The sequence below is a fragment of the Artemia franciscana genome, chromosome 9 (genome assembly GCF_032884065.1).
Source record: "Artemia franciscana chromosome 9, ASM3288406v1, whole genome shotgun sequence".
In the NCBI taxonomy this organism is placed as follows: domain Eukaryota; kingdom Metazoa; phylum Arthropoda; class Branchiopoda; order Anostraca; family Artemiidae; genus Artemia; species Artemia franciscana.
In genome coordinates this window covers 36,221,156-36,509,513 of record NC_088871.1, presented here as the reverse complement: position 1 = coordinate 36,509,513, position 288,358 = coordinate 36,221,156, and the positions used below count along the sequence as shown (strand labels likewise).

At 35.8% G+C, this 288,358-nt stretch overlaps 4 protein-coding genes across 7 annotated transcripts in view; 2 read left to right on the top strand and 2 right to left on the bottom strand.

The window, feature by feature from the left end:
- The window catches only part of LOC136031356 (cyclin-dependent kinase 14-like), a 200,031-nt gene extending 123,409 nt beyond the window's left edge, over nucleotides 1–76,622 (bottom strand). Inside the window, exons 1-5 of one of the 2 annotated variants that reach the window (XM_065710856.1) lie at nucleotides 76,324–76,622; nucleotides 67,764–67,850; nucleotides 61,390–61,509; nucleotides 48,936–49,060; nucleotides 10,329–10,613 (exon numbers count right to left, since the gene is read on the bottom strand). In XM_065710856.1, coding sequence (XP_065566928.1) covers nucleotides 10,329–10,613; nucleotides 48,936–49,060; nucleotides 61,390–61,509; nucleotides 67,764–67,850; nucleotides 76,324–76,363 — 657 coding nt within the window. In that variant the 5' untranslated portion in view covers nucleotides 76,364–76,622. The remainder of the gene's footprint in view (nucleotides 1–10,328; nucleotides 10,614–48,935; nucleotides 49,061–61,389; nucleotides 61,510–67,763; nucleotides 67,851–76,323) is intronic. The other variant, XM_065710857.1, reaches the window with a different exon arrangement.
- Nucleotides 76,623–85,689: 9,067 nt separating this feature from the next.
- On the top strand, nucleotides 85,690–113,235 carry LOC136031355 (membrane progestin receptor gamma-like). Its single transcript, XM_065710855.1, has 3 exons — nucleotides 85,690–85,817; nucleotides 103,840–104,086; nucleotides 110,253–113,235. Exons 1-3 carry the CDS (start codon nucleotides 85,794–85,796, stop codon nucleotides 111,206–111,208), a joined length of 1,227 nt encoding a protein of 408 aa, XP_065566927.1. The 5' UTR covers nucleotides 85,690–85,793; the 3' UTR covers nucleotides 111,209–113,235.
- A 46,171-nt stretch (nucleotides 113,236–159,406) lies between these two features.
- Nucleotides 159,407–278,973, top strand: LOC136031353 (protein O-mannosyl-transferase TMTC4-like). Of its 2 annotated transcripts, XM_065710850.1 has the most exons (12): nucleotides 159,407–159,494; nucleotides 163,332–163,557; nucleotides 166,022–166,208; nucleotides 178,619–178,804; nucleotides 183,783–184,046; nucleotides 185,999–186,201; nucleotides 191,866–192,025; nucleotides 204,468–204,676; nucleotides 209,110–209,474; nucleotides 214,496–214,678; nucleotides 272,091–272,311; nucleotides 277,755–278,973. In XM_065710850.1, exons 1-12 carry the CDS (start codon nucleotides 159,464–159,466, stop codon nucleotides 278,208–278,210), a joined length of 2,691 nt encoding a protein of 896 aa, XP_065566922.1. In that variant the 5' UTR covers nucleotides 159,407–159,463; the 3' UTR covers nucleotides 278,211–278,973. The 2 variants fall into 2 exon arrangements, with proteins under 2 accessions (XP_065566922.1, XP_065566923.1); XM_065710851.1 differs by lacking the exons at nucleotides 272,091–272,311; nucleotides 277,755–278,973 and adding an exon at nucleotides 236,698–238,764.
- On the bottom strand, nucleotides 217,384–228,642 carry LOC136031354 (uncharacterized). Of its 2 annotated transcripts, XM_065710852.1 has the most exons (4): nucleotides 228,252–228,465; nucleotides 227,163–227,294; nucleotides 220,293–220,542; nucleotides 217,384–217,890 (listed from the first exon to the last, which is right to left on the bottom strand). In XM_065710852.1, the coding sequence occupies exons 1-4, from the start codon at nucleotides 228,408–228,410 to the stop codon at nucleotides 217,724–217,726; spliced, it is 708 nt and encodes a 235-aa protein (XP_065566924.1). In that variant the 5' UTR covers nucleotides 228,411–228,465; the 3' UTR covers nucleotides 217,384–217,723. The 2 variants fall into 2 exon arrangements, with proteins under 2 accessions (XP_065566924.1, XP_065566926.1); XM_065710854.1 differs by lacking the exon at nucleotides 227,163–227,294 and having other exon boundaries at nucleotides 228,252–228,642.
- Nucleotides 278,974–288,358: the final 9,385 nt, after the last annotated feature.

Genomic DNA, 288,358 nt, shown 5'->3' with positions numbered 1-288,358 from the left:
TATAACAATTACTTTTATCGACCGCCTATCATTCCTTGGTGCGAGAAAAGGTGAAATTGAGGCCTAACGCGCTAAGTAAAGAAAAAAGGCGAGCTTTAGCTACATGATATGTATAAAGTAAATACATGTATATTTGCTTTAGCTACATGATATGCTTTAGCTACATGATATGTATAAAGTGAATACATGTATATTTGTCACCAGATCTCAATATATAAAAATATACAGAGAATTAATACGATTTTGAATATTTTAACTTGATTTTGAATATTTTTTTTTTAACTTGCGGTTATTTTTAACATAGTCTAGTAGAAATTAAAATAGCAGTGTCTGATATGTTCACAAACTTCAAGGATATTTTGAATATAATTACAGTTTTATTTCAATATTTATTAATTTCTTATTTATTTTTTAGGCAATTACAAGGACAGTCTCTCCATATTCCTGTGAGCACAAATATGGCTACGAAAGGACTGAAATACAGTTTATTTTTTACATAGTTAAAGTTATAAACCTCAAAATCATTGCACATTATAAATTCCAAAACAAAAAATTGCTGCTCATTTTAATCACTTTTCCAAAACTAATAGAGCCATAAAACTTGATAAAAAGCGAAAATTCTCTTCAGACTTCAAACTCTCTAAATTTATGTCTCCTTAGATAATCTTTTTACAGGAGACCAAACACGTACAGGAAAACAACCTGAGAAAGCAAATTTTATTGGACAGCCATTTTATTAATACCAAACAAAGATTGAAAGCTGAAAGGAAAGCTCCACATAAAGCTTGCAAGGGATTTCGGTAATGGAACTCCTTCATTACGGGGATACAAATCAAACACAGCGAGCGGATTAAGGACTCATTTGCTACAGTGGCACGCGTGACCTTGGAAGGTTCCATAGTTTTAAGTTATTTGTTTAATTATTCACCCTCTGATCAGAAAATGTGAAAAGTAAATGTTGGTTTATAAGAATTTGAATGTTTACCATGGTATTTTCACCAATTTGAAGTTTAGAAACTCTTACATGTGTTTGATTCGCCACAGCCACCTAAATTATTTCCTACATAGAGTTGAAAAAATGACATTCCACTCTGCTCATGGAGTGGTGTTCTGAAATTTGCATTTTTCCCATGACTTCACCACCATTTATTGAAAATAGAAAGTAGAAAGTCGACCGAACTTAAGCAATTCTAAATTAAATTTTAACCAAGAAGTAGGTAGGTTGAATTAAATAATTAGAAACAATCGATTGGGACGGTATAATTAATAACTTTGAAGAGGCTAAAGTAAAAAAAAAGTTAGATTTAAAAAAATGGAAAATTTTTATTAACAATAAAAAATTTTAATAATTGAAAATTTGTGTTAAAATTTAGCCAGGAAATTTTTGTGAGATAGGGGGAGGGAACACTAATCAAGATTTCGTCCTAGGAGCATGAGAGGTCAGAACCGCGACTGAAATGAGCTACTAATCTACTTTTCTTTCAATTTGTATTGACTGAGTTTTTGCAAACTTACTCGGTCGTTAGGAGTTCAATTTCTCACAAAAATGATCCGTTTTTGATCAGATTCATAGTTGATTTCTAAAGTGATATGTTTATTATTCAGTTCCTAGTTCTTTCCTTGTCTTTTTTTTTTTTGTTCTTTCCCGTTAACTTTATCTGCATTTTTTTCGTTTTTTGTATTCTGTCGTGTTTATTTCTTATTTCTTTTGGTGTTAATTTACATTTATTGAAGTTGAAGACAAAAAAACAACAACATCTAGCGTTTGGCACTTCTTTTTTTGTAATTTTTTCAGTGTAATAAAATGAAAAATCAACTTTAATTGGTGTAGTTGGTAAAATTAGTGTAGTTATAAGCATATGTGACAGAAACTACAAAGCTTGAAAAAATGCCAAGAAACGGCAAATATTAGACGGGATTGATGTTTTAGTCGACGCTAGCACCTGTTTTCACTCTTATAAGTAATTAAATAAAAAAACAGTTTTTTAAATGAAAGTAAGGAGCGACATTAAAACTTAAAACGAACAGAAATTACTCCGTACATGAAAGGGGCTTTTCCTTCTGAACGCCCCACTCTTTACGCTAAAGTTTGACTCTTTCTCTTAACTCTACATTTTAAAACGGTAAAAAACTTTAGCGTAAAGAGCGGGGCGTTGAGAAGGAAAAGCCCCTTTCATATACGGAGTAATTTCTGTTCGTTTTAAGTTTTAATGTCGCTCCTTACTTTCATTTAAAAAAACTTGTTTTTTATTTAATTTCTGAACGTTTTTGAATCAATGCATGTTTTGATTTTGGCTCTCCGCAGAGGAATAATTAAAACGAAATTTGTATATTTTTTTTTTTGCTAAATGGCTTTCTCATAATTTTGATCGAATGGTTTTGAGAAAAAAAAGAGTGGGGGAGGGAGCCTAGTTGCCCTCCGATTTTCGGTTAATTAAAAAGGCAACTAGAACTTTTAATTTTTTACGAATCTTTTTATAAGTAAAAGATATACGTAACTTATAAATTAGCTTACGTAAAGAACTTGTATTCTTATGTTTTTATTATATATATGAGGGGGTTCGCCCCCTCGTCAGTACCTCGCTCTTTACACTAAAGCTTAAATTTTGTCCCAATTAATTAAGAATGACCCCTGAATCACAAAAGCCGCAGAATAAATAGTTGAAATTACTAAAAATACTTTGGCGTAAAGAGCGAGTTATTGGGAGGAGGTGAGCCCCTCATATGGGTAATAATTTCTGTTCGTTTTAAGTTTTAATGCTGCAGCTTACTTCCAGCTGAAAAAAAAAACTTTTCATTGTTTTTTTTAGTAATGCTAGTAAATTCTGCGCTCCCTTTATGGAAATTTTTTCCCCCATGACAAATTCCTCGATGGAAAGTTCCCCCAGCATATTCCCCTCTTCTCAACCCCTACCTCCAACCAAAAAATCCTCTTGAAAACGCCTGTACAATTCCCAATAACCATTACTATATGTAAGCACTGGTCAAAGTTTTGAACTTGTAACCGCTCCCACAGGGACTGTGGGTGAGTAAGTCGTCCCCAATGACATAGTTATAAGGTTTTTCGACTACGCTGAATAGACTGGCTATCTCAGAATTTTGATCCGTTGACTTTGGGAAAATAATTGGCGTGGAAGGGGGCCTAGGTGCCCTCCTATTTTTTTGGTCACTTAAAAAGGGCACTAGAACTTTTCATTTCCGTTAGAATGAGCCCTCTCACAACATTCTAGGATAACTGGGTCGATACGATCACCCCTGGAAAAAAAAACAACAAAAACAAAAAAAACAACAAACACGCATCCATGATCTGTCTTCTGGCAAAAAATATAAAATTAAACATTTTCAAACAGTTCGTGGTAACGAACTGTAGTAAGGAGCGACCCGGCTCAATAGTAATCAAAACTCTAAAAAATGGAATTTTGATACCAATAGCTACATTAAAAGAATTGCCTTTTAATGCTGATTTTAAATATATAAGTTTCATCAAGTTTAGTCTTAACCATCAAAAGTTACGAGCCTGAGAAAATTTGCGTTATTTTAGAAAATAGGGGGAACAGCCCCTAAAAGTCATAGAATCTTAACGAAAATCACACCATCAGATTCAGGGTATCAGAGAACCCTGATGTAGAAGTTTCAAGCTCCTATCTACAAAAATGTGGAATTTTGTATTTTTTGCCAGAAGGCAGATCACGGATGCGTGTTTATTTGTTTGTTTTTGTTTTTTTTTTTTTTTTCAGGGGTGATCGTATCGACCCAGTTGTCCTAGAATGTTGCGAGAGGGCTCATTCTAACGGAAATGAAAAGTTATAGTGCCCTTTTTAAGTGACCAAAAAAATTGGAGGGCACCTAGGCCCCCTCCCACGCTAATTATTTTCCCAAAGTCAACGGATCAGAATTCTGAGATAGCCATTTTATTCAGCGTAGTCGAAAAACCTTATAACTGTGTCTTTGGGGACGACTTACTCCCCCACAGTCCCCGTGGGAGGGGCTACAAGTTACAAACTTTGACCAGTGCTTACATATAGTAATGGTTATTGGGAAGTGTGCAGGCGTTTTTAGTAGGATTTTTTGGTTGGGGGGAGTGGTTGAGAATAGGGGGATAGGCTGGGGGAGCTTTCCATCGAGGAATTTGTCATGGTAAAAGAAAATTTCCATGAAGGGAGCGCAGGATTTACTAGCATTATTTAAAAAAAAACAATGAAAAAAGAAAAATGAAAAAGTTTTTTTTCAGCTGGAAGTAAAGAGCAGCATTAAAACTTAAAACGAACAGAAATTATTACCCATATGAGGGGCTCACCTCTTCCTAATACCCCGCTCTTTACGCTGAAGTATTTGTAGTAATTTCAACTATTTATTTTCCCGCTTTGGTGATTCAGGGGTCATTCTTAATGAATTGGGACAAAATTTAAGCTTTAGTGTAAAGAGCGAGGTACTGACGAGGGGGCGAACCCCCTCTTCTATGTAATAAAAACTTGAGAATACAAAACTTCTTTACGTAAGCTAATTTATAAGTTACGTATATCTTTTACTAAAAAAAAGATTCGTAAAAAATTAAAAGTTCTAGTTGCCTTTATCTTAATTAACCAAAAAATCGGAGGGCAACTAGGCTTCCTCCCCCGCTCTTTTTTCTCAAAATCATTCGATCAAAATTATGAGAAAGCCATTTAGCAAAAAAAATAATAAATATGCAAATTTCGTTTTAATTATTCTTCTGCGGAGAGCCAAAATCAAAACATGCATTGATTGAAAAACGTTCAGAAATTAAATAAAAAAATGTTTTTAACGGAAAGTAAGGGGTAGCATTAAAACTTAAAACGAACAGAAATTACTTCGTATATCAAAGAGGCTGCTTCCTCATCAACGCGCCGCTCTTTACGCTAAAGTTTTCTACTATTTCGACAGTTACAAACTTTGCAAACATTTACAAGTTACAAACTTTGACCAGTGCTTACATATAGTAATGGTTATTGGGAAGTGTGCAGCCGTTTTTAGTAGGATTTTTTGGCTGGGGGGAGTGGTTGAGAAAAAATAAATAATAAATAAATCAAAACCTGATAAATCAAATATGCAAATTTCGTTTTAATTATTCTTCTGCGGAGAGCCAAAATCAAAACATGCATTGATTGAAAAACGTTCAGAAATTAAATAAAAAAAAATGTTTTTAACGGAAAGTAAGGGGTAGCATTAAAACGAACAGAAATTACTTCGTATATCAAAGGGGCTGCTTCCTCATCAACGCGCCGCTCTTTACGCTAAAGTTTTTTACTATTTAGACAGTTACAAACTTTACAAACATTTACAAGTTACAAACTTTTTTTAATTATTCTTCTGCGGAGAGCCAAAATCAGAACATGCATTGATTGAAAAACGTTCAACTGTTTTTAACTGAAAGTAAGGAGCAAAATTAAAACTTAAAACGAACAGAAATTACTTCGTATATGAAAGGGGCTGCTTCCTCACCAACACCCCGCTCTTTACGCTAAAGTTTTTTACTGTTTTAAAAAGAAGAGTTGAGAGAACGAGTCAAACTTTAGCGTCAAGAGCGGGGCGTTGGTGAGGAAGTAGCCCCTTTCATATACGAAGTAATTTCTGTTCGTTTTAAGTTTTAATTTTGCTCCTTACTTTCAGTTAAAAAAACTTGTTTTTTTTTTATTTAATTGTAGATAGGAGCTTGAAACTTCTACAGTAGGGTTCTCTGATACGCTGAATGATGAGGAAGCAGCCCGCTGAATCTGATGGTGTGATTTTCGTTAAGATTCTACGACTTTTAGGGGGTGTTTCTCCCTATTTTCTAAAATAACGCAAATTTTCTCAGGCTCGTAACTTTTGATGGGTAAGACTAAACTTGATGAAACTTATATATTTGAAATCAACATTAAAATTCAATTCTTTTGATGTAGCTATTGGTACCAAAATTCCATTTTTTTAGACTTTTGGCTACTATTGAGCCGGGTCGCTCCTTACTACAGTTCGTTACCACGAACTGTTTGACCAATTCCGTTTGGTTGTAGATGTGAAACACTGGGTTTCCGGTTCAGTCACTAATAAAGTATCTATCTATCTGTCTATGGGTTTGAGTGATATCGGTAGTTGTACACGTGGTGGCCTATTTGGTGGGGGTATTTTCCAGGGGGGATGTTTTCCGCGGGCGATAATTTCCAGAGGGGATCGATGATACAATCAGTCGTTCAGCCAGTATTTTTAAGGGGAAGTATATAGTATTATCAGTATTATAAAGAAAAGAAGTCACCCTGAAGGGGAGTGTTCCTGTTGAAGGTTACTCTTTTTTTCTAGATCCAAAAGACTGCAAGCTCAAAGCGCAAAAATATGTTTAAAAACCAAGGATTGCTCGTGACAGGATTTACCACCTCTAAATTTCAAATCTTGGTCGCTATCTCCTAATGCTCATATTGCGCAAATGGCTTCAAAGGCAATTCAATAAACCTTATCTATAAAATAAAAACAGAACTAAATTTACCAATCTTTTATTTTTTCATTACTTCAGAATCTGAATAAGAATAATCTACAACAAATGCAGCTATTTAATATTGTATTTTACATATCTCTCTAAATATTTTACTTTTATTTTACTAAATTCTCGAGGATATGAGAAATTTTGATAGCCATGGCATGAAGCTACAAAATATTGCGTTTTTCGCTCAAGCACCTGTATGGGTATGTTAGCGTGTTCCCCATAACTTAATTAGGGTCTAGAGATGTCTCCCAATCCCTCGGCGTAGATATATTTCTTAGTATTCAGTATCTTATATCCGTCGCAACAAGAGATCTTAGTTTTGCTTTTAGATTGTGCAACAACAACAAAATATATTACAAAACGAATCTTACGACACACATATTTCCAAAGAATGTTTCAACAAGATAGTCAAATCAGTTTTGCAATAGCCCACACTCATCTAACATCTCCATGCCATCAACTAATATCTCAGTATATATATATATATATATATATATATATATATATATATATATATATATATATATATATATATATATATATATATATATATATATATTTATATGACATAAATAAATATAGTGTCTCAATAAGTGTCTCAGCTCACAATATTTCAATGCAGCCATGAATTTTAATCCACAAATTTGTTAAACAAAAAGAATTTTAATCCTCTTTTTTCGTTTACATTTTTTAGATTTCCGTCTCAAAGCACATAAGTAATTTCCAGCGTTGCATGTTCATAATGAAATGTCTTGAAAATAAGGATTAAAGTTTAAAAAGCATTAATATTTCTGAAAACAGAGCTATTCTTTTTTTTTTTTACTTTGTAATTCAACTCGAGCACCTTCATCAGACAGATCCCCAGACTAACTAAATTATAAAACATTTATTGCCACTGGAAAGATAAATTAGTTCGATGATAAAAACCAATGACGCACATTCTTTTCATGTTTTTGTTTAAAGGGTTTCAACCACTGAAGGGTTATTCACAATGAGATATTTAATACAGAGATTTAATCTCTGTAGAGATTTGTCTCTATGAAAAAATGATCAACTTAAATAAGCGCTTGCTAAATCTCGGTGTTAGTAAAATCTCATTGCGAATGGGGTATTCGCAAATCGTTTACATACATTATGTTTCACTTCTTTTTATCCTTCCTAATCGTCCCTTTAAACACTTTAGCTAGGGAACAACCTGGAATAGTTTCTTAAAACGGTTTTATAGATTTCTTTTCAGACAGGAAATCATACAAGTTCTTCAGCTGAAATTCGGATCTCTCAGACATGAAAAAACAAATACTCTACTTGAAAATGAAGTAAAGCTTTAGAATTAAAAAAAATATACTAAAGAGAGGCCACCTGACGTTTCAATCCCCCCATCAGGCACGCACGCAGGAATTTGTTTCGGGGGGTGGCCCAAATCCTTCCAATTCCTTATTTTATGAGAAGTATGAGAAAATTATGGTTAAATAAAAAATCGTGAGATTTCAAAGGGGACCCGGGCCCGGAGGCCCCCCTGCGTACGTGCCAGTCCCGCCACCCCCATATTTTAAGCAAAATTTAAATCATTTTACGATATATAATGCTTTGCCTGTCCTACGTTATGCGTCAGATATATGACATCCTGAACAAGAGCAAGAGAAGAGAATCCAGTCTTTGGAAACATGTGACTCCATCATAGACTGCTTGGCATCCAATGAACTCAGATGGCAACTAACAAGTACGTAAGGAACATAATAGGTCAGCCGTTCATCACCAACAGATTACGAAGGGGATGATGGAATTCCATCTGCTACATGTTGCGCACAGAATATGACACAATCTCCAAATCAACATTTTTTCGGTCAGTCCAAGAAGAGAAAGGCCAATAATACACTTCAACGAGTGTGGCCTACAGCAGTGATCTATGATGCTTTCATGCCTCTTTACAACCGGAGTGGGAAGACATCGTCGAAGCTGACGATGGAACCTTTTAATGGGAGTGGAACTTTTCCAACAGATCTCGATTTTGGGGGAATGTTCAACAAACCTGACCTTACTGTGCAAGTAAGCATATGATATAATCTTCAACTTAACGTGCAAAATACTTTCTTATTATCATGGACCGGGTTCCACTCTTATGGTAACAATATTTTACGAATAGCATTAATACATTCTTTCAGACCTTTTTTTTTCTTGAGAGGTGATGGATCCTTGGACAAATATAGATTTTAGGAGTTAGTCCCCCAGCCCTGCGGCTGGAGTGCGAATGTAATCTCCTACTTCATACTTAAAAAACTCAAAACAACCACGAGAAACCTCCTCCCCCACCCTCTGCACCCATTCTTAACGTTAAATCTATCCTTCACGGGAGAAAGGAGATTATTAGCTGAGTTATCCCTCTCTTTGAATTGATTCGAACGACCACTCTTGCAAATTTAGGGTATTTGGGCCTACAAAATAATTTTTTAAAGTTACCCCACCCTTCCCTCCAAACTGATCTCATAGCCCATCAACCCATCCCCTCCCTGAAATTTGGCATTTACAGAATAGCAATTGCAGCAAATACAGTATGTAAATGCAATAATAAATTGAGTATTCTAATAAATGAATGAAGTCTCAAAAGAATCGACTCTTTCAAACGAAGCTTCCAAATTATTCCAAATACCAGTCTTTCAATCCATATGTGGTCTTCACACATGCTTAGAGATGAATTCTCCACCTTAAAGCTGAATGTCCTCAAAAACTACGATGTTCTATACAAGGGTTTTAAATAGTTTGAACTCTACAGCCACTGTTTCAATAAGATCCCCACTGAGAGATCGTATTATTGTATATAGAGAACTGACATCTCCATAAATAATAAATACGGTCTAACCGTCAAGATTGAATCTTTTTTGGAGGGTATTTTTGCTCCTTAGGACTTTTGATAAGTGGCTTCTAACTCAATGTCTTATCATCGCTGTTACGCCAAAAAATCGGATTCCCGAAAATTCCGTATTAATATTACTTTATTTCGGAATTAATTGCCAGAAATCGTTTGCTGAGCTGCAGTCAAAGAGAGGATCACCTGGGCAATGCATATTCAATCACACTTCAATCCTCCTGATCTACATTTTTCGGCTGCTCCCAAGACCAAATTCAGGATTTCTTTTCGGGGAGGGGGGGAAGTAAAAAATCTGAACGGATCACATGCAAATGTTACCTGTTTACGAGTCGACAAAATTCCGTTGGGGGGATTCAAAGGCGGTAACCCCCCCTGGATACGGACTAGGCTAGTGACTTTGAGAACAAATTGTCAAACTGATTTCGGCAATTAAGCCAGACGTGTGAAAATGTCAGATTTGACCAAATCTAGTGAATTGATAGAATCTAGGCAACGGTCGGGTGAAGACTAACTGTCAATCCTTTTGGGCATTATTGAGCTGAAATCTTTTAATCGTGTAAGTGAAATAAGTTGTTGAATGAAATATAGATGGGAATTGTGTTTAAAAAAGATGTCGATAGCATTATCAGCACTGAATTTGAAAGAAACCAAGACAAGAAAAAGAAATTATAGATTTATCAGACGATAAAAGAAACAAATTAAAATCTGGTTGTCACATTTAGTCATTCACCACATTTTTAGTACCCCCCCCCCTACTAATTTGATCAAAGCACCGGTTTTATCAAAACCTTCGAACATGTGCACCGTTTTAAAAGTTACAGTCTCGACAGTTTCGGGTGCTTTTAACAAATGCTGCTCTGTATTTGCTATTTACTACCAAGAAATATTTGAAAATTGCAAGCAGATGAAAATCTAAATCGAGTGTCCATGTTCAGACCTTATGAGAGAAGAGAGTAAGAGAGGAAACAAGAGTTGACAAGACTTTACCCCATAGGCTGAGTAGCGTTTAGACCTCCTTCTCTCCTTCTTTTCCTCTACAGGGACAACAGGAGGAGGTTGACTAGATTGGGCCAATGAAGCTTCAGAATAAGGTCGAGGCACTCTATGTCCTTTTTTTGATCTTCTGACGACACTGCTTAGAAGGTCAGCAAGGGAACCAGTTCCACTTCCAAAACCAGAATCTCCTCCAGATTTCGTGACGCCGTCCCGACTTTTATTACTTGATTTGCCAGGCGTTCCAGGATCAGGAGTTCCAGCCGTAGGACTGGAAACCTACAAAACGCATTTTACGTAAATATACAAAAAAAACTCCCCGTTAAAAAAAAAAAACAAGCAACCATACCTGTACATTTAGGGAGGGTGATAGGAAACTTTCCGAAGCTTCCGCCTTTGACAAAGTAACATTCTTTTTGGGACTATGAAATGGGGGGCTATAACTGCAAGCCCTTAAAAATTCTCAAATCCATAAAAGTTGGCTTTATGAGGACATGTCCGAACATTGAACTGCCAATTATTTATTTATTTTCATTATTCCCCTTTTCGAGAATAAAGGAAATTTTAATTTTTTTGGGGGGGCGGGGAGACATGATTGGGGAACATTTGGAAAAAATTTGAAATGGTAAGAAAGGCCAACGTGAGAATGGCTTCCTGTGGTGAGAGGATGCCTATTATTACGGGAAAGACAATTTCTTTTTTGATGGTTTTATTTTGTAGCATATGGTAGTCTAAAGTGTGTCCGGTTCAGCTGTTAAATCTTTTTCAAACAGAGAATAGGTGACGTCTAAGGTTTAAAGCAATTTTCTTGTTAAAGTTGTCATCACTGAGAGGAGTAGAGGTGCGATTTAATTTTAAAAAATAAAAATATAAAAAAAAAAAAAAAACATTGAACTGCCGATAGTGCCTCCAATTTATAAAGGTTTATAATGCCAAAATTAGCGTATCGAATCTTTGCTAGACCTTTTTCTACTGAAAAAAGTTTCGCTAAACCATGGCGGCATCATGCAAAGACTTGAAAGCTATATAAAAGTAAAAGTGCAAACAGACAAAAAAAAAGTTGAAATAAGTCTACCTTTTTGGGTGTGGACCTGTGATATCTGATTTTGATGCTTATTGTATAAGCTGAAAGCTTTAGCTTTAAATTTTCGGCGGAAGGATTAAAAAAAAAATTATGGTAGTTATTTAGAATATTCTCGCCTTTTGCATCACTTTAGGTTCAAATGTTTGAGATCCGTCTAATAACAGTGAAGTGGTCATGCGAATCTTTTGCCAAAATACTTACAGCAAATTGCGGTGATGAAACTTATTCATCCTTTTTTTTTTCTCTGCCGTCGGTACATGCCCTATTAGTAACGGAGTGTTTGCAAAACGTTTTTGGGTATAAACAAGCTTTTCTGTTACAATCTTTTCTCAATTAACCATCAACATAAGCAATTTTAAGACATAACTAATTTTATTTTAAGACAACATAATTAATTTTAAGAAGATTAAGTCGCTTAGACCAATAATAAATGAAGGATTAGGAGGTGATGATGTGTATGAGAGATCGATCAACTAGATGGCTTTATTTACCTCAGTAGTATTATTAGTAAAAATGGGGTATGTAGTGGAAATGTAAAAAGTAAAATAGTAAGTAAGTAAGTAAGTAATTTATTGATTTCCACTCATACAACATGAAAAAGTTGAGTAAAATAAAGAAAAAAATAATAATGTGACTTCTAATACAACTCAACTTCAAAAATCGCAATCATATAAAATGTGTACAGGTAAGAAACTTGCCAGTTTACGAAGGGACTTAGACCTTATTATAACGGGGCATATTATAACAGTTTAGCAATGAGGAATTCCTTTCGTGGAGCGACATACGCAGTAAAAATTTTAGGTACTTGCAATAAGCTGAACGAAGCTTCAATTTTTCTGTCGCTGTAAGACCCTCCCGTAGAGGTGCGATATACAACAGGTATGGCAGAGCGACAGCTGAATAGAGTCGAGATAATACTTTTTCTATTAAACGTAGCCTATATTTCAGGGAAGCTAATTTGGCATAGCTGAGTCTAATTGCCTTAGATATATTTTCTACTAAAAGAGTTCTAGGGCTTGTTACGCTATATCCGTAAGTGATACCCAGGTATTTCAGCTGTTTTTCTGGATAGTCCACAGTTGAAAACGTTTGGAAGAATATAAAGGTAAGTCTGCGAACCAAGATTAAAAAATATTAGAAGCTATGGTAATGACAGTGGTCAAGTATGATTTTGATACGGGGACACTTCGAAAGGCAGAGGCTGATTCGTTAAATGTTTTCCAGGGGAATCGTCAACGAATAGACTGATAGTATATCAAATAACAAGCTGTACTAAAAATGTAGTTTTATCCTACTTTATAGGGCAATAATGAAAAAAAAAGGTTCAGATGGATAAGACGATGGTTAGGACGTAGAGATGGAGGAATAGCCAATTGCCAAATATTGTTCTTATTGACCATCCACCTAAGGCCCAACGAAAGGCAGGTCGTCCCAAATGGGATGGGGAGAGGCCATGAGGAAGAACCATAAGAAAGTAAATCGGAACTTCATGGGAGGGGTAAACTGAATAAATTCAATCCGTTGAAGAGAATCGGTGGAAGAGGAGCTTATGCAGCTGTGTTGGTCTCAGGTGGCTTGGTGCGGCGGTAAGATTTTAGTAAAAGTGTAGTAGTAACAGTAGAGCTAGTATGAAGAGGAAAATATAAAATTATCTTCAGTAACTATGTATCTAGTTATTATCAATCTAAGAATCTCTAAAAGAAGCTCATCATCATCCTATTAAATAGGCTCTTTCTTAAATGATCAAGATGACTAAACATTCAAAGATAATATCTTCTTTTTTGGCCTTGCTGAAGTGGTCGGAGGTCAGATCTTCTTATATTAAAATTGAATTTACACAGTTTTTTTTAGGTGAAATTAAGGAGCAACATTAAAACTTGAAAAACAGAATTATTCCGTATGCGAGGGAGGTTACCCAAGCATGGATCCAGAGACTTAATTTGGGGGGGGGGTCAAAAGGAGAAAGTGTAACATCCCCCCCCTAAAATTTTGTTTAAAATAGTTGAATTAAGGCCGGGTTTGATATCGACGTAACGTAACGCAACGGGAGATCAACTGGCTCACTTTGCCGCTTGTGCAAAGCACTGGGAAACTTTGTCGAGAACGTGATTGCCACTAAACATTGATGTCCGTTGGCAATCAGAGGCAACCCCAGTCAAAGGAAAGGTAAACGCACTCGCCGCCTGTTGCATTTGGTTAGCTCTAATATTTTCGATTGCTCTTTGATGCCATTAAACGAACAAAAAAACAAGTTTTTTTTTTAACTGAAAAAAGGAGCGACATTTAAACTTAAAACGAACAGAAATTACTCCGTATATGAAAGGGGCTTTTCCTCCTCAACGCCCCGCTCTTTACGCTAAAGTTTGACTCTTTCTCTTAACTCTACTTTTTAAAACAGTAAAAAACCAGCGTAAAGAGCGGGGCGTGGAGGATGAAAAGCCCCTTTCATATAAGGAGTAATTTCTGTTCGTTTTAAGTTTTAATGTCGCTCCTTACCTTCAGTAAAAAAAAACTTGTTTTTTCTTATTTAATTTCTGAACGTTTTTGAATTAATGCGAGTTTTGATTTTGGCTCTCCGGACATAAATAATTAAAACGAAATTTGCATATTAATTTTTTTTTTGGCTAAATGAGATTTTGAGAAGAAAAGGAGTGGGGGAGGAAGCCTAGTTGCCCTCGAATTCTTTGATGACTTGAAAAGGCAACTAGAATTTTAATTTTTAAAGCTTAAATTTTGTCCCAATTTTTTGAATGACCCCTGAATCACAAAGGTCGTAGAATAGATAGTTGAAATTACTAAGAATACTTTAGCGTAAAGAGAGAAGTATTACGAGAAGGTGAACCCCTCATATGCGTAATAATTTCTGTTCGTTTTAAGTTTTAATGCTGCTCCTTACTTTCAGTTGAAAAAACTTTTCCTACTTATTTTTTCATTGTCTTTTTTTAATAATGCTAGAAAATCCTGCAGCCCCCTTCATTGAAATTCTCTTCCCCCTATGACAAATTTCTCCATGGAAATATCCTCCAATGTAACCCTCCCTAAACTTCCTCCCCCCTCCAAAAAAACAAAAAAAAATCCCCTGAAAACGTCTGCACACTTCCCAATAACCATTATTATATGTAAACACTGGTCAAAGTTTGCAACTTGTAGCCCCTCCTACGGGGACTGTGGGGGAGTAAGTCGTTCCCAAGACATAGATGTTTTCGACTATAATGAGTAAAATGGCTATCTCAGAATTTTGATCCGGTGACTTTGGGAAAAAATGAGCGTGGGAGGGGTGCCCTCCAATTTTTTTGGTTACTTAAAAAGGGCACTAGAACTTTTAATTCCCGTTAGAATGAGCCCTCATAGAGCATAAAATTTTCCCATGGTAAAAAGGGCACTAGAACTTTTAATTTCCGTTAGAATGAGCCCTCGTACAGCATTCTAGGACCACCGGGTCGATACGATCACCCCTGGGGAAAAGAAAAAAACTAAACAAATAAACACGCACCTGTTTTCGTTAAGATTCTGTGACTTTTAGGGGGTGTTTCCCCCTATTTTCTAAAATAAGGCAAATATTCTCAGGCTCATAACGTTTGATGGGTAAGACTAAACTTGATGAAACTTATATATTTAAAATCAGTATTAAAATGCAATTCTTTTTTTATTTAATTTCTAATCGCTTTTCAGTCATACCGGAAATCCCACCGCCTCCGTAGGAAAAATTCCCCCTAAATTCCTTCCAACAACGGAAAGTTTATCCCTCAGAAAATTCCCCCACAGAATATTTCCCGACAATCCACTAAAAATTCTCCTTACTTTCATTTCAAAGAAAAACTTGTTCTTATTTAATTTCTAGTCGTTTTTCAAATTGTGTCAGAAATCTTTCCAACTTAGAAAAATTCCCCCGGAAATTCCCTACCCCAATGGAAAGTTTCTCCCGTGCAAAATTCCCTCCCCACATAAAAATTTTCCCATGATAAAAAGAGCACTAGAACTTTTAATTCCCGTTAGAATGAGCCCTCGTACAGCATTCTAGGACCACCGGGTCGATACGATCACTCCTGGGAAAAAGAAAAAAAACTAAACAAACAAACAAATAAACACGCACCCGTTTTCTTTAAGATTCTGTGACTTTTAGGGGGTGTTTCCCCCAATTTTCTAAAATAAGGCAAATATTCTCAGGCTTATAACCTTTGATGGGTAAGACTAAACTTGATGAAACTTATATATTTAAAATCAGAATTAAAATGCAATTCTTTTGATGTAACTATTGGTATCCAAATTCCATTTTTTTTTATAGTTTCGGTTACTATTGAGCCTGGTCACTCCTTACTACAGATCGCTACCACGAACTGTTTGATTACGGTGTTGTAAGTTCGCAATATAAGATGAACGGATAAGCTAAGCGTCTGGACACCAACGTGAAAGGCTCCTATAGAAATAGAACAAAAAAATATATAGAAAAATCCTCCCTCAAAATACAATGGTCGAGATCACGACCATTGTTTGAATGACAATGTTTGAAGATTAAGGGGTTACTTCTAATGCTGTTACCGGTACTTTTGGCAAAGGTACTCAAACGCAAAGAAAAAGGGCAAGGAATAAGAAAAGGCATAGTCAGATCGCTGGGGAAAAAGACATGCTTTGCTCATACTGCAAAACATATCCCAGTCAAGGTAAAAAGACGCGGCAAAAGATTGGCGGAAGATGAACAGTGTGTTTTGTTGCAGTGGACAATAAACTCTTGAGCCAGTTTGACTTTTTGTCCGATTTTTTTCTCTATTAGACAAGAAGATAACTTAATCAAGTTCAGAATATGCTGTCAAGAAAAAAAAAGACAAAGGGTAAAGGGGGCGATTAATGGTGCTAGTATACCTAGCCCTAGCAGCAGGCACTTCCAAAGAATATTACTGCTCAAAGGACCTCGTTTAGGCATGACAGAAAGAATAGTTGGTCTTATTGTGCCCTGCAAAGGGTTCCACGTATGAAAAAAAAGTATAAGCAGGTGTCATGTCAAGGGAGATGTGAAATGTATTCATTTAACTATTGACATAAACTTGGCAGAAGAAATTGAGGAGCGAAATTCCCGACTCCCGATTGGTATTAGGCGACACATTATTTTTAAACCTCTTTACAATAGGATGTAAAGCCATTCGACATAAAGAAAGATATAACCTTGACCTTTATAATCAGAGCTTAGATACCAATAATAAGATGTGCTTATAATAGATGTCAAGTCGGTATCTTCATCAAAACTCTATGCTATTTCAGTGCCACCAAATGAGGCAGACTTAGATTGCTGGCAGATGAATTGGCATCATTGTCAGGGTGCTTCATCTAATGTTGTGTATCTGCAAGCAATGAGGCAAACATTTATAGCGTTGGTAAAGGAGTCTTGATTCTAGTCAATTTCAGTGATGGAAATAAAATTATTTTATTTGGACCTATGTATTACGTACACTTCATCTGTGTCACTGTCTCCGGGAAACAATGATAAGTGATGCCAACCTTTGCATGCCTATACAGACCACATCACTCTCACTCTTCAACCTTCTTGTCTTGGGTCTGCATTCTCTTGGGCTCTCAATAACAGCACAGATACGTTTCAGTCTTACGTTTATAACACATACCGTCTTAGAACAATTTCATTGCGCTGATAAGTTCCATTGTTTTTATTTCAGAAAACGATCGATTTTTCAGTCCTTATTTCTTGTATATAGTACTCAATAGTATAATTTCGGAAGGATTCTTTAAAAATTGGTTTGGGGGGACGTTTGCCTCCATTCCCCTCCCTCTATCCGTGCTTGGTATTGCTCCTTGTCCAATCCATCGCTCTTTAAGCTTAAATTGTTTGGTACTTTATAAAAGCTTCTTATTCCAATTAAACCATCCTTGTGTTTCAGGAGTCGTTCTTAAGCAATTGAGAGAAAAACACAAACTCATTTGTCCCCTCATACACAAAAAAAAAGATTTGTTCATTTGAAATTTTAATGCTAATCCTTACTTTGAGCAGAAAAACTTGTCTTTTTTATTTGGTTTCTGATTGTTTTTCAAAAATTCCAGAAAATCCGCCTTCCCCTCCATAAAACATACATTTATTTGGTTTCTGATTGTTTTTCAAAAAAATTCCAGAAAATCCACCTTCCCCCTCCGTAAAACATACCCCTGAGGAATTCCCCCGGAATGATTTTATCCTTGCTGAAAATTCTCCTCGGAAAAGTTCCTGTGGGTAATTCCCCTAGAAAATTCGCCTTGCTTTCATTTGAAAAAAAAACTTTCTTTTTATTAAATTTTTAATCATTTTTCATTCATGCTGAAAATCTAATCCTCCGTTGAAGAATTTTCACGGAAATCCCCTCCAACAATAGAAAGTTTATCACGCTGGAAGTTCCCGTGGAAAATTCTACTGTCTTTAATCTAAAAAAAAAAATTTTTATTATTTAATTTCTAACCGTTTTTCAGTCATGCCGGAAATCCCACCACCTCCGTAGGAAAAATTCCCCCTAAATTCTTTCCAACAACGGAAAGTTTATCCCTCAGAAAATTCCCCCACAGAATATTCCCCGACAATCCACTGAAAAATTATCCTTACTTTCTTTTCAAAGAAAAACTTGTTCTTATTTAATTTCTAGTCGTTTTTCAAATCGTGTCGGAAATCTCTCCAACTTAGAAAAATTCCCCCCAGACATTCCCTGCCCCAATGGAAAGTTTCTCCCGTGCAAAATCCCCTCCCCACATAAAAATTTTCCCATGGTAAATCCCCCAAAAAATGTGCGCATAATTCCCAATAATAATTACTATATATAAACAATCGCAAAATTCCACATCTTAAAGCCCTTTCCCCAGGGCCTGTAGTGGGGCCATGTCATTCACAGAGATCTACTTATTGGAAGTTTCAACTGTGCTAAACAAAATGACCATCTCTCAATTTCGGTCAGAACTCTTTGGGGGAAAGGGGGCATGGGAGGGGGGTTAGTTGACCTCCGATCTTTTTGGTAACTTAAAAAGGCAATAGAATTTTCAATTCCGCTCAAATGAACCCCTCTTGATCTTCTAGGACCATTCGTTCGATACTATCACCCCTGGAAAAAAGCAAACAAGCCATCCGTGATTTTCCTTCTGAAAAAAACAACAACAACAAATTGCACATTTTGTAGAAAGAAACTTGAAACCATTGAATTAGAGTTCTCTGATACGCTCAATCTTATTGTGCAATTTTAATTAAGATCACTTGACTTTTTGAGGATCTTTCCTTCTTTTTCGAAAGTCAGGCAAATTTTCTCAGGCTCGTTGCTTTTGATGGATAGGATTAAACATTATAAATTTTACATACTTGGAAGCAGCACAAAAGGTCAATTCTTTTGACGTATTAATGTTATCAAAATTCTTCGTTTTAGAGTTCCAGTTACTACTGGGCCGAGTCGCTCCTTACTTTTACACTTTGTTAATCAAACAGTTTGTGGAAACGACCAGTTAGTAAGAAGCAAATCGGCCCAACAGTAGCCTAATCGTAAAAAAAAAACTTGCGATGAAAATTGATATATCAGAAGAATTGGCTTTTTACGCTGATTCATATTTTTTTTTCTATTTTTTATATTGTTTTACCAGGCATGATCGTACCGAACCAACGATCTGGGAATATTAAGATTTCTCATTCGCAGAAACCAAAATTTCTGGTGCCCTTTTAAGTGACCAGAGAGATTGGTGAGCAACTAACGACCCTTCCACACCCTTTTTCCTCTAAAGAAATCATCTCAAAATTTTGAGAGAACCGTTTCCCTTAGCATAGGCTAATTGAAATGCCCAATAACTATGTCTTTGGGGATGACAAGACAACCCATATCCTCTGGGGAAAGGACTGTAAGTAATGCAATTTGCCTGTTGTTCAATGTAGTATTTATTATCAGGAAATATAAAAAAAATTGGGGGGGGGGGGATTTTCCGGGAGGATTTCCACGGGGGGAATTTTCCGTTGGAAGAGTTGCCAGGGTAATTTTCCGGAGAAAAATTTACAGAGGGAGGAGGAAAGGGGATTTCCTGTCATGATCTGAAAGACGGCCAGAAATTAAATAAAAATAAACAAGTTTTTTCGACTGAAAGTAAGGAGCAACATTGAAACTGAAAACGAACAGAAGTTATTACATATAGGAGGGGGCTGTCCCTTCTTAAAACCTCACTCTTTACGCTAAAGTTTGAGATTTTGTCACAATTGTTGAAAATAGACTGTTTAAACACAAAGGTCGTGGAAGTTGAATGAGAAATAATTCCAAAGAGCTTCGAGAATCTGGCATAAAAAGCGAGAGTTGAAGAATGGGTAGCTTCTCCCCGCCACCATAAACGAAGTAATTTGTTTCTGAGTTTTAACTTCACTTCGTGATTCCAGTTGCAGAAACTTGTTGTTTTTTTTTACAGCAGCCAAAGGCCCTAAAATTATTTTCTGATTTTTCATCTCTTATATAAAAATATAACAAGATTAAGACTTCAAACAAACAAAAATCCAATACATGATACCATGGTCTAATTAATTTACTATTCGTAATCAAGGAGTTGAACAGTTGGTTAGATCAAACAGTTCGTGGTAACGAACTGTAGTAAGGAGCGACCCGGCTCAATAGTAACCAAAACTCTAAAAAATTGAATTTTGATATCAATAGCTACATCAAAAGAATCGCATTTTAATGCTGATTTTAAATATATAAGTTTAATCAAGTTTAATCTTACCCATCAAAAGTTACGAGCCTGAGAAAATTTGCCTTATTTAAGAAAATAGGGAGAAACACCCCCTAAAAGTCGTAGGATCTTAACGAAAATGACACCATCAGATTCAGCGTATCAGAGAACCCTACTATAGAAGTTTCAAGCTCCTATCTACAAAAATGTGGAATTTTGTATTTTTTGCCAGAAGACAAATCACGGGTGCGTGTTTATTTGTTTGTTGTTTTTTTTTGTTTTTTGTTTTTTTTTTTTCCCCAGGGGTCATCGTATCGACCAAGTGGTCCTAGAATGTCGCAAGAGGGCTCATTCTAACGGAAATGAAAAGTTCTAGTGCCCTTTTTAAGTGACCAAAAAAATTGGAGGGCATCTAGGCCCCCTCCCACGCTCATTTTTTTCCCAAAGTCAACGGATCAAAATTTTGAGATAGCCATTTTGTTCAGCATAGTCGAAAACCATAATAACTATGTCTTTGGGGATGACTTACTCCCCCACAATCCCTGGGGGAGGGGCTGCAAGTTACAAACTTTGACCAGTGTTTACATATAGTAATGGTTATTGGGAAGTGTACAGACGTTTTCAGGGGGATTTTATTTTGTTTGGGGGTGGGGCTGAGGAGAGGGGGCTATGTTGGAGGATCTTTCCTTGGAGGAATCTGTCATGAGGGAAGAAAAATTCAATGAAAAGGGCGCAGGGTTCTCTAGCACTACTATAAGAAAACAATGAAAAATAAACATGAAAACGTTTTTTCAAATGAAAGGAAGAAGTAGCATTGAAACCTAAAACGAACAGAGATAATTACGCATATGAGGGGTTCTAAAAATACTTTAGTATAAAGAGCGAGGTATTTAGGAGGAGATAAATACCTTGCTCTTTATGCTAAAGTATTTTTAGTAATTTCAACTATTTATTCTACGGCCTTTCTGATTCAGGGGTCATTCTTAAAGAATTGGGACAAAACTTACGATTTAGTGTAAAGAGCGAGGTATTAACGAGGGTAAAAACCCCCTCGTATACATAATAAAAATATAAGGTTATGAAAGTTTGTTATGTAAGTTAATTCTTAAGCTACGTGTATTTCTTACTAATAAAAACGTTCATTAAAAATTAAAAGTTCTAGTTGCCATTTTAAGTGACCGAAAAATTGGAGGGCAACTAGGCCTCCTTCTCCACCCCTTGTTTCTCAAAATCGTCTGATCAAAACTAAGAGAAAGCCATTTAGCCAAAAAAAGAATTAATATACAAGTTTCATTTTAATAATTTATGTGCGGAGAGCCAAAACCAAACATGCATTAATTCAAAAACGTTCAGAAATTAAATAAAAAAAACTAATTTTTTTAGCTGAAAGTAAGGAGCGACATTAAAACTTAAAACGAACAGAAATTACTCCGTATATGAAATGGGTTGTCCCCTCCGCAATCCCTCGCTCTTTACGCTGAAGTTTGACTCTTTGCCACAATTCTACTTTTTAAAACAATTAAAAGCTTTAGCGTAAAGAGCGAGGGATTGCGGAGGGGACAACCCATTTCATATACGGAGTAATTTCTGTTCGTTTTAAGTTTTAATGTCGCTCCTTACTTTCAGCTAAAAAAATTAGTTTTTTTTATTCAATTAATGAAGAGATGCTCCTGACTCTTCCGCTTCTATAATCAGAATATCCATTTCAGCCTATTATCAATTTCCAATATCAAATGCTACAATGGAATTTGGCTTCTGAAAACAAGCAAAGCAGGTGTGGAAAATGAAATTTATCCATTGGGTACACTGGCAAAAACCCAATACATGGGTAATACTTTCATTAAATAGTGTCAACTAAGCACCAGTTTTGTTGTATTTAGGTTAAATATCATAATAATATCAAGAAATTCCATGAACGACCATTTGCAGGTGTTGGGGTGATAAACTCAGTTCAACAACGAGGAGGCACCCATTTTCAGAAATCATGTAGGCTACACCAGGTGGCAAATATCAAGTGTGGCGGAAGTCACGCTATCTATACCCACGGTTGACCAAAAGCCTTAAAGTAAAATTCTCTAATAAGATCATGTATCCTGCACCCTAAATTTAGTATCGTGCACCTATAATACATCTACAGTCGACCTTAATTTTCCAAGCAAAATGGTTCTAGGTGCCCCCCCCCCCACTGAAAATACCCCTCCCTTAGAAAATACCAACCCCCGGAAAACCCCTTGCGGCAGGTTGGTCTCCAATCACCTTCGAGTTATAAAAAAGACAAGAACTCCCTGGGGATTATAAATCAACTTCAACCTGCACCATCCCTTCGTCTCTCCCTTAGAAATAATTCTGTTTTTATCTGAAGACTCAATGAGAGCTTAGATGTTTTGGCATTAAATGCACCCTTCGAGTGATCCCCCTCCCTCCCAAGCTAGAAAATAATCAGAGAACCCCATAGTAGAAGTTTAAGTGTCTTTTTACGTTTAGTAGTCCATCACCTGGATTTTTATTTGGGGGGGGGGTGTACAAAAGAACCTTAACAAATACATCAAAAACGTGAAGTGTATATCGACCCTTTTATGATTTCTGGAAGCATGGGAGTATTTCTGGTCTACGCTGTAACTAAGAAAGTAAAATGTAACATTGAACCCCAAAATGAGCAGTATTTATTCCGTATAAGAGGGGACTGTCCCTCCCTGATCCACACCTCCAACTCATGGTCGCAGAAACTTCGGATGGTGCTCACTTGATCCGAAATTGGGAGTTCTATTACTTTTTTATAAGTCGAAAGTGATTGGAGACTAACCAGCCGCAGAGGGAGGGGGTATTTTCAAGGATATTTTCCGGCTACCATAGAAAATTTATTTCAAAATTTCTGAGGACGGTTCATTTTATAACGTAGTGTAGTGTGAATATTGGCCAATTATCCCACAGTTCCTTATTCTATCATATAATTCGTGAATATTTGGTGTTTTCCTCAAGCCCACCCCTCTACCCCCTGAAACAAATTCCCACCTATATATCAGGGTCGGAAACAAAAGTGTTCAGATTGCGGTTAACCAAGCTGAAAACATTTTGTTTTGAAAAGAGTTTTGACAAAAATGGTATGTGTCTCCTTTCTGCAGTCTGCTAATTCGGCAGCCAAATTTGCAGATTAGACAGGCGCATTTACTACATAAAAGGTAAGGTGGGTAATGGAACATCTCAGTTATTCTGCTTAAGGACTTGGCAAAGGAGTTTTCCAGTCTACTAATCAGACAATACGAATATTTACCCCTCCCTTATAACCGCTTTACGAACCCTTGTAACTATCTTTGTAACATGATCTCCTAACATTTATTCTTGTACATAAAAACAATTCATCTTTTAATAACGCGAAACCCCCGTGAAGACATAACAATGAAGGAGGTTAATGACTGCTTTTACAGCATAGCACAAAGACTACTTGAGCTAAAGGGGTGAAGCAACACAATTCAGCAACAGAATATAATTTTTAGGTTCTTTTTGTTTGTAACCTCAATGAACTACTTCCGAGAAGCAAGGTAATATCCAGAGGGGTGGGTAAGGGGTTTGACTACCACCCTCCCCCCCGAGATGTTTGTCTGACTTATAAAAACGCAATAAAAGTGCACATACATGAATTTTTTATGTGCTTTTTAAGTTTTCTGTAGTCCCCCCCCCCCAAAAGAAATACCTTCTCGAACAAAAATTATGGATACGGTCCTGTCGGGAAGGATTTCATAGCCTTTATTTTTGCCTTCCCCCCCCCAAAAAAAAAAAAAACTAAATGTATGTTACATTGATTGATTTAGAGCAGGCAATGCTATCCTGCCTTCAGTGATTGTCAACTCATGTACCGTGAGAATTTGAACAAACAAATTTGGAAACACTGGAACAAAGTCTGTGTAGACAATAGCAGTCTCCTATATGCCATCTCTGACACATAACATTTTAATTGTACATCATCATTTGAGCCTTATTTATATTATCAGATATGTTCATATGCCTTCTTGCGGTCCTAGGTATGTTGGTGGCAAAAAAAAAAAAAAAAATGAGAGCAACTGCTTCACTTCTTTCAGAGCATTTAGCCTATTTACCAATTTGGAGATGACAGAAAGATGATATATGTTAGCAAAGATTGAATCTTAAACATCAATGCCAAAAGATAGCCGAATTAATATCAAAATGCCTAGACAAAAAAAAATCCTTGATTCAGCATCATTCAATCTTGCATGTCATAATTAAGATCCTCTGTCTTCCCAAGTAAGCATCTTCTACCTTCGCTGAAAAAAAAATCAATGACTCTCTCCAAGCATCCCTTTTCATAATCATACATATGTCACGAACATATCTGATAGGAAGGGAATTTAGAAGAGATTTAGTTACACTTAGTAGGAAATCAAAAGATTTGATGGGGATCTTGATGACGGAAAACCCTTTCATTCCTATCAATATACTTGATGTCGAGAGATGGTAACGGGGAATATTTAAAGGAGTATTTTTAGAATAAAAGACAGTACGAAATGGGAAAACCTCTGACACATACAGGGGGAGGGCCCCTCCCTTAAACTAATCCAAAAGCATTCCCTGAAAACACGGATATTTGTCATTGGTCATAGAAACTATAATTTGTATCTATGTAAAAGATACTACTTAAAGAAAAATTTAAACTAAAAAAACTGCTCAAAGAAAACTAGACTAGTGTAGTCATTAAAAAGATCATGATTTGCCAGATTTTCCTCAGAAAATGGTACTTGAAAATTATTAAGCCAAGAAAGGTAACAAAAAAAATGCAGAAAAATAAGCAAATGGCATCTACTCCAACAAAGATTTCGTAGCCTGTAAAGAAAGGCCAGACAGATTTGAACCTTATAAAAGGTCAAAATGAAATAAACTCAGGTAAGAGTCATGCGGGCCTCCCATGACTTCAATAAAGTTAATAAAGCTGTCCACAAAGCTAATAAAGAGTTTTCCTCGCATTACTTTGTTGATTTTATTGCTGTCGGAAAAAAAAGTCAAACTTTATTTAACTTCTTCAAGAAAGCTCGCCAAGTTCAACCAACACCAGAAGGCGTGCGGAAAATTCAAACAAAGAAAATACAAATTAACGTCTAAAAATATACTAGTTTATACTCGTTTAAATATTCTACTTGGTAAAAGAAACAAAAAATACTTTCATTTTTGTTAAAAAGAAAAAATACTTAAAAAGATGGTTTTCTTAGCTCAATGTCTGACTTTTTCAGTTACTTTCTGTGAAAAATTGTTGTAAAGCCAAAGAGGTGAAATCCTTGTATGAGTGAGAAAAACTTTATGATTCGCACTTTTATGAAACGGTTTATTAACTTTACTGACGCCGTGAGAGCCCCGCATCAACGCGCTTCGGCTACGTTAGCAAACGAAAATATCTATGCTATCAAACAGTTCGTGGTAACTTACTGTTTACCCGTGGTAAACAGTAAGGAGCGACCCGGCTCAATAGTAACCAAAACTAAAAAAAAATGGAATTTTGATACCAATAATTACATCAAAAGAATCGCATTTTAATGTTGATTTTAAATATATAAGTTTCATCCAGATCAGTTATACCTATCAAAAGTTACGAGCCTCAGAAAATTTGCCTCATTTTAGAAAATAGGGGGAAACACCCTCTAAAAGTCATACAATCGGAGAACCTAATTGTAGAAGTTTCAAGCTTCTATCTACAAAAATGTGGAATTTCGCATTTTTTTTTTCCAGAAGACAGATCACGGATGCGTGTTTATTTGTTTTTTTGTTGTTGTTTTTTTTTTTTTTTTCTCAGGGGTGATCGTATCGACTGAGTAGTCCTAGAATGTCGCGAAAGGGCACATTCTAACTGAAATTAAAAGCTCTACCCTTTTTAAGTGACAAAAAATTGGAAGGCACCTAGGCCCCCTCCCACGCTCATTTTTTCCCAAAAGTCACCGGATCAAAATTCTGAGATAGCCACTTTATTCACCATAGTCGAAAAACCTAATAATTATGTCTTTAGGGACGACTTACTCCCCTGCAGTCCCCGTGGGAGGGGTTGCAAGTTACAAACTTTGACCTGTGTTTACATATAGTAATGATTACTGGGAAGTGTGCAGACATTTTCAGGGGGATTTTTTTGGTTTAGGGGGAAGAGTTGAGGGGGGGGGGGTACGTGGGAGGATATTTCCATGGAGAAACTGCTCATGGGGGAAGAGAATTTCAATGAAATTGGCGCAGGATTTTCTAACATTATCTGAAAAAACAAGGAAAAAAATATGAGAAGTTTTTTCTACTGAAAGTAAGGAGCAGCATTAAAACTTAAAACGAACAAAAATTATTACGCATACGAGGGGTTTACCTCCTCATTATACCTCACTCTTTACGCTAAAGTATTTTTAGTAGTTTCAACTATTTATTCTACGGCCTTTGTGATTCAGAGGTCATTCTTAAGGAATTGGGACAAGATTTCAGCTTTAGTGTAAAGAGCGAGGTATCGACGACGGTTGAACCCCATCATAAAAGCAATAAAAATATACGAATATAGAAGTTCGTTACGTAAGTTAATTCGTAAGTTACGTATATTTTTTTACCAATGAAAACGTTTGTAAAAAAATAAAGGTTCTAGTTGCTTTTTTAAGTAATCCGAAAATTGGAGGGCAACTAGTCCTCCTCCCTTGCTCCTTTTTCTGAAAATCTTCCGATTAATTGCAATTAATTGATATGCAAATTTTGTGTTAATTATTTATGTGCGGAGAACCAAGATCAAAACATACATTAATTCAAAAACGTCCAGAAATTAAATAAAAAAACAAGTTTTTTAAATGAAAGTAAGGAGCAACATTAAAACTTAAAACAAACAGAAATTACTCCGTATATGAAAGGCGCTTTTCCTCCTCAACGCCCCGCTCTTTACGCTAAAGTTTCTTACTGTTTTAAAAATAGAGTTAAGAGAAAGAATCAAACTTTAGACTGTACATACACCTTATAACCATTTTGCACGACTTTGTAACTACTTGTTAATTCCAATTTCGCTTCTATTCCTTATTCGCATCCTGTTCCCCCGACCCTGTTTTAGTTTCTCTGTACGAAGGACGTTTGCATAGCTCTATGAAACAAGAGCCAAGAGCTCATTTGGCACTTGTGACGAGGTAGGAAGAGCCAAGAGCTCATACGGCACTTGTGACGAGGTCGGAACCGAATTGAATCCGATTCGGATTTCGGTCGGATTCGATCCGAATTGAAAATGGAGTACCTGAGATATGACATCTTTCTTTATATAAAGTTTCATTAATATCCGATCACCCATTCGTGAGATAAACATACCTCATTTTTTACGATTTCCATTCCCTCCAGCCCCCCACCAGACGGTCGAATCGGGGAAACGATTGTTATCAAGTCAATTTGTGCAGGTCCCTGACACGCCTGCCAATTTTCATTGTCCTAGCACGTCCAAGAGCACCGAACTCGCTAAAGCACTGGAAATCCCCCCCCCCCGACTCCCCCAAAGAGAGCAAATCTGGTAAGGTTATGTCAATCACGTATCTAGGACTTGTGATTATTCTTTCCACCAAGTTTCATCCTGATCTCTCGACTCCAAGCTTCGGTCGGGGAACCAACTGTTTCTAATTTAATCTGATCGGGTCCCTGATATGCCTGCCAACTTTCAGCGATCCCTTTATTGATCACGTATCTGGTTTCAGACCTTCTTCATGTAAAAATTGGGGTGGTTCAGGATTCAAACATGAGACCTCTCGCACCCTAAGCGAGAATCATACCCGTAGACCAGCAAGCAATGCTTAAAAAGAAAAATCATTTGTTTTATCAGCAAATAAAAGTCTTCTCAACTATCTCGTTCGCTCGCCCCCCCCAGGTGGTCAAATCGGGGAAGAGACTATTTCTAATTTAAACTGGTCTGGTCCCTGATACGCCTGCCAACTTTCATCGTCCTAGCTTATATGGAAGTGCCCGAACTAGTAAAACCGGAGAGACATTGCGATCGCTATATGTCACTTGGTCAATACCAAGTGCCATAAAAACAAACAACTTAAAAAGCGGCATTCCACAATACTAATATAAAAACAAACACAAATATAAAAGAATTAAACAAAAAATCAAGAAATCATAATGCGAGATTGGCCCCCTGTCGTTAATGAGACTGACAAACTACAAACTGATGACAGATTTCCCTATCCTGATTCTAAGATATTAAACACATTTTACCTACGACACAGAGAAGGAAGAGATAACACAAATCCAACAATGACAACACACTGACAAAGACAAAGACAAAAAGACAACACAGTCCACCAAACATTCTGCTAAAATTTCTTTTTCTTTTTCATAACAATTACCACCAAGTTATGTAATTTACTTGTCGATGAATATTGTAAGGTTGTCCATAATTAATTTGCCCCCCCCCCCGCCCAAAAAAAAACTAAACTAAATGAACAACTTTTTGTTCACCCCTGTCCAACCCGAAAAAAATTCCACAGGCACCCTTGTCACTGTGCATACTTAAATATCTTGGAAAAGTGACAAGAAAGTTATTAGGATTAGACATGCCATAGGGATGTACAAGGAAGAGATCTCATCAAATAAGAGTCAAAATGAAGAATTCCCATCCAGCTAAGCAAATTCATAAAATGGATATGTTTCTTAGAAATTCTACTAGATACTCATAAAACATATCAAACAATTTGTGGTAACGAACAGCAAGTAAAGAGCGACTCGGCTTAACAGTAACCGAAACTCTGAATAAGGAATATTGATAACAATTAATATGATTACAGAATTTGCTTTTTAACAGTGATTCCAAATATATAAAATGCATTAAGTTTGATGTTACCCATCAAAAGTTACAAGCCTGAGAAAATTTGCCTGATTTTTGAAAAGGGGGGAAACAACTCCCAAACGATACTATTGTATTTTTTGGAAGAAGCAAGATCATACAAGCGTGTTTATTTGTTTGTTTTTTATTATTGATCTTTTTTCCAGAGGTGACCGTATCAAAGCAATGGTCTTAGAAGATCAGGAGAAGACTCATTAGAATGGAAACTAAAAATTTCTAGTTTTTAAGATGTCAAAAAGATTGGAGGGCAACTAGTCCCCCCCCCCACACGCCCCCATTTTTGAAAAGGAGATCTGACCATAATTTTGAGATAGCCATTTGGTTCAGCATAATTGAAAGGCCCAATAACTAAGCCACTTGGGATAACATGAACCCCGACAATCCCTGGGGAAAGGGCCATAAGTTAAGCAATTTCCCATTTGTTTATGTAACGTGTTATTTGGAAATACGCAGATGTTTTTCGAGGGATTTTTAGCTGGGAGATTTCCCACGGAAAGAATTTTCGATGGAGAGGAAAGTTTCTGGAGGGAATGTTTCCGGGGAATTTTATCGCGACGCAATTTTTTGGAATTAATGTACATAATTCTTCATAATTGTCTTACTATATCTTTGGCTGCTCTGTTTCAAATGCGGAGGGAATGCTCCGAGGGGGAGGGGGGATTTCAGCGGGAGGAAATGTTTGGGGAATTTTTCCGTGAGGGGAGGATTTTCCGCGGGAGAAACTTTCCCTGAGGAGGCAATTTTCTGAGAAAATTCCCCTCAGGGAGAGGCGTATTTCTCAGCATGCTTTGAAAACGATCAAAAATTAAATAATAATAAAAAAAGGCTTTTTTCGATGAAAGTAAGGAGCAAAATTAAAACTTAAGATGGATGGACATTAATCTGCATACGAGGAGGGCTGCGCCTTCCTCAACTCAAGTCCTTTGAACTAAAGTTTAATTTTTGACTAGACTGCTAAATTGTATGATTATCAGGATTGAAAATCGAAATAGTCGTGGGCATCAAGCCATGATTAATTCTAGAAAAAGCCAAGACAGATAGTCCGATTGAGTGAGAGGCAAATCTGGTATCAACCTTGCCCTTATTAGGATTGTACAAAAAAGATGTTAGTTCATTTGTTAATAGAGAAGTCTATCTATTATCCTAGGGAAGGTCATTCCTAGTCATTCCTAGGGCAGAAGAACTAAGGTAGATAGTCATAGAATTCGTCAGAGACTGCCAGTCATTGAATTCGAATGAGAAGTATTTTTAAAGAACTTTAAGATTTTCAAACAGTTCGTGGTAACGAACTGTAGTAAGGAGCGACCCGGCTCAATAGTAAACGAAACTCTAAAAAACGGAATTTTGATGCTAAAAGATACATCAAAAGAATCGAATTTTTATGCTGATTCTAGATATATAAGTTTCATCAAATTTAATCTTTGTCATCAAAAGTTACGAGCCTGAGAAAATTTGCCTTATTTTGGAAAATAGGGGGAAACACCCCCTAAAAGTCATAGAATCTTCACGAAAATCACACCATCGTGTTCAGCATATAAGAGAACCCTACAGCAAAAATTTCAAGCTCCTATCTACAAAAATGTGGAATTTCTTATTTTTTGCCAGAAGACAGATCACGGGTGCGTGTTTATTTGTTTTTTTGTTTTTTTTTTTTGTTTTTTTTTTTCCCAGGGGTCATCGTATCAACCAAGTGGTCCTAGAATCTCGCAAGAGGGCTCATTCTAACGGAAATGAAAAGTTCTAGTGCCCTTTTTAAGTGACCAAAAAAATTGGAGGGCACCTAGACCCCCTCCCGCGCTCATTTTTTCCCAAAGTCAACGGATCCAAATTTTGAGATAGCCATTTTGTTCCGCATAGTCGAAAACCATATTAACTATGTCTTTGGAATGACTCACTCCCCCACAGTCCGTGGGGGAGGGGCTGCAAGTTACAAGCTTTGTCCAGTGTTTATATACAGTAATGGTTATTGGGAAGTGTACAGACGTTTTCAGGGGAGGAGGCTATGTGGGAGGATCTTCTCTTGGAGGAAAATGTCATGGAGGAAGAGAAATTCAATGAAAAGGGCGCGGGATTTTCTAGCATTACTATAAAAAAAACAATGAAAATATAAACACGAAAAAGTTTTTCAACTGAAAGTAAAGAATAGCATTAAAACTTAAAACTAACAGAGATTATTACGCATATGAGGGGTTCTAAAAATACTTTAGCATAAAGAGCGAGGTATTTAGGAGGAGATAAATACCTTGCTCTTTATGCTAAGTGTTTTTAGTAATTTCAACTACTTATTCCACGGCCTTTCTGATTCAGGGGTCATTCTTAAAGAATTAGGACAAAACTTGAGATTTAGTGTAAAAGGCGAGGTATTAGCGAGGGGACAAACCCCCTCATATACATAATAAAAAATATAAGAGCATAAAAGTTTGTTAAGCAAGTTAATTCTTAAGTTACGTATATTTTTTACTAATAAAAACTTTCGTTAAAAATTAAAAGTTCTAGTTGCCTTTTTAAGTAACCGAAAAATTTGAGGGCAACTAGGCCTCCTTACCCACCTCTTATTTCTCAAAGTCGTCTGATCAAAACTAAGAAAAAGCCGTTTAGCCAAAAAAAATTAATATGCAAATTTCATTTTACTAATTAATGTGCGGAGAGCCAAAATCAAAAATGCATTAATTCAAAAAAGTTCAGAAATTAAATAAAAAAAACTAGTTTTTTAAACTGAAATTAAGGAGCGATATTAAAACTTAAAACGGACAGAAATTACTCCGTATATGAAATGGGTTGTCCCCTCCGCAATCCCTTGCTCTTTACGCTAAAGTTTGATTCTTTGTCACAATTCTACTTTTTAAAACAATTAAAAACTTTAGTGTAAAGAGCAAGGGATTGCGGAGGGGACAACCCATTTCATATACGGAGTAATTTCTGTCCGTTTTAAGTTTTAATATCTATTTTAAGCTTTAATATTGCTCCTTGCTTTCAGTTGACAAATAAAAATTTTCTTTTTTTTTCATGTATCAGAGGCTGATCGAAACTTGTTCTCATAAAACTAGACAGGCCTATGCTTACAACTATATCCTGAGAATGTATCATTGAGAATTTATCCTGAGAATACATCCTGAGAATATATAATTTTCACCCAAAAAGATACTATATACCCAAACGGAGATATTTGTGTTGATTCGCTTTGAGAACAGAAAAGAAAAGGAATAAGAAATTAAAAAGATTCCCGCCTACTAAAACAACAATTGATGGGGACAATTAATGGGGTAAATCTTTCAAAATGCTCATTTGCAGAAAAATTTGGAGTGAATATCCACCTTAATTAACCTGTTCTTTCTATTAACAGTAGAAGCGAATCAGTGTGGTTCCAAGTTCTTAGCCAAAGCTTGTGGAAAATCTGTCTCACTAGCCTAAATCGGAAAAAATATGTTTGATTCTCCATCAGATAAAAGTCTGCGTCACTATGTATAACAAAATGCTGCACTTACTCAATATACGCAAAAGTTTTTAAAATAACAGACATATGCAATCGCCTAAATAAATCTTAAATGTCTCCCATTTATTTCCAACTAACATTAAATAGCAGCCTTCATTCTAGAAAAAAGACTTAAACTCCTTTACAAGAACGTCTTTCCATGGAAACCTGGGGGAATTATTTTCTATCATTAGAAAATCGTACAAGAAACGTACGCTTAATTTTGGTTTTAAATGAGACTGTTTTTCCAAGAAACGGTTTTTTCTCCTTCCTTGGCTAATTATAACTAGTTTAGTAATATTCAATCAATATATGGAGCAATGTGATTATCATTAACAGACACATGACAAAGTTCCTACAAACCTTCCCCCTAGGAAATCCTTCTTTTGTAAATACCTCTGTCAGCACTTCTCATAATGCGAAAAGCTCCATTCAAAATGTCACATGAATTAATACCTGGTTATTAAAAGAAATACAGGGTTGCGTACTAGAATATTTGGTGTACACTAGAGGATCAAAGATATACACATTGTCCATCACTAGACAGACAGTCGGCAATTCTCTCGAAAGGGTGTGCATCCAATCTATAAAATTTCACGCACAAAAAAGAACTTTCGTAATGATTTTTCTACAACCATATAAGCATTGATTCAACGAACTTAGCCGTGCCTCTGAGATTAGGCGAATGCACAGGATTAGACAGTGAGCTAGTAGAAGGTCAGACACATATGTAGGGGGCTACTGGACCAGCCTCCCCCTAAATGTATCAATATACTTAGGATGTTCTTGATGTGCTCTTATATTTCCGTGAAATTCGCATATTTTTGATGTTTCTTTCGAAGTTCCTAGCCCCTAACCCGGGGCTGAAGCAAATATCTGTTTACGTGCCAGTAGCTTGTATAGAAAAAATACTGATAATAGTCGACACACTGTTTGTCGACACAAACTGGAACTGGCATCGACTAACAGCCAGCCAAGCTCATATCATGACCGTCATGACTGAATTAAATCAAGTAGCCGCGGTTATCAAGCAATGGTGAATTATAGAAAGCGCCAAGACAGATGGTCCGCCGGACGAGAGGTAAATCTGGCTTAAGCTTTTTTAGGATTGTATAAAAAATGATGTCGTTTCACTTGTTGATAGATAGGACTATCATCCATTCGTCCATACATCATTCCTAGGGCAGAACTAAGTTAGATAGTCATAGCACTAAGGGATGAAAGATCGGATTGATTTTGGGTTGGCGCGTGACGGACAATGTCCACTGCACAATGATGCAATTGCTCCGTTCGTTTTTGCTGTTCTATCACAATCCAGTCCTGGGTTTTATAATTGACCCGTTTGTTTGTAAAATCTCGGTTTTAATTTGGGCTTATAAGCCGTTCCTTGAAGTGCCGTTCTTAGTTCGTCGTTCTTTAGAATGAGGAACTGAGCGTCATACCCGTTTCACTACTTTAATTTTACTTTTGAGCGCCAAGATCAAAAACCACGCAAGAACCAACTACCAGACAGTGCATTGATTTGTTTAACTTTAAAGGTTCCGTGGACGGGACTTCATCATCAGACTCACTTTCCTCCCCTAGCAACTCTAATCCGTGTCATGCTACATCCAGAAGTATCCTTTTTATTTTCGTTGTGGTTGAAATTCTATCTGGCTGATTGAAATTATATTTGTGGTTAAAATTCAATCTTGCCAAGGCTTATAAGGGTTATTTAGTTAAAACAACGTTTTTAGAACAACGAAATGAAACGCATTATAAGAGTAAGACCGAGGATATCTTATTAGAACTAAGAACGACGGATGACAAAAACGAACGCAGCTAATGTTTTTCATTCTATACCTCCTCTTTGAACTGTATCTGTTAAATCGTACAGGCATGAAACCATCGATGGAAGCTAAAACCTTCCATCTGACTTTCTCTGCAAAATGCACTTCGAGATACATGTTTTTAAGATTATTGGCCTTATTATTGACGTATCTTGAATGTTTGATATTCCAGAACCTTTTCAGTTGTCCTGCCCATGTTCGTCTAGTAGTGCCACCATCACAATCGCAACAGAATAAAGTATAAACAAGATGAAGTTGTAAATGCGGTTTTCGCACTTAGAATGGAGAACGTGGTCCTCCAATTTCTTGGTTATTTAGAGTGTAACATAACATTCTACCAGCAAAATGGTGCCGGGACCACCAGTTTCAGAAACTAAACCGATGAGTCTCGAATTTCAACCGTGATTCTCATGGAATTTTGGTTTTGGAGTCCATAATCATGGTTTTCCCATTTTCTCTAGCAGTTTTTTATATTTTCGATGGGTTCTTACCTTCAGCTAGGATGGAAGGGTGGTTTTTCATAGATTTACAAATTCTGGCTTTAGGTTTAGCCGTTTGGATCTTGGAGGGGTTTGAATAGACAGGCGTAGGGATATGGAATAACTACAAGAAACTTTTGGTTTAATAGGCTGAATTTCTCTGAAGGTGCTATTTATGTCAGTGTGGTAGGTTAATTCGGAATATTAGTAGACTATTACATAGCAGGGGTAAATAACTGGATAGACCATCAGTTAATGGACAATTTTTTGCTGATAAATTAAAAAGCAGATTTGATGTAGGGGAAAGAGACATTCAGATATTTTCAGTAATCAATATTTAAGCTGATTCCAATAATTTTTATTTATGTAGCTTATCTTTTTTTTTTTAACATATTCTGAGAAACTTTATAACTGTTTCAGATATGTTGTTTCCGTAAATGTGAACGAATTAACGCGATACCCATCATAAAGCTTGAATATGCAAATCAAGCTTAAAACCAACAACAATCTTTTACTATTGAAGTATAAATGAAACCCAAAACGAACAAAAATTAAATAAACAATCATAGCAAACAAACATACAAAAGGTACTAATATAAATGAATAAGTAAATCATAAAACGAGTGAAACTTAAATGGAGTATGCAAATTAAGCTTAAAACGAACAAAAATCACCACGAACAAAATTTAGATATTGCCTCCTTCTCTCACTACAGAGTCTAAATCCTAATGTGTTATTGGCGCTTTACTGAAAACTATATGTGTCATGAGCAGTCCACGAAAGAACAAATAAAATCAAACTGAATATTTTATATACAGTGATAATAATTTTTAAAAGCTCATCAGTTTAAGATTGAATCTCATTGTAATTTTATTTTCATTTTATTTGGTTTATTTTGAACAAAAAATTTTGACTATCTCCTAGAACTAGATCTTTCAATTTCAAATCATTTGAGTCCCCACCGAAGTTTATACAACTTCCTCTTCCATAAAAACCTTATATGCCCCCGTGGTATAAGTTACAACCCTTCCCAGGACTCTGTAGGGTAATGTTGACACCGAAGTGTTTGTTATCTGATCATCGGACTATTTCGAACAAAATGGCTGTCTCAAAATTTTGATCGGATGCATTTTTGGAAAACGGGGTGTGAGGCGGGGGTGGGGATGTAGATGCCTTCTGATCACTTTTGACTCTTAAAAAGTGCGCTAAAATTACGATTCCAATCGAACGAGCCCACTCCGAAGTTTAAACGACCACCTCTTCCATATGAAGTGCCTCTGGGAAAAATAAATAAATAATAATAAAACATTGCAGCCTTATGGCCTTTACTACAGTCAATGCTATATCATTGCCTCTAATATGTTTCCCAGGGAAGGTCTTATCGAACTAGTGATCCTAGAATATCGGGATAGGACTCATTTGATCGAAAATAAAGATATCTAGTACCCTTCTTAAGCGACCAAACATACTTGGAGAGCAGCTAGCTCCCTTCCAATGCCCCTCTTTTCACCAAAATCGCACGATAAAAATTTTGAGATGACTTTACCCCCCACAATCACCAGAAGAAGGGCTGCAAGCTTTGAACTATATCCACTTTTTACATATAGTATTGGTTAGTGTGAGGTATACAGATTCTTTTCGGGGGTTAGGGGTCTGTATGTGTGAGGATCTTTCCATAGAGGAATTTTATAAGGGGGGAGGGACTTTACCATGGAGGGGGAGCCGAATTCCCCGGAACTATTTGAAAAACGGGATAAAAAACAATTTTTTTCAACTGAAAGTAAGGAGCAACATTAAAAATTAAAACGAACATACATTATTAATTATATGAGGGGGTCGCCCCCTCCCCAATATCTTGCTCTTTACGCTAAAGCTTTTTGTTTAATTAAACGGGCCCTGTGTTTCAGGAGTTATTCTTAAATAATTAGAACAAAAGTCAAAATTTACCGTGAAGAGCAAGGTATTCAGGTGGGGGCAAACCCCCTCGTCAATGTTATCGAAGACTGCTAAGCTGAAGCAGCATCTCAGCAGGTTTTGCCAAACTTTACATAACCAGAGTAATTTCCCAGTGCGACTGACGTTAATACTACTTAATAAATATCAAATTTTCCGTTCCAAGTGAGAGCGAATTAGCTTACTGAACGATCGGAAATTAACATCGTATTAATCTTTTTATTATATTTGTGTGAATAAACAACCAATTACAAGTATAAACTAAAGGGATTTCCTCGGCACAACACAAACGAAAATATAAAAGACAGACTTACATTAAAATAGGAACTTTAAAAACTGAAGAAAAAAATAGCTTTTAAAACAGCCTTAGCATCATGATTTCACCAAAGTTAAACCAGAGTCCTGGTAGGGCCGAAATATTCATTTAGAGTTTGGAATTCCACTGTCTTTGGAAAATGTTTCCCTATTGTTTCTACCTGTAATTGGATGTTTATTATAGAAAGGCAGTGTGGTATTTGCCATTCTTTTGTGTGAATACAGTTAACTAGCAACTTGAGCGTATTAACATCTGCAAATTGATCACCAAAATGGGAGAAATGACAGCAAATAGCCAATATAACGAGTATTAAGGCATTAACACTTATGTTTTTTATATCTTACTCATTATTCGTTAAAACTTTCAGTAGTTTAATAATCATTGTAGAACATTTTAAGGGCATTAGTTTGAAAAAAAAACGTTCCAGGTTTGCATTTATAAAACTGATATTTTACCCTTCCTCCCCCCAGCCATGATTAGAATTCCATTTGAGTATTCCTTGCACCAATTACTGCAGTTAACGTATGACTATTTGCATCAGTTATGCGAATTAGTGAGATATTACAAAATCCACCTATATTTATACTTTATAGTCACGAAACCCAGCATCACTCTTTTTTGCTAAAGAAAAAATAAGTCAGTTTTGTAGTCACTTTAGGGAAAACAGCTAAGTCATTTATTAATAAACTTTTCTTGGCATGATTTTGAGATACCCCACATAACAGCTGCTCTCAACTTCTCTAGGGAAAAAATTCTTAGAAAAAGAAGCTTTTCGTTAGAAACTGCTGAACATTTAGTATATATTTACTAAAAACAAAAAGTCTCCGAAGTCTTTTCTAGACATAATTTGGTAATTCTAGTACCTTTAGATTTTGACGGAAGCACAGCAGACATTTGACTGCAACTCGACAGAATTATCTCCAATTCTTTCTATAAATTAAATAAAAAAAACTAAGTTTTTTGAAATGAAAGTAAGGAGCGACATTAAAACTTAAAACGAACAGAAATTACTCCGTATATGAAAGGGGCTTTTCCTCCTCGACACCCCGCTCCTTACGCTAAAGTTTATATTGTTTTAAAAAGTAGAGTTGCGAGAAAGAATCAAACTTTAGCGCAAGGAGCGGGGTGCCGAGGAGGAAAAGCCCCTTTCATATACGGAGTAATATCTGTTCGTTTTAAGTTTTAATGTCGCTCCTTACTTTCATTTCAAAAAACTTGCTTTTTTTATTTAATTTCTGAAAGTTTTTGAATTAATGCATGTCTGATTTTGGCTCTCCGTACATAAATTATTAAAATGAAATTTGCATATTAATTCTTTTTTTTTGGCTAAATGGCTTTCTCTTAGTTTTGATCACTCGATTTTGAGAAATAAGGGGTGGGGAAGGAGGCCTAGTTGCCCTCCAATTTTTCGGTTAATTAAAAAGGCAACTAGATCTTTTAATTTTTAACGAACGTTTTTATTAGTAAAAAAAATGCGTAACTTAAGAATTAACTTACGTAACAAACTTATATTTTTGATTATATATATGAGAGGGTTGGTCCCCTCGTTAATACCTTGCTCTTCACACTAAATCTTGTTTTGTCCCAATTCTTTAAGAATGACCCCTGAATCAGAAAGGCCGTAGAATAAATAGTTGAAATTACTTAAAAAAATTTTAGCATAAAGAGCGAAGTATTTATCTCCTCCTAAATACATCGCTCTTTATGCTAAAGTATTTTTAGAACCCCTCATATGCGTAATAATCTCTGTTCGTTTTAAGTTTTAATGCTTCTCCTTACTTTCAATTGAAAAAACTTTTTCATGTTTAAATTTTCATTGTTTTTTTAATAGTAATGCTAGAAAGTCCTGCGCCCTTTTCATTGAATTTCTCTTCCCCCATGAAATATTCCTCCAAGGAAAGATCCTACCATATAGCCCCCTCCCCTGAACCCCACACCCAAACCAAAAAAATCACCCTGATAACGTCGGTACACTTCCCAGTAACTATTACTGTATGTAAACATTGGTCAAAGTTTGTAACTTGCAGCCCCTCCCCCAGGGACTGTGGGGGTAAGTCATCCCCAAAGACATAGTTATTATGGTTTTCGACTATGCGGAACAAAATGGCTATCTCAAAATTTTGATCCTTGGACTTTTGAAAAAAAGAGCGTGGGAGGGGGCCTAGGTGCCCTCCAATTTTTTTGGTCACTTAAAAAGGGCACTAGAACTTTTTATTTCCGCTAGAATGAGCCCTCTTGCAACACTCCAGGACCACTTGGTCGATACGATGACCCCTGGGAAAAAAAAAAACAAAAAAACAAATAAACACGCACCCGTGATTTGTCTTCTGGCAAAAAATACGAAATTCCACATTTTTGTAGGTTGGACCTTGAAATTTTTTCTATAGGGTTCTCTATGACTTTTAGGGGGTGTTACCCCCTATTTTCCAAAATAAGGCAAATTTTCTCAGGCTCTTAACTTCTGATGACAAAGACTAAATTTGATGAAACTTATATATTTAAAATCAGCATAAAAATCCGATTCTTTTGATATATCTTTTAGCATCAAAATTCCGTTTTTTAGAGTTTCGTTTACTATTGAGCCGGGTCGCTCCTTACTACAGTTCGTTACAACGTCTACTTCTCAAGCAATTGGATAAGTTTTTTTTTTCTTCGAATTGTTACGCATGAAATTAATAAATAGTGCAGCCAAAGTGTATGAGTAACTTATAAGAATGAAAATGGGCGCTAGTGTCAACAAAGAAAATCAACAAACCCATGGAATTTCTCGGTAGTAGGCTAATCCGTGTAAAAATAAGGCAAACTTATTTAAATAATGTAGTTGGCAAGATTAAGGTAATAATAGGTGTCTGATCTGAGTCTCAGAAAAAAAAATTACAAGGGTTGAAAAAGCTTGAACGACTTATCTTAATTGAGGTTTTGCGAGAATTAAAGTTGCATATTAAAATTAAATTTCATGGCCGGAATTTGATTTCAAATTAGACTCAATGGAATTAATATCAGAATTGGAAGAAACAAAATCTACTTCCTTCAATATCTCACGAAAAAGGGACCAATTGCCTTTGGATTTATTAAATGTAGGTATGTGGGGTTCGGGAGAATAGTATAAATCTTGAAATGATGTAAGAATTACAGAATGATCAGATTGCAGAGATGGCACCTTTACCATCTGAACTAGATCACCATCAAACAGTTCGTGGTAACGAACTGTAGTAAGGAGCGACCCGGCTCAATAGTAACCAAAACTCTAAAAAATTGAATTTTGATATCAATAGCTACATCAAAAGAATTGCATTTTAATGCTGATTTTAAATATATAAGTTTCATCAAGTTTAGTCTTACCCATCAAAAGTTACGAGCCTGAGAAAATGTGTCTTATTTAGGAAAATAGGGGGAAACACCCCCTAAAAGTCGTAGGATCTTAACGAAAATGACACCATCAGATTCAGCGTATCAGAGAACCCTACTGTAGAAGTTTCAAGCTCCTATCTACAAAAATGTGGAATTTTGTATTTTTTGCCAGAAGACAAATCACGGGTGCGTGTTTATTTGTTTGTTTTTTTTTTTTCTTTTCCCCAGGGGTCATCGTATCGACCAAGTGGTCCTAGAATGTCGCAAGAGGGCTCATTCTAACGGAAATGAAAAGTTCTAGTCCCCTTTTTAAGTGACAAAAAAATTGGAGGCCATCTAGGCCCCCTCCCACGCTCATTTTTTCCCCATAGTCAACGGATCAAAATTTTGAGATAGCCATTTTGTTCAGCATAGTCGAAAACCATAATAACTATGTCTTTGGGATGACTTACACAATCCCTGGGGGAGGGGCTGCAAGTTACAAACTTTGACCAGTGTTTACATATAGTAATGGTTATTGGGAAGTGTGCAGACGTTTTCAGGGGGATTTTATTTTGTTTGGGGGTGGGGCTGAGGAGAGGGGGCTATGTTGGAGGATCTTTCCTTGGAGGAATCTATCATGGTGGAAGAAAAATTCAATGATAAGGGCGCAGGATTCTCTAGCATTACTATAAGAAAACAATGAAAAATAAACATGAAAACGTTTTTTCAAATGAAAGGAAGAAGTAGCGTTGAAACTTAAAACGAACAGAGATTATTACGCATATTAGGGGTTCTAAAAATACTTTAGCATAAAGAGCGAGGTATTTAGGAGGAGATAAATACCTTGCTCTTTATGCTAAAGTATTTTTAGTAATTTCAACTATTTATTCTACGGCATTTCTAATTCAGGGGTCATTCTTAAGGAATTGGGACAAAACTTAGGATTTAGTGTAAAGAGCGAGGTATTAACGAGGGTACAAACCCCCTCGTATACATAATAAAAATATAAGGTTATGAAAGTTTGTTATGTAAGTTAATTCTTAAGTTACGTATATTTTTTACTAATAAAAACGTTCGTTAAAAATTAAAAGTTCTAGTTGCCTTTTTAAGTAACCGAAAAATTGGAGGGCAACTAGGCCTCCTTCTCCACCCCTTATTTCTCAATATCGTCTGATCAAAACTAAGAGAAAGCCATTTAGCCAAAAAAAGAATTAATATACAAATTTCATTTTAATAATTTATGTGCGGAGAGCCAAAACCAAACATGCATTAATTCAAAAACGTTCAGAAATTAAATAAAAAAAAATATTTTTTTTTAGCTGAAAGTAAGGAGCGACATTAAAACTTAAAACGAACAGAAATAAATCCGTATATGAAATGAGTTGTCCCCTCCGCAATCCCTCGCTCTTTACGCTAAAGTTTGACTCTTTGCCACAATTCTACTTTTTAAAACAATTAAAAGCTTTAGCGGAAAGAGCGAGGGATTGCGGAGGGGACAACTCATACCATATACGGATTAATTTCTGTTCGTTTTAAGTTTTAATGTCGCTCCTTACTTTCAGCTAAAAAAAATATTTTTTTTTTTTTTATTTAATTTTACCAAGAAGGACCTAGAAGCAAATCTATAGTTGAGGAAAAGTTACATGAAATATTATACCTGGTCTGAAAGTTTAATGGAGTGAAAATCAAAGTGTTTTGAAAATTAGACAAAATGTACTCTATTCCTATTCCTGCTTTGCTGCTACCAGCTTATTGTTCCCAGAGAGGGTTATGGGCATTGAAATCACCAGAAATAAAGGTATTATTACCTGATAGTTCTCATCCCAAAATGCTTTGGATGTCCTTGCTCCCACATGGATTACAGTGATTTTATGGCAAGATGGTTACCATTGGATAAGGTAATTATTATACCTACAACATCTATCTCACCCCTGTAGATAGCCGGAAAAAATTACAAGGGTTGAAAAAGCTTGAACGACTTATCTTAATTGAGGTTTTGCGAGAATTAAAATTGCATATTAAAATTTAATTTCATGGCCGGAAAAAGAATATTGAGAGGCTTATAACATTTTATAAAAATTTTATAAAAATTAATGGAGGTTAATAAAATTAATGTTTTATTTTATGCAGGATACTCTGCTCTTAATCGCGTTTTACTGCGTCAATTTTGCATTTTTGAGCAAGCGCTAATTTTTCAGAAGCACTTGAACGTCGAAAGTCACAGTATTTGTATCAGGGGGAGGAAAACCTTGTAAGGACACCCAAAAAGGGAAATATATAACAACTCTAAGATATCCTAGGGGAAATGCGGAATTCGGGTGGAGCTTTGCCCAAAAACGCAAAGGTGAAATAAATGTGGACCTGGTAGCAATATTCCTACATATTATAATCTTTGAATAAAGATTGAAAAACGCTGAAATAAAATTTTTGTGGCAATGAATTGTGTCTCCATGAAACTTTAAACTTAAACCAGGAATTTCTACGAAAAACTTTTCGACTAGAAAGCTTGCTCAGCCCCAGTACGGTTTGGACTGAAGTGGTTTAATTCGTTCTCCTCTACCCTCTCGTCCGGCCCTATTAGCGTCACCAATTCAAATGAAAATACAATTTATTTGGAATGCAGCATTATCAATTAATATTACGGACGGAATCATCAAACTAAGCCGATTTTCGAGCCACTGTACCCCATTGCGTCCATACGCAAAATAAAACCCTAATTATTGGTTGGGGGATTAATATCTAGTTTCCCCATCCCTCCATATATTTTGCCAGATGTCAGATATTGTGACTCCAAACTATGTCCTCCAGTTTATGAAATATCTCCGACCGGTACCTAATTCCGGCGACACATTTCATGATTGCAGAGACAGCTGGAACCTAGTAAAGAGCGAGCCACTTGCAGGTTCTCTACTAGTATTTGTTCGCATTTGCAAGTAATTCAGGAACAGTAGCTATTATTTCGATTAAAAAATAGCAAAATGCTATCTGTAAATCAAATTTGAAAAGAATTTTAAAAAAGAGCCTGAAACCCCCAGAAAATAGTTTGGAATGATAACGAAAAGCATTCCATTGGAATTGTTATTGTCTAAAACCCTATATAGAAAACTTACAGTCCACACATTGAACATAAACGAAAATCACATTTTTGCATGGGTAGAGGACAGATGGGTCCTCTATTTTTATGGCACGTGATATCTACCAAGTCACATATGACGATCGCAAATTCTGTCGGTCTGTCTGTCCCAGTTTTACTAGTTTAGGCACTTCCAGGTAAGCTATGAGAATGAAATTTGGCAGGCGTATCAGGAACCAGACCAGACTAAATTAGAAATTGTCGAAAAAGACATTTTTGCAAAGACAATTGCCAGATTAAATTAGAAATTGTTAAGTTAGAAATTTGATCATCTGGAGGGGGAGGGCGGGGACGGTTAAATCTGAAAAACTTGAAAAAATGAGGTAGTTTTTAACTTACGAACGGGTGATCGGATCGTAATAAAATTTGATGTTTGGAAGGATATTGTGTCTCAGAGCTCTTATTTTTAAATCCCGATACGTGATTGACATAATCGGAACGGACCCACTCTCTTTGGGGGAGTTTGGGGGAGGGGGGTTAATTCTGAAAAATTGGAAAAGATGAGGTATTTTTAACTTACAAAGGAGTAATCGGATCTTAATGAAATTTGATGTTTGGAAGAATATCGTGTCTCAGAAATCTTAAATTAAATCCCGACCGGATTTGGTGACATTAGGAGGAGTTAGAAAGGAACCTAAATTTTGGAAAACGCTTAGAGATTAGGGATTGGGATGAAACTTGGTGGGAAAAATAAGCACAAGTCCTGGATACGTGATTGACATAACCGGAGTGGATCCGCTCTCTTAGGGGAAGTTTGGGGGGGGAGAACGGATGACCGGACCTCAACGAAATTTGATATTTAGGAGGAATCCATGTCTCTGAGCTCTTATTTCAAATCCCGACCAGATCAGTTGACATTGAGGGGAGTTGGAGGGGGAAACCGGAAATCTTGGAAAATGCTTAGAGTGGAGAGTTCGAGATAAAACTTGGTTGGTAGAATAAGCAAATTTCTTAGATACGCGATTGACATAACCGGACTGGATCCGCTCTCTTTGGGAGAGTTAGGGGGTGGGGTTCAGTGCTTTGGCGATTTTGGTGCTTCTGGACGTGTTAGGACGATGAAAATTGGTAGGCATGTCAGGGAGCTGCGCAAGTTGACTTGATAAAGTCGTTCTTCCCGATTCGACAATCTGGGGGGGGGGTGAAAGGAGATAAAAATCAGAAAATTTTGGTATTTTTAACTTACGAGTGGGTGATCGGATCTTAATGAATTTTGATATTTAGAAGGACCTCGTGACTCAAGAGCTCTTATTTTAAATCCCGACCGGCATTATGCCTCTGATTTTCCTTTTAAATCAATCTATTTATTCTTAGAATTTTGCTAGACCTCATACCATATGAGCTCTTGGCTCTTAGCTCTTCCGGCCTCGTCACAAGTGCCATATGAGCTCTTAGCTCTTGTTCTTTATTACTTTTTTTTCTTCGCCGCTAGCCAAACACTGTTACACAGTAGAGAGCTGTTTAAAGACTCATTTGAAAACGAATTTTAGTTTCTAACTACTTTTTAAAAAATTCGACCTGATGACTTCATCATTAAACGCCATACAGCCCAAAAAAAGCGCATTACCGGTGCCATTTCTGAAATCGAAAGGCCGGGAAGAATGACATGCGTAACATCAGAATCTCTATGGCTAAAAATCTCAAACCTGAGGTTTACAAGCCCCCCTCTCGTATATCCCCCTCCTAGCCCTCTTATCTGAAATATTGGTAGACATAAACTGAGGCGTAATATTTCTCTAAATTTATAAATTTATGAAAAACAAGCGCTTTGCTGAGAACTGATTAAAAGTGCATACAAAAATTTTATTAAGAACCTTATAAGTTAGTCTTTTACTTTATGTAGGGTATTTATAAAATTTTCTGCTCCTTAAGTTTCGCTGCATCGATTTTGTGTTTTCAGTAAAGCGCTAGTTTTCGAGATTTCTGCAAATTAGGGAAATATTACGAGTCAGTTTAATTGAACAAATATAGCCGGTATATGTCACATAAACTGCGAAGCAATAATTTTTGCTCTTTTAAGTTTCATATTCAGCCTCTACTTCCATTATAAAAGCTTTTTTGTTATTAATCTCGATGCTTACGTATTATGTCGACCGCACTCAAGAAGTGAAGTTAGGTTAATCATAATGAAAATATACCAAAATATGATGAAAATATAATACTTTAGAAACAAAACTATGAAAACTACAAAAGAGAATTATGGAAAGCAGGCCGCGCAGAACGAACTACATTAAATACCAAACCTAACCTAACCAAGTCTATATCATTGGTAAACCCAACCAGAGTTATTGAGAAGCGTTCTTGTAATTTCACTACCGAATGCCAGAAGTCTTCCCATATTTGGTCATTTCTGTTTCTCCCTTGTTTGTAGCTGTCAAAGTGTGTTTTTATTTCTGTTGTCCCTTTTTTGTCTTGATTTTACTCTGTCTTTTTCTGGGCTTTCTGCCCAGTTTTTCGTGATGGGTTATAAATAAAATAATGATGATGATGATGATATTAAATATATATTTAAAATATACTTGCTTAGTAGTTTATCTCGTTCAAGCTAAGCTAATTATCTCCGAGTGCACACATAAACACCGGTTTTACAACAGATCAAGAACAACAGTGTCGTCGATATTATACTTAAGTACCTAAGTATAAGTATTATAGTACCTAAGTACTTAAGTACTTAAGTACCTAATCTGTAGTAGATCCCTTCTTGTTGCCACTATCCTATCATATTTTTGGCAAACTAATAGATCAACTCTTGTTATTCGGATGAGACGATTCTGAAAATTACTAATATGGGAAATGGCTTCAGTAACCATTCGCGTTTCAGACCTATTAAGCCGTAAAAGATGTTAGTCCACGTGGGGTTAAAGCCTAACATTTTATTCAAAATCAATGACACCATTTAAATACTCACCACCAAAAACTAGTAATATTAGGACATAAAGCATAGGAATACTAAAACTACGAAGAGCTAATAAGCAATTCTTTTTTCTCTTATTGGCTGGCTTTAATCTCAATATTCGTTTCTGACAATTGACAAGACAAACATTTATCGAGCAAAATACATCGATCTTTTGCTGAGAGAAAAGAAGAAATCAAGTTCCATAAAAGCCAGTCCAAAAGACCTTCTATCTTTTCCTAACTCCAAGGAAATAAGCCCTGTCTAAAAAGCAACAAACCCCCTATGAAGAGAGCTCCTATCTCTCTCAGGGGGGTCTAGTTAAAAACACAGAAACCGCTGCACCACTAATAAATTACAATAACATATTGAACATAATAAAAATTGACATCTGGATAAACAGGTAGGCCTAATCAAGAGCAAGGACATTCATAAAAGTGGGATGGAGATAGAAACGAGATGTGCAATTCAAGAACGAACTTTTCTTGCTTTTCTCTTCAAATCTGGCTACCAAATGGCTATTCAATTTTATTAATAAGATAAAAAGCAGGTAGTGGTAATTATCTAAACGAGGGCACTAGACACGTCTACTATACGTTTTGACCCTAAAATACAAAATACAATATTTCTCCTTTTTACAGGCCAAGGAGCCTTTGGGGAAGAGTATAGTGTATGTCGTATTAAATAAAAGAGACAAGTTTTTTCAACTGAAAGTAAGGAGCAACATCAAAACTTAAAACGAATAGAAATTATTGCGAATATAAGGGGGTTTACTTCCTCGTCAATACCTCGCTGTTTACGCTAAAGTTCCAATTTTGCTCCAATTATTTAAGAATGACCCCCCTGAATCACAAAGGGTTTAATTATAATAAATAGCTCTTTTGAAAGTACTAAAAAAAAACTTTAGAAGCGAGGTATTGACGAGGGGACGAACACCTTCATATACGTAATAGTTTCTGTTCGTTTTAAGTTTCAATGCTGCTCCTTACTTTCAATTGAAAAAACTTGTTTTTTAATTTAATTTCTCATTGTTTTTTCTAAATAATGCTGGAGGATCCAGCGCCTCCTTCATGGAAAGATCCTTTCACGTAACCCCCTCTCACGTAAGTTTTTCCGAAGGAAGTAGAGCGAAGTTGAAACTTAAAACGGAGAAAAATTATTACTTCACAGCCTATCTAATATATATAAATAAAACTAGTACAAACAATCCAACTAATTATGTTTCCCTATGTTTCTAGGATTATAGAAAACTAGCGCTTTCCTGAAAACCCAAAATAATAAAGGAGCTTTGGTACAGTAAAAGCAACCCAATTAAGGACACTTTTTACAGAACAAAAACATTATAAATCTATTTTAGGATCAATCCCTTTTAAGATAAAGCAACAATCCATTTTAGGATTGCTGCATTATTTACTTTTTTTCGTTTAATTTAGCATCACTCCTGCACAAGTTCAATGACTGGCTCTCGTTTTGATTATGCAAAGGACAAGTCATGATTAGTTTGTAGACAAGTTCGAATAGGATTATAGACAAGCTTTAGAATTTGTATCATAGCTTGAAATTCAATGTTGTATAGAAACAACCAGATTTCCAGAGTTCATATTATGTCTTATTTGATCTTAATTTCAAGTAATACTAAAGCATATTTCTTAAAATTTAAGATTGTATATTACTCACTATTGATATTATAGCTGGTAAAACCAAAATTTTACCTGATAAATCAATCCAATATTTCTGTATGCTGTTCAATGACTTTGCTGTAATTAAAAAAAATATATATTTTACGCTTATGTTTTTAAGATAATTTTAATTGTATACTGAAAGTTATTGATGTCACAACTAGTATAAGACTATAAAAAGCTTTATAGATTAGGTTTTTTGTGGCCAGGCTACATACTCATTTTTGAATCCCAAATCAATATTTGTGTTTTTATACTTGACTTTTGTGTTTTCAGTAAAACACTAGTTTTCTATAATCCTAGAAATATAGGGAAACATAATTAGTTGGTTTATTTGTACAAGTTATTTGGATATAGGCCTATATTAGATAGGCTGTGAAGTTATAATTTTTGTCCCTTTTAAGTGTCAACTTCGCTCTTTACTTCCCTAAAAAAAACTTGGTTTTTTTTAAAATTAATGCTAGTAGTAATTCTGGTCAGTGAAGTGTTTTGGCATTTCATTTTTCATTTTAACCGTGTTTACCCAAAATTTATGTTCCATATATCTAATTTTACTCAACAACTTTGCAGACGAGCCTGCACAGATTATTCCTTTCGAAAGTACCTCAAAAACGTTTCTGAGAAAAATAGAAATCTGACATAAGGGCCGTATCCAGGTTTTGCTCCGGGGAGGGGAGTAATTTTTGTTCTGGCTGTTATTTCTGTCCATGGAGACTAAAAATAGACTTTGCAAAACGCAACATAAATATGTTTATGTGTATTTTTGTTACTTTTTTACGAGCCAAAAAAACTCGGAAGGGAGGGAGTCCAAACCAGATAACCCTTCGCCCCTGGATACGGCTCTGGCTGACATATTTGACTTTTTTAAGTTGACTTCCCAGTTCTAGACTAGTGGGGGCTGGATTAACATAACTAACAGAACAAAACGTTTATGAATACCTTGTAAGTGCCATTTGCTGACGAGATATCCAGAAGCCTCGAGTCACTCGCCACGGAGACAGCCCTCTTGACGGAACTTTTCTGATCTAGGCCATCGCCTTCTGATAAATGCAATCTTTCCCAACCTAACATAAATATTTGGATTACTCCTTGGACATAAAATAACCAGAGCTTGGCTTTAATATCAACTGACGACAGCAGTTGTCCTGCTCTTTATTATGACTGAATAATAAATAAAGGGTCTTTACACTCATCTGGGTCTTTACATTCATAAATACTTGTTTTATCTAGGTTTTTCCCCCACTGGGGGTTTTTCCCCCAGTTACTTTTGTTTTCAGTAGTGTGTTGATGCCTCTTTAGGGTATTTACAACCACGAATGTTAAGCTCACATTATGCACAGTTTTTATTGGTAAAGCCTGATTATATTGAGAATAAATATGTGACTTTTTTTGTTTTTTATTGCAAAAAACAAAAGTGATTTAGGTATTTTCTTTTCATCCTGGTTAAATTAAAATTAACAACGCTATATCATTTAAGTAGAACACTTTGCCTACGAGAAGGCTAGGAAAAAACCAGAGAAGTGGGAACCCTGGCTAAACCTAGGTAAAGGTAAAGTTGAAGACTTTACAGTCAAAACTGGCAGTGCTGATCGCCGTTTTATGACCCTTATACCATGAAGTGCTATGAGGGACTGAGGGCCAGTCATCCTATGCTTTTTCATAGTCTTCCTGTTTACCTTCCTTAGATTCTCCAGGTACCCATTTAGAGCTGAACCCGGCCACCGAATAAAACTCGACGTTTATTAACCTGGTATCAGCTTGTGAACTTTCTATTTTCTATAAGAAAAAGAACATTATTCAATTGGGCGATCTTTCACGACCTTGAGATTTGTTCTTAGCAGCCCTGCTTAATACTGTCGTGATGAAGAAGAAACAAGCTCATTTTGAACTTACATAAAAAAAAGTCTATATAAAAAAAAAGATTAAAATGTAGATCCAAAAACTTTTTATTACAATGAGCTTAAAAAAACTGTAAGGTTGGAACAGCAATGACACATAATTTCCCTATACCGCAACAAATAAAAAAACATCAAATGCGTCCTTTGGTATTTATCCCGCTACCTCGGAAGTAAACCAAAGACTGAATTCCAGAGTTCTTCAGAAAAAATCGTCACGCACTGTAATTTTTCCCTTTTAATGCAAGCCACGTAAAAAGAACCTTCAGGGTAGTTTTCCAAAATTTAATTTCCCCTCGTAAAACCAACAAGGGTGGGGCTAATATAACTTTCATTGATGGCTAAATCACAAGTTTGATTTAAAGGACTTCAGTTTAATGATATAGACATACTGTTTACAAAAGCAAGACAAACATAAAACATTAGTCAAACATAATAAAGGCGTTTGCTTTAGGAAGAAGAGATTAAATTTAAAGCTTTACCAGAACAATGAGCAAATTAGGCATGCAGATTATAATTATGAATGAAATCCAGTCAACAAAGGTTTGGCAACAAACAGAATAATAGTTAATAGGTGGAAATCCACACATTCAACATAGACAAGGGTGTTAACATCCGAAAAACTTGAGCTTTTAAGGTTGAATAAAGAGAATTTATATGGTTCAATCGATGCCTTTTCAATGTTTCTCTCAATTTTGAAAAAACTGAAACTTCAATTTTTTTTTTTTTTGAGAGAGAGAGAGACACACTTTTTATTATACATATCACCATTATACAAAAAACCACATCAGCCACTTTAGAAAGTCAAAGACTTGTTAGTAGTGACTGATAAACATTAATGAGCACCAATACCAACAACATTAACAAAAAAATGAAACAAAAAAGTGGGGAAAAGAAAACAAAAGGAAAACAAAGAATAAGAAGAGAGAGAAGAAAAAAAAATCATACTTAAAAAAAAATCAATAAGCCATCCCATTTAAATTATTTACTTATTTTTTACCCAGAAGGTGGTTCTTCAGTCTACTCTTGAACTGGCTAACATTTTCAGATAACCTTATACTCATTGGTAAAGAATTCCACACTACTGGTCCAGCAAACTTGGGACCAAAACTTCCCCTCTGAGAGCTGCGACACTCATATACCAAATCATCCATATTTCTTGTCTCATGAAGAATTCCTTATTAACATTTAACGAAAAATTTCAGGGGACAAACCATAAATACTCTGAAATACAAATATAGCAAGTTGATAATCATGAAGTTGGCTAACACTAAAGATCATGAGTTTCCTATAGCAATTAGCTGTATCATTTTCACCATGGACTTAATTTCCTAATAGTCTAATAACTTTATTTTGTAAAACCTGAACACCTTTAAAATTTGTATAAAATCCACCAGCCCATATCACACAACCATAAGAAATATAAGGCATGACAATAGAATGATAAATAGTTAAAAGGGCGGAACGAGGTAACTGATTTCTCAGACGCCGAATCAGTCCAAGCCCTCTAGATACCCTAGCTGCCACCTGATCACTATGTGCTTTCCAATTCAGATTTTGATCAAGCTGGAAACCAAGGTATCTCACCACAGCTACTTGTTTCAATGGCCTATTACAAAGAAATATTTTTCCATTTAAATCAACTGGACTTCCTTTCCTACTAAACAATATAAAATGAGTTTTTAAAACATTCACTGATAAACGGCTAATCTTTGTAAAAATTAAAAGATGACTTAAAGCTTGATTAATTTTCTCCACAAGATCATCAGATAAATAGTTAAGCTGAATAACTTAACCCTCACCCTCCCGAATCAAAAAACTGCTAGATTCAGTTGTGAGCACAATATTAGGCAACCATTAAATAAATAAAAAATGAGTTATTTCTACTGAAAGTAAACTTAAAGGAAATATATCAAAACTTAACCGAATAGAAATTGTTCCATGTACAAGGTAGACTGCACCTTCCTCAACCCTCGGTCTTTATATTAAGTCTTAGTTCTTAAAACAAACTTCTCATTGAAATTTATTGATCCTTGGATTTGAGCAGTCTTTCTGAAAGAATTGGGACAAAATGTCAAACCTTAGCTTAAAGAATGGAAATTGAGGAATTGGCAAGCCACACCCCACATATACGGGATAATTTCTGTTCAGTATATGTTTTAATGTTACTCCTTATTTTCAGTTCAAAAAAAGCTATTTTTGTATTTAATTGCTGACCAGTTTTTAAATCGTCACAGGAGATACCCCTCCGTGGAAAATTACCCCCGAAAAATTCTCCACCCCAGCGAAAAATATCTCCCACAGAAAATTCCTTTATTTAAAACACCTCTTGCCTAAGATCCCCCCCCAACAATTCCCTCCTCGCTAAAAATTACGGTATTTAAGTATTGTACGAGAAACACTCGAGTAGTGAAGTTTGGTTAATGCTAATGAAATATGCCTATGTAAGATAAAAATATAAAAGTTTAGAAACAAATTTGGGCTATGTTGAACATTAGGGGGGAGGGGTAAAAATGGTATATATTAAATACGTAACCCAAACGAACTGAATCTAGCCTGACCTAACCAAACCAAATACCAACTAAATATCTAATTAAAATATAGCCATCCGTGATCAGACACTATATTCTATCACTATATATTGCAAACTAACCGGGATAAAAACCAGGTAATATCTCGAGTGTTTCTGAATAATCCTACCAAAATTTCCAATAAAAATTTTGCACGGGCGATTCCCCTTCGAAAACTCGCATTACTTTCATTTGAAAAAAAACTTTTTATATAGTTTTATGATCGTTTATCATATCTTGCCGGAAATTATCGGAAAAATTCTCCCCATTGAAAGTTCCTTCAGTGGAAAAGTTCCCCCAAAGAAAATTCCTCTCAAGGATGAATCCCCCAAACAATACCCTACACGCTGAAAATTTCCCCCAGACTGAGCAGCCAACTATCAGCCAACTATCGTTCCGTATATAAATTCCAGAAAATTCCTTCCATATAAAATTTTCCCTACAAAGTTCCTAATTTGGAAATTCATCCCACATGCGAAACCGTGCAGCCAGAGACAACAAGGAATACTAGAATAAGTCCGTATATATTTCCCAAAAATTCCCCCCGGTGGTTAACTCACCCAGGAAAAAATTTTGTCGGGACAATTCCCCGTAGAAAGTTGCCCCTCATTCAATTCGTCCTTCTTGTCCTTCCTCTGACTTTTGGAATAGGAATTAATTTTCAGGTGAAACAATAAATGCACATGAAGAGTTATTCATGTCAGTTGTCATCCAAGAGCATCCAGGAGTAGCCTTGTTATCCATGTTGAATTGAACCTCTTTAGCGAGGGTGCCATTAAAACCAATGATAGGGCTAGAAGCTATAACATTTTCACCCCTATTCACAACAAGCGTAGCGATTTTCTTTTTCAACAGATGAGCCAGACGAAGAGTTTCCCACTTGGTCTTTTTCTGTTGTTGGAGGTTCCTCAATGGCTTTTTGGGTTGAAGGTCCAGCTTGTTTGATGTCAGTAGTGTCAGCGGGTAGGAAATATGAAACAGAGAATATGGCTGGGTTATATGGCCAAATTCCTGTAGCTTTAAACTTCTTAATTGCGGTATTCGTAGATGCGCTTTGGATAAACACTGATCCGAAGAGCAACCTGGGTTGCTAAGGAGCCACTTTCAAAGCTTGTCAGCGTAGTGAAGGCTCAAAGGCTTCATGAAAGACACATCATGGGGTTGTAACTTGTTACAACATGCGGGGGTAAACACAGCTACAAAACGCCATTATCTCTTGCGTAACCTTTGACCTCTAGGTTCTTGGTTTGGGTTGAATGTTCGTCTAATATGAGAAGAGCCGGAAAATCCTTTGATGCCTTAGAAAATACTACAATTTTTTTTTAACGATACTAAGAACAGCTCAGCGGTCATTCATACAGAGCTCTGAACCTCAGCCCGACTCCCTGGAGGTAGTCCCAGCTCAAACTCCTGCATTTTCTTAATCGGAAAACTAACATCGGGGGGCATATATGGTCCACTTGGAGACATGCAAATAAGGCAAGTTACGGTTTCCCCCCTTTCTATAAGTTATTGCACCAATTTGTCGTTAACCCTTACAAGCAATGATTTTCGAATGGTTCTTAGGGTTCACCAAAACGCCAGTTCCATCGTGATTTAATATCTGCGACGCTGTAAGTCTGTGCTTATCTACCACATGAGTGAATAGTGAAAAAGAAACCATCCACTGCCAATCTATTAAATCCCATAGCTCTTGCACCAGATGGTGACCCGGGCTTACAAATAGACAGAGTTTGATTTCTCTTAAAAATCCGTAGACCCAGTCTTGACCAGCTATTTCATTTTGAAATCTATGAGCTATGCCATTTCTTTGAGCAAACTAGTAAGCTAAAGTACGTAAGTCCTTCATCGTCAGACCAAATAACCGCGCCTCCATAGTTTTCAAGTACGTCACAAGCTCAAGTTCCTGCTCTTGGGGTAAATACGGCTTGAAATTTCCCAGCAGTTTTATCAGCCAGATACTCGGGATTTCCCGTTCTTTATTAATGTACCTTTCAAGAGTAGTTTGGGGAACGTCAAATTCATTAGAAGCCTTCAGACTGCCACATCGACCCGAAATAACCGCATCAACAACATCGTTCATCGCCTCAGTAGACCAGGATTGTCTGTTTGTCTTTTCCTTATACACACGAACCATCAGAAAACAAACTAAGAAAAGTTACTGAACCAATTCAAATGACTGGTCAGATCTAAATAGTGCGGTACAGAACTTCCCCATTCCGCACTAGGAACACGCATTATTATTTGAGGTTATGGCCACGAGAAAACTTTAAGTAAAGAAACAATAAAAGTGACTACAACAAAGCCCATTGCTACAAGTATAACCAGCTATAGTTGTAATACAAAGAAGTGTGTTGAGCTTACCTTGATTATATAATCAATTAAAGTTGCAATCCAACAGCAAATAACTAGACAACAACAGGTTCACTCATCAAACGAAAGGAAACTAAACAAATATGGATGCCGTACTTCAGCTGTGCCGATCTGGGGTAATTGTAGCTATTGTCCCTTGGCACAGCACCTTTCTTGTCATCCAAAAATCGCCTAATCGGTTCCGACCCTTACCCCGTTCCACCCCATGTTCTCCCTTTAATTGGAACATTCATTTCGCCTATATGTTCAGTCCACCGTAGCTTTGTGCAATAATTTTTAAATCATTTTAACTTTAAAATTGGGAGTAGATGGAAGCGATTATCAATCGTACGGATCGCCAATATAAATGATTGTTGGTCTTCTACAGGAACGAAACAGGCCTGACTTCGATACTGTGGATAACCTTGACGAATATGGACGTTTCTCTATATGGACGTTATATATTTCTCTATATGGACATTATTAAGTTTCAAAACATTAGGAAAAATCTTTTTGGCCTCTCTCAAGCCCTAATTTTGCGGGGCTCGTGTCCCCAAACTAAAGTTGATCATATATTATTGGCACATATCCTTCAGAACTTATTTTAGTATATATTACGGTCCCCTTCCCTTGCCATTAGGACTCATAGTTCTAAGTTTAAAACTGTTCCGAAAAAGGATCGTTGGTTTGTTGGCAAAAAAGGTTATTTCGTTGTAAATTGGAGTTCCTTTACCTCAGAGCTTTCAGATATAAGTTTCAAGGCAATCCAAAACAAAAGTTTATGTCTCTTTTTAGAGGGTCCATGCCTTCAGGTTCAAATAAATTTGTGTGTACTTCATTAAGTCCACCTTGACCCAGGGACTTAAGAATGTAAGTTTCAAACCGACCAGGGACAAAAAAAAATTTTGGCACCCTTAAATCCCTTGAAAAAAAACTGAGTGCTGCTCCTGGCCCAGGGAAGTATATCTGAAACTTTCGAGCCAATTGGAAAGCCATGATCAAATCTGTGTAGTAAGCAGTTGGGAACTTCCATAATTAGGGGTTACTGTCCCAGGAACTGCGTGGGTCATTTAGACCCAGGAGGCATACTAAGCTGACCTCACTATTTTGAACATAAACGGCTATCTCAAAATTTTTAACCAGACACCACGGACCAGTGGAAACACCCAGGGAATAAAAAAGCACGGGAGGGGGTCTGGTTTTCTTCCAATTACTTCAAATTCTTAAAAAAAAAAACACCAGAATTATCGAGCGCCAGTAGAAGGAGACCTCTTCCTGATTCTGATGACCACCCTTCCATTCGAAGTGGCCAGGTAAAAATTGTAGATACTACCATAAATAAGCTTTGCACTTTACTAAGTAAATACTTGTGATGACTCTGAAAATACAACCGTTCAGAATACGGTCTCATCTGACATCGATTCAATGAGATTTAATATTATTTTTATTCATGAAAATTCCTCGTTGGCTTTCGTTTACAAGTACTTTCGTAATCTGATTCGTAAGCGTTTGATAACAATTATTATCAGCCAACCTTCTGATAAACATAATTTGCGTATTAAGTTTCAATTTCGACATTATTTTTACAAGTATATACCTTTGTCACAGTTTCGTTTTTTGATTTGATAATTTCTTAGCTAAAGCTTGGATTTTACGGTCTCGATTTTAAGAATAACCCGTCTCTTCCCGACTCAAACAGAGAAAAAAATATTTTATTGAATACCCAAACATCATTCATTTATCCATAAAAAAGAACTCTTCAAGTATTTCCTTTTTGTCAATTATCATTTTTTTTCTTAATCTAGTAATGTTATTCACTTTCTAGATTTGTCTTTTTTGTAGAATAAACGGGTGGTTAAAAAAGGCTCAAAACTGCTTTATCTTTTGGATTTTTTTTTTTACGGAGGATACCATTCACGATGGTTTTTACTGTAACGAATTAAGTTTTTGTTCCTTAACAGACCTAAATCCTACAGTTATGAGAAATCAAGGAAGATATCTGCAAATAGGAGGACAGTAGGATGTGCATCCCCATTCAGGAGTACCAAAAACAAAATTCAGGGTACCCCCCCCCCCAAAAAAAAAAAATGTTACAGCAGGCAAAAAAAAGTTGTTATTGTAAAAAATGAAATATTGTTAGATTAGAAGTTGCACTGAAATTAAACCAAGGCAAACTCTAAAACCGGAAAACTAGATAAAAAGGAATTAAATAAGAAAATATCCAAGGCGAGGTTTTACACAACTTTCAGGTGAGCAAACCCCTCAGGTGGTGACGTAAAAATTTTAAATGATGCCCCCGTAGAAATGATTAACATGCCTACAAGGAAAAGCTAGTAAAATTTGTCTGAAAAAGTTTTCAGGAAGCAAGTCGACTTTTGTCCTGACGCATAAATGCTTTTATTATGGCCCTTAAGCGTTTGTGATTTTTTTAGATGGAGCGTTTTTCTCAAAAACACATTTAAAACATAAGCTACTTCTTTTTGCTTGTGGGAACATTTAAAAGGGAGTGTGATTCAATACTTCAAAGCAATCTTTCATCATGGATACCACCAGAGAGTGTCAGAAAAACGATGCCCCCCACTTCTCTGAGAAGCAAGCAGGTATTGTAAAAGTGCTTTAGAAAAGGTAAATGAAAAAAGCCAAAGTTCTGCAACCCCATCCCTGTTAGAAATTTTCTGGTGGCACTCTTGTCCTCCCAATTACTCTCAAAGCAGATATGTATCCCCTAAATGCTAAAATAAAGTTTGTTGACCATCTTAAACTTTGACTTATAGAAATGATTGGTCCATAGGTACGATATTGAATTTTGGTTTTTCTTTTGGTTTTTTTCTGAGTATTGTTATAAAGATTTATTTTTATTATTTTATTATTTTTTTTTGTATTATTTTATTATTATTTATTTTTTATTATTTTGATTATTTATTATTTTGTTTTATTATTATTTTACAGGAAAATGTTCATACTTATCCAATTTGCCCAGCAAAGTTTTTCGTTCATTGAATCTGCATATAACCCTGGGTAGCAGCATTTTACAAAAAAAAAAACTTCTCTAGAAAAAGTCAAATTTTTTATTTTGAGGATTTCAAATAATTAAAATTTCCATTTTTGGGGAAAGGGTATTTAAAACTTTCTAATTGGCCCCTGGTTCTCCCTGAATAGGGTGTCCAGCCCTAGAATTAAGTGATTATACTTCATTTACGACATTTAAACTTGTTAATGTTTTTTTAGAAATAAAAACATTAACATTTTTCTTCTCCTGGAAAATACTGGAACTGTGTCTCCTGAAAATGCATTAGCGAAAATATACTTTCGATCCATCAGATCTACTCTCTATTACACCAATAAAAATCAGAGCCTATGCCCCAGAAGTCAGAATTATGTGAACAAATAAATATATAGATGTAGCATTATTTACTAGCAAAAAAAATAACCCGGTTACATTTAGAATGTTCCTGCAACCCTCAGAACAAGCCCGTCTAGTCTCAGATTGTCCTACTTATCATCTTCGCAATTTTGGCAACATCCAAAGTCAATTCACTTCATCAGTCATATCCGGCTTCAATCCCCTGACTGACTCTCAAGTTGTCTAAATCAGCTAAAATGTGTCATTAGTTTGGTATTATCAAATTTGTAACAATTTTTTTATATTAGTTTCTTCTTGGATATTTCCACTGTTTATTGCGCATGAAACTTTCTTGCTCCTTGCATTCCTGGCCACAGAGCCTTTCAGGGGGGGGGGGGGCAGAATGTGACGTATTTGTCTTTTTTTATTTGTTGTTGTCAGTTGTTCCGTAAATCAATTTACCTATATATCTACGGCCTTGCTTCTGTGGTGACAATCGGATCTCTGTTGGTAAATTAAATAAAAAAACAAGTTTTTTTAAATGAAAGTAAGGAGCGACATTAAAACTTAAAACGAACAGAAATTACTCCGTATATGAAAGGGGCTTTTCCTCCTCGACACCCCGCTCCTTACGCTAAAGTTTTTTATTGTTTTAAAAAGTAGAGTTGCGAGAAAGAATCAAACTTTAGCGCAAGGAGCGGAGTAATTTCTGTTCGTTTTAAGTTTTAATGTCGCTCCTTACTTTCATTTAAAAAAACTTGTTTTTTTATTTAATTTCTGAAAGTTTTTGAATTAATGCATGTCTGATTTTGGCTCTCCGTACATAAATTATAAAAATGAAATTTGCATATTAATTCTTTTTTTGGCTAAATGGCTTTCTCTTAGTTTTGATCAGACGATTTTGAGAAATAAGGGGTGGGGAAGGAGGTCTAGTTGCCCTCCAATTTTTCGGTTACTTAAAAAGGCAACTAGATCTTTTATTTTTAACGAACGTTTTTATTAGTAAAAAAAAATACGTAACTTAAGAATTAACTTACGTAACAAACTTTTATATTCTTATATTTTTGATTATATATATGAGGGGGTTGGTCCCCTCGTTAATACCTCGCTCTTCACACTAAATCTTGTTTTATCCCAATTCTTTAAGAATGACCCCTGAATCAGAAAGGCCGTAGAATAAATAGTTGAAATTATTTAAAAAAAATTTTAGCATAAAGAGCGAAGTATTTATCTCCTCCTAAATACCTCGCTCTTTATGCTAGACTATTTTTAGAACCCCTCATATGCGTAATAATCTCTGTTCGTTTTAAGCTTTAATGCTTCTCCTTACTTTCAATTGAAAAAACTTTTTCATGTTTACATTTTCATTGTTTTTTTTTATAGTAATGCTAGAAAGTCCTGCGCCCTTTTCATTGAATTTCTCTTCCCCATGAAATATTCCTCCAAGGAAAGATCCTCCCATATAGCCCCCTCCCCTGAACCCCACACCCAAACCAAAAAAATCCCCCTGATAACGTCGATACATTTCCCAGTAACCATTACTGTATGTAAACATTGGTCAAAGTTTGTAACTTGCCGCCCCTCCCCCAGGGACTGTGGGGGGTAAGTCATCCCCAAAGACATAGTTATTATGGTTTTTGACTATGCGGAACAAAATGGCTATCTCAAAATTTTGATCCGTTGACTTTGGGGAAAAAATGAGCGTGGGAGGGGGCCTAGATGCCCTCCAATTTTTTTGGTCACTTAGAAAGGGCACTAGAACTTTTCATTTCCGTTAGAATGAGCCCTTTTGCAACACTCTAGGACCACTTGGTCGATACGATGACCCCTGGGAAAAAAAAACAAAAAAACAAATAAACACGCACCCGTGATTTGTCTTCTGGCAAAAAATACGAAATTCCACATTTTTGTAGATTGGACCTTGAAATTTTTTCTATAGGGTTCTGAATGCGATGGTGTAATTTTCGTTAAGATCCTTATGACTTTTAGGGGGTGTTACCCCCTATTTTCCAAAATAAGGCAAATTTTCTCAGGCTCGTAACTTTTGATGACAAAGACTAAATTTGATGAAACTTATAAATTTAAAATCAGCATAAAAATCCGATTCTTTTGATATATCTTTTAGCATCGAAATTCCGTTTTTTAGAGTTTCGTTTACTATTGAGCCGGGTCGCTCCTTACTACAGTTCGTTACCACGAACTGTTTGATCTAGACTTCTAGCTCGTCAGAGCATTAGTATATTTGTACTCTGGCATTTTTGCCCGCACCGAAGTGGTTTCTGCTCAAAACTAAAGTGAGGTGTTAGGCAAGAATGTCACTGAATTCCCTCTCTATTGTACGAAAGAAACCATAGGCATGATGGCATTTCAATTAATCTTTTAAGTAATAGTGCAGAAACATTAAACCTAATTTTTGGCTTTTTGAAGCGATACCTAAAAACTAAGGTCTAAGCGCGAAAAAGAATCAAGAGTTGGTGTTTTGCCATAGCAATAAGCCCTTCTTAGCTTGATGGCCGGGAAAATGACGAGAATCGATATTATAGCAAACGTTCTCTTCTACCCCCACGGGGCCTTGTTTAAAGCTTTTGCTTTGACTTCTATAATACAGTGGCACCAGTCCACAAAAATGTAGGGAGGGGAAGGGGTATGTATTTTTCAGATCTGGAGGGAGCTCAATATTTTCAATAAAAATACCAAAACAATATTATTTTCTAAAATCAATGGGATAGCAAAATATTAAGGGGTGGAGGGGGGGGCTAAACGGCACTGCAACAATATTCCCAAAGATGCAACGTATATACCTTTATTACATAATTCCAGACCGATGATGAGGCATCCTTGGCTGCTTCACAACTTACAGGTATTGCTTTGATATTCTATAGGGCAGGGGACTGTTTTGGTAGCAAAGCTATCCTAAAAGCATCTTTTTTTGATCTGTGATAAAAGCATCTCCTAGCATTTTTAATACCAAAATGAAAATCTCCAATGTTCTGACGAAAAATATTAATAGCCAAATTCCCAGCAACTAGACACCAAGAGCGTCCTTCAGCTTTAATTGTCATTTGACGCCGGATACAACTTTGCAGAAAAAGAAAACAAACAAATGAAAAACCAAGTAATATTCTTTGAGTATGACAAATAGATTCCGTTACTTGGATGGAATCTAACTCAATCACTAAGTTAGTGTAAAGGAGGGGTCACGAATTTAGCAGAGAATAAAAATAATTACTTACTATGGAGAAAGTTTGTATCGCTATCCGGTGTTGCGATATCTTCGGGTGTTTGCCATTGAATGTCACCGTTAAGCAAATCCGTACTGGCGGCCCGAGACTTCCTATTATCCTTATTCAGACCTAAAAACATACACGTAGCGTTCAAACAAACTCAAAAAAGAGAAAATAAAACCTAAAATGGACTAAATAATAAAAGAATGGAAAAGGTCTTTGTCCTTAATAAAACTAGAAAAGCTATGTACTAACATTTTCCTGTTTCATTAGTTTAGTTCCAGAGCCAGAACGTCTCTAGAAATTTAATTCTGGATGAACTTTCTACTAAAAGAAAGCGTTCTCAGATATACTCCGCGATATAAATGATTTTTTCAAAAAGTTTAGGTGGGACTGGTTGTCAACTTTTTCCTCGCCACTGAAGCTACTTCCAAAACTTAATAACAAAGCAAGGTTTCTTATATAGGACGCTAACCATTCCCTACTTATACCCTTGCTTGCCTTGAGATCTTTTTATTTTTTGTCTTGTACTTCTTTCATTTTTTAAGTTATATGGCCAGCTTCCTGCTGCCCTCTGTAGTAATATATCTTGTACTTCTGATCAATCTACTTATTATTTCCATATTTCCAATACCTAAGACCTTTTACTCCATATTCTAGTCCAACTTAAACCCTTTGATAGCTAGTAACATGATATGGAGCACTCTCCCAGAGTCTGCACGGAGCTGCCACTCGCTTGATATCTTCAAAAAGTATGTAAGAGAATTTCTTGTCAGCAATTAAGTTTTCCCGGTTTTCCTTGACGTTGAAGTCTCGGGATTTGGTTCGCTGTTTAATTGAGTTGATGGAATCCTGTATTACTCCCCTACCTAGCTTGTGATTGGTTAGGTTGGAGACTAGATTCTGCACTATTCTTTTGTGGTTGTGTGTTTGTACCTCTTGAAGCTTTGAATGAATAATGTTAGTAATGTTCTTGATGTGTTTGTTTCATTTTTGTTTCTTCCCTGTTTTTTCCTGCCCATAGAGGATTAACAAGGGAGGCTAAGTGTTTGTTGTAAATTTATTGACGAATAAATAAACTCTGAACTCCTATTAGGCCACTCCTTTAGAGCAGGAAACAATTTTAATGTTTAAACTTCCCCAATGAACGAAGTAAATTTGTCCGAACAGACCACGTTGCGACCTTAGCTTCAGCCTTTGTATATTTCTTGAATAATCAAATAAGTTGCTGATACTAATCATTTTGGTCTTCGCACACTCTCTGAAACCTCTTGATTCAGTCCACCAGGAAGAGATGTGGAATATGCTTCAACACTATAATAATATAACAATGGACAATGGAATCCCCCCAAAAAATTATGTAGATAATCGAGGACCTGTAGAATGAGCAGCTGTGTGTATTAATAACCATAAGATGACTGACGGGTATTGCATCACCTGTGAGGCAAGGTCAACTCCTGTCCCCAATCCTGTTCACTATAGTCATAGACTTCATCCTGAGATTTAGCAGTCTTCGTGGAGGTGGGCAATTGAACCGTCCTACCACTTAATGACTTCGATTTGGGAAATGACCGCCATGGCGGCTCATTTTAGAGAAGACATGCAACAAACATTAAGGCAGTTGAGACAAAAGCCATCCAGATAACACAGTAGATAAACAGATGAAATGAAGTTGATGCCAAATGGTGTAATACCTATAGTAGCAGCATTTGTTAAAGTTGGGAATATTGAAATTGAATAAGTTGATAGATTCAGGTGCCTGGCTCACAGTTATACATTCACTCAAAATGCCCGTTGTAGTAGAGAGATCATACTTTGTATGGCATATACAGGCATAACAGGGATGTTCTCTTGAAAATGAAACAATAATCCTTCAACGAGTTATAAATTTTGGCCCTACACCTTCCAAAGCGGAGAAGTACAACTGCTGCCTCATATGCGTCCAGATATAGGATGAGCAAATCCTCAATGGATAAGTAAAACAAAACAGGAGCCAATCAGTCATAAAGAAATTTGTCAAAAAAGATAGTTAAATGGAGCTATACCAAAGAAAGCAAGATTTTATCGATTTTAGCCAAATTCTCAATATTTAGTGCTCCTATAGCGTTCTATACTCATAGTTAGTTAGACTAGTTAGTTAGTTGGTAAAGTTAGACTAGACTATTCCTATAACGTTCTATACTCTTTAAGTTTCATCTATTCCTAATTATCACTGTCTCTTTTGTTAATAATAATAATAATAATAATAATAATAATTTATTTTTAACCCACATCATAACAAGTTATGGCACTTGTGGAGTAACAAAAAGAAAAACAAATGAAATACACTACAAGTAAAATACACTACAAATAGAAAAAACATTACGCTACAATGAGATTAACCGAACAGACGGACCAAAGGATGATGAGGCGATAAACGATAAAAAGCTGATTCCGACAACCTTCCATACATGAGGGCCAACTTTGCACCTATATCAGGGACATCAAACTTACGAATTATCTTCCTATTGCTATAGCAAGGGGGGAGATAAAGTAAAAATTTACAATATCTGAAATAAAAAATCCGAATCTGATTAACATCATTTTTCTTTAGAATGGGATAAAGACCAGAAAGATAAAGGACAGAATGATCACAAAATGTATCATATAGTCTACCGAGTGCACGTCTATTATACTTCCCTCGATTAGCAACTATCTTAGAATAGCCCGTTTGAATTTTCTTTTGAACATCACGAACAGTGCACTGCCGTAGGCAAGAAATAGAATTCGTAACAGTAATACCCAACCACCGAAAGGTGGAAACAAAGGGTATTGAAAAACCACGACAAGCTAAGGGAGCATTAGAGGAAGTCGGACCATTAAAAACTAGAAATTCACATTTCTCAACATTAAGAGAAAGACCAATATTAGAAAATAGACGTGAAACTTTTGAGACCATAAACGAGAGACCTTGCTTATTTTTACACAAAAGTAAAAGGTCTGCATAAGCAAGATAAGAAACATCTGAGAGTCCAATAAAATAATTTGATGTAATTTCATCTAAAATACCAGAAATGCACATTTTGAATATACTAGGTGATAAAACCCCTCCCAGCTTGACACCTCGACATAAACGGACAAACGGAGATACAGATTTATTAATTCGGAGGAAAGAATTCTCATACCAAAAACGAAGAAGAAAAATGACTGAAAGATTTACACCATTATTAAAAAGGAAAAAAAAGCTTGACTGTGAACTACATTGTCAAAAGCTTTAGAAAGGTCCAAAGTACACATATAAAGTGGCGACCCCTCAGCCATGCTATTCTTAAGGGCGGAAGAAAGAACACGGTGTGCATGTTGACAACCAATACCAGCTCTAAACCCGAATTGATTCGATCCGAAATTTATATTTTCGTTTAAATGAGGAATTAAAATATATTCAAGGATTTTACTCAAGTTACACGTAGTGGTTATAGGGCGACAAGATGAACATTGAGAAGGGAGTTTTCCCCGCTTTAGAACTGAGGTGACATTTCCACAAAGAAAGCTATCCGGAAGCAGAGAAGATGTTAAACACATTTGGAACAACAACTGCAAATGAAATAAAAGAACAACACACTTTGGATTTATATTATTTACACTAATACCATCAATATCAATGGATGAAGATTTCAGTTGCTTAATTGCATTTTCAACAGCAGTTATTGATACTGGAATAATATGGCCCTGATGAAGCGAAGGCGGTAAAATTTTAGAAAGTAACCGAGAATAATGTGACTGCACAAAAAAATTAATTTTGGAAAAAATTCCCGAATAGTAAACATACCGAATAGTAAGTTGAACTAGAAATCGAATCACTATTATAAAGATCACTTTTATCCAGCTTCTCAGAATTGATCAATTTAGACCAATCCTTTTTAGAGGCTGGAAATTCTATACCCTTATAACGAATAGATTTGAGGTACTTTTTACAATCATTCTTTGTTTTCTGCTTTATATCCGCAACAGACCCCGTTATAGGTCTACCACAATCAACCCAAATTCGAAGCCAAAGTTTTGCCTTATTTTTAAAATTCTTTAATTCAGGATCGGCAGCCCATATAGATTTCCGCGTTTTTATACGAATACGTTCCTCGGGAACCGCAATTTTTTCAGCTTCTTTCATACATCTAATTATATCATCATAATATCTATCAAGATCACGCTTACTACCCTTTACTTGCAATTGGAGTAGATGATAAGGCACACGAATACAATTAAGCAGTGTAGATAAAGACAATATATATAAAGCAATATCGGCTCTTTTCCAATTACTACATTTAAACCATTTAGAATTCCCAATAGGGGCAACATTGCAAACGTTACGTTTCAGTTTAGTAGTAAATGAAAGCAATAGATGGTTAATGTCATCAGACTCAATATCAACATGAATAATCGAGCATTTTAGCTGTGACGAACTGATTATATGATCAATATTAGAAACACTACCAGATTGATGGATATAGGAGTATGATAAATCTTTCTTCAAAATCACGTAAGGGGGCATGCACTCCAATATTTATCGGGATCGATAACTTTGTTCATCCAAATCCGTGTTAAAGTCACCAATAACTATTAAATCAAGTTTATTTTCCTTGACACGATTCATCACGGACTTTAAAGACTTGCATGCAATAGCAAATTTATTTATTGACTCCACTGTATTATTTTTATATGGAAGATAAACATTAGCAAACACAGTACTATTTACTCTAACAGCAAGAATGTGCTTAAAAATACAGGCCATGCCTCCAGAAGGGCGGCCACGCGTGGTAACAGCATCAGAAGTAAAAACCGAATGAACAGAGCTTCGATGAAGGAAATTTCTGCTAGAGGCAGTTAACAAAGTTTCTTGCAGGCAGATAACGTCGAAGTTCTCGTACAGATCGTCAATATAAGCATCTTTATTTTTTGTGCCATTGATTAAGTTTGATGTGATTATTCATTTGTATTTCTCTTCGTTTTAGATTGTAATTCCCTCATATTTTTGTCTATTAATTCTAAGTTTGACTTATTGAATGACTTCTTTTCTGCTCATTTTATGCTTTATCGTCACTCTACTTATCTTTAAAAGCTTTTTTTATCCTTTAAATTGAGAGAAAAAAGGACTTTTTTTTTAGCAGAATTAAAGAGTGAGATTTAAGCTTAAATGTGCAATAATTATTCAAGATGAAGGCTAGGATGTTTCTCTAACATGTTTTAGTGGTTTGTACGCTTTGCTCAAAACACCAAACGCACTTGTAGAATATTCTTCTTAAACATTGTAATTAAACATTAATTAAACATCATGGTTGTAACCAATGTTTAATTAATTAAACCTAATCAAACATAATCTTCACATTACCTTAAACATTATTAAACATGATCTTCTTAAACATTGTAATTAAACATTAATTAAACATTGATTGTTTTGTTAAACATTATTAAACATTTATTAAACATTAATTAAACTCGGTATACTGAAAACCCAGAAAATTTATCATTTCCGAGTTCGGACGTTCAAGTTCGCGTCTCCAACTCAAGTTAGCAGGTCAGCCCTTTAGCTGGTTTTTAGAGTCGAGATTTGAACATCAGTATAAGCGTAGACCATTTTATCAACTTATATAGGAATTTTACCTTTGGAAATATTTTCAACCAGATATATTATCATTAGGATCCTGCAGTTTTATTTTCTACCACTTTTCTTCAAACCATATTCCCTAGTTATTTCTGTTCCCTCGGACCTAACCTTTTTTGTTTTGTTTCAGCAAAATATCATTTTTCCCCAAAAAATTCCATAGAAATAGAAGAAGTAGTAAAATAGACACATTATTGATGTGTGTTGAGCCAAAATCAAAACATGTATTGATTCAAAAACGTTCAGAAATTAGATTTAAAAAAACAAGTTTTTTAACTGCAAGTAAGGAGCAACATTAAAACTTGACAAAGTTTTAACGCTAAAATTTGTGTTGTTGTTTTAAAAAGTGCAGTTGTGACAGAGTCTAACTTTAGCGTAAAGATCGAGGCGTTGTGAAGGGACAACCCCTTTCATATACGGAGTAATTTCTGTTCGTTGCAAGTTTTAATGTCGCTCCTTACTTGCAGTTAAAAAAAACTTGTTTTTTTTTATTTAATCCTTCAAAAATTGTGTCCCATTCCTTACCCGGAAAAAACGAACAATTTAATAAACCATTCCAACGGTTTCTCGCTTCCTTGTTATTTGTTGTGCTTGTAACAGAGCCCTTTTAACTGAGCCCCATTCCAACACCCATACAACTCAATTCACCGCGATGAAGTTCCCAGGTAATGTCTAATCGTGTGTATCCTAGACATTAGAAATTCACTGATAAAGTAGATAATGAAAAACAGGTTTATGTACTTACTGGAAAGCCTTCCAAGTCCATCACTGATTCGTCGTTTTAACTTCTGAACCTTGGACAACCCAGATGATTTCTTCTGTCGTAACACCACTGGAATAGACAAAATATCAAATGAGGCACTTTTATTCCTTCGAAATTTACGTACCTTCACATAAGGAGACGGTGTCCACTAAAAAGCGTCGCAAGTCAATCTAAGCTGAAACCAGTATCCTAGAGTTGTCTGATGAAAGTGAGACAAACTGAAAATTTGTTTCATTAAAAATGTATGATACAAACTTCCTTTGATGAATAGGGTTAGTTCCGACTAAATTGAGAATCAAATCTTGAGAGCAACCGTTCTAGGGCTAGTAAAAAGAAGAACAAACAAACGGATGTTTCTAGGCCTGTCCCAAAAAAAGGCACAACCAGTGTTGAAAAAGGGAACGAATTTAAACCAAAATACTTTTAAAAAGCGGAAATTTCTTAAGTAGAGATAATAAAAAGAAAAAGAAAAAATAAAAAGAATATGCACAATAACAAACCCGAACGAAAAAACTAGAAAATCAATGAGGTACATTCTATCTTAAAATTCGATCCAATGCCGTGGGAGATGACAAGGGTGACTGGGGGCAACCAAGTCCACAATGGAAAGGGGAATCTCTTCAGTAGCTTTTTGAACTAACATGAGAGACATATTGCTCATTACAAACTGAATGCTACTTCATTGACACCTATGAAAGCCTATCTACAAAGAACGTGCCGTTTGTATTATTTGACCCCCTGCCCCTGGGGTTGACTAGGCCATGTAATCCCTGTAGGCATATTCAGTAGAGCTACCGAAAAAGGTATTAGATGCCCTTAAAACTTTGTTCATGTGGCGAAACACCTATAAGAGTTTGCTGAACCTAAAACCTGGATGAGAAAATTCGTAAAAATTCTGGGGTGGGCTACTTTCCACTATCTTGCTAAGTGGTTGAGCCTTTGGATGTATTTTCAACCTCCAAACACCCCTTCCCCTCTTTGGGTACTGACTTTTTGCCAGCTTGATAAAATAGTAAATAAAAAGCAGACCCTAAACCAAACTTAATTTTCATTTGTATAATTGCTTTTTAGCAGCTTTATGTTGTCCCATCTTCTGCTCAGCTCAAGAGTCTGCTTTTCTTGGACTCTTGGCAGTGGCGAGTCTAGGCCTGGGCAGAGGGGGGGGTGCACATTATTGACATTAAATTAATTTTACTTCCTATTTTTAAACTCTTGTTGTATACCTAGTCTCTCACTCCCCTTAGATTATGAGGCCTAAAACTACTACTGACTCTTGGCTCAGATAAAGCAGTTTGCTGGATTTGAATTTAATTTTTAATCAAACCATAATTTCCGATTAAAAGTAGGGCCAATTTTTCAACTATTAGTAAACATACAGTTGAAATACAAGCTCTGAAAGTTACTGGCCTGTGTGAGCAAAACTTACAAGATTGGACCAATAGCCCAAACAAGAGCTTAGGGAGGTATTATCAACCACTTTCCTCCAATTTTTGTGTTACGGTTCATGGTCAAAGTAAGTCATCATAAACGATGATTATTATTCCCTTAATGAGGAATGTATTTTATAACTTAATCTGAATAATTAAGACACGACTTTGTGTGTTACCTATTAATACCTGCCAGTATTCAGCATTTATCCCTGTAGACCTACTTCTTAGATCCTAAGTGAGCACCCTACCATCTGAACTAAGATTTTAAGTCTTTTATTATTCTAAGATACAGTTAAGAAAATACCCAGAAGTAATTCCATGTAGCATAACCCAATGGTAGATCTAGGGGGACATCCCCAAAATTGTTTATGGCACCCTCTTATCCTGGTTTTTTTCTTGTTTTGCTTTTCTTTTAGAATAAATTTGTCAATTTGGCCCAATTATTGGTATCTTTGTCACACACCCCCACAATGTTTGGATCATTGGTGCCCTTGTTGCATTGAGCCTCCAATAAGACTTTGCTCTAGATCCGTCCCTGGCACAACCTGGGGCTTCATCTTTTTATCGAGTCAGTTTATATCTGTTTCAGCAATCCCGTTGATAATACCTTTCTCCAAGATTCACGTATAGTATTTTGGATCTGCATAGGCCTGTAAAGGTAAACCTCAAATAGTTAAAGTTGTTTTGCAAAGGACAGTTGAATCATTTACCCAATAATTCATTAGAGATTGCCTTTAGAGCATTATATGTTGGGTCACTACTGGTTCATTAATGTGTTACAGAATTTGTCTTAGACCTCGAATAAAAACATGGTCAATAATCCTAATCAGATCACTGAATTACGTCTTTAAAACCAGAAGTTCAGGAAAAGTAATCATACCAAGATCAAACTTCCGAGACCATAAGCCCACCTCATGGACATTCTTTATTGATTTTGACTGTTTAAGAGTTAAGATACCATGCTGCATTGAATTTAGCACAACTTGTTGGTTTTGAGTAGATGATAGGTGGAATTAGAGCGTTAGGAAATAAAGGAACGTTAGGAAAAACTAAAAAATCAAGATGAGTTCCTGTTCTGTATGTTGATATAAGGTACAAGTTGGCAACTGCCTTCAACTATCAGGAATGCAACCATCCTTTCCAAGCATCATGTCTAACTGGGTGGACAACTGGCCCCACCAAGTTAGAACTGAGTAAAACCAATATAACAAATGCTAAACACTTTCACATTTGATGACACTGACAGCAATAATGCCAAGGCAAATTGTCAGTTGTGCAGGCCAGGCATGTTGGATAGCCTAGTGTTAGCATAAATCTCTGAGTAAAAGTTGGCTCTTAGTTCGAATAAAGCAATAGTACAAAAAGGTTAGAAGTAGATTATAGCCAAACCCCAGAGCGGACATCTGAACAGCTCTTTTTACAATACCTCCTAAATCAAATTTTGATAAAATTACACTTACAATCAATAGCAACAGGACTCGGAAAACCAACAAAACAACAGGTGTGACACCACAGGAAATCAAAATATTCTTTCGCATAGTTATTACGATGGGCAATTTGAAATTCCAATAGCTCAAAGTAGGCTATACTAACTAGTCAAATATCGTTTTATCAAGACCTTGAAGCTCATATTGATGGAGTGCTTTTTTACTAGCCAACTTCAAACGTATTTTTGATGGCAATATGTCAAAATAGCAGAAACTTGGTGAAAGCCTTTAGTAGGTTGAACAATTTCGGCCTTTTAAAAGCCTTGTTTGCTCCTGCCAAGTGATGAGAACAGCTAAATAGATGTGCAAATGATCACACTTGATGGGCTCTCTTTGCTTTGTGCCTAAGAAGACTAATCTTATAGGTCTTCGTGATCGTCAGTTTGTTTGGGTGGATACTCGATTTGGCATCTACTAGGGGAAAATAACCTAGAGAGCTAAAGCTGAATATGAAAAAGTTTGGCCCAAATCAGACAAAGACTATAGTATAATTGGTTATTGAACTGCGCTGATATAAATATGACGGGAAACAAAATGACAGTCATGAAGAGGTAGGCCTACAATAATAAGCATGTATTGTTTGCATATAATCATGAAGAGGCAGAAATAGAAATAATTCCCACATACCAGGACAAGAACTATAAGCCCTGTTTATAGATGAAGTGTTTCCAAATTATAGCCAATTCATCACTCTATGGGGAAAACTAAAATGTGAGAGTGAATGAAATTATATCACAAATTTACAGCAAGATCAAAGAAAATGGATATTATGCCTTGGTTGTCCTGACATTGATACTGGCCCTTAAAACAGTTTCCTTGAACAGAAGCCCCACATACGACAATTATACCAAAGTGACAAAGCAACTTAATGACTTCTATTTCCATCCAGCCGAATTCTTCCTGAATATCCTGGGGCTTGAGTGAAAATTGCTAATCTGAGAACAAGAACCTAAAAAATGCTGATAGATGAAGAAACCCAGGGCGCAGCAAAGAGATAGAATAGAGATAGCAGCAAAGAGAAATTTCTGTCCTATTGGGGGAAGAAACTACTTCGAGTTGTTTCATTGAATCAATTAGCTTATTTTACGGCTTTGTGCTTATTTTTACAAGCTTAGAATAAACTTCTTTGTTGATGGAGATAGACTTTTCCAATGATTGAGATTTAAAGTCAATTCTTGTTGGTATTCAATAAGGAGGAAGGGATGAAGGAGGCTTTTGTGATCAGAATTGAAATCCAAGAATTTTTTCGGATTAAAACAATATTTGTTAACACTTTTAAGTCAGCTGGCCAAACCTTAGGTCTTAACAGCCTGAGGAAATTTGTTTTTCAAGTCTTCTCTATCCTCTCTATCTATATCCTAGAATCTATATCTAGTTTTTTACTGTTTTAAAAAGTAGAGTTAAGAGAAAGTCAAACTTTAGCGTAAAGAGCACGGCATTGAGGAGGAAAGTCCCTTTCATATACGGAGTAATTTCTGTTCGTTTTAAGTTTTAATGTAGCTCCTTACTTTCAGTTAAAAAAAAACTTTTTTTTTTATTTAATTTCATTAAGATCCAATCACCCGTTCGTAAGTTAAAAACATCTCATTTTTTCTAATTTTTCCAAATTACCCCCACCCCCCCCAAAGAGTGTGGGTATGGTCTGGTTATGTCAATCACGTATCTAGGACTTGCGCTTATTCTTCCCACATAATAAAACATTGGAGTCACATGGCCTCTACTATAGGCAACACTACAGCATTCCCTATAGTATTTTTAAACAATACCAGGATATCTGGCCCCACCTCCACAGAGAAACCCCTATCCCCATGTAAATATCCTCTAGACATTTCAATCTCAGTTAAAATTTACACAGGTCTATTACCCTTAACAACCCCACGCGTAAAATTGAGACAGAAAAGAGAAAGCAAGACATATAAAAAGAATTGTGTATAGAAATTCTGGCAAATTCCCCCAGAGTATAATTTTCCCTGACAATTTCACCCCCTGGAAACTTCCCTCCCCGACGAAAATTCCCTGTGAAGAAACCCATGTCAAAATATTCGTCCCATCCCCCACCCGAAAATAAAGGAATACTTACTCATAACAAATACTATGCATAAACAATGGGCAAATTTTACAACTTAAAGATCTTACTCCCGGGGATGTCGGGCGGGGGAGGGTCATGTTATCTCCAGACATAGTTATTGGGCCTTTCTGTTAAGATGAACAAAACAGCCAACTAGAAATTTTGATCAGACTATTTTGGTAAAAAATTTTAGGTGAAATTCAAGAATAAAAAGAAAATAGGGAGAGATAGTCGGAGGGGTCTGTGCTCATATGCTTCACTTTGGAACCTTTAGCAACAGAGATTGGAATAGCTTGCACGAAAGATTCCAGTAAGGTGGAATGTGATTGTCTTTACATTAAAATCTGTTTATCAAGGGTACAACTAATAAAGGCTCATTGGAGACGGGAAACAGTGTTAATTAGGGAATTAATCTTTTGACATAATACTGTTTCCTTTAGATGAACCCATAGAACAATTTTCTTTACAAATAGTCCAACACAAGGGCTCTTTTCAAGGAAGTCCTAAACAATCAGAAAAATCCTGTATTTCAAAAGATTCATAAATACTTACTTATCTTATTCCTAAAAGCGCACTGCTTCACTTTACCCCAACCCCTCATGCTATGTACACTCAACAATATTTTACCATATCATGATTTTTTGTCTGGGTGATAGATAAGTGTTTGCTGTAAAATAATAGTGAGAAGAGTTACTATTGTAAAATATACTAACATAAGTATTACACCATTGGGAATGCTATTTTCAGAGTAAGACAATGATGGTCTTATGATGGTTTTAATCACTGTTCAGAATTTGTTAGGGCTTCCTTCAAAAGAGACTATGCTACACTTTTAACTTTTTTTTTACACTAAACCTTTTATGGTGCTATAAATTATGACCATTGGTTTCCAGCACATCAAGACTTTCCCACACTTTTGTGCCCTCTTCCTTATCTTAATCTCATTTTGGAAATAAGATTTTAATAATACCAAGACCTAGCTTCCCCAATTCAGGTCATAATTAACTGAGGAGTCTTGCCACAAATTTCATTGAGAAGCACAAGGAATCAATAGCAGCTGCATCAAAATTCATCCTTAAAATGATTGGAGGTATGCATTGTTGAGTAACCCTGAAAGGCATTCTGTTCCTGAACTTACACAAAATGGCTCTAATTTCAAATCCTCCACAGTGTCCCAATACCACCCATTAATATTACTAGAGTAGATATAGAGATGCAACTAATGAACATTTGATCCAAATAAATCAACAAGACCAGAAGGAGTTTTGAGACTCCCTACAGCTTCTAAAAGAGACAAATTCAGTCTTGCCTAATCCCCTCACTCTGCTATTTCAAAAATCACTAAGTAAAACATTTATTCCACAAGATTGGAAGGATACTTACATCACACCAGCTCATAAGGATTAATCAGTTAGTCTCACACCAGGTGTTGAGAAGATCCTGGGAGGCATAGCAAATCCAGTCATTTAAAACATGTAAATACTAACAAACCACTATCAATGGTTGTGATAGTTTAATACCAATAAATACAATGCCTTCCATTTTCGCAGTAATAATCCCCATCTCTAGTATACCATGTATGACAATAAACCACAGGGGGGGGGGGCAAAGTTGGAGCCATCTTTCCCAAATCAAGTGACAATTGCAATATTTGTATTGAAAAAAAAAAAAAAACATTTCTTTGAGGAGCAAGCACTAAAACCAAGCTCAGCTGCCTTACATATTATTATTGACTACCTCCAAAAAGATATAAATAAGAAGGCACAAGGGTTTCCTCTTTTATGCACTACTACTTCTATATATCTTCTAATAAGTTAACTAACTACATAAGGCATAAATACAAAGGTGCTAGGCTTGCTTCTTGTATGCCTAGCAGTGACTAGTTGTACTACTCACTAACTATTTTCACTAATAACTCATATCTTCCTCTTATACCAACTCTGCCTATAGGTTGAGCCTTTTAGATGGCCTGATAGCTCTTCCAATTTGCATTTTGGCTAGTTCAGGGAAACAGCTTAGTGGGAGATTCATTTTGTGGCAAAGCTGACCTGGGAGCACACTGGTAATCATCAGGACTATATTGTGAACAACCAGAAATGTTTTTCTGTTCCTTATAATCACTAGCCCTCTTCTGTTTTCACTGTATATGATCTTGGCTGCTCTGAATCAGCAACAACCATTGCTGCATTCCAAACACTTTGTGGGAAGTTTGAACACAGACACTATCACCTACTACAAGAGGGTCTAAAAATTTGATTGATTTATTGTAATAGCACTTTTGCTGTTGTTACATTCTCTCTCAACTTTAAAGAGATACTTTGACTGGTACTACTTTCTTCAACATTATGTCTTCCAGTTTTGGTATAGGGTAAAATGGCTACTTTATGCATTTGTTAAAGCCTACTGGATTTAGGCATAATCAAACAATTCCATCTTTTTTCTCCACTATTACCATTGAATTGACCCAATCTATGGTTTCAGTAACCTATTTGATTATACCATCTTCCTCCATGCATATCAGCTCTTGCAGCAGTCTACTCTTCAGTGCTTCAGGAATTTTTTGGGCAGGATATGCAATTGGTACAGAACCTTCCTTCTGATATATGGTGCAGTCACCCTCTAGACAACCAATATCATTGGTTGGGTCACCAATATCATTGGCTAGCACATTTACAAAATTGTGATAGGAGATGCTCTATTTTGTGGGTGTCACCATCCTCAAATTCAAAGGTACTGAAAATTTTTCTGCCCTTTTCTCTAGTCCAAATTAGAAGGTAAGTGCACAAAGATTTTTCAGTTTTCCAAGACAGAGGTCCAGTAACCATGAGTTGTGCATGTTGCTCAAATTGATTCCATTTTTCTGCAAGGGAACTAGAGTCCCCATTTATAGAAGGCTGTTCAACATCCATGGCAACTTGAAGAATCCTACTTATGCACCATGTAATATTTTTACTAATAGGATTTAATGACCCATGCTACCTACAAAATAAAGCAAGGCACAAGCAAGGCACAAGCATGGTAGGCTATAAATACAAGCATAAAGTAAGCAAAAGCATTATATAAGCATAAATGTGGTATAGAAGCGCAAGCATAGGAGGATGCATTTTCCTAACTGGAACAGCCTGTAAAACAAAATGGTTCTGTATCCTTCATAGCCTATCAAGACTTGACATAGAGTGGAATGAAAGCTTGACACAAGGAAGTAGCCTAGGTTAGAGTGAAACAGTCTATACTATTGACTGCTGGACATGGAGCTCAGAGACTCTTTAATACTCACCACCATCAACACAGAGCAGAATAGCCTACATAGGCCCTACAGTAGCCTATGGACCTTAATTTGTTCCATAGTGAGAATTCAGGTTAAAAAAAAATTCTAGAAAAAGAAACAACTATGATACCATTTAATTTAGTTTAAAATATTATAATTTTGTAATAACAATAGGCTACTACCCAGAAACCAGTGGTCATACCCTAGGCTAATGAAAATTCTTGAAATAAGATTCTAACCATCACTTTGCTTGTTTTCATATAAATAAACTTAACTTAGACATACTTACCGGCATTTTCAGGCTTTTCATCAGTAGACATAATCCACATAAAGAACTGGTTTCAAAATATCCTTAAATCAGCAGGCTAACTACAATCAAAAGGTAATAAACACTGGATAACCGATTAAGAACTTCAAGATAACATTAATTTATTCACAAGTAACTGGCATGGCCTCCAACAATAAAAGTAACATGATAATAATGGCAAGGGAGACAGAAAATTGTTTTATTCATAAATAAAATTCTAACACCTTCTCACTTGATCGTCATCTTTTCTGCTAAATTTATGCAGAGTTGTCTTAAATGCACTGTTGCCAAAGCATTGTGCTTACTATGAAACAAAGATTTAGCAAACAGTGAGATTTGACTAAAATCGGTCCCGCTCAAAATTTTCTATACAAAATCTAGATTCTTAGTATGGATTTTCCGACTGTCCAAAACAAAAAAGCTTCTATGATATGGATTGTCAATTGCAATTAATATTTAAAACCTTGAAGGTAAATTTATTATTTTTACACAATATTTCTGGAATAGTATTGTGGCAAATTTCTTAATAAACGGGAAACACAGAATTTAGTCAGTGTTCGGTAAAGCACCTAAAAATGTATTAGGTAAGTTTCAGTACAAGTATTCTGCCAAAGTATTTGCTATGCTTTCAGTGCTATATTACTTCAAATAGATCGTACTTACTTAAACATTAAGTACTTAAGGACTGGCTTAAGTAAACAGGTAGATGACTTCTAGGTTAATTATTTAAAAAAAAGTAAATTTTTTTTAGTTATATAAATTTTATAAAAGTTATATAAATAGTTATTTAAGTTTTGCATTGTATGTACGATCTAAAAAGAAATCGACCTCATTTGTTTTTCTACTTCAGTGGTGAAGTGTAGCCTTTGCTTTGATAGTTCCTAGCTTCAAATCAATTTCAGTCACGTAAGGGTTTTCGAAACGAAGAAAAACACAAAAAAAGCTATTTAACATCACTTACACTAATATGTATTTTCATTTGTGCAATCGCAAACTTAATAAAGGCTATAACTAGCTTTTTACCAGGTTTTTAACCAATTAAAACTTTTCACAAGCAGTTACACTAATGAAGAGTCATGATATTTTGGTTATTATTAGAAGCAAAGCTTTTCTCAACCATTTTTAAACTTTCTCAGTTGTTCGTCATATCTTCTAGCTTTTTTTTTCTTTTACGGTCAAAACATTTCCTGTGGTGTAAAAAAAAGGGGTCCTGCGACAACAGACAACGGCAGAAGTGGATTATTTTCCCCAACGTTTTTCTCAACATTCGATTAAGTTAAAAGAGAATTTATAGTCCTCCTGTTATCACTCAAAATTTGAAGATTATGCCTTGATCTGTATCAACATACACTTCTTGACCAGTGTTAACATTTTCATCCTTTTAGTTTAGTCCTCAAACGGTAACGTATTTGTAAGACAGCGTAAATATAGCACTTTATTTCACCTTGCTAATAGCCTAAGGCTTGGCATAATGGATCTATTATAAGTGCAAACTACTAAAGCAGGTGCCTCTGCACCAGCTTTATTTATGGTGTTTTCAGTCCATTAAAGGTACCGGCCATTTTCACTGCATAAAATATGTTTGCAGTACCTTTACTGCATTTAAACTCTGCCTGAAGCATGATAGTTAGGTAGCATAATAGTCGGTTAATAGTCAGGTAGAAGGATGCGATCTTTAAGGTAGGTTTTGGTGTTCAGTCATATTAAAATACCATGTAGAAGTTTGCAATACCTTTGCTGCACCGGGGGAGACTTTCAGCGTATAAGATTTAATGAATCTTGTTGTGGATAAAACCAGTAGAATAGACCACTCGTGGGCAGGTATTATACCGATTGGATTCTTATTCTAGATCAATTGGATTTCTCCTTAGGTAGGAGGAAATCTACTCATGCTACGGTCTTTGCCCTTACTCACGAAGTCCAATCTTCAACAAAAGTTTCGCAGGAAACTCTCAGAAGGTTCGGCAATCTCCTTTGGTTACCACCGAAAGCCCCTGCATGAATTATACGACTTTGACCCCATATTTTATGGTTGGTTGCGCCCGAGTGGTACACTTTGGACCAGATGGAAGGACAGCCTTCAGAATTTCAAATATGTTTCAGCCTTCAGAAGTTAAAAATATGTTTGCAATACCTTTACTGCACCGGGGGAGATTTTCAGCGTATAAGATTTAATGAAACTTGTTGTGGATAAAAAGCTTTCATTATCAGTATCATCTATGTTGCTGTTAAGGATCTGACCAACATATTTCAAGACAACCGTGTCTCCTTCACAGCCTGATCCATCTGTAGCAAATTTCAACAGGCGAAAAACTGGAAGTTAGCTCTCTGCCTCTGAATGAGCAGCATATTCCTGAAAGCTCTAACAATATTGAAGTTATTGTCTTTAACTGGAAGAACTATTTTTGCATGGCATCACCCAAAGTGCTCATTGATTGAGTTCAGATCGGAAGTACAAGTAGAGAAATTATTAATTCTAATAAGTTCTTTTTAGGCAAACATTACAGGTTTCCTTGCAAAATCTGGGTAAATTCCATTCAGAGTCTTTCGAAAGTAATTAAGAGTCCTATGCAACTTAGTTACTCTCGAAAGACGCTGAATGGAATTTACCCAGATTCCATTCCTGTGTTATTCAACTTTATGATACATGTTCTAAATACTTGAAGTTGTTTGCACATAATCAACCTCCCTGTATTTCAGTAATACTGTTTCTCTTTTTTTATATTTTAGTTCAACACATAAAGATAGTGCTTTTCTTGACACTAAGGTTGCTTATGAGGTAAACCCTTGCAAACGTTTTCTCAAGGCAGGTTTTTAAAGGGCTCACATACTGGTCACAACTCCATAGCTCATCTTTCAAATCATCAACTTGGCTTTTATTCGCTTTCATCAGCCTCTTTTCAAAAATTGGTTATTCGGGGATTTGTCCCTTCACAATTTGACAGCTTTTAAGAGAGCAGCTTGTATTTGAAATAGAAAAAAGAAAATTTTATACTACATCTTCCTCCATGCTGTCTTTATCTTACGTTAGGTGTGTTTTTACTTTCAGTAGGCTGTTTTTCTGTTTCCTCCTTACGCTTTAAAAATGCATAGTGCCAGTGAGCGTGAATACAGACGAATTGTCTTTTAGTTAAAAATAACACAGACTTATTTTGGGGTCAAAAGAATTTAGAGGTTGTAGAATTTAAGACACCCATGAGAGTGAAAATGACCCAAGCACGATTAGACAGCTTGCTCTCTTACTGAAGTTAACTGTGGAACGGTTGGAATGGGGGCTAAATTGAACGATTTAGGTACCCGGCATCACAATTTTTCATTCGGTATTTTGAACCTGAGAGAAAGAAGAAAATACCCTACATTCAGATTTCAACATACATTGTCTTTGTAGGCATAAAAGACAGTTAACTGCAGCAGTTAGTCGAATCTCTATTAGATGATAGCAGCTAACTGAAAATACTCGAACAACTACTCATCAGTCAATCATTTTTATGACCCACCATAACCCTCCTGAAATGTCTTTCTATCTACTATATGAATGTTTTAAAAACGTCTTAAAGGGTTTTTAAAACATTGTAAAAAGGTAAAAATATAAAAATATCATTTAGTTTCATAGAATCATTCTTTCTGAAGTTTGAGCAAGTAAAAAGGTTACGGAAAAACAAGGAAAAGTGGAAATGAAGAAAAAGAAATGAAAAATACCATGTCACTGTTAAGTGTATTTTTGCATAAGATATATAAAGACAAGGCTTTTCATCAAATAAGTATGGGGTAATTGTTAGTTAAAATTGAAGGAAGGGAATTTGGATGCTACTGTGGAAGAACAATAATTTTGCTGCCTCTGTTGAAAATATTAGGTTATTTATTTATAGGTTGCCCTGAAATCAAAACTGTTAGGTTTTAAATGCTGAAATTGAAAGAGTTTGGAGGAGATGAGGGATTTAAAAAATCTTGAATCTTTCCTTAGTTACTTAGGTTAAGTTAGCCCCTGCGCTATTTATGCGTATGTAAATATGCAAGAGTTGTCAGGGAAACACCAAAAAGATGAAATGAACATATAGCTTATTACGCTTATTGATAAAAAAAAGAAAGCAAATGCAGAATCACTAGAAAACTAAACAGCCTTGACTGGTGAACGTCCTTTAATTGTGATACTTTAGTAAGAGAAATGGACGTGTACGCTCTGTGAACCTTTTTCCTAATTGATTGATATGGAGCATTACTGCTAACTGTGCACATCTTTTAATCGACACACCTATATATACACAGCTTTGAGAAAATGTGACATGAGTTTCGACTAAGCAACTACTCTACTTTTTCCTTAGTTATATTAAGTGACTATCAGCCTTGCCTTAATATGACTGAACACCAAAACCTGTCTTAAAGATCGCATCCTTCTACCTTACTATTAACCGACTATTATGCCACCTAACTATTATACTTCAGGCAGAGTTTGAATGCAGATGTAAAAACTCATATGACATTTGTGACTGCTGAAACTCATAGTAGTTGGATAGTGATTGGATAGTGATGCAGATGTAAAAACTCATATGACATTTGTTCTTCTTCTTGTTGCCCGGACTCGCCGTGGATTGCTTTCTAATTTTACTATATTAACCAATGAACTATCTAAGATTGAACTGTCAGTTAATGCGTCTAAATGCGAGTTTATTTGTTTTAATAGCCCTTATGCGGTCGCTCCATTCGTTACTGGGACTGCAGTTCTACCATGTTCTTCTTTAGTTAGTTGGCTTGGTCTGTGTTTCGGCCCAACACTTTCCGCTACCTGTTCATCCCTAGTGAATCAAGCCGTGAAAAACCTACGCGTCGCTTATGGAAAAATATCCCCAAACAAAAGCCGTTACAACCGCAACGGTTTGTGCATGATTTATAACGCTTATTGCGCCCCTGTGCTTTTGTTTTTATCAGGCATGGCTCATCTGTTTCGTAAGATAGATCGACATACTCTACGTACGGCTTATTTCAGATATTGTAAATTCCTCCTCCGGCTTCCTAGATGGCACCGAAACAAAAAAAAAATTGCTCGATTTGGTTTAGTAGATGTGCCTTCTCGGATTCGGTCTTCCAGTGATGATTTATGTAAAAAGACTGTCAACTTTATTCACGTTTATGACCCTCTGCAGCCTTTTTTCCATATTGATACTGGTTGATTAGTCCATATTGTCTTTTGTTAGTTTGAATTTTGTTTTTCTTCGCTGTTCATCGTATTTGTTTTTGTTTATTTATTTATATTTATTTATAATACTCCGTACTTTGTGTTTTTTATACTTTACGGGTAATAAAGTTCATTCATTCATTCATTCATTCATTTGTGACTGCTGAAACTCATAGTAGTTGGATAGTGATTGGATAGTGATGCAGATGTAAAAACTCATATGACATTTGTGACTGCTGAAACTCATAGTAGTTGGATAGTGATTGACAAACAAACCTAAACTTTCAGAAGCCTGATATTTCCTACAATTTAGAGGCAAGAGATTTTTTTTTTAATTTAGTATAGAATTTCTTTCAGATGTTTGGGAAATTTTTCGTGGTCTTGTTGGCCAATCTCTTGCATCCAACACAAATCAAGCCATGTTCAGGATTTAAAAACATTAGCAAAGTATGTTCCTGTACCAATGGTATTTGCTGGCAATTATGATTTTCCCTTTTAAAATTTATTCTATGACTGCAAAGCCAGGAACTTTTTTTTCATTTCTCACTTGTAAACATATCTTTATACATTTGCCACAGCTGACTATTTTTTACAATCGTTTTCACTTCAATTTTTATTTAATAAAGTGGGGGGGGGAGCGATGGCCACCTTAACTGTCCTGCGGTAAAGTCCTCATAAAAGCTAATACATCTTAAATCTGAAACTAAAACTCACTATTGAATAAAAAGGAGCATATGATGGATATAGCTTCCCTGCTTTGACCAGATATTTTGTGAGCTGTCTGTCTTTGCCTTTCCTTACTATGTCCTCCCACTTTAAATTAAAGAGTTCCAGGATTAATCATGAAGAAAGATGAACTGGTGAGCAAAATTACAAGAAAATAACACCTGGATGTAATCAGTTAGATTCTTGTGTAATTTAAATTGTTTAAATGGATTTTAGAGATGACCATAGTACTTAGTTGTTTATTCAAGGCTCCTGCCGCATGATATGTGGCACAGAGAGCATAGTAACCTCGCTCCTGTAGGTATACCAATCTGCTGCTATTAGGAGGCCTCGACAGCAGCAATGTTGGCCATATTAAGGAAATTCTGAAGGCTGTCCTTCCATCTGGTCCAAAGTGTACCACTCGGGCGCAACCAGCCATAAAATGTGGGGTCAAAGTCGTAAAATTCATGCAGGGGCTCTCGGTGGTACCCAAAGGAGATTACCGAACCATCTGAGAGTTTCCTGCGAAACTTTTGTTGAAAATTGGACTTGGTGAGTAAGGGCAAAGACCGTAGCATGAGTAGGTTTCCTCCTACCTAAGGAGAAATCCAATTGATCTAGAATAAGAATCCAATCGGTATAATACCTGCCCACGAATTGTCTATTCTACTAAATTTCAAGATGTTTTTCAATTGTTGTCACTGTTAACAAAAATCATCAAACAATCACGCTTTCGGTGGTTTGACACGTACTACGACGCCCTGGTGGCACTATATTATATCATCTCCTTAAAAACCTCCCAATTCCGCCGTAGAGGAAAAACCTGGCTATCTACTATCTAGTTTGACTTGAAGACAGACGATAAGCTTAGGAATTTTGGAAGATCCTGGGATTAAGACTGATTGTCGATCCTCAAGTCACCAACTGTGGACAGACCTCATTGGACCCAAACAGCTTGTTTTTGGGATTTGTAACACAAATTACTTGTGTTAGATAGTCAACGAAATGTTCAGGTAAAAGGACTTGTTTCATCCCTATATCAAGAAAGGGAACAGCAACAGGAGTACAATGTGTTCGTAATAAAACGATTTGTATTGAGGAAGCAACCACTGTCTGACACAATCTCTCGAAATAATGTCGAAGTACTTCAGAAAAGCGAGGACATGCTGCAAATGCACAAATAAAGAGCAGGCTAGATGCCTCGAGGAAGAACACAGACCTCTTTTCTAGTCTCTACTTGCTAGACATTTCATATCTACTGACCTGACAAACTTTTTCTCCCATGAAAATCAGATATTTTCCCACATGCTTTCAAGTGAAGGTGAACTACGAAGCAGTCAAAAATCTGGTTTCATAACATTTCACTGCTGCTTGAAGGTATAGACGTTTATTTAGAGTTACCAATATCTGTTTTAGCTTCGTTTAGTGCATTGTTTATTTTAAAGGACCCAGTCATCATACATATTTTAACCCCTGGCGAAGATGAACTTTTGATGATTGCGCAGTCTACGTATTGATCCTGTATTATCGATCTCTGCTTATGCGACTTAAAAGACTTGATGCCACCTAGGACATGTACATGGAAAATAGCCTGGAATCTCGGACAAGAACAAAGCGCGGAACAGGGATCAGAACTTGGGCTTCGTTCACAACAAGGATGGCCCAGGCGTCAAAATGGAAAGACTTGTTGCGGATTGATGAGAATAAGCAAGAGCTTTTTGACTTCCTTTCTGAAATTTTTTTAGAAAAGATCGGCCAACGATCGAGAGCTATTTGCTACGAAGAAAGAACTTGTGTTGTGTTCTGACAGATTGATCGATACTAAAAATTTAATTCCCTGTACATATGAAGAGGCGTATACACGCATTGCCTTACACACGAAGGTAGAAAGTAGTAATGAGTACAAGCTCCTGATGGTTCACTCGGTAGACACGGATATTTTGTTTTGATGCTTCAATTGTCACGTGATTTGAATTTCGGAGAATTACGGATATCCATTAGAGTTGGTCTGAACTGCAAGTTTATCCCAACGCACTGCATCACTGCAAAGCTTAGGACTTCAAAATGTAAAGCACTGCCAATGTTCCATGCCTTCCTTGGCTGCGACATTACTGCTTCATTTGCGAACTTTGGCCGTGCTTTAGGCTGGAAACTATGGCATATCTACCGTGAGACATCATTATCGATGACTAGTGCAACTGAATATGACAAACTCATTGACAAGAACGTTGTTGTTGAGCCCGAACGATTTTTAAACCTTCTATATGACCGTACAATCTGCAATGCTGATATCAATGAGGCTTGCAAAAGCCTGTTTTGCCAAGGCAAATCGGTGGATCGAATTCCTCCAACAAGAGAAGCAACGTTTCAGCATATCCGACACGCTATTTTCCAAGCCAAGATCTGAAATCAGTCACTTGAATGTGTTCCATTTAAACTGTCCCTTTAAAAGAGGTTTTAGGCAATTTGTGAGATTTATCGCAATTAGCAAAAAGTTTTTACTCCTTCAGCCCACCGTAGCCTCCTCTAATCAGGCCTAACTAAAGAGGGGGAACTGAGCATTTGCTGCTTTTGAAGAAAGTAAAAAAAGAAAGCTAAAAATATATTTTCATATCTTTTTTCCCTCCTGTCATTGGGAAAACTCCGTTGGCTAGTCTTCCAAAAGCACATTTTGTCGTGATATTCTGCTTTTGTTTGAGGTTTATTTTACCTCCAGCTTGAACCATGTTGGCAACACACCTACTCTCTTCAATTAAAAAATCCAAACACTTTCCACGCAACCAAGGGCGCTGTTGCAAATTTTTCCCTTGGGAGGGCTAGCCTGCAAAACCAGGTCCAAAAGAGAGGAGAGGTTCTAAAATATATTTTTCTGCCAAAAAAGTGTCATGTTTTTTCAAAACGTTGCCATTTTTTGTACTTTTTATATATTTTTTGCTTTTCTACCAGAAAGAGACTTAAAACCATCCCCATTCCCCCGTGAACACTGTTGTACATTAATCCTACTGACGATTTTAAACCAACATCTTCTAGGAGATTTTCAGTTAGTTATAAAGTCATAAGTTACAATCACTAATACTTTAATGGTGGTCAGTTATTATGATTTCTATTTAGACCTACTCGTCATAGGATTTATTGTTTCTCCATCTGTGCTCTAATGAAAAAGCTATATAAACTTCAGAAACCGTATCACTTTTATATAATATATTAATTATGAAAAATAATAAGTAAGCTAAAATTTTAAAAGCTAAATATTTTCCACTCTAGCCTCAGAGCCTAAAACTCAATACTCCTCTACTTCCGAAATATGGTTAATCTAGCACTGGTCCCCTCCTCCTCCATATATAATTTTTAGATAGGCAGTTATAGCTACTTACCAACCACTTGGAATGAGAAGTAGCGGTATCTAAGAATATTCGTTGATAACTTGTATTTTTAAATAATAGATAGCGTTATAAAAGCAAGTTTTTGGAAAAATGCCTATAGCTTGAAGTGCTTGGGATTAAATCATTGGTATTACGTGAAACCCAAGTAGTAAACAAAGTTCCATGGTGTAAGGACTTTGAAATAAATAATGCGAATAGGAGGAATGGAGAAGGTAAATACAAACAGACATGAGAATTTTATTCAGCTTGTTATTAACACACTAAATAGATGCACAAGGAAAAATTAGATTTAATGTTTTGACAATAAACACAGTCGCAGTAGAACTATTTTTTTCTGGGATCAGGGCCTGGTCTCGACGGCTTAAATTTTTAATATCTTAAGTGTACCATAAGAAATGTTTGATATCGTAGTTTAAGTTATGGTGAATAACACCACTTTAGCTGAAACGGAACTTCCCATAACAAGCATGTACCGTCCAAACTAGCAGCTTGCAATAAGCCAAATTGCGAGAATTGTAGTATAAGTTTTTAGAAGACGTATCCTTAAATTTGGGCACAATTTGATTTCATAATAAGGAACAAGGCGCACACACTACTCAATGCCATTTCGGTACTTGTATGATATAGCGATCACACTTTATTCTTGATCTGTAATGAAACCGGTTTTCTGTGTCCATTTGGGGATAATCATGTTATCCTGAGTGAGATAAAGTACTATGCAGGTATATATTATTTAAATATTCAGTATTTAGGGATGATTAGGTTAATTTCGCGAAACAGTTTTGTTCAATAGGGCTCCGTTCAGTGTTTTTGGTAGGTTTCTTACCTTTGTTGGCATGAGCAACGATGCTAAAAATGTTTGCATACCATTTTAGTTTTTGTTGCACAGCTTATTAAATATTACAGAAAATACTTCTTGAAAAATATTCTTTAGGCTATCTTCATTAGTGACGGAAATGGGAACTCTGTCCATTTTAAGCTTTATGTGACAGGGACCCAGCTCACCCTGAATTCCTAAATTATTTCCAAAAATCTCGGCGTTTTATATTCACATCATCAAAAATAATTTTATTATTGGCTCCCCCCAAAAATTCATGTATGTGCACCTGACATATGACAAATAGAGAAAAATTCAGGCACTGTTCAATGGGGATATTGCCATCCCTAAAAAAAAACTTTGGGTAAAGGGGTTGCTCTGTCTTAGAAATCATGTACACCAAGTGGCGCATACCAAGCGTGATTGAACTGTACCAAGCATTTTGGGGAGTGTGACAAGGGTTTGGGGACTGTGCCAAGCATGGTTGAGCTGTTCGGCTACACAGTGTTTCAAGATGTACCCCAGGGGGGAGGTTTGGAGAGTCCGCGCTCCTAATTTTGGGTCAAAATTTGGATTTAGCTATTCATTATGCTTGTGGAAAAAATTGCCATTTAAGTTATTTTGGTTTCTATCACTGACATGTTTTGTCACTATTTACATCAACCATTATCATTATTAAATTTTTTTTTCGACAAAAGATTTATTTTTGATCATCTCTTCGCAGTCTTCAGCATAAATAATTGTTTTCTTGTGACATGACCGCATTATTTATGCCTAGTTGGTGTCCAACTGAAGAAGGCGTTCTTTTATGCCAAAACTTGGGTAGCCAAAACATATGCTAGTGCAAAGCATGTCCACTTAACGTGGTTTTTCAAGTTTTTTTTTGTTTATTTTGGCTAAGAAAACAAGGAGAAGTCTTTCTAGGTACTTGTCTGTTAAACGGAACACTCCCAAGAAGTGAAGTTAGGTTAATCCTAACAAAACATACCAAAATATGATGATAATATAATAGTGTAGAAACAAAATTGCGGAAACTACGACAAAGAATCATGGGAAGCAGGCCACGCAGAACGCATTATATTAAATACATAACCTAACATAGCCTACCCTAACCCTTACCACCTCTAAATATTAAACATTCAATTAAAATGGTACTTTTGTTTTTATATGGTACTTTTATAGCCACCACACTTACAAGAAGATAACTTCTTAACAAGAAGTTAAGTGAGGTTAATCCTAATGAAATATACCTAAGTATGATGAATGTAAAATACTTCTGTTACAAAATTATGGAAACTACAACAGAGAATTATGGAAATAAGGTCCCCCAGTACACATTATATAAGTTGATTGTTAGCTAGTACACACTCAAGAATTGGAGTCAGGTTAATCATAATGCAATATACCAAAAAATGATGACAATATAATAGTTTAGTAACAAACTTATGGAAACTACAACGAAGTATTATGGAAGGGGGGCGGCTCAGACTGCATTATATTAAACATGTAATCTAACCTAACATAAACAAAATACCAACTAAATATTTAATTAACACATAGCTAGAGTGTAGTTTCCCACCGAGCCGAAGCTAATATTGTCTGGTATAAAGACCATAAAAACCGGTTAATGTCTCATGCTCCCGATACAAAATCTCTGAGTGTGGTGGCTCCAAGATACAAGTACCATTAAGTACTCTGTTTTTCCGTCTACCCTCAGGAAAATGCGTCTTATCCTCTTAGGGTCCAAACCCCTGTGCACCTATATGTGACTAATCGTCTAGCTAGGTTCATTGTCAAAATGTAATAATATATTACCCACTTAAGTTCCAAATTTTTGATTGATTTAAAAAAAAGATCAGGATTTCTGTAATGAAATATTCAGGTCATAAGATCCGATCACCAACTCGATCACCAACTCGTAAATTATAAATACCTCATTTTTTCTAATTTTTCCTCTCTCTTCAGCCCCCCAGATGATCGAATCGAGTAAAACGACTTTATCAAGTCAATTGGTGCAGCTTCCTGACATGCCTGCCAATTTTCATCGTCCTAGCACGTCCAGAAACACCAAACTCGCCAAAGCACTGAACCCCACCCCCTAACTCCCCCAAAGAGAGCGGATCCAGTACGGTTGCGTCAATCACGTATCTACGACAATTGCTTATTCTACCCACCAAGTTTCGTCTCGACTTCTCCACTCTAAGCGTTTTCCAAGATCTCTGGTTTACCCCCCCCCCCCCCAACCCTATATGTCCCCAGATCTGATTCGAATTGAAAAAGGAGCATCTGAGACATAAGATTCTTCTATATATCAAGTTTCACTAAGATCAGATCACCGATTCGTAAGATACCTCGATTTTCACGTTTTCTAAGGATTCCGGTTTCCCCCTCCATCTCCCCTCAATGTCACCGGATCTTTTCGGATTCGAAAATGAGAGTTGTAAAGCACAAAACCCTTCTAAATACCAAATTTCACTAAGATCTGATCACCCGTTCGTAAGTTACAAATACCTAATTTTTTCTAATTTTGCCGGATCCCCCCCCAACTCCACCAAAGAGAGCGGATCCGTTCCGGTTATGTCAATCACGTATCTAGGACTCGTGCATATTTTCCCCACCGAGTTTCATCCCGATCCCTCCACTCTAAGCGTTTTCTGAGATTTCGGGTCCCCCCAACTCACCCAGCGCCACCAGATCGGGTCGGGATTTCAAATAAGAGCTCTGAAACACGATATCCTTCCAAACATCAAATTTCATTAAGATCCGATCACTCCTTCGTAAGTTAAAAATACCTCATTTTTTCTAATTTTTCAGAAATAATCCTCCCCCAACTCCCCCAAAGAGAGCGGATCCGGGGGGGGGGAAGGTTAATTCTGAAAAATTAGAAAAAATCAGGTATTTTTAACTTAGGAAGGAGTGACCGGATCTTAATGAAATTTGATGTTTGGAAGGATATCGTGTCTCATAGCTCTTATTTAAAATCCCGACCGGATCCGGAGACGTTGGGGGAGTTGGGTGGGAAAACCTAAAATCTTGGAAAACGCTTAGAGTGGAGGGATCGGGATAAAACTTGGTGGTAAAAATAATCGTAAGTCCTATATACGTGATTTACATAACTGGAACGGATCCGCTCTCTTCAGGGGAGTTGGGGAGAGGAGGGTTAATTATGAAAAATTAAAACAAATGAGGTATTTTTAATTTACGAAGGAGTGATCGGATTTTATTGAAATTTGATTTTTGGAAGGATATCATGTCTCAGAGCTCTTATTTTAAATCCCGACCGGATCCATTGAAGAGGAATTTGGGAGGGGGGGGTGGAACCTAAAATCTTGGAAAACGCTTAGAGTATAGGGATTTGGATGAAACTTATGGGAAAAATAAACACAAGTCCTAGATACGGGATTGACATAACCAGAATGGATGCGCTCTCTTTGGGGGAGTTGGGGTGGGGGGAGGGTTAATTCTAAAAAAATTAGAAAAATGAAGTACTTTTAACTTCCGAAAGAGTGATCGTATCTTAGTGAAATTCCATATTTATAAGGACCTCGAAACTCAGATATCTTATTTTAAATCCCGACCGGATCCAGTGTCATTACGGGGGGGGGGCGGAACTCTTGGAAAACGCTTAAAGCGGAGAGATCAGGATGAAACTTGGTGGAAAGAATAAGCACAAGTTTAAGATATGTGATTGACACAACCGGACCGGATCCGCTCTCTTTGGTGGAGTTGGGGGGGGGGGAGTAATTTGGAAAACTTAAAAAAATGAGGTATTTGTAACTCACGAACGGGTGATCAGATCTTAATGAAATTTGATATCTAGAAGAACCTTTTGCTTTAGAACTCTCATTTTAAATCCCAACCAGATCCTGTGATATTGAAGGGAGTTGGAGGGGGAAACTGGATTTCTTGGAAAACGTGAAAATCGACGCATCTTACGAATGGGTGATCGGATCTTAATGAAACTTGAGATATAGAAAAATCTTATGTCTCAGATGCTCCATTTTCAATTCGAATCGGATCCAGGGTCTTAGATAATTGTAAGGGGGAAACAGAAATCTTGGAAACCGGAAATCCTGGAAAACACTTAGAGTGGAGAGATCGGTATGAAACTTGATGGGAAGCACAAGTTATAGATACGAGGTTGACATAATTGGTACGGATCCGTTCTCTTTGGGGGAGCTGGGGGTTGTTAATTTAGAAAAATTGAGGTACTTTTAACTTCAGAATGGGTGACTGGATCTTAATGATGTTTGATAATTAGAAGGAACTCATGTCTCAGAGCTCTTCTTTATCCCGACCTAATCTGTTGACATTTGGGGGAGTTGGGGAAATCGGAAATCTTGGGAAAAGCTTATAAATATCGTAGATACGTAATTGACGTAACCGGACTGGATCCACTCTCTTTGGGGGAGTTAGGTGGTGGGGTTCAGTGCTTTGGCGAGTTTAGTGCTTCTGGACGTGCTGGGACGATGAAAATTCGTAGGCGTGTCAGGGAGCTGCACAAATTGACTTGATAAGGTTGTTTTCCCCGATTCGACCATCTGGGGGGCTGAAGGGAGAGGAAAAATTAGAAACATTGAGGTATTTTTAAATTACGACTGGGCGATCGGATCTTAAAGAATTTTTATATTTAGAAGGACCTCGTGACTCAGAGCTCTTATTTTAAATCCCGACCGGTATCAAGCCTCTGATTTTCCTTTTAAAGCAATCTATTGATTCTTAGAATTTTGCTAGAGCTCATAACATATGAGCTCTTGGCTCTTCCGACCTCGTCACAAGTGCCATATGAGCTCTTAGCTCTTGTTTTTTTTTTCGCGATGGGAAAGATGAATTGGTATGAATGATATCCAACTGCTCGCTTTTTCAAGTATTTTTTCTACTTTAGTGTGACTAATTATCACATTGAGTTTTGTTTAGTAAAATTGTTCGAATTGAAACTAAATTCCTACTGATGTGTCCCCCCATTAAGCGACGGCCTCCTGAACAAAAATCGTGCGCACATATTGTGCCCGAGCATCAAATTATACGTGATAGCATGCTAATGTAGCCGAATAAGAAAAAATAAGGTATTTATATTGTTGGTACTTGTCGTTTATTGGAAACAAACTGAAGAATTACGCTAAGGTTACAGTTCAGAAAACCGGTTTCATAGATACAGAAACAAGTGATGGATGATACAATGCATTGGACTAGACAGAAAGAATTGGGATTGTATCATTTGGGCTATATATTTGCACATTAGGGGGTGGGTGGTGGTTAGGTTACGTTCGGTTTCCATCAGTTTGTTCCTAAAGTATTGTTTTATTATTATACTTACAAGTACCAAATCGTCTATAAATATAATGTAAATCTCAACCTTAACATAGAAAGCTGGTACTTTGCATTGAGGCTCTGACACGAGACACGCAACTATTTCTTAGGTAAAAATATAAATTATTTCGATATTATCTGGAAATTAAACGAAAAAAACAACTTTTTTTCAAATGAAAGTAAGAAGCGACATTAAAACTTAAAACAGACAGAAATTACTAAGTATTTGGAAGGGGCTTTTCCTCCTCAACGCCCCGCTCTTTACGCTAAAGTTTGACTCTTTTTCTTTACTCTACATTTTAAAACAGTAAAAAACTTTAGCGTAAAGAGCAGGGCGTTGAGGAGAAATTGCCCCTTTCAAATACGGAGTAATTTTTGTTCGTTTTAAGTTTTAATGTCGCTCCTTACTTTCAATTAAAAAAAATTTTTTTTTGTTTAATTTCTGGACGTTTTTGAATTAATGCATGGTTTGATCTTGGCTCTCCGCACTCAATAATTGAAACGAAATTTGCATATTAATTTTTTGGGCTAAATGGCTTTTTTTTATAGTTTTAATCGGAAGATTTTGAGAAAAAATGAGCGAGGGAGGAGGCTTAGGTGCTCTCCAATTTTTTGATTACTTAAAAGGCAACTATAACTTATAATTTTTTACGAATGTTTTCATAAGTAAAAAATGTACGTAACTTACGAATTAAATTACGCAGCGAACTTCTATATTCGTATGTTTTTATTGCTTATATGAGGGGGCTCACCCCTCGTCGATACCTCGCTCTTTACATTAAAGCTTAAGTTTTGTCCCAATTCCTCAACAATGACCCCTGAATCACAAAGGCCGTAGAATAAATAGTTGAAATTACTAAAAATACTTTAGCGAAAAGAGCAAGGTATTACGAGGAGGCAAACCCCTCATATGCGTAATAATTTCTGTTCGTTTTAAGTTTTAATGCTGCTTCTCACTTTCAGTAGAAAAAAAACTTTTCATATTTATTTTTCCATTGTTTTTAAATAATGCTAGAAAATTCTGCGCCCCCTCCATTGAAAGTCTCTTCCCCCATGAGAAGTTCCTCCATGGAAAGATCCTCCCCGGTAACCCTCCCCCCTCAAGTATCCCCCCAAACCAAAAAAAAACCTGAAAACGTCTGTACACTTCCCAGTAACCATTACTATATGTAAACACTAGCCAAAGTTTGTAACTTGCAGCCCCTCCCATGGGGACTGCGGGGGAGTAAGTCGTCCCCAAAGACATAGTTATTGGGTTTTTCAACTATGGTGAATAAAATGGCTATCTCAGAATTTTGATCCGGTGACTTTGGGGAAAAACGAGTGTGGGAGGGGGCCTAGGTGCCCTCCAATGTTTTTGGTCACTTAAAAAGGGCACTAGAACTTTTAATTTCCGTTAGAATGAGCCCTTTCGCGACATTCTAGGACCATTAAGTCGATAAAACAAAATTATCGTCGATAAAACGCATAAAAATTCGCAAAAAATGCGAAATTCCACATTTTTGTAGATAGGTGCTTGAAACTTCTACAACCAGGTTCTCTGATACGCTGAATCTGATGGTGTGATTTTAGTTAATATCGTATGATTTTCAGGGGGTGTTTTCCCCTATTTTCTAAAATGAGGCAAATTTTCTCAGGATCGTAACTTTTGATGGGTAAGACTAATCTTGATGAAACTCATATATTTAAAATCAGCATTAAAATGCCATTCTTTTGATGTAACTATTGGTACCAAAATTCCATTTTTTAGAGTTTCGGTTACTATTAGAGCCTGGTCGCTCGTTACCACGAACTGTTTGATGATTGAAGCTATTCGGTCATGTCTTGCTTCTACTATTTCACCAGGCTCTGAAGCCTGACCTTGCTTAATTTCCTTCATTATGTTTGTGCTGCAGTTTCAGCTGCAACTTGCAATACATGAATCCAAAGAGTAGCTATAGAAAACGACACTTGCCAAAATGACATAACGCAATATACCTATTGAAAAACTAAAACCTGTTTACGTCATATGAATCAATAATATCTAATAAGAAAAACCGGTTTTTTGAGATGGACTGTTGCCGAATAACTGCTGACATAACAACAACAAGTTACCGATAATTCCTGTTGTTTCAAAGCACATTTTATTCTTTATGCATCAATGGATCTCCATAGAAATTTCAAATTATCTGTCAAAACCGACAAGGGCTTTCAAGGTGACTTTGACAGTAATTAAATAAAAAACAAAAACAAACAAGTTTTTTCGATTGAAAGCAAGGAGCAACAATAAAACTTAAAACAAATAAAAATTATAGGGTGGTGCCCAAAATCACCACGATCTTTTTGCCCACGCTCACAATGCCCACGCTCGGAATGCCACGACTCAAAATGCCAACAACTCAAAATGCCCACGACTCAAAATGCGCACGAGTCAAATGTCCATGATTGGATAAATTTTAGATTTCAGTCCTTAATTGGGGCTGAGACGAAGGGTTGCTCACTCCCCAAACCCGTGTACACCGGGTGCCGGTGCCAGGAGGGTGCCATTTCATCCTGGACAGGGTGAAAACTGACAAAATTGGAAGGTGCGGGGTGGGTTCCAAGAGGGTGACGGTAAATAGTGTACACCCGGTGCCGGTGCTAGGAGGGTGGCGGGATGGTGCCATTTCATCCTAGACAGGGTAAAAAACTGACAAAAGTGGAAGGTGCCGGGTGGGTGAAAAATAGTTGTTTTCTGGGTTTCTTGATCAGTTTAGAATTGTTTGCGTTCAAGTAAAGAAGCAATACCGTATAAAATTGTGCCGACACAGAAAGCAAAACCAGGAGATACAAATCCACCAGTTAACTTACATCATGAAGGTAAGAATGATTCTTTAATTAAAAATAACAGTTTTAGGATTGGTGTTTGGGATAATACCCTGTCTAGGATGAAATAGCACCCTCCCAGCGCCTCCCGGTACCGGCAGCCGTTGTACTCGGGTTTGGGGAGCGAGTAACCCCTCGTCTCATCCCCAATTAAGGACTGAAACCTAAAATTTGTCCAATCGTGGGCATTTTGAGTCGTGGGCATTTTGAGCCGTGGGCATTTAGAGTCGTGGGCATTTTGAGTTGTCGGCATTTTTTGTGGACATTTTGAGTCATGGGCATTGTGATCGTGGACATTTTGAGTTTTAGCTAAATTATAATATGAGGGGACTACCCTTCCTCATCCCTTGCTCTTTAGGCTAAAGTCTTTAAAAACTGCTTCTCTCTCAAATTCAATGGCTGTTGTTTTAGAGCACTCTTTATCAAAGAACTGTGACAAAAATCCAAACTTTAGCGTAAAGTGAGAGGGTTCAAGAAGGGGTAGTGCCTTCATATACAGAATAGTTTCTGCTCGTTTTAAGTTTTAATGTTGCTCGTTACTTTCAGTCGAAAAAACTTATTTTCTATTAAAATTCTGACCATTTTTCAAATTATGCCAGGGAATCTCCCCCTCGCATGTAAAATTTCTGCCGAAAACTTTCCTCCCCACGGAAAATTTTGAACCACCCTCTAAAGAAAACGTACATTTCCCAATAACAAGTATTATATGTGAATAATGGGCAAGTTGCCTAGCTCACAGCACTTTTCCTAGGGACTATGTTGAGTCTTGGCATCCCAAAATGTATACTTATTGGACATTACAACTATGCTGAATCAAATGACTATCTTCAAATTTTGATCAAATGTCTTTGGGGAAAAGGGGGCCTGGGAGAGGGCTAATTGCCCTCTGATCTTTTTGGCTACTTAAAAAGGGCGCTAGAACTTTTGGTTTCCGTTCGAATGAGCCCTCTCCTGATCTCTTAGGACGATTGGTTCGATACCCTCGCCCCTGGTGAAAAAATAACAAAACAAATAAACACGCATCTGTGTTCTCTCTTCCGGCAAAAAAAAAATAAAATCAAAATTCACATTTTGTACATAGGAGCTTGAAACATCTATAATGAAGTTCTCAGATATGCTGAATCTGATGGTATGATTTTCATTAACATAGCTTGAATTTCTAGGGATGTTGCCAATTCCCCCTTTTTCGGAAATCAGATAATCTTTCTCAGGCTCATAGCTCTTCATGGGTAACATTAAACTCAATGAATTTTATATATTTGGAATCAGCATAAAAAAATTATTCTTCTCGGGTAAAAATCTTAAAAAGAATTTTTAGGATTCCGTTTTTTATAGTTACGTTTACGATTGGATTCGGTTAGCCTACGGTTTGGTTACGGTTCGATTAAAATGTATGCACATTATGATAAATAGAATGTTTGTATTTAATATAACTATTATTAAATTTATGGAGATGGAATAATTTTTTATTTAATAATGTTTTATTTAAAGCCTATTTGCTCTGAAATTCGTTGTCTACTCGAAATCTAAGCCTTTTTTCCTTTTATTTTTATCAGCTGTAGGCTATATCTTTATTCTAATTTTATAGCTAATTTTCTATTTTTATCTGCATTTGTCTTCCCTTGTTATTTATGTCTCTCGCCGTTCTAATTTATCTTTCTAAGGAAATATACAAGGTGAATCTGATAGTAATTCAATTAAAAAACAAGTTTTTTTTTAACTGAAAGTAAGGAGCAACGTTAAAATTCAAAACGAACAGAAATTACTCGGTATATGAAGAGGTTGCCCCCCTCCTCAATACCTTGCTCTTCACGCTAATTTTTTTTAGCACTTTTAAAAAAGCTTTTTATTCTAATTAAACGGTCATTGTGTTTTCAGGAGTCGTTCTTAAAAATTGGGACAAAACAGTCAAATTTCAGCGTAAAGAGCAAGTTATTACGGAATAGTTTCTGTTCGTTTTGAGCATTAATATGGCTCTTTCTAAATCATGAATTCTTTCTAAAAATCGAATTTCATTATGATCCGATCACCTTTTCGTAAAATAAAAATACCCCAATTTTCACGTTTTCCAAGAATCCCGGTTTCCCTCCAACTCCCCCCAATGTCACAGATTCTGGTCGAAATTTAAAATTAGAGCTTTAAAGCACAAGATCCTTCTAAATATCAAGTTTCATTAAGCTCTGGTCACCCTTTCGTAAGTTACAAATACCTCAATTTTCAAAATTACCCCCCCCCCCAACTCCACCAAAGAGAGGTATTTTCACCGCTTTAAGTATTTTCTAAGATTTCCAGTCCCCCCAACTGCCCCCAATTCCGGTGGATTCGGTTAAGATTTAAAATAAGAGATCTGAGTTACGAGGTCCTTCTAATGAATTTTCATGAAGATCCGATCGCTTCTTCGTAAGTTGAAAATGCGTAATTTTTTCTATTTTTTCAGAATTAACCCCTCCTCCCCCACTAATAGGACGGATACATTCCAATTATGTAAATCACGTATCCAAGATTTCTACTTATTTTTCCCACCAAGTTTCATCCCGATCCCTCCAATCTAAGCGTTTTCGATGATTTTAGGCTCCCCCACCCAAACTCCCCCCAATGTCACCAAATCCGGTCGGGATTTAAAATAAGAGCTTTGAGACACGATATCCTTCTAAATATCAAATTTTTCTAAGATCCGATCACCTTTTCATAAAATAAAAATACCCCAATTTTCACGTTTTCCAAGAATCCCGGTTTCCCTCCAACTCCCCCCAATATCACAGGATCTGGTCGGAATTTAAAATTAGAGGTTTAAAGCATAAGATCCTTCAAAATATCAAATTTCATTAAGATCTGGTCACCCTTTCGTAAGTTACAAATACCTCAATTTTCCAAATTACCCCCCCCCCCCAACTCCACCAAAGAGAGCAGATCTGTACTGGTTATGTCAGTCATGTATCTTAGACAGGTTTTTATTCTTCCCATCCAGTTTCATCCTGATCTCACCGCTTTAAGTATTTTCTAAGATTTCCAGTCCCCCCAACTGCTGCCCCCCAATTCCGCTGGATCCGGTTGAGATTTATTAAAATAAGAGATCTCGTTACGAGGTCCTTCTAAATATGAATTTTCATGAAGATCCGATCACTTCTTTGTAAGTTAAAAATACGTCATTTTTTTCTAATTTTTCAAAATTAACCCCCCCTCCAAATGGAGCGGATCCGTTCCAATTATGTAAATCATGTATCTAATACTACTGCTTATTTGTCCCACCAAGTTTCATCCCGATCCCTCCACTTTAAGTGTTTTCCAAGTTTTAGGTTTCCCCCTCCCAACCCTTCCCCCCCTAATGTCACCAGATCCGGTTTGGATTTAACATAAGAGCTCTGAGACACAATATCCTTTTAACTAACAAATTTCATTGAGATCCGATCTCGCGTTTGGAAGTTAAAAATACCTCGTTTTTTCTAATTTTTCAGAATTAACCCCTCCCCCCCCAACTACCCCAAAGAAAGTGGATCCGTTCCGGTTATGTCTATCATGTATCTAGGACTCAACTATAAGTTCTATAAGTTACCTCCACTCTAAGTGTTTCCCAAGTTTTAGGTTTCCACCTCCCAACTCCCGCCCAGTGTTACCAGATCCGGTCGGGATTTCAAATAAGAGCTCCGAGACACGATTTCCTTCTAAATATTAAATTTCATTGAAATCCAATCACCCGTTCGTAAGTTAAAAATACCTCATTTTTCCTAATTTTTCAGAATTAACCCCCCCCCCCCCCAACTACCCCAAAGAGAGCGGATCCGTTCCGGTTATGTCAATCATGTATCTAGGACTTGTGCTTATTTTTCCTACCAGGTTTCATCCCGATCCCTCCACTCTAAGTGTTTCCCAAGATTTTAGGTTTTCCCCTCCCATATCCCCCCCCCAATGTCATCAGATCCGGTCGGGATTTAAAATAACAGCTCTGAGACACGATATCCTTCCAAACAACACATTTCATTAAGATCTGATCAGCCGTTCGTAATTTAAAAATACATCAATTTTTCTATTTTTTCCGAAATAACGGGCCCCCCACTCCCCCCCAGATGGTCAAACCGGAAAAACGACTGTTTCTAATTTAATCTGCTCTGGTCCCTGATATACCTGCCAAATTTCATGGTCCTAGCTTACCTGGAAGTGCCTTAAGTAGTAAAACCGGGACCGACAGACCGACAGAATTTGCGATTGCTATATGCCACTTGGTTAATACCAAGTGCCATAACAAAACTTCTTTTTTTTTTTTTAATTTCTGGCCGTTTTTCAAATAGTACTAGTGAATCTGGCTGAACATCCATGAAAATCCCCCCCCCCTCACGAAGAAATTTGTGGGAAGTTTTCATACCATTGAGAATCAGCCCCTGTAAAAATTCCTCCGGACAGCTCTATTCTCCCCGAAAATCCCCCTCTGTAAATTTCTTGCGGACGGTTCAGCCTGGAAAATTCTCCTTAGCATACTTTCATTTGAAAAAGACTTCAATTTCTAATCGTTTTCCCAATCACTCCTGAAATCCCCCCTTCCGTGGACATTTTTTCCCGGAAGTCCAAACACACTGAAAAAAGCCGTTGGATAATTCACCCAGAACATCTCCACATGCAAAATCAAGCTGGCAAAGAGAAAGTAAGAAAAATAAAAAATAATTTCGTATACGAATTCTGTCAAATCCCACCGGTGTAAAGATATCCCCTGGAAAGTCCCCCTCCCCCCAGAAATTCCTATCTCCACGGGAAATTCTCCCTGTGGAAAGCCACCCAAAGCAAAAAAGTCCCTCCCCCTGAAAAATGACTGCTTACTTCTCAATAATAAATACTATACATATACAATGGACAAATTTCATAACTTAAAGGCCTATCCCCACGGGCTCGGGGGGGGGGTGTTACCCCTAAAGACATAGGTGCTAGATCTTTCAACTATGCGAAAGAAAATGACTATTTCAAAATTTTGATCGGACAACTTTGGGGAAAAAGAGGAGTGGCTGGCTGGTTGCCCTCCAATCTTTTTGGTCACTTAAAAAGGGCACTAAAACTTTCAATTTCAGTTCAAATACACCCTCCTCGTATCTTCTAGGACTATTATTTCGATATGATCATCCCTGGGAACAAAAAAAAGTAAACGCGCATCCATGATCTTTCTTTAAAAACTAGCAAAATTTCACATTTTTGTATATAGGTGCTTCAAACTTCTACAGTAGGGTTCTCTGATATTCTGAATCTGATGCTGTGATTTTTGTTAGATTCCTAAACTTTTAGGGGGTGTTTTCCCCATTTTTTGAAAATCCAGCAAATTTTCTCAGCGTCGTAACTTTTGATGGGTAACACTAAACCTGGTGAATTTTATATATTTGGAATCAGCATAATAAGCTGATTCTTTTAATGTATAAATTGACTTCAATACTTCTAGAGTTTTTTAGAGTTTCGGTTGACTTTGAGCTGCGTCACTCCTTACTTTCAGGTTGTTACCTCGAAGTCTTTGATAAAATCATTTCAAATTAAGATAGAAATATAAGTTACTTTTTCCAATATATTTTTATCAGTTGTATATTTGTCTTTATTTTGACTTTATCGCTAATTTTCTATATTTGTCTGTATTTGTTTGCCCTTGTTTTTTTATTTCTCTCCCTGTTCTCTTTCTTAATCTTTCTTTTGAAATGTACTATTCGAGATTATGCAGTTCCATCTGCATGGGTGTGGGTGACATTCATACTTATTGATTCTGATGCTGTATCTCTTCTTTGACAATGACTTAACCGAGGGTTGCCCTCTCTCAGACACCATGTACACCAAATACAGTGTTGGTTTGGGCTTCTCTTGCACCCGAGCCAAAATCTTGATTAGCCCACCCCATCACCCATGTCTTCCATAAACTTTCAGGCCAAATTTTAACAGAATTCTCATTTATTAACTGCATTTTCACTTATTAGCATAATTTAAACACAAATTATCTCATAAAACTTCAAAATTAATTAAATTATGTCTGTTTACTTTCATTTTCAAGGAATGGTGATGAATATATGGGAAAAATGAAAATTTGGATTCAATTTGCCTAGAATTCCAGCGAACGGTTTTCTCCCCGTTCTATTTTAATAAAAGTGAAATAGCACAAAATGTAAAATTATTATAACTGTTAGATTATTTATTTTGAAATTTTGCGCCCCTAAAGTTTTTGCACCTAGGGTAAGTGCCCCATGTGTCCCTATCCCCCCTAAAACTGCCTCTGACCAGATGACATGCGCCAAGCGTGGCGGAACTGTGACAAGCGTTTTAGAGGGTGCGCTTAGCGTTTTGGGTTCAGTCCAAAGCGTGGCCGAACTGCGCGGTGCACGTAGCGTTCCGATATGTTTTTAACTACGTAAAACTTACGAATATACAACATTCTTTGCTGTCCCATTGTCTGTGCATATAAACAGATTGTCAGGTTTGCCGACTCTTGAACATGCAACATATAATTGTTCATGGGACAAACAATCCTTATTCAGATCTATACCTCATTATTCTAATGATTGCCCTTGAGCTTTGTTGATAGTGATTGCTAATCGAACATTCCCTGTGTCCCCGCCGTCATTTATATATCCCTCCTGTGCCCCCCGGCGTCCCCGTTGTAGTTGTGTCCCTGTGTCCCGGTCGTCATTTAAATTCCCTGTGTCCTGGTAGTCATTTGTGTCCCGGTGTCCCAGTCTGTAATTTCTCTTTGAGTGTCCCGGTTCTCATTTATATTCCCTGTGTCCCGGTCGTCATTTGTGTCCCGGTGTCCCCGTCTGTAATTTCTCTTTGAGTGTCCCGGTCGCCATTTATATTCCCTGCGTCCCGGCTGTCAGTGAGAAAAACAATCCATATTCAGACCTATACCTCATTACTCTAATGATTGCCCTCGAGCTTTGTTGATGGTGATTGCTAATCGAACATTCCCTGTGTCTCGGTCTTTATTTATATATCCCCCTTGTGCCCCCCGGCGTCCCCGTTGTAGTTGTGTCCCTATGTCCCGGTCGTCATTTATATTCCCTGTGTCCCGGTCGTTATTTGTGGCCTGGTGTCTCAGTCTTTAATTTCTCTTTGAGTGTCCCGGTCGTCATTTATATTCCCTGTGTCCCGGTGTCCCGGTCGTCATTTGTGTCCCGGCATCCCGGTCTGTAGTTTCGTCAGTTGACAAACATGACGTGAGTCGAAAATCAACTTCACGACGGCATAATGCTCAATCCTTATAATGACGTCAGTCGACACACAAACATGACGTCAGTCAACACACAAACAAACAACTTATTTTTATATATATTTAGATGATACATAACTAAAAAAAAGGAAACCACAACAAATAATTTCTGTTTTGAAATTTTGAAATCTAATGTCCTACAAAATAAGAAAAGATAATGAGGAAATTTGTGAAGACAATGATTAATACAGTGAACACAATCTAAGCGAATATTTCGGCTGTATAATCAACAGCCATCATCAGCTAATTTACAAAACGTCATCGATGCAAATTTTTTCCAACTGAAATCTCATTAAAAAAATACTTTGATTTTAGTCTGACAATGACAATCCCACTGAAATGTGATTTAAGTTTCAAGTTACTTTTCATTACTGTGTTTATGTGTAAATTAGTTGTTTTTTTTTTTTTTTTTTTTTTTATCTTATATAGCGCTGATGAATACTATTGATTATCTAGGCAAAATATTCACTTAGATTATATTCACTGTGTTAATCATTGTTTTCACAAATTTTCTCGTTACCTTTTCGTACTTTGTATAATGGAAAGGCAATGTGGTGTTCGACATTTGTGATTCAACATTGATATCGTATTAACCTATAAAGAAGGTATTGCCAGCCTTTTCCCATTTCCACAACCCTTTGAGTCTTAGTAAACCCTTTAGGATAAGCTTACATGATTTTTGTAGGAATTTTACTTCATATACTCACTTTATAGGGCCAAACATAAAGTATTTGGTCCTTGGTTGGGGTGGGAGGACGTCGCAAGGAATATTTAAGGAAATGGGAACTTCTTGAGAAGTTGTAAAGATGGAGGCTTTGAATAGATTTGGAGGGAGGTATTTGCGTTGGTAGCTGTGTTGGCTTCAGGCGGCTTAGTGTTGCAGTTCGTTTTTAGTAGTAGCAGCAATTGCTTAGAATGGTTTCCTATAATCACCCCGGAATTTGTTACTTGAACTCTCGAACGACTTATCGGTCATATAATAAACACCGGAGAAGTGAAATTTGATTAATGCTAGTGAAATCCAACAAAATATGACAGAATATGATAGAAATATGACAGGGCTATATATTGGCACATTAGGAGGATTGGGATAAAGCATAGCATATATTAAATACGTAACCTAACCAAAATATCAACTGAATACTTAAATTAAATATAGCTACAATTTATTTTCTAACCAAGCAATAGCTAATTGTGTCGTATTCTCGGCTAAGTACATTCTCAGTTGTTAAACCTACTTTCGGTTACGGTAGTTTCCCTCTCGGAGACTGTATAATTCAATGATTACCGGCTCTTATAGACGCAGGGCATAAATTGGGATCATATGCAGCCCCCTCTCTTTCATCTAAAAGATTTACCATATAGTTTACTACAGTTATCATTCCTTAACTGACGGATTTTGTCCCAGTGGTCACCATGGGGGGAATATGGATGGACCAGACAGCTTCCTCCTCTGTTGTTCACAAAATGCTGGTGAATATTTATATAGTTTCTTAAGAGAAAAAACTTTCTTTGCAAAATCCCTTGAAAGATTCGTAAGTCTTATTTCTTTGAAGAATTCTGAGTTCATGTCACCCGTGTTTCTTCTCCACCTAAAATGAATTCCTTCTAATGTTCCTGTCATTGATTTACAATGAACAAGTGGAGAGTTTCCGCAAAAGATAAAGAAAATCCCGGTAAATCAAAAATATGTTGTGAAATAATTACCGCAAAGCAAAAACTACGCACTATATACATATATGGCTCAGAATTTGCATACTCTTTACTGGGAATAGTACCAAATAAGAAAAAGATGCATTATATTAGGCTAACCTCAGCCAAAGGAACAAAACAGAAAAATATCCGTTTTTGAACGCATCGCCTATGCATTTACACTTTTCAGTTTGCCAAAATGTTCTTCGGCTTTCAGATTCAAAACATTGAACATTTTACATAGTGTATCTTGATTTCAGAGGTAGAAATAGTTTTTTTTTTGCGCTTTGATGTTTTTTTTCTTTTCTTTGCAAGAATATATCCGAGCTATAACAAATATTTCTTTCAGGAGAATTTCAAGAAGAACGAGACAAATATAGTGTACGGGACAGTGGATGCGAATGAATCACGTAATCTACTGTGGAATGCACGCTATAAATCACCAAATTTGCCATTTCCTTTGGGAGTACACAAACAGTTTGAGATTTACCTGCAACAGTCGACGAGTGCCTACAGAAGAGTCTTAAATCGGCGCATTGAAGTATTGTCTTTTGAACAAGTGCACGAATCGAGTCGAGAACCAGCCATTTTATCTGGTATGATTCATTTTTTTATATTTAAATTTCTGTTAGTTTAAACCCACTGGAGGGAGATGGTAGGCCGTTTGTTCTTACTCTCAACCCCCTAGTGACTGAGTTTAGGAAGCACCCGCTTTCAGAATTCATATACACCATTTGATACGTGAGTAGTAGGGGAGGGAGGCAATACTACGGATGGAACATCCTTATTTGGGCACTAACGCTTCCCTATACTACGGAGAGAACATCCTCATTTGGGCTCTAAAGCATGCCTATGCTACATACTCAACGCCTGAGGGTTATTCTAGTTAAATGTCAGATACACAGAACTTGGAGAAAAAAAATTTAAAGTGGTTCAGTGACATAATTGCTTTGTATATAAACTGCTTGTTAATAAAGTAACAGTATCGGTTTTGAAGCAGCTTCAGAAAGCACAAGCAATTCTGAAGTTTAATTAATTAAGAATTATATATGTATTACCTATTTTATTTTTCCTTTAACCGTTTCACAGCGTATTTTATTTACACTTTTACTGCCAATAATTGCTGGGACTTGTAAACGGTTCTCTCTAGAAAAGTGGCTAAACTCTACGAATTGACGCCAGTTGACGCCAAAAACTTACCCTTTCACCCAGGCACGTACGTTTTTTGTTTGGGGGGGGCAAAACCTTCGAAACAGCAGATATAAAGTAGCAATTTTTATGACACTTGGTATTAAGCAAGTGACATATAGCAATCGCAAATTCTGTCAGTCTGTCGGTCTTTCTGTCGGTCCTGGTTTTGCTACTTTAGGCACTTCCAGGTAAGCTAGGACGCTGAAATTTGGCAAGCGTATCAGGGACCAAACCAGATTAAATTAGAAATAGTCTTTTTCCCGATTTGACCATCTGGGGCGGAGTGGGGGGCCGGTTAATTCGGAAAAAATAGAAAAATGAAGTATTTTTAACTTATGAGCAGGTGATGGGATCTTAATGAAATCTGATGTTTGGAATGATATTGTGTCTCAGAGCTTTTATTTAAAATCCTGACCAGATCTGATGACATTGGGGGGAGTTGGAGGGGGAAACCTAAAATCTTGGAAAACACTTAGAGTGGAGGGATCGGGATGAAACTTGGTGGGAAAAATAAACACAAGTCCTAGATACATGATTGATATAACCGGAACGGATCTGCTCTCTTTGGGATAGTTGGGGGGGGGGACTTATTCTGAAAAATTAGAAAAAATGAGGTATTTTTTACTTACGAACGGGTGATCGGATTTCAATGAAATTTGATATTTAGAAGGATATCGTGTCTCAGAGCTCTTATTTTAAATTCTTACCGGATCTTGTGACTTTGGGGGGAGTTTGGGGGGAACCTAAAATCATGGAAAATGCTTAGATTGGAGGGATCAGGATGAAACTTTTTGGGAAAAATAAGCATAAGTCCTAGATACATGATTTACATAATTGGAACGGATCCGCTCTATTGGGGGGGGGGTATAATTCTGAAAAATTGACGTATTTTCAACTTACGAAGGAGTGATCGGATCTTCATGAAACTTCATATTTAGAAGGACCTCGTAACTCAGATCTCTTATTTTACATCTCAACCGGATCCAGCGTCGTTGGGGGGGTAGTTGGGGGGGGATCGGAAATCTTAGAAAATACTTAAAGCGGAGAGATCAGGATGAAACTGGATGGGAAGAATAAAAACCTGTCTAAGATACGTGACTGACATAACCGGACTGGCTATGCTCTCTTTGGTGGAGTTGGGGGGGGGGTGATTTGGAAAAATGAGTTATTTGTAACTTACGAAAGTGTGACCAGATCTTAATGAAATTTGATATTCAGAAGGATCTTGTGCTTTAAAGCTCTAATATTAAATTCCGACTAGATCCTGTGACATTGGGGGGAGTTGGAGGGGGAAACTGGAATTCTTGGAAAACGTGAAAATTGGGGTATTTTATCTTACGAATAGGTAATAGGATCTTGATGAAATTTGATATTTAGAAGAAATCCATGTCCAAGAGCTCTTATTTCAAATCCCGACCAGATCTTTTGACATTTGGGGGGGGGGGGGGGTGGAGGGGGAAATCTTGGAAAACACTTGGAGTGGAGGAATCGGGATGAAGCTTGGTGGATAGAATAAGTAAATGTCCTTGATACTTAATTGACGTAACCTTACTGGATTCGCTCTCTTTGGGGGAGTTGGGGGGGGAGGGTTCAGTGATTTGGCGAGTTTGGTGCTTCTGGACGTGCTAGGACGATGAAAATTGGTAGGCGTGTTAGGGACCTGCACAAATTGACTTACTAAAGTCGTTTTCCCAGATTCGACCATCTGGGGGGCTAAAGGGAGAGGAAAAATTAGAATAAATGAGGTATTTATAACTTACGAGAGGGTGATCGGATCTTAAAGAATTTTGTTATTTAGAAGGACATCGTGACTCAGAGCTCTTATTTTAAATCCTGACCGGCATTAAGCCTCTGATTTTTCTTTAAATCAATCTATTGATTCTTAGAATTTTGTTAGAGCTCATACCATATGAGCTCTTGGCTCTTAGCTCTTCTTGCCTCGTCACAAGTGCCATATGAGCTCGTAGCTCTTGTTTTGTTTAGTAATGCAAAAAGCACGTATATCGGAAAAAACCGATTAACTTTATCTGTAGTATTGTAGCGGAAGGGGGGAAGAAGACTGAAGCCTCAAAAGTACGTTTTAGGATCAGTTAATATATTATATCCAACTGAAAGGGAAATTTTAGGGTTAACAGTGCAATATGGGTGCTGTGGGGGGCAGTTCTTCTATTACAAAAACGTAGATTCTAATGAAAAATGATAGTTTTCAAAATTGATCCATTAAAAGCTGTACTTTATCCTGAAAAGGGGGGATAAACGCCCTAATATTAACGATAATTCTATTTTGCTGTGGAAAGCAAACTGTCTATACAAAGAAATAACAGTACAATTGTTAATTAATTCAAAGATGGTAAAAAGTTACACAGAAAATGGGTTAATAATTGGGCAGTGACTTGACCGGATAATTGCATGCTGTAAAATCACCCAAAAAAGGCTTTACACGTGTATCTAGATTCTTAATAAATGTCCTACTTTTGCCAGAAATCCCAAGAAAAAATGGGGAAGTTAAACATTTCACAAAATTTCGGGGGGGGGGGGGCCTAAGGCCCCCCCTGCGTCTTACGATCACAAAATTAAGGGTAAAACAGCGTGTCTTGGAGTATAACAGTAAAATTTACTGTTCAGCTAAAAAAGAAGTCACATAAACTTTTTCAAACAAACAGCTTAAATAAACTAAAATTGTTGCCCACCTATATGCTATGTATTTAGAGAAAATGTCCGGGATTTTTTCAAATTTATTTTCTTTATCTTCTCTCGTTGAAAATAAGAACAAAAGCTTTTAACAATACCAGTGTTGAGTTAGGAAAGGAAATGGAAAGTTTAGCTAGTTAGTAAAGTTCGAATCTTGCACATATTCTACATTAGCACAAGTATTATATTGACATGGTACAAGCCTAATGGTCTGATTCCATTGAAATAGAGAACAAGAGCTAAGAGCTCATATGGCACTTGTGACGAGGCGAGAAGAGCTAAGAGCCAAGAGATCATATGGTATGACCTTTAACAAAATTCTATGAATCGATAGATTGACTTAAAAAGGAAAATAAGAGGCTTAATGCCGGTCAGGATTTAAAATAAGAGCTCTGAGTCACGATGTCCTTCTAAATATCAAAATTCATTAAGATCCGATCACCCACTCGTAAGTATAAATACCTAATTTTTTCTAATTTTTCCTCTCCCTTTAGCCCCCCAGATGGTCGAATCTGGGAAAACGACTTATCAAGTCAAATTATGCAGCTCCCTGACACGCCTACCAATTTTCATCGTCCTAGCACGTCCAGAAGCACCAAACTCGCCAAATCACTGAACCCCTCCCCCCAACTCCTCCAAAGAGAGCGAATCCAGTACGATTCTGTCAATCACGTATCAAGGACATTTGTTTATTCTATCCACCAAGCTTCATCCCGATTCCTCCACTCAAAGTGTTTTTCCAAGATTTCCCCCTCCAACTCCCCCCAATGTCAAAAGATCTGGTCGGGATTTGAAATAAGAGCTCTGAGACATGAATTCCTTCTAAAATTCAAATTTCATTAAGATCCGATCATCTATTCGTAAGATAAAAATACCCCAATTTTCACGTTTTCCAAGAATTCCGGTTTCCCCCTCCAACTCCCCCCACTGTCACAGGATCTGGCCGGAATTTAAAATTAGAACTTTAAAGCACAAGATCCTTCTAAATATCAAATTTCATTAAGATCTGGTCACCCTTTCGTAAGTAACAAATACCTCAATTTTCAAAATTACCCCCCCCCCCCCCGATTCCACCAAAGAGAGCCGATCCGGTCCGGTTATGTCAGTCACGTATCTTAGACAGGTTTCTACTCTACCTATCCAGTTTCATCCTGATCTCACCGCTTTAAGTATTTTCTAAGATTTCCGGTCCCCCCAACTGCCCCCCCCCCCCCAATTACGCTTGATCCGGTTGAGATTTAAAATAAGAGATCTGATTTACGGGGTCCTTCTAAATATGAAGTTTCATGAAGATCCGATCACTCCTTCGTAAGTTAAAATACGTAATTTTTTCTTATTTTTCAGAATTAACCCCCCCCCCCCCAACAGAGCGGATCCGTTCCAATTATGTAAATCACGTATGTAAGACTTCTGCTTATTTTTCCCACCAAGTTTCATCACGATCCCTCCAATCTAAGCGTTTTCCATGATTTTAAGTTCCCCCGCCCCAAACTTCCCCCAATGCCACCAGATCCGGTCAGGATTTAAAATAAGAGCTTTGAGACACGATATCCTTCTAAATATAAAATTTTAATGAGATCTGATTTCCCGTTCGTAAGTTAAAAATACCTCATTTTTTCTAATTTTTCAGAATTAACCCCTCCCCCAACTACCCCAAAGAGAGCGGATCCGTTCCGGTTATGTCAATCATGTATCTAGGACTTGTGCTTATTTTTCCCACCAAGTTTCATCCCAATCCCTCCACTCTAAGTGTTTTCCAAGTTTTAGGTTTCCCCTCTCAACTCCCCCCCCAAAGTCACCAGATCCGGTCGGGATTTAAAATAAAAGCTCTGAGACACGATATCGTTCTAAATATCAAATTTCATTGGGATCCGATCACCCGTTCGTAAGTTAAAAATACCTCATTTTTTCTAATTTTTCAGAAATAACCCCCCCAACTGCCCCAAAGAGAGTGGATCCGTTCCGTTTATGTCAATCATGTATCTAGGACTTGTGTTTATTTTTCCCACCAAGTTTCATCCCGATCCCTCCACTCTAAGTGTTTTCCAAGATTTTAGGTTTCCCCCCTCCAACTCCCCCCAATGTCATCAGATCCGGTCGGGATTTAAAATAAGAGCTCTGAGACACAATATCATTCCAAACATCAAATTTCATTAAGATCCTACAACCAGCTCACAAGTTAAAAGTACTTCATTTTCTCTATTTTTTCCGAATTAACCGGCCCCCCGCTCCCCCCCCCCAGATGGTCAAATCGGGAAAAAGACTATTTTCAATTTAATCTGGTCCGGTCCCTGATACGCTTGCCAAATTTCATCGTCCTAGCTTACCTGGAAGTGCCTGAAGTAGCAAAACCGGGACCGACAGACAGACCGACAGACCGACAGAATTTGCGATTGCTATATGTCACTTGCTTAATACCAAGTGTCATAAAAAAGTGTAGTTATACTCCAAGACATGCTATTTTACCCTTAATTTTCGTAATCGTAAGAAGTAAATGTACTGCTAACAACTTGTTGAACTTGTTCAACAACTTGTTGAAAAATAGTATTATTGACGATGAAGGTTCTTAGTTGGTTCCAAATAAATAAATTGTAACGTTCGACTCCAGAATTCTATAATAGAGTTACAATGTATGAAAATAGAAGTAATATTAGTGATTGAAAAATTTTTAGGATTAAATTTCTTATTATAATGATATCACCTTTTATATTACATACCTTATTATCAATACAATAAAAATAGGAATTTTCCCCTATATTGGGTGTTTGCTAGTTCCCTCCGCTTTTGGTTGTTTATTAGAAATTAAGTTTGTCCCCCGCCAGGATTTCTTTGAATTTATGCCAATAATGAAACATCTATAATTTTTTTTCTTATTTCCAGGCTACCGCCCTGACGTCTGTACAGTATCTGAGGCATTCCTGAGTTTGATCAGTCCAACCAACGAAACTCTTAATTTCTGGAGTCATTTCTTGGCAGCGACGTACTTCATAGTCAGATTCCAGCATTTATACGAGAAATATGATTTTTGGAATGACGTCTACGTTTGGCCTTTAATCCCTTATTTCTTCGCTGCTTTTCTATACCCTTTCATGTCGAGCTTAGCTCACGGCTTCTCTTGTCTTGATTTTAATGCGCGCCATATTTGTTTTTTCTTAGATTACGGAGCAATTAGTATTTATTCATTTGGTTCAGCTTTAGCATACAGAGCTTATGTCTTTCCAGCAAACCTTTTTCACATTGAATTTGAAAGAAGTTTCCTCTACGTTGCTGGGGCCAGTAGTATTATTTCTGCAGTATTTACCTGTTATTCAAGATTTATACCTGACGAAAAGCGTGTTTTACAAAAAACCTTACGGATTGGTTGGTTTGCTGTTGCATATATTTGGACTGAAATACCACTTGTTAGCAGAATCGCTACCTGCTCCGTTAATGAAATGTCAGAAACTAGTATTCTCATGGGGGAATCCCCCTGTGATATGTCTGCTACTTATCATTATTTGCAGATGGCAGCCATGGGAGTGGCAACGTTCTGCTATGCCACGCATATACCTGAAAAATTTTTCCCCGGAAGATTCGATTTGTTCGGTAACTCACATCACTTTTTGCACGTTTTTGGGGTATTGGCAACCCATTTCCAAATGCAGGGTATATTGATCGATGTTGACCATAGGAGAGAATTCTTAACGGAAAATGATATGTTGCTTGACTCTTTTTCTGGCTTGTTGCTACCTCTGACTGTGATTTTATCCATTTTTCTTGTACTTTTTTCGTTTAGTTTGTACGTTCTCTTTTTTTATGATATCGAAAATATGCCGGTTGAAAAGAAACGCATGTAAGGTAGTTTTAGGTGATTCAAGTAACTAGTCTTGTTATTATGTAAGTGGCAACAGTGTTATTCAGTGACAGTTAAACAATTTCATAACCCTCACGTTGTGTTTAATACTCCCGGTCCAATTAAAGCTTTCAAGAGGTCAATTACTACCAAGATATGGGCGATTGCAGGCTGTAGTATGTCTTTTGCCCCCCTAGTTTTCTTAAAATGAAGTCTGTGATGTTTTGAGTGCTAATAAGTGGATGACTTTAAATTTAGTTGTTGTATATTTGAACTAAGAATATCCCGTACCATACTTACGAAATATTCTTTATCTCGTCTGGACATTTCTTATGTGTTTTCAATTTCAGTTATCAACCTTCTGATGTCCACATTTTATTTTCGTGATGCATCTTAGCAACACAGAATATGCTATTTCAAAATAAATTAGATTGTCAAGTATCTATGGGTATTCAAGTATCCTATGGATATTCCCGAAGAAAATTCCGCGACACAAGAAGCAAAGTACAATGAACAATAGCCAATATACCTTTAAAATAAACACTTTCTCTTTTCTATAACAAAACCTCCTCCCCTTGGAGCCATTCTTTGATCTCCCCAAAACAATTTGGCTGTGCAAATCTTTGCGATTGTAAATCTCTCTCTCTCTCTCTCTCTCTCTCTCTCTCTCTCTCTCTCTCTCTCTCTCTCTCTCTCTCTCTCTCTCTCTCTCTCTCTCTCTCTCTCTCTCTCTCTCTCTCTCTCTCTCTTTCTTTCCATCTCCCTTTCTCTCTCTTTTTTCACTCTCTTTCATTTTGCCTTGTAAATTTGATGCCACTTGTTTTTGAAACAGGTAAAGTCTCATTCTAATAAACACAAAAGGACATTAACTGGGTTAAAGGACAAACGTGGGTAAACGCAAAATCTGCAAATAATTTAAAATTTTTATAATCCATATTTTTTGTTAAAAAGACTGTGTCATCAGCTGATAAAACTGTAAACTAAAGTTGAAAAGTCACATGCGACAAGTTGAAAAGTCACGAGTTAAAAACATGAATACGCAGAAGGGAACCTTTTGGGGCCATGATCCTTTCCCCACAAATGGCTAAAATTTTACCACCTTTCTCATATTGTTTACATAATTGGCTGGCCTTATTTGTCTTGGCCAACATAACCCCCTCCCAAGATAACCGTCTGACATAGACAATGACCATGAGACATTGCCTTTGAAGTTTTAAGTCGGGAATTGCAATCAGAGAAATGATTACACTATGATTCTTTTTCTACTATTTGAATAAGAATCAGTGTCGACAGCTCGTGAAAATCTAGAAGGGGAGGGGGAATTTGTTATTTTTTTAACAAAAATACGAAAGCTTACAAGTTTCAATGAAAAAACACAAAAAATACTGTTTTGAAATATGGGGAAGGGTAAAAATCTAGGGGTACAACCCCCTCCCCTAATTGAAGCCACTTTTAAGAGTCTGAACGCTTATATAATAGGAGCATTTCAAGAACTAGAGCGCATATTTTCTCAGAGAATGACTTAAAACATGTTTAAATACTGAGACATGGCATTATTGTTGAGACTGTTTCCTTGTCTAGGAAAATTGTGTTTTCACTTGATTGTTTATGTCAAATTTCTGGTTAAATAAAATAGAACGGACGTGAACGGACAAGGGCGAATATAGTTTTTTATGCACAATAGTATACTGGCGAATCTTCGATTTATTCTTTAATGCTTGCAAGCTTTTTTAGGTTTTATTTAATTACAATGATAAGCCCAAAATACTAATTATTCATCCTTTAGGAATAATCTTAAATTTCAACTACCGGAATATTATTTTTCTTTTCATTTATGTTAATTTCCAATAAAAATATTGCTAATTTTCATATGCTTTTCTCTATTTTTGTACATATCTCATGTCAGTGAATTTGTGCCTTGTAAAGTTAGCTGAAACAAAATTTATAATTCTAGATTTGTAAATTAGGTTTTGTTATTCTGTTTTGTAAATATTTATCATTGATTTGTCGAATAAAGATAACTGAACTGTAGCTTACAATTTTTTTTTATTATTATTGAGGAATGAAGTATTTAAAGATTTGCAGAAGTTACGTCAATTTTTACAGTATTAGCACTGGCAGGGTCGGGTCTGGGCAGGACTGACAGGGCCCAAGTGTTTTTGCCGCTATGTTTTGCGAGATTTTCGGGGTTATTCCCGAAAATTCGGGGATAGTGGAAGCACTGAACAGAACGCAACTGATGACCCAAAAGCAATCGAAGAGAGAGGTGGTACCGAAACTGTTAAGCAAAAAGTAATGAAAGATATAAGTGATACCAAGCTGTCAGCTGTCATTCTTAGAAGACTTTCTTAACTGTCATTCTTATGACAGTTTATAAGTGGTCACGAAATTTCTGTGTTGTTTTGAAATCACTTTTTCGTGTATAAACAGGGTGCACATGGCACTTTGAAGATAAATCATATCAATCTAGTATTATAAAGAAAAATCACTCTGTGATTATTTATTGTGCCCCCCTGCCATTGTTGACCCCTCGGCTTGGGCATATTGGGCCTATTGGTAAATCTGGGCCTTGTCATAGGCCTACACAGGACTAACCTATGGAGGAAGTTACCCATTAATACGATGATTATTAAGGCATAGTCCATCTCGTGAAATAAAGAAGAAAAATCTGATATTTAAGGATTCAAATCAGCCATGTTATCCGGAAGTTATTTTTTTGGGGAGCTGCATGTTTTATTAATTTTTTCCCTCAAAATCGAGGAAAATACAAAATATATAGATATACAACATATAAAATAGATAGATATAGATACAATTGCAAAAATACATTAACAGATAGAACAAAGTAATGATTTACAACATACTTCAGGACATTACTGAATAAAAACACATCAAATAAAAACAATAATAATCAATATCTCAAATATATTTTGAATTTAAAAAAAGAAATAAAAAATGTTGTGCATAGAGAGAATATTTTCAGATTTACGGCTTAAGGTTATCTATCTTAATTTTAGATAATTCTATCGGCTCTTGATTTTTCAATCTTGAAACTAAAGAAAAATTCATTTTTCAAAAAAAAAAAATTCAAAATCAAGTAATAATTTGCAATATTTAAAATAACAAACACTAATTGATGAAAACTCGAAAATTTCGAAAAAGAAGAATAGGGACCATGCGAGAGGACTACAGCAGTAAAAGGAAAGCCTAAGATATTACACAGATAGATACCGCGTATCTATATTACTGATCCAAATGGTTCCTAATTTTTTCTTGATTATAAAAAATTAGCATCGGATTTGAATCTCGAACTGAAACACAATAAGGCAGCCCCAGACAAACAGTATAAAAAAGGGAATGAAATATTCCTGTTGCAAATAGTTTCGACTCGATTATTAACATGGATGGGAAAACATTCCCATATTTTAACACTAATAGAGAGCCCCCAGTCTCTTACTAGAAAGGGAATTATCATTCTTAATTAGACTAGTTTTAAAACGACTCAACAAAATAATATATCAGCATGTAATAAAAGTAACTTCCCGCCCCCATGACATGAGGGTTGTAGATAACGGACCATTCAGTCAAACATGTGTTAAAAGTATAAAGTAATAAAATTCCACCTTGTCTAAATCTACGACCGGGGCCGTATCCAGGATTTTTGTTCCGGAGGTATTCAAACAAACTGTTGAAAAACATATCAGAACTTTGTTTATATGCATTTTTATCCTGCTTTTACGAGTTAGACAATCATTCCGGGGGGGGGGGGTCAAAACCCCAACTCCTGGATACGACTCTGTCCACAACCAACAGAAATCGGATTAGAAAAAGAATTTGAAGAAGGGGAAGTAATTTTATCGTAAGCTTCGAGTACCTGGATCACAGAAAGGAGAAAACTAAAAAATTGAAGAATAGAAAATATGAAATTCTTACTTTATGTTACGCAGCAAATTTCAAATAATCACGCGAACACCAAAGAACGTTTATAAAACGGTATTTTCTGTGAGGCAGAAAAAGGTTGTAGTTTTATAATATTTCTCAGTCATAGCAATTCTTCCGGGTGATTCGCTATAATACAGCTAACACGGCAAATACAATTGAAATTATATTATCAAAAATGAATTAAAAACATCGATGAAAATAGGGAAAAACTAGTTAATGGTAAAAATAGGAAAAATTAAAAATGGAAAAAATAGGGAAGAAATGATTAAATCATAATTGCTGCATACGTTAAAGTAAGAATCTGGCCATCTTGATTTTGTTTTTAGTAGTAAGGCCTTTTTGGATTTAAAAGCAGCCATAGGAGATATGCTATTGGAGTTACCAATCTCTCAAGGAGCGATTACGCGCCCGTAAGTCTCACGTAATATTATAGCTCATATCTATCGGTACAGTACACCTGTATGTTGCATAATAAGGTTTGTTTACTTTTGGTTGTTACATGATAGTGTTTTTATTCGATTGCTACATAATAGGCTTTGTTTACTTATACGAATGGATACAGGTGCATGTTACGTATTAGAGTTTGTTTATTTATGCAAATGATTCTTCGGGCTGTTACGTAATAGGACTTTTTAGAGGACCAAAAAAAATCTTCAAGACCTTTAAAAACCTTCTAGAACCTTCAAGTAATAACAAAGTCCAAATTGATCGTAATCTCAATATTTTCATGCTTTGAACACACATAGCCTTTTGCGGTCTGCAAACAAAGGACTTCTCCACCATTTTTAGGATCAGAACTGTTATAGAATCTAGCCGTCTATGGATTTTTCAAGGAACAAGGGTTTGTTATTCTAGCAGCATTACAAACAAAGGGTTTCCTTTGATTTCCAGGAAACAGAAGCATCACGTGATCCACTATTGTTTTTCATGGAACAATGGTTACTTATACTTCTGCCGGGAGCGGTTTATTCTCTATTGTTCCCCGAGAGGTATAAAAACAGATATTTAACGAGCATTATCATCAGTCTTCTATAAAATTTCGAGGATACCGTTTGATCTTAAAGAAATGGACGCTTTTGGAAAGTTGAAAATTTTAATTTTTGCCTATATGCGGTAAAGCTCTTTGTATATACACCCCACCAAAAAATAAGGGACATTATAGTCATATATAACCTACTGCAACTTTCTATATTGAATAAAAACTAAAACACCACCCCTTTCCCTCATGAAAAGGCCCCCATCACAGATACATTTATTTCGTTTGTTACGTCATAATATATGCTTTTCTCGTTTGTATTTCCAATTTTTCTTTCGGTTTCTAGCAGAAGGCTAAAATTACATAAACAGCTGCGTGGGTTCAACCCTTAGCTATACCACTAGTCACCTAAAAGACTTCCAGCAAACAGCCGGTGTTCTAATTGTGCGAAAGGGTGCATTCTTACCAACGGGTAAATCAAACCGTCAATTAGTGCTAAATCAGGGCAAGCAGATCACAAATAAAGATATTTTTTTCTTGAACAAATTGGCAATTTTTTTCTAGATTAAATCCTAGGCTTTTTTTATAAGGATGACCTAAATTCTGACTAGTTTCATTTTAAGCGGTCAACATCTAATTGATGAAGGGGGCAAACAAGTTATTATTTGCCACTTGATTGCTAAAAACGGTCGCTTGTAACCTCTACTTTCTACGGTAAATTGTCTAGCTAAACAAATTGAACCCTTGCATCTAATAGCATTTTAAAGATGTCGTATATTTAAGGATAAAAATGGGCTAGATGGAACATAAAAATGTCATTTGTGCAAGGAAAAGCAGATTTTCAATCGATTGAAGATGTGTTTCTTTCTAAATACTTGTCCAGTTTAACTGGACAACATTTATTAATGAGGGGGGAGGGGACAAATATAGGCTATTACGCGCTAGTCAATTGCTTAAGAGTAGCTTGTAACATCTGCATTTTATGGTAAATTGTCTAGCGAAACAAATTGAATCCGTGCATCAAATAGATATCTGGAAGTGTCAAATATTCAAGGATAAGCATTGGGCTAAACTTAGCGTTTCACTGTTGAAAGGGTCCATAGCTCTAAGAGAGGGGTTTGAGGGGCCACTATCCCTTAAATTAATATTCTTTTTCAGCCTAATATAAATTCTTTTTCAGCTTTAAATCATAAGTACTTCAGGGGAGGAACGATTGTCACTCTTTCCAGGTCGATAATGGTGTCCCAGTATGGATTGATGTTTCGTTCGCAGATTCCTTTTGGGAAGAAGCACCAATAGACGTGAACCTCCCCTGCATGTATTTTTAAGATTCTTTAGAATAGTTATTAGCTGAAGTGTAGGGGGTAGTCTAGTCCTATGCATGGAATAATTCCTGGTCTTAAATTCATAACTGGTACTGTGGAGTCTATGGACCCGAAGGGTCACTCTGGGGGTCCATGTATGGAAAAATTTCTGGCCCTTGAATTCTTAACTGATAGTCAGGGTTCGACTGATCTGAATGGTTACTTGTAGGATCCATTTATGAAATTCTTTCTGGTTATTGAACCTTTAGTTGGTAGCGTGGTTCTTCTAGTTCTGAGCACTTACTCTTAAGTGCAAGCAAGCGTTCTCCTCTAACATTTTCTGACTAAAATATTCTCTTTCACCTTCATATAAATTCTTTTTATGATGAAATTAAAAGAGCTTCAATGAGCTAATGAATTCTTATTTTTTTAGGTTAACATACCTACACCACCATCAGAAATCCGTGACAATTCATGTACGGCCACCGTGGAAAGTGAACATGAGGGGGCTTATAGTGCAGGAGTAAGCCCTATCACTATACAATCTCCCAACTTTGATTTCGACACTTTTGTGAGGGATCTCGGCCTCGATGTGGAATTTTAGAAAATCTGTTAATCCAAGTCCCATCTAGCGAAGTCGAGAGGGTACTGGAAGAACAAGTCCCCGCCTCTCATGGTGATAGTGATATGGGTAAAGCAGGACAAATTGGTGATGGCTCACACCCTATATTGTCTGATTTTTATTTAGGAAACACCGCTTTGCACAATATTTATGTCTTTAGAGCTGAATTTTGAAACCAATGATGGCTCACCCCCTGTATTGCCGGATTTTTATTTAGGAAACACCGCTTTGCACAATATTTATGTCTTTAGAGCTGAGTTTTGAAACCTATTTAATACTCTTATAAGTGGTACTATTCATGCAGATCCATTTGAAATAGCACACTCTTATGGCAACAAATTTGGGCCCTCCTTGAAAAACAGATCCGGGAGACGGGAGAGGGACATTGTTAAAGCATTCATCGCTCAAAAATTTTTTTTTTAAATTGAAAAGTCATGTGAGGTGCACCCATATTACCTTCAACCGGAGAAGCGGACATTTCACTAAGACTTATACAATTTCGAGGTTTTTCAGAGTAGGTTGGTAGCATTTTCAATAGGGTAGAAACTCACAATAGCAATGGGAGTGGATCAGTAGTTTTGTTTATTGAAAATCTATATGGAAATGTAACTAAATAGAAAAAGGGATTTGTTTGAAAAACTGGGAGGGGGAAAGGTAATTTATAAAATATAATGCAGATTTAAAGGGTTTTAGAGGTGTACGACGCTCTTGTTTCGATACGGACTTAGAGTGCTTCACATATTCAGTCCTTGTCGCAGGACATAAACCCTCGAGAGATGATGCCTATAAGACACATTTGGACAATTTGTCAGTTAATGAGGTCGAGCAGGGGGGCAGAGCTTCCTAACATAGATTTTAATTGCTTAAAGGGTTAACATCCTGTATAACTTAAAGGGATAGATATTTTGAGAGGGCCAATGAGCATTTAAGGAATGGGGTTTCAGAGTCACAATATGATAAGACTATGAAGAGGGTGAATGTACAGATAAAAAGGGGGTGACATATTCAGTAATGGCTTCGTCCAATGAATCAGTGAAACAGTGGGTGTAGTTTCTTTACGAGCCTGTGAATGAGCCTGATGCAATTGGCCATTTTCCCCCATTCCTTGCATTAGTCGGGCTTTATGTCAATAGAAGAAGGAAAGTTCACTTCGTTATTGTCCGATCTGTTTATCAGCTTCCTAATACAGATAAAATTGAAAACCACTTGAGGCAGTCTAAATGTCATGAGCGCCAGTCCCTGGAGACTGTTTCAGGTGAGTTTTCCGTCTTGCGGTTCAAGAACTTCCAAAATTTGCTCTTGCAGAGCGATAAGTTGACAGTAGTTATCGAGGGCAAACTCGTGGACGTGTGCGAACCATCAAACTTGAATCTTGTTAAAGAACATAAAGCCATTGCAGTCTCTTATGCCCACGCATAAAAGAGACTCGAGTAGTACCATGCAATTGCTAGTGGCATTTGAGACATATGAGTGAGGAAGATTGTGTAAGCGCAGCCATGACTGCACTTTTTAAAACAGATAATAAGGCAATTTCTCGGCTGGGCAATGTAAATTATCCAATGACTATCACCAGAGGACGAGATGTCCATTGAAAATAAAGGAATGTGCTGGTTGTGTAATATGATATTTCTGATGGCGGTGGGGAAATGTCAGTTTGCTACAATGATCATTTAAGCAATCCTATTTTATCGGGAGGGAGTAACTTTCCTGGACAGGCACATAAATCTTGTAATTTAAACTTTAACAGCAATATTTACTACCGGTTAACAAGAGTAGTTCCTGTTTTGACTTGAAATTTATATTACCAGCGTCGGCACGTTTGTAGAAAGGTGAAGTTGTAGATGGCGCATGGGTAGAAGGGTATTTTTCGTATAACAACATGCTGAAATCATCCTAGAAGTTGCTACTTTTAGAATTCAAATGGAAAACAGTTGAAAATAATAATATAGTTAAACGTACTTGAATAAAACCATTTTTTATATTCCTATAGTTTTTCCCCAAACCCCTGAGACAATTGATTCAAATACAAAAAAGTGAAGATTTTAATAGTTTCTTACCCCTCAAGCAATGCTTTCCGAATGATGAAATGGATGATTTATTAACGAGTGAGGGCATATACTCCAACGAGTGCTACTACTCATCTTGAGGCTACGCCAGGAAAAATTACAATCCATCAAAGTGCTTTTTGATTCACTTCACGATCGTCAATGCACCGCACTTGACTATGAATTTGCTAAAGAAAAATTTGATGCAAGGGAGGCTATAGAAAGGGGGAGAATTATTGTAAAATTCACCTGGCAAATAGTGTATTGACGTTGTTGGATATTGGTTGTAAAAAGACCAATAAAATTTACGAGGAATTCGGGTCAGATTTGCTTTATAATTTTATACGGGGATTGACGTGTCCTGATGTAATATTGCTGAACCAAACTCGCGGTTAATTATCGATGATCTAGCTAAATCAATTGAAGAATCGTGTCAGGAAATGTTACAGCTATTCACGGTTTGGTCTCATCAAAAAATTCTGTAACCTTTGTTCTCCATAACCTCTTTCATCAGAATAAATGTATGAGAACACTTGCATCGAAATTTTGATTACTATATCACCTATAGGGTTGTTTGTGATTCTAGTTCACTTAAAACTTTAAAATTGTAAATATGTCCCGGTGAACCGAAATTTTGACTCTCGGTATACAATTCATACTAATAAATCCTATGGTTATGTTCTGTTGGATCTCAATCAAAATACACCATAAGAGATATGTGTGGTCACAGACATTTTTTAAATGAAATTACAGTATATCTACCTGTGAATAGTGAAAAAGGTCATTAGTTGTCATCATGATACTCTAGATACTAAATGAAAACATACATTTGTTTTCAACCCGAGGAAATTCGAAACTACGACTTAGGAAGGCTTTACTCGAGCACGGCATTGACATTGATTTCATTAATCTCCTATCTGAGCTTTGTTTAAATTTATCTGAAGGCAGTGTTTAACTGAATGGAAAATCAAGTTGAAATAAAATCAAATAATTGTGGGAATCAAGCCACAGTTAATTGTATAAAAAGCCAAGACAGATAGCTCAATTGAGTGAGAGACAAATCTGGCACAAGCCCTTATTAGGATTGTCTATAAATGATATCACTTAATTTTTTAATGCATAAGTCCATCTATCATCCGAACCTGTTTCATTCCTAGGGACGCAGAAATAACATAGATAGTCATAGAACCTTTAGTTTTCCAAGCGTTTGGTTAAATGGTACTGGTAAATGGTGGGAGTAAGTATTACCCTCTTATTGGACCAATATCTGTTCGATAGTTTTTAGAAAGGCATGCCCACCTAGAGTCTTAGACATGTTGATCAAGAATTTAAAATTGACATAGAGCCGTTAGATTGCCAGAAATGAAAGGTAAACAAGGCATGCCTTGCAGTGGTCTTAGGAAGGTTGACCAATAATTTGAAATTAATACAGGACTGTTAATTAGCCAAACAAGCGTTTAAATTCAAAAAGAGTAGCTGACATTTCACATCACGTTTACGTTTAAAATGGCCAAAGTTTTAAATTGAGTTTACGAAAATATTGGTGAAGTGAGAAGTGTAAGCCTCCCCACCACACTTGCCCGAGTCGCTGGATTTGAAAAGAAGTCGGCGAGAGAGTATTTAGAGAATGAACTCAGCTACACTCTTCATCAGAATCACAGAGTTCGCGGTATTGATTATCGAAAAACTAAAGTCTTTTCCCTATTACACACATTACAAGCAGATCTTGTAACTCTAGATGAGGTTCAAAGACTTCACAGTAGCCCGAACATGTATATTTTACTTTTAATCCGTGTTTAAAGTCGTTATGCATGTGCTGTTCCATTGCGGTGAAAGAGAAGTAATGAAGTTGCTAGAGCCTTTGAATATATCTTTGAACAAGATTCCTATATAAAAATTCAAACAGATCGGAGAAGTGAATCGGTTAATCCATGTGAAAAAGGTTTTACTGAAATATAATACAATACCCTATCATACACATATTCCATAAAAGGCGGCATTCGTTGATCGTTTCATAAGAACAATTCGAGTTTTAATCTCGATATATTTTAAAATTGAAAGATACCGTTGCTTTTAATCAAGATTTAGATAAAATCATGTTGATTAATAAGCAACGTCATCATTGATCCCTGTCATATCTTAGTCTACTTGAAGATCATCACGGTAACAATACACTGGACATATTTGTTAAACAATATTTTCAAGAAAATGTTGTGAGAAAGAGAAAATTTAATGTTGGTTTTACAATTCGAATCAGTCGAACAAGTAAGATTTTTGAAAAGGGGAATTACTTATCGTTCACTGAAATATTTAAAGTTTCAAAAGTCTTAGACATTTTACCTGTAACGTGTCGTCTACATGCTATGAAAGATGAAGATATTCTTGATTGTTTTTACTAATTTGAATAGAAAAAATTAAAAACAGTGGAATGCATCAATTTGAAAAGATTTTAAAGAATCGAACTCGTAAAAGTAAAAGACAGTTGCTTGTTCTTTGACTAAGATATAACTCTGATTTTGATTCTTGGATGGCCGCTGAAGTTACAATTTCTATTGATTTTTATGCCACATTCCTTTCTAATGTCTCTGACGCACTCTTTGATGTTTTGAATAAAACAAGTGATTGTTGGACAAAACTCTTCCCCGCCATCAAATTCGAGGGAAGCATCAAGCTGCTCTTGCTGATTGTATTCTTAAAAGTACTCTTTTATCCTGAGAAAGGATCGTGGACAGGATATAAAAGTAAGACCCCATGTTTGGCCAGTCGTTACTGAGGAATAGATATAACCAATTAAATCGGCAAAATATCCATTCGTCCTATATCATACAAGGAATTTGGTAGTATGAATGATTTGTGTTGTTCTATTAATACAGCAATCACTGCTTGCAAAAATAAAACTTTTCAATTTAAGTATTCAATAAAACAGGGCAAGATCAACATTAGTTCCCCCATTGACATACATTGAACACTTCATTCTCAATGACAATCTGAGAGATTTTCTTGGTTTTAAAGTAAATAATCAATGGTAGAAGTGCTGGTACCGTCAGCGGGATTGATCATGTTATTTTTCGAGACTATCCATCAGGCTTTTCATCCGACTATTATATATTTATTTATGCATCTTTTTTGAGACATCGAGAGTTGGTAATACCAATGTCCTCTTCCTAGGCGTTCTTGAACAGAAAAGCACTCACGAACACATTCACAATTAAAATATAAAGCACCTTTAATATATTCCAGTAAATATTTCTATTTCGATTTCGGTCAGTTAACATTAAGAAGTGAATTGTTTGATCCTCTTGCAATAACGAAAAGTTTGCCTGTAATTACATGAAATTTTTGACCCTTTCAGTGAGATGGCTAATAGAAAAATATTTTTTTTGTATTGATATTAATTGTTATGTAGCGTCTCTTAGACCAACACAATTGGGTTATGGAATGGATTATTAGAGGGGTCGTTCATCATTGTCTGGTTACGGTCTCACCAATTGGTTTGCTAAGTTGTTTCGCTGTACCCTAACCCTTTTTAAGAAATATATTGGGCCGATTGTCGCCTTTGTGTACTCTAAACTACAATTGGGGCTCTGAGAAGGATTTTCAAGGAATTGTTTCACAAAATTTCAGGTCCGACGTACGATCCCTCAGCCAGCGATTGAAATCACAACAAAAGCGGAAAAGGTTTAAAAAGGGTGAGGAAACCTCATCATTCACAAGTCTCAAGTCAGGTCAGAAGCGTAAAACATCACTTGTCAAAGAAGAAGATTTGTTTTCTTAGAATGAAACTTACCACATAAAGAATCTCACCCATGAATCACCTTATCTCTAATCTTTTTAATTTGATAAATGTTGTTGTTAGTGCAAAATATGATGAATACAAATAATTTTATCCCGAATAACCGCTCTCTGAAAAATTAAATTTTCAAAATTATTCCAGTGAAGATTATTTCATAGATTTGAGTTCCACCTTTATAGATCTACATGTGATTATCAAAAAATATAACAATGGAAAATCCAATTACAGCCACGGGGCTATGCTATGAAAATTTTGTACTATACAATTTGTTTAGACAAGTTCTACCTAAATGGAACTTTGGTGAGCACTAACAATAATCTTCCAAACTATTAAACCTATAAAAATTCAGGTTAAAGACTCCATTGCCCTATAAGCCATTGTGAGGTTTGGCTTTAGAATATGAATATAAAATGGACATTGACGATAGCTATAAACTTAAAGATGCGAAACTAAAGATTTACACTTGACTGGAAAAATAATTCACAAGATATTTATTATACCTCAAATGTTGCCTCCTAATGTTTAGATTCATATAAAGTTACAATTTCCTAGTCCTAACAAACTTAACAAAGTAACTGGCATGATTTTTATACAATCATACTAAGGACTTATGCAAGATTTGCCGCTCACTAAATCGGATAATCTGTCTTGGCTTTTGTACAATTTGCCATGGCTTAATGCCGACAACTAATTGATTTCAATTCCCTTACTCAACCTATCACTAAATTTGACTATCCTTTTGGATTTTTCTACCACTAGTCATGGGTTGATGCCCACAACTACTTGATTTTAATTCAGAATCAACAGAATCAATTTGAATTGAACAGAATGAATTAAAGCCAAGTAGTTGTGGGTAGCAAGCCGAGACTATTTGTAAAAAAAGCCAAGACAGATAGTCCAATTGAGTTAGAGGCAAATCTGGCATAAGCCCTAATTAGGATTCTGTAAAAATTATTTCGTAAATTTTTTAATAGATAGGTCTATCTATCATCCGTCTATGCGTTATTCCTTGAGCAAAACTAAGGTAGATAGTCACAGAACTAAGATAGTCTAACAACTTATAGTTTTCCAAGTGTTTGGTTAAATGGCAAGGGTACAGGGGGGGGGGTAAGTATGACTCTTATTGGACCAATAATTGTTCGTTAGCTTCTAGAAAGGTAAGCCTGTCTAGAGTGTCAGGAAGGTTGACCAAGAGTTCAAAATTGACATTGAGATGAAAATCTCATGCCTGAAATGAGAGGTAAACAAGGCATACCTACCAATGGTCTTAGGCGGTTGAACAAGAATTTTGGATGGGCACAGGACCATTAATTTGCGTTGGAATGACAGGCAAACAAGCGTCCAAAGCCAAGTTGGCCCCATCCGCAATGAGTGTCCGGCATTTTGAATTAAAATCAAGTAGTCTTGGGAATCAAGCTGTGGCGAATTGTAGAAGGCTATGGTTAGCTGGGAACCCCTTGTAATTTCTACTTCGATGTTCGGCAATCTAGCTCTCATTTTGTCATTGTTAGCACCTTCAATATTCAATAGAGATAAAGCATCCATTACTAATGAATAATATCCTTGCTGCTGACACTCTGAAATCTATGTTAATACCGAAGAAAATTAACAAATCACATGTCGTTGATCTTCAAAACCAGTTTTTGCCGGATTATAAAGGTCAACTGGAAAAAAAAGTCACTTGAAATTGCATCATCTTCGCCGGTAAATATTGGACCATGATGAATTTTTACAACCTGGACTTCCCCGTTTGACTAACGAACTCTCTAACAAATCCTATTACATAAGATCCATAAAATCCTGAGGTAAAAAACCCTTATTACGTAAAAATTAAGAAAAACACTCTCTCATATGTGACATTTAAAAGTAAAAAATCCCATTATGCAGCATACAGGTGTGCTATATCGTTACTGGTGCTCTATTGTACTACGTAAGACCCAAGTGCGCCTAATAACATCTTGAGGGATTGGTAACTCCAATAGTATACCCCCTATGGTTGCCTTTAAATCTAGAAAGGCCTGACCACTGTGATTTTATATAGTCTAGAGCTATACTAGAGGATAGTGGGGGAAGGCTCAGAATGGATTGTCAAAAAAGTCTCTTTTTTTGTTTCAGAATGACTTTCTGGTGAGCCCTTATTGTTGACATTTTCCGAACCTATCTTGAAATTCAAGTTAAAATATGCCCAAAACCGAAACCCACTCTGTGAAAGCGCCTAACGTAATTGATGATGATATACCTGATGCACTCTATTTTTCTAGAATGAGAAAATAGGCACAAAATCTGAAAGAATTCAGGATGCATAAAGATTGTATTTAATCGTGTAAAAATGTTGTAAACAATTTCTTTGAAAAAACTTTTATTTTTGTGGACCAATTTATGCCCTCTGTCAATTCGATGGACGATTCATTATTAGTTTATTCCGTTTAACTCTCAATATTCTCCGCATATTCCATACTGCAGATAAGTGATTCTCAAACCGTTGTACGTGTACCACTTGGGGGTACGCACAAATTTTTAGGGAGTACTTGTCCGGCCAACAAAATAAAAATAAAAATACACTTTAACTCTAGAATCGGTAATTTTATTTATATTCTAGTTACAATTTACTTTGTCCCGGTAGCTTTGAAGGGGTACCTACATTTTTTGGGTGAAATAGGGTTTAATGTCTAAATGAGTTTTAGAGCCGCTGTTGTAGACAGTGGTGGTTTTGGCTTTTCTTGCTTCCGGGCTAAATCTTAATTAGTCCCTTCCCTCTGTCCCCCAAAAATTTCTAAGTCATATTTCAAAAAAATTCTCATTTATTAACAAAATTTGTGTTCATAATATAACAAAAATGTAAAGATAAAATAAATTTTGTTGATTCATTTGCATTTTCCAGGAATGATAATTAAGATTTTGGAAAAAATAAAATTTAGGATTCAATTTGTTTACACTTACTGTCAACTACGCCCTTTACTCTATCTTAATAAAAGAAGAATTTCAAAAATTACGAAATTATTATAAAACTTATATTATTTTTTGAACTTTTGTGCCCCTAAAGTTTATTTGCCAGGGGAAAGTCCCCCCTTAATACAGCCTCTGGCAGCATACTACTATTGCTTAAAATTAACCTCTACATATCATGTTTTTAGTTTTATTTGGGACTACAAAGTCTATTTTGGCACTTTTGGTAGATTTTGATTATGCACTAATTCCAAGCCTGTTGTATTACCTTTTTATACGGACATTATGACACTGTAATCCTGTTGGTCTTTATTTTGCGATTTAATATACGGAAGATGTATTTTATTATTGTTCATTTCACTCCCGGAAACCTTTTAATTCTTTATGCTAGAGTCTGAAATAGGTGAATTAGCTTTTTACCAAAGTCTAAGAGAGATGAACTGGATTCTTTGTTGAGTTAGGGACATATGGAGTGGGAATTTTCAACATTCATACAGGCACAGACAGAGCTACCAGCTCACAGATAATATGCTAGAATCTCAAATAAGTGAAATAGGTTTTTACCAACACCTGAGAGAGATGAATCGGGTTCTTTTTAGAGAGAGAGACATTTGATGTGGGGATTTACCGGGATTCAGTCAGACACAGACACTAATTCCAGCTCTGACAAGTGGTATACTAGTAGTATAGGAAATGTAGGTTCTGGACCACTCATCATAACAAATTAAATTTAGTTTCTTTTCTATTTAATTTACACAATTTTTACAATTTTCCATCCCAACATTCAAAACGAAAACAGGTCCTGTTAAATCAAAATGTCTGGAGTTCCTAATTAATTTTTTTTATCTTGATATTTTCAAATATTTTCAGATGTTTGAATCTCGATATGTCTGTTGAGCACAAAAATACAAATTTGAAATTTTACTCAGATATAGTAAGAGAATTGTCCTGTAAAAATTTTGATACAAATAGAATATTAATGTATTAAAAAGTGACAAATCTGCTTTTCTTTTTTTCCTTCTGACATGCGGTTGGGTAAAGTAAACTGAAAAACTTGTGACACTAATGAATCAGTTGCTGTGGTACTTTTGGTACTTTTTTTTAAAGGGAACTTATAGTCATCTATGCCTAAACCTCCTGGAGGCCCTCAATACCCTTCCCTAAACTTTCACCCTTTTTTTAACTTAGAGTTTTTTTACTTACATTTTTTGTTCTTAGTTTTCTTGAACGTAGTTTCTTGAGAATTAGAATTTTGCATTCAAAATCTTTTAGACTATATTTTTATTGGTTTTAAATTTTGGAGACATTAATTTTTTGGACTTGGAATTTTTGGACTCTTAGACTTCGGTAAAAACTTAATTCATCCGTTTCAGACTGTAGCATATCATTTGTGAGCTGGCCGTAGTGTATGTGTCAAACTGAATCTAGAATAATTACCACTTCTTATGTTTCTAACTCTAAAGCCAATCCGATTCATGAAAAACTAATTCACTTATTTCAGACCCTAGTTTACCCCTTTCGAGCTGATAGCAGAATCTGTGTCAGACTTAATCTTGATTTATCCCACCTCATATGTCTCAAACTCTAAAGGGAATCCGAGTCATCCGACTCAGACTTTCAAACTTTAGTGTACCACTATTAAGTTGATATTGGTGTCTGTTTTCGACTAAATCTTGATTAACTCCCACTTCATATGTCTCTAACTCTAAAAAGAATATGATTTTCTCAGAGTTTGGTAAAAACCTAATTCACCTATTTCAGACTCTATTGTAGCACAAGTGAGTTAATAGTAGTGTCTGTGTTTTACTTAATCTTGATGAATTCCCAAATCCTTCGTCTCTAACTCTAAAAAGAACCCCGTTCTTCTCTCTTAGAATTTGGTAAAAATTAATTAATCTTTTTCAAACTCTACTACATCACTTGTGAACTGGTAGTATTGTCTGTGTCTGGCTGAGGGGAAAAGTTTTGGGAGGGGTATTGGGGGCCCCTTGGAGGTTTAGACATAGATGACTATAAGTTGCCTTTAAAAAAAGTACCATAGTAACTGATTCATTGGTGACATAGGTTTTTCGGTTTACTTTACCTAACCGCATGTCATAAGGAAAAATTGGAAAGCAGATTTGTCACTTTTTAATACATTAATATTCTATTTGTATTACAAAATATGTCTGATTTACTTTACCCAAGTGCATGTCTTAAGACCAGTTTCATTTAACCCAAATAAAAAAAAAAAAAATCATATAATCGTCATAACCTGAATATTAAGTATCATAATAACTGGTCATTAATCTTATTCAGTGAAAGTTGAATATAAGTTAATCTTATCCTTAAAGGACTATGTAGATCATTCAGCCAAATATTGGGCTAAAATGGTTATGCTAATAATATTACCATGATACGTATCTACACCCAACTACTACTATTAAGCATCAGTGTTTCAAATGCAAAAGTAAATATCCTTGTTGTATAAGCTCTAGGAGGGGTGTCCTTTTCTTGCATGGAGTTTTTGATAAAAGTGATTACAATGTGTACTTTTTATTTCAATTTGACGCCAATTTCAAGGGACGTCAGGCTCTTTTTTGAAATCCTCATAAATTTGTTTTGAAAATAATATTTTAGTGTTCAATTAAACGAAATAATAGCTATCATTCCTGAATCAGATATAGATGGAAATACTTTTGTCACTAGACAGTGTTTTCAGAAGCGCGTTATTAAACTTTTGCTTACTATTGGTCGTGGCCCGTTCTTTAGAAGGTTGTTGCTATCATTTCTGCCATAATATAGACACTTAGTATGAATTTTCTAATGCTCTAAAAAAAAAACTTACTTACATCATGTCGCGCAAATCCACAGAAATTTAGTGAGGGGGCAAAATCCTTTATTTTCATTTTATTTATTTATGAAAACACCAGATAATGTATTTTTAATGAAAACACTCTGAGAAAAGGTGTTTTCAAAATCTATTACCACTACTACTAACAACTCACCACAGCACCAAGCCGCCTGAGGCCAATACAGCTAAGCACGCTCCTCCTAAATCCTAATGTATTTAAAGCGTCCCTCTTTACACCCTCCCAGGAAGCTTCCATTTCCCTTAACTTTTTCATTACGACATACCTCTACTCTATCCACGGTCGACCTGCGTTCCATTTAGCCCTACACGGATGGCCGAAAAGGACAAAATTTAGGGGGCTATATACTCTCCCACAGATTCAAGTTCAAGTTCCTTTTATTACCAATATCCATCCATTTATAAACAAAAAATATCCCAAAGGGCTCAATGGCCCGTTATTTGGAAAAAAACAAAACAAAACAAAACATAAATAACTATTAATTACATTCACACTTAAAATAAATTTAGAGTCTACTCACCAATCCTCACCCGAGTACAACCGGTCTCCGCACCACCTACTTACAAAAAATAAATAAAAATAAAAAAATATATATACATCGAGGATCCAACACTCACACCACCCAAATCTAAATAAATAAATTCAATCTAAATAATTAAATAAATAAATTAAATCTTGATAACTAAACAATATAAATAACTGATCAATATTATAATTTAATTTATTTTTTTTTTATTAAAAAATTCTTCAACCGTTTCTTGAAGGATCCTATGGTACAGGACCGTCGAATCCCAACAGGAATGGAATTCCAAATACGTCCGACAGCAACTATCAGACCAAAGTCCGAGCGCACTGCAGGGGTGGATGGCACTAGCACATCATCCTTGTTTCTAGTTGCATAAGGACTGACATTTCGAACAATTTCAAAAAGCCCGGAAAAACTTGATGGAAGGTCTCCACGGAAATACTGAAACGCAATGAAAGAGAGGTGTAATGTATGAATATCTTTAATCTTCAGAAGTTCAACAGAAATATGGGTGGTAGACTGAAGAACTTTTGCTGCTTTCAGTTGGAGATTATGTAAAGGTGTAAGTACAGATGGAAATGTTGACATCCACACTGACGAGCAGTAGCATAAATAAGGGTAAATAAGAGAGAAATATAATAGACGAAGGATAGAGAAAGGAAAGACTCGCTTCAGCTTTCGAATAATTCCAAGGCCTCGAGAAACCTTTAATCTCATTGACTCAGTATGCCGTTTGAAAGATAGATTTTCATCCAGAAGTATCCCAAGGAATCGAATAAACTGGTCAGCTGGGCGGGATATGGATCCCTTAGATGTGATTGACATCACTACTCATATCATTATTCTTGCCTATGTTATTTTTCTTTTTCATAAAATGATTTCTTATATATTAAAAAAAAACCTGAACCCTAATGGCGATTGTTTAATACGATATATTTTGAAAAATAAAAACTCTCCTGTGGTTTTTACATTCTAATTTCCAGTAATTGGGTTGAAGTCAGACCTCACTGACGGTATGTGAAGAACCAGTAAATTGTTGGAAGTGCGAAACGTTCAGAAATTAAATAAAAAACAAGTTTTTTAAATGAAAGTAAGGAGCGACATTAAACTTAAAACGAACAGAAATTACTCCGTATATGAAAGGGGCTTTTCCTTCTCAACGCCCCGCTCTTTACGCTAAAGTTTTTTACTGTTTTAAAGTGTAAAGTTAAGAGAAATAGTCAAACTTTAGTTCAAAGAGCGGGGCGTTGAGAAGGAAAAGACGCCCCGCTCTTTACGCTAAAGTTTTTTACTGTTTTAAAGTGTAAAGTTAAGAGAAATAGTCAAACTTTAGTTCAAAGAGCGGGGCGTTGAGAAGGAAAAGCCCCTTTCATATTCGGAGTAATTTCTGTTCGTTTTAAGTTTTAATGTCGCTCCTTACTTTCATTTAAAAAACTTGTTTTTTTTATTTAATCTTGCCCAAAAGCAAAACAGATTTCCAATGAAGGTGACAATGCCTTCGGTGTCTTCAATTTGCAAACGAAATGTTGAGTTCATAGTTGTTCACTTGGTTGGTATCATTTCCCCATATATAAGATGAATTTTCGACGTAACGACGTTTCGACGTAACTTAAATTAGGTATTCTCTTCTTAGACTACACTGCTGTTCTATGACGAACAAATAAATTTCCAAATCTGGATAAATACATTTATTTACACAGTGATAAAAACAGGTGCAAAATTCGGATATTTCGATCACATATACAGCGATCGTCATTAGTAGAATTTCTAAAATATTATAACTGAAACTAGCATAATTATGCACACACAAAAAAAATTCGGGTTACTCACAAAATATCGAATCTCCGGACCATTCATTAGATTATTTTCAGAGAGAGTTCACTGAAAAACTTCATTCGCAGCCTTGATACAAATTTTCTCCTTTAAAATACGTCGTATATACGTCGGAAAATTCTAAAACAAAGAATACCCTTTTTGTAGCATTTACATAGAAAAAAACCTCCCCCCTCCTAGATTTCAAAAATCGGACCCCTTTTAGAGGTATTTTCGTTGATAAATACCTTTTTTTTAGGACTTATGTAGAATAAAAACTCCCCCTACATTTAAATAAATCCCCCCTTCCCTCGTATCATTTTATGAATTTTCCTCACTGGTTAAAAGTCCAACGGCAACGTTCATATTCAAACGAACCACCTCTTTGAAAGTTCATATAAAGATACGGCACTAAATTTTACGCTCCCTACCAGCGGTGCTGGTATCTGTTTCTTAACCCATCAGCCAGGAAGCGCAATGGAGGATGGGGCCAACCATCAAGTTTTTTTGCACACCCTTCCTGTTTATCTTTCCCAGATTTTATCAGGCACCCATTAGAGCTGAATCGACTCTGGCTGAGCTTACAAAGCCACACTACTGGCCCCTATTTAAACCAAAATAGACAGTGACACCAATACTCGAAACTCAGTCATGACAAACAAAGCCGTTCAAAGAGGAGGGTGGTAGACCAGGAAATAGCCCTGGTGGTTTTGGCAGGGATAGTGGCTAGGAGGTTGCCTCCTTTGATCAGTTTCCATTTTGATTCTGCTTATTCTGCTAATATTTGAGTATATTTGCTTACTCAATATTTGAGTATATTTACTTACAATATATTACTATATATTGAGTATTGAGTATATTTTGTAATATGTTCCTAATCAAAGTTGGTAGAAAGTATTCTTTAACATTAAATTTTCTGAAACATTCATACATCGATATTCAGTCAAGCACAGATACTATTATCAGCTCACAAAAGATATACTAGAGTCTGAAATAGATGGATTTATGTTTTTACAAAATCTGAGAGAGATGAATCCTAATATTTTTTAGAGTTAGAGACATATGAAAAAGGAGTTTATCAGAATCCAGTCTAAACAGACACTACTACCAGCTGGCAAGTAGTATACAAGAGCCTAAACAGATAAATAGGTTTTTACCAGTGTCTTATAGGGATGATTTGGATTCTTTTTAGAGTTATAAACATATGAAGTGGAAATTTATCAAGACTCAGTCCGATACAAACACTCATACCAGCTCAAAAGTGATATAATAGAATCTGAAATAGATGAATTTGGTTTTTACCAAAGTCTGAGAGCGATGAACCGGATTCTTTTTAGAGGTACAGACATATGAAGAGAGAATTTATGAAGATTCAATCAAACAAAGACGCTAATATCGGCTCACTATTGATCTACTTGACTCTGAAATGGGTGAATTAGGTCTCTACCAAGGTCTGAGAGAGATGAATCAGACTCTTGTTATAATTAGAGACATATGAAACGGGAATTTTTAATGATTCAGTCAAACAAAGACAATACACTCTGTTCACAATTGGTATACTAGAATCTGAATAGATGAATTGGGTTTTTACCAAAGTCTGAGAGAGACGAATTGGATTCTTTTCAGAGTTAGTGACACAGACAATACTACCAGCTCACGAGTTGTACACTAGAGTCTGAAACAGGTGAATTAGGTTTTTAGCAAAGTATCAGAGAGATAAATTGGATTTTTTTTCTAAGTTAGAGACATATGAAGCGATAATTCATCAAGAGCGAGTCAGAGACAGATACTACTGCCAGCTCGCAAATGGCATGCTTTAGTTCGAATAAATAAATCTTTTTTTACCCAAGTCTGAGCGACATGAGTTGGACTTACTTTAGAGTTATAGACACATAAAGTGAGAACTATTCAAGATTCAATCAGACACAGATACTATTACCAGATCACAAGCAGTATACTAGAATCTAAAACGGGTGAATTACGTTTTAACTGAAGTCTTAGAGTTCAAAAAGCTCTAAGACCAAAAAATTCAAAGTCCGAAAATTCCAAGTACAAAGAATTCCGAGTCCAAAATTCAAGTCTCAAAAATTTTAAGTCCTAAAAAATATACGTCTAAGAGATTCTTAGAGCAAAAATTTCTAACTCTCACAAAATTATAATTCCAAGAAAAAATACAAGTCTAAAAATTTAGAGTTCAAAAAGGAAGACAAAAGCTTGGGGAGGGGTTATTGGCACCCCTTGGAGGCTTTGACATAGATGACTATGAGTTCCCTCTAAAAAAAGTATAATGGCAACTGATTCATTGGTGACATAACTTCTTTGGCTTATATTACCCATGCACATGTCATAAGAAAAAAAGTGATAGCGGATTTGTCGCTTTTTGATACATTAAAATTCTGTTCGTATTAAGAAATATGTTCGGTTTATTTTACCCAAGTGCATGTCTCAAGATCAGTTTTATTTAACCAAAATAAAAAAAGTATTCATATAGTTTCATTTAATATGAAAAGTATTCATATAAGTATTCATATATTCATAGTATTCAATGATAATAAAGATATTATTATCATGATAATTGTCATGACCTGAATATTAAGTATTATAATAACTGGCTTTCCTCTTATTCAGCGAAGGTCGAATATAAGTTAATCTTGTCCTGACAAGAATATGTAGATCATTCACACAAATACTGTGCTAAAGTGGTTATGCTAATAATGCTACCATGAGACCTATTTATGCCTCACTACTTCTATGAAGCATCAGTGCTTCCCATGCAAAAGTAAATATTCTTGTTTTACAAGCATAAGGGGGTCGCCCTTATTTTGCGTGGAGTTTTCGATAAAAGTGATTGCAACGTTGTACTTTTGATATCAATTTGACGCCGATTTCGAGGGGCGTCAAGATCTTTTTTGTAATCCCCCTAAATTTGATTTCAAAATAAAATTTAACTTTTTAAATTATACGAAATACTGGCACTTAAATCTGAATTAGATATAGATGGAATTACTATTATCACAAGACAGTGTTTTTAAAAGCGTGTTTTTAAAATTTTGTTTACTATGGGCCGTGGCCTGCTCTTTAGTAGGTTGTAGCTGACATTGCAACCGTGATACAGACGCTTAATATAGATTTTCTACCGCTTTAAAGAAAAACTTACTTACATCATGTGGCGCCAATGCACAGAAATTTAGTGAGAGGGCAAACTTCTCGTTTATTATCGTTTTGTTTATTTATCAAAATACCTAAAAAGGCGTTTTTCAATGAAAACACACTGAAAAAAGGTATTTTCAAAATCTATTACCACCACTGCTAACAACTCACAACATAATCAAGCCACCTGAGGCCAACACGGCTAGGCACGCTTCTCCTCCATCTTAATCTATTTAAAGTCTCCCTCTTTACACTTTCCTAAGGAATTTTCCATTTCCCTCTACTTTTTCATTACAACATCCTTCTACTCCAACCGCGGTGGACCTACTTTCCGTTTAGCCCTACACGGATGGCCAAAAAGGACAATATCTAGAGGGCTATATACCCTACCCCCAATTGGGGTACCACTGCCCATATCATTATTCTTGCCTATGTTATTTTTCTTTTTCATAAACTGATATCTTATAAATAAAAAAAAATAAAAAATGAACCCTAAAGGCGATTGTTTAAACGAAATATTTTGAAAAAAACAAAATCTCTTGTGGTTTTTACATTCTAATTTCCGATAATTTGTCTAAAGATCAATAAATAGCGATGTGATGCAACATTAAAAAGCTTTTAGGAATTAGTTTCTTATCATTAATCTGTAATAGCTAGAAACAAAAAGAGTTCTATAGTTCACTTTTTATCAAATGACTAAAATACTTATGTTAAAGATGGCACCAACAAAACTAGAATAGATGAATACATTTTCCGATGATACCTTGGACCACTGGGTCGATACGATCACCCCTGGGAAAAAAGTAAAAAAAAATAAATGGACACGGCATCCATGATCTATCTTCTGGCAAAAAAAAAAAAAAAAAAAAATTCCACCTTTTTGTAAATAGGAGCTTGATACGGTTAATCTGATGGTGTGATTTTCGTTTAGATTCTATGATTTTCCCCCTCTATTTTCTAAAATGAGGCAAATTTTCTCTGGTTCGTAACTTTTGATGCTTAAGACTAAAAATCAGCATAAAAATATGATTCTTTTGACGTAGCTATTGGTATTGAAATTCTATTTTTTAGAGTTTTGGTTACTATTGAGCCGGGTCGCTCCTTTCTACAGTTCGTTACCACGAACTGTTTGACTTTTTCCTTTAAAGTACATCGTATATACGTCGGGAAATGAGTCCGAACAAGTGAACAACTATAAATTCAACATTTATATTAGACATTATATTTAGACAACAATATTCAGACAACATTATATTAGAAGACACGGAAGGCTTTGCCAACATCATTGGAAGTTGTTTTTACTTCTGGGCAAGATTAATTACTTAAATATGGTTCGATCACTTATGCAGCGATCGTCATCAGTGGAATTACTAAAATAATAACGGAAACTAGCGCATTTATACACACAAAAATAAATAACAGTTTTTTTTTAACTGTCCGAATAAATATATTTTTCCCAATTTGAAAATTTATTTGTTCGTCTTTGAACGGCAATGTGGTCTAAGAAGAGACTACCTAATTTAAGGTACTACGTAGAAAATGTCTTCGATACCTGTTAACCTTGAGGCCTGAAAAACCTAAGAGAAAGTGTTGTAAGATGTTAAACATCTAACAGTTTTACTATTGAGGTTAATCTCCCTCTTCAGGGGCTAATCCTTCTCTATAACAGATATGTTTTTTATATTATAAACAATGATTTATCCCTTGTTCTTTTTCCATATATTTTGCCCCCTACCCTTAAATTTCAGAAAAAACCTTTTCTTGTATTTTCATTGAAAAGTATCCCTTTTTGGCATCTACACAGAAACCCCCCACCCTAGGTTCCAGAAACTAAATCCTCCTTTTGTAGTATTTTCGTTGAAAAAATACCGTTTTGTAGCATTTGCACGGAATAAAAATCTCCTTGGGCTTAAGAAAATCAATCCCCCTCCCTCGCATCATTTTCATGGATTTCCGTCACAGCTTAAAAATCCAACGACGAAGTTCACATTCAGGCTGAACAGCCTCTTTGAAAGGTAAGTAAGGAATACGGCGCTGGATTTTATATTCCGTAGCGGAGGTGCTGATATAAGTTTCATGGACCTTCAACCAGAAAGAGCAACGGGTGTCCGGGCTGGCCATCCAGCGCTTTTGCACACCCCTTCCTGTCTACCTTCCCCAGATTTCTCAAGGTCCCATTTAGAGCTGGGTTGACTCTGGTTGAGCTTATAGAGCCACGCTACTAACCGCCCTTTAAACCAAATAACCGGCAACAGCAAGACTCGAACCTCTGTCCTCGCGGAAAAAAACCATTCAAGGCGAGGGGGTGACTGGGGCAGCTTCCCTGGGGGGCGTAGATAGGAGGTTACCCACTTTGATCAAATTTTTCACTTTAATTTGGCTTATTTTGCTTTTATTTGAGTCAGGATAGTGCACTGTATTTCATTTTTCCCTGGGCACCACTAGCCCTAGGAACGTCTCTATGGGTTTTATACCATCCTCAATTATATAAACATGTAATTTTTTCCCCAAAAAGTCAAGGATACAGCCTAAAGGCAAAAATTGCTGTATTTCCTCAATCAAAGCTCGCAGAAAATGTTCTTAAACATTTTAAATACGAGTCACTATAGTTTTTCCACGATTTTATTTTTTCCATTCCACAGGAATGGACTGACTATATATTTTTCAATTACTTGCTGCAATTTATTTGATGGAGAATCTGACGATTCACGTGAACGTGAAACTAACTTGTATTTAATGATCAGACATAAAACAGATTCTTTGTAATTTTTTAAAGTATAAAATTGAACATAGTAATGAATGGCGGCAAGTATGATCAGTCTCAAGGTTGTTCACAAGTTTTATCAAACTTTGCTTCTTGAGCAAAATATATGACCAAAATATATGGCTTTGTATGTGCTTGTGGCCAGGGCCGTATACAAAAAAAAATTTCGGGGGGGAGCTTACGAATAAAAACTTTAAGAAACACATCAAAACTGTGTTTATATGTATTTTCGTTACGTTTGTACGAGCCGAACAAACCTTTCGCGGACGAATACAAACCCCCAAATCCGTCCCCCTGGATATGATCTCGCTTGTGGCTTATCAGAACTGATCCTGCTTCTGCGTAAACGGAATTCCAGCTCGCATCCTAATAATAAGTTTAACGTATGATGTTGAATTCTTAACGGCCTTTTCCATGCTTTCTAGACTCTTCTTAACATTTCGAAGACTATTTGATCCAGTCAGAATCCAGTTGAATTATCTCCATTTTTTCCGCTTTTTTAAGTGTTTTCTTTTAAAAGGAACACATTTTATAAATCCAAATAATTAAAAATTGTTTTGAAATATTTTGATTGACACCATACTCAAATATAAACAATGTATGTGAAGGAATTACCTATTCTGAGACACTATAGCAAGCTAATAAAAAAAAACAAAAAGAGTGGGTTCTTAAAAGCATAATAATTTATTTGTTTATAAAATATTAATAAATAAGAAAAAACATTAACAGCAGCTACTATAAAACCCAATTGAAAACAATAAACTCTCTGAGACTTTCAAATTATATTTATATTAATTTATTTAAGGTTAGTTAAACAATGATGCAAAACAACATCAGATATCTTTTCCATCTTTGTTTCTTATCATCAGAATCTGTATTGGGTATAGTTCACTTCTTGTCATTTTAATGAATTGATGCAACCAAGAAGGCTAAAATGAACAGATATGGGATATCTTCCGCGGATGAGTGTCCAAGAGCCCCCCAATCTAATACTCTGAAAATCAAAGTGAAATACTGTAAAAAAAAAATGTAAACGAAAGATATAGAGGTAGAAAATAGATGTATGTTCATCAAGTCATAGTATTGTTATTATCAGAAACAAGCGTGCAGACAAAGAGCGGAGATAGGGGATACCCCCTTAAAGATTAGTCACAAGGGTTCAGGGAAATTTAGCTATTGTATCCTTAAAAATTTTCTTTGAGGTTTTTGAAACACCGTTCGGAGTGGAGATACCAAAGGGCGTGCTATACACAAAAATCGTCATACTTTTACAACGTTTCGTATATTCTCCTATATTGTCAATATAATCTTGTGTTGTAAAATGTTAAGCATCCAGCAGTAATTCTATTGAGGTTAATCTCCATCTTTGGGGGCCCCACCTCCTCTATAAAAGGTATATTGTTGTTATTGTTCCTTTTTATGGCACTTGGTATTAACCAAGTGACATATAGCAATCGCTAATTCTGTCGGTCTGTCTGTCTGTCGGTCTGTCGGTCCCGGTTTTGCTACTTTAGCCACTTCCAGGTAAGCTAGGACGATGAAATTTGGCAGGCGTACCAGGGCCGGGACCAGCTTAAATTAGAAATAGTCGTTTTCCCAATTTGACCATCCGGAGAGGGGGGGAGTGGGGGGCCGGTTAATTCAGAAAAAATAGAAAAAACGAAGTATTTTTAACTTATGAACGGGTGATGGGATCTTAATGAAATTTGATGTTTGGAATGATATTGTGTCTCAGAGCTCTTATTTTAATTCCCGACAGGATCTGATGACATTGGGGAGAGTTGGAGGGGGGGAACCTAAAATCTTGGAAAACACTTAGAGTGGAGGGATCGGGATGAAACTTGATGGGAAAAATATGCACAAGTCCCAGATACATGATTGACATAATCGGAACGGATCCGCTCTCTTTGGGGTAGTTGGGGGGGGGGGATGATTCTGAAAAATTAGAAAAAATAAGGTAATTTTTAACTTACGAACGGGTGATCGGATTTCAATGAAATTTGATATTTAGAAGGATATAGTGTCTCAAAGCTCTTATTTTAAATCCTGACTGGATCTGGTGACGTTGAGGGAAGTTTGGGGTGGGGGAACCTAAAATTATCGAAAACGCTTAGAGTGGAGGGATGGGGATGAAACTTGGTGGGAAAAATAAACACAAGTGCTAGATACATGATTGACATAACGGAACGGATCCGCTCTCTTTGGGATAGTTGGGGGGGGGTATTTCTGAAAAATTAGGGAAAATGAAGTATTTTTAACTTACGACCAGATCTGGTAACATTGGGGGGGGGGAGTTGGGAGGGGGAAACCTAAAACTTGAAAAGCGCTTAGAGTGGAGGGATCGGGATGAAACTTGGTGGAAAAAATAATCACGAGTCCTAGATACATGATTGGCATAACCGGAACGGATCTGCTCTCTTTGGGGTAGTTGGGGGAGGGGTTAATTCTGAAAAATTAGAAAAAATGGGGTATTCTTAACTTACGAACGGGTGATCGGATCTCAATGAAATTTGATATTTAGAAGAATATCGTGTCTAAAAGCTCTTATTTTAAATCCTGACTGGATCTGGTGACGTTGGGGGAAGTTTGGGGTGGGGAAACCTAAAATTATGGAAAACGCTTAGATTGGAGGGATCGGAATGAAACTTGGTGGGAAAAATAAGCAGAAGTCTTACATGCGTGATTTACATAATTGGAACGGATCTGATCTATTGGGGGGGGGGGTTAATTCTGAAAAATAAGGAAAAATGACGTATTTTTAACTTACGAAGGAGTGATCGGATCTTCATGAAACTTCATGTTTAGAAGGACCTCGTAACTCAGATCTCTTATTTTAAATCTCAACCGGATCAAGCGTAATTGGGGGGGAGCAGTTGGGGGGGGACCGGCAATCTTAGAAAATACTTAAAGCGGGAGATCAGGATGAAACTGGATGGGAAGAATAAAAACCTGTCTAAGATACGTGACTGACATAAACGGACCGGATCTGCTCTCTTTGGTGGAATTGGAGGGGGGGTAATTTTGAAAACTGAGGTATTTGTAACTTACGAAAGGGTGACCAGATCTTAATGAAATTTGATATTTAGAAGGATCTTGTGCTTTAAAGTTCTTATTTTAAATTCCGACCAGATCCTGTGACGTTGGGGGGAGTTGGAGGGAGAAACCGCAATTCTTGGAAAACGTGAAAATTGGGGTATTTTTATCTTACGAATAGATGATCGGATCTTAATGAAATTTGATTTTTAGAAAGAATTCATGTCTCAGAGCTCTTATTTCAAATCCCGACCAGATCGTTTGACACTGGGGGGAGTTGGAGGGGGAAATCTTGGAAAAACACTTGGAGTGGAGGAATCGGGATGAAGCTTGGTGGATAGAATAAACAAATGTCCTTGATACGTGATTGACAGAATCGTACTGGATTCGCTCTCTTTGGGGGAGTTGGGGGGAGGGGTTCAGTGATTTGGCGAGTTTGGTGCTTCTGGACGTGCTAGGACGATTAAAATTGATAGGCGTGTCAGGGAGCTGCACAATTTGACTTGATAAAGTCGTTTTCCCAGATTCAACCATCTGGGGGTCTAAAGGGAGAGGAAAAATTAGAAAAAATTAGGTATTTATGACTTACGAGTGGGTGATCGGATCTTAATGAATTTTGATATTTAGAAGGACATCGTGACTCAGAGCTCTTATTTTAAATCCTGACCGGCATTAAGCCTCTTATTTTCCTTTTTAAATCAATCTATTGATTCATAGAATTTTGTTAGAGCTCATACCATATGATCTCTTGGCTCTTAGCTCTTCTCGCCTCGTCACAAGTTTCATATGAGCTCTTAGCTCTTGTTCTTTTTATGAATAAGGCAATAGTTGTTCTGTTATCTCAACAAATTTGTTCAACAAATTTTCCTCACAATAAAATTTTTCCTCTGAATAAAATCATTATGTCTTTTTTTCGTTGCATCTACAGTTTATACAGTTAAGGTTAAAAACAGTGGCAACAATTGCGAGTGCCACAAAATGCCTTTTTGCAGTATTTCTGTCGAAAAACACCCTTTTTGTAACATTTACTTAGAATAAAAACTCCCCCCTCCTTTTCAAAAAATCAAACCCCTTTTAGTGGTATTTTCGTTGATAAACACCTTTCTTTAGTATTTGTATAAAATAAATACTCTCCCTACAGTTAAATAAATCCAACCCCCTTCTCTCGTAACACTTTTATGAATTTCCATCACGGGTTAAATTCCAACAGCCATTTTATATTCAGGCGAACTACCTCTTTGATAGGTAAGATAAAGAATACAGCATTGAATTTTATATTCTCTACCAGCGGTGCTGATATCCGTTTCGTGACCCTTCAGCCAGGAAGTGCAAGGGGGTTTGGGGCCAGCCACCAAGTGCTTTTTCACACCATTCCTGTTTGTCTTCCCCAGATTTCTTCAGGTACCCATTTAGAGCTGAATCGACTCTGATTTAGCTTACAGAGCCACGATACTAACCCCCCATTTAAACCAAAATTACCTGCGACACTAAGACTCGAAATTCTGTTATCACGGACAAAACCGTTCAAGCGAGAAGGCGGTAGACAAGGCAGCAGCCCTGGTGGTTGTGTCTGGGGTAGTGGCTAGGAGGTTGCCCTCTTTGATCACAGTTTTCACTTTGATTTGGCTTTTTTTTCCTTATATTTGAGTCGCAAAGAGGGTGCTGTAATTTATTTTTCTCTTGGCACCACCAACCCTAGGAACGGCTCTGTGGGTTTATGCCATCCTCGATAATACAGACATTCAATTTTGCCCAAAAATTCAAGGATACAGCCAAAGCCAAAAATTGCGGTATTTTCCCAATCGAAGTTGGCACAAAATATTCTTAAGCATTCAAATTTCAGTAACAGAATTTTTGCTGTTATACTAGGTATACTGCTTTAGTTCTGTACTGATGTCCGTTCTATAATCACACAATATTACGCACTTACAAAAAAAAAGAAAGAAACATTCAATTTAAGCCAAACCGCTATCGATAAACGGATTTACGCAGTAATTCGCCTTCTAGGAATAGAAAACATGTGTCAAAACTTTTACGCACGAATCACCACAGCTTTTCCACGTGTGTCGCACTAGGATGAATATTTACATACGGAATGTTTAGAAATGTTTAGACCTTCCAAGGCTCCGTATAAATAATAAAAAATAAAAATGTCTGATTAAAGAACTGAAACCTTGCCATTAAGTTTCAATGTCTAACGCGCTAGTAACTGAACTACGGCCGCTAACGATGGAATTCAATTCATTTTGTTGTTACCGGACCAAGTTGTGTAACTTACAGCCCTTTTCCCAAAGATTATGGAGAGTTATATCATCACCAAAAGCATATTTATTGGACCTCATTCAGCAAATACATTTGTAATTTGTTATTATAAAACACTGAGTTAATAAAAGCTCAAATTGTAGAGTGAGAGCATTAAACAATGTTTTGCAAACAAGAGGAGGGGAGAGGTCACGTCAAGCAATAGTCATTTGGAATTTTGAGATTCATTTATTTGTTCTTCTATGAATTTCTTCCTCTTTAGAGCACTTGATATTTTAAAAATCATTTTGCGAGCCTCAGAATCTAGTGATTGTTTTTCATTGATTTAGTGATTTTCTTCAATAATCTAGTGATTCGTGTGCCGATTTAGTGATTTTTTTTTGTTTAGGCAATATAAATCACTAGAAATAGTAATAAATTACAAAGGCTGATAATTCTGAGTGTAGGTATGATTTGGCCTTGAGTTGTTCAAGCACTTTACCTGGCTTTAAGTGTTTTTTTGTCTGTTCTTTGGTTGATTATTTTTTCAGAGGAAAAATAGGCTACCGAGCTTTCCATATTTTATTTTCTCTTTTTACATTGAATAATAATGGGATTTTCTCCTTAGTATCCAAGTTGTTTCAGTTTTTTGCGTACCTTTCACAAAATTTTCTCAGTTTTTTCATCCTCAAATTTTTTTGAGAATTTGCCTGTTTGAATGTGTAATCTTTGCAAGAACTGAGTCAGTGGCGTTAATTGGGGGGGGGCAGATGCCACCAATAATTTGAAGAAAAAAATATTATATAGCACATGTCCCTTGATTCTCTGGATGTGGACCCCTCTTGCCCCCCCGCAATAAAATGCTGAAGCTACGCTCCTGAACAGAGGTAATTCACTAGCGTTGCCTTAGAAAATAGACATGTACCAATTAAGCCAAGCAAATAATCCAAGAAATAAGCCAGAAAATAGGTCAAATAGGCCAAAAAAATCCAAGTAAATAGCAAAAGTAGTTCTCAACAACTCCGTATGGAAGAGTTGGTTGTGGAAACTTGAGAGTAAGCTTTTCCGACTGAAAATCGGGAAGTTTTTCAAAATGGGGCGCAAAAAAGCCAAGGGGGCACACCCCCTTGCTCCCATCCCCAATTTAAATCAATATGAGTTGCTCAAACGTCCTTTCTTCGGACTACCCACTATTTCGGTAGAAAAGGCGGGCGTTTCGTTTCTTTTGTCGAATCAGGTTGAACACCTTAGTGGTCATTCGCTAGGCCAAGATTTAACAGAATATCCCAAGAATATATTCCTTAAAAAAAACGTGGACCCGAATAGAACAAAAGACGTTGCGTGAAACCGAGTTTTCAAAATACGTCATCTGCACTATATCGGGAATGGCTCATTTACAATTATGGTTTCCTAATGACTCATAAATTACTTCTGTTTGGCAACTAAACAAAAAGAACAACAACAAAACTGGTGGCTATGGAATAGATCATAATGTTTTTGTCACGATTAAAGAGTCACATACTGTATGTTGGTCGTGTACTTTTTTTGATAACTAGGCTATTGCAAGGGCGTACCTCCGAGCACTGTACGGGGTGTGGATGAAGCGACCTAGTATATAACCCCTCAACGATGCTAAGTATTTGAAGTTTTTACTCTCTTCTTGAGTTTAGAACTTGTTGCTAGGTCGAAATAAAAACAGAACTAGTATTAGAAAAATAATCACTCTAGAACGAACGGCTTAGAGTGGCGTTATTAAAAATAATAATAATTAATAAAGATGAAATAATGATAAAATAATAATAATAAAAACAATAATGGTTATTATTATTTGAAGGCTAAAATATGTCAAATTAAATATCTATACGGGCACTATCCATGTGTCTAGAATAGAATATTTGCTATCTTAAAGCTAATGAATTGGCATTGTTGTTCTTCATGGAAGCAGTGTTCCATTGTAGGTCTACACCCTCCCCCTCAAACATCTTTCCTGTTCAAAACAAATAGTTTCCTTGCAGTCTCTCTACCGTAAGTCTCAAGATTTGACATTTAATTTCCAAGACTTTTTTATGCCGTGGATTTAGCAATCTATTTAACTAACTTTAAAAAAAGGTGTTTCGAAAGAAAGTTGAAAAATTGATATAATAGCTCAACTTAAGACAAATAGAAATTACTATAAATGACTAAATGAAACCCTTAAAAATTGATATAATCAGGTCAAACATACTACCGTACTGTGGATCAATATCTCATCAAAATTATAGCGATTAAAATTTAAACCCATTTCGAGGACAAAGGGGGAGGAGGGAGGGGAAAATAGAAAGGGGATTATATCTGAAGGGAAGTTTTTTTATATTTTTTTTTCGAAGAGAGGAGAGGCGTCCATTGCCCTACAGATTCTCTTTGGTGGTACCTATGGCGGCAGTGTTTTCATTTTAGAAATTGGTCCTCTGCATTGGAATTCGTTTTGGGTTGTAAAAATTTGCTTTGGAGATCTATAGGTATTTTTTCAACTACGAAAAAGTGCAAGCATTTTGGGTTTTGTGCGCTTCTTCAAGTTCTTCATGAGGGCCCTGCAGAGAATTTGCTTTTCTTTGAAAGTTTCGGGGAATAAAAAGAACGGAATATTCAGTTCATAGTTTCATAGCCTACTCAAAATTCTTTTTATTCCCTTATAATTTTTTCTTCTCATCTTGAAAAAATGATATTAATGTAAAAGTATTACTTTATGACTGTTTCTTTAAGTTTAACCCGTCTTTTCTTTATACAAAACTACCACATCGTCCAAAATGACACTTACCAGCCACGGCTAATAAGGTCACACCAAGACGCATCGTATTTTTTATCCAATTGGTTTTCGACTGCACCTGATATAAGAAACACAGACAAAATACTTAAGAGGAATCTACTCCATTTTGATATAATGCTATTTTCCTATCTTAAACAATGCTCAGTATCTTTCTCAGGAATTGGTATTTTCTAGTGAGAAATTCTATGTTTATACTCCTAAACATGGCCAAAAATATGTACTAAGTATTTTTTCTAAGAAATACCGTTGGTAATTTAATAACAAATAAACTGTCACACGCACTCTAGTTTCTAAAAAGCTCTATTTCAAGATGGTAGAAATAAATGAAAATATGAATGACACATAGTTTGAAACAGCTTAGTTATCTAAATTAAACAAGCAAACCGGATTTATTTTATGTCATCTGATTTCTTCAAAAACTTCCATTTTAGTTTTTTTTTCAAAAACGGCCTCTGTTTACACCACAAATTTTTTGGGGGTCAGATTACGGCTTATAAAGCCAATAATATTTAGGGGGAGTTTAATAGTTTTTGTATGCTATTTTAAACTAGATATTGACTTTTCTACTACATGAAAAAGTGTTATACACATAAGTTGTGCGCATATATATATATATATATATATATATATATATATATATATATATATATATATATATATATATATATATATATATGTATATATATATATATATATATATATATATATATATATATATACATATATATATATATATATATATATACATATATATATATATATATGATCGTGTAGCAAAATATGGTGACATGTCTCATGTTGTTGTTAAATGTATTGATGGTTTTATGGACCATCCTTCTTTTACTTGTCCTACTAAACGTAAAAAACGATCGAGAGGACATAGGAAAAATAATAGAAAAAATGAATTAGATGTACATATGCTTTCTATAGATCTATGCCAGCTACTTGAATCTAGGGGTATGATTTCTGTAATAAAGTGTCTAAATAATTTATCCAAGAGGAATTTAATCAAACTTTTCTGGATTGTTAAGAATAATACAGCTCTTGATTATAATTTTAAAGTAATATGTGATACAATTTGCATTCTAACTAAAACGAAATTTATTTCAAAAAAGAAAAAGTTCGATAAGATTAGTAATAAGGATAACAGATTATATTTACCTATTAATTTTACTTGTAAGCAGATTGAAGATATTAATTTACCAGAAATTTTAAATCAGCGGCATGTGAAACAGGCCCTTCCTAGTAATTTAAATTATAATGATAGTCCAGTTTTAACTTATAAATTTTCAAAAACTATTGGGCAAATTATTTTTAATTATAATTTAATACTAAAAAAACTAGATAGCGATATAAATTGGGAACCGGTTTGTAATTGTAAGCAACTTGGCCCATTTGTAAATCCTACTTACAAACATGTTATAACAGGGGACTTGTCAATAATAAAGCAAAATGATCTTCAAATTATAATGAATAAAGGGGCTAATTTCCGTCTTTCTCATCATCTGAAACCATCGAGTGTTCTTGATGGCTTGGAAAATGATTTTGATTTATTTATTGATAAGTGGTGTAAGAAAGAGAATAAAAATAAAGAGAGTTTTCAAAGTTGGAAGAATTTAATTATTAGTAGAATAAGAAATAAAATATATTCTAACTTAAAAAATAGTAACACTAAATCATTATTTTATAATGCGAAGATTAAACAAGCAATTGCTAATCTAAAGAATGAATTTGTAATTGTGCCAGTGGATAAAGCTAATAATAATTTTGCCATAATTTGTCAGAAGCTGTATTGTGATATCTTAAAAAGGGAGTTATGCACAACTAATGTTTATGAAAAGGTAAATATAGAGGATGAGAATTTAATTGAAAAGACTGAAGAAATACTTTTTTAAAATTTTAATATTAAAATAAATGACAATGATAAAAAGTTCTCTTTCCTATATTGGACTGTAAAATTTCATAAGAATCCCCCTAAACCACGGTTTATTGCTGGAGCAGCTAAATGTCCAACCCGCATTGCTGCTACTGACCTCTCTTTAATTTTAAAGGAAATTGTAAATAAACTTAAAACCTATTGTTCTGGTATTAAAAAATTTTCGAATTTTAATCCATATTGGAGTGTTAATAATTCACTGCAGGTGATAGATTCTTTAACAATGGTTTCAGCTAAAAGAATTGAGTCTTTCGATTTTGCGACAATGTATACTAATTTATCACTTAATTTAGTGTTTGATAATTTAAAAACTGTTATAAAGAAATCTTTCCTCTTATCTAGTAAAAGGTTCTTAAAAATAGACAGTTATAATAAAAAAGCCATATGGACAAACTGCTTTAATACTACAGTTAACTTGAGATGTTTCAGCTTGGATATGATTTTTGAGTTATTGGAATTTGTTTTATACAATACTTATATAAGATTTGGGGGTGATTTGTACAAGCAAATTATGGGAATTCCCATGGGGGGGAATGCCAGCCCATTTATAGCTGACTTGTTTTTAAGTCAACTAGAATATAAATATATGATGGATAAGATTAATCCAATTAATTTAAAACATGCTTTGTCAAATAATAAAAGATATTTAGATGATATTTTGGTCTTAAATTGTAAGAATTTCATTGATATTTCTAAAAATATATATCCATCAGAGCTTATTCTTGAGCCTAGTCATGGCGCTGGTCATGAAGATCATTTCTTAGTTTTAAATATTAATATTTGTGATAATAATAAATTATATATATTTGTGATAATAATCCAATTAATTTAAAACATGCTTTGTCAAATAATAAAAGATATTTAGATGATATTTTGGTCTTAAATTGTAAGGATTTCATTGATATTTCTAAAAATATATATCCATCAGAGCTTATTCTTGAGCCTAGTCATGGCGCTGGTCATGAAGATCATTTCTTAGATTTAAATATTAATATTTGTGATAATAATAAATTAAGTTTTAAAATGTATAATAAAACGGATGATTTTGATTTTTAAGTGATTAGTTTCCCATTCCCTGAAAGTAATATACACTCAAATATCACATATTCAGCGTTTTTCTCACAGTTACTTCGTTATGCAAGGATTTGTAGTAATTATATTGATTTTAAAAATAGATGTAAAATCTTAAGCCAAAAATTGATATCAAGAGGTTTTTCTGCAAATAAATTAACTTGGCAATTTAAAAAATTTAGTTTTCATTATAACGAACTTTTAAATAAATATCAAAAGAATTATCTAGAAATACTTAAAGAAATTTTCAACTAATTTCGGAGGTTCGAGAAATGTTGTCACAGCGCCATTTATTTTGAATTGTGTTTCTAATTGAGCGGATTTTTTTTTAAAAAATTAGCCACATGGTAAAGATGAATTCTATAATTGTTTAGTTCATTCAGGTTTTTTGCAATGTGTTAATATTTGTGATTTGGTAAAATTTATAATATTTAGTTTACCTATTGTTGCTAAAGGGAGGGATATATTAACAAGATAAGCTTGTTTTGGTTTTACTTGGTTGTTTTACATTTGCTGTTTTTTTTTTCATAGGCATGTATTTTGGGGGTGATACCTGACGCGGGGATGCCATGGATATTCTGTGGTAGCCACAACACTGTGCTGGGTAGAAAATTTAGAGTGGCGAAACCCTATATAGGCCATTGTATTCTCCTGATGAGCCCTTATGTTGGGTGTTGCCTCTGAATTATTTGTCTATATTATTTTTTCTATTGTTCGGTAAATGACGACTTATACTTATTGACGACATGACTGCCTGTCCATGGATTATTCTTTATGGTTGATTGTGTGTGGCTATGCTGTTTGACCTATGTGATTGTATGGATGAGTAGGGTTAAGGCCTCATTCAAGTGCTGGTCTATATTAATCACTAATTTAGGAAAACAGTCTTCCTTTTCTCCTTCTGTCTCTTTTTTTTTTTTTTTTTTTTTTTTTTTTTTTTTTGTGTGTTTGTGCTGTAGCATCGGTGATTTCTCTTTTCATGATATATATATATATATATATATATATATATATATATATATATATATATATATATATATATATATACATATACATATATATATAAATACATATATATATATATATATATATATATATATATATATATATATATATATATATATGTATATATATATATATCATGAAAAGAGAAATGAAAAGACATGAAAAGAGAAATATATATATATATATATATATATATATATATATATATATATATATATATATATATATGTATATATATATATATCATGAAAAGAGAAATAAGGAACTGTACATATAGTCTAGGGCTATATCTAGGCAAGCAATTATTATATTTGGAAAGGGTGTTGAATAGGGAATGGAATGCTGTTTCGTGCCTGCAAAATAAAATATTACTAGTTTAAATAATAAAAAAACGCATGATTGTATATGTTTTTCAAAACAAACTGTCTAATTCATCATTTTTATTAGAATTTAAAACTGACTCATGATTTGACCCTGCAAGTTTTTGACTAACTAACTGATTATACAATTTGTAGTGCTTGATGTCAAGTCCCTGATTCTTTTTTCTGAAGCTACTTTGAAATAGATGTTGAATTATGCTTTGGCGAACCGCAAATATTACACCATACACATATACATATAATTTATTTTGGGGAGAGGGACGATTCGTTAAAACCCAAGAAAAGCGACAAATTAAAGGGGAAACTATAGAAGGAAATCAGATAAATTTAGACATTTTAAGTGGCAAGGCTCAACAGAGCTCCCTGCATATTCCTTAGTATACCATCATATGATATTAAAAAAAAGAGTAAAGAATAACTTCTGAATAGCTTAATCTAAAACAGGGGTCTCCAAACTTTTCAATGTAAGGGCCATTTTATATATTTCCCATATTTATGCGGGCCGAAGGGATAAAAGCAAGTTAGCAAGGGATGTTAGCAAGTTATAATAATATAACTAGAAGTGGGACAATTCCTAACTGCTGGAAAAAAGGATATATTACACCCATACAGAAGCAAGGTGTTAGTTTGGATATTTATGGAGTCCGACCAATTACCTTAACTCCAGTATTCTTTAAACTCTAAGAGAGCTTCGCAGCAGATTGGCTTAAAGAGATGATCCCTTAACTTATTGATGAAGAACAATTCGGTAACATGAAAGCTTATCAACGACACATTACCTGGTCAGTCTCTTCTATACTGTATATAAACTACTTTATATACAGTATAGATTCAACAATCTCCTTTTATTTGACCTCCAAAAGGCTTCTGATCTTCTTAATTATAACGTTTTAGTTAAAAAATTGCTTAATGAATTTAAAGTACCGCCTTTTCTAGTCAATATTATTACATCTTTTCTGTCAAATAGGAGTCCAGTTGTTAAGTACTAAGCTGTTTATTCTGATTCACTACCTATTTCTTGCGGAGTTCCGCAGGGTAAGCTTTTAGGTCCTTTACTATTTTTAGTAATGACTAACCATCTTGCTAATGAATTAGCCGATCAATCGAAGTTTGTAGATGACATGTCATTGCTCGAAAAGTGCAGAAGAAATATTAAGAACAGTGCAATGGAAATTCTCGAAGACGTTGTATAGTCTAAATTAAAGTAAAGTTGCAATTTACTGCAACTATTTATTAGTTGCATTAGTTAGTAAAATTATTAGATAATCATGCTAGATTTTTGTGGAGGACAACAGATAGGGGAAAGCCCTATAGATAGGTAGAGTAGCTCCATAGGAGGCTTAGACCAAGTAGGACCTTGTCCCAGTGGGGCCCATAATAGAAACTGGGAAACCCTCCCCTGGGGGTCATAATTTCAGGTGGAGGAGGAAGAAGGCCCCTCAAATGTACACTCAGCAGGGCCAACTGCCGTGTTCACGCGTCAGATGAGTTACAAACCTTCTTCCAGTAATGGGTTAAATTGCATGGTGAAGCAGAACACCATCGTGGGAGGATCCTCTATAGGAGGACAACTGCGGCAGGGCGTAAGATCCAGATTTATGGACAACGGCCTCTGTAAAGGGCTGCCTTGACCCTTTCGGGGTACCTGCAAGACTGGGAAACTTGCGGTCAATTTTTCCCACTTGAGGAGTGGCGCCCCTCGAGGAAATTATAGCCTAGTAAACAACACAGCACTCGTACGGGATTCTGATTATTGGATAATTTTCTGGGCTTGGTTTGTTTTGATGGGCGTTTTCGGGCTGAAAAACCTCTTCCTAGCTAATTTATCTACTATGGGCTGCCTCCCGGTAGTAGCATAATATTTGTAGGCATGAATATATAATGAGTCGGAGGTAATAGGCTTGGGACTGTCTGTGCAGGATTTCGACTCTTGTTGATAGAAGAGCATCGCCAAGTGCTGAAAACCATGTTGTGACCAAGATGGGCCCAGGATTGCACAAAGCCTCCAACTTACTGGAGGTCCCAGGGACTTCTTGCTGTCCGGTTCTAAGCCGGCTTAAGCGCTTCGGTGTAGACTTGAGAAGATATGTTGGTCCCCATCCTGCACTGGTATCCGGGATCACTGCTTTTCTTGAGGCCAAAATAATTTCAAAGATTTAAAGAACATGAAAATTGGAACTTGGAATGTTACGACGTTAAAAAATGACTATCGCATCGACATTTTGACTGACGAATTCAGACGGTTTGAACTGGATTTATAAGGAGTTTCAGAAACTCATATCCCAGGGGTAGGAAGCATGAAATTAGGTGACATAGAATTTGTTTACTCAGGAAGGAAGGATGGGGTACATAGACAGGGAGTAGGGCTCATGATGAATAAGGAAGCTGCTAAGTCTTGTTTAGGCTGGGAAGGTATTAATAATAGAATACTAATTGCTCATTTTATGACTAAAAAGTTTAGGGTATCAGTTATAGTAGTATATGCCCCCATTGAACCAACTGATGGAGATACTAGTGACTCAGATGAATTTTACTTACAGTTACAGGAGCAAATAGACAGGGTACCAGGTAGAAATATGGTGTTTTTGCTAGGAGATTTTAATGCCCAGGTTGGTAGAAATAGGGATAGATGGTATCCTAGCCTAGGTAATTTTGGTGTAGGAAAAGAAAACAGTAATGGCTATAGGCTTTTGCAATTTTGTAGGTATAACAACCTAGTTATAACCAATACGGTGTTTGGTCACAAAATGGCCCATAAGTTGACATGGTATTCACGTGATGGTAAGACAGCAAACCTTATTGATTATGTTATTGTAAACAGAAGACTAGCAGGATCAATACAAGATACTAGGGTGTATAGGAGTGCCGTTATTGATGTTAAAAGTAAAGATCACCATCTAGTAGTGTCTAAGGTTAATTTAAAGCTGAAATTTCGGAAGAGTAACTCCCTCCCGGGAAGTTATGATGGTGGTAGACTTCAGGATGAAAATTTGAGAAAAAAATTCCAGGAACAGTTGAGTACTAAACTTGAGGGTTTAAAATTTGACAATGTGGAAGATGGATGGAATAATTTCAGAAAAACAATTTGTGAAGTTGCTGATGGTGTCCTAGGGAAGAGTGCTAAGACAGCAACTAGGAATATTAGTGAAAAAGCTTTAGGTTTAATAGAGAGTAGAAGGGGTTTGTATAAGAATTATCTGAGCAATAGGTCGTATGAAAACAAAAGGAATGTAAAGAAAGTGGAGAAAGCATTAAAATATGAACTAAGGAGATGTGAAATGGAGGCGATGGATAAAATTGCTGAGGATCTGGAAGATGCGGCTAGACGGCATAATAGTAAAATATTATACTGGCATGTTAATAAATTGAAAGGGAGTAGCCGATCCGGACTAGTCCCAGTTAAAGATAGAAATGGGGTCACAATTAGTGATAAGGAAAAAGTTAAAGAAAGATGGGTGGAACATTTTGAGAATGTGCTAAACCGAGATACAGTTGCAGGAAAAGATATAGATGAAAATGAAAAAGTTTGTGATACCTTGGATGTGAAGGAAGATTTGTTTAGTGAGGAAGAATTAGCGACAGTACTAGAAGGATTAAAAAATAATAAGGCCCCAGGTGCTGATAGTATGATTAATGAGTTCCTTAAATATGGTGGCTCTGAGGTTAGGAATAAGCTACTGAAGATTATGAACATGATTTTTGAAAAAGGGGAAGTACCCAATGATTTTAGGAAAACCTTAATTAAACCACTGTATAAGAAAGGTGACAAGAGTGAATGTCGGAATTATCGAGGCATTAGTCTGGTCTCTGTAGGTAGCAAATTACTGAGTAATATGATACTTTTTAGACTGAGACATGCTGTAGACAAAGTTTTAAGGGAAGAACAATGCGGTTTTAGAAAAGGTAGAGGATGTGTCGACCATGTTTTCACTCTTAGGTTAATAATTGAGAAGTCCCTTCGTTGTCAAACACCTTTGGTCCTTAGTTTTATCGATTATGAGCAAGCTTTCGATTCTGTTGATAGAACAGCGTTAACAAAGGTCTTATCGTTATATGGTATACCAGAAAAATACATTAAAGTGATTTGCGCTATGTACGAGAATAATACTGCTGCGGTTAAGGTAGGAAATGAGGTTAGCAACTGGTTTTGTATTAAATCAGGAGTTAAGCAGGGTTGTGTTCTATCCCCCTTTATATGGATCATTTTGATGGACTTCGTCTTAAGGAGCACAGGAAAGGCAATTGGAGACCATGGAATCAAATGGGGAGGAAGAACGCTCCTGGACTTAGATTATGCTGATGATTTAAGCATATTAGATGAAAGTGTGAGCAAAATGAATGAATTTTTAGAGGTTTTACGAGTTCAGGGTGCTAAAATAGGCTTGAAAATTAATGTTAAGAAGACTAAGTCACTAAGGTTAGGAATAAGTGAAGATGAACAGGTGACCTTAGGTAACGAAAAGATTGATCAGGTTGGGAGCTTCAGTTACCTTGGTAGTATTATTAGTAAAGATGGTGGGAGCAGTGAAGATGTTAAAAGTAGAATAGCTAAAGCTCAGGGTGTTTTTTCACAGTTAAAAAAAGTTTGGAAGAATAGAAAGATAAGCCTACAAACCAAGATTAGAATATTGGAAGCTACAGTGATGACAGTGGTCAAATATGGCTCTGAAGCATGGACACTCCGAAAAGCAGATGAAAATTTACTAGATGTTTTCCAGAGAAATTGCCTACGGATTGTTCTGGGTACCCAGCTGACTGACCATATTTCAAACAGTAGGTTGTACGAAAAGTGTGGTTCAATCCCGCTTTCTGGGGCTATATATGAAAGAAAGGTTGAGATGGCTAGGCCACGTTCTGCAGATGAAGGATGATAGATTTCCGAAGATTGTCCTTTTTGGCCAACCGTCTGGGGCTACACGGAAAGCAGGTCGTCCTTGTCTGGGTTGGGAGGATGTCATAAATAAAGATTTAAAGGTAATGGGAACTTCCTGGGAGGGTGTAAAGAGGGAGGCTTTAAATAGATTAGGTTGGAGGAGGAGCGTGCGTAGCTGTGTTGGCCTCAGGCGGCTTGGTGCTGCAGTGAGTTATTAATAGTAGTATATATATATATATATATATATATATATATATATATATATATATATATATAATTTGTTGTTTAAATTTAATTGCCGTTAAATTTGCCAAAAGTGTCGTTTTTAGTGCCATTTCGAACTTGCTGATAGTGGAATTTATAAGATGGCCATTGATATGAGCAATATCTGTCATATGACCTATTAAAAATCTGTCTAAGATACCTGCGATACCAATACGCCCAAACCGATGTGCGTAATATCGATACGTCTGATACCGATACAGTGTGTAGCCCTTTCCCCAGGGACTATAGAGGTGAATATCATCAACAAAACAAAAGATATTAGACCATTGAACTAAGTTAAAAAATGGATATCTCAAAATTTTGATTGGCTGTCTTTTGGGGGAGGGGGTCTTTAAAGAGGGGGACCAGTTGCCCTCCAATCTGTTTGGGTACTTAAAAAGGGCACTAGAAAATTGAATCTCAGTTTGAATGAGCTATCACACATTTCTCTATGATGTTTTGGTCACCCCTAGCCCTACTAGAAAAAAAAAAAAACTGAAGACATCAGTGCTACCCATGCAAAAAAGCGATTTTCTTTGCTGTTTATAGTGGGGGACGGTTATTTCCATGTTTCAAGTTTTCAGCCATGTGGGTTCCAATGGTACACTCCTCATTTTGATCCGACGCCTTTTTCGAGGGGTTTCAGACTGTTTTTCGAAACCACCATAAATTTTTTTCGCAATAAACTTTTACTTTTAAGAAAAACCAAAATAATAGTTACCATTACTTAGTCAGTGTTAAATGGCAGTTTTTATTTTTATCAGGCAGTTTTTGTTCAAAACGTGTTTTTTAACTTTTGGTTATTATGGGCTGTGGTTCGCTCTTTACTAAATAGCAGCTCCCGCTGTAACCATGATAACAGCCGTGTAGACCAAAAATATTCCCAGAATTCATATGGGAGTAAATATAAATTTTGAACTTTTGCTGCGTTTTTTAAAGGTTTTTTCCCCCCCCGCACCTGAAATAAAATGACCACCCTTGAACAAAAGTCTTGGTTATGGCCCTTGAGGGTTATATATCAGTTTTTAACTCCACCCTCCCCTTGTCTCTCCCTTAGAAATAATTATGTATCTGAAGCTTCAATGCAAGCTGAGTTGTTTTGGCATTAAAATGCGCCCTTTGAGGTATTTCCCTCCCTAACTATCTACAAAACGATCGGATTACCCCACTGTAGAAATTTAATTGCCTTTTTAAGTTTTTTAATTTGTTCATTGCTTACAGATAGTATTTACTCTTAAAACAAACGGATATTTTCCGCTTTTTTGTGTAGGGGAAGGGAGAATTGTCTGGGGGAATTTCCTGTGGGTAGAAAATTTCTGGTAAGAATTTTTTTTCAGCGAGAACCAAACTGTCTAACAAGATTTATCCGTGGTAAAATGTAGGTAATGTCCACAAGGGTGCTACATGCTGACTTCTCCCTTGTTATTGCACAAAAACGTCCCTAGTGTTTATTTTAAACTTTTATCTGAAGTGATTTGCATCATAATGCAGGGATATAATAAGATACCAAAGGTAACGCTTGGTAAGATACCAAAAAGGGGGCGTTTCAATTGCCTAATTTTCTTAGCCACACTGACCGTTCAAATGAAAACTAAATGAGTTTTTGGGACTTGTTGACTAATTCTTCTTAGCTCCCACTGTATACATTCGCACATATGTTTGTTCTAAGGAGGGAGAAGGGAAAGTAGCAGTGGTGAATTAAAATTAACGCCAGAAACATTTCTCTGCAAAAAGAAGGGAAGTTTCACCTTGCAGCGTCTTTGTGGACACTAACCACATTTTTCCAAGGAAAAATCTTGCCGGAAAACTTCACTTGGAAATTTCTCCAGATAATCCCCCCACAGAACAATCCCCTGCGAAAAAGGTCCATATGTTTCCCAATAACGGATAGTTATCTGTAAACAATGGACAAATTACAAAAATTAAAAAGACACTTAAACTTCTACAATGAGGTTTTCTAATAGTTTTGTAGTTACAAAGGGAGAGAGGTGCTTCAAAGGTTGCATTTTGATGCCAAAAAATGCCAGCTCTTATTGACCTTTTAGATAAATTAAATAAAAAAAACAACAAGGTTTTTAATTGAAAGTAAGGAGCAAGTCTCATTGAGCTCAGATAGGTACAGAATGAGTTCTAAGGGAGAGATGAGGGGAGGGCGGAGGTAAAAATGATGCATCGTTTCGAAAACGATTAGCTCCTATTTTCTTAGGTGCGTAATATAAGGGCTCATCCTGATTTTGTCTTCAAAGGAGAGGCAATAACGCGAGTTGATACACTGTGTCTACTTGGGATTAATTTCTCATCGGATCTTTTATGGACTGAACATCTCAGTAAAATTAGATCCTCTTGCTAGGAGTTAGATCCCAAGAAGCTAGGAGTTATCCTAAGATGCAAAAGTCTTTTCCCTGATGAGTCTGTTTTGCCGCTTTTCTTTTCGTGCATCAGACCTGTCAGGGATTATGCATGTTCTTTCCTCGCTGGTGCACCTAAAAGCTACATCGCTCAACTCCAACAAATTCAAAATAGAGCAGTTCATGCAGCATCCTCTGGCAACCCGACAGTTGATCCAGGAATACCTTGACGTGGCGTTCATGTCTGTTTTCTACAAATACTTGTATAACCCTCCTTCAGAGGAGCTATCGAAGCTCGTTCCTAATAGATCAAAGTGCTGGCAAAAAACTTGCCGAAGTATAGCTGGTCAGGACTACCTTGAGCAGGGTACTCCCCGTCAAGAATATCTGAAAACGAGTTTTATCCGAGAATCAGTCGCCACATGGAATAGATGGCCGGCTGAGGTAATCCCAGAAAATATTTCCCTTGACCCAATCAAGAAAAGGTATAACAAATCCCTCAGTGTTGGAAAATGAGGTAATTATCAGGACTAACGGCAAATGATTATCTGTGACGGAGCTGTGATGCTTGTAACAAAAAAAATAATCCCAGGGGCCGTAAAGAGGACTTTCGTTTTTTAGGGGAGGGTAAAAAATAGACTTTAAAACACGCATCAAAAATTTGAAATTGGTTTTTAATCCATTTTGGCTTATTGGAATATTTCTGGTCTACGCTGTTATTACAAAAGTAAAGAATAACATTAAATCCCAAAATGGGTGTACTTATTACTTGATACTTAAGTAAGATTACAAAATACTTATTACTTAAGATACTTTTAATGTATTAAGCAGAATTTATCCGTATAGGAGAAAGACTACCCCTTCTTCGTCCCCGCCTCCAAATCATGGTCGTAGAAATTCCGAAGAAGGCTCATTAACAAAACTTATTGTTAGCTTATGCTAATAAATACACATTCCAAGAATTTTATCTGTAAAAGAACATATTGCAGAATATGGAGCTCTTGAAGCATATCAAGCAAATACTTAATAGAAATAAGTCTTAACAAACGCTCTTGAATGCAACCCAACGATTACAGTCGGCAATTGAAAGCTAATAATTACAAAGTTGATGAGGCGACAAATTTTGGACCTTTTTTGACTACATGGTTAATCAGGTGCTCTCTATCTATTCTTTTGATACTTAATTACTAAGTTGGAAATTAAATGATTCCAAACGCCTTCAATTATACACTGTTATCATCATTTTTTCTCAAGAATTGTACCACTAAATGTATGGTTGCGGTATTCAGTTCATCACTTCAGAAATCATCCAAAAGCAGATCTATTGGAATATTTTCTTTTTGTTCTCTGAAGAATAATTCTATAGGTCTTTTCTGCTGCACGTAATAATTTACAAAAAGCAAATGCAATAAACTAATTGAATTCGGGATACTCTGTGCCAGTGACGGATCCACATCTACAGACTTCCGTAAGCTTCTTGCCGATTTTGGCATAAACAATGGGATGGGAACGCGTCTTAATACGCCATCGTTTTAAAAAACTGAAATGTGATAAAAGGATAGTAGAAATTATGGTAGATTTGGACTGCATTCCATCAAGAGGTATATCGAAATTTAAAAAATCCACTTTAAAACAGAAAAAAGATGGTAAAATTCCAGTTAATTGACTTCTTGCTATCTCGGAAAGGGTTTAGGTTAGGAAAATTAAACTTTCAGGGATGGGTCTACAGGCTAAAGTATGTCCCGGGAAGGTATTTTGAAGTACCCAACTCCACTCCTTCTCCCTCCAGAGGGCCCTGAAATTTTCCTACATGACAGGTCTATACCTATTGAAATTTTGACAAAACAACATTTACCTTAATTTTCAGTTACTAGTTGATTTTTCTCTGCCTTTAGTTCTGAAAATGCAATTCCTGTTATTTGGCTAGAATTTTGAGCCATATCAACGTTTTTTTTCAAAATTTAGAAAATGTGTTTGTATATCTTTAAAACCTTATAAAATGGGATTGAGCAAAGTTATGAAGCTGAAAACAATTTTGTTGTACTTCAATTAAGCAGAAGATCTATTTTGCAAGGTTTCACTTTTATAACACACATATTTTAAAGGTCATCAAAGGTCAGGGCCCTCTAGAGGGAGAAAGAGTAGAGGTTGGTACTTCAAAATACCTTCCTGGGACATACTTTAGCCTGTAGACCTATCCCTGAAAGTTTCATTTTCCTAACCTAAACCCTTTCCAAGATAGCAAGAAGTCAATTAACTAGAGTTTTACCAAAAAGATAAAACATTATTACAAAATTTAAGACTTAGGGTAGTTTATTTAAATTGAAGTCTAAGGCTGAGGCATTGGCTAGCCCAGTAAGCCAATGAGACAGGCCTAAAATGATTGGTAAACATTTATATAACAGATTATTCAGATAACTAAGAAAAAACATCATGTCTTTTAGTCAAAATTACATCTTGTATGTAAATTTAATATTCATTTCCATCAGAAATGAACTTTACCCCCACCCTATCTAGGCCTATACCAATTCAGGGTATATATTTGCACATTTGAGGGGGGGGGGTCTAAAGTTCAAACTTACTTCTATAGTCAGAATTGAATCTTGGATCCAAATTCAACAATCATTTATGTCAGAAATGAACCCTCCCTCCAAATTTGCAAATGCGTAGGCTACCCTGGATTGGTATATATAGATGTAGGGATAAATTTGAGTTCTGATGGAAATATATGTTAAATTTTGATTCAGGATGCTAATTTGATTTGGCCTAGGCCTATAGAGGTAAGTTTGTTTCTTAGCTATCTGAATAATCTGTTAATATAAGTGTTTACCAAAATATGTTGTTTAGGGCTATATTTAGGACCATCAGGGGGTAAGATAAAAGCTTATAGCCACAACAAATCTTTAATAATATTTACTTTGAATAGTCATAACTTTGCAATGTTATCCATAATTATCTCATTTCTTAAAGCATTTTTCTTTGATCTTTATCCCTTCATAAAGTAATATATAACCTTTTATGTATACCACTACTATATTTTACAATTATGTAAATTTTCTGTTATTTTATAGTGAAAGCTAATCAATCTGATATATACAAAAGTATTTTTAATCACCAATTCACCATCTAAATCACTTTAAAAACTTTTTTTACACCACATGGAAACTAAATTTCTTCACTGCTGGATTCTCTGACTGTCCTTTTCCTAAAAACTACAATTATTGTTTCCTTCTTATTTAATTCTAATGCTTTCATATCCAAATATTCCTCCATTATGTTTAATAATGTTTGCATGTCTTTTGCTGATCATGCTATGAGAGCAATATCCTCAACAAACAAAAGCCAGAATATTTTCCAAACACTTATCAGTACTTCCAAAGCACTTTTCTCCTTGTGAAATCAACTATATCATTAATGTACATGTTGAACAAAATTGGTGACAGTGGGCATCCTGTTCTAAACCTATTTGTATCTAAACCTAATTCTCCCAGATAACTTACCTTGTATTCTAAAAACTAACCTACTGAACTATATATTCCTACAATTAATCTAGCAAACTTAGAGGCAGTCTTATCTCCAAAAGTTGCTTAACTAGCATAGCTTTTTTCACATTACCAAAAGCCCCTCTTGCGTACAAGAACACTACATGAAGCCTAACCCTTCTTTATATGATTCAATTTCTAACTATATTATGCAAAATAATAGCCTGATCTATTGTACCTCCTTCTTTCTTAAACCCTCTCAGTTCCTCTACTAATTTCCCCTAATTCTTTTAGCCATTTTTTAGCCAACTATCTACTATTTTACAAAAAATATTACTAACTATGAGAGAAATGTGAATCAGTTGGTAATTTGAGAATTCTTTGCTGTTTTCTTTTTCATCTAATGGTATAACTATAGATGTTGTCCATTCTATTGGCCAGCTGCACAATAAAATCATGTGGCTGAAAACAACAGTTAAAACTGGTATGCATACTTCTTTTGCCTTTTTCCATACTCACAGTAAAATTCCATCTTGACATAGCTTTTTCTTTAGCTGATTTCATAGCCTCCCATATTTCCTGTCCTGAAATTGAAATTGCTATCAATTTTGTATTTCCTTCTGTCAGGTCCAAAAGGCATAATTTCTGGTAAAACGGTTTGGAGATCTTCTTCCATTTGGTTTCTGTTTACATATTGTGTAAACAGAGGGGGATTTGAGACTAAGTAGGTTAAGAAAAGATCAGTTAATAAGGATGGTGAAGTTTTGGAATTTTTTTTTTAAGAAGTAAAAATAGGCTAGCAAAAGAAGCATATTTTAGTTTGTTGGAGGAAAAGATAGAGGCAGGGGGTCACAGGAAATAAGAAAATTTTTGGTGAAGTAGGATATTTGTATTTTTGGAATGAAGATAAGAGATCAAATTTGGATACAGTTTTTGATAAGGTAAAAGAAAGGTTACAAAAGCAAGGAATACAGCAGTGACAGGCTTGGAAGGGGCCTCTCTTGAGTGTGTATAGTACAGTGAAGGACACATGAGGCAAAGAAGCTAGTGAAAGTTGGGTGAAATTAAGTTGGGGTTGAAAGGGGATGTGTTGTTTCAGCATAAAAAAGAATTGTCCACAGTTACTGACTTGCTCAGCCTATAGTACTGAGAGATATTGCAAATCATTTGTTCCATATTTTACCCGTCATTTTAATAATATTGACGCAATTAATATTTAATGGTTGATTAATGTGTGTTTGATTAATATAGTGTTTGTTTAAATTTTCCTGTGAGTGTTTTTGAAGGTATAAATTATTTTTGTCATGACATGCTAATGCTAACCCTGACTATTGTAGTGAATAAATATATTCTATTCTATTGGGGAAGAGATAGGAAATATAGAGGTTATAGTATTAACCCAATCCCTTGTCTGATGTGTGGGGAAGATGATTAGGATGTTTTTCATTTTTTTGGGGAATTGTAGCCTAAGGAATTGGTGGATTTGAGAAAAGAGTGTTTCTCATTAGTGTTGACAGATATGTAACATGTGGACCAGCAACCCCCCTCCCCCTTACAGGACTCAAAACCAAATCCCTCATTCGTTCACTTTAGAAAGTTCACTTTAGTTCACTTTAGAAAGACCATAAGAATTGCACACTTTTCAAAAAAAAAAAAAAGAAAAAAAAATCAAACTCCCAAGTTGCCCCTGGTCATCATCAACCTATTCTTGGAAGTTTTTGATTGTTCAATACTTGAAAAAGCTGTTAAGTAATAACTTAATATATATTTACTAAAAACTATTCATGTGGAAGAAAACTATTCAAGCAGTTGCCTACTGTTTGTTCTATAGAGTTACTAAATTGATGTGTTAATGACTGAATTGTTTCTTAAACCTCTAAATGAATTGTTTTGCTAACTCTTGTGACTGAATTGTTTTACTACCTCTAAGTGAATTGCTAACTCCTCTTCTTTCAGATGTTTTAAGGAACTGTTTAATTATCTTTACTGTTGCAACTCTCCTCAGATCAGGATCATTGCTTGGAGGTTTCATTTTTGATGACACTGAAGCAATCATAAACAACAAAGATGTTTATGCAGAAAGACCATGGACAAATTTACTTTTCAATGATTTTTGGGGAACTCCACTTTCAAACCCACTGAGTCACAAATCTTACCGTCCACTAGTTATATTAAGTTACAGGTATTATATTACAATAATAACTTTCCTAATGCCTTTTTTATCCTATATATTCATTCAAGCTTTTAACCAGTATGTCTTAATGTTTATTTGGTTTGTTGTATTTGCTTTGTTCATGTTGAATAATCTGAAACATCTTAATTTAGGCTGAGAAAAGGGTTAAGGGCCCAACACAAGTAGGTTTTATTGGACACTGATTTCAGCAGCTCAGTGGCAAACGATAGCGGTACAAAAAATGCCCTTTGCACAAGATTTTTAAAACTAAACAATATGGACACGATTAGTCAATTGCAGGTTATCGACAGTTGCATGATTGATCTAAACTTATTATTTAGTTCTTTTATTATTATTATTAAGGTCTTTTATTAACGAAATTTTATTCTTTAAATTTTTTTTTATTTCACTAAAAAGCCTTTAATCAAATTTTAAATTCTTCCATTATCAAATTATGAAGTTCTTTTATTATTAAATATTTAATCATTAGGCTTTGTTATTACTTAGTTCTTTTGATTTTTGTGCTGAAGAGAAGGAAGCGATTGAGGATTTCTTTCTCTTTTTTTTGATGATCACGATGAAATTGTTTGTCGTTATTGTCAGTCAGCACTGACAACTAGGAAATTTTTCAAGCTCATCCGCGCTCATTCTTTGCAAATCGGTGCCGAAAAAAGCTACGTGTGCTGAGCCATCTTTTCAATTCATTTTGGATTTGACATTTTCATTTGGTTACAGATGGACGGTAAAATGGAAATCTTAGGCAATTTGTTGGGACAATCCTGTATATTTTTACCTTTCTTTCATTTCCTCCTCCTTAGAGACGCTAAAAAAAGGAAAGAAAATTTTCAATGTTTTTCAAAAATTTTCATATTTTTTAAAATATTTTTAAATTCACTGGCTTGAATGTGTACTTCTTTCCTCCTTGGGGACTTGGAAGAAAAAGTGAAATATTAGATATTAGTTATTGGCTAAAAAGTTTGTTTTTCAAACATTATTAAATTCAATTGCTTGAATAAGTACTTTCTTCCTCATTGTAAACTTTGAAAAGAAAGAGAAATGTCGGATATTAATCATATGATAAAAAATTTGTTTACCAGATATTTTAGAATTAACTTGCTTCAATATAAGTAGAATAACCAATCCCCAGGGTGTTTGTTTTTCACAGTTGAAAAAAGTTTGAAGGAATTGGAAGATAAGCCTGCGAACCAAGATTTGAATATTGGAAGCTACAGTGATGATAGTGGTCAACGATAGTTCTGAATCGTGGGCACTCTGAAAAGTGGAGGACAATTTTCTGGACGTTTTCCAGAGAAATTGCATACGGATTTTTTCGGGCACCCCACAAACTGACTGCACCTGTAACAGTAGGCTCTATAAAAAGAGTGGTTCAAACCTTTCTAAGGCTATAATGAGAAAAAGGTTGAGATGGCTATAGCACGTTCTATGGATGAAGGATGACGAATTGTCCTTGTTGCCAACTGTCTAGGGCCAAACAAAAAGTAGGTCGTCCCCAGTTGGAGTTGGAGGATGTTGTAAGGAAAGATTTAAGGGAAATGGAAACTTCTCGGGAAGATGTAAAGATGGAGGCTTTGAATAGATTAGGATAGAGGAAGAGAGTGCGTAGCTGTGGTGGCCTCAGGCGGCTTGGTGCTGCAGTGAGTTGCTAGTAGTAGTAGTGGTAGTAGTAATTGCTTAAAACTGCTTTCTATAAGCACCCCGCCCCGCCAGAAAGTGTCTCTTAGACTTTTGGATGTCAAACCTGCTTTAAAGTATCCCTCCTGGAGCCTGTATAATTCAATTTTTCCTGTGTCTTACAGATGTAGGGCATAATTTGGGATCAAATCCAGCCCTCTTTCATCTAAACAATTTACCTTATAGTTTCCTGCAATTTACCATTCCTTGACTCTGACGGATTTAGACCCAATGGTCACCATGGTGGGAATGAGGATAGACAGCTTCCCCCTCTGTTGTTCACAAAATTTTGGTAAATATATTTAAAGTTTCTTTGCAAAAAAGTTTTTTTTACCATTTTTCATAATTCTTAATAGAATTAGGTTTATGATTCCTCCTTGGGGCTCATAAAAGACAGAGAAATATTGGGGTTGTACGTTAAAGGCTTATTTTCAAACATTTTTGAACTCACCTGCTTGAATATGTACTTTCGTGTTCTTCAGGACACAGAAAAGGAAATAGAATTGTTGGACGTTATTCATATACTAAAACTTTTTTTTTAGTTCCCTTTTATTTAATCACGTTTTGTCTATTGCACGTCGGTGAGCCTTCTCTTATATTGGTACTTAGAGGAATAAAACTTTTTACTGTTAATATTACCATCATTGGTTTCGTTTTACCAAGACTGCTATTATTTTATGATTACTACTATAATTATTTAACTACATGCTTAGTTAATTATTACTGCATAGTTAATCAACTATTGTTGTCACTGTAATTGATAGTTATTTTTGTTTTTCAGGCTGGATGTTCTGTTTAGCGGATTTAATGCTCTAGTTTTTCATGCCGAAAATGTTTTACTGCATGGTGTAGCCTGTACACTTTTCTACATTGTGCTAAGATCTGCTTTGCCCTACAATATTTCCTTGGATAGGATCTCTTTCACTGCAGGACTGCTGTTTTCTGTCCATCCAGTCCACACAGAAGCTGTAAGTTAATGAAATTAAACTCGTAGATATTTAACAGTAGATAAGAAAAAACCTTCCTAAGAAGTTGAAGAATGATTACGATATGAAAATAGACGGCCTTGGACACAGGGCCGAAATATCCACTGAATCGATTTCCACTGTCTTGAAAAGAATTCCCCTATTGTTTCTACTTTGTGTTTTATGGTATTTTTAAAATTATTTTAATTTCAAGGTCAAAGTGAAACTAGGGTTAATCCTAGTTGCTTCTGTTCAAAATTGTTCTCCTTGTCATGACAATTGTTTAGTTGAATATGAGTATATATATAATAATCATTTGTAAGTTTTCTGAGGTGACTGTTTTTCCTTATTCTTTTATTAGTAATAACCCGTGTTATTTTGTGTTTTGAACGTAAATGTATTCTGCACTATTTAGAATCAGCTTGACGATTGATAAATCCCCCAAAGAGCCCAGTACTGTTGCTGCATAAAGCTTAGTCAGTGCGTTCAGGAACATGGTTGATTGAATCCTTGAAACATAAAGAGAATAAAAACATTGAAAATTGATAGAAGTCTTTTTCCTAAATACACGAGCACATGCAGACCATCTGTACGTGGACTCGAAACTTCAGCATAGAGACTGTAGCATTTGACTATTTATAGTTTATTTATAAACCCAAGCACCTAGAACAAATACAAAATATAAGCACAAGCAAGCAATGTTAGGCACAACATAAGCATAAACAAGCGGGTTAGTCCATAATGCTGCATCTCCCTTCTTTTCATGAAAGGCGGTCTGCCTACAAATCCGGCCTTTTAGGTGGCCTAACCACTCTGCCGCTGCGGGTGTGCGGCATCACCTTTGATATAGTGGTAGGGGATTTAGTCCCTGTGGCTGGGCAGTCGGGAGCGGCATTTTCAGGCGTAGGCACGATGGTTGGTGGGACAAGGGGTTGGTCAGAAGGTTCACCTTCTTCTCTTGGTAACGGAACATTTCTTGGCGAGGTTTCGATGTCTCTGCGGATTGGCTGGGGTGATTCGGTTAAGATGGGCTGGGATGTGTCATTGCTTTCGTCCTGTGTGGTGGGCTGGATTCTGACCTCTTCCTTGGCTACGGGAAAGGAACGGCGGGAGATATGGACTCTATATCGTCGCAGCCTGGAACCGTCTCTGTCTCCACTACGTATGATCTGGGGTTCTCATGGCATGATATGATTTTCGCTTTTGTCCAGGGGCCGTTTGTTTTCTTCTGGATAAAAACTTGGTCTTCCAGTTGAGGTTCACGTAGCGGTTTCGCAGTCTTATCGTGATAGCGTTTCTGTCTTTCCTGTTCCTTCGATCTGTGTTGTAGGAAGGTCTGAAGGGGGGTGACTCTTGGTTTTAGCTGGTTGTATGTTGATGGTAGGACTGACCGTAGCTGGCGGCTCATGAGGAGTTGAGCAGGTGAGGCATGGCCGTCAACTGGGCTGTTTCTATATTCTAGAAGTGCAATATGTGGGTCGTTTCCACTTTCTTTCGCTTTGGTTAGTATCCGTTTGCAGGTTTGTACTGATTTCTCCACCAGACCGTTTGATCTCGGATAGATGGGGCTGGAGGTTTTCAGACTAATTCCCCACTCTTGCGCAAAATCTCGGAACTCTTATGAGAAAAGTTGTGAGCCGTTGTTTGAAGTTATCAGCTGAGGGATTCCGAAACGTGCGAAGTTGGCTTTCAGTTTGTCGATGATTGCGGTTGATGTCTGACTTGACAATTTGTCTATTCCAAAGTATCTGCTATAATAGTCGGCAGTGATGAGATAGCAGGTCTTGTTCCAGTCAAAAAGGTCAATGCCAATATGTTGCCATGGGAGTGAGGCCAGCTGGTTGCTAATCAACGGTTCCTTTTGATTATTTGCTGCAAATTTAGCACATGTTTCACATTTCTGGACGAAGGACTCTAAGTCAGCGTTCATCCCTGGCCAGTACACAATCATCCGGGCGCGCTGTTTGGTTTTGTCGATCCCAAGGTGTGCTGAGTGTAGCTGATGAATTATGTTGGTTCTGAGAGGATGGGGTACGACGATTCGTTGACCTTTCAAAACAAACCCATCATGGATTGCTAGTTCGTCTTTGCTATTCCAGAATCGAACGGCATCTGTTGGGCACGACTGGCGTGTACCGGGCCATCCTTTGAGTATGAGTTCTTTGACTGCCTTGAGTTGAGTGTCTTTTTCTGTCTCGCGGCGTATTTCGTCTAGTTTGGAGTCGCTCACTGGCAAGGATTTCATCACTGTATGCACAAAAACTTCGATGTCATTCTGCATTTTGGTATCAACGTCTGGCAGGTGTAGTCGAGAGAGTGCATCTGGGACTGGGATATCTGACCCCGGGCTATAGTGTACTTCGATGTCGTATGGCTGGATCTGAATCATAATTCGCTGTAGTCGTGCTGGTGCCGTATGGAGTGGTCGTGATAAGATGGTCTCTAATGGGCGATGATCTGTTGTCACGATAGTTCTTCTTCCATAGATGTAGTGATGGAAGTGTTTGCACCCAAACACGATCGCATACAGTTCCTTCTCTAGTTGAGAATAGTTCTGTTCAGTCGTGCTAAGGGCCCTAGATGCAAATCCTACGATCTTCCCATTTGAGGAGAGCTCAGCTCCAAGTCCATGCTTTGAAGCGTCAACCTTGAGTTCGACCACTTTGCATTTATGGTCGAAGAAAGCTAGATTTTCTGAAATGCAGCTCTTGATCTCTTTCATACTTGCTTCGTGATCGGTCTCCCATCTGAGATCGGTGGCTTTAGTAAGATCTCTCAGTGGCTTATTTTTTGAGGATAGGTCGGGTATGTATTTCGATAGGAAGTTGAGCATTCCTAATAGTGTCTGTAGCTCTTCTTTAGACTGTGGGCTTGGTATGTCTTGTATAGCCCTAATCTTTTCTGGGTCTGGTTTACCCCGTCTCTGCTAATGATATGTCCAAAGTACTTGACTTTGTCTTTGGAAAATTCGCATTTTTCACTGTTGAAGCGGATTCCTTTTTCTCTGGCTCTTCTAAGAACGGCGGATAGTCTCTGGTCGTACTCCTCGCGGTTCTTTCCATATACCAGAATATCATCTACAAGTATTCTGATACCTTCCATTCCTTCAAACGCCTCTTTCATTTTTCTCTGGAACTCGTCTTGCGCAGACACTAGGCCGAAGGGGTATCTCTTCCATCTGTATCGGCCGTAGATAGTGCTGAAGGTTGTATAATAGGAGGATCGCGTGGAAAGTGGGAGTATCCAGTAGCCTGAGCGGGTATCAAGCCTGCTGAATACTGCTGCTCCATCCAGTTCAGCAACGGCATCGTCGAAAAATGGGACCGGATAGTAGGTGCGTTTTATCGCCTTGTTCAGGTCAACAGGATCGATGCATAGTCTCACACCACCATCTTTTTTTTCCACCATGACCATGGCATTAACCCAGTCTTTTGGCTCACTGACCTTTTCGATGATATCGAGACTTTCTAGGCGTTCCAGCTCGGTCTTGAGCTTCTGCTTTAGGGCTAGCGGTATTTTCCTAGCTGGATTTACTGTGGGTGTTGCATTGTCTTTTAAGTATTTTTCCTACTCTGTTTCGAGTTTGCCTATACCCTTGAAAACATCACTATATTCGCTGACTGGTGATTCTTCAATGTTCAGAACAAGCTTGATCAGGTTCATGTCTTTGCTTGCTTTGAACCCAATTATAGGTGTGGTGTTTGACTCAACCACATAAAAGGTGAGTTGCTGTGTAGGCCCATTTTTGTAGCGACAAGGAATGTTGCAGACTCCTACATAGGGTATTGTCAATCCACAGTAGCTGGTGAGGCGTTGCGTGGCTTTCAGCAGCTTTGGCTTTGGCGACAGCTTGTCCAGGTACTGTGAAGGTAGGATGTTGACCTGAGCACCCGTATCGATCTTGAAATCAATGTGGATCTGCCCACAAACAGAAATCTCAGCAAAGATTTCATCCTTGCTGGAGTCCTTGTTGATGGCATACAGGAACACCTCTGTTTCTTCCTGGTTGTACAGGTCACTGGTGAATGCTGGAGTGTTTGTGGCCTCATTTCCAACGATATTCACCGCCTTACTTTTGCAGACTTTTGCAAAATGGTTCTGTTTTTTACACTTGGCACATGTTTTCCCTTTTGCAGGACACACATGCTGGGGTGAGTAATTTCCGCCACAAAAGTAACACTCTGTCTTTTTAAGTGAGAAGCTGGAGCGACTCTTTGCAACAGCATCCACTTCTTGTTTTATTTCCTTTTGTTCGAATGTCTTTAGTTGTGCTTGGGTTGACTCGTGAGCTCGACATATTGTGACAGCTTGGGCCAGAGTAAGGCTGTCACCGACGGCTAATAGTTTTTCACGTAGTTTAGGATTTCTGACTCCACTAACTATTTTGTCTCTTACCATCTCACTTTCACTTAAGTATCCACATGGTTTAACTAGAATCTTGAGCTCTGTTATGTATTTGTCAGTACTTTCTGTGTCGTTCTGGTCTCTTTTCTGAAAAACATAGCGGGAGAACACTTGATTCTTTTTGGGGGCAGCATAGTCTCTAAACTTCTTGAAGTAGATCTCGATTTTGTCCGTCTCCTCATCCGCAAGCTCAAAAGTGCTGAAGATTTCTCTGCCTTGTGTACCAACCCAGATTAAGAGGTAGGCACATGCTACTTTCTCTGACTTGTCAGCAAGGGGGCCTTGGCACATGAGCTTTGCGTGGTTTTCGAATGCGGTCCATTCTGAGTCGAGGTTGTCTGCATTCCAGTTTATTGACGGGTGGGTGATCTCCATGACGTCTGACACCATGTAGCATTTGACTATTTATAGTTTATTTATAAACCCAAGCACCTAGAACAAATACAAAATATAAGCACAAGCAAGCAATGTTAGGCACAACATAAGCATAAACAAGCGGGTTAGTCCATAATGCTGCAGAGATCAGTTGAATTTTTATTAGGGAGAGCTTGGGATGAACAAAACTATGTTTCCCACCTAAATACCCAGCTTTAGACGCATATTGACGTGCTAAGAGATAGACTAGGAGATCTTTCCGCAGGAACAGTTGTTGGGATCCTGCTTGAACCGTGACACAGTCAAGTTTCTTCTTTTTTTATATTTTCTGGTGTATACATTTTTAAGGCTTCATTTTCAATTTTTCCTGTGATTCTCTACTGTTCTGAGCTCTGAGTTCTTTATTTAACAATAAAATCCATAAACAAAAAAATGCTTCAAGACAATCTCCCTTATAAGGCTCCATGGCCGGGAAAGAACAGGGGAGAAAAAAATACCAACAAAAAAAAAATATATAAACAAAATCCAAAAAACAAAATTGAGTCGCCCACCTTAATAATCTCCAAAAAATGACAAGCTAGGCAGGGGGTAGCACATGATTTCACCAACTCAATTAAATATCCAACTCAATCCAGAGACATCAACTCCAAGGGAAACCGGAATATAAAATAAAGAGACAAAAAAAACAAACAAACAAAATTATTTACTAGCTAGAAAATCTCTAACATAATTTTTGAACATACCAAACGAGTGGCAGCTTCGTACGAACTCTGGGAGCGTGTTCCAGATCCTGTTGCAAGCTGTCAGAGGGTTGAAGTTAGACCTCACTGACGGAGTGTGAAGAACCAGTAAATTGTTGGAAGTGCGGAGATGATAATTCGATTTATCAGAAACAAAAGATATATTATTACATAGATAGCAGGAAGATGGCCGTGCAACTGTAAAAAAATATGAAAGAAGAACAAGAAAGAAAATAGAGAGATTTCAGATCAAGCAAGGGTTTAAGTGAAGATCGGTTATTTTCCTGAATAAGAGTCCTTGCCTTATCATAAAGTTTTGAAAGTTGCTTCAGAAACAAAGGAAAAGTTGACATCAACATGACAGAACAATATGAAACATCAGACTGAACTAGGCTGCAGAACAAGATTTCAAGAATCAACCCTGAAAATATGTGTGAGCTTTCAAAGGATACCAAGACTCCAGGAGACTTTCGTTTTAATCAGGTCAATATGAGGCTTGAAGGAAAGATTTTCGTCAAGAAAGATGCCTAGGAATCGCACGTAACGATCCTTAGGTCTACTTAGAAAACCTGTTGATACATTTATTTCATTTAAATCAGGGCAAGCCTTTGAGACTCCGGAGAAAATGAGAAAACATGACTTTTCGACATTTAAGGCGAGATAATTTACATCAAACCACTGGATAACTCTTTCAAAAAGGGCTATCATCCTTGAACGAAGATCAGACTCAGTTCTACCAGCTGTGCCAAGAGTACTGTCATCAGCAAAAGCAATAAGTGTATCTGGTAAGGACAAACTCTTGTCACAGCTTGTGACGGATACTGGTTGGCAAAGACGACAGCAAATGGTAGGTTTCAAATTTTTAACCGCATTAATAAGGTCATTGACGTAGATTAAAAAGAGTATCGGTCCAATGACAGATCCTTGTGGAACGCCAAACTCTATTCCAGAAGGATTAGAAAAGTCCGGATGAACCGAGATGACTCGACCAGATAAATATGATAGAAACCATGAATAAGCATTCCCTCTTATACCAATATGGGACATTTTCAAAAGAAGAATCTTGTGTGTTAATGAGTCAAACGCTTTTCGAACATCAAGAAAAAGAGCAGCAGGTATCAAACCAGAGTCAAGAGCTGAATTTGAATAATTCAAGAGAGTTGCACATGCATGCTCAGTTGAGTGTTTCGCCCTAAAACCAAACTGAAAATCATGAATTAGAATTAAGAAAATCAAGAAGTCGAGAAAGCATAGCTTTTTCAAAAATTTTACTAAACACTGATAAAAGAGATAAGGGACGGTAATTTGCAGGATCATTCCTTGATCCACCCTTAAAAAGGATGATAACACGAGCAAGCTTTAGAGAACTTAGGAAGACACCGTTTTCAAAAGAAAGATTGACAAGTCTCGTGAGGGCACACACAATGACAGGAAGAATGAACTTGACAACCTTAGTCGGAATACGGTCTGGGCCAGAGGATGAAGAACCCCTCAAACAATTGACAATTCTGACTATTTCAGCTTCGGAGACAGGTTCCAATGCCATTGATTTAGGACAAGGCAGTCCTAGATAAGACCTAAAATCAGGTAGAGAAGAAGAAGGACTTACAGAAGAGGCTGTAGTTTTGCCGATATTAGAAAACTAGGAAGTAAACGCATCTTGAACTTTTAGCTCACCCTCTACATTTTTCCCATCAATCACAACACTTGAAGGGACAGAAGGAGGCAGAAAAGATGGTCTGATAACAGAATTGATTACTTGCCATGTCTTCCTAATGTCTTTACCGCACGCGGAGAATTTTCTATGATAAAATAACGATTTAGCCCTTCGGCAAAGCGAATTGTAAACTCTTCTATAAGCTTTGAAAAGTTGAAGCCGAGAATCACGCGAAAATGGCTTAGAGTACCTGTAAGCCTTCCAAAGATAATTTTTCTTCCTCCAACTTTTAAGGAGTCCAGGGGTCATCCAAGGATTCAAAGGGGTTGTTCTTTTTGATGCTGGATTCAACTGGGGTGCATCACATGTATCAAAGATAACTTCTTTCGAAGAATCATAAAACGAATTAAACAAAGAATCTATGTCAGATCCATTTTCAAAAATACTCCACGAACGACCTGCCAACCGTGACCTAAGAATATGCAAGCCCTGATTATTAAATTTTAAAGAGGAAAAACGTGCTTCTTGCCTCCTCCTTGGCAACGAATCGGAAAAATCATACATGGAAAAAACAGGAAAATGGTCTGAGATATCACTCATCAATATAGGATTTCGCACCAAGGTCAAAGATAAAAAAATATTATCAAGCAAAGAAGCAGTAGCGTTAGTTATGCGAGTTGGAATGCATGCAGAAGGCAGTGTTCCACAAGCGAGCATTGTCGAAAGAAAATCCAAGGTCGAGGATGACCTCCGGCCACACAAATTGAGGTCGAAGTCGCCCATAATTACAAGTTCACATGAATGAAGTTGGATTATTTCCAAGACCTCATCAAGAATCTGAAGGAAAGAGGGAACAGACCCACTAGGAGACCGGTATATGTTACCAACAATCAAAGTTTTAGCACGGGTTTTAATCTCGATAAATATGGATTCAAAAATTCCTTCTTCATTTCTTGACAGGTCATGTCTAATAGAGTACGGAAGATATTCCGAAACATAAACAGCAAGGCCACCTTTAGCCATCCTACTTCGATTCGAATATTCCATCTTGTACCCAGGGAAATGCAATAGAGATTTGTTTTTCGAATCAAGGAAAGTCTCACAAAGACCAATGAAGTCAGGGTGGCCACTACGCACAATTTTTTTCAACTCATCAAACAAAGAGCAAAGACCCGGAACATTAAGCTGAAGTATAGAGAATCTATCATCTCGTTTGGATGCTCGATCTAAATCCGATACGTATTTACTACTAACTGAAAAATGGGGATTTGATGGTGATTTGTTAGACTGACCAACTGAATTATTTATCAAACTAAGAACATCAATAGGGTTATTTTGAAGATGAAATAGTCGCTCACCCAAGGAGGAGATGTCACCCAAACTAGAGTCAGACAAATAAAAAAAAAAACATACAAACTATGATCCATCATGTGCCACTCACCACCCAGCTTGGCATCTTCATAACAATGACATGTGGACAGCAACTAGGCAAACAGAACGATGAACTCATTTTTTGAGAAAAAAGAAACTGAAACAGAAAAAATAAAGGCCAAAAACAGAAAACTTGAATAAGAGAAAAACTTGTATACAAAATGAAAAACAACAAAAACATAACTAAATCTCCCAATCCAGGAGAAAAATTTATAGAAAAAAAAATAAGAACTAACAAACATCAAACGAATCACTAAAAAAATGAACAATTCACACATATTACTCATCACCTCCGACTATCACAGCGGGGGAGGGAACCACAGAGGTCGCATTACTAGATAGTTTAAAGGGGTCAAAACATGAGTCCTCAATTCGCAACCAAGTCTTACTATTTGAAGACTTTTTCGCTTCAATCCATACACTAATTCCTTTCGTTATTACTCGGGTTTCAGCAACTCTTGTTGAAGTTTCAGATGATGTACGCCGATTATAGCCGAAAGATAGCAGTTCTTTTCTACGACGTGCCAATTCACGCGGGAGATCAGAAGTGATACTTTTTCCAGATCCCTTCAGCTTACCACAATTTTTCATAATAGCGTCTTTATCTGCTAAATTAGCCAAAGTGACGAAAACTGGCCCGGCTTTTAGTGTAGTCCTAGACGTTGCCCTAGTATTAGAGCCTGATGGTTTCTTTCCATTCAAACGATAGCACTTGACGAAGGGCATTGAATTTGCGTTGCTGACTCCTATTTCAGCGAGAAACTCACGAGTAGCATTTTCTGAGTTACCACCTTGAACAGCTGGTATACCGTGAAGTAGAATATTCTGTCTTTTTGAACAAGTTCAACCTGAAGACAAGACTTTTTTAGATTTACTACTTTGGTTTTGAGAACCGTATTTTCTTCTTTAAGTTCCAAATTCTCATTTCGCAAAACCTCAATCCTCTTTTCCAGGCTAAGACTCTTCGTCATAAGCTCAGTGGGTTTCTGATCAAAGTACAACTTCGTAAGAGACATCATAAAATTATTCAATAATCTCCCCTAGATTGGTGAATAACCAAATCAAAAATCCATTAAACAGAGACTTACTGGCAAGTGTTCAAACAATTCAAACAGAACAAATATCCTAAATAAGCAATAGCATCCACCAGCGCGCACTAGCTCCAAACGGATGAATGCTGGCAAGCAACTGAGGATAAGCCTGAGGATACTGAGGATAACTACATAAAAGAACTTGGTTCACTAAATGTTTACTGGACAAGCACTTGAATCAGACTGATTCATGGTTATATGGGCTGTAAAAACTCTAACATAGGTCACTCCTACGTTTTACTGGTAAATCCTGGAATTTTCTAACCGCAGACAATTTGATCCTTTTCCTGATGTCATGACTTCAGAAAAGGTTCGATACAGCCACCCTGGGAAAAAGACGAATTCTTTCTTAAAGTGCTGACCTATTTCGATCGTTTTATGGCCAGTCATTTGTTCATCTTTACCTCAGAAAGTTTTTTCCACGCCTTTTGCCTTAGCAGTTAAGATTCATGCATCATCTCATTTAAATTCTTAATGCGTTACAGATAACAAAGACGTCTTTTCCAGTTTCCAACCACAGATTACTGTTTAAAATTTCGTTTACTATTCAAAGTGATTGTCAGTGTCGTTTGTTCCATGCCATTTTCTGTAGCTGTTGCAATTCTCACTTCGTTATTTATAGCTATTTCATTGTTTGGAGCTTTTATAAAATGTTGAACGTCTACTTTTTCTCCAGTTTGTCTTTTGTCATGATGAAATGCATATCGCAGAAACTTATTTTTTTTTTAAAAAAAGGCATGGTAAGCATTGATGACTTTATCAACTTCTCTTTCGTTATGGATTTTCATTACTTTTGACAATTTGCCTATGCCCTTTAGCTTAGCCACCCTTATTGGTCTAATTTTACACGACGGTCCAGGTTGTAGATTTGTTAATTGTTAGGTGGTGGGACAAAAACCTCTTTCTCTTCCAACGAATTATCGTTTATGACACTTGTAAATTTTCGTTGTTTGGGTCTTAGTCTCATTTGATAGTCCAGGTTGTTGATTCTCACCCGTTGTAAATTTAATTTATTCGGGGTGTTGTCTTGGTCTTATCACGTTGGATAGTTCAGGTGGTTCCAAAGAATCATCCACTTAATATATATATATATATATATATATATATATATATATATATATATATATATATATATATATATATATATATATATATATATTAGGGGAGGGAGCAAAATGAGTTGTTCAAAATCAAGGGGAGAGGAGGCAAGTTTTGTGTTTTTTTTTAATTTTCTTGATAAAAATACCAAAAAAGTATTTTTCGATTGAAATCCAAAAAGGTGTATTTGAAAATCTAAGGGGAGGGTAGTTCCCCCCTCTCTGGCTGACGTGCCTTCCTTTAAAACATTTTATTAACGCTTACAATAGCGTCTCAAATGGGTAGGTTCATTTTTAAGGCCGAATGTTGTAAACACCAGAATGACCACATAAGTTTTTAGCACACTTACTTTGTAATTCTATTTATGTGTGAAAAATCAAGAAGAGTATAATTATATAAGTAGATTCGTGTAAGCAAATTATGTAAGCAGATTCAGTAGATGCTGACAACCCCATTGTTCGTTTTGTGTGAAATGTATTTGATGAAAACCTTTATTTAAATCAGTTGCAAAATATGTTCGTTTTAATTATTGTATCTTTTATTGCTTTTGGACTGAACGATGAAAAATGTACAAATGCGAAAATAGGCTGTTCAGCTAAGATACTCCGATAGGAGAGACTATTCAACTGTGTTCAATGCGTTCATCTAAATCCACCAAAGTCCCGGTTTTGTTTTGTCTTCGCTTATACGGTTTGAAATATCACTACAGCAGCCAGATTTAATTCACCTTTTCCCCTATTTTCCTGTTTCTTGATACATCTGATTCGGTTTTATGGTTGAACTAGTATAAACAATTTGTGTAAAGTGATTTCGCAAGTTAAATTTTATACTAGCATTCTTTTCGAAATTTGCCCGGATTTATTTAATTTTCTTAGGTGTATTCCCATCAACAAATTATTAACCGCAGTCCTACATGGCACCCGGGACTTTTTTTTTCTTTTGTGACACAAAATTACAGTGCAAAACTTAATTGCAATTTCTCTATTTACAGTATTTTCTGAATGTGTAAAAACTTGTTGTTATTAAATCAAAGAAACGTTTCCTTATACTCAATATAAAATACTCAATATATATTATACTCAATATAAACGCAATCAATTCGATATTGCTACAAAACTATAAAGTTAACAAGATACTAATAACCCCTCAAAATAGGCACAAACAAACCCCTATAACGGGGTCGTCACGTGTGGTTACTTTACTTACGTCATGTACTTATTTAACAGGGTATTTGCTTACAAAAAAAAAAAGACACAAAGATATAAGAAAAGAGGAACGATAAAGCTCGAAGTAAAAAAGCTAAAGCTCTAGCTAATTTCTATTCGACTAAATGTCGCTGAGAACTTACCAAGAATGGAAGAGATTGCAACCACATCAACTCATTGGAAGTGTCTTTTTTCTTTCAATTAGATTTGTTCAATGAGAGTTAAATTAGAATTAAAACTTCAAATTTGAGGTAAAATTAAACTGTTGGACATATTTACTGAAAACTCGAAAAGCTTCTTTAAATACATACAATTTAAGTACGATCATTTTGAAAGCATTTTAACTATGATTGAATAAATATTTTGTGAGGTACTATCTTTCTTCTAATAGCTTATCCTATTGTATTTCTAGGTATCAGCATTGGTTGGACGTGCAGATCTTCTTTGTGCTATATTTTTTAACTTGTCATGTCTGTGTTATTTCTACTGTGCCAGAAACAACTCATCGAGCTTATACACTCAAAGTCTTTTTTTGATCCTTTCAATAGCATTTTGCTGTCTATCTGTGTTATGCAAAGAACAGGGAATTATGGCATTGGTAAGTTACTTTTGTAAGTAGCTCCTTGGTAAGTCGGAGGTAAGTATGAAAAAGCCCACAACGAACGGGAATTAAAAAAAGTGATGTCAAAGACATTGTGACCACAAATAACTAAAAAGTAACTAAGGATGCGGCCATAGACTCTACAGTCCAAACTGACGGTGTAGATCACCATTTCATATCCCTTCAGCCAGGATTTGCAGTGGCGGGTCAGGGCCAGCCAGGGGCGTCGTTTGGGATGGGGGGAAGGGGGCAGTTGCTCCTCCAATAATTTGAAAAAATATTATAGAGCCCATGCCCCTTGCTTATCCAGATATGAATCCTTCTTGACCCCCCCCCATAAAAATGCTAGAGATTTGTCCCTGGAGCCAGCCATCCTGTGCTTTTGCACACCCTTTCTGTAAAAAAGTAACTAAGCTACAAGTCATTTTGTTGACTAGTAAAGATTCCATTTCAAATGAAACCACTGCCGTACCTATTAGATGGGAGGTGCGCAGTTTGAACCACATTGAAGAAGCGGCATGTTTCTTTTTAAGGACGAGGAGTGTATTTTATTTTATCGAGAGATATTCGTGAAGTTTAGTATAAGGAAAATCCTTGATCCGTAAGAATCGGTCGTGTAACTGGGAATTTGTCGCGATGCATAGCTAAGGTTACCAAGTTTTATGAAAAGTAACAAGTTGGAACAAAGTATAAAAATAGGTGTTGGGGGCTCTCTCTGACCTCCCTAATCGATAAGTTAGAATCAACTGTAGTATATGGCACAAATAGATGAAACCATTGAAAATTGTACCTAATTAACTTAGATTCTGCTGGCTGAACAGCTAAGGGATTTAACAACAGGCCATGATCCGGATAGAAACAAAGCTTTAGATGTTGGGCTGATGGGCTACCAGGGGCCAGGTAACATTTTCTTTCTGATTGAACTGTTTAAAGAATGTTTCTATTCTGTATTTGAAAACTCGTGCAAGAAAAAAAGGTCCAAAAATTTAAAATGTAAAATTCTAAGAAAAATGGTTGTTTCCTGGGTGGATATGAACAACTTTTATTGCTCCCCCGCCCTCTACACAAAACATAATAAACTTTTTGCAACAGAAATTTTTTTGATAACATTCTTGTAGATGTAGTAAATGAGATTAAATCATTTTTACTGTTTATTCTAACAACCTCTTTATTGCTTATTTCTACAAAAATAAACGTTTATTTTAACATGCTTATTTTACCGTGTTGTTCAAGCTATTCTACCGTTTCGGTGTCGTTGTCGATTTTTCAGCTTGATAGCTATAAAACAGAAATTTCATAAAAAACAAATCCTTATTCTTTGAAAATTTGTTTTTTCTTGATATGAGATAATATTTTTTTTTTAGTTTAGTAAGATAGTATATTTGTTAGTAGAAAAATTGAATTGGTTTGATTTTTTTTTCTTTTTAATTTGAATTGTAGGATTGCTGTTTTAAAGTTTAATTTTTTGATTCATTGAGGGAGTATTGTTATATTTGACTATCGTTATGTGTTTGAAATCTTCCAGTTGAGCTAGATCACAGGGGAAAAGCCAGAACCTTGGTTATATTTTTATTTGCCATGTCGAAAATTACTTCATATATTCCCGTATAGCCTATTTTAATCATTAATCAATTAGTATTAATTTTATTAATACTAAAACACTTTTACAACCGTAAAAATTTATTTGACCAAAGAAGCTTTTAGTGTCAAGAGCTCCAAAAGAAGCATAAATAATACCGTAAATCGAATAACACGTATGAAATAAAGAAGAAAGAGAATAAACACTAGCATACAGCAAAAAAAAAAAAAAAAAACACTGGTAGGAATTAAAATAATAGAAATAAGTAGAGACACAGGAAATACAACGATAATATTAAAACATCAGAAAAAAAAAACACAAATAAGCAAGGACTTTAAAGTTAAGAAGATTCCTGAAAAGCAATTTTGAAAAGAACAGGAGACAGATGTATCAATTGAGAAAATTTTCAAAAAGGTGAGAAACAATAGGGAAAGAGAAAACAGGAAAAAAACGGAGGAGAGAGAGAAAGAGAAAAATTACTAAACTGGAAAGACCCAACGAAAAACTGCCTTTGTAGAAAGAAATAGAGGGACATCCGGAGGGATGGAGTTACATAATAGAATTGATTGATAAACAGGGCTGCTGTAGATGATCGTTTGGGTAAAATAAATCGTCGAGAAGAACTACGTAAAAAAAGAGCACCTACCTGAGCCTGTCTGTGTAAAAAATTGCTGCAGGGGCGGTGGAAGAGTACCTAGAAAAGCAGAATGCGCTAAATAAAGATTACTTTTACCTACTATACGATCCAGCAGAGCTATTCCAGTAACATTATAAAAATCAGAGGAAGGGTAAAGCCGAGGGAGAAGAAAAGTAGCTTTCACTGCCCTATTTTGGGCTCTATTTCGCGTTTTATTTTCAAAAATAGACTATAATATTAAAAAATATATAAATTCCTTTTCTAGTACAAATCTTAAAATTCTTCTTCTTTTCTTTATCCTGTGCTATTTAGTCCTTGTTGAGATATTCTGGATGTAACTCCTTTCCTCGTTTGCTCTCCCTTTTCATTTTCTAGGAAATGAAATTTATTACCTTTTTTATTTTTGACATAGTTTTCTCACATTTTCTTTCACTATTCTATCTTTTCTAACATTAAACTACTCATATAAAATCTCAATTAAAAAAAACAAAGAAACCTTCCTGCCTCTCTCAAATACATTATATCTGCGTTCCATAGCCACTGTACTCTACTATTCGTGTGTACTCTACTATACTTTAAAAACTACTATGATTTATATTATTTGTCTAAAGCTATTATTCCCTGTATATCTTGAAAGACTACTACTACTACTTTCAAATGACTACAGCATCAAGCCGCGTGAGACTAGCACAGCTGCGCACCATCCTCCTCCATCCCAATCTATTCAAAGCATCCTTCTTTACACTCTCCTAAGAAGTCACAATTTCATTCAAATCCTCTCTTACGACCTCTTTTCCACTCAAATCAGGGACGACCTGCTTTGTTTGGCCCTAAATAATTGGCCAAAAAGGGCGATCATTGGGAATCTGTCATTTTTCATTCACAGAACTTGTCCTACCCGAAAATCATTTAAAAAAAATAGTTGGTTTTAATGATGAAAATAAGCGAAATTACTTGAAACAGTACTGGAACACACAATATCCCAACGCTTCTACTAACGCTGTACAATTAGATTGAGCTTTAGAATGAGAACTATATAGAACAAAAAGGTTTATGGAGACAATGAGGTTTGTGGTTTATGAGAAAGAGGTTTATGGACAGGTTACAGAAGTTAACGAGGAGAATCATGCATGTACTTCATTACTTTCAGTGTAAATGCTATGAGAATTCATAATAATTTGTATTGGTGGTGTGTTGCAAAAGGTGGAGAAGGAGGGGACAGCGAAGAAGTTTGTCCCGTGGGCCCAGTCTCGGTTTTCAAGGGCGTTGTACAGAAGATTCACTTTTACAAAATATGCTATATTGTTCTTAGTTAATGAAAATCAGTGATTTAATAGGTTCCCTTACATGTAATATAGATATGAAAATAAAATTCGTTGCTCAGAATCAGAAAGTGTTAACTAAAAGTCAAAATTTGTGCGATTACAGTTGAAACCATAAAACAGTTTCTCAGACATCGGGAGATTTTTAGAAGCAATGAATCACAATAGGTGGACATCAGTATCAATAATGTACTGGTACTTATATCAGTATCGATATTAAACGATATTAATCTATACTTTATCGATATAGAAAAACATCAATAATAATCACTGTCAATACTATTGATACCAATTCCGTTAACTCAGTAACCAGGTCCAAGCCTGAGAACGAAATTGTCCATTTTTCAGATTCTTCTTTTAGAAAAACGTGTTTGATCATGCTGAAATCCCGTTTTTTAATGCAGACATGTATGTCAAAGACCAAAAATTAGATAAAAAGTAAGAAAAATTGACTAAATGATGAGGAACATAGTAAAAGCCTTGGAAATTCGGAAGAGGGAGGGGGGATGAAGCTCCCCCTGATTACGTATGTGTCTTACCTACTAGTTACTGGCTGGAGCTTAGTAGGTTGGCTCCTACTTTGTCAGCCTATTGGCTGATGAACTTTGAGTATTATGCATAAAAACTAGCACCACTTTCATCATATTAGCACCATGTTACTACGCGAGAGTTTCAACGCGAGAGTTGGTCTGTCTGATATCCCCACGCAAGTCCTTGGAAAGTTCTGACTGGGCCATAGATGTGAAAATGGGCAAAAGCTGGTAAACTATGCTTTGATGAATCATCTTGTACACTATATCTCAGCACAAGCCAACACCTAGGCAAAAGTTTGCTAACTATAAATTTTGCGAGATGGATTGTCAGAAATCCAAACGGGGTCTTCCATTCTTAAAATAAGTTTTCCTGAAGTATCAGTCACTGAAAATTGTTATTGTTTTCTCAAAGAAACATAAGATTTATCAATTTCATGTACAGAAACTATACATTGCCAAAAGGAATGCTTCTGATTTATCAAAAAGTGAATATTTATGTTCTAAGGTCTATAGTTTAGAAAAATTTACTTTCTGAGTGTTTGTGAAAATACCTACCCGAATATTGTTTATAGGCTGACTCGTATATAAGGTCAGCTTAATAGATTTTTTACTGGTAATCTTGTTACTGGTAATCTTGTTAAAAGGGCTTAGTTTTGTAATGAAGCATCAAAACTTTCTTCAATAACTTGCTTCTCCATCAGTATAATAAGAATATCACTGACCATTAAAAAGATGTCTACAACAGCTTGAAATTTTACTTAGAAGACGATTTGGTAAAGCTATTTAATTATTAATTAGAAGTGTTTCTTGTTTAACTAATAGATTTTAAATTCAATCTTTTACTAACTTTTTCACTTTTCTGCAAGAATTTTCCTGTTTCATTTCTGTTTCATTTTATTTCTAGATATTTTGTTCTTTGCATGATATCCTTTGTACTAGTCAAAGTATTTTACATCGATTGTTGGTATTACTCAAGAGCTTCCAGTTTTCATCTTTGTGCACCGAACTTGGAAAAATTCAAGTCAAATGTTTACTGTGGCGACAGATCTTTCTTTACCTTGGAGCTGTGTTTTTGTTATTAGGAAGATTTTGGCTAATGGGTTCAAGCTTGCCCGAGTTTAAAGATGTTGACAACCCTGGTTCGTTTGAGCCTTTTCTGTCATCGAGAGTAAGTTTTTTTTACAACTTTTTAATGGCTAAAAGGGTAGTGACAAAAGAAATAGGTTATATTACCAATATATTCAATTATTAGAAGCATTGCAAGATTGTGTGCCCAAAATGAAAAAGGAGTCTCGTGGATTTTCGTAGATACGTTAGAAATGGAGAAAGGTTTTTCAAAAGGGGTCTTTATCCACCCGTCGTATTTGCATGGATGTATCTAATTTGCAGATAAAAATAAGGTCGTGAGCTCGTAGGCCGTTGTTTTGCAGCTGTAATGTCCCTCTGTAGTATGATTTTCTCCTTTTTTTCGCTGACTGAAAGTGAAACCACGCACATTGTCGCACAAAGTGGATTTGATTTTGTTTGACAACGTCTAAATATTTCCCTAAAATTTCATCTTAATGTCGTAAGCCTTATTGAAGGCTCAAAACCAAACAAGCGCACATTTTCCAATTAAAAACACTGTATTATTATATATATATATAATACAATGTTTTTAATTGGGAAATGTGGGCTTGTCTGGTTTTGAGCCTTCAATAAGGCTCAAATTATTAAGCCGTACACCTTAAAGTGTAAACACCAATATTCACATTAGCATTGATATCAATTGTTGGCTATGAATATCTCTCATAGTAGTTTCTTAGCCATTCCACGCCTGCATATTTGGCATAGTTTTATAGTCAGTTATTAAATAGATTCTGAGACCAAAATGATCAGGCATAGTAATCAAACAAACAAAAGTGAGGGTAATTTTTCAGACTTTAAAAAAAGAAGAAAGAATTTGGAACATAAAAACAAAATAGAAAGATTGATATAGGTCAGCAAAGACCTCCTGCTCGGTCGTTTGTCACTGCAAGAAGAAGATTAAAAAACTTTAGTAAATAGAAAAAAGAAAAGTGGGAAAAACAGATAAAAATAAATCAGAAAAATAGAACCAAGCTGAATAAAAAGATACCAAAACTGTGTTTGAAAAATAACAAGCCTTCAAACAAAATAGAAATAGAAAGAATTGAGGACAAAACAGAGCGATTGAGGTAGATCGACAAAGACTTCCTACTCGGTCGTTTGTCACTGCAAGAAGAAGATTAAAACACTTTAGAAAATAGAGATAAAGAAAAGTGCTAACAATAGAAAAAATAAATCAGAAAAGTAGAACCAAGCTGAATAAAAAGATACCAAAACGATGTTTGAAAAAAAAAACAACAACCCTTTAAACAAAATAGAAATAGAAAGAATTGAGAACAAAAGAACAAAACAGAAAAATTGAAGTAGTTCAGCAAAGATCACCGCTCGGTCGTTTTGAGTTGGAAAAGACGATTTAAAAAGTATAGAAAATAGAGAAAAAAAAGTGCGAAGAACAGAAAATAATAAATCAGAAAAATAGAACAAAGCTGAATAAAAAGATATAAAAATGAAGTTTGAAAAAACAAGAATTGAAAACTAAACCTATTTAAAACAGTTAGTCACTGATCAAACTATTTGTGTTTCTGTTGGGTTGCTAGGGATCCCAGAAACCTGGTACCCTAATCTTGGTAAATGTTTGTAGGTAATTCCTAACCGTAAAGCCTACATGATGTTGTATATCCTCTCATTGTTCACTATTGTTTATTGATTATATACGAATTAATATCTATCTGTAATCAAGACTTTAAGGACTATTTAAGTGAGTTTTAATCCAGAATATTTGGAGTAAATTTACGAAGACGAAAATGAATAACTCTCATATAAGTGATTTTTAAACATTTGATTTAAGCACTTTAATTACCTCACACTTTTATGGATTTGTTCATGATTTACGAAGTGTAACTCTTCATAAAGTTGATAAACAGTGATTCTTTTCAACCATAGCTGCAAGTGTATGTTTTCTTTGGAGTTATGAGAGGTGGCGTGAAGGTTCACTTGGAAATTCAAGACACATTGAGAAGTGTCTATCTATCTCCGATAAGTTTTTTTTTCTAGTTTTTGAGTTATAACTACGTTTACGCAATAAACTTGTGGATGCTCTTCGCGCCCGATTGGCTCTGCTTCGATTGGTCTATGGGCTGTATTCCACCAGTCCGATCTCCCAGTGATTCCAGATTGATAGTAGTCCTTATTTTGTGGGTCTTCATCAGCCTCTGGATTAGGAAAATTTTACAATGGGTCAAGGTGACTGACGGCAAGTAAGTATTCTTAATTTTTTTGTGCAGCCATAAATTTAGGGGACCTCAGATATTTTTTTCAGGATATGGGGGTGGGCAATACTCAAAACAGCATATGGCTTTAGTACTATGTAGTTGATTTTATATATTGCTGTCTTTTCACTATGCATTGGTTAAACTGCTACATTCCTGCAAAAAATTTCATCCATTTGTGAAGTAAAATCACGTGCTATGTTTGCTGGTTGTTTTGATATATTTTAGCTCGGCCATTTTAAAAGACTCACGTAAATAAAGAAAAAAAAAACGCCAACTGACATTCTGACGTCTAATTACGTCAGACGTTATAATTTTGAATCAAATTCCGGTTTTTGTTATAAAAAAATGTAGTCGTAATTTTCTGAAAATTTTTCGCTAGAACATGCAAAATTTAACTCCATCAAACTAAACTACAGCTATTAGTTTGAGAAAATCTAAAGTCAGTCCATATCTGTCAAAGTGAAAAAAAGAAGATAAAAATTGACAGTAGATCATAAAATAGAAGGATCAAAGGAATTGATTTGCTTTGCAAGATGATATTTTATTTCATCCAGAATTCATAATGGACGTCTCTTTTGCAAATTTTTTTTCAAATAATTAAAGATTTTTAGTTTATTTTCAAATTAAAAATTTTTCTTCTTTCTACCAGACTCCATATTCCTGTATTTCCTGTTTGTACTTTGAACGGTGTAATGGACCAATTTGATATGAAAATTCTCTTGATATTATGTGTACCAGTTTTGAGTGAGGTGTGTGTATCGTAAAAAAAAAGGCCAACTGTTTAAAACCAAAATAATCAAAAACAATTTAGAAACAATAGGGAATTTTTTCCAAGACAGTAGAATTCAATTTAGTGGATATTTCAGTTTGATATGGAAAGGCAGTGTGGTCTTCGTCGCTATTTACTGTTTCAAACCCGAGCAGTAACGTCAATTCTCGAGAATATAGATTGGGGGGGGGGTAAATTAGTCGTTTTTTCAACATAAAGCCTCCCTCCCCCCAAAGGAATTTTCAACGAAAATACCCCCAAAAAGTAATTTTACAAGATACAGGGGAGGGCAAAATTTAATGGACACAGCCCCCCCCGCCGTCCAAATTGACGCCACTAAATCAGATCATCCCCTCTTGTTGTTTAGATTGGAGTCAATAAACGAAGTAAGAGAAGGGAATACAAGCCTAGATTCTATTCCAAGGATATTACGAAATCTCGTCTTAAAAAATATATTACATTTTTTACATTATGTTTACATTTTATTACATTTCACTATCGAACAAATTCACTGAGGCACAGGTAATTGAAGAGTGAATTTTTCTCTATTATTTAAAGAATAATGGAATATGAATAGTGAATATTTCTTCTGTTCTATTTTCTATTATATTTTTTCTATTGTTTTTGTTTATATTTTTTTCTGTTTCTATTATATATTTTTTTCTATTATTGTCTTTTTTTCTTAGGTCTTTGACATAATACTCTTGTAAATTTATTTCTAAAATCATTTGAATAGTTATTAATGTATTTTTTTATAAATTTTTTCTTATCCTTCTAGTCCTTTTTCAACTCATCCCTACAATCGCAAATACTATAAAGTAGTTTTATAATCGTTCTACATTTTGTGTTAGTAATTATCATTTCTGTACAACTTCGGATAATACTATGGCTACACAGTGACATTGCTACCCGTTATTGTTCCCACAAGTGTTGTTGCTAAAGAATATTATTGCTTCACAATGATTTGCACGTTATATCGGTACACAACTATTGGATAGCTTTATTAATAATTTGGTGGCACTTTGATAATATGCAGGCAGCACAATATGGCAGCACAATGCGCTGCGTAATGTGCTGCCTTTCATTTTTCAATGTGCTGCCTTTCGTAACATTTGAATCAAATGTTATAGTACTGTCTTTGGAACACCACTATTGAAATTATAGTAAATAAATTAAGCTCCAATCAGAAAATATCAGATAGAATAAAAGCTGCCCACTTACAGCATTAGTTTTACATTAACGTGGGCAAGAATATTTTTTCTATTCTATTTTCTATTATATTTTATTCTATTATTTTTGTTTTATATTTTTTTTTCTATTTTCTAATAAGTATTTTTTCTACTATTGTCTTTGTCTTATTATTTTGCTAGACTTTTCAATGGGATTCAACTACATCTCAGCATTTTATTCAATTTTTATTGGATTGCTCCAATAAGGTGCATTTGGTTTCTTCTAGCAATATTACCGAAGCTAGCTAGTCTCCTCAAAGAAACTATTACTTCTGTCTCCATCTATAATTTGCCTGCTTATTTGACCTGGGAAATTCCATTGAAGAATTGCATAATTTGTAACATCTTAATGTTCAAGAAACTCCTGGGATAATGTCTAATAATTTCCTCATCCCCTCCCATTTGGTGCTCCTCGATTTTCACCATCATATCCAAGTTATTTGTGTTGTAGTTATAGTCAACGACCTTTTTTCCTACAATTTAAAATTTTGTAGTATGGAATAATGTTTTATAAGTAATGACGAAGACCATAGCGTTTTATGGTGTTTTGTATTATGTTTTATAATGTAAAACTTAAACTTCGGTGTTTAATTCCAAGGAGCAGCCGTTATTAAAAAGATGAAGAAAATCTTATCTATATTAATAATCTATATAATATCTATTATTGAATATTGTAGTACATACTCTAGCTTCTTCTCCTATTATTATTTTATCTTTATACAATGTCCAGCACAGTCCGTAGGCGCTAATCTCAGTGCTTTTCGAAAAGTTGAATCGTTAGCGAAGAACCACTTGAAAATAGACTTATAAGGAAAAGCAAATAGTACTATTGTTGATCCTAGTGTTCCTATAGTCAGTGTCAGTAGGGAAGAGGACAATTCCTCTCCCTAGTTTGTATTCCCTCCAGATTTTGATAAATACTTATTAATTTTTTCCTTTTTTGCTTGTAATAATTTATATAATAAAAAATAATAAAATCTTGGTAAGTTTCTCACGATAAAACTCTTTTGTTAGGATGAAACACCAACTTCTGCGTCAGCTGGTAATTAATAACTTAAATACAATAAAAATAATTAAACATAATAAAACACAATTAAAGCTGATAATTTAAGCAAAATATTAATTAAGTTTTAAAGATGTAAAACAAAAATGAATAACCTCTCAGTGAAAAGTTTGTTTCTAGAGGTCAAGTGAATTTTGATAGACTAAATAGGAGGCATATTTTAAAACAAAACAGAACACTTAACCCTCTTTAAGCTCTCCTTTTTCGGAGATAATTCATAGAATCTGCGTCCCGAAGGATTTGTCTATTATGAATAGTATTTCCGGTTGTCTTACCAAGGTCGAAGCTATATTAAGGAGGAATAAAGGAGTTTACCATAGGCTGATTCTATAGTGTGCATCTCTCAATAAGAACCTCAAGAGGTCAAAAAGGCTTGAAGCGCCTTGTTTTTTATATTTTAATTTTTTTAGAGGGGAAATATGTTGCATTTTTGATGTCTTATCAATGAGTCATTTTTTTTTCAGAGATTTGACCCAAGTTAACTGAATGGTGTATCTTTAATCCATATTCGACCTAGTAAGTGCCAAAATACCTAGAATTTGAGGAAAGAAAATTTTAAGGCCTCCTCGTTTATAGATGAACCCATCGGTTCATCGGTGACGCCCTATGCGCCACCAATGCCTCTGGAGGAACTAAGGTCTCGTTTATAGCTTATGTGAGAAAATAAAATGACTTGTATCAAAAACATGCATGAAAATACAGGTCTGCACAATAATAGTGTGTACTCATTATGCTTTGGTAGCAGTACCACGGCTTTGTCCTTTTTTTATGTCACCATTTCAGTCTGTTGCAAGACTGAACCTCTATAGAAGTCTAACCTCTATAGTTGTTACGAAAAGTTTTTCCCAAAGCTCGATTGAGTTTGTTCTCAGGGGGCAGAGGTTTGTATATATATCCTAATCAGTCTACGTTTTAGTCGCTTCTAATGGACTTTAAGTAGGAAATTCTATTCTCATACGTGTGGTTACCAAACGATCATAAACAGTTATGGGACGTTCAGTCGTCATTTTGCAGTTCCTAGTAGTGTTGTATGTGGTAATCATTTGGTGATTGTTAGTGATTTGGTGCTGTAGTTTGGAAAAAAAAAACTAGATTAAGATTTATCTTTGTGGGCAAATTAGGACAATACTAGCTTATGCACATAGTGCATTTTAAAATTTGGGTTGCGACTTTGTGTCGGAGAATATAGATTTTAGTTGGTTTTAAGCAGAAACAGCAGATTAAAGTACCAAGGAAATCACAATAAAAAGTTTTTTTCCTCCAGGACACCAGGGCCCCTTAGGTCTATACATATGCTATGTATATGCTATACATATCTTACACATATCACATCTTATGCATATACTATATCTTAGGTCTTTATATACACTATACTTAGAACTAGGTCTATGCATAGATTTGCGATTTCCTAACATATCCTTTTGATTCTTTTAAAATTATGAGGATTTTTGGTGCAGCGTCACATTTTCGGAAAGGTGCTGCACTGTATTTGTTTCATCAAAACGTGTATGTAAAACTAATTTGAGTAAACTCGGTAAAACTCTTATGTCAAAAGTCAAACATTGATAATTCGTTGAATCGCAAAGGCAACAACATCTATAAAGTAAAGCTATACCCTCTTAACCTGTTTCATGCTACATGCTTTTAGCTTTTTTTTGCTGATTTTTACCCACGTTTCTTTTTTAATTTCGGAATCCTGTCTGTATAACCGAAAAAGGTTTTTATTCCGTTAAGATTTATATTTGGCGCTCCCTATTAGAAACTGCATTATTGCACATGGACGCCTTTTTTTTATAGCTGTATTATATCCTAAATGTTAAAAATATTACTTTTTTAAAATTGTATTCCCGATTTTTCCCTAATTTCTTGACTATGTAAGTTTTCATGTAACCAATCAAAACAATCAAAACTTTATGTTCGCTGTCCTTGGTACTTCAAGATTTTTATTTTTTTTAACGCCCACCTCCACTACTCTCAGTGATGACAACTACAACAAAAAAATTATATTAAACCTTAGATGTCATCTACTCTCCTTTTTAAAACACTAAATAGCAGCTAAACCGGACACCCATCAAATCACCGTAAGCTACAAAAATAAAACAATCCATAAAAAAAATTGCCTTTCCCATAATAAAGGGTCTCCTATTTTAAAACTATAGAGGCATTTATAACTTAGCTGTTTAATCAATGGGGAATAAATAAAACCAAAGTTTTCTCATGCGATAGTTTTGTCGGCGAAGCGGACTAAAGGACGGTGCAACACTTCATATTGTCCAAGCTGAGAAAATCTGTATAAGTGAATGCTAAACGTCTTCTTTTTTGTTTTAATGTTTTCTTGTCTTTTGCTATTCAATCATGTAATACTTTATCTCTAAAGGGAACTAAAATATAATCAAATTATATAATATGTAATTATATTATATAAATAACATGAAATGAAAATGTGAGTAAAATTCATGCAGACAGTGAGAATTTCATTATCTTCATTAAGAGTTATACCCGTTATTATTCGTTTTTATTTTTTTATTTGGAAGCCATTGTGGTTTCAGAAATTGTTTATTTATCGATTGTATTTGTTTCTATTCTAGGATACTTACAATAAGCTTCCTATTTTTGTGCGTACCATTTTTGCCTGCATCCAACATCTTTTTTCGTGTTGGTTTTGTTATTGCCGAGCGTGTTCTTTATTTAAGCGTCGGTGGTATCTGTCTACTTGTTGCCTACTCATTTCAGCACCTATCCAGTAAGGTAAGTTCCATATCTTTATATTGCTGTGTTCAAACCCAGGGTTGGGGGGAAATTGGAAAAGCTGCGGACCCAAAAGCTTCACTTCGCGCTCTTCTAAAATCTCAATAAAAAATCAAGCGTATAATTTCCATAAGATAGCATATCCTCTCACCCTCCTGCTGAAATTTATCACGAAGCCTCTGTTTTAAATAGGCTATTAGCATGCTCTAAGGTCCATACCCTGAAGCTGTGCTTATTAGGTCGACTATAGCTTTGGCTTTTAAAATAAGTGCTATAACTTTTAATCTGCGATCCATTCAGTGCTCTCTCAAGTTTTCTGCGACCATCTCATTTATGTAATGAGGTCAGAAAGAGAGGAGAGGGGATTGGAGGCAGATAATGGTTGCAGTGATAGCTGCAGTCTAGTAAAGAGCGAACAACAGCCCACAGTAACCAAAAGGGGTGGGGGACGGTTAATTCGGAAACAGTTGAAAAAATAAGGTATTTTTAACTTACGGTTAACTAACTAGTGATCGGATCTTGATGAAATTTGATATTTAGAAGGATATCGTGTCTTAGAGCTCTTATTTTAAATCTTGACCGAATCTGGTGACATTGGGAGGAGTTGGAGCGGGAAACCTGAAATCTTGGAAAACTCTTAGAGTAGAGAGATGAAACTTGGTGGGAAAAATACGCACAAGTTCTAGATACGTGATTGACATGACCAGAACGGATCCGCTCTTTTTGAGGGAGATGGGGCGGGGGGGTAATTCAGAAAAATTAGAAAAAATGAGGTATTTTTATCTTACGAACGAGTGATCGGATCTTAATGAAATTTTATGTTTAGAAGCACCTCGTAACTCAGACCTCTTATTTTAAATACCGACCGGATCCAGTGTCATTGGGGGAAGTGGGGGGGGGGATATTGGAAAACGCTTAGAGTGGAGAGATCGGGATGAAACTTGGTGGGAAGAATGAGCCCAAATCGTAGATACGTGAATGAAGCAACCGGACCGGATCCGATCTCTTTGGGGGAGTTAGGGGGGGGAGTTAATTCGGAAAAATTAGAAAAAAATGAGGTATTTTTAATTTACGAACGGGTGATTGGATCCTAATGAATTTGGATATTTAGAAGGACCTTGTGTCTCAGAGCTCTTATTTTAAATCCCAACCGGATCTGATGATATTGGGGGGAATTTGATGGGGAAACCGGAAATATTGGAAAACGCTTAGAGTGTAGAGATCGGAATGAAACTTGGTGGGAAGAATAAACACTTGTCCTAGATAAGTTATTGATATAACCGGATTGGATCCGCTTTATTTGGGGAAGTTGGGGGGATTTTCTAGTTTGGGCACTTCCAGATAAGATAGGACGATGGAAGTTGGCAGGCGTATCAGGGCCCAAGCTAGATTAAATCAGAAATAGTTTCTTCCCCGATTTGACCATCTGGGGGAGGGGGAGCAAAAAAGAAAGTTGGGAAGAACTTATTTCCAATAAAGCAAATGACTGTTCTCCCTAAGAATGGCTTATGGTCTATGGGTATGATTCTTGCTTATTATGCGAGAGGTGTTAGGTTCGAATTTTGGACCACCCCAATTTTTACACGAAGAAGATCCGAAACTAGATACGTGATCAATATAGCGATCGCAGAAAGTTGGTAGGCGTATCAGGGACCCGACCAGGTTAAAATAGAAATAGTCGCTTCTCCGATTTGACCATCTGGGGGTGGGGGGGGTGAGAGGAAGGACGATTAATTTGGAAAATGAGGTATTTTTAACTTACGAACAGGTTATCGAATCTTAATAAAATTTGATATTTAGAAGGACCTCTTGTCTCAGAGCTCTTATTTTAAATCCCAACCGGATCCGGTAACATTGGGGGAGTTAGAGGGGGAAACCGGAAATATTGGAAAACGCTTAGAGTGGAGAGATCGTAATGAAACTTGGTTGGAAGAAGTTCTTGGCTCTTCCGACCTCGTCACAAGTGCCATATGAGCTCTTGGCTCTTTTTTTTCTTTTTTTTTCAGGCCTAGGGGATTACCAGAACATCATGGAAAGATGCTTAATGACTCATTCAAAAAGGTATTTTTCATATCTACGTGCTTTTTATAAATTCCTCCATTTCAAGTGCCATATGACACTAAAATTGCACTTTTTGTGCCATGTTCTGGTTCTCCCCTTGAACGATATCAGTTGTATCATTCGTAAGTGCGATATAACACTGAAAACAACACTATTGTTGGCACTTCTAAATTGGAAAAGCTCTGAAGTACAAAACAGGTATTATTGCAATAGTTATGTTCCAGAACCCTCAACTGATGGTTTGCAGGAACTCCTCCCGTACACTCCCCCTTCCTGACCCCTTAGTAAGTTTCATAGGTCGTCTGTTCATCGGTAAGCTACTGAAACATTAGCAAGCTACCACACTATCGTAGATAGATGTTAAATGGCTCAATTAAAAGCTATTGCTTATATTTACTAGTTTTTTTTTTCTTTTTGCAAATTCTACCATCTATTAGATTTCACAGATTTCAATGTTAACTTGTTTTTTGGGGAGAATTTGCAATGAACTTTTTGTCATGATTGAAGCAATAGCTGGAATCTAGTAAAGAGCGAACTACAGCCTATTGTAACTAAAATAAAAAAAAAAACTCAAAACGGTCTTTTTCCTTCTTTTTTCCAGGCCATGCGGTTTACTAGAACATCATAGAGAGATGCTTAAGAGCTCAATTAAAATCTGTTTTTCATATGTACGTGGTTTATATAAATTCCACTATCTTCAAGTGCGATATGGCACGAAAAAAGCAATTTTTAAGCTGTTTTCTTGGGGGTGGGGATGAATTGCAATTTGATTGGAGGTATAACAATTACTTTATTCAGAAATTTCACAAAAAGGAAAATGTAAGTAGCAATAATCTGCTTAATAATGCACTAACTAAAGTTGTTCTTATTATGCTAATTGTTTATACCACATGAAATATAAAGTTAAAATGAAGAAAATCTTTATCTCATGCTGACGAATGGTCTGTGTTGTGCTGGTGCCAATCTTTCAATTTGATGCCTTCGGCCGGGAGTCAAATGCGAGATTGGGAAATTGCAATTTGTTGGAATGTGCTATCAAGTCAAATTTGTAAATAAAATAATTAGGTATAAATATAAGCTTTTAAAGGAGCCATTAAACAGTTCTCTTTGTTACAGTAGCCATCTAGTCTCTGCTAGTCAATAGACAATTTATGAAGCCCTGTCTTCATTGTGGCTTTTTTCAGGCGAAGTCGGCCGATTAAAAACAGCTTTTTATTCATCGAAAAACAAACGTTCCTGAAAAAACATATTGTTTTGCGAAGTATGGATAATGAACTTTATATAGACTGAAAAATTTTTGTAGCCGTTAAGGTTGTTTGCAGTATTTTGAAGAGGTGTCTTATCTCCCCTAGATCGGTGATGATTTGAAATTATATTAAAAATGAGTTTTCAACTGAAACTAAGGAGCGACATTAAAACTTAAAACGAACATACATTATTAGTATAAATAAAAAGGAATCATGGCAGTGTTGTTTCTATATTAAATTTTAATTAAAAATGAACAAAGATCAATTTAAAAAAAAACAAAGTTTGGGAAGTAAAGAGCGAAGTTAAGACTTAAAACAGACAAAAATTATTACTTCACAGCCTATCTAATATATGTAAATAAAACTAGTACAAATAAACGAACTAATTATGTTTGCCTGTGTTTCTAGGATTATAGAAAACTAGCTCTCTACTGAAAACACAAAATAACATAAGAGTTTTGGTACAGTAAAAGCGAATCAATTAAAAACGCTTTTCACAGAATAAAAACGTGATAAATCTATTTAAGGATCAATCTCTTTTAAGATAAAGCAACAATCCATTTTAGGATTGTTGCATTATTATTTTTTTTCGCTTAATGTGGTAACACTACCGCACAATGGCTCAGTTAAATTACTGGCTCTCGTTTTGGTTCTGGAAAGGACATGTCAGGATTAATCTGTAGAAAAGTTCGAAGTAAAACTATCTTGATAGTATTAGGACTATAGTATTATGACTATAGACTAGCTTTAGAATTTGCATCATAGCTTGAAATTCACTATTTTATAGAGAGAAATAACCGGATTTGCAGAGGTTATATTATGTCTTATTTGATCTTCATTTCAAGTAATACTAAAGCATATTCTTACAATTTAAGATTGTATATTTACTCACTATTGGTGTTATAGCTGGTCAGACCAAAATGCTACCTGATAAATTAATTATGTTTGCTTTTCAATTACTTTGCTGTTATTAAAAAAAGTTAATTCTACGCTTCTGTTTTTAAGATAATTTAAATTGCATAATGAAAGTTACTGATGTCGTAACTGGTGCAAGACTATGAAAAGAATTGTAAATTAGTTTATTGTTGTTAGGCTACATACTCTCTTTTGACTCTAAATCCAATATTCCTGTTTTTTATACTTGGCTTTTGTGTTTTCAGTAAAGTGCTAGTTTTCTATTATCCTAGAAACATAGGCAAACATAATTTTATTTAGTTGGTTAAGTTGGTTTATTTTTACTGGTTTTATTGCTATATATCAGGTACACTGTGAAGTACTATTTTTTGTCCCTTTTTAAGTTTCAACTTCGCTCTTTACTGCCCCTCTGAAAAAATTTGTTTTTTAGCCCTTTCAGGGCTGAATTATGATAGAGCTAAAAAAAAAAAAAAAAATCTATTTTCACATTTCAGCCTTAAATGGCTGAAATATATATATCCTCGGTTATCGAATCCGTTTCATTTATTCATTCCGGACTTGCAGTCATGACTCCAATTGGCTAATCCGCTGTCACAAGCTGCAAAATCCATATACTGATCTAACATGGAAATTTATTTTTACTGGCAATACGAAGAAGAAGAAATACAAAATAGTCGTTGGATATGAAAGATTTTGAAATAGTTTCTGTTCTACACCAGACACAATGAAATCTGACAGTTTGAACACTGGATTCGAGCATGAGTGGAGCAGAGTCGGCATCGCTTCTTAGTAGCCACTGCCTCCGGCCAATGCTGGATGCTGTCATAGCGAACACTATCATATGACATTGGTTTGGCAAGCTTTGGTCTTTTTGGAGTGGAACAGTCTTGGTCTGCGAGGAGTCTTCCGCGAGACCTTGCATCACTTGTAGAGGTAAGGTAGTTGGCGATTTCGCTCTTGAAGTCTAAGAGGCTTTTTTTGTGTTGACCCATATGACGCCGATAAAGCAACCATGCGTTGAAGGCTGAAACATCCAAGAAATAGTAAAAAAGACGCATATACCATTTCTTTTGACGGATATATATTCTGTACAGCTCAATGAGCATGTCACTGATGTCAACGCCATCTATGAATCTGTTGTACTCAACGTTGCACAGGAGACGAACAACGTCGACGTACTTCGTCAATTTTCTATCCCAACGTTTGCCTTTGTCTGAAGGTTCAGCGCCGACAAACGACGAAGCAATTTAGACGCTCTTGTTTGTTGAACAGCTTCGTTGCCACTATGTTGCTATTGGTCTCAACTCTTTAGTCAAAACTTCCTCTTCCCTTTTTTTTCATTACATCGTTAGGTTCGATAACGCTATCTTATAGTCGGTTTGCCCTGACGGTGTCAGCTGAATGAACCCCAAGTAAAAGGAGCTCGCGAATCAGTGGTATGCAATAATTGTCAAAAAAGAGTTTGAAGTTCTCGTGTCTTGGCATCGCCTCTGCTAGTCTGAGCACAACCTCTGCTTCCAGACCAAGCTCAGTGGCCGGAACTGGATCTTTCCCATAGACCTGAAAGTCGTACATGATTCCGCTGGCCCCTGCACGACTGAATGGGGTTTATCCTTGATGTATTGCTTGAAGCCTGTCGTGTAGTCCGGCTGCTGAATAATCTTTCCTCCCTCTCTGACATGATAGCACTAAGAATAAGAATGATAATTATGACACCTACTTTTTATTGAAATGCATTATATAAGGGAAAATTGGCTGAGGCCAAATAGAGTAAAAAATGATTGTCCAGCCAATACTCATAACATCAGGTCACTTTCGATCGATGGAAGCCGTCAGAAATTATGTGTAAAATTAATTGTCAGTACAATAAACCCATACTATTTTCAATTTTTATCATTTTCTGAAGCTATTCTGACGTATTTTTTGGCCTTTTTCTGCCAGCAAATATTGCCTCTGATTTCTCTGGCACTTCCACTTCATGAGCTCCTTTGGCTTGAATTTCATCCCCCAGAAGTTTAACATTAGATTCAAGTATCTTTTCATTTTTTTCACGTAAATCGATACTACCAACGTCATCAGAGTCTTCGTCTTCCAGCTTTCTCTTTCTGCTTACATGACTAAGGGGTAGAAATACCTCACGATCTTTTTCAAGCTCACTACTACCCTTTTCATTTCTCAAGTGCGTTTTCCTCGTTTTCTGTTCAGCAACGTCTTCTCACTGATATTGAAAAGATACATTTTCTTCATGTATTCCTTCAATAGTCGGTCCACGTTCGTATTCAGGTCTTAGGATTACTTTTTTGTTTTCATCTTCTTTATTTATGTGTCTTTTGACTTTTTCCAAATCAGTTCCTTCATTTGCAGCAATTTTCTTCTGGACATACTGCAGAATTTTCAGTTTCTCTTCTTTCATTTTTATCTTCCATTATTATTTCTATTCGTTTCCTAATTGTATGTCTACTAGGATTGACGGGTTTTGTCTTTTTTCTGATACATGGATTGTTTGCTTCGTCTTCCACGACTCTAGTTAAGATCCTTTGTTTTATAACTTTCGGAGTCGTGTTTTTGTAGCCGTGTTGTGTTGTAAGAGGCTTTGGTGTGATATTGAGCCTGGATTGTGTCTTGTGTATGTCCGGTCCTTTCACCCCGCTTTCCTCTTTATTCAATAATTCTGAGCAAATCTTTGTTGGCCACATGTTTTTCTTTGACGATTTATCCGTCTCAGTTTTCTCTTCGAATGGGTTTGGACGTGTTTTCGGTTTAGAAGTAAAACGTAGTTTCGGCATTGTCTATATTTCATTTTCATATTTCAATCAACTTGAGGAACTAAACTTCTTAGCAGGAATTTGGAAGTTTTAGCCTATTGATATGTTTTCTGATTCACTGAAAATTGACGTGCACTTTTTTATTCGTTTTCTTTGTAGTTTGAGATAATTTTGCGTTTGCTAGTTTTAATTTTAGCTCTTTTCTTTTTTGATTGGGAGAATGTGTATTAATGTCCAAACTTTTTTTAATTTTTCAAAGCATATGACATCATTTATTTTACAGTTTAAGGGGGAGCATGTCCAAGGTTTGGTCAAATAAATTTACATTCAAATTTAGTAATGCCTTTTTGCTTAATCGTGAACATTAGAAACATGATATAAGTAGATGTTTATTACTTGAATAATAATAATAATAATATTAATAATAAAACCCCAGGACGACCTGCTTTTCGTTTGTATCTAGACAGTTTTTACGAGGCAGAGGTCACTCCGCGTGCCGGCTGACTAGCTGACACCCCAAGTGTTTCTGGGGTGTGCAGCAACGCATAGTAGGGGGAGGGTTAAGGGGGAGTTTATGGGGGACTAACTAACAGCTGACTATCTGAAACTCCACGTGTTGCACGTCTACTGTGTGGTTTTGCGTTGCTCTGGTGTTTCCTCTTAGTGTTCCATTTTTTGTGACATTGTAGGATTAATGATACTGTCTCTTTGAGCCGCAAGCATTAATATTGAAGCCAGTGGATTCAGGGCTCTTTGTTGCACATTTGCATCCGAAAAATAAACACGTTGACAATTCTGTAAATGTACCGCTAAGTGAACAACAGCTGGACTTCGTTCATGTATCGGAAATAAAAGAATTCGTCACACAGCTTCATTACTGCTTATGTATCTTCCAGCCTGATATTGCACGACTTCATTGATATCACTGATTTCGGACTGCAAGCCAAAAACTGCCATTTCGCTGCCTTTGTTGACGTATTTACATATGTTTTTATCGTCTTTACGGAGTTACAGTATTCCACGTTTATGTGCGCATTATGTTTTTGGTAATAAAGGTGAATATGGAACAACCCACTGGTTATCTTCTTTGATGTCATGTTTACGCGACTTTTTAATTGCTGATTTACTGCCATCTTTGGCAGACGTTCTTCTATATAAAGTTTAGCCATCATTGCCGGTAATTGTGATGGCTACTAAAAGTCGAGGATATTGCTTTGTGCACCTTCCTTGGTCCATGCGTGGGGATTTTTCATTCAGTGTACCGCAAGGTCCATGTATCACATTTTTTACCACAATATCATGTAAGCCCCTATCGACATCAGGTATTTCAGCGGAAATCAAATCGTCAATTTCATTAGAAGCGATTTTATTATATAGCCAGATTAGTATATGTGCGTGTGGCAATCCTCGCTTTTGCTATTCCACTGAGTACAACCAGCATCGCACTGACCCAAACACTTTAAGTTTTATTATGAAACTTATCAGTGATTTAACTTTTGCCGGAAGACTCGGGCTGTATTTTCATGTCCATGAACCGGCGATTGTCCAGGAAGTAGAAACTGCTGTATCTCGTCCCAAGGTGGATTACATGTAAATGTAACAAATAAATCTGGACAACCATAGAGACGAAGAAACGCAATGGCATCTTGAGCATACTTATGCATATGACGCGGACTGCCAGCATATGACGAAGGGAAAATTGTTACTCTTCAAATGTTAGTGGTATCACCGTCATTTACAACTGCATCTTGCAAATGAATGTATTGTTCAGAGTGGAGCTTGGTCTGATTCAGACGGATGAATAGCAAACGTTCTGATTCAATGTTCGCATACATATCAATGATGTATTGGTGAAACAACTGACGGCATTTTAAAATATAATTGTCTTCATCCTGACGAATCATTAGTCTATAGGCATAATAGTTCATTGCGCTGCATTTCTTATCCATTTCTTTGTTAGTGACAGGATTTATCAATTTAATATTAAAGTGATAGCCGTCAGCTCCATCCTAAAAAAATGATAGGATATTGTAGGGCATCGTAGCATCGATGAGTTTCAGCAATTCTTACCAACTGAGTGTTTCACTTATGAAGAATAATATCTCGAGGTAAAAACTGATCACCGACCACAACGATTGCCACTTCCTTGATAGTTGGAGCATTGTATCCACGCACATATTCGTCAGCAGGCGTTTTGTCAGCGTAAATAACAATTTTATGCGTATCAGTAGGAATCAAATCGATTGCTGTTTTGAACAGACGCGCTAAATTATTATTTTCGAGGAAAAGATGTTGCAACTGGGAAACGATAGTCCTTTCAACGTCGGGGGAAACAGCTGCATCTCGAAAATGAATGTATTGTTCAGAGTGGAGCTTGGTCTGATTCAGACGGATGAATAGCAAATGTTCTGATTCAATCTTTGCATACATATCAACGATGTATTGGTGAAACAACTGACTGCATTTTAAAATATAATTTTCTTCATCCTGACGAATTATTAGTCTATAGGCAAGTAGTTCATTGCGCTGCATTTCTTATCCATTTCTTTGTTAGTGACAGGATTTATCAATTTAATATTAAAGTGATAGCCGTCAGCTCCATCCCCCAAAAATGATAGGATATTCTGGGGCATCGTAGCATCGATGAGTTTCAGCAATTCTTGTCAACCGAGAGTTTCGCCTATGAAGAATAATATCTCGAGGTAAAAACTGATCACTGACCATAACGATTGCCACTTCCTTGATAGTTGGAGGATTGTATCTACGCACATATTCGCCAGCCGGCGTTTTTCAGCGTATATAATAATTTTATGCGTATCAGTAGGCATCAAATCGATTGCTGTTTTGAACAGACGCGTTAAATTATTATTTTCGTGGCAAAGATGTTGCAACTGGGAAACGATAGTCCTTTCAACGTCGGGGGAAATTCCACAACGTTCATTCAACTCCTATGGCCTTGCCATAGGGACAAATTTCAATCATAGTCCCGATTTGAACATCTCGACTCAAGCTAAAATCATTAGATGAGCAGTACCTGAATGCCAGGCGATTATACATTGCTCTTGTGATACATTGACACGCCTTCTTTTGGTACGTTCTCTTTGAGTCGCAAGCCCGGTGTCGTCTTTTCCTGGTGATTCTTCGACACACCTTCTTTTTTACTTTCTCTTTCAGCCGCAAGCCTGGTTTCGCGTTGCTCTGGTGATTCCCTGACACGCCTTCGTTGATGTAAATTGGACATTCCTAATCTGGCCCTTTCTCTTTGAGCCGCAAGCCTGGTTTTGCGTTGCTCTTGTGTTTCTAGGGGGGAGTGGGAGGACGGTTAAATCGGACAAATTAGAAAAAATGAGGTATTTTTAACTGACGAAAGGATGATCAGATCTTAAGGAAATTTGATTTTTGGAAGGATATCGTCTCTCAGAGCTCTTTTTTTAATCCCTACCGGATCCGGTGACATTGCGGGGAGTTGGGGGGAACCTAAAATCTTGGAAAACGCCATTATGGAAACATAATCACAAGTCCTAAATACGTGATTGACGTAACCGGAATGGATCCGCTCTCTTTGGGGGAGTTGGGGGGAGGGTTAATTCTGAAAAATTAGAAAAAATGAGGTATTTTTAATTTACGAAGGAGTGATCGGATCTTAATGAAATTTGACGTTTGGAGGGTATCGTGTCTCAGAGCTCTTATTTTAAATCCCGACTTGATCCGATGACATTGTGGAGAGCTGGGGAAGGGGGGAACATACAATCTTGGAAAACGCTTAGAGTTGAGGGATCGGGATAAAACTTGGAGGGAAAAGTGATCACAGGTCCTAGATACGGGATTGAAATAATCGGAACGGATCCGCTCTCTTTGGGAGAGGGGGGGGGGGGGTAATGTGCACTTAGACAAGAAATTGATACTGTATTTAATGATATAATTTGTTCAAAGATAAATCTTTTATTTGATAAGGCTAATGATCATTTCTGGAGTAAAAGGTAAAGGATACGGCATTAGACTTTACAGTCCGTACCGGTGGTGCTGATCTCCGTTTCTTGGTCCTTCAGTCAGGAAGTGCAATGGGGGGTTGGGGGCCAGCCATCCTGTGCTTTCGCACACCCTTCCTGTTTACCTACCCCAGGTTTTTCCAGGTACCCATTTAGAGCTGGGTCGACTCTGGCTAAGCTTACAGAGTCTCGCCACTGACCCCCGTCCCAAACTGAAGAATTGGGTACACTGGGATTTGAACCCGCGTCCTCTCAGACAAGGGACCCTGAATCCAGCGCACCAACCCACTCGGCCAGGACGGCTCGTTTCTGGAGTACCTGGTATCAGATGCAAGGTTTGCCTCGTGTACACTGCGTGTTGTGGATTGAAGACGCTCCTGTTATTGGGAAATCAGCAGCATCTGAAGTGATTCAGGCTATTGACAGCATTATAACTCTGGAACCCCAAATAGATTAACAAGTCCAGCCCTTCATAAGCTTGTCAAAGACCATAAAGTTCATCGCTACGATAAATACTGTCAAAAAGTATAAGACGAAAAGATGTTGAGGGTAATATATTGTTGGTTTGGTTTGCCAAGTCTCCTCTAAGGTGGGGACAGAATTAAATGATTTGATAGACTGTTTGGCTCTTGCTACAGACCGTAAAAAGCCACACACAAAAAATCATATTGTCTGCTTTGAAGAGATGCCGAGTGTTACATAAATGACTTTAATCCTGCATTGCTAATAGCTAATCAAGCAAACATTGATTTTCAACATATTGGTCATTTGGGCTCCAAATTGCCGTTTTAGTTGACTAAAGCAGAGAGTGTCGAAGTAGAAGTAATGTGGGAGAAAGTGAATGATGTATGTAAGAATCATGGCCAACGAACCTATGTGTTGAAGTACGTAAAAACCCGTCACGCTTGATTTGGTGAAGCTGCTAATAAGCTTCTTGGGACTAAATTGTTTAGTATTTCCAGACAATTTAGATATATTGACCTTTTTAGAGGTATTGGATATATTGGCAAAAAAAAAATGAGCGAGGTGAAGAGGACACTGACAAGATATGAGGAGCTTGAAGAGCTCGCTAAAAAAGACCCAGAAATTGTGACTTGAACATTCTTCCCTGGCCTGTTGAATTCTACCCCCAAAAGGCCGGAGAATATGGAAAACATAAGTCTTTTTCAGTTGTTGTCTTGGTACGAACGGAAACCTAAAGAGTCTGATGATAATATGAAGTTAAATTACGGACCTTTTTACCTCAGAAAAAGGTTGTTTAAACCATGTATCATTCAGCACAAAATGGGTAACCCATTTGAAATCTGACGAGAAGAAAGTCTTCTTCGTGGTTGTAAGTTTAAGGAAAAGATTGAACCGAGTTGTTTCCTCTTTGAAGGAAAAATTAGTTAATAAAATGAAAGATCTTTTTTTTATCATCTTTTCCTTGAATTGTCTGCAGTGAATTAAGCTCGTTCCTTTGCAGGTTTATCCGTTTGCTGTTACTGTCACAGTTTTGTTATATTCATCGAAAAGTGTAGTCCGCACTCTGGAATGGAAGGAAGAAATCTCTTTATTTTCATCTGGATTGAAAGTATGCCCAAAAAATGCAAAAGTCCACTATAATATTGCCAAAGTTGCTGCTGAAGCAGGAAATGTCACTTTAGCTATCGAAGAATATCAAGAAGCAATAAGGTACAGTGTCTTTAGTTTGATGAGTGGATCCCTTGCCGAGGTTTGTCAAAAAAAATTCCCCAGTGAACGGAAATTGGCGGCCTAAGAGTCCACCTTTTTCTTACTTCCTTGAATTATAATTCTATTATCCTTGAATTATAATACAGTTTAGATTTCCACGTTTAAAAAATCTTGTAATAGATCTTTAAAAATGTTTCGCTACTGGGTGCTCCCCCCTTTTTTTAAAATAAAAAAAAATTGAGTTGAAAAATGAAATCTTCTTCATATATAGATTTAATCACTATTAAATCGTAGATTAAAATAGATTCTATTTATTTATGTAACCTGATAGTTAAAAGTTCGATTGCAAACCAATATCCTTGCGATTGTCTTTTTTTTTCAGAAAAACGATATCAAGAACAAGAACCTCCCATTGAATCTCTCCAAGATGAAACTAGACCCATTCTTTGTAATGTACCCGTGGATAAATTGAGATAAATGTGTGATTGTTTAAAATTCAGCTGAGTCTTATCCAGGATTTTTGTTCAGGGGGCGGGTGTACTAAAAAAAAACATCAAAAATTTATTTATTTGCATTTTTGTTGCCTTTTTGCTAGTCGGACAATTTTTTCAGGGGAGTTCAAACTCTGTAACCTCCCCTCCCCCACTTGTATTCAGTCTTGTTAGTTGGTATTTTATTTATTTCGAATAGTGACAAACTGAGTGGAATCTAAGTGCTAAGAAAACCTGCGTGTTGGTTTGATAGCTGTCAAAAACTGGACTTTTAAAAAACGAAATTACGAATTTGGCGGAAAGTGGGTGCAAAAAAATTATATTCTATTCTGATATGTTTTAATCAAGTAGAGGAAGGACCATACTTCAAAAACATTAAAGTAAATAAAAATTATGGGAAAAAAACTAAATTTTTAAATTTAATTTTTAAAAACTAAATTTTTTAAAATTAATTTTAAATTTTAATTTTAAAAAACTTAAAACTTAAAGCCAAATAAACTTAAGGGGAGGGAGTAAGAGGTCATGGATGACACAAAAATTTTGAGATGGAGCTTGAGTATGAGCAGAAAATAAAAACAGTTAAATAGCTATATTCTTGAAAGAAAACTTTACCAAAAGAAAAAATGATATATTGATAATTATATGTCATTATTAAATAAAACAAAACAATTTTTTTAACTGAAAGTAAGGAGCGACATTAAAACTTAAAACGAACAGAAATTACTTCGTATATGAAAGAGGCTGTTTCCTCATCAACGCCCCGCTCTTTACGCTAAAGTTTGACTCTTTCTCTCAATTCTTCTTTTTAAAACAATAAAAAACTTTAGCGTAAAGAGCGGGGCGTTGATGAGGAAGCAGCCCCTTTCATATACGAAGTAATTTCTGCTCTTTTTTAAGTTTTAATGTCGCTCCTTGCTTTCATTTAAAAAAACTTGTTTTTTTATTTAATTTCTGAACGTTTTTGAATCAATGCATGTTTTGATTTTGGCTCTCCGCAGAGGAATAATCAAAACGAAATTTGCATTTTTTTTTTTTTTTTGGTTAAATGGCTTTCTCATAATTTTGATCGAATGATTTTGAGAAAAAAAAGAGCGGGGGAGGAAGCCTAGTTGCCCTCCGATTTTTTGGTTAATTAAAAGGGCAACTAGAACTTCTAATTTTTTACGAATCTTTTTATTAGTAAAAGATTTACGTAACTTATAAATTAGCTTACGTAAAGAACTTTTGTATTCTCATGTTTTTATTACATATATGAGGGGGTTCGCCCCCTCGTCAGTACCTCGCTCTTTACACTAAAGCTTAAATTTTGTCCCAATTCATTAAGAATGACCCCTGAATCACAAAAGCCGTAGAATAAATAGTTGAAATTACTAAAAATAGTTTAGCGTAAAGAGCGAGGTATTAGAAGGAGGTGAGCCCCTCATATGGGTAATAATTTCTGCTTGTTTTAAGTTTTAATGCTGTTCCTTACTTCCAGCTTAAAAAGCTTTTTCATATTTATTTTTTAATTGTTTTTTTTTTTAATAATGCTAGTAAATCCTGCTCTCCCTTCATGGAAGTTTTCTTCTCCCATGACAAAGTCTCGATGGAAAGTTCCCCGAGCATACCCCCCTCTTCTTAACCCCTCCCCCAACCAAAAAAAATCCGCCTGAAAACACCTGTACACTTCCCAATAACCATTACTATATGTAAGCACTGGTCAAAGTTTGTAACTTGTTGCCCCTCCCACGGGGACTGTGGGGGAATAAGTCGTCCCCAAAGACATAGTTATAAGGTTTTTCGACTACGCTGAATAAAATGGCTATCTCGAATTTTGATCCGTTGACTTTGGGAAAATAATTAGCGTGGAGGGGGCCTAGGTGCCCTCCAATTTTTTTGGTCACTTAAAAAGGGCACTAGAACTTTTCATTTCCGTTAGAATAAGCCCTCTTGCAACATTCTAGGACAACTGGGTCGATACAATCACCCCTGAAAAAAAAAAAAAAAAAAAAAAAAAAAAAAAAAAAAAAAAAAAAAAAAAAAAAAAAAAAAAAACACGCATCCGTGATCTGCCTTCTGGCAAAAAATGCAAAATCTACAGTAGGGTTCTCTGATACGCTGAATCTGACGTGTGATTTTCGTTAAGATCCTATGTCTTTTAGGGGGTGTTTCCCCCTATTTTCTAAAATAACGCAAATTTTCTCAGGCTCGTAACTTTTGATGGGTAAGACTAAACTTGATGAAACTTATATATTTAAAATCAGCATTAAAATGCGATTCTTTTGATGTAGCTATTGGTATCAAAATTCCATTTTTTAGAGTTTTGGTTACTATTGAGCCGGGTCGCTCCTTACTACAGTTCGTTACCACGAACTGTTTGATTATCGAGTTTGCCTAGATTTGTGTTTTTTTACGTTTTGTTCCTTACAAAATTTCTTATGCCCCCTCCGCTACAAAAAATAATTTGCAACTCACTGCTTTGGACTTAATTTATATTCTGATGTCATGAGTATGTTTTTTGTAGAAGTCACTTAATCGTTATCCGTTACTTAGCAGCCAAAATTCCCACTTTGGATATCGGCTTGTCCAAGTTTTCATTAATAAAAAATACTAATTTGTTAGAGAGACTTCAATCAGCTTTATTGACTAATTTATTTTCAGGGGCATACATATTTTCTGCATAAGACGGCTATGACTGGGATACAACTCTTTCAATACTTCTTTTTCAGATTAGGTTTTGTGAAAACTTTTCTGGAACTGAAGTACATCGAAAGATCTAATTTAACTCGACCTTGTTTTAGATAATTTTATTCACAATTGAAGTTAAATTTTCGATTGCAAATTGTGTCTCTCCATTACCTGTAATATGTCTCTGTCAATTCCTTTCCTCTTTGGGGTAAATCATGAGTACCACGGAAAATAATTACAAAAATATTCGATTCAGTTATTTTGTCTATTTTAAGTAATGGTCCTTCAGTAAGAATTTTAAAATTGTAAGTCTAATGGAATAATTTCCAGGAATGTTTTATTGGCAGCTGCTGTTGCACCACAAATTAAAAAGCTCCTTTCAGCTACAAGTGACTTTTTAAAGTTACGGGCGAAAAGTGTTTTTATCCAGTGTAAGTTGCGCAAAGAATCAGAATAATATCTAATGTAAATTAGGCCGAAACGCCGAAATATCTAGTGTAAGTTGGACTCTGAAGTCATGATATCTAGTGTAGCTTGCTGTAAAGGTACTATCTAGCTCTAATGCTAGAGAGATATGTTTCCAATTTTAAAATATGAAAAGATAAATTATCATTTTCATGATTCTAAATGAAAATTTTTATGATTATAATCTTTTCACCCTGCCTTCTTCATCCCTCGTATCAAAATAGAGATTTAAGGCTATACCCAGGGGGGGATACCGGGTTTGAACTGTTATCGGGTCTGAAATGCAACATGGAAAGATCTAATTTAACTGTGCCTTTTTCTTATGAACTTTTATCTAAAATAGAAGTAATCTTTTGATTAAAAATTTTATCCATCATTCACCATTGTTTTTTTCTATTTAATGGTCTTTTTACCTTTACCTGAAAGTACCGTTTTACCGTTACTCTTTTAATTTGTGTTTTAAGGTTTGTTCTTTTGTTTTGTTTCTTGAACTTCTGTCTGGTTTTTCATTCGTATTGTCTTGCTAAGGACGGCTGAGTAGAGGCCTCGACCAAAATTTGTACATCCTCCTTATTTTTCACTTACCGTGAATTGCCTCACTTTCATCGTTGACTTAAGTTTTCTTGTTTGGCCATTTACTTACATAACAAAGATTCACTAGGGTGCCATCTAAGTCGTAAATTTAACATTTGAGTTATATTTAGTAAAAAAAAAAATATATATTTTCGATGATGTTTTTAGTGATGGTATTATATAATTAAGAATGGACTATTTTATATCGTCTATCCAATAAAATGTGTTTATTTGTAGACTGAACCCTCGTTACGACCAAGCTATGAACAATTTAGCCAACTTACTTCGTGACCAAAACTCTCTTGACGACGCTGAGCTACTTTTAGAAAAAGCGATTTCCATCCGACCTAGTTTTACTGCCGCCTGGATGAATTTAGGAATAGTTCGAGCAAGCCTTAAGAAATATCATGACGCAGAAAAGGCGTATCTGAAAGCTTTAATGTTACGAAAGCGGTATCCAGATTGCTATTACAACCTTGGAAATTTGTATTTGGAAACTAAACAGTTGGACAAAGCATATGCAGCGTATCTGAATGCTACTTCCTTGCGACCGACTCACGCTTTAGCTTGGAGTAATTTAATAGCCATGCTGGATAATGAAGGTAAACAAAAAGCTATATATTTTAAAAAGTGAATACGGCATTGGATTTTTTTCCATTGCTTAGCTCGGTAGAATGTCTACACAGGAGTGTCTTTTTTATGATCTTCCCATATGTACTAAATGCTTCCGTCTTAAATTCTATTGAAGCCCTTAAAGGTACCCTGAAACTGATATCTTGTTCTTTATTGGAAAATTGTTGCTAGAAACTCTGAAACTACCTTAAAACAATCATAAATTACTTACTTATCTCATCCTTAAAAATACAGTGCTTCACTACACCCCTTCTCTTCTCTATTGGATGAATAAACAGTCCACTTTTTATCAGTGGAACCGTGGCGGAAGGGGAGAGGGGATGGCTGTGTTCGAGCGTAGCCTCTGAGGGGGTGCCAGACTGTTTTTTTTTCAGCCTAAAATTAGATTCTATTTTGTTTACTTACATTTCGTAGTGATGGTGTGGGGGTGGAGAAAAAACTGTTATTGTCCCCGGGCACTGAATACCCTACCTATGCCTCTACTTACCCAACCTATATTTTTAGTAGCGTGACTCTTTTCTTTAACATTATTTTACGGCACACTACTCAAATGGCTGTCCGGAAGATAAGAATTCGAAAAATTGTGTGAAAGTTTAGCGTGTCTTGTGAATTAGCCCGTAAGAAGGGGGGGGGCTGTATGCACTTCTGTTATTGATATAAGTAATTGTTTATGATTGTATTAAAGTAGTTCTCATATTTTTTGTCAATCGTTTTCTACTACCAGCAATAAGTAACCAAGTGCCACTTTAATGCTTTCAGTGCTCAAAAGCAAATTCACAACGGAAGCAACGGATTTGGAAAGAGCAAAAGACAAAACGAGTGGCATGTTCGTCTAAGTAATGGGAAAACTCCAAGTTTCCAGAGACACATAGGAAATACATATGCATTTTTGACACGTCTTTATGAGTTGGATAAAAGTTTTGGAGGGAAGGGTTAAACAACGTACCTGATTCAGCCTTTGCCGCTCTAGATTCTTGCTTGTTTATGCTTTGGACGTCCTTGAATTATAAAACTAGCAAATCAAGGTTATTGTCAAGACTGTCTCTTCAGGTCGTACCGTTGAGGAAAATCCTAACTTGATGTGTCAAAAGTGAGCTCAGATTTAAAGTATAACTCTGTATACAATAACGTAGTGTACCGTAATACTTATGATAAGTTTTTCGGGATTGGGCTGGTACTTATCGTTAATTTTAGAGAATACCCTTTAGATAGTATGAATATAAGAGTCAACCAAGCGATTTGATACTTAAACTGTGAAAATGTAAAAATTTGACTTGGTCAAATTGATTTCTGAAAATTCCGTTTGCTACTCTTAACCGAAATAAACTTAACTTTGTAATAAAAACTAGAATTCTAGCAGTATTTGTGTTGCCGACGAAATGATGTATTGAAATTTGGGAATCGTAGGTTTTTTTTCTGAAAGTGGTAATTATTTCCGACAATTTTCTAAGATTCAAAAACTGAAGTTTTTACTCAATTATTTATTAAAACATCATTCATAAAACTATCAATTGGACAAAGCCTAAACATTATACCAGAATGCTTTTTTCTTTCAAGCAACTCACTTTGTAGCTTGGAGAAATATAGTTATTAGACTTGATAACGAAGGTAAACTCATTTTAGAAAATCATTTTTTCCCTTTATATAAAAAAAAAATTGCTCAGGGTTTGGATCATATCTGAATTTAATGTTTTAACGGAGAGTGTAATACATATGTCATGTGTGGTCAAACATGTTCAAGAGTTATAGCGTATATGGTGTATAATGTGTGTAGAACATATTTTTTCTGCTTTGCCACTGAGTTGCCACTCAATCTGAGTAGCCACTCAGGTTGTAGCTGCAAGTAGGATTAAGTGAATCCGAACAATATATCTACATTTTTCTCTCAAATTAGAAATTGTATGCTCACAAATAAGTGGTACTTTTAGCGGTACCCATACTATTTATCTATTGTTATCAATTTTAATATGCAGTACTAGGAGACCGAGCTTCGCTTGGGTGAAGGGAATTTTAGAAAAAAAATATTCAGGACTCCCTTCCCCCTTCCGGAGAAGTATACCTCCCATACCCTGATTTACAAAAAAAAAACTTGGTATATTTTTTTTCTAAATTTCGCCTTTTTAACAAAGATACAAAGGGGAAGGTAATTTCTAACTCTAGGTGTCTATTTTTTTTTTTCATCTGATTGGTATCCCTGGTAAGTTTTTAATTAACGTAAGGTTCCTACCACAATGCGGCCAAGAATCGTTCAGATTTTCTGGATATTCTTAATCAAACAATGTTCAATAAAATAATTGAATAATTCACACATTTTTTCGAATACTTTAAATTAAGAATAGCGTCGCTATTTCAAATTTAAGAAAGTTTCCAGGGGGATTTTCCATGTAGAAGAATTTCCACAGGGGTGTGGGGCACCCCGACAACGCCCTTTTTTATTATTTTTGTTTGAAAATAAAAAAAGAAAAACACCCCAAAGCGCACTCTTTGGGTGCCATGTGTCACTTTAAGATTACCTTATAAAGTCACATTTGTAAAGAGTAATTAAATATAAAAAAAAAGAGTTTATAAATGAGCCCATAATTAGCTCTCTATGATATCCCTGTGTCCGATCCAGCCTTCCATTCTAAAAATGTCACCCAAATTGAGCTTTTAGTGCACCGTGTGACGCTTAATGAAGGTCTCATCGAGTCTAGGCATAGAAAAACCGATGTTTTTTATCGTTTTATCCATTATGATAGAAGTTTTATCTATTATGATTCATTAAACAGCTCTCTATGATGCTCCAGTGCCTCGGTAGTGACGAAGAAAAATAAGAGGACATATCACTGCTGCTCATATAAGAAAGTGATGTGTTTTTGTTTTTCAATGAGTACCATGTATTGTGAAATTTTCCTGTATAAAGTTTCAACAATGGTAATTTAAAGGGTATACCTTTGAATTTGCAAAGACGTCAATTTCAAATCACATGCAGATGAATGATGTGATGCACGGGGCTGCTGGAATAGTGTGGAGCTCAAGTGCAAGATTTTGTCTCCAATGATGAGCGCAGGAGTTTAAGGAAGTAGAAGGAGATACGCCCTTTAATATTAACGATAAAGCTGGCAAAGAATCCGAGCTTATTAAACTCACCATCACCCACCCGAAGTGTTTAAGAAGAGTCCACTAATTGATTTTTGTTTATTTGATGCCGGTGCACTGGTTATTTATGCATTCTGGAATATTTTTGAATTCAACCGGTATAAAACTTAATACTTACTGTAAGTATAAGCAAATTGAAAAGGCCAAAATCGTCACTGCTTCCCCCTGAAGATAACCCATGCTTACTGACTATATGGAGGTGGATACCCTCTTGCCCCCAAAGCAAATGTTGAAGCTACGCCCCTGCTGAAGGCCCTTTGGGTCTTACCACAGTAATATTATTATTCAATGTTGAATCTGAATTTTCCTCTTAAATTATAGGCAAAATTAAAAAAAAAAACAAAAAAAACAAGCTCTTTAGCTTTTTATCAAAAATTTTCTCTTTATAGGCAGTTATCCTAGAAACTACTTTTCAAGACAGACAAAAGCCCCTTATCTAGAATTTTACTGTATCCATCTTGTTTAGCCCATGTCCTTTTCTGATAAAAACGCTATAGCCGAGGTCAGTGAAAAAATAGTTACTGTCTCAACAAATTGTTCTATCACCCTATAGCTGAGATACTGTTCTAGGCATCCATCGAATCATAGTTTTTAAGTTTGGTGTACGGGGTTTTCTAGATTAAATAAGTTGAAAGTTTGTTTAAAATTGTCTAAAAAGGATAATTTTCCTATTTTTTAAAACAAGTTTAGATCCTTTCTCTGGTGGGTTCTAAGTAATACCATAAATTTGGCTCGACGAATGGATAGATCTAAGTATAATATATCCAAAAACACTAGTATCTTGTCTTTTTGGAGCAAGTTACAGCTGCAGGCTTGTCACGAAAAACATTGTGTAGAGGGAATATATACCTTGATATACTTATCCACATCAACTCCAGTTCAAGTAAATACACAGATATAGCACCAAATATATGATGCCATACAAATGTTTTGATTTTATTCTATATTTATTTTTACATTCTATATTTATATATTTATTAACTTTTTGGTTTTGCTGAAGAGTTAAGACAATTGCAAGCTCAGCTTTCCGTTGGAGATTCCTCATTTTATTGGAAGGCTCCTTTGTAATAAAACAATATTCTTTCTACCATACCTTGATCAAAGGAAATCTTTGCGAACTTTCTATGTCGTAATGCCAACACAAGACTCAGTAGACTTCAGTGGCTCTTCTGGTTCTTATCACTCAGTTATTGATCAGTTACTATTATCAGTTATCACTCAGTTCTTATGACTCAGTGGTCTTATCACTTGTGCTCGAGAGCATGCCTATTTAGAGGGTCTAATGTTCTCCCTGAGGAGCATCGTTATGCACAGAAAGGTATAAAATGGAAAATCGTCTATGACCACAGAGCATAGGTTGCTTATAAGACTAGAAACTGGCGCTAGTGTCGACAAAATAAAACATGGACGCGTGTAGACTCCCATAGAAAATTTTCCGCTTGACATTTCTGAAGAATTATTGTGCTAAAACTTCAAGTATGTCATGGAAAAACATTCCACTACTTATATACATTGTCTTGTAGTTTGCCAATATGTAGAGACCTGAAATGCATTCAGTGAGCGTTTAAAGGTGAATTCTGAATGTCCATTTGTGGCCTTCCATTGGTTGACTGATAGCTGCTCAATATAAGATGCGTTGAGATTGACTATCTAGGCATTAGGCAATCATCTGTATGGTTCCCTCACATGGAAAAAGACGCTTAAGCTAGGTCTTTGTGTTTATTGACTGCTGTATGAAAAGGGGTTATCGTCAGCAAAACTGTGCGCAGGATTCAAGAGATGTCAATGATAATTGCCCTATCTTGTATTAGAATTTACTGATTTTTCATTTAAATATTATGTATTTTTTTAGGCAATGTCTCGAAGGCCATGATGCTGTCCAAAAAAGCTTTAAAATATATACCAGGAGAACCAAGCCTTCATTTTACAATGGCTAATGCATTAGGCAAAACAGGAAGATATCAAGAATCAGAAGATCATTTCTTGGAAGCAATCCGTCTAATGCCAGACAATCCTGTCTATTACGCCAATCTAGGTAAGACGAATCAAAAGAAAAAAGTCCATAACTGGTAGATATTGAGATCTTAGAACCTAGCGTAGAGCCTAAATATTGCTTTACTGTGGTTGTGAGCACTTTAATTTTAGTACAAAGACTTATATTTCAATTCCTCAAGTTCTTATCACACCCGCAAAAATAACCTGTATCTTAGCTATTCTACTTTTTCCATCTTCTCTGCATCCTCCATCCTTACTAATAAAGTACCTAGGTAGGTAAAACTTGTCCGTCAAGTCTAGTTACTTCCTGCCTAACATCACTTTTTCATTCTCATTTATTAAATAGCGACGAAGACGCTATCCATAACTCAATTGTTCATATTCATATAGCATTTATTTATTATTCAAGAGACTTAATCTTCTTTCATTTAATTTTAAACCTATCCCTGCATTTTGAGTATCGTTTTTTAAGCATAATTTGTAAATACCTAAAGCACTTCTTTTTTTGGTTAATCGGTGCCTGGGAATGTATGGGCAAGCAAGACTTAATTTAAGTCGAAACTTCGACGTATTTGAGACAATAGTAACGAGTATTACTGAATATGGCGCAGAATCGTTGGTATTAAACAAAGAAGAGAAAATTGTACAAGACATTTTTCGGGGAGTTTTTTCAGAAAAAAATCCAAAAAAAATCTAAAAAGGATGGCTTTTGCTTGTCCTTGAGCCAGAGCCTATAGTGTGCAAAGTGAAGTGGAGTGGAGTTTTATAGCCTATATCAGAGAGAACTATCTGAAGTCATGCAGTCAAGATTTTATTTCATCAAACCATGTTTCTGCTGTAGAGTGGAAAGCTCCGTTCTAGCAGGCAAGCAGGCAGGCACCAGTTTCAAATTGCAAGATGGACTAAAATCTGAAAGTGTTAAATATATGAGGCAGTTGCCTGGCCCCACAGGAAATATATCTTCTTTTAGTGATAAATAGAAAAATTTACAGAAACAAAAAAGCGGCATTTTCCCACGGGCTCGAAAGTGCTGCCATCTATTGTTTCTACCCATTTCTATTCGTGATTTCAACTGAGTTTATCATTCGGTTTTTCGCACTTGGGATTGCAGTAGAGAAGTGGGATCAGATATACCTCTTAAACTTTAAATGCTCTTTCATTGCTAAAGAAATTAGAGTTTATCCTTTGCTCCTTTCTAAGTGATGACGCTAGAAACTTGGCCTACGGCAAAAAAGTCAATTTTTGAACTAAGATAGATAGATATTTTTTTCTCAACGGCAGTCAATAGCTCTTGGTGAACTGATCAAAGTATATGTCACCCATTTTTTGGTAGAAAAATTCCTTCATGAGATGTACCAGTCTGAAATTTTAAGGGGTTGACAACTTTAGTAGTAAGGCGCATACTGAAACCAAAAACAGCAAGATACCAATTGTGAGACATATAGGGGAGTTTTAAGCAACAGTCGGCTGTTAGCTCATAATCATCTTCGTCAATGAGGGGTTCGCAACTTTTGCAAGTTGTGTACCTATTACTTGTTTCTAGTGTATTTAATGGTAAGACCAATATGATTCCAGTGGAAAGACATGTAAGGGACTTGTCTATTTTAAGATCCTTACAGATTAAGAACTTCAGCGTTTAATCGAAGCGAGGAAACAAAAGCAAAGTGTTGCTCTCGCAACACTTTGCTCGGCGAAGCTGAAAAAACCTTGCCACAATACCTCACGTTGCCCATGCAGTGTAGATCTAGTATATTTATGTGTTTGTCCATTTATTTCCCATATTTCGAAGGTGTATTTAAACTTTCTCAAATGCAAAAAAGCCTTGTGTCTTGGATACTCTGCCAAAAGAAATCCCTGTCCCTTGGTTGTATCTCTTTTTATATCTTTTAATCCTTCAACAAGTTTCTCACGAGAACTAAATATGAAAATTGTTGAAGTGGGCTGTGAAACAAACTCCAATTGTCTTGAAAAACTATCCAATTGTAAAATTCAGTAAAATCTAACGTGCACCTTCAACAGGAAGTCTTTGTCCCTTTAGTTTATAAAAAATTCCAGTAAGGAAGAGATGTTTCAAATCACAATTGAACATCAAGGCTTTTTTCCCAAAAATCGCCCATTTCCCCTGTATATTTTCCAGTGAAAGTTAAAGTTGGATAAAGTTTTTAGCTATCAGTTGTGTTTGCTTTGCACTATACGTTTGCATTTTAGTATTTTTTTTTATAATAAACGTGGCTGATATCTCCAGTCTAGAACACTAGAGATGATAATGTTGTTATCGGTAATCCAATCCCACAACTATTTTTGCAAGCTAGAAAAGGGAAATGACACAATTTGGGAAGCTGATTTGCCTTGTCTCTCTTTCTTTTACCCAGAAGACCGAGTGAGACAAGCGAAGATGAATTGAACAACTTGATCAAGCGCGCAAAATCTCAAATTACAAAATAAAACATAGAAAATGAAACTTATAGGGGCGTTTTCAGCAAGCTTTGGAACTTTTTTTCTAAAAATGTCTACCAATCTTTATGACATAGAACGAAACGAACTGAAGAAGTTGATCCTCAGTTTTAAGAGTATGTGCTGACAATGTCTATTTTACAAAAAAGCTATACAAAACGAAATGAATTGACTAAACTGATTTATTTAGCCCAGCAGTGGAACACATTTATTGACAACCTTACTCTAAACTACCAGAAGACTCTAGCAATGAAACCCCCTGATTTCATAGCCTATGAAAAAAATGTAGTATGGAACTTGACCATTGGCTTTAATAATTTAATATGTACAAAAACAATAAATAATTATCACATCGTTTACCACATCACATCAAAACAAATAAATTAAAATTATCACAGTATTTTCCACAAAAACGTCAGTATTAAATATATATGCTACGACTGCAATTTAGATTGCAGTTGTAATTCATTACAGAACTTAGCACTTAGGAAGGGAGAAAAAAAAAGTTGATTTCAGTGTTTTATGCATCGTCAGGGTATTCATTGCTTCTTTCTTAATAATCAAAATGTAAATTTTTATGAATTACTTTTATAAATTCGATGTTATTTTTCTGTATGTTATATGCAAATAATTAATTGTCTTTTGCTTTGCTGTTAATTTGGTTTTTGAAACTGTGATATTTGAGGTCTGGTTTGCTGATTTTAGGTAGAATTCGTATATCAGCACAGTTAACGAACGTTTCTTGCGGACCACAACCCGTTGTAAATGTACCGTTGTCACAGTCGCCCCAATTATTACCTGAAAAATGACAAAATGGGAGCAAAATACAGACAAATGTGAGCTAAATTATTATCTAAATGGCGCATATACCGGTTCCATTAACGCCATAAAAATTGTCACAGGAAATCGGGGAAAAACGTCTCTTGTTTTGATGATGATTCACTAATTGTATGAGGACGAGTTTTTGAAAGTCGTCAAGTCAGCAGGGGGAATATGTGTATATACATTTAAATATTTAGTTAAATTTCCAAACAAAACAAAAATGGCTGACACTGAACAGCTGAAACGTTTTATTCTCAGGTTTCGTGTTATCTCATATATATATATATATATATATATATATATATATATATATATATATATATATATATATATATATATATATATATATATATACCTGTTCTTTTTTCGTTTATCGCCTGAAGTACATGATATAGACCCATTTCTTTTTCCTGTTTGACTTCTCAAACGCTTATAAAAAAAAAAAAAAATCAGAAAAAAATAAAAATAAAACTGGATTGTATGAACACAGAATAAGGATAGATGAAATAGGAAAAGAACATAATCAAAAACAAATAATCACAGGGTTAACAAGAAAAATGCAAATCATGCAGCCAGGGTTATAGTAGTATTTACTAAGATGAGCTTCCGATTTTTTGTCAACTTGATTTTACCTCTTTGAGAATAACATTTCTGAGGAGAAATTCTTCAGGTTTAGTCGATTTTATCTTCCTACTCATTTTTCTTTTTACTCCTAGCAATAAGCTGTTTAGTAGCTTTGCAATATCAAAAATGCTACTCCCAAAAATAAGAATTGGAATTACGGTAATGTCTTCTGATTTTGGAAGATAAGGGGACTTTTTTACCAAATGATTCTTCCCCACATAGATGGCTTGATGTAACTTCCATCAATATTTTTCTAGACGAGTAGCCTTTTTTGTCGTTTACCTACATAGTGCATTGGTCTCTCTATATAATCAAGGCAAAACAGCAAAATGCACATCAAGTTGCACAACAATATCAAGTTGTTTTGAGTTTGAATTATTATCGAAATTTATTTATGCTGGTCTTAATTTTAATATGGATCCTTACTTTTCTTTGAAAAACTTCTTTTTCACAAATTATTTTAATTAATTTAAAAAGAGCAGATGATACAAAGAAACAGCTTCTAGCAACAAATGCGATTAGACGCTGTAATCAGAGATTACTACTGTAGCGTTATCAATTGCACAATGAAACTAACTATTAATTGAATAATTGGGGTTACCTAGTTGATAACTGAATGCAAAGTAACCCTTCTAAAGTTGATTTACTAATTAGTGTTTCAGTCGACCATTTTTCTGTGCAGTTTTTCCCCCTTCCATGTTATAAATGCCAAGAGGTTCATTGACCTCTCAACCCCATAGGGTCCAAAAGGTACTTTCTAATGCATGCTTAGAAAAAAGCTTTTTTTCCTAGAATCACTATTGTTCGAAATCATTTTTTTTTTACTATTTGTTGTTGCAAGGAAATGTTTCTTTGCTATTCTTGTGTTTACAAAAGGAGGGTTTACAAAAGGAGTCAAAAATGTTGTCAACCGAAAAACAAGAACTGACTATTTTTTATCAAAGAATAGCATCAAAAAGAAAGCCTTTCCAAAGGATAAACCCTATCTTTTTCTAGGATTCATTCATTTGTTCTTCAGACCCCTTGCCATCTGTGTCCAGTAGTTTTACTTGCAGAAGTGCATATATCTCATTGATTATTGTTTGTAAACCCTCCGAAATAGTGGTATCCTACAACTAAAATGCACGCTGTGTTTTGCTTTATTGTTCCAGAGTTTAGCAATACTTATTGTGGATCGGTCGTACACTCTTGGTGTTATACTTAGGGACCCTCCAATTTACCAGCAATACAACACGTGGAATTTATTGGACAATCACCTAGAAAATAATGGAAATAAGAAGAGATAAATTCAGAAAATTCTAGAAATAAATTCACTTAGAAAATAATGGAAAAATCTAGATGTTAAATTTCTATTTGAAATCACTTTGGACTATTCAGACGGAAACTTCAGAGCTTTTGGGCCAGTCCACCCCCGGAATATCCCTTCTTGTACAGTTTTATCCATATTTTCTAGTAGTGATTAGAACATTCTCTTATTTACTTTGTAAATAAATTTTGTCCTCCCAGGATCAGAGGCCCTTCGACCAAAGATACTGTGTGCACATATAATTCTAGTTAAAATTCTAGAGTCCCTCGATTGTATTTTTTTTTTTGTTTTTGTTTTTTTTTTACAACGAAAATTTTTCCGTTTTTTCTTTGAGATCATTTAGAAAACATTTATAATTATTTAAATTTGTTTTTGTTTTTTTTGTAAATTGAAAATAGTGTCACCCTGCTATTTTATGCTAAATATTATAGAACAAGCCTGCTCTTACCTGCTGTATAATGCCATTGAAGGACACAGTTTTCACAGACTAGATTTTTGGGAAGTTGAATTCTTGGATAATGCATTCCTGGTCTAGGATCTTGTACGTAATATTTGTTTCCTGAACCATTTTCTAGTTGAAGAATATTCTTGTCAAGACAATGCTGTGTGGTTAGCTCTTCCTTTGTCTCCTTTTTGCATAACTTGAACTGGAAGAATCCCATGTGACTCTGGGTCAGCTCCACTTTTGCCACTATCACCTTAATAACAAATGTTGTTTTCAAATTCCTATCTTGTAAATTAAATCTATGTTATTATATTAATTGTATTTTTGTTTTTTTCTCTTGAAAGTAAACACAGTATTGAGAGAAAACACTGTAATTTTCTCTCTAAGTTTTTTTATTTGAACCGGAAAATATATATATATATATATATATATATATATATATATATATATATATATATATATATATATATATATATATATATATATATAGCGTCTTTTGCCTCTATCACCTTAATAACAAATGTTGTTGTTATTAAGTGCAACCCCCCCCCCCAAGCCCCCCCCCCCCCCCGCGCGTAAGTCGTTACGCGCCATATAAGTTACGCGCCATTGTAGTTGTGTCCCTGTGTCCCACTGTGCATATAAATAGATTGTCAGGTTTACCGACTCTTGAACATGCAACATATAATTGTCCATGGGAAAAACAATCTGTATTCAGATCTATACCTCATTATTCTAATGATTGCCCTTGAGCTTTGTTGATGGTGATTGCTAATCGAACATTCCCTGTGTCCCCGTCGTCATTTATATAACCACCTGTGCCCCCTCGGCGTCCCCGTTGTTGTTGTTTCCCTGTGTCCCGGTCGTCATTTGTGTCCCGGTGTCCCATTCTGTAATTTCTCTTTGAGTGTCGCGGTCGTCATTTATATTCCCGGTGTCACGGTCGTCATTTGTGTTCCGGTGTCCCTGTCTGTAATTTCTCTTTGAGTGTCCTGGTCACCATTTATATTCCCTGTGTCCCGGTCGTCATTTGTGTCCCGGTGCTTTGTTGATGGTGATTGCTAATGGAACAATACTTGTGTCCCGGTCGTCATTTATATTCCTTATGTGCCGGTGTCCCGGTCGTCATTTGTGTCCCGATGTCCCGGTCTGTAATTTCGTCAGTCGAAAACATGACGTTAGTCAACACACAAACATGACGTCACCCGACAGACCCACACACACACAAGACAACTTATTTTATATATATATATATATATATATATATATATATATATATATATATATATATATATATATATATATATATATATATATATATATATATATATATATATATATATATATATATATCTATATATATAAAAATAAGTTGTCTGTCTGTCTGTGGATCAGGTGACGTCATGTTTCTGTGTTGACTGACGTCATGAAATTAGTTGTCGTCATTTTTGCTTTGACGGTGACGTCATTAACGGTATTTAAGACATTTGTTCACGACACAAATGACGACCGAGACAGGGAATATAAGTGACGACCTGGAACCTCAAAGAGAAATTACAGACTGGGACACCCGGACACAAATCACGACCGGGACACAGGGAATATAAATGACGACCGGGACACAGGGACACAACTACAACGGGGACGCCGGGGGCACAGGCGGGATATATAAATGACGACCGGGACACAGGGATTGTTCGAATAGAAATTACAGACCGGGACACCGGGACACAAATGACGACCGGGACACCGGGACACAGGGAATATAAATGACGACCGGGACACTCAAAGAGAAATTACAAACTGGGACACCGGGACACAAATGATGACCGGGACACAGGGAATATAAATGACGACCGGGACACAGGGACACATCATTAGAATAATGAGGTATAGATCTGAATACGGATTGTTTTTCCCATGGACAATTATATGTTGCATGTTCCCGGTCGTCATTTATATTCCCTGTGTCCCGGTCGTGATTTGTGTCCGGGTGTCCCAGTCTGTAATTTCTGTTTGAGGTTCCCGGTCGTCATTTATATTCCCTGTGTCCCGGTCGTCATTTGTGTCCTGTAATTTCTCTTTGAGTGTCCCGGTCGTCATTTATATTCCCTGTGTCCCGGTATCCCGGTCGTCATTTGCGTCCCGGTTTGTAATTTCTATTCGAACAATCCCTGTGTCCCGGTCGTCATTTATATATCCCGCCTGTGCCCCGGCGTCCCCGTTGTAGTTGTGTCCCTATGTCCCGGTCGTCATTTATATTCCCTGTGTCCCGGTTGTGATTTGTGTCCGGGTGTCCCAGTCTGTAATTTCTCTTTGAGGTTCCCGGTCGTCATTTATATTCCCTGTGTCCCGGTCGTCATTTGTGTACCGGTGTCCCGGTATTTAATTTCATCAGTTGACAAACATGACGTCAGTCGACAAACAACTTCATGACGCATGCAGCTCAATCCTTATAATGACGTCAGTCGAAAACATGACGTCAGTCAACACACAAACATGACGTCACCCGACAGACAGACCCACACACACACAGGCAACTTATATATATATATATATATATATATATATATATATATATATATATATATATATATATATATATATATATATATATCTATATATATAAAAATAAGTTGTCTGTGGATCTGTGGATCGTGGATTAGGTGACGTCACCTGAAAAAACTGGATCAGGTGACGTCAAAACTGAAAAAACTAAAAAAAGGCAAAAACTACAAAAAAAACTAAAAACTAATAAAAAAATAAAAAAGCTAAAAAACTAAAAAAACTAAAAAAAGGCAAAAACTACAAAAAAAAACTAAAAACTAATAAAAAAGCTAAAAAACTAAAAAAACTAAAAAAAGGCAAAAACTACAAAAAAACTAAAAACTAATAAAAAAAATAAAAAAGCTAAAAAACTAAAAAAACTAAAAAAAACTAAAAAAAGGTAAAAAACTAAAAAAACTAACTACAAAAAAAAACTAAAAACTAATAAAAAAATAAAAAAGCTAAAAAACTAAAAAAACTAAAAAAAGGCAAAAACTACAAAAAAAACTAAAAACTAATAAAAAAGCTAAAAAACTAAAAAAACTAAAAAAAGGCAAAAACTACAAAAAAACTAAAAACTAATAAAAAAAATAAAAAACTAAAAAAACTAAAAAAACTAAAAAAACTGAAAAAAGGTAAAAAACTAAAAAAACTAAAAACTAAAAAAAACTAAAAAAAAGGAAAAAACTGAAAAATAAGCTAAAATAAAGGTAAAAACCAATAAAAAACTAAAAAAAAACTGAAAAAACTAAAAAAAGGCAAAAACTACAAAAAAACTAAAAACTAATAAAAAAGTAAAAAAGCTAAAAAACTAAAAAAAACTAAAAAAACTAAAAAAAGGTAAAAAACTAAAAAAAATAAAAAATAAAAAAAACTAAAAAAAAGGAAAAACTGAAAAATAAGCTAAAATAAAGGTAAAAACCAATAAAAAACTAAAAAGCGCCACCCCAACAGCTAGTATATATATATATATATATATATATATATATATATATATATATATATATATATATATATATATATATATATATATATATATATATATATATATATATATATATATAAAGGAGCTCAGAAAAAGCAATGGGAGACCACGGAATCAAATGGGGGGGGGGGAACTCTCCTGGACTTAGATTATGCTGATAATTTGAGCATCCTAAATGAAAGTGTCAGCAAGATGAATGAACTTTTAGAGGTTTTGCGATTTCAGGGTGCTAGAATAGGTTTGAAAATTAGTGTTAAGAAGACTAAGTCACTAAGGCTAGGAATAAGTGAAGATGAAAAGGTGACGTTGGGTAACAAAAAGATTGATCAGGTGGGTAGCTTCACTTACCTTGGTAGTATTATTTTTAAAGACGGTGGGAGCAGTGAAGATGTTAAAAGTAGAATAGCCAAGGCTCAGGGTGCTTTTTCACGGTTAAAATAAAGTTTGGAAGAATAGTACATAAGTCTGCAAACCAAAATTAGAGTATTAGAAGGTACAGCGATGACAGTGGTCAGATATGGCTCTAAAGCTTGGGTGCTCCGAAAAGTAGATGAAGATTTACTAGAAATTTTCCAGATAAATTTTCTACGATTGTGCTGGGTACCCGGTTGACTGATTGTATTTCAGTAGGCTGTATGAAAAGTGTGGTTCAATCCCGCTTTCTAGAGCTATAATGAGGAAAAGGTTGAGATGGCTAGGGCATATTCTGCGGATGAAGGATGACAGAATGCCGAAGATTTTATTTTTCGGCCAACCGAAGTATCATAAAGAAAGACTTAAAGGAAATGGGAACTTCCTAGGTTAAATAATAGTAACATTTAATTTATCCTCCGCGACACAGATATTGTGAGGCACAATACAGGAGCAAATAAAACGGAACATTAAATGTAATTAAATGTTCAAAAAGTTTTGATTTGCAATTACTATCATGAAATTTTTGTGTTGGTTACCGTATAAAGAGTCCTCTTATCCTGTAGACAGTTATGAGATGATGTATTCAGATCTTCAGTAATCTGTAAAATGTTTTAAATTATTTATTTTATTTATTTTTGTTTCTGACATGGCAATTATGTTGATTTTCTACAAACATATATTCTGAGAAGATTTGATGCATGAAACCTATCAGGGCTCAAGTGACTAGACTAGTTCACTGGATTCTCTCTCTTAATGACTGCCCTGATACTCTTTCGTAAGTTTGTTTACAAACAGTTCATGGTAACAAACTGTAAGTAAGGAGCGACTCGGCTCAATAGTAACTTAAAATCTAAGAAACGGAATCGTTTTTAAACTGGAATATCTAAAATCAGATATGAATATATGCATCAAAAGAATTGGCTTTTAATGCTGATTCCAAATGTATGAGATCCATTAAGTTTAGGGTTACCCATCAAAAGCTAGATCCTGAAAAAATTGCCGAATTTTCGAAATAGGGGTGAAACACCCCAAAAAGTCAAGGACGCTTAATGAAAATCGGACAATCTTATTCAGTGTATCAGTGAACCCTGCCGTAGAAGTTTCAAGCTTCCATCAGCAAAAATGTGGAATTTTGTATTTTTTGAAGGAAGAAAGATCAATAATGTGCGTTTATTTGTTTGTTTATTTTTCCAGGAGTGGTCGTATTGACCCAAAGTCCTAGAAATTAGGGAGAGGGTTTATTCGAATGGGGATTAAAAGTTCTAGGGCCCTTTTTAATTGAAAAAAAGATTGGATGGTGACTAGCCCCCTTCCCACGCCTCTTTTTCCCGAAAGCCTTCCAATCAAAATTTTCAAAATACCAATAAATAAGTCTTTGGGAATAACGTGACCTCCCACAGTCCCTAAAAAAAGGCTATAATTTATAATAATTGCACTGTGTTTACGTATTTTATTTGTTGTTGGGAAGTATACCTAAATTAGGGGGGGAGGTTGATGAGAGAAGGGGGCTGAACGGGGAGAATTTTTCGTGGGGAGAGAAGTGTCCAGGCAGGAACTTTTACTGGGAAATTCTACACTGGGAAAATTTAAGCAAATTTCTTTTTATTTGTCTCACTTTCTCTTCGCGGACTCAATTTTGAGCGTGGAGATGTTCTAGGGAATCGTCCGGGAGAAATTTTCAGCGGGATAGGAATAGTATGGAGGATTTTTCCGTGGGGTGGTTTTTTTTTAGAGAAATTTTCCACCCAGAAATTTTCTGCGGGAAAAAATTCGGCATGGGGAATTCTCTAAGGTAGAAATTTTCTAATTTTACACCGGGGGAGGGGGATTTCTGAGAGAAATTCCCAGAGAAGGAAGGTTTTCTGGTATGTTTTGAAAAAGGATTAGAGATTTAATTTTTTTTTTCAAGTGAAAGTGTGCTAAGGAAAATTTTTCAGCGAGGATTAAAATATCCGGATGGAGTTTTCTAAGGGGGGTGACATGATAAGAACTTTCCACGGAGGAGTCTCCCGTGAGGGTAGGGAGTTTTTTCAACGATCAGAAACAAAAAAATAAACAAGTTTTTCCAACTAAAATTAAGGAGCAATGTTAAAACTTAAAACAACAGAAATTATTCCGTAAATGAGGGGAGGGGGGTTGTCCTCCTCCTAAATACATCGTTGTTTGCGCTTAGGTTTGACTTTGTTTTTCCAATTTTTAAGAACGACTCCTGAAACACAAGGGCCGTTTAATTAGAATGAGAAACTTTTTAAAAGTACTAAAAAATTAGCTTGAAGAGTGCATTATTGAGGAGGGGGCAACCTCCCTCATATACGGAATAGTTTCTTTTTGTTTTAAGTTTTAATGTTGCTCCTGACTTTCAATTGAAAGAAAACTGTCTTTTTTCTTTTCTTTTTTTTATTCTCTAAAGAGCAGTCACCACGTGAAACAGTCTCACACCAAAGATTGCACTTTAAGGGCCATCGAGTTTAAATTCTTGTTAAAGGAGGTCCAACCGTTTGATCCAGTTATGGCGGGGCAGATTAGAAACTTAAGAATAGACGAATGTTTCGAAATGAATTGAATTCATGTTTCGAACGAATGAATTCTAGAAGCTATTGGATAAATTCTAAGAAATTGTGATTCTTGGTGGTGCGTCCATCAGTTTGTAGTATTTGTACTATCGCTTTCATATTCAGTCAATTTCCCCCACAAGTAGGTAAAAATAAAAAACACTAAAGCTGCAAAAACTACTAAAATTTTACAAGCTGATTCTTCTATGTTTCGCCTTAAGTAATTCGGATACTGAATCTATGTTTAATCCATGAATTGCTTGCATACTGTTAGATCTTTTGTCAAAGACCAACCATTAGGCACTTTACGTTTATCTTTGAAATGCACGAAAGTTGTGTTAAGTTGCAAACTTAATTTTCACCGGAAAACCATACCTGTCCAGCGATGAAGGTTCTACCTATGGTGCCTGTTCCGTATAATCCTCCCTCTTCATTAGGTCTTGGTCGTTTTTGTTGGTAGGGATCACCACATTCTCCACATCGACCACCGTTGATAGACCATTGATTCTAGGAAGACAAATCCGTTTGTGATTGAATACCAAAAATGGCTTGCTTTCTTTTTAGTGCTTGTCATTAAAAACAACGTTTATATGTTCTAACGTAAATATGTTGCGTGCGAGGCAACATTATTTTGTGATTAAGCCTCCTAGCTTAAATCAGAAGATTTATTGGTATACCTGGACTTGCTCGAAAAATATCACTTTGGGATTTCTCCTAAGGTCCCTCCTCAAATATTCTTGTAAAAATAAGTATATTCAATTTCGTTAAAATATGGACGTTGGGGACAACTAATGTACGCTTTTTTAAATACTATACCTCCTCTCCTTCCTCTTGAAAAATTACTTGACTCTCCAAAGTTTTTGCAAAACAAACAATGAAATATAAGTGGAATGAATGTTACCAGAATGACAACTAAAGAGTGTTAGGACTTTTAGTGCAAACAATAAATTCCCTAACTTTAAAAAATATATATAAACAAGGCAGCATTACTTAATGGTGTTTGGAACGGGGCTGCTTTGTGAAAGCTATATGCCCTCAAACGAAATTTTTGATGTTCCGTGTAAGTAAGAAGAAGAGGAAGGGATTCAGTGAGAAAAATTATGATTTTTATTTCCCACAACATGTACGAATATAGGCCGCCAGGTTAGAAAGAAATCCCGAGTTTTAGAAATGAAACTAAAAGATTCACTAAAAAGGATATTCGAGATTCAATGTAAAAAGCCTTTGTGACAAATTTTCCTACATATCCCCTCTGTGCATGGAAGCTCGTGCCCAGTCTTTCAGCTCGCACAAAAGATTATTTTGGTGATTTTATCGCAGAAATCCTTAATCTCTTTCACTTTAGAAGACAGAAATACGGTAAAGGCCTTAAAACACACCAGCTTTAACACGCTTGTGGCTTAAATAGTTCAGTAAACAGCACTAATAAAATTTTTCAGCAAAAGGTACATTTGTTTTACTTACGTTCATTCCGCCACAGAAAAGTCCGTTGTCGTCGTAGTTTATTGGGACCTTATATCCGGCCCTCCACATCGACGACCTTTGAGGCGGATCGAGCAATCTTCCATGTCCCTTAACATGAACAACCACCACTATCCAAATCATCCAAACTTGTAATATCATTCCTTTTGTTGTTACAAAATCAAAATGATAACCCTTTCGAAGGGACAGAAACTTATATAGCCTACCTTTGTTGACTTGTAATTTTTAAAATTCCAAGTTTGGCTAAAATTAGCTACAGGGTCACTTGGAATTCCTTTTAATAATTTTGCATCATAATGGAGTTTTGGCGGTTGTATAAACTGGTTTTGCTTGCTGATTCCCGTGAAATAGTAAACAATATTGACAAATATTAGTAAACATATTTACTAGCTACTTCCTTCATTGATTCATTTTCTCTTCAGTTCTCTTCACTATGGTACTAGCAATTAATGTTTAGCTCCTTTAAGGAATTAAATAAAAAAACTAATTTTTTTAGCTGAAAGTAAGGAGCGACATTAAAACTTAAAACGAACAGAAATTACTCCGTATATAAAATGGGTTGTCCCCTCCGCAATCCCTCGCTCTTTACGCTAAAGCTTTTAATTGTTTTAAAAAGTAGAATTGTGGCAAAGAGTCAAACTTTAGCGTAAAGAGCGAGGGATTGCGGAGGGGACACCATTTTATATACGGAGTAATTTCTGTTCGTTTTAAGTTTTAATGTCGCTCCTTACTTTCAGCTAAAAAAATTATTTTTTTTTATTTAATTTCTGAACGTTTTTGAATTAATGCATGTTTGGTTTTGGCTCTCCGCACATAAATTATTAAAATCAAATTTGTATATTAATTCTTTTTTTGGCTAAATGGCTTTCTCTTAGTTTTGATCAGACGATTTTGAGAAATAAGGGGTGGAGAAGGAGGCCTAGTTGCCCTCCAATTTTTCGGTTGCTTAAAAAGGCAACTAGAACTTTTAATCATCTTATATTTTTATTATGGATACAAGGGGGTTTGTATCCTCGTTAATACCTTGCTCTTTACACTAAATCTTAAGTTTTGTCCCAATTCTTTAAGAATGACCCCTGAATCAGAAAGGCCGTAGAATAAATAGTTGAAATTACTAAAAATACTTTAGCATAAAGAGCGAGGTATTTATCTCCTCCTAAATACCTCGCTCTTTATGCTAAAGTATTTTTGGAACCCCTCACATGCGTAATAATCTCTGTTCGTTTTAAGTTTCAATGCTACTCCTTCCTTTCATTTGAAAAAACGTTTTCATGTTTATTTTTCATTGTTTTCTTATAGTAATGCTAGAAAATCATGTGCCCTTTTCCTTGAATTTTTCTTCCCCATGACAGATTCCTCCAAGGAAAGATCCTCCAACATAGCCCCCTCCCCTCAGCCCCACCCCCCAAACAAAATAAAATCCCCCTGAAAACGTCTGTACACTTCCCAATAACCATTACTATATGTAAACACTGGTCAAAGTTTGTAACTTGCAGCCCCTCCCCCAGGGATTGTGGGGGATTAAATCATCCCCAAATACATAGTTATTATGGTTTTCGACTATGCTGAACAAAATGGCTATCTCAAAATTTTGATCCGTTGACTTTGGGAAAAAAATGAGCGTGGGAGGGGGCCTAGATGCCCTCCAATTTTTTTGGTCTCTTAAAAAGGGCACTAGAACTTTTCATTTCCGTTAGAATGAGCCCTCTTGCGACATTCTAGGACCACTTGGTCGATACGATGACCCCTGGGAAAAAGAAAAAGAAAAGAAAAAAAAAATAAATAAACACGCACCCGTGATTTGTCTTCTGGCAAAAAATACAAAATTCCACATTTTTGTAGATAGGAGCTTGAAACTTCTCTGATACGCTGAATCTGATGGTGTGATTTTCGTTAAGATTCTATGACTTTTAGGGGATGTGTTTTCCCCTATTTTCTTAAGTAAGGCAAATTTTCTCAGGCTGGTAACTTTTGATGGGTAAAGCTAAACTTGATGAAATTTATATATTTAAAATCAGCATTAAAATGCGATTCTTTTGGAGTAGCTATTGATATCAAAATTCAATTTTTTAGAGTTTTGGTTACTATTGAGCCGGGTCGCTCCTTACTACAGTTCGTTACCACGAACTGTTTGATTGGACTTTGATAATGAATTGTTATCTTTTTATGTGTTATTTATAAGCTCATTAATTTATACAAAACACCATGACATCATTAGTCCAAATCCTTGAAAAAGCTAAAAAACACCATAAAAAGAATAGTCGTGTTTTCCTTCCTTCCTAATTGTTTAGATAGTTGTCTAAACGATTAGTCTCTCCTTTTTTGTCTCGAAAGTCTCTCCCATCCCCAAACTATTTAGTAGTAGTGAATATCTCCATGTTTTTAAGTTTGGTCCTTGTAAATTCATTTTAGTAAGGACTTCGTGAAAATATATGGAGAGGAGGTGAATTGTATTTTAAAAATCTAGGCGGGCAGTTTGTTGTTGTAAGTGTTTTTTTCAATGAGAATACCAAAAAAAGATATTTGCTCCAAAATTTAAAAAACGCCCAATGGAAGTTTATAACTGTGGTCAGCAAAACCTTTTGGAAAGCCTAAAAATTTTGCGATTAATCTAAAAATGATTCATCCTTCACCTTAAGTCAAGACCGTATCTAGGGGGAGGTTAGGGGGTTTGAACCCCCGCCCCGAAATGTTTATCCGACTCGTAAAAACGTAACAAAAATGAACATATGCAAATTTTTGAGAAGTTGTTTAAAGTTTTTTGTATCCTTCCCCTCCCCCCAAAAAAAAACGAAAACCTGAACACGTTCTTGCCTTCAGCGATACTAGAGGATTCGCTTGGATAAGTCTTTACCTCCTTCTGGCACGTACGCTGGGGGGGGGGAGGCCTTCGGACCCGGGCCCCAGAAAAATTTTATGAAATGTTTTATTTCCACATGGTTTCTTGGGATTTCTGGCAAAACTAGGACATTTATCAAGAATCTAGATACATTATGTGAAGCCTTTTTTGGGGGATTTTACAGCATGCAATTATCCGGTCAAGTCACTGCCCAATTATTAACCCATTTTCTGTCTAACTTTTTACCCTCTTTGAGGTAGTTTGCAATTGTACTGTTTTTTTTTTGTAAAGAGAGTTTGCTTTCCACAGCAAAATAGAATTATCCTTGATAATAGGGCGTTTATCCCCCCTTTTCAGGATAAAGTACAGCTTTTAATGGATCAATTTTGGAAACTATCATTTTTCATTAAAATCTACGTTTTTGCAATTGAAGAACTACCCCCCACAGCACCCATATTGCACTGTTAACCCTAAAATTTCCCTTTCAGTAGGATATAATAGATTAATCACTGGTTCTAAATCGCAATGAACATAACATGAGCCTAAAACGTACTTTTGAGGCTTCAGTCTTCTCCCCCCCCCCCATCCGCTACAATACTACAGATTATCTGTATTTTCGATATACGTGCTTTTTGCATTACTAAATAAAAAAACGTGCTACTTTATATCTGCTGCTTCGAAGGTTTTAGCCCCCCCCCCGAAAAAAATTCCTGCGTACGTTCCTGATCTCCTTACTCCGTCGATCATCACTCTCCTCGGGAAGTCTAAAATATCTGCAGTAAGAATTTACAGTTTACAGAAAACAATAACAAGAAAATTAATTTTCATAAAAAAGATAATTTAAAATTAATCAACCAGCGAAAATGCGAGAAAACTGTTTTTCCAAAACAGTACAGAGAACCAAGGGTTCCAACAAAGGGCCTTCCAGTATACGCCACCTGTTTTACTTCTCAGGGCACCACTTGTGCCGGACACCACACTCAGCACGCACCATCTGGTGTACATGATTTCTGAAAGTTGGTTCCCCCTTTCTTTTGATTTGAATGATATGTTTGGTGTTTTACGCATATAGTTCACATATTTTTAGTTTCTTTCCAAATTTACCTTTAGCTCAAAATTTTTTAAATAAAAATAAAATTCTGTTATAACTGTAATTTCTACTGTCAACGCTGATTGAATATTATATGCGTTTGCTGGTATGTAATTGTTTTAAAATAATTACATAAATAAATCCTTTACACTAGCTGATACACAAAAAAAAATTAGTGTTACATAAAGCACAGCTACAAAATCCATTGAAAAGAGTGTAGTTTGACTCAGCGGTTCATCAACGGCTTAGCACAATTTTTTTTCAGTCCATTAATGTGAATATTTGTTATAAATTAAATCGTTTTAACTAAACAAGAATGGAATATGTCGAGTGCGTTGTGGGCGAGAAATAAATTACGGTTGCATAAAAATTTTCAATGGAACTGTTTTACCGTTAGAGCATTGCTCCATAAATTCAAAATTTTTTTACGCCCGGTATTTGGTCAAAAGGACAAAGATCAAAAAATTAGAAAATTTGCCCCCAAGCCTTTCCTAATTTATGGAGACTGTTACATCAGAAAAAAACTTGTATTAGAAATTCTGTATTGTTCCAAAAATGGACGGTATTGTCTGTTTTATTGTCGTTTTTGCACATTAACATATTAACATTAAAAAAATTAACATTTTTGTCATTCTTTGTTCAAGCAACCTAGCAGTATGACTTTTTCCTATTCTCAGCTGTTTTATATGAAACGGTAGACTTTTATAGAAAAGTATGATGGATCTACCAAGTTGCTTTTTTCATGGTCAAGCCCATGATTGGTTACTAATTTGTAATTTTGAGGAAACTGTAAATGATGGTGTCAATAAACCCTTATATATACGATCAGATTTGATTATTATTGTTATTTTTTTCCTTTCCTCACCAAAGGAAAATGAATGTGTCTGTTTTTATATTCCCATTTTTGGCTTTTTTTTATGATGTGAACGAGGGAAGGCGTAAAGTCGTTGGTTTACAAGCTCTGTGTTTGTGCAAAAATTGGACGGTTTTTACTTTTGTGTCAGATCTGTTTCTGCGGCTTGTTCATGGGCCACGACGGCCCATGTCCTATTATAAGTTTAACTTATAATAAGTTAAATTATAAGACGTCCTATAAAATTATAATTTTTTAATTTTTATACGTTTTATAATTTTATAATAAATATAATTTTTATGCGTCCTATTAAATTATAAGACGTCCTATTATAAGTCTAAATTTAATATCACTTCTGCCAGTTTTCGGTGTATACATCTTTGCCATTGGCGTTTTAAGGCGATTCGATACCTTAAAGAATCATTCCATAACGTCTATTATAAACTTTTTTTTGTTTGCGTGGCCAAACTGTTTAGAATTGATTGGATAATCTTGCCAAAATTTGTAGAACTTGGATAGATCCTAATAAACGACAGAAAACTAAAAGACGACACCTACTTTCTCATAAATTGTAGAAGGACTATTTAACTTCTCCGTTTTGCATTGAAAATAGAGACATGAAGATTTAATTAACTTTACATCATTAAAAACTGTTAGTTTTGTTTTGTCGATTGAACGGAGCAGAATTTTCTTTTTAAAGTTCAAGAAAGGATAGTACTTAAAAATATTCTAGTATACCTGCTTAAAAAGCATTAAAACTTGAAGGATATATCATTTGAGCTATTTAACAGCTTTGAGAGTTCCCTGTTGTGTCAGTCGCCTTGATCTTAAACATTGCCGATACTGAGTGCATATTGTAACGCCAATCCCCAAATGCAAGGCACCTAAAGATATTACCGAGATGAGGCCGATTTCGAAAACACCAGCTCTCTCAAAAGTATTTGAAAGTTTTATTTTTGATTGTTTATTTGAGGACATAAATGATAATATTGATCCCCAACAATTTGGATTTAGATCTGGGCATAGTACTGTTCATTATTTGGTTGAATTGTTGGATACTATCCTTAAGCACTTAGAAATTAATGGGGCCTATGTTGATGCATTATTTGCAGACATAGTTAAGGCTTTTGATAATCTTGATCATAATGTAGTTGTGGAAGAAGCAAAGGTTATGGGAGCCCGTCCATTTGTTGTAAGAATGCTCGCTAGTTTTCTTTTTGAAAAATCTCAGTGTGTCCAACTCCCTGATCATGAGCCATCTGAATTTATAAATATTTTTTGTGGTTCGCCACGAGGGACTAGATTAGGCCCGCTTTCTTTTCTTATTGCTTTTAACCGTATTTTAACAACAATTCGTGAGTGTTTTAAATTTGCTGGTGATTCAACTGTTTTATCACTGCGACTAAGCCCTCCGACTACTGAACAGTCTGACTTAATCGAAATCTATCATGATCTAAAAGCTGAATTAGAAAAGGTAAAACTGACGGTCAGTGAAACTAAGAGCTCTTATATGACGTTTTCCTTCCTAAAAGTAACAACCACTCTTCTCATAATTCCATACTGGCAACAAAGAAAACTGTTAAAATACTTTTGGACGATGATTTAAGATGGAATTCGCACGTTGAATTTCTGACTAAAAAAGGCGCATCGCTTTTATATTCATTTTCCAACCTAAAAAGATTTGGTACACCAACTGAGGTTTTAAAGTGTGTATACTGCAGTTATGTTAGACCTTCTCTTGAGTATGCATGCCCTGCTTGGCATCCGGAATTGACCAAAGATCAAACAGATAGACTTGAGACGATACAAAAAGAGCTGTAAAAGTTATACTTGGACAAAACTACTCAACTTACGAGGATGCACTGAAACAACTCAATTTGGACTCACTTGATAGTCGTAGACATGGCTTAACATATAGATTTGGACTAAATTGTTTGAATTCCCCAACTCATTGTCATCTACTACCCAACCTTGAGAGCCCCCCAACTGAAGGACCAGTTACTAGACTCCGACAAATAAAAAAGAATTGTCCACAGTTACTGACTTGCTTAGCCTATAGTACTAAGAGATATCGCAAATCATTTGTTCCATATTTTACCCGTCATTTTAATAATGTTGACTCGACTAATATTTAATGTTTGATTAATGTGTGTTTGATTAATATAATGTTTGTTTAAATTTTCCTGTGAGTGTTTTTGAAGGAATAAATTATTTTTGTCATGACATGCTAATGCTAGCTCCGGCTATTGTAGTGAATAAATATATTCTATTCTATATTGTTTATGGTGTATGCACAGACAGCGCTTTGCTTTACAGTTACTAAGAGATTACAGAGATTACACGCTCTTCAGAAAATGGCACCAATTGCAATGTTTCGTTTTTTAATCCTTTTTTAAAACAATTTATTAAAAGAATCCCTTGCGAGCGAAAACATTGAAACAGATATGAGTTATGTGGTGGTTGAACTATGCGGTGGTTGAGTTGATGGTGGTTGAGTTGTTTGGTAGTTGAGCTCAGAATGTTTGAGTTGTTTGGTGGTCGAGTTGATAGTTGTTGCTGTTTGGTGGTTGAATTTAATGTAGTTGAATTGAGTGGTAGTGGATTTCAGGGTGGGTGAGTTGTTCAATGGTCAAGTTATGGTGATTGAGTTATGTTGAGTTATGTTATATGGAACCTATAAAAGGTTTTTATAGAGACACTATCATAAATTATATTTTATTTGAATTATATTTCGTTATATTTAGAAGACAATGTCATAAAATATTATTTTTGAAATTTAATATTTACACAGTATCCCTGGGCTGGTAAGCTGCGTTGTCGTTCAGGTATATATTTAGAAGAGGTATATATTTTTTCGTTATATTTAGAAGAGAATGTCATAAAATATTATTTTAAAAATTTAATATTTACACAGTATCCCTGCGTTGTTTTCCAGGTATACATGTTTTTTTGTTGTATGTCAGACTCATGGATTTTGTCACAATGTTATGTATCATGCCAGTTTGACAGATACTTTGGTATAGTTTAGAATAGCCGCTTCAAAACATTTGTGTGTGTTATCCGTGTTGTTGCAGTTTCAAGCATCATTCATGCTCGCATCGAAAGATTTTCACTCAGACATTGAAAACCTTTTTCTGTTTCAAAAGAAATTTTTCAATTTTTTTTTTTTTGTTTCAAAAGAAGTTTCAAAATTATTTTAGTGTGATAAGCTATCATGTTTTTTATGTCAAAAAGTCTTTTCTTATGTCAATTTTCAAACTTGAGGTTTTTTCAATATTTTATCCCCCTCCCCAAACAACGCGTAGAAGAACGTAAGAATACACGCTCTTTAGTTATACGATAGCTGAAAAAGACCCTTAGAAAGTATTTCCGTAATTGAACGCCTTCCATCTAAGTCAAAATTCTACGTAAGGCTAAAATATGTTTCTTATGTCAAAATGATCACTCTTGTAACATTAATATGAGGCTTCTTGATTCATTTACTCATTTTTATGGTAGAAAACGGCCAGCTGATTGAACCACGAGTAGGTCATTTTTATATTCTTGGTTTTATTTGTTGTTTTAATTTCTATGTCTTTTTGTCCATTTTTTTCATAATTTGCAATTTTTATTTTTTATAATGAGAAAAATAATTATATTTCTTCAGGTGTTCTCTACCATCGTTGGAAAAAATATGAGAAAGCCCTGTTATATTACAGGCTTGCTCTTCAACTTGATCCAGAATTTCGGAGTGCCAAAGAGAATGTCAGAATGGTAGAAAAGGTTATTATGCAGGAAAGAAATACCGCGTCTCCGATCGGGGCTGAATAGGATTCCATTGTTTTATCCTATTGAATTTTTTATACACTCATAAGAGAAAAGTCTTGTTGTCGCTTTTTAATAACGTTTGGAGTCTTTAATACTCTTTTTATATACTTTTGCTCATATGTGTTTTTTACAGCAAATGTTTTGGCCTCTCAGAAGCCATTGTAACAGGGTCCATTTTGGTCGATATTTAGAAACCTGACGAAAATTTTCAGTGTAAAGAGTAGGGGTATGATTTCATTTTAGGAAAAAATTACAACCAAACGAGCCCTTTTTGTCAAAGCATTTTTTTTGCAAAATTAAAAAAACTATAGTTTAAAGAGCGAAAGGCCTTCGTGTGTTGGTAGCCCCTCCTCAAATTTAAGTTAATCTTTAATGTGACACAAAACCTGAGAAAACCCAACTTGCAATTACAAAGGTCCTTACTAAAGTCCAAGCACTGAGTGATTTTTCAACTTATGTTGGTCAATAACAATTTAAATAAGGTTATTAGTTAATTTAGCAAAGTCAAATTTATCTAATCCTCTAAAAATAGTGATTAACTCAATATAATGACAATACAGAGTTTACCTAGCTATCGAATACTTTCATTTTTTTCTTCTTCTTTTTTTTTGCGCTGAATTTAACTAAGATCATACTAGAATGTGCTAAGTCTATTCTACAAAAAAGGTAAAAGTAAAAAAGATGGAGGATACGGCATTAGACCTTACAGTCCCTGCCGGCTGTGCTGATCTCCGTTTCTTGGCCCTTCAGCCAGAAAGTGCAATTGGGGGTTGGGGGCCAACTATTCTGTGCTTTCGCACACCCTTCCTGTTTACCTTCCCCAGATTTCTCCAGGTACCCATTTAGAGCTGGGTCGACTCTGGCTAAGCTTACAGAGTCACGCCACTGACCCCCGTCCCAAACTCAAACAATTGGGTACACTGGGATTCGAACCCGCGTCCTTTCAGGCAAAGGATCCTAAATCCAGCGCACCAACCGACTCGGCTAGTCGGTTCTACAAAAGTCGGCTACTCGGCCATTCTACAAAAGCATAAAAAAACTAAAAAAAACTCAGATTTTTTTATACCAAATGTTTGGTAGATTATAATAAAAACCAGTAATGTGGAATGACTCTCGATTCCCGTTTCTGTGAACTTAACTATTAGGGTCAATTGGCTTATTGCAAGGGACTTTGACTTTTTTAGACAAAGTGATATTCAATATCTCGGAAAAAAATTGAAAGAGTCAAAGAAGAATCCAGAAAGAGGAAGGAAATTCATCCACAAAGTGGAAGAACTGCTTCCTTTATTAATGCTATTGCAAACATGCAATTCAATGCTCGTCTATCTTAACATAATTGTCCAGCTTCAAGAAATTAACTCATTCTTGGATATGGATATCAATGAGGATAGGCAACAGCTCGGCCGTCTTCAGGGTAGCGGAATAGGGGGGCTTAACCCCCTCCCCTTCCCGAAATGTTTGCCTGATTCATAAAAGAGTAATACAAATGTATAAAAACACATTTTGATACATTTTGAAGTTTTCTTGCCCCCCCCCCCTCCCGAAAGAAAATCCTTGATATAACCGTGGCTAATAGCAGAATTATGTAAATGATTTTTTCTGGAAACAATAAATTTTTATGCTCTAAATTCAGGGTGCCTTTACAAAGCCAAATTTTCGGAATGAAGGATATAATTCCCAATTAATTTCTTCTACGGTTAGTTGCTAGCACATTGTTTCTGGCAAAACTGGCTTGAATTCTGTTTTGGACGGGGTCCAGCTTTTACACAAGTCTTTTTAACTATTATATGATTTAATCATACAGTTTTTAATAAGGTACTTTCGAAATAAAATTCATAATTTTTGAAAGTTACTATTGAACTTAACATCAGGGAAGTAATCAAATTTCCAGAAGACAGTGTTCTACTTGTTAAAAAAAAGATCAAAATCAGCACACATTTCTCGAATAAGATTTTTGTCATATGAAGATCGAGAACATGTTTTACATCAGCGTAAAAAGATGCATAAGTAAGCAACAAGAATTTTAGTACATACAGAGCTTTTGCAGGTCATTTTGCAAAATCTCTGGGTGATGAGTAAGTTTGATGGTTAATGTACTCATTTCACCCGTGTTAAATGATGTTCATTTTAAGTGCGCTAAAAATATTGGGATAGAAATTTTCGCTAAGTTAAAACATGTTTTTTATGTATGTTTCAAGGTCTTATTAGTTCTGTTTTCGCAATTTTGATCAGCGTCATAGTCTTGTTCTTTTTTTAGTGTTGATTTGCTCCTGTATCTTATTTCATAATGGTTGATTTAGCTTTAAATAAATGGATGAACTAGTTAATATTGCCTTGATTTGGCGGGGGCTTAGCTGGAACAGGGTTTTCTAGGTTGTGTTCACCCCCTCACCTCATCTTTTTATAAAGCTGTAGTTAAGACATTAGAAACTGTGTAGAATAGAGATCATACGAACAAAGTTAAGATATAAACATTTTTCACAATCCAAAGATTTGATATTACTTAACGCCATACTAAACTGGAAAATTAAAGCCTTGAAATGAAGTCTTTCAAACCTGATGTAAAGAAGAAAACTTTTTCTAAAAATTTGGCCTTAAGGCCATATGGTTAAAGGATCACTCTATGTCGTCCATTATAAACTTTTTTTTAGTTTGTGCGGCCACACTACATAGAATGGATTAGACGGTCTGGCCATAACTTGTAGACCTTGGATAAGAAATCCAAATAAACCGCATAAAAAGGATTTCGATACGGTAAATTTTGAATTATCGCTTCGTAGGCTTAGTGATTTGGGTATCAGGGATAATTGTCTTCAGTGGTTTAGATTCTATTTGCATGGAAAATCAATGCGGGTCGCGATTAATGATAATACAAGTGCTGCATTAAAAGTAAATTGTGGAATTCTACAAGGATCTGTTTCAGGACCACTTTTATTTCTAGTGGTATATGCGTTATACGTTGATACGATAAGATTTTATGTTCCTGGTGCAATTCTTATAGTATTTGCAGACGACACAGCAATAAGAATTGCAGAGGCAAACCTTCTAGATCTCGTAGTTCGTGTAAATGATATCTCGCAGTACTTCAATACATTTATTAGTCTTAGTCTGTACATTTTTTAGTCCATATGACTGATAGTTATATTAAAATTTGATAAGTTTACTTTTGACCGCTTGCAACATACAAAATTAGAAGTGGAGTAAAGGAAAAAAACATATATAAAGAAAAATGAATTTCTAAAAAATAAAAATTGATAATACAAAATTTAATCCAATCAGCAGCCGTAAATAATGCTAAATGGGAAAAAATGAAGTAAAAAATTACATAAACTTTTGTAATTCCCGACCCCATTTATGATTGCGAGTTTCTTAACGACCCCAACAAATATAAAAGAAAAATAAATTAACATTTTTTGATGATATATTTATTAGGTAACAATATACATATGCATATGAAAATATATAAATTTAGAATTCGTTTTGAAACATATAAAAATCTAAAATTGAAATGTGCACAAAATGTTATAGAAATGTTTTTATTATAGTTTCAAAAGCAAAAGTGGATTCTGAGCTTCTTAATTCTCTCGAATATATCCAAGTAGTTGCGTGGTAAATATTAAATTAAAGTTTACGTTAAAAATTTAATGAGATGGATGTGCCTGTTTTTTATTGCATAACAAATCAAATCTTGGCGTAATGTTTGAAACTGCTGGATGTAAGACCTCTTCAACATTTTTATCGCTGAACGATATTGGGATTTAATGTGTGTTAAAGCTGGGGAACCAACTTCACAAAAATATGTGCTGTTGAATGGCAGAAGTACATTTAACGCCATATCGGCGATTGTGGGAAATTCAGTTCTAGTTCTGATCCAGAATTCAGTCAAGGGCTTTTTTTGGAATTGTAGTATTAAGTTTGAGTCACACGAAAGCTCAGCAAATTCCTCTTGAGCTTTAAGTGGCAGATGATCAATCTCACTTAAGCCAATCCAAAAATTCTTTTGAATCCGAACTATTTTTTTGTAAATCAATATTTAATATAAAATATGTCTGGAACTGTATTTCTAGCGCTTTTAAGTGACCTACAATAGTTTTTGCAATAAAAGTTTTACAATAAATTTTCTCAATTACAAAATAGTCGACACTAGAAAATATTTCGAACGAATTTTTTTCGACCCGGTTTTCGGTTTTCGGTTTTCAGTTTTGGTTTCGGTTTTCGGTTTCTGATTATTTTGGTTTTAAGAGATTGACAAAAATAAATCTACATTTTTTATAAATTTCAATAACATCTTCTGTTTTATAGTAAACTAGCTGTTTACACCTAGTTGGTGGGGGCGCTTCGCGCCCCCCAAGCCCCACCGCGCGCGTAAGTCGTTACGCGCCATATTAGTTACGCGCCATTATAGTTGTGTCCCTGTGTCCCACCTGTGAATATAGAAAGATGTATATATATATATATATATATATATATATATATGTTTTTAACTACGTAAAACTTGCGAATATACAACATTCTTCGATGTCCCATTGTCTGTGCATATAAATATATTGTCAGGTTTACCGACTCTTGAACATGCAACATAAAATTGTCCATGGGAAAAACAATCCGTATTCAGATCTATACCTGATTATTCTAATGATTGCCCTTGAGTTTTGTTGATGGTGATTGCTAATCGAACATTCCCTGTGTCCCCGTCGTCATTTATATTCCCAGTATCCCGGTCGTCATTTGTGTCCCAGTGTCCCAGTCTGTAATTTCTTTTTGAGCGTCCCGGTCGTCATTTATATTCCCTGTGTCCCGGTGTCCCTGTCGTCATTTGTGTCCCGGTGTCCCGGTCTGTAATTTATCTTTGAGTGTCCCGGTCGTCATTTATATCTCCCGGTCGTTATTTGTGTCCCAGTGTCCCAGTCTGTAATTTCTCTTTGAGTGTCCCGGTCGTCATTTATATTCCCTGTGTCCCGGTTTTTAGTTTTCTTTTTCTCCTTTATTTTTCAGTTTTTTTCCTAGTTTTTAGTTTTTTCAGTTTTTAGTTTTTTTAGTTTTTATTAGTTTTTAGTTTTTTTTTCTTTTTAGTTTTTTTTGTAGTTTTTACCTTTTTTTAGTTTTTTTTTCTTTTTTAGTTTTTAGTTTTTTACCATTTTTATTTTTTTAGTTTTTTAGCTTTTTTAGTTTTTTTTTAGTATTTTCTTTTTAGTTTTTTTTGTAGTTTTTACCTTTTTTAGTTTTTTTTTCTTCTTTTGTATTAATGCTAAAGCCAAGGTTCGAATCTGGAACCTCTCGGACCTGGAACCTGGAACATAACGCTTTACCAACTCAGCTACTTCGGTTTGAATACATTCGTTTTTGAATTGGTATATGATGAAATAATTCAGACGTCATATACTGACGTCACTCGACAGACAGACAACTTATTTTTATATATATAGATTTATACAAGATATTATAATTATCGGAATAGAAATGCTGGTATAAACAGTCTTTCCGAACCAGAAGATTTTATGATATATTTATCTACGATGATTGTTATTTTTCTTTATAGCAATAATTTTACGAGTTAAAAAACATTTTTTGTTAAATTGTATTTTTACCACTCGCGACCCCATAATTTTCCTAGGCGACCCCAAATGGGGTCGCGACCCATAGTTTAAGAAGCCCTGCTCTAACATCTTAATAAAAACTTATTAAAAATACATATAATAAATATCTTTGCAAAATAAAACTATTCCAATAATACAGCAGGGATCTTAATAATAACTTCAAATAACAAGAATACCCACATCGAACTTGTTTACTCAGTTTTAGACAGCAAACTTCAAATGGCGAAGTGTGCAAGTATACACTTATTATAATTATACTTCAGTGCAGCAAGTTTGGCATAGCTTGCGCGGAAACCTTGTATGGCATGCTCAACAGTAAGTACACAAGTACTACGCTTATCTGGACAATAAACGAGGCTGAGGCATTTCAGCGAAGTAGACTATATAATAGCTTTACCTACTAAAACAACAGATTAAGAAGATATTGCTTTACCTAGGGCATTATAAGCTAGAAATTCAGCCTTCCCTACTGTATCCATTTTTTAAGCAGACATTGAATTATTATGTTGACAAAATTTACAAAAAAAAGTTATTGACAAACGTGAGTCAAATATAAAAGGAAAGACCAAAAAATTACAAATTTTCTGTTTTTGAATGTTAAACTCTCATTGATTTTTCATTCCATGTAAAGCCTTTCTAGATTAAAGGCCTTAAGCTGTAAAAAACGGCTGAAAATAAATAGAAGACAATTTTTCTCCTTCGGAAATGAAGATCGATGTTAGAACTTGAGATGTGCAGAGGTTACACTAGATTTTATCTCCTCCTTCCCTCTGTAAATGTTTATCCTGTGTTTTACTGGGAAAAAATTATAGTTTATCAGCCCCTTTATGAAAATTCCGACATATTGTAGCCGGTTGTTCTTTACTGTATTATTTTCTTTTCAATTCATTGTCTAAATTTGTATGCTATGTTTTTTGGTAAAAAGTTTGGAGCTCTGCCGTGCCAATAAATTATTTCATCTCTACATTTTTCGACAGCCATGAAAATAGTAGAATCCTCAGCTGTATTATTACCCTCAACATGGTATTATTGTAGTCCGTTATACCGTCGAAAACTTTCCTTCCACGATGGTCTCCGCCGAGAAACTGATCAGTATTGAAACGGTGGACCTAAAGAGATAAGCTCCGTTTACAGTCGAAATTTGAAGTATTGGAGAAGGTTTAGCCTATTCGCTGTTGGGATCATTAAGACTGCTACCGCACTATTTTTTGAAATAAATCAGTTTGAAGTTAGAACTTGATACGTGCAGAAATTGAATATACGTATAACTCCGCAAATAGTTTCTGATACTCAGAAACTACCTGAATATCAGGGGCTGTCACCTCCTCCACTCACCTCTGTCTAGGCTAATATTTAAATTGTACTTTATGGAACACGGTATATTTTCAGTTTGTTTGTTTATATAAAAGACATATCGAGTTAAACGTTAGTATACTATTTAACAATTTTAGTAAAATTAACAAGTTAAATATTAGTATGAAAGACAGCTGCTTCCAAACGGGGTAACCCAGTTACTTCAACTCATGAAAATTATAGGATGAGGCTAAATGTAGTTTTTCAATGAAAATACCAAAAAAGGCATTTCTCAATAAAGATACCTGAAATACTACTGCTACTTGCAACTGAGTCCAGCAACAAGTCGCCTGAGTCCATCACAGCTACGCACACTCCTACACCATCCCAGTATATTCAGGGCCTCCCTCTTTCCATTACCCCCTCAGGAAGCTCCAATACCCCTTAAATCTTTCCTTACGACCTCGTCTCACCCCAATCAGGGACGATCTGCTTTTCGTTTGACCCTATATGGTTGGCTGACAAGGACGATCTTTAGCAATCTGACATGCTTCATCAGCAGAACCTGTCCCAGCCATTTCAACCTTTCCCTCATTATAGCCCTAGAAAGAGGGATTGAACCATATCTTTCTTAAGGCTTACTGTTTGAAATATGGTTTTGATTACCAAAAAACAATCTGTAGAAAATTTCTCTGGAAAATAAATAACAAGTCCTCTTCCGTCTTTCAGAACGTCCACGTTTCAGGACTATACTTTACCACTGTCATCACTGTTGGTTCCAATTTTCTAATCTTAGTTCGCAGACCTGTCTTCCTGTTCTTCCTTTTTTTTCAAAAACACCATGGGTATTTGCTATTTTACTTATAACATCTTCACTGCACCCACTTCTTTACTTTTAATTCTACCTAGGTAGGTATGGCTGTCCACTTGATTGATTTTCTCGTTACCTCTTTGTCTTCACTTTTCCCCAGTCTTAGTGACTTGGTCTTCTTAATATTGATATTCAAATCTATTCTTGCACTCTGAACTCTCAGAAACCTCCGAAAATGCATTCATTTTGCTAACACTTTCATCTAGGATGGCCAGCTCATCAGCATAATCTAGGTCTAGGAGAGTTTACTTCCATATTTGATTCCGTGTTCTCCCGTACCCTTTGCTGTTCTGCTTGAGACAAAGTACACCAAAATGACCCATATAAATGGGAATAGAACACAACCTTGCTTAGCTCCTGATTTGATACGGAACCAGCTGCTAACCTCATTTCCTACCTTAACCGCACCAGTGTTATTCTCATACATAGCACTGATAACCTTAGAATATTAATCTGGTATACCATACAAAGGTAGAACCTTCGCTGAATCTAACGCTTTCAAGTATTTTCCAAAATCTAGGACGGCACAAACCCTACGGCCTTCCTCTGCCTAATTGACGCCACTGTGGCATCCTTTAGGATCTAGGGTAATATCTACACTTGGTTTTGTCATTAAGTCCAAACCGTATTTATATTAGAAGAACATATATAATGCTTTTCAAGAAGGAATTCACTTTTTCAAAGTTCGAGATCCTTGAAAACTCCATTTTCTGTAATCTTTCTAGACCTCCAGGTAGTGTCCAAAGGTTGAACCGATGTTTAGCCAGTAAGAGGGCAATTTCTTCACCCCTAGGTATATGATGCCCCAAACAGCCATGTATTGTTGCTAGCACCTCAAGTTGGCACTATTCTGGCTCGAGAGAGTTCAAATAAGGTTTTTAGATGACAGTCTTCCTAGAAAACGAGAAAAGGTATCTTTACGTGGCCAGGGGCGTAGCTACAGTATTTTTATTGGGGAGGCAAGAGGGGTTGCTATTGAAGTAGGTGCTCTTCAAGTGGCAGTAAAAAAAGTAACTATTTAACAAACACGCTACTTGGTGAATTTAAAAACGATATGCAATACATTATAAACACACACTAATCATTCATGAATATAAGTGCTGGAGCTTGGCTTTTACTAAAATTGTCAGCAATGAGCTGACGGAGCTGTCAGTCAGCAATTGTATAGCATAAACAACCTTACGGGTGAGCGAAGGTAAATATCGAATACACTCGGCTTTTATCATCCAGATTCACCACAAATACTGCTTGATTTTCCTCTTGCATGAATTCTGAACTAAATATATATCAATAATGTTCGACTTATAGTTCATGTTTATCTCTTTTTGTGTTGTTACATGATTGTTTTCTTTGCTTTTCTTTTTTTATTTTTTCTCAATAACTCCTCTATGATGCATTTTTTGTACATAGGGTGTCAATAAATTATTATTATTATTATTAAATACTGCGGTACATATCTCCTCTCCACTTTCCTCAACCCCCACGCTCAGCACAAGATGTTCAATCTCATAATTGAACCAAATTCTATTTTAATAGCCCCGGGTAACGCGCTATTCATTTACTCGTAATTTCGAATGGACTTTGACTCTGTAAAATTCAACTTGTTGTACTAAACTTTTAATATACGTCATTTATTTAAACATAATCTATTATTTTTTTTATTAAATTGGTTGGTTTTTGGTTAGCCGATTTATATTAACAAATAGCATTGATATCAACGGACCACATAAAGCCGAAACAAATATCATAGGAAGCGCGATAGGGCTGTCTAATTTTTTTAACTGAAAGTAAGGAGCGACATTAAAACTTAAAACGAACAGAAATTACTCCGTATATGAAATGGGTTGTCCCCTCCGCAATCCCTCGCTCTTTACGCTTAAGTTTTTAATTGCTTTAAAAAGTAGAATTGTGGCAAAGAGTCAAACTATAGTGTAAAAAGATTTTAGAACTTTTCATTTCCGTTAGAATGAGCCCTCTTGCGACATTCTAGGACCACTTGGTCGATACGATGACCCCTGAAAAAAAAAACAAATAAACACGCACCCGTGATTTGTCTTCTGGCAAAAAATACGAAATTCCACATTTTTGTAGATAGGAGCTTGAAAGCTCCTATTTTGCTTTAGGGTTCTCTGATACGCCAAATGCGATGGTGTGATTTTCGTTAAGATTCTAAAATAAGGCAAATTTTTTCAGGCTCGTAACTTTTGATGACAAAGACTAAAATAGATGAAACTTATATATTTGAAATCAGCATGAAAATCTGATTCTTTTTATTTATATTTTAGAATCAAAATTCCGTTTTTTAGAGTTTCGTTTACTATTGAGCCGGGTCGCTCCTTACTACAGTTCGTTACCACGAACTGTTTGATTCAGGATAAGTCAAAGTATAACTACAGATTACGTAATATTATAGTGTCATATTCCCTCCATTTAAATAGCGACCGTATTTCAAATTTGAAAGTATTTGTTAAAAGTTAAAATCAGAATTAACTTGTCCATTGGGCATTGTTTGAGAAATAATATCCACGAAATCTGAACAATTCTTGGCATCATTGCGGCAGAAACCTTAAATCAATTAAAATTACCAGTGATGCCAATTGAAAGGGAAAATTGACTCTTAGAGTTTGAAAATCACCTTCCCCAATGAATTCTCTTAACGAATGAATTCTTTGAAAATTACGGAAAAGTTTTATTAGGGCTGGGGGGATATACATTTTCGGAGGGGGGTTGCTCTGAATATCGTTTTTATGTCTACAATTCCCTTCACAAGCAAAATTCGGTCTCCTAGTGCTGGATGATAAAACTCGTAACAATAGAAAAAGAGAATGGGCTGATACGTGCGCTCAAAATTTCTAAATTGTGAGAAAAGTATAAATATTTTGTTTAAACTCACTTTATTCTATTCTCAGCAGACATTTCGTGCAGCATGCTGATGCAGGGATAAATATCCCAAAAGTAGCACTGGCGTTGAGTGAAATAAGGCTAATGAACAGTAATAATCTTCATTATATTTCTCTCAATTCTTTTTTTGGAGCTGGTTAAAAGAGATATTTAGAAAAGCGAAAAAGTGAGAGGTCAGCATAGTATCAAACTACTACTACTACTAATAACTCACTGCAGCACCAAGCCGCCTGAGGCCAACACAGCTACGCACGCTCCTCCTCCAGCCTAATCTATTTAAAGCCTCCCTCTTTACACCCTCCCAGGAAGTTCCCATTTCCTTTAAATCCTTATTTATGACATCCTCCCAACCCAGACAAGGACGACCTGCTTTCCGTGTAGCCCCAGACGGTTGGCCAAAAAGAACAATCTTCGGTATCAAACAGTTCGTGGTAACAAACTGTAAGTAAGGAGCGACCTTGCTCAATTGTGACCGAGACTTAAAAACGAAATTTTGATACCAATAGATACATCAAACGAATCGGATTTTTATGTTGATTACAATTCCCCAGAGTTCCCGAGGTAAGGGCTTAAAAGCTGTGAACTTTGCCCATTGTTTGCATTTATTATTGGTTATTGGGAAGTATACAGACGTTTTCAGGGGGATTTTTCCTGGTAGGAGGGATTCCGTGGAAGTATCTTTTCATGCAGGAATTTTTCATGGGGGACGGGAATTTTCTATAAAGGTGGCATCGGACTTCCTAGTATTATTTAACAAACGATTAGAAATAAATTATATATAAAAAGAACAGTTTTTTGAACTGAAATAAAGGAGAACATTAAAACCTAAAACGAACAGAAATTATTATGTGTATGAGGGGGTTCACCCCCAAGTCAATATCTCGATCCTTACGCTAAAGTTTTTTTTATTACTTTCAAAAGAGCTATTTATTCTAATTAAACGGCCTTTGTCATTCAGGGGTCATTCTCAAAGAATTGGAACAAAATTTGAACTTTAGCGTAAAGAGCGAAGGATTGACTAGGGGACAAACCCCCTCATATATGCAATATTTCTTTTCGTTTCAAGTCTAATATTCCTCCTTACTTTCAGGTGGGCAAATTTGTTTTTGATTGAATTGTCCATAGAGGCTGTCCTACATTTGTAGGTTAGTATGTGAATCCAAAACGTAAGGAACAGGAAGTTATCATCGCTTATTAGGCACCTCAATGACAAATAAGAGAATTAGAGTTTCAATTAAATATTAGAAATAAAAACTAAATCAGTTGAATGATGTCTTGAGGTCTTGACATCATTCTTGATGTTCTTGAGTGAGTCTTGAGGCAGACCCGCTGTACTAAATTTCGTCACCAAACTACAACCGATTTGATCTATCTGGCTATAGTACGAATATCATTATAAGAAGCACTAAGCCTTATTTTTTATTCAATGGTTTCTTTTTTATTCAGGAAATTATATTCACTGTATATCTACCTTCTTATTCTTTAATGATTCTATTTATGTCCTATTTGCAAATATTTAATTGAAGCTTGCGGTTTCTATTTGAAGTGTAATGGACCCCATTTTTCTCGGTCTCCTTATGTTAGAAACGATCGTGGATTAATTAAAAAAAACTATCTGCTCAAAGTAAAGAGCAAATTTGACACTTAAAACTAGCAGCAGTTTTAAAGCTACTTAATAAATTGTAATTTTTTCCAAATTGTTGCTGAGGAATCCCCCCCCCCCCCACCGATGCCGCTGTATGTGGCCAAAATATGTTTTTTTTATTTTAGACAAGATGTCTACTTTTTTTCATTGACGAAGGAAAAAAAGGTTGAGACCGAGACCTGATTCCAAATCCGCTGATTTTTGAATTGTCAACTTGGTGGAATGAAAGTGATGGTTGAATGGAGGTCATGAAAGACTCGAGAGCTATGGATAACTAGACCTCCGTTTCCTGTGCAACGGGAAGTGCTGCAGCAACTGTGCCCTGTTCCTTAGGGCACAGTTGCGGAGCAACACGTGCAACTGTGCCCTACGGGACACAGTTGCGGAGCAACAGTCTCCATTATGTCCTTCAGAGGACATTTTTCTAATGCCGCTTCGATTGTTATCTTGAAGCATCTTTGATATGGTTTTATTTCGAGCTCCTACTAAACTGAGTTTGGTAAAATGTTTAGCTGGTCCACAAATAAACAAGAATAACACAATAACGCAGTTGACAATTCTGAATATTTATAGGATGGATAATTACAATTTCAAGATAAACCAGAATTTCTTTAAATAATTGAAACTAGAAATCAAATTATAAAACAAGCCCGGTGCAAGGGGGGGGGGGTCTACGGGTACGTCTGTACTGGGCCCCGGACTTGTAGGGAGCTCCGAACGGCTCACAGCGGAAGCTTATATACTAGACTGGCTGCTCTTGGCTGAAAACTTGAGCAAAAAGATACGGAAAAAACAAAATAAAGTTTTCTGCTTAACTTTTGATGGAAGAAGCTAGGAAAATATAAAACAAATAAAAATTGGCAAAAATTGGAAATTGCTCCGAGGACATGACAAAAATTCTAAATAGAAAACCTAGAGAAGGAATTTTATATCTGGAAAACTATTGCAAGTTCCAGTCTTATGCAATCGAGATCTGTCGAACCGCGTTGGAAAAAAAATTCTAGCTGGCCCAGAACCGAAGTTACCTCTAGAACGTCGAAACTTCGGAAATTATTTCTAAGAGAACGAAGCAACTTGGTATAAAAAACACTTCACTTCTTCTTGCATAACTTTCATAGCACTACTCGATAAAAATAAAATAGACAACAAAATCGAAAATTTAAGAAAATTCCAAAAAATCGAAACGAGATGGACTTTTCTGGAATTATTTCCGGGAAATCTGTAAGAGCTACAGAATTTCATGCCTCAGTTCTCGAAAAATCAATAAAAGTTCTATATGAGTCCATAATTATTTTATCTCTAAAACGTTTACTTCCGAAACTAGGGCCGTCTTAACTTGACGCCAATTCGAAGTATTATGTTTCGAGGCGCACATTTCGGGAATTATTTCCGGGAAATCTGAAAGAGATATGGAAATAACGTCTTATAGTTTTCTGCTTAACTTTTGATGGTCTAAGCTAGGAAAATGTAAAACAAACCAAATTCACCATAAAATTTAAATTGCCCCAAGGGCATGACAAAACTTCCAAATTGAAAAACCCAAAGAAGGAATTTTATTTCAGGGGAATATTGTAAGTTCCAGTTGTTAGGACATCGAGACCTGTCGAACCGCGTTGGAAAAAAAATTCTAGCTGGTCCAGAACAGAAGTTACCTCTAGAACGTTGAAACTTCGGAAATTATTTCTTAGAGAACGAAGCAACTTGGTATATAGAACACTTCTCTTCTTCTTGCATACTTTTCATAGCACTACTCGATAAAAATATAAGAAACATCAAAATAAAAAATTGAGAAAACTCAAAAAAAAAATCGGAACGAGATGGACTTTTCCGCAATTATTTCCGGGAAATCGGTATGAGCTACTGGATTTTGTGCTCCGGTTCTCGAAGAGACAAATGAAAGTTCTACATGAGTTCAGCATAACTGTATTTCTAACAAGTTTATTTCTGAAGCTAGGGTCGTCTTAACTTGACGCCAAACATCGAACGCAGAGTTTCTAAGAAAAAAACGGTTTATTTTTTCTTATGGAAAACTGTTAGAAAGCTTAGGAACTTCTCTGGAACTTTTTTACTCTGTTTCACGTTTCCCTTCCCTCTGAAAAATCTCAAGTTTTTAACTCTTACCACTTCGAAGCTACAGGTCGCTGATCATGGTGAAAAAAAAAGCTAGACCTCCATTGCCTGTGCAACGGGAAGTGTTGCAGCAACTGTGCCCTGTTCCTTAGGGCACAGTTGCGGAGCAACACGTGCAACTGTGCCCTACAGGACACAGTTGCGGAGCAACAGTCTCCATTATGTGCTTCAGAGGACATTTTCCTAATGCGGCTTCGATTGTTATCTTGAAGCATCTTTGATATGGTTTTATTTCGAGCTCCTACTAAACTGAGTTTGTTAAAATGTTCAGCTGGTCCACAAATCAACGAGAAAAAAAAAATTCTAGCTGGCCCAGAACCGAAGTAACCTCTAGAACGTCGAAACTTCGGAAATTATTTCTAAGAGAACAAAGCAACTTGGTATAAAGAACACTTTACTTCTTCTTGCATAACTTTCATAGCACTACTCGATAAAAAATAAAATAGACATTAAAATTGAAAATTTAAGAAAATTCCAAAAAATCGGAACGAGATGGACTTTTCCGGAATTATTTCCGGGAAATCTGTAAGAGCTACGGAATTTCATGCTTCAGTTCCCGAAAAGATCAATAAAAGTTCTATACGAGTTCATAATTATTTTATCTCTAAAATGTTTACTTCCGAAACTAGGGCCGTCTTAACTTGACGCCAATTCGAAGTATTATGTTTCGAGACGCACATTTCGGGAGTTATTTCCGGGAAATCTGAAAGAGATACGGAAATAACGACTTATAGTTTTCTGTTTAACTTTTGATGGTCTAAGCTAGGAAAATATAAAACAAACCAAATTCACCAAAAAATTAAAATTGCCCCGAGGGCATGACAAAACTTTCAAATAGAAAAACCCATAGAAGGAATTTTATTTCGGAGAAAGTATTGTAAGTTTCAGTTGTTAGGAGATCAAGACGTGTCGAACCGCGTTGGAAAAAAAATTCTAGATGGTCCAGAACAGAAGTTACCTCTAGGACATCGAAACTTAGGAAATTATTTCTTAGAGAACGAAGCAACTTTGTATATAGAACACTTCACTTCTTCTTGCATACTTTTCATAGCACTAATCGATAAAAATATAAGAATCATCAAAATCGAAAATTTGAGAAAATTCAAAAAAAATCGGAACGAGATGGACTTTTCCGGAATTATTTCCGGGAAATCTGAAGAGCTACGGAATTTCATGCTTCAGTTCCCGAAAAGATCAATAAAAGTTCTATACGAGTTCATAATTATTTTATCTCTAACAAGTTTACTTCCGAGGTCGTCTTAACTTGACGCCAAACATCGAACGCAGAGTTTCTAAGAAAAAAACGTTTTTTTTATATGGAAAACTGTTAGAAATTTTAGGAACTTTTCTGGAACTTTTTTACTCTGTTTCACGTTTCCCTTCCCTCTGAAAAATTTCAAATTTTTAACTCTTACCACTTCGAAGCTACAGGTCGCTGATCACGGTGAAAAAAAAAAAAAAAAAAAAAAAAAAAAAACTACGAAAGCAGTAGTGTTGCCCCGCAACACAACTACGAAAGCAGTAGTGTTGCTCGGCAACACAATTAGAGTAAAGACAAAACAGATATATCAAGATAGGTCAGTTCTGTGAGCCATTTGAAGGTAATTAGAGTCCAAAAATAATTCCAAGATTTATGACCGGTCATGACCAGAGGACTTAAAGTCAAGTGGGCGACTGAGATTGTTCATATTATGTGAGCTTTGTCCACTGAGAAAGTTTGCTGAAATTGCAGTGGGGGTGAATGATGTTATTAGGTTGTGGGGGTAAGGTTTCATTTAAGCTAGTACCTAGAATTTTTAATCGCCCTCCTTCAGGGCAAATAATTTATTTTATAGTTTATTAGCTAGGAATGACGGAGATTAAATTCTGCTGGATTTGACCTGTTTTTATTGTGTTTGTAAAGTAAAATAGCAGTCGAATTTATATCATCATAATTTGCGAGATTATCATCACAATTAAATTTTAAATAGTTTTTAGCTACAATTGCGTTACAGATTTTTTGTTCCTTTTTCGTAGTATAAGTGTCCTTATAAATTTTAACAGTGGCAGTAATACTGGTAACAGTTCACATTTTGTGACACTGGTGACAGTGGCAGTAATACTGATGACAGTTCACATTTTGCTATAAGAAAAACGAATGATGGTGCGCTAATAACAAGATATATTTCTCGCAATTTCGGCTAACATAAATTCGGTTGGCTTAGTTAAATTAAAATTAGGAGGGACAGGTCTGGAGGATTTGTAGGAGGTACAGCCATTTTGGAGTCGTGGTAAAATATCTTTTATAGCCATTATATGGCAGAGAAAAATTTATATTTTTATGTGTTTTTAATCTTAGGGGCTCAAAATTTTAATTCCCCCCTTCTTACCTTTGGGTAAGCTTCTTCAAATAATAATAACTGCAAAATCTGCCCACCTTAAAAAAAGAAACAAGACTGCTTATTGTTCAGAGGCAAAATTTTATATGAACAAGTATTATCCTAGCAGGAAGCTTCTTTGCAGAATCTCTATTGTTCTTTTGCAAAACTAGATAAAAAGAAGTTTCTTCAACTGAAAGTAATGAGCAACATTAAAGCTTAAAACGAGCGGAATTTATTCCGTATTTGAGGGGGGTTTCTCCCTCCTCGACTTCTCGCTAATTACGCTAAAGCTTTTTAGTATATTAAAAAAGCTTCGTTTTCCAATTCAACTGCCCTTGTGTTTCAGCAGTCGTTTCTTAAAGAGTCAGGACAACAAGTCTTACTTTAGCGTAAAGAGCAAGGAAATGAGGAAGGGGCAGCCTCTCTCATATACGGAATAATTTTTGTTCGTTTTAATGTAGCTCCTTTCTTTCAATTGAAAAAATGGCTTTTTTAACATAATTTTATTTCAAATCTTGCTGAGGTCTAACCAAGAAATGATGTGGAGTGCCGGCTGCATAAGCTAAAGATTTTTAGCTGTTACATTGCATATCAATAATTGTAAATTGATTGGCAGTATCCCGATTTTTCAGTTCTTCTGCTTAAGGATTAAAATGTTGGGTTGTAATTAAAATTTTGAACAAAATTTGAATATTTTAATAAGTTCTTGATAGTGTTTTTGCTGCAGAATTTCGGTTATCATTCGTATGCATGGAAAGTCTTGGAAAGTCTATCGTTCGAAATTTGGATCTTCTACGAGGCTGAAGCCATTGCGACCTCTACAATAAGGCTGTCTAGTGTTTAAATATATTGTATACATACATTTAAAAGCATTGAATCATTGTGTATAAATATGAAAAGAGAAATACTACCATTTAAAATCTTTGAAAACAAAGCTTCTGTTAGCACCTGCCCCCCTCCAAGAAATTTCCTGGCAAGGGTCGTGATGTCCCACCTCGCGTTTTCCACCTCCGTACTGGTGGGTCTCTGACTGTAATATTTTCTGCTAGATAGAAAAAGGATGCTGTAATTCGTAATGAGTGGGACACTATTATCCCTCCCCCTAGCACCAATATTAAATATGCAGACTAAAATTATTCTATGGAACCAAGCAGGATCAAATACCAGTCTACCCTTCCACAAAACTCATGCTTTATTTATCTGAAGACTCAATGAGAGTAAGGATATTTGGGTATGTAAATGCAATTTTTGCGGCATCCCCCACCCTTACAAAATGAAACACCTCCTCTTCTTCATAGTAGCTGATACGCACTTACACATCCCTGATATAATTTTATGAAATATGAAACGAATCAGTTTATTTAAATGATGCTTTAAGATAAATGTCAGTAACGTTTTTCTGCAATAAGACAGGAGGCATCACCCCGCCGCACCCATATTCAGGCTTAGTTTAACTTAAGAAAGATGTGGGATTGATTCCTACCTCGGTCAGAGCAATGATCCACCACTCCTGCTTCATAATAGCTGATGTGTAATCATATGTCATACAACATGATTTCGTGAAAATCAAGGGAATCGACTTAGTTAAATCAAACAGTCAAATATGGCTCTGAAACGTGGGCGCTCCGAAAAACAGACGGAGTTTTACTAAATGTTTTCCAGAGAATTTGCCAACGGATTCTTCTGGGTACCTGGCTGACTGATCTTATTTCAAAGAGTAGGCTATACGAGAAGTGCGGTTCAATCCCGCTTTCTAGTGCTATAATGAAAGAAGGGTTGAGATGGTTAGGGCAAGTTCTGTAGATGAAGGATGACAGATTGCCGAATATTGTCCTTTTTGGCCAGCCGTCTATGGCTAAACGGGAAACAGGTTGTCCTCTTCTGTGGTGGGAAGATGCCATAAAGAAAGATTTAAAGGATATGGGAACTTCTTGGTAATGTGTAAAAAGGGATACTTCGAAAGATATCGATGGAGGAGCATCGTGCGTAGCTGTGTTGACCTCAGGCGGCTTCGTGCTGCGGTGAGTTAACTTCGTACTAAGTAGTAGTAGTAGTAGTAGTAGTAGTAGTAGTAGTAGTAGCAAATCAAGTATTAAGATTAATACCCATTTGTCTTGGATGAATTACGTGACTTTTCAGGAACGACTGAGCCACCCTGCGGCATTGCTTCCTCTGCAGCTTTGATGCCCAATATATATTTTTGATGCTTTTAAATTGATTGCTTAGCTCAGAATTTCAAAATATAACAACTTCGTCCTCTTTAGTGTGAATTTATGGTTTTGAATACGCCACTTCCCGGTGGCAAAATCTTTTCGGTCAATTAAAATGGGCCCTAGAATTGTTATTTTTTATTATTTAGCCCTCTCCCGAACTTGTAGGACCGTTAGTTTGGCATGATCACCCACAAAAAAATACACACACAAAATAAAATATAATAAATGCTCATCCTTGATCTTTCTTCTGAGGAAAAAAAGAAAAATTCCACATTTCCTTAGATAGGAGCTTGAAACCTTTGTAATATTATTCTCTGATATGTTGAACCTAATTGTCAAACTTTCACTGAGATTTCTTGCCTTTTTAGGGGCGTTTCCCTCTTTTCAAAAATCAGGCAAAGTTTCTCTGGCTCAGAGCTTCTGATGAGTAACATTGAACCTGAACAATTTTATTAACCATTAGCATGGTGTTTTAAACAAGTAAACTTTGTAGTATTACTGTTTTTGAATTCATTCAGATACATTAGGGTCGATGGCCTTGTACTAGCACAGGGAAATAAGAACATGGAAGGGCTTTAAGTCTACTCCCCATCCCTAAATCTTGAAATATTTCCTTTTTCTCCATTATCTTTTTAAATTTACGCCCCTTTTCCGCAAGCTGATTTTTGCAAACTCGTCTTTGCGTGAAACAAATTATTTTGTTGGCTAACATAACCATTTCACTAAAATAAAGCTATTGGCCTGTGAAATCTATTGGCTGTTGGCTATTGGCCATTGAGGAATTCGAGTCTGGTAAACTAAACAGTCTACTCCCCGTCCCTTTGAAGTTTTTCTATTTCGCCCATTGTGTTTTTAAAATATATCCCCGTCCCCCTCTTCTTGAAGCTGATTTTCGCGAACACGTCTTTGCTTGTTACAAACCATTTTGTCGGCTAGCATCACCATTTCAAGAAAAAATAAGGCTATTGGCCTGTGAAGTCTGTTGGCCTTTTATTGACCTTTTATTTTATTTGGAGAATTCAAGTCATCCCAACAAGCATCCCAGCAACAGGAAATTAATCAGAAGCTAAGAAGGACGACACATAACCAGGATAGCGCTATGGATCCTGGAAAGCGAAGAAAAGAATCGAAAGAAGAAGCGAAGAAAGAAAAAGACTTTCAAAACCCGCTATGGAACCTGAATCAAAACACATAATTTACGCCTGCAAGATTACACATTATTTATCTTTTTCCTCTTTCTGTAAATGTATGTAAATACGTATGTAAATACGTAAACAGTATGTAAATAGTATGTAAATAGTATGTACAGTATGTAAATAGTATGTAACATAGTATGTAAATACGTAAACAGTGCCAAAATTAACAATAGTAGTAAAGATGCAGTACTTTTCTCACAAAAAAGATACCTTCTACGAACAATAAATGCTCAAATGGGGATAAATCCATTTGTTTACAGTGAAAAACCGGTACAAAAGTCCAGATACTTTGATCATGTATAAAGTGACCGTCTTCAGTAAAAATACTCTACTAAGTATCTCTACTGATGACGGTCGATGTACATGTGATTGATATATCTGGACTCATGTACCTATTTTTTGCTGTCTAAATAAATGCATTTATCCCCATTTGAATATTTATTTGTTTGAAATAGAACGGCAGTGTGGTCTAAGAAAAGTATACCTAATTTAAGGTGTTACGTCGAAGATGCCTTCTACAAACACTCACCCGTAGAAAAGAGATTCTAGACCCCACATCCCTCTCCTATAAAGTTATGCGGAAACCAATGAAGCCATTCAATACTCGGAAGGCATACTCTGCCGCCCATCCCCAAGAAAAGACCTCTAATTGTTACGACGTTCCCATTTTTTGTCATGTTTTCCGTATAATGAAACTGTTTGTTGCTGTTTTTACCGAGCTAACCCATCTCCCAAAAACTGAAAATAAACTGAATTTTTCTCCCAATTGAAAGTAAGCAGTAATTTTAGAACTTAAAATGAACAGGAATTGTTCCATGCATGACGGAGGCTACCCCTCCTCATCCCCTTGCTCGTTATACTGAAATTGTTTAGTGCTTTAAAACTTTCTTATCTCTTGTGTTTCAGAAGTCGTTCTGAAAGAATTGAGACAAAACGTCAAACTTTAGCTTGAAGAGTGATAGATTGAGGATGGGGCAACCCTTTTATACGAAATAAAATCTCCCCCTTTGTGGGAAATTTTCCCCAGAAAGCTACCCCCCCCCCCCCCCCCGAAAAAAATCTTTCTGTGGAAAATCCCCCGATGGAAAATTCCACCCACGTAACCCCCCTCCTCGGAGGCTACGCGTAAAATCCTCTTGGTGATTCCCCATAAAATCCACCTCGGAAAATTTCTCTAGAAAATTCTTCTTACTTTTATTTGAAAAAAAAACATGTTTTTTTATTTGATTTCCGATTGTTATTCAAATTTTACCGGAATTCCCCCACCTACGTCAAAAGTATTTTTCAGAAAATTTTTCCCCCAAGAAACTTCCTTCTGCGGAAAGTCTCCCCTTCAGAAAAATCCCCCCAGACAATTCCCTACCTGATGAAAATTTCCCACAGAACATTCTCTCCATATACAAAATTGAGCAAGCGAAGTAACACAAAGAAAAAGTATTCCGTATATGAGTTTCGGAAAATCCTTTTTTATACAATTGTCCCCTATAACTTTCTTCCCCATGGAAAATCCTCTCCGTGAAAAATCCTCCACAGACAATTCTCCTAAAAAAACTTCCGTATGTTTTCCAACAAATAAATAATACAAGCAAACAAAGGGCAAATTGCATAACTTACAGCTCTTTTCCAAGAGGCTATTGGAATTCATGTTATCCCAGAGGCACAGTTATTGGAGTTTTCAACTATGGTGGAGGTGAAGTTTCACCTTCTTTGAAAACCAGACAAGTTATTTGCGCTTGTAGTCTTTGGTGGGTAGCATTACACCCGTGATTCACAACATTGGATGCGGGCCCCACATGTGGGACTTGGCAATATTTTGGTAGGTTATGGCCAGGACGTACACCCCTTGGCTGACTGTACCTTAGAGCTTTAATTGTGAAAAAATAATTTTTACGCGAATGACCTCTCGTGCATATGCATTTAAAGAGAAGAAAAGGTACATGATAATATTATAACAAAGTCATATGTTGTAAAAAACGTGGTGCATTCAGACAATCTTTTTCATTAGTATAAGCTTTTAAGCTTCCTTCAGGTGAATACACGTAACATTTTGAATAGCAAAATTTAAATATCACAAAGATTTTAGAAATACCTTGGAGGGGCATGGCCCAAAATCAGTTGGGCACTACTGCACAAAATTAATGGATTTTGTAGATTTGAAATTAGCTGAAAAAACCAGTTCTATTTATGTATCAATTGTTATCAAATTTCTTTTTTAGAGTTTGGTTACTATTGGGTCGAGTTACTCCTTACTTACAGTCCATTACACCACTAACTTTTACATATATATATATATATATATATATATATATATATATATATATATATATATATATATATATATATATATATATATTTATATATATATATATATATTTATATATATATATATATATATATATATATATATATATATATATGTATATATATATATATATATATATATATATATATATAATATATATATATATATATATATATATATATATATATATATATATATATATATATATATATATATATATATATATATATATAAATATATATAAATATATATATATATATATATATATATATATATATATATATATATATATATATATATATATATATATATATATTTATATATATTTATGTATATATATATATATATATATATATATATATATATTTATATATATATAATATATATATATATATATATATATATATATATATATATATATATATATATATATATATATATATATATATATATATATAAAAGAAATTCTTTTCTATATTTTTGAGTCTTGGAAGACCAAAATTCACTATCTCTCGGAAAGGAACATGCACTTATTTTGGACGAGAGCGTGCATTTCGGTCATATCGAAATAAGCTATCCTCTAGAACATCCCCATCTTCGGATCATCAGCTTATTTCATTAAATATTTGACAATAATTCCTAAGGATTTCATTGGTCATATTCTAGCAGTGTTCCCTCCAATAGCCTTAGAAGTGGCTTAGAACAATACTTATTGGCTCATAGCTGTAGGGGGAATTTTACCAGAGTATCCAGTTGTTTTCCAAAAGACCAAAGTGTAAACACACTGGAAGGAAAGTTTAATTTTCAGCACATGCCACATACAGGTAAAATTTAAAGCACTATCAAAGACACCCACAGGGGAGAATAGGGGGTAGGTTATCCCTAGCAAAACTAAATTATATGTTAAGCATAAAATTTGTATAGCTTACAATGAATAAGACAGTTTTCTAGCAAATGTCTTTTTAAAGATTTTCCCACCCTTTGTTAAAAAACTGTATGTATCCTTGTCCCAGGTACTTGAAAATGGAGAAGGTGATAATGGGCCAGGTTCTTCCGAAAAATTCTTCTTTTCTACTATTCTTACGCCTTCTTTATAGCGTTTTCAGTCTCCTCCGCTTAATTGCTGACCTTCCCAAAATAATTTCCTGTGCACGTATCTAGCCCCCCCCCCGCGGAAATCTATATTTATACTATTCAGTGCTGATGTCATTTACGGAATTTGGGAACAATGAAACCGTGTATCTTGGGGGTGTAAGGTCTTGTCTTTTTTTGCCTCTTAAGATTAAGTTTTGCAAACAAATAGGAGGCAAAAAAAAGAAGAAAAACACCTTTTTCCGTGACTGCTGGCCATGTAATTTACGGTACTTGGATGATATATACCCCCGACTTAATATTCTTCATCTAAGTAGAACCTGTTTCTCTGACGCTCAATCCTAATGAAATATACATAAGTATAATAAAATATAACAGAAACAAATTAGGGCTATATATTTGCACATTAGGAGGGGGAGGTAAAGTATAGCGGGTCTCCATGCCTAATGTGTTAGGTACAGTTATTCTTCATGTTATGCAGTAAGAATTGTTTTCTAACTTCACACTGTCCAAATACTTTACCACCACATTTCCCCAAACGTGCGAATATGGACCAAATTATAGATTTTTCATCTATTTTGTCACTTCTCTTTGTGTTGTCTCACGCTGAGCTGAAAGAAACTAGCGAAAAAAAAAAAAAACGGTTTTATAATGCATCAATAAATGAACAACTTTAGTGGCCGAGGGTGTATCATACAAGTACCGAGTTTACTTTTTCTACTTCGTGGTTTATTTGTTTGGCTAGACCAGATGCAAAGATAAAGAACTTTCTTTTTTTGGGGCCAAAGAGTTCGAATTCTTATTTGTCATATGAAGGATGCTGCTGCTAATTGTCACTTTTGCTATTAAAAAAAGAAGTCGCAATAACTATTAGGACTCAAACGCAGAGGGATATTCGGGACGGATACGCCATGTGTATCCATTGAGATAAAGCTAAATCGGTGTTTTTAGTATCTTTATTTAAAAATTGAAGATCCGTACCTCCCAAAATTCTTTCTTGAATTGGCACCCCCTGTTGGAAGTTAGATAACTACAAATTTTCGTTAAATTATTAGATTCTGTTCTAATTCATGAATTCAACTGAAATATAAAAGGATGTGATGCAATTTGATTAATGATGCGTGTGTGTGTTCACAGTTTACAGTATAATTTCCTCTTTTGTCTGTAATATTTTCTTTTCTACCTTTTTAGTGTTTATTTCTTCTTTTTAATTCCTTTCAATTTGATTTATGGCTGATTTAATTTACTATGTGCGTGAAATACCAGAATTCTATCCAAATCCATTATATAATGTCACCATACCATTTTTGGAGGTTGGAGTGGCATCTTAAAAATTAAAAGTTGGTGTTGGGATTGACCTCAGGAAATTTAAGCACTTTGAGTCGAAAATCATAACATGAGTTGGACTTGGTATCTTGAATTTGTTCGCTCTGAGATTTGGTAAATCTTGTAGATAAATTTTGCAAAACCACATTTCGGCTCCTTCATATCATTAAATAAAAAAAACAAGTGTTTTTTAAATGAAAGTAAGGAGCGACATTAAAACTCAAAACGAACAGAAATTACTCCGTATATGAAAGGGACTTTTCTTCCTCAACGCCCCGCTCTGTACGCTAAAGTTTGACTCTTTCTCTTAGCTATACTTTTTTAAACAAATATGGCACTTGTGAAGAGGCGAGAAGAGCTAAGAGCCAAGAGATCATATGGTATGAGCTCTAACAAAATTTTATGAATCAATAGATTGATTTAAAAAGGAAAATAAGAGGCTTAATGCCGGTCAGGATTTAAAATAAGAGCTCTGAGTCACGATGTCCTTCTAAATATCAAAATTCATTAAGATCCGATCACCCACTCGTAAGTTATAAATACCTAATTTTTTCTAATTTTTCCTCTCCCTTTAGCCCCAGATGGTCGAATCTGGGAAAACGACTTTATCAAGTCAAATTTTGCAGCTCCCTGACACGCCTACCAGTTTTCATCGTCCTAGCACGTCCAGAAGCACCAAACTCGCCAAATCACTGAACCCCTCCCCTCAACTCCCCCAAAGAGAGCGAATCCAGTACGATTCTGTCAATCACGTATCAAGGAGATTTGTTTATTTTATCCACCAAGCTTCATCCCGATTCCTCCACTCTAAGTGTTTTTCCAAGATTTCCCCCTCCAACTCCCCCCAATGTCAAAAGATCTGGTTGGGATTTGAAATAAGAGCTCTGAGACATGAATTCCTTCTAAAAATCAAATTTCATTAAGATCCGATCATCTTTTAGTAAGATAAAAATACCCCAATTTTCACGTTTTCCAAGAATTCCGGTTTCCCCCTCCAACTCCCCCCAATGTCACAGGATCTGGTAGGAATTAAAATTAGAACTTTAAAGCACAAGATCCTTCTAAATATCAAATTTCATTAAGATCTGGTCACCCTTTCGTAAGTTACAAATACCTCAATTTTCAAAATTATCCCCCCCCCCAATTCCACCAAAGAGAGCAGATCAGGTCCGTTTTTGTCAGTCACGTATCTTAGACAGATTTCTATTCTTCCAATCAAGTTTTATCCTGATCTCACCGCTTTAAATATTTTCTAAGATTTACGGTCCCCCCAACTGCCCCCCCCCCAATTACGCTTGATCCGGTTGAGATTTAAAATAAGAGATCTGAGTTACGAGGTCTTTCTAAATGTGAGGTTTCATGAAGATCCGATCACTCCTTTGTAAGTTAAAAATACGTCATTTTTCTTATTTTTCAGAATTAGCCCCCCCCCCCCCCAATAGAGCGGATCCGTTCCAATTATGTAAATCACGTATGTAAGACTTCTGCTCTTATTTTTCCCACCAAGTTTCATCCCGATCCCTCCAATCTAAGCGTTTTCCATGATTTTAGGTTCCCCACCCCAAACTTCCCCCAATGTCACCAGATCCGGTCAGGATTTAAAACAAGAGCTTTGAGACACGATATCCTTCTAAATATCAAATTTTACTGAGATCCGATCACCCGTTCGTAAGTTAAAAATACCTCATTTTTTCTAATTTTTCAGAACTAACCCCCCCCCCCCCCCCAACTACCCCAAAGAGAACGTATCTGTTCCAATTATGTCAATCATGTATCTAGGACTTGTGCTTAATATTCCCATCAAGTTTCATCCCGATCCCTCCACTCCAAGTCTTTTCCAATTTTTAGGTTTCCCCCTCCCAACCCTTCCCAATGCCACCAGATCTGGTCGGGATTTAAAATAAGAGCTCTAAGACACCATATCCTTCTAAATATCAAATTTCATTGAGATCCGATCACCCGTTCGTAAGTTAAAAATACCTCATTTTTTTAATTTTTCAGAATTACCCCCCCCCCCAACCACCCCAAAGAGAGCAGATCCGTTCCGGTTATGTTAATCATGTATCTAGGACTTGTGCTTATTTTTCCCAACAAGTTTCATGTCGATCCCTCCACTCTAAGGGTTTTCCGAGATTTTAGGTTTCTCCCTCCCATATCCCCCCCCAATGTTACCAGATCCGGTCGGGATTTAAAATAACAGCTCTGAGACACGATATTCTTCCAAACATCAAATTTCATTAAGATCTGATCAACAGTTCGTAAGTTAAAAATACTTCAATTTTTCTATTTTTTCCGGATTAACCGCCCCTACTCTCCCCCACCCCCCAGCTGGTCAAATTGGGAAAACGACTATTTCCAATTTAAGCTGGTCGCGTCCCTGATATGTCTGCCAAATTTCATCGTCCTAGCTTACCTGGAAGTGCCTAAAGTAGCAAAACCGGGACCGACAGACCGACATAATTGGCGATTGCTATATGTCACTTGGTTAATACCAAGTGCCATAAAAAGGAAAAAACTTTAGCGTAAAGAGCGGGGCGTTGAGGAAGAAAAACGCCTTTCATATACGGAGTAATTTCTGTTTGTTTTAAGTTTTAATGTCGCTCCTTACTTTCATTAAAAAAAACTTGTTTTTTTATTTAATTTCTGGACGTTTTTTAATTCATGCTCGTTTTGATCTTGGCTCTCCGCACATAAATAATTAAAACGAAATTTGCATATTAATTTTCTTTTTGGCTAAATGGCTTTCTCATAGTTTTAATTGGAAGATTTTGAGAAAAAAGGAGAGAGGGAGGAAGCCTAGCTGCCCTCCAATTTTTTATTACTTAAAAAGGCAACTAGAACTTTTAATTGTTTTACGAACATTTTCATTAGTAAAAAACATACGTAATTTACGAATTAACTTACGTAACGAACTTCTATGTTCGTATATTCTTATTACGTATATGAGGGAGTTCACCCCTCGTCGATATCTCGCTCTTTACACTAAAGCTCAAATTCTGTCACAATTAAGAATGACCCTTGAATCACACAGGCCGTAGAATAAATAGTTGAAATTACTAAAAATACTTTCGCGTAAAGAGCAAGGTATTACGAGGAGGTAAACCCCTCATATGCGCAATAATTTCTCATCGTTTTAAGTTTTAATGCTGCTCCGGACTTTCAGTAGAAAAAACTTCTCATATTTATTTTTCCTTGTTTTTTAAATAATGCAAAAAATCCTGCACCCCCTTCATAGAAAGTCTCTGCCCCATGAGAAGTTTTTCCATGGAAAGATCCTCCTGCGTAACCCCCCCCCCAACCTCAACTCTCCCTCCCAAACCAAAAAAAATCCCCCTGAAAACGTCCGTATATTTCCCAGTAACCATTACTATATGTAAACACAATCAAAGTTTGTAACTTGCAACCCCTCCCAGGGAGACTGCGGGGTAGTAAGTCGTCCCCAAAGACATAGTTGTTACGTTTTTTGACTATGGTGAATAAAATGGCTCTCTCAGAATTTTGATCCGGTGACTTTTGGGAAAAAATAAGCGTGGGAGTGGGCCTAGGTGCCCTCCAATTTTTTGGGTCACTTAAAAAGGGCACTAGAACTTTAAATTTCCGTTATAATTCGCCCTCCCGTGACATTCTAGGACGACTGGGTCGATACGATCACCCCTGGGGAAAAGAAAAAAAAACAACAAAAAAACAAATAAACACGCATCCGTGATTTGTCTTCTGGCAAAAAATGCGAAATTCCACATTTTTGTAGATAGGAGCTTGAAACTTCTACAATAAGGTTCTCTGATACGCTGACTCTGATGGTGTGATTTTCGTTAAGATTGTATGACTTTTAGGGGGCGTTTTCCCCTATTTTCTAAAATGAGGCAAATTTTCTAAGGCTCGTAACTTTTGATAGGTCAGACTAATCTTGATGAAAGGTATATATTTGAAATCAGCATTAAAATGGAATTTTTGTGATGTAGCTATTGGTATCAAAATTCCATTTTTTAGAGTTTTGGTTACTATTGAGCCGGGTCGCTCCTTACTACAGTTCGTTACCACGAACTGTTTGATAGTGGATTTCCTGCAAAATAATGGTTTCGAAATGGCAACAGCGACAGAGAAATCATGACAAAGAAAAATAATGAAGAAAACACGGATTTTTGGAAGATCCCACCAATATTCAAAAATGGAGGCAGGATATGCTGTGAGCGGAATCATGGGGGAGCCCAACGTAACAAGGACGCCAAAGAGCAAAATCTTGGAGGGGGACCAATCTGACAAAGATGCCAATAATTGAACAGATTGACAAATTTATTCTAAAAAAGACTGAAAAAAGAAACAAAAACAGGGAAAGAGAGCACCGAAAGAAATCTTTGGGGGGCCAGGGCCCCCCTGCGAGCCCCCTGACTCCAAAGGTGGCAAGAGGGAGACTGATTTCTCTTCTATAGCTTCCACCTTTTAAAAAGACACTAGAACTTTTAATTTCTTATCGAATGACCCCCCTCGTTTCTAAAATTGCTCCTTCCATTTGAAGTGGGCGGGAAAACGTTCTATGGCACTTTTTTGCACTTTTGGACTGAATTGTGAGGGAAAGCAATATTTTTTTCTATTTTCCTTCTGTATTGGGCTTCCCTTATCTCAAGATTTCATATAATTTTCAGGCCAATCGAAAATAATTTGTCCTTCTTAAGCCCCATTTTTTAGAGTAGGATACAATTTCCAAAGGACTCATTCTTTGAATTTTTTTGAATATTGATTCCCTTGGCCTAAAAACTTATGTTAGTTTCAAAATGATCAGGGAAAAGTTTTGTGTTGCTCATTCGAAGACCCCTAACCACTTCCCCTTCCCCCCCAAAAAAAACATGATAGTTTTCAGTAAGAGAATAATCTCTGAAAGTTTCATGTCACTGAATTATTTTCCACTGGCCGTGATTAAGTGAACTTGAAAACATCGAGCTTCAAAATTGAAGTTAGGTTAGCCTTCTGTCTTTTTATTCTCTAGAGACCGTCGATTGTCAGAACTTCAAATAGCACCAATTATCAAGTCTTGTGAAAGCTTTTGATAGACTGCTTCCTTTGGCGAGATGCTTCAGCCGAGAAATAGTAATATATTTGGCTGCGTCTTGCAAAGCTTGGTTACCGACCAAGGGAGAAGAGAAAATGCCCATGTATAATGTACAAAATACTACATTTACTGTACAAAATACATGTACAAAATGCCCATGTATATGCAACTGTGACGGCGTGCATAGAGTGCATTTTAAAATTTATTGTTTTTTCCACTTTTTTCCTAGGGTTAGGCTATTTAAAATATCTCAGTTGATTAGTTCGAAACTAAACACCAAAATTAGTTGAAAGCTTTCTTTGAGGATTCATAGAAAACCAAAGTGTTCTTACGAATCAAATTGGAAAAAAAAATAACTGAAAGTAAGGAGTGAAGTGAAGTATAGTATAGAAAGTAAGAAAAGTAAGGAGTAACTTAAAACGAACAGAAATTACTTCGTATACGAAAGGGACTGCTTCCTCATGAACGCCCCGCTCTTTACGCTAAAATTTTTACTATTTTAAAAATAGAGTAAAGAGAAAGAGTCGGACTTTAGCGTGAAGAGCGGGGCGTTGATGAGGAAGCAGCCCCTTTCATATATGAAGTAATTTCTGTTCGTTTTATGTTTTAATGTCACTCCTTACTTTAAGTTAAAAAACACTTGTTTTTATTTAATTTAATTTATAACCGTTTTTGAATCAATGCATGTTTTGATTTATGGTCTCCGCAGATGAATAATTAAAACGATTTTGCCTATTTATCTTTTTTTTGGCTAAGTGGCTTTCTCATAGTTTTCATCGAATGATTTTGAGAAAAAAAGGAGCGGGATGGAGGTCTAGTTGCCCTCCGATTTTTTGGTTACTTAAAAAGGCAACTAGAACTTTTAATTTTTTATGAGTGTTTTTATTAGTAAAATTATTAGTAAAAATAAATTTTTATTAGTTAAAGATATTCGTAACTTACAAATTAGCTTACGTAACCAACTTCTGTATTCTCATATTTTTATTACATATATGAGTAGGTTCACCCCCTTGTCAGTACCTCGCTCTTCACGCTAAAGCTTAAATTTTATCCCAATTTCTTAAGAATGACCCCTGAATCACGAAAGCGGTAGAATGAATAGTTGAAATTTCTAAGAATACTTTATCGTAAAGAGCGAGGTATTAGGAGGAGATGATCTCCTCATATGCGTAATAATTTCTGTTCCTTTTAACATAAATTATTATGGAATATTTAGAGGAATTAACATTTACATGAAAATAATAACAGGAATATTTTGTTCCTTTCAGTTGGAAAAACTGTCATATTTATTTTTTCATTGTTTTTTTTTTTAAATAATCCTAGAAAATCCTGAGCTCTCTTCATGGAAATTTTCTTCCCCCATGAAAAATTCCTTCATGAAAAGTTCCCCCAACATATCGCCTTCTTCTCAACCCCTGCCCCCAACCAAATGAAAACGCCCCTGAAAATGTCAATACACTTCCCAATTACCATTATTATATGTAAGCAATGGTCAGTGTTTGTAACTTTTAGCCCCTCCCACGGGGACTGTGGGGGAGTAAGTCGTCCCAAAAGGCATAGTTATAAGGATTTTCAACTACGCTGAATAAAATGGCTATCTCAGAATTTTGATCCGGTGACTTTCGGAAAATAATTAGCGTGGGACAGGGGCCTATGTGCCCTCCGATTTTTTTGGTTGCTTAAAAAGGGCTCTAGAAATTTTCATTTCCGTTAGAATGAGCCCTCACGCAACATTCTAGGACCCCTGGGTCGATACGATCACCCTTGGAAAAAAACAACAAAAAGAAACAAACAAATAAACACGCATCCGTGATCTGCCTTCTGACAAAAGATACAAAATTCAACATTTTCAAAACAGTTCGTGGTAACGAACTGCAGTAAGGAGCGACCAGGCTCAATAGTAACCGAAACTCTAAAAAATGGAATTTTGATACCAATAGTTACATCAAAAGAATGGAATTTTATAGCTGATTTCAAATATACAAGTTTCAAGATTAGTCTTACCCATCAAAAGTTACGAGCCTGAAAAATTTACCTCATTTTAGAAAATAGGGGGAAACACCCCATAAAACACCTCATATGATCTTAAAGAAAATCACACCATCTGATTCAGCGTATCAGAGAACCTGATTGTAGAAGTTTCAAGCCCCAATCTACAAAAATGTGGAATTTCACATTTTTTGCCAGAAGACCAATCACGGATGCGTGTTTGTTTGTTTTTTTCTCAGGGGTGATCGTATCGACTCAGTAGTCCTATAATCTCGCGAAAGGGCTCATTCTAACGGAAATTATAAGTTCTAGTGTCCTTTTTAAGTGACCAGAAAATTGGAGGGTTCCTAGGCCCCCTCCCGCGCTCATTTTTCACCAAAGTCACCGGATCAAAATTCTGAGATAGCCATTTTATTCACCATAGTCGGAAAATCCAATAACTATGTCTTTGGGGATGACTTACTCCCCGCAGTCCCCGTGAGAGGGGCTGCAAGTTACAAACTTTGACCTGTGTTTACATATAGTAATGGTTACTGGGAAGTGTACAGACGTTTTCAGGGGGATTTTTTTGGTTTGGGGGGGGATATATGAGGGGGGAGGGTTACCGGGGAGATCCTTCCATGGAGGAACTTCTCATGGGGGAAGAGACTTTCAACGGAGGGGCGCAGGATTTTCTTACCTTACCTTAGTTCCTCCAGAGCCATCGGTGGCGCATAGGGCGTCGACAAAGCCTCTCCATTCGTCTCGCATTTTTGCTGCAGCGATGACGTCTTCCCATTCAGGTATTAGTGAGGTGCCGGCCGTCCTCTGATCTCGGTCATGTGCTCGTCTCAATATATTTTTGGGGCAACCTCTCTTTCTTCTACCGTCTGGCTTCCATTGGTTGTTCGAGGAAGGCGGCTCTCTTCCATACGAAGAACGTGTCCCAGGTATGTTCACCGCCTTCTTTTCAGCAACTCAATGACTGGAGGTTGACCTGTTTTTCAGTGTATTTCTGCATTTGTAATTTTTTGTTGCCAGCTTGTATTCAACATTCTTGTGAGGCTCATATTTTCAAATGCAAGGATCCTTTTTTTAAGCTGGGTGTTTATTTTCCAACAGTCACTTGCGTGAAAGTGAGAACTACATTCCTACTGAAAGTGAGAAGCAGCATTAAAACTTAAAACGAACAGAAATTATTACGCATATGAGGGGTTTACCTCCTCGTAATACCTCGCTCTTTACGCTAAAGTATTTTTAGTAATTTCAACTATTTATGCTACGGCCTTTGTGATTCAGGGTCATTCTTAAGGAATTGGGACAAAATTTAAGCTTTAATGTAAAGAGCGAGATATCGACGAGGGGTGAGCCCCCTCATATACGCAATAAAAACATATGAATATTGAAGTTTGCAACGTAATTTAATTCGTAAGTTACATATATTTTTTACTTACGAAAACGTTCGTAAAAATTAAAAGTTATAGTTGCCTTTTTAAGTAATCAAAAAATTGGAGGGCAACTAGGCCTCCTCCTTCGCTCCTTTTTTCTCAAAATCTTCCGATTAAAACTATTGCAGGATCGAAAATCCGTCGACAATCCTTCAATTTGTCGCAATCCAAGTTTCTACCACCAGTCACGATCCGGTAGGGCAACGGGGAAGAAGCTACAGGATTCTGCTCCGACCTAAATCTCTTGACTTGTCTAGTTCTTCGGCGTACCGCATTATTAAGTATTTTGGATATTTGCATCTACCAAGCTCCAAATACTTTTTACAAAGGCGCTGTCTATGTGTGGTAACACTTTTAAGATATATATCTCGCTTTGATTTAATTTTCCCCATGATTTCGGCTTTGTGTGCACAACTTTACTTAAGGCTCCTGACTATTTCTCATTTCTAGGTTTCTTCATTGCATTGAAATAATTTATGAAAATTTCACATGAAAAGTATATATCATACTTTTTCTTCCATGAGCAGCGGCATATTAAAAGTGACTCAGTCACCAACATAATATGGGAGTACCAAACAGCTAGAATGTGTGCGATTTCAAAAATTATAAATAGCGCTGATTGATAAAGTATAATATAAAAAACTTACCAAACAAATCTAAATCCTTATTTAAAGCTTTTAATGTGTTTTAGTTCCCCTAATTTTCAATAGCCCCACCGCAAGTAAATACACACATAGTGCAAACTAAGCTACACAACATAGTACACATTAAAATTAATCTACAGCAGGGTCACAGCTAGAAAAGGGCCAAGAAACGGAGATCAGCACCGCCGGTACGGACTGTAAAGTCTAATGCCGTATCCTTTACCTTTACCTTATATGCACAGGTCCATATTTATTAATTTTTTTTATTCTTTCTCCTGGCACCTAAAAAACCTGAAAAAAAAATACTGTCTTATGTGAAATTTGTGGAGTAATTTATTTATCACTTATGCCTCTTGTTTTTATTATTGTAGTGACAAAACATGCAGCTAAAAATGAGGATGAAAAACACGACCTTTTTTGATTAGGTTTTAGTATCAAAATAGCTCAGTGACAGCTACATCTGAATGAAATTCCCCCCCAAAAAAACCTGCCAAGGATGTTCGCTAATATTGAGGGTTAATAATAATAAAATACCAAACTTTAATTTGCCAAAATTAAATTTGCCAAAATTCGCCAATGTTTCTATCTGCAACAAATAGAGAAAAGGTCAGTTTTTAGGTACAAAGGTTTGTTGGTTGATAACAATTTTTTTTTCTTTTTTTTACGAGGAAAAATCGTGTGCGTGACTTTTTAGAAATTCCATCGAGTGGTTCATTCTCAGTGACTCTGATTTGTCCATGTATATATGCTATTGCCAAGCCATTTAGCCGGTCTTCGGAAGTTCCGATTCTTCAACGAAGAAAATGATCTTCAGGCGTAGTAGTGGTGATTGTGACTGTTTTGTTATACAAATTAATGCCTTTACCAATTTATTTAAAAGTTTCTTTCATCACCGTGTAATTTCATATTAATATCAAAAATCAAATTTTGACAAATTTGAGTCTTCTGAAAATGTGCTCATCTCTAAAAATTTCATGCACATGTAGTTGCCCCAAGGCAAGAATGCTTCCTTAAAAGGAATACTTGTTTAGTGCTTTTGTATTTATCAATATATTTATTTTGTAAAATTTATAATTGACTATTTTTAGTTTATATAAAGTTATACTATTCAATTAGTTCTTTAATTATAAATACCAGCTGAATCTTTGATACCTTCAGGAAGCCTTGAGACCACTTTCTTTTTCAGCTTTATTTTTTAGGTCAAACTGGTGTAAACCAGCTTGGTGGCGTTTTTGTTAACGGGAGACCACTTCCAGATTATATACGAAGAAAAATTGTACAGCTAGCTCTCCTCGGAGTACGACCCTGCGATATTTCTCGACAGCTTTTAGTTTCCCATGGCTGTGTTTCTAAAATTTTAACCCGATTCTATGAGACTGGGTCTGTAAAACCAGGGTCATTTGGAGGAACTAGGGGGAAAGTAAGTATTTTTTTGTCAAGACAGCTACGAAAGAAGTGGTAATGGCTAGCACCAGTTTTTGCACAATATCGTCACATTGTGCAAACTGATGTACGCCCTACATATTTTCGGCTTGTTTCGCAATCAATTTAAAATAACTTTTTTTGGATATATGCTGCAAAAACTGCGAAGCAGTAATTTTGTTTGATTTAAGTTTCGGGTCAGCTCTTTACTTTCATTAGAGAGGCTTGTCAATTATGGATTAAAATCAATTTTTGTTAATTATCAAGTTCAAAGATATGCATACACAATAAACCTTACAAAAATGACATTGTTCAACATAGACAAAGAGCCAGTAGAAATCAACATGAGTTTTTGTTAAAATTGGACATCTAATATGGATTTTACTCCGTATCTTCTTGTAATTAAATAAAAAAAATGTTTTTTAACTGAAAGTAAGGAGCGACATTTAAACTTAAAACGAACAGAAATTACTCCGTATATAAAAGAGGTTGCTCCCTCCTCAATGCCCCGCTCTTTACGCTAAAGTTTGACTCTTTCTCTCAACTCTACTTTTTAAAACGGTAAAAAACTTTAGCGTAAAGAGCAGGCCATTGAGGAGGAAAAGCCCCTTTCACATACGGAGTAATTTCTGTTCGTTTTAAATTTTAATGTCGCTCCTTACTTTCAGTTGGAAAACTTGTTTTTTTTTTCTGAACGTTTTAATTAATGCATGTTTTGATTTTGGCTCTCCGCACATAAATAATTAAAACAAAATTTGCATATTAATTTTTTGGGATAAATGGCTTTCTCGTAGTTTTAATCAGAAAATTTTGAGAAAAAAGGAGCGGGGGAGGAGGCCCAGTTGCCCTCCAATTTTTTTATTACTAAAAAACGCAACTAGAACTTTTAATTTTTTACGAACGTTTTCATTAGTAAAAAATATACGTAACTTACGAATTAACTTACGTAACGAACTTCTATATTCGTATGTTTTATTACGTATATGAGGGGGTTCACTCCCTCGTCAATACCTAGCTCTTTACATTAAAGCTTAAATTTTACTCCAATTCCTTAAGAATGACCCCTGAATCAAAAAGGCCTTAGAATAAATAGTTGCAATTACTAAAAATACTTTAGCGTAAAGAGCGAGGTATTACGAGGAGGTGAACCCCTTATATGTGTAATAATTTCTGTTCGTTTTAAGTTTTAATGCTGCTCCTTACTTTCAGTTGAAAAAACTTTTCATATTTATTTTTTCATTGTTTATTTAAATAATACTAGAAAATCCTCCGCCCACAAAGTTTGTAACTTGCAGCCCCTCCCACAGGGACTGTGGGGGAGTAAGTCGTCCTCAAAGACATAGGTACTAAGTTTGTCGACTATGGTGAATAAAATGGCTATCTCAGAATTTTGATCCGGCGACTCTGGGGAAAAATGAGCGTGGAAGGGGGCCTAAGTGCCTTCCAATTTTTTTTGGTCGCATAAAAGGGGCACTAGAACGTTTAATTCCTGTTAGAATGAGCCCTCTCGTGACATTCTAGGACCACTGAGTCGATACGATCACCCCTAAAAAAAAAACAAAAAACAAAACAAAAAAAAAACAAATAAACACGCATCCGTGATCTGTCTTCTGCCAAAAAACACAAAATTCCACATTTTTGTAGATAGGAGCTCGAAACTTCTTCATTAGGCTTATCTGATACGCTGAATCTGATGGTGTGATTTTCTTTAAGATTTTATGACAATTAGGGATTGTTCCCCCCCCTATTTTCTAAAATAGGTAGTCAAATAATATAAAGTCAAATAAAATATTCACTAAAATAGGTCAAATAAGTAGTTGAAATTACTAAAAATACTTTAGCGTAAAGAGCGAGGTTATTTAAGAGGAGAAGAACCCCTCATATGCGTAATTATCTCTGTTCGTTTCAAGTTTTGATAATACTCCCTGCTTTCAGTTGAAAAAACTTTTCACATTTATTTTTTCATTTTTTTTTATATAATAATGCTAGAAAATCCTGCATCCCCTTAATTGAGTTTCTCTTCCCCCACGACATATTCCTCCATGGAAAGGTCCTCCCACACAGCCCCCTTCCATCAACCCCCCCCCCCAACCAAAAAGACCCCCCTGAACACATCTGTACAGTTCCCAATAACCATTACTGTATGTAAACACTGGTCAAAATTTGTAACTTGCAGCACCTCCCCCGGGGACTGTGGGGGAGTAAATCATCCCGAAGACATAGCTATTATGGTTTTCAAATATGCTGAACAAAATGGCTATCTAAAAAAAATTTTATCCATTGACTTTTGGAAAAAATGAGCGTGGGAGGGGGCCTAGGTGCCCTTCAATTTTTTGGTCATTTAAAAAGAGCACTAGAACTTCTCCTTTCCGTTAGAATGAGCCCTCTTGTGACATTCTAGGATCACTTGGTCAATACAATAACCCCTGGAAAAAAAAAACGCACCCGTGATCGGTCTTCTGGCAAATAAAATACCAAGTTCAAAATTTTTGTAGATCAGGAGCTTGAAACTTTTACAATAGGGTTCTCTGATACGGTGAATGCGATGGTGTGATTTAGGTTAAGATTCTAGGATTTTTAAGGGGTGTTTCCCCCTATTTCCCAAAATAAGGCAAATTTTCTCAGGCTCGTAACTTTTGATAAGTAAGTCTAAATTTGATTAAACTTATATATTTAAAATCAACATAAAAATCTAATTCTTTTGATGTATCTTTCAGTATCAAAATTTTTTAGAGTTTTAGTTACTATTGAGCCGGGTCGCTCCTTACTGCAGTTCGTTACCACGATCTGTTTGATTTCCCTTACAAAAAAAAGAAAGAAAAAAAGCAGCAATATCGTCACATAAAGAGTCCAAGGTTTTTTTTTATTCTTGGCATCAATGGAGAGTTATAATAAAAAAAAAAAAAAAAAAAAAAAAAAAAAAAACAGATATTTCTTAAATGTTATCCTGTATGAAACATCTATAGATCTTAGGAAACTGAAGAGTATCAGTAGAATTTAAGCAGAAATTCGTGCTGTTACTATTGCAATTTTTCTGCCGCTCTGCCACAAATTTATAGCTTATTGCAAGAAAGCAGGGGCATAGCTCTAGCATTTTTATTGGGGGAGGCAAGAAGTCTCCATTCGGAGAGTTATGGGGCATGGGCTATATAATAATTTTTTCTCCAAATTATTGGGGGCAACTGCCCCCCTTGCTCCTCTGAAACGAAATCACTGCAAGAAAGTATACTTTCATTATTTTGCTTCTTGGACTTTAACATTATAGGAGAATTGATCATTAGAATAGAAAAATACAAGGCTAAAACAAGAAAGTTCTCCAAATTTAGGGAATTAGCCCCCTTCTTAGGCTTCCAAATGACCGAAAAGCGTGTGGTGTCAAAACCAGCTAGCAATTCATGCACAACTTGACGAAAGGGGGGGGGGGTGAAACTCTAATTAGAAAAAACTGGCATGGTTTTGAAGATCTGTTTTGAAAATCCCGAAATTATTGTTAGGATAAACATGATTTTTATTCTAAGCATATACATGTAAGTATTAGCTTTCAAATTAGTTTTTATACACATCGGAGTTTCGAGGTATTTTGCAAAATTTCTGGAAAAACTGTTTTCGTTTGATAACTTTGATGATTTCATTTTTTTCGCTCGGCAGTTTTTTTCAGAACATGTATTTTAGTTTCCAATTACTAAGTAGGGTTGGAGAGAGAGTATACAAGGGGTGAGTTGTAATCCTTCATTCAACCATAGAAATAGAAGGACAAACCATAGAAAAGAGGGAATAGGCTTCCTCGGGCATAATGCCCCCATAATTGATTGGAATTAATAATTTGTTAGAAATTATTCACTGCTAGACAGATAGATCTAATCATTAAAGTTGTCAGTTTTCGCAGTAGTTGAAATAGCAAACTCAAATTTGATATCAAACTCCACCCTTAGCTGGCTGTTAGTTCAAACTTTATTGGGAACTTCTGTAATGTTAATAGACAGTAATCATCATAATCATATTCCTCGAGAAGCGTCATCCATTTCTGAGTTGTGTTTTTTTTTTTTATCTCGGATAATAAATACTTTATGGGCTTTAACCCTGGTGGCACTTATTTTATTTTTACTTAATAACAGAATCGTTAAACTTAATAATTCAAATTTGATTTCTTGCATATAGATTAAAACTGAGTCTGCTAAATTTTGTCGATTTCACATATTTACATGCAAAGATGGGTTTTGTTGTAAATTAACGGATCCATCACTTTTATTTTTCTAGTATACAAATATAACAACATAAGAAATACAATTCAGTCAACGGTAAATGGCAGATAAATTGAAGTTTGAGATGCATAACTGCTATCGAAGCCAAAAAAAAAACAGTCATCCTTTTATTTGCTTGGCTAAATCGCTTGTTCTTAGAAATACCAGTTTTTTTGCAATTAAAAATTGAAGAAAAAACTGAGGAAAAAACTGAACTGATCACAAATAATAAAATTTATAAAACACACAGAAAACATTCGCAATTTTTTGTGACGATGCCAAAAAAACAATGCTTTTGGAATTTGATACATAATATACTTATCAGGTGAAAATACATCTGCTGGTATATTTCTTATTACGCAGGAGTAATAAAAAGCGTCTGAAAGACATGAAAGTTCAAAAATTAACAAACGCTTTTTGATTTACAATCCGATTGTCAAATCGACAGTCGGATAGTGATAACTGAGTTCTATTTTAGAAACTGGCACGACAGTCTAACCTTTGGGCGAGGTTGCTAATCCTGGATTGACAGATTGTGAATAAATTGAAACTAATTCAGAGTCGCAAACGCGGTCTTTGCATCTTATTTGCGTAAACTCTAAGCATAGCTATTTTTCTATATTTGTTGAATTCTGAAAAACAGGCACTTTACTGAAAGGATTAAATGGACCCAATGAACAAAGATTAGGAGCAGAAAAATGCTAAAGCAGCCCAAAGAGAATAAAAGACTAATTTACAAAACTCTCAATAGTCATTTATTGGCCATAAAATTAATACTGTACAATTTTAATTGTAAAAAAAACTCGAGCAAGCTTAATCAAGTAAAGCGCTAGTTAATCAGAATTCTTTAAATATAGCGAAATACCACGAGCCAGTTAATTTGAATTTTTTTTTAAAAAAATGTTCATAAACTGAAAAGCAGTAATTTCGTTCGTTTTAAATTTTGACTTTACTTGGTTGAAATCTGTGATTCAGTCTCTGCTTTAAAGCCTTCTCCCATCCAACTTAATTATCTACCCATTTAAGTTCTACTTGCGACCTTATACCAAATTTAGATACGCGATTTATGCGTATAGAACCAAATACCAAACTACCCCCTTCAAAGGCAAGGTTCAGGAGGAAGAGGGTTCATTATTGTGTTTTGTTGTAGTATTATTACTGATTTTGTTTATTATTATCCATTCATATATTCTATTTCAGACTGGAGCAACTCCAAGTGTTGTGCGAAAGGTTCTTCGTCTAAAGACAGAAAACCCCGCTTTATTTGCTCACGAAATTCACGAAGTTCTTGTATCGCAAGGCCAATGCGATGAAAAACAGACTCCTTCAGTTGCAACCATAGAAAGAATTCTTAAAAACGCAGACACAGCAAGGATTGACTTTATTCCTGATGCACAATCAACGTCAAATGTTATCCCCCCTCAATTTGCTTTACCTCCCCCGGCCCTGTTTCCTTCCTTCGTTCCCTCAACACATCCCTCAGTTTTGTTTTACTATCAACAAGCCCAGAGCGTAACAGCCGGAGCGACTACCAGCTTTGCTCGAGAAACAGTCACAAAAGTTGATAAGAATCGGAACATGAGAACAAAAAGAAACAGGCGATCATTCAAAATGGAAGATTTATTACGTGATGATTATGAGATTGGAGAACGCTAAAAGAACTATATCCAAACTTAGAAAGAGCTTGGCTAAAGCGAAAAAGGTGAAAAGTAGTACTGAGAAGTCCCGCACCCAGGATTATTACTCGGGAAGGGGGGGGGGACAAAAAAACACATCAAAAATACGTTTATATGCATTTCCTTTCAGTTTTTACGAGTCGGAGAAACATTTTGGGAGGCAGCTCAAACTCCCTAACCCCCCTGGATACGGGCATGGCACTGAGCAACCAAGCATGTTTCAATTCACTTACTTTCCTTTTTTAAGTCCCAGGGTAATTCCTAACGAGCACGCACAGAGTGATTATTTTGGAGAACCTATTTTGAGCAAGTGTTACATTAAGAAATAAGAATGAAAAAACACGTGCACACCCAAAAAAAAACACGTGAAACTACATTAACTTCGAAGGACTATGAAAATCTGTTTGAAATTTTTAAGATTATGAAACGTTTGAGGTTTCAGGGAAGCTATGCCCAAGCTATATTCCGCGTTCATGTCTGTGCTCTGGCGTTCCCTTTTATTCACAGATGCTACCTGTACTATAATGAATCTTCCAAAAATTAGAAAAGTGAAATTTTCTATTTGTTTATTACAGGAATTAATATTTCCGTGGATAACCTTGGCTGTAGCCGTCTTAACTTGTGTTTTTCTTAGAAACCCCGAAATGTTCTTTTTCTAGTCGAAAAGTTTAAAGTGGATTTTACTAGTCTTGCTGATCTCATGTATTAATTGTTTTAAGCTAAAATAAAAGATTCTGAACGTTCCAGTATTACTTAGAAAAAGTTATATGTGAGGTAACAGTGAGGCCAATGCGCGACAAAACAGGGGTGAGGGACGAGGAAATCGATGCCAAAAAGTAGTGTTCAAAATACGAGAGGGGCTTTTTTCGTTCTTTAATGAAGATTAAACAAAAAAACAATTTTTTTCAACTGAAAGTAAGGAGTGACATTAAAACTTAAAACGAACAGAAATTACTCCGTATATAAAATGGGCTGTTCCCTCCTCAACGTCCCACTCTTTACGCTAAAGTCTGACTCTTTCGCTCAACTCTACTTTTTAAAACAGTAAAAAACTTTAGCATAAAAAGCGGGGTGTTAAGGAGGGAACAGCCCCTTTCATATAATGAGTAATTTCTGTTCGTTTTATGTTTTAATGTCGCTCCTTGCTTTCAGTTAAAAAAAACTTGTTTTTTTTGTTTAATTTCTGAACGTTTTTGAATTAGTGCATGTTTTGATTTTTGCTATTGCATATTTGGAAATTTGCATATTAATCTATTTTTTTGGCTAAATGGCTTTCTCATAGTTTTGATCGGACGATTTTGAGAAAAAAGGAGCGGGGGAGGAGGCCTAGTTACCCTCCAATTTTTTGGTTCCTTAAAAAGGCAACTAAAACTTTTAATTTTTTACGAACGTTTTTATTAGTAAAAATATATGTAACTTACGAATTAACTTACGTAACAAACTACTATATTCGTTAGTTTTTACTACGTATATGAGGGGGTTCGCCCCCTCTTCAATACCTCGTTCTTCACACCAAAGCTTAAATTTTGCCCCAATTCCATAAAAATGACCCCTGAATCACAAAGGCCGTAGAATAAATAATTGAAATTACTAAAAATACTTTAGCGTAATGAGCGAGGTATTAGGAGGAGGTGAACCCCTCAAATGTGTAATAATTTCTGTTAGTTTTAAGTTTTAATGCTGCTCCTCATAGTCAGAGTGACAGATCCTATATCGTGCACCCACCCATGCCGGAAGGTACAAAAATGCCGAGAACGGATCCTAGAGTAGTCGACTATGCTGAAAATGAATATTGTAGGGCGCATGTTCGCCGTTGGGGCGTTTCTGAGATATAGGCCAAAAATGCCAAATTTAGCCTATAACTAAGTGTGACGATTCAGGATTTTTTGCGGCTTATTGGGATGAGGAATCTGGCGTAATGTTATATCAATCGAAAGAAGAGATTTAGATCTACAAGAATATGATTTTTAAATTAAACAAAAAAACACTATTTTTTTCTCTATTTACTGCAGTTTCCAAATAAGTGCTGTGAAACTCAACAAATATCTCAAAGAAAAGCTAAAAACTCGAAATTTCTTCAAGGTAACAAATTTTTTTTTTGATATTCGAAAAGAAAGTGCATTCATTTCCGTACAATTTGAGCTAAATACATATTTTATTTTTAAAAGGTCTGCAATTTTTTTTGTAGTGTCACTGAAATGATCACTAGCCGTATTATGAAAAGGGACATAAGCTAATATTTTTTTTTCTTCAAAGGGTAGGAATTTTTCAAACTTCCTAACTGTTTGAAATTTTTGACTTTTACTTAAAAATAAAAATAGGTTTAAATAAAATGTTGACTATTTTTTTTTTTTTTTTTTTTTTTTTTTTTTAGAATGGACGAATATGTTTTCTGGTGTACTAAGACGTCTGCAATTACCTTTTTGGGACCTGATTTGCCAGTAATACGACTGAGCTATTTACTACATAAAAGAATTCTGCTTCACAGATGGATTCAGTCGGCGCATTGGAGTTGCCTTACTCGGCCTGCTCGTAAAATTGGGTAATAGTAACTGATTAGGGACCTGTTGTAATTAAAAGTAAAAGGTATCAAATAAAATTTTCACAAATATTCCTCATTTTCTTCTTCCGATAATTCAGATGGGGCAAGGTCAGACTCCCTGCATGCCCTCCTCGTTCCGCGGCAGGAGCATAAGCTGCAGCATCCTTTCATTTTTGAGCAGCTACAGTCTTTCCTGCATCTTCCACTTTTGCATCTGCAGTAAGATTCCAGGCTTGATGCTTCTTTATAGTTTGAGACGACCGCATCTACTCCCTCTTCAGCCATCTTCCATCCAAGGAGAAGTGGATCTGGAATGATCGGTCGAGCCTGTACTGACGACAAGATTATCCATGTAGCGAATATGGCTCTTCGTATGTATGGCTCGAAGGTGTTGTCAGAAGGTGGAAGTCTTTTCACATCTTGTTTCTGGCACCGAATGTAAGCCCTTACAATGGCCAGTGAATTGAATCCGGCCTGTTTACAGTATTGTTTACTATGACCAGGAATTTTGATAGGTCGTAAAATTCTCTAAACGCGTCGACTGAAAGCTTCCCTTCTGCATCCTTGATCTGCTCCGTCACAGACACCATTTTTGAGGCAAAAGTTGAAGACACCGCGGTTCTTAAGAAAGAAGCTTTCCCGACGCCGAAGAAAAAGTTCGTTGTGTCACAACCTGGCAGACAGTGCACGAACGGTAACATAATCTTCTCCTCTTTGGACAAGTGGGCTCCATCCGCCGGCTCGTGTACTGGGATAATGTAAGTCGGGAACTTCAAGAAAAGTTCGCTCAGTCCTTCAGCTTGAAGCTCTTCAAAAAAAATGAACACAGGCTACTGCCACGTCTGTGTCGTTGGCATGCACAACGATGCTACAAGCGTAACGGCTAGCGTATATGACATGTGTCATAAAGCGTTGGTCAGCCTCTTCGTGACTGAAGGACAAGCATTCCTCGTAGTAACAGTGTTCTGGTAAAGTTGGACAGCAGCTACGCTTAACCAGAAACACTTGGAATCTCTCCTTGAACCCACCTGAGAGAAAAATGTTGAGTGCTTTCGGAAACTCATCACTCATCTGCTCCCAGGTGTCATACAAAATTTCGAGGAGCCGGCTTTTAGACGCTGAGCTTGCAAGTACGGCATCCCATTCTTCAATTGTGCTAAGAGCGGAAATCTGTAGGTTTTTCCCTTTCCCTCGTCGGAGTCTGCAAGCTGATTTCAAGAAGATCAACTCTCCGGTGTCCGTGAGCTTCCCAAACAGCCCGTTGTACCGATGTGCGACAATGTGGACTTCAGGAATATCCACTGGAAGATTATCACTTTAAGTTAACAAATTTTCATATTTTTTTTTTCATTTTTTTTACAAATAATGATAGAAAATCCTGCGCCCCTTCATGGAATTTCTCTTCCCCCATGACAAGTTCTTCCATGGAAAGTTCCCCCAAATAACCTCCTCCCCTCAACCCCTCTCCCCCCCACAGCCACAAAAATCCCCCTGAAAACGTCTGTACACTTCCCAATAACCATTACTATATGTCAACACTGGTCAAAGTTAGTAACTTGCAGCCCCTCCCACGGGGACTTTTGGGGAGTAAGTCGTCCCCAAAGACATAGTTATTAGGTTTTTCGACTATGTTGAATAAAATGGCTATTTCAGAATTTTGATCCGGTGACATTTGGGAAAACATGAGCGTGGGAGGGAATTCTAGGACACCTTGGTCGATACGATCACCCCTGGGAAAAAAAACAAACAAACAAAAAAACACAACAGAAAAACCAAAAAACAAATTAAGACGCATCCGTGATCTGTCTTGTGGCAAAAAATACGAAATTCCACATTTTGGTAGATAGGAGCTTGAAACTTCTACTATAGGGTTCTCCGATACGCTGAATCTGATGGTGTGATTTTTGTCAAAATTTTATCACTTTTTAAGGGGCGTTTTCCCCTATTTTCTAAAATACAGCAAATTTTCTCGTGAAAAAGTGCTGATTTTATTACCGGAGTGGTAAGTGGCAGCCTAGAACAATTGTATCTACTAGAGGTGGTAGCAAGGATTATGTGCTGATAGTAATACTTGAGTCTGTAGAATTTGTATTAGTCCTTTCTCTACAGACAAATCAAGGTAGGATTGCACTAGAAATGTTATCTATTTTTTTCGGGAGGTAGCTTACTAGAGATTATTTTAGTTTTGAATAAGTAAACAAATTACAAATAGACTAAGAATTGTCCTAAAATGTTTGAAAAGAAGGCATCTCAAAAGTGGTTTTAGGAGAGGGGCAGAGGGGGGAAATTTTATTTTTACTAAAATAACATATAGGACGCAGTCAATAATGAAAATAATCAATAAATTATTGATTAATGAATAAAACAGAAATAAATTAAAGAATGACAATAATAGAAATATTTAAAGTAAAATAGTTAATAATAATTAAAAAATATATATAATAAACTAAAAAATAATTATAAAATAAATTATTAATCAATTAATAAATTGAAAATAATTTTGTTAATAAATGAAAATTTTGTTAAAATTTGGCCTGAAAATTTTGTGGGAGATAGGGGGGATAACAAAGATTTTGCCCTGGGCGCAAGAGAGGCCAGAACCGTCACTGATGCATCTAGGGTAGTTTATATTTATTTTTAAACTATAGCGGTTCTTGGTCTTATTCTTCATCCTCTTTTTTCATGTTTTAAATCAGTATTTTTTAAGCCTACAATCTTTGTGTTACATATTCAGTTGTCGCAAACAATATGTAAAATTCATAAATGTATCATGCTTAGACACAAAAAAGCTGAGTTCCAATCAGTAGAGAAGAAACTATATGTAAGCGAATAATGACTACCATTTTAGAAACCGATCTAAGTCAAAGGCGATGTCACTTAGCATGTCTTGGTAACAATAACATCGGAGAGTGAAGCTGCATACTTGCTTCAAAAATACAGGCGTTTCAGCCAGAGCAAGGTCATTTTGGTTCAAATAATAAAATTGTCTGCAACTTTTGAATGAAATTAAATAAAAAAAACAAGTTTTTCAACTGAAAGTGAGGACCAACATTAAAACTAAAAACTTACAGAAAGTATCCCATAGATGAGGGGAGCTGCCCCTTCCTCAAACCTCATTCTTTACAATAAAGTATTGAAGTTCCTTAAAAATACTTCGCATTCAAATTTAATTATTTCCATGCTTGAGAAGTTTTTCTTAAAGAATCGTGACAAAGGTCAAAGTTTAGCATAAAGAACAAGGGTTGAGGAAGGGACAGCCTCCTCATGTACGGACAAATTCAGTTTGTTTTAAGTTTAAACGTTGTCCCTTACTTTTAGTTGAAAACTTGTGTTTTATTTAATTTCTGACTGATTTTCAAAACATACCAGGAAGTCATCTCTTACCCCCGTGTAAAATTTTCCCCCTGATAACTTTTTCCCAAGATAAAGTTCTTTCCACAAAAAATTCTTCATTACCGCAAGCTGTTTGATAAAAATATAGAAATGAATAATAAATGGTAGAATATTTAATTAGTTTTTTGCTCCATTATAAGTTTATTGATCTATAAAAGTTGATCTTATCTGGGAAGTTTTTGTACTTTTGATTGCTTGGTCAAATCTATTTTTAAGCATCTTACTTTGTTCCAAAAATACTTACAATCTTTAACGTCTTCTTTAACGTCTTTCTTTAACGTTTTCGAAATCTTTAACGTCTGCTTGTTACTGCCAAACATACAGGTTGGATTTTTAAGCTTCGGTGTCAAAATCGGTTTTGTATATTTTGAAGGTCTAAGATAATCCTTTTTGTACAAACAACTGGTCGTTAAGAAGAGTAGAAAATACTAAACATATTTTTTAATTCTTCCAGATATTGAAAAAAATACAGAATTTCCCGAACATATTTCCTTCCCGTTTCTACACCCCCGTATGTAAGAGCGAATACCACACTGCCTTACTATCATACAAAAAAAGAAGAAGATAAGGAGGAAATTTGTGAAGACAGTGAATAACACGGTAGTATAATCTTTTCGGATATTTTGGATATATATTCAACAGATGTCATCAGCGAGAAATAATAAAAAACAAATAAAAAGAAAACAAAATTACTTTAAAAATCACATCGATACAACAATTTCTTAAAAATAAAATCCTAAAATAAATTTCTTTAAAAGAGTCTTGGCATCATTACCTTACATAGTAAACAGTTCGTCGTAACGAACTGTAGTTAGGAGCCACCCGGCTCAGTAGTAACCAAAACTCTAAAAAACGAAATTTTGATACCAACAGTTACATCAAAAGAATCACATTTTAATACTGATTTTAAATATATAATTTTCATCAAGTTTAGTCTTACCCATCAAAAGTTACGAGCCTGAGAAAATTTGCCTTATTTTAGAAAATAGGGGGAAAAACACCCTAAAAGTCATATAATATTAACGAAAGTAACACCATCAGATTCAGCGTATTAGAGAACCCTGCTGTACAAGTTTCAAGCTCCTATCTACAAAAATGTAGAATTTTTTTTTTTTTTTTTTGCCAGAAGACAGATCACGGAAGCGTGTGTTTTTTTTTTTTTTTTTTTTTTTTTTTTTTTTTTTTTTTTTTTTGTCCAGGGGTGATCGTATCGACCCAGTGGTCGATACGATCAAACATACGACACATACGACAAAAACATACGATACATACGACAAAAACATACGAATATAGAAGTTCGCTACGGAAGTTAATTCGTAAGTTACGTATTTTTATTACTAATAAAAATGTTCGCAAATAAAAATAGAAGTTCTAATGGCTTTTTTAAGTAGCCAAAAAAATTGGAGAGTGGCTAGACCCCCCCACTCCCACCCCTTTTTTCTAAAAATCATCCGATCAAAGCTTTGAGAAGGCCAATTAGCCTAAAAAGGCAAAAAATAATATATAAATTTCGTTTTAATTATTTATGTACGATGAGCCAAAATCAAAACCTGCATTAATTCAGAAACGTTCAGAAATTAAATAAAAAAACATGTTTTCTTAACTAAAAGCAAGGAGTGTCATTCAAACTTAAACGAACAGAAATTATTCTGAATATTAAAGGGGCTGTCCCCTCCTCAACGTCCCGCTCTTTACACTAAAGTTTGACTCTTTGTCACAGCTCTACTTTTAAGAACAATCAAAAACTTTAGTGTAAAGAGCGAGGCGATGAGGAGGGGACAGCCCCTTTCATATACGGAATAATTTCGGTTTTAATGTCGCTCCTTCCTTTCAGTTAAAAAACTTGTTTTTTATTTCATTTCAGCCAAGACTGACAAAACAAGAGTAATTCATTCAACCTTCATGGATTGACTGATAAATGCAACACTTCTTTATTACAAAATTTGCTCTTTTTGCTGCTAATCTTCTATTTCTTTTAGGTGTAGGTTTATTTAGATCGGCTTCTAATTTTATTCTATTGTACATTAAATTATTTTTCATAACTCACCCAAGTCCCCATTTATGAATGTATTATTGTTTAAAGTTCTATCGATTTCAACTGCTTCATGGACAATTTGTTTGATTCCTAGGTAATTGCTAATTAGGGTCGTTTCGAATATCACGGAATGATCGGATTATCAAATAATATGGTTGCTTAAAGCTGAATCAAAAGATGCTGAGGTATCATTAGATTTGAATGCCTTTTCCGTACTTTTTTGCTGCTGTAACCGTCTTCCTAGGTTTTCGTTTCCACAACTACTACGTATGGTATACAGCCCTCTTTAACGAGGGGTATAGGCTTTATAGGCCCTGTAGATGATTTGAATAAACCCGCAATCACGATTTATTTACCTGACGTTGCGAAAATTACTTCGAAACCGAAAAAAGTCTGTTTGAAAAATAATGTATCTGTTGTTTTTGAGAATAATTTAAGTATAATGTATATTCATAATTCTGGTAAGGATAAAATCCCAGTTACTCGTCAAAGAGGGGTGTATCAAATACCGTGTAGTTGTGGAAATTATTACGTCGGCCGAACTCGCCAAAACCTTGAAACACGGCTACAGTATAAAATAAAGTATACAAAAAGCATTAAAATCAAATGATATCTCATCATCTTTTGATTCAGCTTTAAGAAATCATATTTAAGATAATTTGAACCATTCCGTGTTATTTGTAGAAGCATTCCTGCTGTTCTGTATTTGCTGGACACATATAGGATGCTAACACTTTCAATTCTAGTTGCTTTGCACTCGGTTTTGAGTGTGGAAAACAGAGAAATCAGTATATATCCTCGTTAATTCTAAATTGTTCTTCAGAAAGTATAGCAGGTAAAGAAAAATCTGGCCGCGACCGACTCACCGCTTAGAGATTAGAGCGACCCATTATTGACTCATAATTTTCAGAATAAATGCTCGGATTTTTGCAGAAGACATCCGGAACAAGCCCAACATATAAGAATTTAGGTATATAGAATTGTAATTTGTATGCGGTTTATCACAATTTACAAGAGCTGTAATTCTTCTTTGCAAGAGGCCATAGGTTCAACTCCTCCCGATGACTTTTTTTTATTTAGCAAATTTCCATCAGTCGGTGGCATAACCAGTTCCACAGTCGAACTTCACCAAAGCTAGTTCCATCCCTTTTAATTAATTACTTAATTTAAGTATTCCATTCCCCAAGCGTCAAATGGTTCATTACCGCTAACTTCTAAGCCAACTCCGGTTTGCCACAGATTACAAGCTCATCATCATTCAAGGGAATAGAACATCGAACCAACACCATTCAAAAGAGGGGTGTTACACATGACTGACTACCAAAGGAAACTTGTCACCAAGTGGAAATATGAGCTCAACTTTAAACTGGAAAATGATGAACTTTGGATATCAGACCAGAACCATTGGGTCCCATAAGGGCTAGCCGTACAATGGAAACCTATTACGATGTTTACTCTCCGGAAAAGGTCAGTTGGATGTATCGCATAAAAGCAGATGCGCCTTTGATATAAACTTGAATAAGGGAGTTTTTTTAATAACCAGGATTAATTAAGAAGATACAAGTTAAATAAGATAGAGTTAACTTAAGTCTATAGGTGAATTGGAAGTCAAATCCCTAGCTGTAAGACGGAATTAAAAAACAATTTTGACTGAATTAAAGTTCTAACCAGGAACGAATTTAGTTTAGGGAAAATTAGCCGCTTGAGTCCTTAGAAATCGCATTATTCCAAATTTAATGCAGCAGTTGATACTATAATTTTCGGGAAAGTATTCCTGGGCATAAAAACTCGATATACTTCAAGCATACTTTTGTCTACGAAATTCAAGATTTAATTTATCAGGTATCAATAGCAAAATAAGAAAAATACTACTTATAAAGGATCCACTTGATAATGAATTTGTAATTAGTCACCTGAATATCATGGATGTCAGTAAAGAAGAGTTATATAAGGCAAACGCCCTTCTTTCTGAGAAAGAGAGGAAATCGAAAATTAAATAAAAGGAACTGAAAAATGGGAAATAATAGCATTTTGGCCCCTTACTTTTTAAACTATAAAGTAATTCCTTATTTCAAATATAATTTAAGCGCTTATGAACACGGGTTACTTAAATCATTGTAAAAATCACCTCCCTTCTCAGTCCTTAGTGATTCAGTCC

Coding starts and splice junctions, on each gene's coding strand:
- LOC136031355 (XM_065710855.1), top strand. CDS start 85,794: ATGCGAATAGGAGGAATGGAGAAG. Junction 85,818..103,839: donor GAATAGGAGGAATGGAGAAG/GTAAATACAAAC, acceptor TATTTCTTTCAG/GAGAATTTCAAGAAGAACGA. Junction 104,087..110,252: donor AGAACCAGCCATTTTATCTG/GTATGATTCATT, acceptor TCTTATTTCCAG/GCTACCGCCCTGACGTCTGT.
- LOC136031354 (XM_065710852.1), bottom strand. CDS start 228,410: ATGATATTACAAGTTTGGATGATTTGGATAGTGGTGGTTGTTCATGTT. Junction 227,295..228,251: donor TTTTCTGTGGCGGAATGAAC/GTAAGTAAAACA, acceptor TTGTCTTCCTAG/AATCAATGGTCTATCAACGG. Junction 220,543..227,162: donor GAACCTTCATCGCTGGACAG/GTATGGTTTTCC, acceptor TTTGTTATTAAG/GTGATAGTGGCAAAAGTGGA.
- LOC136031353 (XM_065710850.1), top strand. CDS start 159,464: ATGGTAGATTTGGACTGCATTCCATCAAGAG. Junction 159,495..163,331: donor GGACTGCATTCCATCAAGAG/GTATATCGAAAT, acceptor CTCTTCTTTCAG/ATGTTTTAAGGAACTGTTTA. Junction 163,558..166,021: donor CTAGTTATATTAAGTTACAG/GTATTATATTAC, acceptor TTTGTTTTTCAG/GCTGGATGTTCTGTTTAGCG.